This window comes from Amphibalanus amphitrite, unplaced genomic scaffold (genome assembly GCF_019059575.1).
Source record: "Amphibalanus amphitrite isolate SeventyFive unplaced genomic scaffold, NRLGWU_Aamphi_draft 000503F_arrow, whole genome shotgun sequence".
NCBI lineage: Eukaryota > Metazoa > Arthropoda > Thecostraca > Balanomorpha > Balanidae > Amphibalanus > Amphibalanus amphitrite.
In genome coordinates, this window is record NW_024881997.1 from 1 (window position 1) to 250,366 (window position 250,366).

Sequence of the window (250,366 nt, forward strand, 5' to 3'; positions counted from 1 at the left end):
CCCCGGCGCCTCACAGAGTCGACAGCCACCGCCGGGAAGTCTGATAGGCCAGAAACCGCCGGTCCGTCCAGGAAGTGCGCCCATCCTGAGTCGCGCGGGTGCCTCGTCTCAGAGGCGCCACCGCGGTTCCGTCGGTTCCGTTCCACTGACCACAGCCGCACTGCGGTCGACGTGACACGCGCGGCAGGCTCCCGAGGCCTCTGACACCACTGCGACACGGAAGAAGACCGGAAGACTGGGGCAGGCGCCCGAATCCGCCACCGTGGCCGAGCGCGCGGCGCGCGGCGACCAGAAGCCGCGACGGGACGGGAGCGACGAGAGGGACGCGAGGGTCGGAGGGGAGGCATAAATACGGATAAATCTGGGGAAGTCCGGGGGACAGCCCGGCACCGGGACGCGGCGAGGGGAGGGAACAGGACGGGCTAGTGCGTCCTGGGGGGAGGATGTCGCAGAATGACGCTGTCGTCGCTGGAGTCGTCTGAGTCGGACGGCAGAGCTGGAAAACAGAGGGGCCGGCGTTAGAGCGCGGCCCGCACCCCGTCGGAGGCCTAATCAATGTGTCAGTTACCGACCCAGCCAGTCACCTTTCAGGGGAGTTAGTCATCTCACCGGTCCGTCAGATACCTACCCACTCAGTCTGTCATCCCGTCTGTCACCTAACCACGCCGTTCGTCACCAACCCATATCGTCCGTCATCTCCAACCCACCCGTCATCTCCCCGTCCCGTCTGTCAACATTCCCGAGCGTCCCCGCCCCGCCCCGTCCGTCACCTCCTCCGACCCAGACGGAGCGCAGCCGGCCCCGTTCCAAACGGCTCTGTTTGTTATTTCTGGCGAGCGGCGACACAGTTGGTCAGCAGCAGGGCGGCGGAATGGCCCGACGGCCGCTGCAGCCCGGCGCCACTCCCCGCCCACTGGGCCTCCCCAGAGTCACCGGTACCCGTCCAGTCAGCACAGCAATCAAAAGGGAAGGAGCACAACAAATAATCACTTCACTTAGGGACATTAGTGACATTATAAGTGACATTGTGTATGAGGGCTTTTTGTGTATGACGTAGTTGTAGAAGTTTATTCAAACCTGTTTCATATGTTTTTCTGTAATTATCGCTGACGAAGCTCCAGGAGCGAAATATTCGATAATTTTAAATGTAACTTTTTGGCTCCAATTTCTGATTTATATTATGAGGCTACTGGTTGTTCTTATATTATTATTATTATTATTCAAATCTGTCCTCACATAACGCAAAGTTTTTCGAGATCATCAGCTTGAGCCCTAAAATTCCTGAAGATTTGCTTAGTGTGTGGGTTCTAACGTCTGTGCCTTGCTTCACCACGCGTCTGAAGTTCAGAGTGCGTGCGAGCGTGAGCAATGGGGCGGGGACCCAGCCAGGCGGAGCGTTTGCGCGGACACTGCCGGGCGCACAGCCTTGGTGGGCAATCAGATGACGGGCAGCACACATTGGTCGGAACGAGCCCGACAGAGTCGACTGGCCTGGCGGGACATTGCGAAACGACAGCGGCGGACGGGCGGACACAGAAACTGCCGTGGTAACTATCCGCCACTGAAAGGGCTGGAGTGGACGGGAGAGACAATAAACCCGTTGAAGAATACGGTGAAGAAAAGTTTAGTTGGACTTTGGAAAATAGCGAAGGCTAACGTACTTGGAAGAAAAGGAGAGACAAACGAACCTGGGTGCAACAGTGGCACGCTAGTCACCACACTTAAATATTTGCGCGAATGCCCACAGCCCACAACAGGCTAAGTTTGTTCCGCCGGCCACAGGCGTCAGGCCCAGTTATATTGAAAAGGTTGGGACAGCACAGCCGTCTCCACTCTCCCACCAACAGCCATGACAACATCGCAGCTCAGCGCCCAAAGCTCGGAGCCGAGCGTTGTCTCCTAGCTCACAGAGACTGTTGTCCAAACAACATCAGCGGGAGGTCTGAATGACATGGCTGTATTGAGTGAGCCGCTGAGTCACCCCTCATTACCGTTTTCCTTCCCCGCCGAAAACCGGACCCCGGACTGCCTCCCCGGACACGTGAGCTGACCAACATTTCAGTTTTGCCTGGCCGCATACCACATAGTACTACGGGCACTGCAGGCGGCGACACAGACGTAAAACTCTGCAGCCCGAGTGTGAATGGAGCGTGCTCACTGCACAGCATGCTCGTGACAAACGGATCCACGTTCGGTTACCTAATCTTATCTCGATTACACGATAACACCGACTCAACTATCATAATTAATCACAAATGAATTATGAACTGTTAAGATAAAATTTGTCATTAGTGGCTTTCAAAGGAAAGACAAAAATGTGCGTTGGTTTTGCGTCAATATACGCATTGCTTTTCAACTATTCAATATTTTCATCGTTTGAAGACATTCAACCAGGATACAAGTACCGCTATTTCCTCATCCACAAAACAAAAGGAACAATACGGAACCCACTGTCCCTTGGAGGAGCCTCGCATGAATCACTATCGGTACTGGCCCAATAACAACTCCCGTTACCGCTACCTTGCCACGTGCGAGTTTTCTTGGCAAGCAGTGTCACAACAATGAATGCAAAACCACAACAAAGGGGAACCGTCACCAAGGGCCTGGGTAGGTCTGTAGTGACCCGAGACCATTGTTTGTGAATTGAACTGGATTGGACGAACTGGACTGGGTAGGCGGCTGGACTTTTCTCAGAGCCCCCTCCCCGGCCCAGCTGTCTCGTGAGTCGCTCCCGTACCGCGGGCGGCAACGTGACACCACGCCCACTATCGCGAGCGCACATCTCGCGGCACGCGGAACATTCCACGTCCACCGACCGGCCTCCGACCCCGGCCGGCACTCCGAGTGCACGGCCTCTGAGTCACTGGCTGAGTCAGAGGTCGGTCCGACCGGCCCGGCCGCGCTGGCCGCGCAGTGGCAGTCGCTCCCAGCCCAGCCGTGTCCGCCTAAAAATACATCGGCCGTCGGTCTGCCAACAGGTCAGCTCTGGGTCACTGCGACTGGGCCAGACTACAGAAGGTGCCAGGGCGCCCCGTCTCCTCCCCACGCTGACAGCCTCACCACACGCTACCGGGTCGTAGTTGGCAGCGAGTCGCACGTCATGCGGATGTCAGCGGTTGACAGAGGCGGCAGTGAGCCCAGCCACCGGCCATGAGTCCGGTCTAGAGCGGAGCCGCTCAGCTAGGATTCATGGGCCCACCATGAAAGCTTGCCGGACTTACGGCCAATTCTTGGGTCGTGCAGTGCAGCTCGCATGTGACCTCCGCACCCGTCGGACGAGTGTCCAGAGGCCAGCGCAAACCGGCAGAAAGCCATATCAACGGGACAATCTAGTCAGGAGATCGACGTAAAGGCAGAGCCTCATTAGGACACAAAACGGGCTACTTGTTCATGTAAATCCACACAGGAGCGTTGAAACCGCTATCTCGCCTAACTGTAACTGGTCGGATCTGGAATACGAACCCACCAACACGGTGTCGCACCACGAGCTTAGAACACTTCAGGAGCATGTTTGAGACTTCTTACGGAGTCAGCCGTACAGTAGATATAAGATAGCCGAATGTTGACCCCATCTCAATCACCAGAGGACCGAATACACAGAGCCTGCCGCCAAGATGTCGGGTTCGAGCGATAACGAGTCTGCGTTGTTCCGACTGCACCGTGGAGACGGCAAATAGTGGCGGTGGCGTGACCGTTACACGGTATTTACTGATGATAGTCGGAGTCAATAGGACTATCAGGAAGATCAACTCAGCATGAACGACGAATGTAACAATGGATTGCAAGATGAATGCGCAGGTGAAGAATATGAGAATGATAAGCCTTCTTATGTAAATGCAGTTGGTTCATTTTCCTTAACAAGCCGAATTATTCGTGTTTCATGCACCTAGCGGTACCGTCAGCTCGGCAGTCCAAACATGTAAACTTATGTATTCGGTAGGTATCGGCGAAATGTGACTGAGGGTACCGAAAGCACCACCAAGCCGGACCGGGCCAATCGTATCACCAGTGGGTAGCATACCTCTCCCCTCTCCCGGTCTTTCTTCCCCCGACAATGGTGTCAAACGGCCGTGCGGCGCAGACGGCACCTACAGCTTGATGACAAGCTGTGAATTTTCACACATTTGTGGCCACAATATTACAGCTACTGATACATTGCTGAAAATGTCAGGGACAGGACACGCCCCGCGTACTGAGCGCAGCATCGCGGTGCCTCCACCGAAAACGTAAACAAGAATGACCTCCAGTTCACTGCCGCAAGGTCCATTCACCCCTTCAACGTTGGACAAAAGGTGCATCTTCTCTAGTTGATAAGCTCAAATACGACCTCCTCGTTTACAAGAGCATCTGCTCTTGTTGGCGAGCCCATAACAGCCGTCCGCCTTACAACAGCCCACCGCGCTGAGTGACCAGAGAGCGCTAGCCGTTTGCAGCCCTCATCCCCGCCGTAACCGGCTCATCAGCTCCACCGCTAACTCGCGGCACAGTGCGTGCCCGCAGTCGGTTAACGCCCGACACTGAGGAAGTCAAATAAGAAATGGGCGCGATATAGCCTCGCAGCTGGTGCGCCCTGTCACTCCAAATCATCATCATCATGGAAGCTGAGCGGCTGAAGTTTCTGGGCCTGCGCGGAGCCCAGCTTTCTTTGAGAGCAGTCTTAGGTGACGAGTCCTCTTTGCTAGACTCTTCTCGTCTCTTTTCGTTTATTGCGGCCTCCGGCCTTCAGGTGATTTTTAATGCCCGACATTGAGGAAGTCAAATAAGAAATGGGCGCGATATAGCCTCGCAGCTGGTGCGCCCTGTCACTCCAAATCATCATCATCATCGGTGGCATCACGTGACCCGGGGCAGTGAGCGAGCACACAGTCACGTGACACGGGGCAGTGAGCGAACCCAGTCACGCGACAGCCGGAAACCAGTCGTCAACCAACAGCCGGCCGCGCAGTTGTGCGGTCGTTTCACGCCCGCGCTGGGAGGGGGAGGGAGGAGAGGGAGAGGGCGGGCTCGTTGCGGCACTTTGTGGGGTGGGTGGGAAGGTCGCATAGGCCGCAGCTGCTGACAGCCAATGGTAACGAAAGGCCAGGCCCGGGCAGCGAGGCGGACTTACGTATGAACGACTGTGTTGGAAGTTTAATGACATTTGAGTTTTATGCTGCGTGCAATATGTAATTTGCGCATAAAGTATAAATTTGGTTGGGGTAGTAAAGTGGCAACGCAGAAGTTTTCAGTATTGTCTACACTTTCGGTCGTAGGCAGGCACCAAGATAACACGGAAGACGCAGAACTCATGAAATGCTTACCAGCTTCATAAGTCCAACAAAGGAAGTTAACAGCCACAACAGGAAACCTAAGCTATCAGCTAATAGCTATATTAGATCAGCTATATAGCTATTATAGATCAGTTGTTTCCTCAGCATTGCGTCGAAATGGCCAATGGAAATGACCCTAATAACTGTAGCAATGTCGTGCAAATATACGAAGCTCGTTAACGAATCGCCATTGCTCCCATTTCATTGATAGCCTGAGGATAATCCAGAGAAGACAATTAACAAAATTTCTTAGTGATTTGTCCTAATTTGTCACTCAGAGGCGATGACAAAGAGAAGCAATCTATGACATGGAGACAGCTTGATGTTTCATTGGGAGCTCGCGACAAATACGCTAATCGAATACCTTAGATGCAGTTCGAGCCTCATCCTTCTGTATAGAGATTAATTTGAAGGCGGGCCCAATTTAACATAAACTCATCGCAGAGCCAAGCAATTGTTGACATCTTGAGGCCATTGACCTCAAGATTGCCCAATAACCCACTCATCAACTTCCGCCAGGCTTCGCAGTACCAAATCTCAACAAATACTACAACTCGTCAGGAACATAACAGCTAAATCTCAGCCCTGCCGGGCCCATCTGGTTACTATGAGCCTCACCAGGCACTCTCGAGGAAACGGACCGCCCCCGCGCTCCAGCTCGGCGCTGGGGCCCCCGTGCGGCGGCCAGGAGGGCGCGGCAGCCGTCCCCAGGTCCCCAGGCGGCCGGCCGGGCACGGTATGTTTACATTGACGCCCTGCCGAGGCCTCGTCTGCACCCATCCGGACGCTCCCGGAGCGGGGAGGCACGCGGCGCAGCTGCTCTGCAGACACGGCCCGGCCACAGCCCCGGCGCCAGCCCGATAAGCCCCGAAACCCGAGCTGCCCTCGCCGAGCGCGCGCCGGCGCCGTTCTGTGACATTTCCCCGGGGAAAGTAGCGCGGCTCCCAGCCTAATCACCGCCGGCGCCGGAAACCAGGCGGGCCGTGCCCGACACTCCCACGGCGTGCCTCGTCATCCTTCACTGAACGCAGCGTAATGGGATGTGGATAGACAGAGACATCTGTCGGCCGGTCCGACACTGTCACTTGGGCACTGAACACTAGGCGGCACTGGGAGCAGACCGGGATTACCGCTGGACCGAGTCGACACAAAGAGTAAACACTCGCCGTAACCGTGCAGTACCTGAGAAACTAGCGCTAACCCGCATTTTCCCTAGCAGGACCATGCCATGGGCATAAAAACTTTCTCAAGCACAGCTAAGAAAAGGGCCTCCGCAGGCGTAGTCATGACTTACAGGTGTTCGAAGCCGTATAGTGTTTTGCACTTCAACAAACCGTATCTCTCTCTCATGTCTAAAAATGTAGATGTAGTAAGCATGGTCCCAATCTGCGCTTAAGATTACAAAGATGTGCTTATTTTTCTTGTCAATAGGGTAACTGCGTTTTCTCGGATTGCAGAACAAAATGAACTAAAAAAAAAAAAAAACTAGGTAGGAGCCAGCCTCACATAGTCAGATGACGTCGGCTTACTAATGTTAGGAAGTGTTAGTGGATCGTGTGCCCGTTGCCTCCCCTCGGCGCGCTGTTGGACGCGCCTCTGCGGGCCGCCTCCCTCTGAGCGCGCCGCTGCGACCGGCGGCGCGGGGTCACGGCCGCAGCCGGGGGCGGCGGTCATTCGGAGCCGGGGAGCCGCCACGCGCGGGTGCTGCTGTGCTGCTGCTGCTGCCGCTGCTGCTTGTGGAAGCTCCAATACGCCTACCAAACGGAGACGCTGCCTTTCGACTTAACACTAATATTCGCTAATGTCAACTATCACGTCGGTGCAACAATGATGTTAGAGGTAAGCCCACGCCAGGTCATGTCATATGTTAGTTCGGTCACAGATCAGTGCCCAGGTCAGTTCAGTTACACCCCCGCCCTCCCCGCGGCCTCCCCGAGTTGCGGGACTGACCGTTGCGGTCGGCGCGGCGCGAGCTATCGGCAGTACTGGGACTGCCCGGCTCCAGTAGCTGAGGCCGCGGCCGAGGTCGCCGGTTCATCTGGTGCGCTGAGCTCGGGCCCCACGTCTTGCCCTTGACGCCGTCCGCCGGCACTGCCGACACGACACACAGGACGTCAGAGAACAGACACGGACAAACGGACCAGTAAGACGAACGTACGACGGATGTTCGCGCATGGATAACATACATGAGCCACAATGACAGACGATTGCCGAAAATTGTACACACACAATCATTCTGCCAGGTGAGCGAGTTACTGCTCGCATTCAACGCATTCCGACAATAAATAAAAGTGTGTAACATATAGGAAAATCACCCAGCATGGCTGACGAGTGAAGAGTCATACAATCACAATTACTCACACCACTGGTAAACGCATCCTACTCTATCGTTCTATCAGTACCCGCCCCCTACCGCTGGTACCACCCCGCCGGCGCACACTCACGTGCAATGGCTCGCAGGGCGGGTGACGGTGACGCCGGCGGACTCTCCGGGCTGGTCGGGTGCCACGCGCTGCCGCCGGCCAGCCGCTCCGACAGCGCGCCCGTGTTTTGTACCGTAAAGTTGTGTCGGAAGTCTGCAACACAGAGGGACACAGGGTTCAGACAAACAGAAGTTGATGGGCACGACGTTGGCATAAGCAACATAATTTTCAAAGACGATTTTCATTATGATCTAATTTCTGTCGAATCTGAATTACGTACATCGCTTCCATGCTAACTTCACAAGTTTCTGATTCTCATCGACATTGCTTTTGCTCTAAGTATCCAGTATTCACTGATCGATAAAGTGTAAAGCGTGCCAGCAGAACAGCCCCAGACAGAAACTGTTAACGTTCGATAAAGGCCTTCATTAGGTACTCGTGTTCTGTGCAAAATGTCACAAACCATGTCCCGTATCCATCCCGTGCCCCCGTCCCTGCTCGCGTCAAGTCTCACCAGACGGATTGCTGATCTGGTGACGGCCTTTCAGCTTCGCCCTCTTCCCAAACATCTTGGTCCGTTTGGGCGTCGGCGCCGTCTGTAGGAAAGACAGGAGGGTCAGACTAGGCGGAGGTACTAAACACGCATAGTTGCGTCTTCACAGCGGAGGTCAGGGCGCGCAGCACTACAGACACGCAAGAAGAGGCAGATTTGACCACAAAGTTGACTCAAAGTTAGGGTAGGGTCAAGGGTGACAGAGTAGTAGGGACCTACACATGATGGCTGTTGCTACCGAATGGCGATAGCTCTGCGGACAAACGACTACCCACATTGGCATTTGTCTGAAATGACAAATGCCAATGTCTGTCCATTTCAAGATTTCGCAGATCATGAAACCACACTAACTCACGAAGGCTCTACGGCAGCGTCGCTGGCATGGGCATCAGAAAGCACTTTACAGGAACGACGGCGCCGAGACCTACCTGCTGCTGCTGTTGCTGCTGGACGATGACCTGGATCTCTCGGGTGAGTACATCCAGCTCCCGTTCAGCCACCTCCTGTTCCCGCCGCCTCAGGTCCACCTCCCGACTGCGCAGCTCCTGACGGACACAGCGGGTAAAGGCAGGTCAGCGTCAGGGGAGGTTTCTATCCTAAAGGTAAAGATTGATCATGTTATTCCAAATGTTCAGCGAGGAAATGTCGCCTCCATCATCCTGACACACGAAAGGGCTCCGCTCGAAAACGTCAGATCATAGACAGCCTCAGTAAGTTAGGTTGTGCCCTGATACACAAGTTTACGTCAGTCCAAGAGATTCGGCCGCTCACACAGCAGCAGAACAGCCAGTGTAATGTGGCTCCATCTACCCAGCCCGCACGTAGTCCCCTTTCCAACCACTTCGAACTAAGCAATGACACTACAAAATAGCGAACATGGCCAGTTAAAGCATCGACACTACACCGCTTTTACCTTTTCCCGATGTCGGATGTCGCGGAGGACCTCGTCGATCTCGGTCTTCCAGTTCTCCTGCATGTTGTAGAAGCTCTCCCGCGGGAAGGACATGAACGCCGACCGGGAGATGTCCTGCAGCTTGACCAGCAGCTGCTCGAACGTCGGACGCAGGTGCTGGTCCAGGCTCCAGCACGCTGTGGACGTGGGAGCAGTGTCGGTGTTTTGCTGGTGGGGTGATGATGGGTCAGTGTGCTGAGAGCAACAGTGGTGCAATAGCAGTGAAGAGGATCGGTGCACTTCAGTAAAGTTCAGGCCGGTCACAACATAGCGACGGTCAAAGTGGAGAACAGGCGGGTAGCATTCCGATTGCAGTGACTAATCAGAACAACGGTTAGAAAAAGCCCCCCCCCAAAAAAAAACGAAGTATTTTAGCAAATTTTTGCCCTTTTGTCCACGCCCAACATCTTCGTGATGACCAGACTAGCATCCAGAGCCACCTATTAATATGCTAACTAGCGCCCAAGTGCCCGCTGTCGCGTCGCACTACTCACAGAGCATCAGTTCCCGCCAGCCGGCCGGACAGGTGGACGGCACCGGTAGGCTCAGCTTGTGTGAGGCCACGCCGTACGCCACGGCCAGCGCGTCAATGCCGCGGTAGGGCGTCTCGCCGGTCAGCAGCTCCCACAGCACCACGCCGAAGCTCCACACGTCTCCGGCCTTGGAGAAGGTGCTGAACTCGATGGCCTCGGGCGCCATCCAGGCGTAGGTGCCCGCCTGCGTCATGCGGGTCGTGCGGTTGATCTCCCGCGCCAGTCCGAAGTCGGTGATTTTCAGAGTGACGCGGCGAAAATCCTCCGGTGAGTCGAGGCGCTCAGAGATGAGCACTGTGGGAGGGAAGAGTCACGAATCGGTTACCATATATCCGATATTATAGAAACACAGAAGTCCTGCGTCTCTATCGGATATGCACTGTGACACGACAAGCCGCAATGTGGGCTGGTTTAGTCGATACACCATGCAACTAGGACAGCTAATTGCCATGGGTCACACGAGTACCAGAGTAAGCCCAGCTCTCCCATTGCATTGCGTCTATATGTTTCGTGGTTCAATGATCGTTGAATATTTGCTACTCATCACCATTTAGGCATAACATGACAAACAAGAGCAGCTAAAACACGGGCAGCAGACGGAGGTGCGACCCCGTTAGAATAATCTAAGCGACCTCCACGAAAAGCACTACATTCAATCGACCAGATATTCCCCGGAGATCCTACTCAACCCTCACGAGGACCCTCATAGAAGTGGATAGCCCGTCACGGCCTACTTCCGAAGTGTTCCTCTGTCCTCTTCCCACCCTCCTCTCGTCCGATCCGTCTGCTCACAACAGCCCACTGGTGGACAAGCACAGCCCAAGGACTGTTTGGCCGGTCTAATGACCGTTAGACGACTTCAGGTCGCGGTGGATGAGTGATATGGGCCCATTGAACTCTATTCTATAGGATTGGCCCCTCTCTTATCCACCATTGGACTGATAATACTGACCGTTGGAGGACTTCAGGTCGCGGTGGATGAGTGATATGGGCCCCTCGTGATGCAGGTAGTTCATCCCGGTGGCGATCTGCATGGCCCAGTTGACCAGAACGTGTGGCAGTACCTGTGGAGGCAGAGAGGGAGGGAGCGTCAGTCGCTATCACATAATACACACCTCACCGGGCTAGTAAATGTCACGTCACGTTAGACATGATACAAGCCACGCCACACAGGTCACGTCACAAACCCCGTCACACAAGTCAAGTTACGTCGCCAGGTCACGTCACAGCCGTTGCAGGGTGCAGCTCGGCCATTGGGCAGGGACTGATGGCAGCCCAAACTTTTATGCAGAGGGACCACAGGACGTTCGACGGTCGACCCCGAGTCCTCGCTAAAGATCTCAGCGTTCCAACCACACTGGAGATCGAGACAGTTGGCTCCTGACCTGACATGACTTGGCACTTTGACAGCTACTCTACACATTCGGGATAAGGACTGTTGGTGATGACCTGACACGTGACCTCAACCATTTGCCCCATTGGGATCAAGGACGTCAGTCTTGATGAGGACACAGCTAATAACATCCTCCACTTGTGCATAATGCAATAGGCGCTTGGCACAATCTGATAAACTGGCTTCTGGGCGTCGTTAAGATGCATGCAGTCAACAACGAACCATTGGGTCACATGGAATTGCGCTGTTAAATGCACCGGCGCAAAACGCACCCCTCGTGACCGAAGCACCAGTGTCATTTTAAGCGCATGAATAATAGCTGAGGTCAACCCAAGGTGATTCCGAGTGCCAATGTCCGCGCCATTCACTCAGTCGCGTCATTATACTCTGGTTAGCACTGAGGCAGAAAGCACCACTGCCGTTCACAAACAACTCATTGTGTTTTCAAAATATGCAGCATTACCGTGTGTATCTAGCGCGGATGAGACGCAATAAGTGACGCCGGGCTTAGCTGCATCCTTCTCAACTAAATCTGATTTAGTTTAGGGATTAGCTGACTGATCAGAGCCGACCAGCAGGCGAGTAAACAACACTGCCGAGCTGAGAGATCCTCTAGACCACGCGGGCGCCTGACAGGATCACCCAGGGTGTGAGGGGTCCGAATGTGGCTGATGGCGCGAGTAGCACCGACCCCAATAGACTATGCTGCCTTACACTGAAGGGAAGCACGCACAAACCTTGTAACTGAGGGGTGCACCCCACACATTACGTGATTGAGAGGAGCTGACTGACTCACCCCAAAAAGAGGGAAACACCGACTTGCTTTTTTCACCGTTCCGTGCTTCTATCCTCAGGATACTGAAATCCTTCTCCACCACGCCGCAACCTTCTCCACCACGGGCTGGACAGGCAACTTTATCCCATGCGGGCTGCTCCCTTGGAACGGCACCGGTGCTCCCGAGGGAGCGCACCCCGTAGCCGGGTGCAGTGGGGCTGGGTGGCCTGTCCTTGGGGCTGGGTGGCCTGTCCTCTGGACGGGCTCAGCCCCGGCGACTCACTAGGGTGCCTGCCCAGACCAATGTCTCCCCCCATATCCTATCATCCTCCCGGCTCTGAAATGGTCTCATCGGACCGAAAGGGCCTAACCCAACAAAACAAACAAGCGACTTGCTTTTATGGGGAAAGCACCGACCGCTTAATCTAAGCCTGGCTCACCTATCCTAAGAAGAGCACCAGCTAACCTCTGGCAAGGGAGCACCGGGTACCGACCCCCCTAAATCTAGAGCAAATCTACATTATACTGAGAGCGCTAACCCACATACTGAGAGGAGCAGTGACCCCCTTATTTTCTTCCCCAACTAACCAGCTGAGAAGAGCATCAAGCCACCGATTCACCTCATGTGAGAGGACGCGACAGAGCGATCCGCCCCGTGCGTATTCCAGACAACTCACCTTATGCTGTGAGAGGACGCGGCTGAGCGACCCGCCCTGTGCGTACTCCATCACCAAGCACAGGTTGGGCGGGGTGAGTACCAGGCCGCGCAGCGAGACGATGTTGGGGTGGTCCAGCAGCCAGAACAGACGGCCCTCCTGACGCACCTGTGAGAGCGGACGGGACGGGGGTCAACCATCACAATGCACAGACCGAAATACGCTGTTTGGATGGACACAAATCGGGTATCATTGCAGCAGACAGCGGCCATTATAAATCTCGATATCGCTCAACAAGGACGTCAACAATGAACATGTCAAGTGCCTATTGAATGTTTGTTCTTAAAGGTAGTGTGCCAGCTTTCCTGGACCGTATGGAGTTAATGGCCCAGATAAGGAGAACCGGATTTTTAGAACTTATCCATACCTTCAAAACTCATGGAAACGTCTTAAATTCTTCAAATTTTGAGTACCCCAGTGCGAAATTCGCCCCGACGGGTTGTCGGTCGTACCCCAACCACATTTCACACCACTATGAACAATAAATGCACACACTGAAATCGCTATCACCGATATGCTCATCCAATCAAGTTTCGATAAACCCGTTCATCATCATCTCCTGCGGTTTCGAACACGCCTGTTAGGTGGCTTCTGATGCTCGTCGAGGTCGGAATTTCCAAATACGCGTGGTGCGTCGGGCCGCGCGCTCTGACTTCGGCCAAGAAAAATGCGTCAGCTGATCATTGTCATTTCTGCCACTTGCGTGTGGTGAAATGGGGTCATAACTTATAAGACGGCTTTTTCATATCAATTATTTTACATAAAATCATATTTCAAACCATAAACAAACCAAACCATAAATAATGTTCGACAGCCAAATAAAAGAAACAATACCAATACGGGCTTACAGTTTAAGGCTCGACATTGTGTTGTCTACGATTAGACAGCTGATAACTCATTCCCGTACGTCGTATGGTCGTAACACTATAATGACCTTTGCTTATTGTCACAAGTGCGCCGCATTCGCGATTGTTGCCCGACGCCTGTTTGCAGGTGAGCCCACTACAGTTGTTATACATATCTAAAAACCGAAAAACTTTTAGGCGAAAAAGGCACCATTCCAGGCCCATTTTTGATTTTTTTTTTGCGATATTAGGTAAAAACAGAAGCTTCTTATCCTAGGAAAAATAAAATGGGAAATCTTTCAAAGGTGGCACACTACCTTTAAGACTTTCAAAGCATTTAATCTGCATAATAAATTCGTGTTTTGCGTTAGGAGGACATCAAATCGAAGGAGTAGTCGAACTGATTGTTTTAGCATCTGTGCTCTATGTCTGTACAAGCTGGAAGTAAGTTCAAGTCCAGCGCGGCCCCTCACCTGTTCAATGGTGGTGGACCAGTCGTCCTCGGAGGTCCTCGTGACCGCCTTCACGGCTACCATCTCATCGTGCAGCACGCCCCGGTACACCTGAAACGGACGCCGGTGGTATCAGTGACCGCCTTCACGGCTACCATCTCATCGTGCAGCACGCCCCGGTACACCTGAAACGGACGCCGATACACTCAGCGATCGGTGGTACTGCGCCGTGCGCCACACGCACTGGCCGGCCGGCCTGAGCGCCGCGTCATACCAGCGGCTGATGTAAGGGGTATCGGTAACGTGTGTGAAGCAATGGGACCTCCCTTGTCACGACGCATTGCTATATGGGATTCAAATAAATAAGATCAACATGCGATAAATAAAGTCTAAAGTTGCGAATTCATCACTTTTTCAATCAACTTTCAGTTCACTTACTTGTCATATTTGCAAGTGAAAATAGTTCACACTTGTAGAGTTTTCAATTTAGCAGAATCAAACGTTGCTGTCCATCTGTTGGGAGTGCGGCGCTATGCAAATGGAGTTCGTTCGTTCCACGAACTCATGCAATCGCCGAGGAAAAACGCCGCTCAACATGCAACCGATGTCCGTTTCATATAGCCGCAAGAAATTGGCCACGTTCACAGCATTGTGTATCGCAAACGAAAACAAACTAACGAGGAATGATATCACCGACGAATGATATCACTTTCTCGCAGCGAGAGACAATCATTTGCCCAGTGGCGAACAATATTACACAACAAACAGCCGAACGGCACGCGTCATCCACTCCGTGTGCGTTTAATCAAGCCCCGTCACTAATTTAGTTAATGAGCTAATTTTCGCGGATTAGAGTAGGCCGATTACGAGTCCCGGGGGATCCCGAGGGGAGCCTGAGAGTCCCTCAGCGCAGACTGGCGGCCCCAGCTGCTTATTAAGCGTCCTGGAATCTGTTTGTTGCCCGTCCATCAGCCGATGAGCGTACCCTCAAGGGAAAGCATATGGTTCCTGAGGCCTCCCCGGATCCTCTCTGACACGGGAGGGACAGAGGAGCAGAGGAGCGCAAAAGGGCTACAGAAGTAGGGTCTTAAACATTATTATACCAAACCATTATGGCAAAAAAGTCGTAATAGCCAATCACTGTCGGGGGATACCGATAGAGATTAATTTACTAAAATAGTTTCACAACAGCGAAAGGAGACAGAGATGCAGTTGCACGGTTCACAGCTAGCTCAGACGCTACCAACATGATGGAAAACTCCCGAACATCGCCCACAACTTTCCTCAGTCCGATTCAGAGTCCCATCCGTATTCTCTGCCGCCGGCCTCACCCAATCAACTGCACTGAACGACGGCCAGCCCGCGAGACGGTCGGGAGTCCGCCACTCCCGTGAGGTGTGGCGGACTCGCCAGTCCGCACCACACCAGTGCTGGAAATGAGGCCGCTTTCTGGTCCCGGCGTTTTATTCTCCGGGTGAGTTAGCCCCGTCTAGCGCTTAGCCTTTCGGGTCCCTCTCAGAGCCGCGGTTGTTTTCGCCGCTCGGCCCATTCGAGATGCAAAGTTGATAGTCGCACGAAGTTTATTTGGGGCCTCTGAATATACGACTTCGAAATTAATCGATTCTACAAAACATTTTTATTTCATCTATATGCATACATTTAACAGTAACTCCAGACTAGACTGCTTTGGCTGGCCCTAAATAAGCTTCGTGTGACTATCAACTTTGCATCTCGACTGGGGCGAGCGGCGAAAACAACCGCGACCCTGAGTGGGTCCCGAAAGGCTAAACGCTGGACGGGATTAACCCGCGAGGAGAATAAAACGCCGGGACCAGAAAGCGGCCTCATTTCCAGCACTGCACCACACCCATCCGTGTGTCAGAGTCAACACCCATCCGTGTGTCAGAGTCAACACCCATCCGTGTGTCAGAGTCAACACCCATCTTCCCGAGGTCGCCGACGCAACGGCCATTCTCCACACCCTCACCAGATATGCCCGTCCCCGAGCCGAGTCCCAGGCGTCCCCAGTCCACAAGCCACAGTACACCCCCCACAGTGTTCAGTCTACAGTCCACAGTGACAGTCCACACAGGCACCCGCGTCTCGATTCCCGCGTCCACACTCCACAATTCACACTCCTAAAGCCATCCTCCACATGCCACAGCTCATATCCCACAGCGCACATTCCATACTCCACACAGTCCCCACAGCTCCACATCTGCACCCACCTTGCCGAAGCCCCCGACGCCGATGATTTCGTCCAGCTGGATGTCTGCGAACTCGATGACTGGCGGATAGGTGCTGTGTGGCTGCAGCGCGTCGTCCACGGGAGCCACATAGTGAGCCGGGAACACGCCCACCTGAGAGGTCAGTCAAGGTCAGAAGTCGAACCGGAATGGGTCAGCCAAGGTCACAGATCGAACGAGAAGTCAGCAACAGGTCACAGGGCGTAGAGATAGGGGTCAGCATAGGTCATGGGTCGCAGAGGTACGGTCATGGAAGGGTCATCTCAACCTTGGAGGGGTAAGGCTACAGGGCGCAGACCAACTAGCCGTCCCAATTGCAGGTCACAGGATACACCGCAAGAGTGAATGGTGCCGGTTCATGGAGACACACGCGGAGATTTCTGGTCAAAGGGACCCGACTGGTCGAACCTATGTTCTGATGTCGTGTGGTTAGTGGAAGTCGAGGGAGAAGAAAAGATCAAAACGCATGGCGGCAAGCCATCGATGAATTTGGCAACAGCTACAGCTTACTGCACGTAAAAAGCGCGCAAAGGGGACGTTAAAAGTCAAATCTTACATTGCCGAAGCTCAACCGAGTCGACTCGATAGTACAGTAATATACCTAATCCATAGCGTGACACCGATTTTTTAGCATTCGGCAGCGGTGTTCCATTACAGTAGCTCTACAGTGCACACGCTGACGGCGGCCTTTCTGCCACCTCCCAGCTGTGAATGCGACTATCAACCCCCCTCCCCCACCCCGCTCTGACGTTGCATGTGACGATATTATGCAGAGGCAATGTTTGAACAACTATTCAGCAATCAGCTGCCACGGTCAAGTAGCTGGTACACAAACACCGTCCTGACGATAGCTGATAAAAGGACGAATTTCTACGAGGCAATAACACGGCGCTTCCGAGTGGATTACGGCTAACAAAGTGCGCATTGTGGATCATCGACCTTTCACCAGAATACACAAATAAAACGGACGGTAGTGTGTCGAATCTACTCGTATTTGCCGAATAATCATACCTAGCAGCCGAGTTCAAGTCACAACGTTCCTCACGAGTTACGACCACGCACAAACGGAGAGAAAACCACAGACGGACAGACAGACAGACAGACAAACGTAGACAGCCAGACTCGACCGACCGGCCAATCAACGCCCACACGGCAGCCCATACGAGGCCGGCCTAGGGAAATGGCGGCATGAGATCAACGAAATACAGGCGGTCGCATCCAGAAATGACTTCAACCACTTGGAATATGCGGAGGAATGCAAGGATAAGCGAGAGTAGCACAATCCATACACGATGTAATGCTGAGCGAAGATCATTTGCATGTACGTACGACCGTGCTGGCATGAGCTGACTGCCAGTATGACATTCCGACCATGAGTGTCCATTGCGCTGAATTATCTTTTATCAGTCTCTTCTCTATTGTATCGTGTCCTTCCCCTCCCCCTCATCCTACCCTGCCCTGGTCGCGTACCGTACGCAAGAATGTCTGCTCAACCCCTCCGGCGAAAAACACCCGTGAACACTCTTACGGCCCAACAGCGGTGGATTTCACCCGACCCGGACACCCGCGAACCGCAGCCATGCTGATACGACGACGGACGGCCGTACGTTTTATTGGCCCCCAATTCGCCGATGGTAGATCAGTCGCCAAGGCTTGGGGCCCCATGTGACTTGACGTATGTTCCGGTCATGAAAATGCATTATCGGTCGTCCAATACAATCGGACGTATCGCGGGGGAGGGGAGAGGAGAGGAATGCACACACGTCGAGGATCAGGGGTCACTGCTAGGGACATTTAATCGAGCGTAAAACTGTCACATTGATACCATGGCCGAATCGCAGAACCAGGCAATCAGGACTTAAGCGGTCAATCGAGGTGCTTGAGATGTCAGAGACGTTTGTATCGTACGTTAGTATTTTGAGCCTTTAACCCATTAGTGCCCATAGCCATATATATATTTCGCAAATTTATGAATTTTTTCCTCAAAAGTGTGGGTGTTTTTCATGAAAATATGCACGCCCCATATATAAATAAGCATTTTTAAAGGACTTGATGTGCGGTTGCTGCTGCTGCGCCATTTTCTCTGTTCTGCTTGACAGTCGCGAAACTACGTCAACATGCCGAAAAAACGCCGGTGAGTGTATTTAGTTATTTAGCTGTTCTAATTCAATAAATTTCACAGACATGTTTCTTTGAACTGCCCTTAAGACCCCTGAAACGAATAAAATAGCCTCGTTGAAGATTTGCCGCAGCATGACGCTCTTCTGTGCGGGTCAATATATATATGGCCATGGGCATTTGGGTGGTCGAAAATGTGCGTTGCAGTCCGCTATCATTTTCCAGGTTTGGAAAGCTGATTGATCTCCTGGATGAAGTTGATGAGAGTGGCGAGAGTCCGGCCACTGTCTTCCTGTGTCCTCCTAACGTGCGTGAGGACAGCGACGCCGACTCGGGAGACGAGGACGGAGGCGGTACCATCGACAACCTCAACCGCAACCTGCTGCAAGCAGATGCTGAACTCGTCGGCCAAGAGGACGGTTCTGACGACGAAGCTGCTGAATCGGTCGCCCCAACCAGCCACAGGTGGGGCAAACGAGAGGTCGCTTCATTTCTGAAGGAGCGAGAGGAAGCTTGCCCATACCCACAGGTGAACTTTTCGAACAAGACACCCGTTGAAGTACTGAGCTTCTTCTTGGATGACGAGTTCTATGCGCAACTCCTTCAGGAGACACGCCGATATATCCAGTGGAGAGGGAAGAATGTCCAGGAGCCCTCCATCGCCGAGCTGAAGGCTGTCATGGCGATCCTGTACTTCTCGGGATACCACAACGTGCCGAACCGCCGGGCCTTCTGGTCGACAGACCCTGACCTGCACGTGGAATTCGTCTCCCGGATCATCTCGAGGAACCGCTTTGACGACATCCTTTCGGTCCTCCACTTCGCTGACAACCAGCGTCTCGACCCCGGTGACAAGATGGCCAAGCTGCGACCTCTCTTCAACAGCATGCAAGACAAGTTCTTGCGAGCTTTTCAGAGACCGCCATCTTCCACAGAACTGGACGTGGATGAGAGCATGATTCCCTACTATGGCCGTCACGGGTGCAAACAGTTCCTGAGAGGGAAGCCCATACGGTTTGGGTTCAAGGCGTGGTGCCTTAACAGCCCAGATGGGTATCTACTGACCTTCGAAGTGTACCAAGGTGCCAGCGGAACTGCTCAGCGTCCAGACTATGAGGCCGCCTTCGGGAAATGTGGATCAGCAGTGAAGATCCTCATAGACAGAATGCCGAAGGAGATGCGCATGGACGCACTGCACATCTTTACGGACAACCTCTTCACCAGCCTTCCTCTGATGATGGCGCTGAAGGAGGAGGGAATCGGGCACACGGGAACCATCCGCCAGAACCGCCTCCGAGGATGTCCGCTGAGCTCGGTGGCAGCGATGAAGAAGGCTCCCAGGGGAGACACCTCTGTCGCCGTGGAAACGAAGCAGGGCATCAACCTCGTCAGGTGGAAGGATAACAGCGTGGTGACCGTAGCATCTACGGTAAGCTCGTCCCGAACTGTGGCTGAAGTTCAAAGATGGTCGCGACGAGAGAAGAAGAGGATCAAGGTAGCTCAGCCACAGATGATTCAGGACTACAACTGCGCCATGGGCGGTACCGACCGCATGGACCAGAACATCGGCGCGTACCGCATCGCGATCCGACAGAAGAAGTTCTGGTGGTGCATCTTCTGCTGGCTTCTGGGGGCCGCGATGCAGAACGCCTGGCTGCTCTACCGTCAGCATCATCCAGGCGAGAATCAGATCAACTTCATCCGAGCCATCGTCCGGTATCACCTGGCAGAGACGACGAAGCCACCATCTGGACGTCCAAGTTCCGCGTCGAATCAGCATCGCGTCCCAGCCAGCATCCGCTACGATGGTATCAACCACCTGGTCGTTCCTCTTGCCAAGCAGGGAACGTGTGCAAACAAGGAGGGAAAGTGCAAGAGCCACCCGAAGACCGCCTGTCGCAAGTGCCAGGTGCCGCTGTGCGTGGCGTGCTTCGTGCCCTTCCATGCGACCTGAGAGTAAGAACATGCTGTACACCATGGGGAAATTTGGGCTAGTTGGGCCAACACTGTTGGATACGGTGAGATGGGTGAAAGTTTGCAAGCGCCGTCTAGATCCCGGAGGGATGTTTTGTTTTCAGCGTTTGCTGTAAGCTGTGTCACTGTCCAATGCACTTCGATGTTTGTGAGTCAGGTAGTGCATTGACTCATCATCGTAATTGATTGTTGACCGCTGACACTATCAATCATCACAATCATTCGCCTGATCTCATAATATGTTCACATGTTGGTAGTGGCAAGTGCCTATCAGCATACACATCTAAGAATATACATTGGTTCTCAAAAGTTTCGTTTGAATTGCGCTTTGTGGCAACATTTCGACTACCCAGGTGCCCATAGCCATATATTTATTGACCCCCCTGGCGACAAATTGGGGGGCTTAAAAAACAAGAAAATCATCCTAAGCTAATACATTCGATAAAGAAGCTAGTATTTTGTGCAAAAAAGTTTGAAATTTTGACTAAAAATAAGTTGGGCACTAATGGGTTAAGAGTCGTATTTGTTTCCAGCAAAATTGCAGTCCAATTACGTTTATTTGTCTCCGGAACAGTTGATGCAGGTAACGTCCATGTAAAAACGTTGATTTAAACTGACGAGCCCGCTGCTGGCCGGCCTTACACTCTCCCCTCGCCTCCCACTATTCCTCAGTGTAGCAGCCTCAACCTGACTGCCGTGAGCGGCCCGCCACCAGCGACTTCCCACCACCCTCCCGCGTCACTCACCCTGCCCTCCAGCTTTCCGATCCACCAGTCGGGGTCTCCAGAGATTTTCGAATCGGTGGAGAGCAGCTCGACACTGAGACCCCTGCGGAGGCTGAGTTCATCCTCGCTGCGACCCTCGTAGTCGTGCAGCACGAGCAGGCGCACGCCCTCTGGCGACGGTGTGGGTGAGCGGCCGCCGCGGGCGCCGGGCCCGCAGCCGTTAGCGCGCGCTGCGGCCGCCGCCGCGCCGCCGGCCGGCTCCATAGGCGGCGGCCGGGCCGAGCGGTTCACAGCCGCCGAGCGCCGGCCCGATCACGGCTGCTGCCGACACACTCGCACCTGACGGGAACACAGAGCCGTGAGCTGAGGTGCTATGGTAATGAGGCACTCGTACAGAGGCATGGTGGTGTGCTGTGATACTGAGACCAACAGCAGGCAGCAATCCTTAGGGCCCTATGCTTGTGATGCAGTGCAAAGTTCAAATCCACTTAAGCGAACTCACAAAATTTGGCAAACATGCTGAAGTTGTCTATTGTTAGTAAGCTGACTAGCATGTAATGTTGATGATACCTTTGGCATTACTAGTTAAAAGTAAATAAGTCAAGGAACAACTCTGGCATGAATAAGAATGTTGAAGCCCATACCTGCACTGAGATTATTATGGCAGTGCTGGACTCCATCCAGGGAACTGATCACCAGAATGTTTTGTCAGGGAAGAATGAGCACCCTGAAAGGAATGAAAGATACATCAGTGAGATAACAATAGTCAAAAACAAAAACAAGCAAACACACCTATAACTCTACTTTATTTATTGTAATGTAAAAAATAATGCAATTGAAAAGGATGTAACCAAACACAATTTTGATTGATGTTGATTTGTAGTCTGCTGGTGCTTTTCTAGTGTTTGATTTGAAGTTTGTACTAGAAGTCAGGGTATCATAAACCCAACTGACTCAAACCACAACATGTGATACAAATCATCAAGAGCATATTAAAAACAAAATGAAGCTGCAGTAGAAGAACATTCAGCAAACAAATAAGAGACCATAGGCACCAAAAACACCAATTTGTCCACAGGGATCACTTGCTTGTTGCCTTTGGTAGTTATTTAGCATTCATGAAAAAGCAGCAAAGATGAATGCCCAGAAGATTTCCATGAGACTAACATGACCTCTACCAAAATCAGAAAAGGTGTTCCTAAAATTAGAGCAAAAATGTGCTTACATCCTGTTTATGAAATGGGATTCACTTACATAAAACAAGTGTGCCAGTTTTATAACATGTAACTGGAGCAATGAGGAAATAACATCACTGCAAGAAAATAACATGACAAAAAATCAAATAACTTTTAACTCAAATTGGCATATCATGAGACTAAATAGATGACTTTGACATAAGGACAAGGATGGCATCGCTAAAAAACTGCATGCATAAAAGAGTAGACAAAAGAATGCTTAGATAAGATGCATTTTAAGCACTAACAACAATTACAAGCAATAAAGTGTGGTTAATTAAATCACCTAAAGCTTTACAAACACTTTTTATATTTTTAGAGCACCTCACTTCAGGTGCTTCTGAAGAATAAGTAGGACAAAAACATTAACCCGCGAGTTGCTGGGGGGGGGGCGTTAAACGCCCCCACTTTTTTCGCCGGGCCATAGCATAAAAACGGCGCGCCGCAGGCGCGCCAAATTTTGGGTACCTGTAGGCAATTGATTGAAGTTTATTGTGACAAAGTTTCAAAAAAATCGGTCGGAAAATTTTTGAGATATCGAGGTTTTAGTGACGTCATGATTTCTGAGTTTTCGACCAAAAACGGCATATCTTAAAAAAATCATATAAAATCACAGAATAGACATACAGACATGCCGTAAACGCCATTAGATTGCCAATACCATGATCAATCAAATGGCTATCTTCGATTATTGATTATCGTTCCGAATTTTCCATACTCTTGAACTGAATCTTGGCAATTTTTCGTGACTACTTCACGACCATGATACATGCATTTCTTAAATTGAGCTTTTTGAGCCAAACACGTACACATATGATAAAATGAATGTCACCATCGTGTTCTACGCCCCAAATTACCTATAAAACATGTGTCACAGGCTGCGAATATCAGTTTTGATTTTCGGCGATATGTGCCTACCCGGTTGACCTGACCTTGACCCTGACCTATGCTTGACTGGCCCCTACATGGAGCTGACACTCTTGTAGGCCTTATATGATGGATTGTGCACCGTTTGAACAGAGTTTATGACGAGAGGCGCCCATTGCAAAGTCCTGAAGTCCATGCTACTGAAAGCCCGATTTCAGGTGTTTGACCTGACCTTGACCCGACCTGTGACCTCAAAATTCAACTTTAAAGTACTCATCTGAAGCGTCTCGTCGCGCTCTTTCGTTTGCCGCCTCGTGCGTTTCGCTGCGCCTATTGGTTCTCGAGTTATCGGCTGGGGGCGTTTAACGCCCCCCCCCCAGCAAACGGTGGGTGGCGAAATACCCCAGCAACTGCCGGGTTAATGTACCTGCCTGTAATAAGCAAGAGCCTTAAATAAAAATGGGTCAATGTTTTCATGATTGGCTTTCAAAATTAAGCAGGTAAGCCAACTCAGTCATGTTACAGAATATAGCTACCTACTTATATGACAGATGACACTGTTCAGTTTCAGTTATTGATTAATAACAGTACATAATTTCATCATGAAATTTTCATGTTCTTTCACTGCCAGAAGCCTGCCGCAAATATGGAAATATCAGGAAAAATTGCCTGCACAAAAGGTACGTGATCACTGATCATGCAGCATCCTCGAAAGCACACAAGAGACTGAACCGAAATTAACTTGTAAAAATATCATTGAAATGCACTTGAACACATTGATGTGGTTAATCTAGAAGCTACAAAATCGTATCAAAGCATAAAACAAACACAAATTAACATAAAAATTAAATAGTTGCACAGGTTGTTGAGTTGCGATGTTTTAATTTACAGCTGCCTTCGGCAAAGAACAAGAGCCCACAACATACCTCAATGCATCAAACAATAACCACAGTGATATAAAACAAGTTTAATAATGTTTGTATCAAGAGGTAGTGGAAATTCTATAATTTAAATGGCATAAATAATCACGACATCAATCTCGCCAATCGCGCCGCACTCCCACGACAATAACATTGTTAATGCACAGTCCGCACACATATTTCCAAAGCTCCATCTATGTTCATACATATTTTACATGCTAAACATTATATAACAATGCAATTTATTCAATAAAAAGCATCGATTTCCCCACAATACCTGAATATCGGCACATCTGCGGCCACCACCTCGGCTCTCTCTATCGTCTGGAGGTTTCGAAAGATGCTCTCCAGAGATGGCGCTAGTAAATTTGGCTGACATGACGTCATGCTAAAAAGTGATGGGTTTTGTGAGAGCAAATGTAATAATAGTTGAAAATTTTGTACTTTTGCTTAATTAAGAAAAAATAAATATACAATTGTTCAAAACAGCGTTTTCCTCATTCATCCTTCATTGTTTTAAGAGGAACATAGACAGTTTAAATATTTTTTCTTGACCGCAATTCGCACACGCACTAAATTAAAAGCTGGAGTTTTGTGCGTTCGTAAATCGTGATTTGAGAAAATAAGTTGACAATAATCTTTTGCACTTTTGCTTTACAATCATTTTTCAATGCAGATAAATGCATAAATTATTCGAAAATAGGCATATCTTTGAAATATTATGATTTTCCACAAGCAAATTTTCCCAAAAACTTGAACTACTTACAACTGACGAACGCATCCAATAATCTGGATGTCTTAGGATGAGTTCGTCATTTTTTCCCAAGGAAATACGATACAGTTCAAGCTATTTTACCGATTTATTAGGGTACTTTTGCCAATGAATTAATAAATAAATGACAACAATTAATCTCATTATCAACCATACTCGGAAGAATTTTCTTCGCATAAGCGCGAACACATCCGCGCTTTCATGAAAAGTCACGCCTGTAGATGTCAGGACTGCTGCTTTATGTTTCGCAAGGTGGCGCAGCGCGTAGGGTACCGACTACCGAGGCTGAGGTCTCCAGACTCTCCACCACGATTTAACTTGGAAATGGCCGATGGGGAAGGTCTCACCCAAAAACGGACGCCCTTTTACACAGCTGCATAAAGAGAATGAATTATTGGCATAGCTGACCACACGCCCCCTCCCCCTCTCCGCCCCAGCTCAATAGGAAATGTCGCCTATTTTCCTTAGTCAGTTATATTCTGACTAATTTCTCACTCTTCCCAGTAAACCTTAACATGCATGATGCAGATGTCCACTGCGTAAGTCGTGTGCTTCCGTAAGTGTGCCAACTATATAGTGTTGCCTACACTCTACAGTACAGCCTACTGCTTCCCCATTGTCGTTATAATTGGTGATTCTCAGGTCAAAAGTTACACAGTGGTCTCAGAGAGCAATCGTTTCAACAAATTAACGATTAGTCAAACCGTTGCATTCTACTTATATTCCGGTCAGTTCTGCTACTAAACGATTCCGGCAAAACACTCTTTAGGTTATGTATTAGCGAACCACCACCCAAAAATCGCCCAATCAATGGTCAGTTATTACTGCTGGGCTGAACCGTCATACGCTATATAGCCTATTGCAGTCAATATTTTCAGAACGATACTGACTGACGAAACACAACGTATTCGCGGATTCGCACATACGTTGGCACCCAGGTGGCCTGTCAGCAGCCGCACAAATCCGCACAGCGCAGCCGGGATTTGACATTGAGATGGTACACCGTAAAGCATGCCTTTCCACACAGGCACAAGCACAGGGACACAAATTCTCAAAATCCAAACTTATTCCAATACTGGTCAATTACGAATAGGCATAAAGTTTTGAGGTTTTCTCATGTTCATTCTTCTTTCAACACACGCGGCAGACTGCAGCAGCTGCAGAACATCTCACAGAGCTGCGCTGGATGCAGTCATGAGCTGGGACACGGTTTGTGACCAATGACCGATCGGGGGTGCCAGCCTCCTCCCGGCACGCGATGCACTGGCCGCCGCGCAGTCGATGTCGGGGCACCGCCGGCATTCGCCGACAGGGTTCCATCCGATTCGGTGTATTGGTGGCAGCCCGAACAGTGACCCACGCGAAGCTGGCGGACGTCGATGGCCGATGAGCGATGCCCTTCCGCGACCGGCGGTGGCAGTCGGTCCCACATCAAGAACAGATACCAGTCATGCGGTCAGTCGGCGACGGCGCTGTCGCGAGCCGATCTGATGGTCGCGCGGTGGGCGTTGCCGACGTCCACCGGGACCGTCCAGCGCGGCCGCCTCTTGGCCAATCAGCCGCCTCTGGTCGGCGCGCTCGTTGCGCTGTGGGACGGCATCCACTGCAAGTCGTTCACTGTGAAGCGGTCGTTTGACCGGGCCTGGCAGGCGGGGAAAGGGGGCCTCAGATGAAGTAAAACCATCCCTCAGGCCAGCTTGAACTGGCTCTCCACCTCACCATGTTAGATAAGCAGACACCCTCGTGATCATCGCAGCGATGATTGCCAATTGGTGTGTCATTATGGGAGAGGATGCCAGCCTCCTTTGCAAGATAGTCTGCCTTTAATATAGTGCAGCCCGACCCATTGCCTGTGGCGCAGACTGGGCTTGATAATGCAGTGCAGGACACACCAAACGTAAGCGGCCATCTGTACCCCCTGTGCAGTAGGGCTGACTCAAGAGCCCAGAGTTGCCCTCCCCCCACCATTCTGTGCACGTGATAACTGGATGGGACATGCCATGGTCAGCATCTGTTCAAAAGCTGCCCTAAGCATGTAAAGCTCCACTGGCATGCTCAAGCATGGTCACAGTCAGTTCTCACTTCTCAGTTGAACCTCCAATGGAAACCCATCACAAAGTAGAGATCAGGGCGCCTCTCACACTGCAGCACACTCAACGACTGAGGCACCATCTCATCAGTTGCAGGTGGTTCTTGCCAGGAGCAATGCCAGCCACACACATCAGGTGATAACAGCAGTGTACAACTGCAATCTACAAACATCCATGTTCTTTCTGGTTTTCTCCTGTTGAGATCCACTGCCATGCATGAACTTGATGGGCTTTTGTTGCGCTCCTCCCATGTGCAGACAGGTTTCTGCTGAAACAAAGCAAAGCAAATGTGATTAATAATGGCCCTGTTTCACCATCCAGACACTGTGTGCACTGGTAGCTACGGCATACCATAGCATCACTCAAATGACGTTGCATGTGATCTCTTAGTTTATGATCAATCGCGTTTGGAACAGAGTGAGAGGTTCTGAAAAACCGTACCAAGAACAGAGGTTTGAGTTCAAATACTGCTAGCATGCTGCTGGTGCTGGTACCGCAGCATGCTAGCGTTCTGGGATGCTGTCATAGCTTAGCGTCACAGTGAAGTTTGTTGACACTGCCATGGAAACTCAATGCTCTGACACACGCAGCGCACTGCAGTGCTGAGCACTGCATTGCGTGCTCTGCCGTGAAACACCACCCATGAACGTTGGTTGCATGACCATGACCAGGATGGAGCAGTGTGGCAGACAGTGATTTTAATTTTAATTGCACTTCCTAGAGATTAAAATGTTGTTGGTGAAATTGATATGCATTATTCCTATTACCATTGTCTAAATTTCACATTTCAAGACAGCATCAGCATTGACATGTTATATAAAATAAGGTTTAGACTTCAGGTGGTCCCAGGTTCAGCTATTAAGTAAAACAAGGGCAAAAAATTGTCAAAAAAATATTTAAAAAAAAATACCTGCCTTCATCAACACTTCATCTAATCTAACCTCATCCTCATCTAACAAGGCCCTAAAAGCAAAAACCGTTTGAATAACAATGAGCTCAGTGATAACAATGTAATATTTTGCAACCGCTGCACCATTACTGTCACGTACGCTATCCCTAGATTGGTTGCTGGTAAGTAGTGGTTGTCGTCATCAACTCGTCATGCAGCAGCTGATTGGGATGGGCGGGGCCTATTTTTATCCAGGCGATAGAGAGAGCCACCACCTCCCTGTCTTTCGAAGACGACATCCATAAGCCTGCAACAAATCAGTTACCCACAAGGATGGTGATTTAGTATAAAATAGATAGAATACTGTAGTATGCACTTCAAATGAAAAATATAAGTTTAAGCTCAATTCATTTAAAATTGATTGCTGCTAACATATTGAATCAATTGCTAAATGCATAATATTTTTTTACAATAAAAAATGTCGAATTACACTGGCGAGGCATTTTAGCTAGAATGATTTCTAGTAGTATAAACAGGAACAAATTTAGTGGATCAATAGCTGTGGTGTTTCAAGCAAAAAAATTGTGAGATAGATCCCTTATGATTGCTCTTCCATTTTTTGGAATCATCATTGTGTTATTATGTGCAGAGTTTCCTGAAATTACCGCATCAAAAAGCACCAATATCCTAGATGCTCTCTACTAAATCCTCAGAATCCGCGCCTGTGTTTTGGTCACGTGACTATTGCACTCCGATCAGCTGTTCGTCATAAGGAAGTTGGAACGAATCTGACGCAGACAATCGTCGTGTTGCTAATATCATCGAATATCTCAATAAATGCCATTTGTTTTTGCGTATTTCCGGAGGGATGACCGGATTGTCAATGCATTAGAAGTGCTAAATGGTTGATTTTGTTTTTACATTGCTGAGTGTACAGGGAAACTGCTGAACTTGCATTGAGCAAGTTGAAGTATCAGCAAGGATAAAGAGAAGTTGAAGTGTGCCTACTTTTTCATTCGATTCCAATAGATCATTTTGATCGAGCTTATGGATGCCATGCTTGTTGGATTTTCTGCATGACATGCACATTAGTGGTGAAGATAGCACTGCAATAAAAATGCGGTCAACAGTTGAGTAGGTACCTACCTGGAACCCGTGGCCTGGTACTTACCGAAACTACCTACTCTCATGTTGAGCCATGCTTGGATTTATTACTAGACAGCTAATAAGACAAGAAGTGGGCTTGTATTTTACTTGAAGTAAGAAGCTACAGCAAGACATGACATCCCAAAGTATTGAAATCTTCAGACATGTGTTGTGGACGTCAGTCACTGGAGGGTGGTTCTATGATCCGCATCAAAATGTTATTATTAACACAATTCAGCTCTACTTTTGGATTTTGTTACTATGTGCACCATTTCTTATTACAATGGTAAGTTCATGCACCTTTATTTGTTATCATGCTTTTGCAGATTGTTACAGCAGTTACATATATTTTATTTCAATACTAATTAGGTAGTTTATTTAGTACCTAGATGGCTATTTCAGGCTAGCCATTACATTGTATGTGTGTGCAATGTATAATGCTATTCTTTTCTTAAGGAAGGAGGGGAAGTAATGATCAAATTCATGAAGATCAATTTTTGGTGTTAATAGTTAGAAAATGACCTCTTAACTATTTTGTGGAAATTTGTTGGTGATACCAACACTATGCTATATTTAAGAATGACATCCTTACTTTTCAGGTCTGCAATGTTATAAATTTACATACAGTGTCTGATCATAAAATGGTCACTTTGATTCTATCTGCTGTACTGCTTACAAGCTGGTTACCTATTGGATTAATGCACTCACTAATAGAGAGTACAATCCTAAATAGATGATGCCACGAAAAGTGAATAATATTTCCACGGGAAAACAGTACCTTACCATGCTGTCAAATTTCCCTGAACCAGCAATGTAATGTTTTTCAGTATTCATCAAGATCCACAACAATCTGGGCCATCTATTGTACCTGTGTCTTCATTATATTCAGTGTCATCAAGTTCATCAACTACCAGCTGCACAAAATGTATGACACATCAGAGTATGTTGAAGAAAAGGGAGAGCCTGAACCATCCACTGACAAAGAAAAAGCAAGGTGGGCAATAATGGGAACAGAAAAAATGATAGTTATCTTGCATGTGCATCTGACTTATCATTGCTAAATACAAGCTTATGTACTATATTAGCATATGTAAATGAACTATGCAATAGATAATGCAATAGTTGCACTTAAAATGTGGCTAGCTCATCTCTTTATGGATAATGCATGGACATGTGTGAAACATATGCAGTCTGGTGCAAATAATCATAACTTTTAGGTAATGGAGAAAAATAACCCTGAAAAATGATAAACAAAAATCATGGGTAGATAAAGATAGACCCACCCATCTAAATCGGGTTCCCAGCCACCAACACCCACTCCATATCACTGATGCTCCCTGCATTGTATTCTTTGTAATTTGTATCCCTCCTTTTTTAGTGGCCTCAACTTACGTTATTGACCTCGTGATTTGTATCCCTCGTATGACCTCCGTTCTGGCCCGGTGCGCCTCCAGCGGCGCCGCGGACAGTATTGAGCTCTCCGTGCTGGAGGGCGCCCGTTCGGGACCGACGGCCGACACTCCTCCCGTGGACTGCAGCTCACGGAACTCTGCGCACGAGCTGGGCGCGGCACAGTCGCCCACCAGTCGCCGGCCGCACCCGGCCACAGTCAGCCAGACGTACGGCGCGGAGACCATCGGTGAGAAGAGGGAGAGCGAGCGAAGGAGAGGAATGGGGGAGGAAATGATGGTTGAGAGAAAGACAGGAGAGGAGAGAGAGAGGGAGACATTTTAATGAAGCCTCTTCTCTGCCAATATACTCATGATTGATTATATTGGCAGGCGTGTAACTCCTCTTGTCCATGTTTTCCGCGTGTTTCGTTGTGTGCTTGCCCATGTGTCTGTGCTATAAGGCCTGCTTGCTTCCTAACGTGTTCCCGTGTGTCTGTCTCTTTCGTCGCATCTGGACGCGTTTCTGACTGTATGTCCCTGTCACGTCCAGATCTGCACGCCGACGTGCACCAGATGGAGGGCGGTCTCTCCGTGCCGCGGGAAGTGTCTGCCAGCCAGCGGATACAGCACCGGCTCCGTTCGCCGACCAGTATCACAGGTACGAGACAGTGTCCCTCGAGGTACGAGCTGGTATCACAGGGCGATTTACCCTGTAACTCGCCACTTTCCCGTCTGCTGGTCTTTGTAGCAGGGCTGCGGAGTCGATGGATTTTCGGCGACTCCGACTCCGACTCCGACTCCGGCTTTCAAAAACCAGCTCCGACTCCGACTCCGACTCCGGGCAGAATTGTCGACTCCGACCGACTCCAACTCCCGACTCCGACTCCGCAGACCTAGCAGGGCTGCGGAGTCGACAGATTTTCGGTGACTCCGACTCCGACTCCGGCTCGGGTTTCTAAAATCGACTCTGACTCCGACTCCGGTCACAACTGTCGATTCCGACCGACTCCGACTCCGACTCCGACTCCGACTCCGCAGCCCTGCTTTGTAGTGTGGGTATGTGTAAAATCCACTCGTATACGGACCACGGTGAGCGCAGCAGCTTGTCGCAGATATAAAAGGTACTTAGCTTAACCGAACATGTAGGGCTTCATTTTTTGCATTGTGTGGTTTCATTCGTCATCGATCGCTCTCCGCCGATTGAATATATGGGGATCACGTCACCATGTGCGATAACGATCCGAGCTGTGGTGCTCCAGGCCAACTATTTATTGAAGAGGTGTCATGAGTGATGTATTGTACGCGCGCCGTTTGCAGACCACCCGATTGATCTCATCTCTGAGCTTCCTGAGGACAAGCTGGAGCAGGACCACACCAACCTGGCCCGGCTGTCTGACCAGGTGAGACCGTCAGAGCCTGAGATATTTTACAGCCCATCCGGGGCGGTCCGGGCTATTGGAATATTTAGATGCCAAAGTTTAACGTGCCCAAAGAGCGGCGGACGGTTTGTTCTACTCGACGACTTTTACTGCTTGCGGCCATTCCCACAAACCGCAGAATCTCCATATATCGAGCACCCGAGGGACTCGAACCCGAGCTCTCACCCCCGGAAATCCAGCGCTCTGCCAACTGAGCTACGGGACTGACAAGTGCAAGCCGAGGATAGCTCGAGTCAAAGACTATGTCATCACTGTCAGTGAGTCGGAAATCATACCAACGTACTGGAAGGCCATAGGAAGGAATTGGGAGGGTCATATTCGCCCTTAAATCCGTTCACAGACGTCCGGCGGTGACCACATGCCTTCCAGCCTGTCTCTCGGCCTGGTGACTCCCTCAGAGGTGGAGCATATCCGAGAGTCGGGCATCTTCGACCTGCCGGCGCTACTCTCAGCCGTGCGCGAGCGAGGTGAGACACCCCCCCCCCCCTCCTGTACGCAGGGGTGGACAATTGTGCCGAGTTGGGGTAGCACGAGTCTTCCCAATTCAACGCCGGCTGCGCCGGCTTAGCTTTGGAGCCGCACTAGACGGCGGAGGTCAAGGTCACCGCCAGGGCGGCTGCGGATTTCTCCACCCCTGCCTGTACGCACGGCGGGGGGTATGATTCAGAGACGGTGGATTAACTATTATCAATGAAAGTGAGATGAGTCATCGGATGTTGCGTGAACCATGATTCAGCTATGCGCTACTATCAGGAATTGGGTAGCTGGTCGTCATCGAGGAGCTATCGGGGGTATCGGAGATCTTTGGGGCAGGATGTCCGAGAGATGAGTCATTTTCAATTGACGTGGGAATGAAAGAGATACGCAGCTGAGTAGTATTCTGAAGTGAGCATATCCCAATCATTGCGGCTTGTCCATAGGTTTGCCATTTGTCAGCGAAACTGTATGTTCACAAACGATCGGCGAAATGATTGGTAGGAGACGATAGGACAGTACCTCTTGAAGTGACCGATAAAAATAAAGTCATTGCCATGAGAATATGGAAGTGCTAATTGTTGCCCATAATTCACGAGTCATTGGATATTCGAGCCACTACCCAGCTTTGACCGTTGCGACAGCCCTACCCGCCCTTCCCCGTGTCTGTCTGTCTCTGTGTGTCGGTATGTCCGCCCTAACGTCCATCTCCCCGTGTTCCCAGTCCAAAACACGATGCCGTCGGGGTATTTCCGCCGCACCCTGTCCGTGTCAGACACCACAGCGGCGCGCCAGGCCGACCAGCTGGCCCTCGGCCACTCGCTGGTCGAGCTGCGACACTCGCGACCCGGGCCCGGATTCTCGCTGCCGCCGCCGCAGCCGCCGGCGCGATACCCGCAGACTGAGGTTAGTGCAGTGCAGGAGGCTGGCTTCCCCGCCGTGTCACCGACCCACTGGTCAAAGGCAGAAATATGTTTAGTTGAAAACTACTTGAAAACATAGTGACCGTGGACGGGGCTCTATGGTTTGCTTGTACTCGTATTTGTAACGTGAACCTTTGGTGAGTTTGACGGACCTTGGACAAATTATACTCTGTGCCGCTTCTTTTATTCTCTGAATAATATCACGTGTCTGTCTATAACTAACCGCCCGTTTTCGTCAGTATCTAACCGTTTCCGTCTGCGTCGTCAGGTGCTGCCGCAGGGCCGCTCGGAGGCCGCCGAGGCAGACCAGAGCGGCAGCGAGGACGAGGCGCGCGGCAGCGACTCGCCGCTGCTCGGAGACCAGTGTGACGGGGGTGAGTGGGCCCGCTCCGCCGCCGGAGCCGGAGCCGGAGCCGCCGCCTCCCGGAGTCCCAGCCGGGCCGAGCCGGAGGAGGATGACGTCAGTCTGCACAGCCTCACCGGAGTGGATCGGCTCTTCTGCGGTGAGTGGATGGACGGGGACGAGAATGAGTGGTGCTACACGGGAATTGAGACTATGCTCGATAATTTTGGTTATTTGGATGGTTGGCATTTGTTGATGTTGCGTTGGAAAACTACAAGGATAACAGTAATAAAGAGATGCCGTGAAAGAATATTGCATTCGGCCTGTGGAATGCAGACTAGTTTCAATGTGGTCCTATGGAAACTAACTAGGTTTACTAGTGAGAAACCTAGTTAGTGAGAAACCTAGTGAGAAACCTAGTAAACTAGGTTTTCTCGAAGTGTAGAGACTGTCTCCATTGAATGAAAGATCAATCGGGATGGTACCGTGGTGTCTTACAGCCAGCTAGATGAGCTGGCAGCTGCCGACCTCTGTCTGACCTATGACCTCTGACCTGACCTGACCGACAGACGAGCGGGAATCGGACGGTCCGGTTATGTCGACCGCGGAACAGGGAGCCGTGCCCAAGGACAGGTCCCATCGGTCACGTGCGTACGCTGGTAAGTCACCCGCACACAGTTATAGCGGCTACATGTATGGTCCGAAATAACCGGCAGTAGAACATGTGTCTGTTATCAAATGCACACACCTGCCTAGCGGGCCTCATTTCAACTAATGGTGCTGATTCTAAACACGGGAGGCTTTGAGATACTACTAGTACCGGAAGCTTGTTGATGAACATACTTCTTTGTCGGTTTCCTAATGTTGTTTCAGGGTGATACCCCGTGTGATACTGATACCGTTATCGTAAGCGGCAGTTTCCTGGGTAGTGTGTGACGTCACTCCTGTAATGTATCTGTGTTCAGAATCCGGCCGGTCGGCCTTTGGTCGACAGACGACCCCACTCCCTGTGTGAGGTGGTCTATGCGTGTATGATGTCACCCCCGTGTATTTTTATGTTTCCTCAGAGGCTGGCCGCTCGGACTCCGGTCGGGTGTGGTTGTGACGTCAACCCTGTGTGATGTCATCTGTGCGTGTGTGACGTCACCCCTGTGTCTCTCCGTGTGTTTCCTCAGAGCCGGGCCGCTCGGACTCGGGTCGGGAGTGGGTGTGACGTCAACCCTGTGTGATGTCATCTGTGCGTGTGTGACGTCACCCCTGTGTCTCGCTGTGTGTTTCCTCAGAGGCTGGCCGCTCGGACTCTGGTCGGGTGCAGCTGTGACGTTAACCCTGTGTGATGTCATCTGTGCGTGTGTGACGTCACCCCTGTGTGTCTCGCTGTGTGTTTCCTCAGAGGCTGGCCGCTCGGACTCGGGTCGGGAGAGGCGCCACGGGGGACACCACGGCGCCAGGTCGCGGGACGGCCTCAGAGGTGGGTGACTGAGGTCGGCAATATTTAGTCCACTTAGAACGCCGGGCGGTCAAAGCATAGGTGAACACAGTTATTCAAACTGATCAGGGTAAAACATTGAGCTATATTTCTACCATATTTCGTTCCTGTTTTGGGATCCCGACGTGCTTTTTCTGTCATTTGTCATAACGGAGGCTGAATTAATGTACCGTCTGTCACGTCGTATCTGATTTTGAATATCCGCCCTGATAACTTTGGGTGTGTCGGTTTCCCCGTTATCGCAAGTAGCTACATCACCGCCGTTGCTGTTTCATCTCTGTACTCTATTTCGCCCTGACACCCTTCGCTCCCCGCCTTTAGGCTCGTCGGGGAGCCGGCAGCGCCGCTCGTCGAGCCCCCGTCGGATGTGTCGCCGCCGACGGCCCGCCGGTACCGACGACATGCTGCCGGCTCAGAGCAGCGTCATGCTCTCGGCGGCCGCCGGCGGCACCCACCTGGCCACCTCGCATGACGATACCACAGAGGGGGCCGTGCATTACTTTCAGGTGGGTGTGGCGAGTGGTAGGACTGGCTGTGTTGCGGCAGGACAGGGCTGGGTAGGATGGGTTGTTAGGGGCCAGTTGGCCGCTGATGTGATGAGAAACTGCACCATCTCCACTAACGAATCTTCGCTCGGTGCTTCAGCCTTCGCTAGCTAGGACATTTTTAGTGGTGGCTGGTGTATTGAATGGTGTTTTAAACTGTTCAGGCGTGCTGTATGTCGAACTTTACCTTCTTCGCTTTGTATTGAAAAACGCTGAAATGTCTAGATATCGTGTTGATCAGTGTGATGGGCGGCTCCTTTCCTGACTGGCAGGCTGCTGCCAGTACCGTGCCGTCCTGTCCTCAGTCCTTCGTTCGGTCTCCGTGTGCCAGCGTGGGGCGCCGGCTGTACCGCTATGGATCCGTCCTCCCGTTCATTCCCTTTCCTTTGCTCCGCTTACTGTCGACGGAATCTCCTGACAAGGTGAGACGAGTGCATGTTGGTAGGCTAGGTTATAAATGCCTGGCCACATATTTAGCCTGCCAGTCAAGGCCTCAAAGGATTAATTGGGCACAAGATACATGACTGGCATTAACAAGCCGTTAATTGTATTGGGCTTTGTGGCTAGTATTCATTTTAGAAGGGGGCTGCCACGCGCCTCTCCACTGCTCCCGACTCCCTGTCTCCCCTGCCGACCACTCACAACGAGTTCTGTCGGTGCGTCCCCCCTTCCTCTAACTCCCTGTCTCTCCATTCCTCCCCAGGACGAGTTCGGCCACTGGCTGGCCTACACGTTCGACGGCAGGGGCGTGGGCGTGGCGGCGGCGGCGGCCAGCCCGGTGGCCGCGGACAGCGACTGGTCCGTCCACTCGGCGCTGCTCGACTCGGCCGGACTGAAACTGGCGGCGGCGGCTGCCGGCGGAGCGGCCGGCGCGGCCCTCGACTGCGGTCCGGCGGGCGACGGCGGCGACCCGGGCGGCCCGCTGCTGCACTACCTGCACTCCAGCCTGGGCCTGGACACGGCGGCGCCGTCCAGTCCGCCGCTGCCGCCCAAACACCACTACCGGCTACACGTGAGTGTGGCTTCATCTCTCCTTCCTCCGCCTTGTCACTTAGCCTAGACAACTGGGGTGTGGCCGCCACTGCTCATTGTTTTCACATATTATATGTCATTGGGAAAAATTAATCTGTTTTCACATTCACATCCTGTTAACCTTTTGTACTGCTCACTTGAGCTATCAAATCGCTTGCTTCCTTTCAGCTGTCCTCTGGTGTCTTTTGTGGCAGCCTACAGCTACGACCCTAATTTTTTATTCACACTATTTTATCAAGTGTGGGTTCGCTGGAATATCGCGCCTATTTTTCTGTCAGTCCGCTGCCCTCCGGTTTCTGAGTGCGCGTTCGCCATTCCGTGTCCCCAGGTGGGCGGCGCCGTCTGGCTCAAGGTGCGGTTCGATCGTCTGGCGCTGTTGGCATTACTCGACCGCAACGTCACCCGGTTGGAGAACCTGCTGTCGGTGCTGTTGGCGCTGCTGACGTCCCTACTCGCCGCCGCGCTCCTCCACACAGACTTCTACGACGACCTGGGCGTCTTCTTCTTCAGCTTCGCCGTGGCATCCAGCCTGTACTCGCTGGTGAAGAGCGTGCAGCCGGACGCGGCGTCGCCGACGCACGGCCAGAACCGTCTGGTGGCGTTCGGTCGGCCGCTGTACTTCTGCCTGCTCACCGGTCTCACTCTGCTGCTGCTCCGGTGGCGCGCAGACGGCGGAGGAGCTCAGTCCGACACCGCCGGGCTGCGGCTGTACGGCCTGCGACTGACTGCCGCGCCGATACTGGAGACGGCTCTGCAGCTGCTGCGCTACCTGCTGCTGCTGCTGCCGCTGCTGCACACTGCCGGTCTCCTCCCCCAGGTGGACACCTTCGCCATGTACCTGCTGGAGCAGTTCGACATCCACCTGTTCGGCGGCACGGCCTGCACCAGTCTGCCGGCCGCCGTGTATGCTGCCGCGCGCAGCCTGCTCGCCGTGGCCGCGCTGTATGGGTTCGCGTACGGCGGGCTGCGGGAGAACGGTGACGAGCCGACGGCGCAGCACATCCTGTTCAGTATCTTCTGCGGGCTGCTGGTGGCGCTCAGCTACCACCTGAGCCGCAGCACCAGCGACCCGCAACTGCTGCTCCGGGTCCTCAGGTGAGAAAGCAGTCAGCAAGCACCAGTTATCTGTAGAGAGTGGTGAGTAACCGAAGGTTTGTTGTCAATAGTTAAAACACTATTCTTTAGAATTGTGTTTTTCTATTGAAAAACAAATCTGAGTTCCCTGACAATTTGGCAAAAGCTGCCTGAGATCATTAAGTCAGGTATAGGTGGATGTTTATGGTGTAGGGGCCCAAACCAAGCTGGTCAATTTCACGCTGCAATATTTCTGTAATATTTCTTTATCGCTGCTCTTTTCGCAAACTTACTAACAACGCAGCGAAAGCTAGACCTGAAACTCCACGTCCCACACCGCGTTCATGTTCCGTAACACCAGTCCACTATGTCTGTTTTCCTTTCGTCTTAACCCCGGCCGGGGTCTGACACTGTGCCCTACCGCTGTTGCCAGTCGGTATCTACGTCAGGAGCTGGAGGAGGAGCCGCCGCGGACCGGAGACACGCCTGAGGAGCCCGTCGATCCGCTGCCCGAGAAACTGCTGCAGACAGCGCGTGTTCGACTGAAGTCTGACGGCCTGGCGTGCACCATCATCGGCGTCATGGTGTTCGCCGTCCACTGCAGCACGGTCAGTGACTAGGGACGGGGACGACGTCCTGGGATAAAGGTGGACGGCAGTATCATAATCAGTGACTGGGGCACAGGGACTAGGTTCCAGGTGGGCTAGGTTCATTGGCTGGACATGAAGTCACGAGAGATAGGTGTGGCGGTTGCTGTGGACAGACGTGTTAGGTGAAATAGGAGTGGCAGCTAGCAGCACGTTCAAATCGTTAGGGATAGGTTAGACTGCTGCTTTGTTTGTCTGTTCATCGGCGCGTATGGTCCATCGGCGATGTTGCTTCGCTGCCGGCTGTCGCCGTCGTACCCAGTCCTGCCGCTGACCGCTGTTTTCCCTTACCCCGCCAGGTGTTCTCTGCGCTGGGCCCGGAGCTGCAGCTGGCGCTCTGGTCCCTGCCTATCGTCACCGGCCTGCTCGTACACTACCTGATACCTCAGCTGCGAAAACAAGTCCCCTGGCTGTGCGTGGCGCACCCGATCCTGCGCGCCGCCGAGTACCGCCAGTTCGAGGTGACGGAGCCGGCACGTATCACCTGGTTCGAGCGGCTCTACGTGTGGCTGTGCTCACTGGAGAGGAACGTGCTCTATCCTCTGGTGGTGCTAAGTGCACTGACCGTGGAGAGCCCGCGTCTGGTGGACAAGTTCGGTCTCGAGTGGGCCACACTGCTGGTGGTGGTGTGTGGATTAAAGTGTCTGCGCGCTGCTTACACGGACACCAGCTACACGTACCTCGTGCTCGTCTTTACCCTGCTGCTCTTCAGGATGGACTGGGCGGCGGCGTCAGAGACCATGCTGGTCGACCTGTTCGTCATGTTCATCGCCTTCGACAAGGTTCGCGACTTCCTGCTCAAGATTCAGTTTGTCACCACGTACATTGCGCCGTGGCAGATCACCTGGGGATCGGCGTTCCACGCGTTCGCGCAGCCCTTCTCTGTGCCTCACTCTGCGATGCTGTTCGCTCAGGCGGCTGTGTCAGCGGCTCTGTCCGGCCCGCTCAGTCCCTTCCTCGGCTCTGCTGTGTTCATCTCGTCTTATGTGCGCCCGGTCAAGTTTTGGGAGAGGGACTACAACACTAAACGGGTGGACCACAGCAACACGCGACTGGCACTCCACTTGGACAGGAGCCCCGGTGCCAACGACAATAACCTGAACTCCATCTTCTACGAGCACCTGACCCGGTCACTGCAGCACTCGCTCTACGGAGATATCATGCTGGGTGAGTGCTGGGTGTGACCGAGGCTTTATGTTTATACTGGTTGGCTGTGTCATGTCGTATGTGTCTTCATAATCCATAGATGGAGACCACGTTGTTGTAATTAGTGCCCGCCAACGAAAGCATAATTTGCCATCGCCATGATTTGTATTCTCCCTCAGTGTGTCACTCGTTTGCTTCACTTGACTTTTTGGGGGGATTACCTTCGTTGTAATTAATTGTTTTGTCTCAAGTCACGGTCGTTTAGTGAAAGAAGCACTCTCTCAGCCTCGCGAGACCCACCTGACCGTTCCTCTATCGCGCCCACCAGGTCGATGGGGCGTGGTGTCCCAGGGCGACTGTTTCGTGCTCGCCTCCGACTACCTCAACTGTCTGGTGCACATCATTGAGCTCGGTAACGGCCTGGTGACGTTCCAAGTGCGCGGCCTGGAGTTCCGCGGCACCTACTGCCAGCAGCGAGAGGTCGAGGCCATCACTGAGGGCGTCGAGGAGGACGCAGGTAAACGGCGCGGAGTTATCATAGAGCTGCTCGGTTATCCGATGGGGATCAGAGGGTTATTAAGCTGGGACGTTTAGGTATCTGTCGAATCTAGAAGCCCAGGCACATGTTTGGGCGATCATCTCAGGAGTCCGTAGCTTTATATTTATTGACTTCCCAATTCATTTCACCAGTGAATTCAGCAGCTTATTTCTCGCACCACAGCATTTTGCTGACGGGTAGCACATCCCACTCACTGGTCCAGGTCTTTGTTCCAAGCTGCTTATCTCACCTGTCAGCGCATCACACATCCATTCGAGCGTCCATACCCTTACCACTCCGCCCCTCTGATCGCAGGCTGCTGCTGCTGCGAGCCGGGTCACCTGCCGCACATCCTGTCGGCCAACCAGATCTTCAACCAGCGCTGGCTGGCCTGGGAGGTGGCCGCCGCGCGCTACGTGCTGGAGGGGTACAGCATCTCGGACAACTCGGCTACCTCCATGCTGCAGGTGTTTGACCTCAGGAAGGTGCTCATCACCTACTACGTCAAGGTGAGCTGGACGATTGAAAGGGCGGCTAGTGCTGCACTGCATCATCAGTAGGTATGCTGGCCCATGGCCCTATAGAGTACGCTACTCGTTACAGCCGTAATCAAGTCAAAGGTCAAAGTATTGTTGTTTCGCGCAGCGATTCACGACATTTTTGCACATTCTGGCGTAGATTTTTGTAAGGATGTCCTTGATCCTGGTATTCATGATGCAGTTTTAATATTCTGTCCCCGAAACAAGGAATTGATGAGCCCCTCCTATCGTGCCGCAGAGCATCATTTTCTACGCGCTGCGCTCTGCCAAGCTGGAGCAGTGGCTGTCGAGGGAGGAGATCATGTCGCACGTGCTGGAGCACACCACCAGCCCCGGCTTCGTGGACGTGGACCCCATCTTCAACATGAACATCGACGAGGACTACGACTTCCGCGCGTCGGGCATCACCCGCAACAGCTTCTGCAACGTCTACCTCGAGTGGATCAAGTACTGCGTCCAGCAGCGTGACAAGGTCTGTGCTATATCCCGTTTTCAACTGGTGTACGTACGAAATACGTTAGGGGTTTTTGAGAAAAATGTGATAATAAAACAACGATAATGTTCAATAACCTGATTGCGTTGGTTGTTCACCTTTTGATGGTTTTCGTACCTGCTCCCACTCGAGTCAGGTGATGACAGTGATTGTCCGTTTGTCAATTTGTACGTTCTTACTCGACTGGTCTGACCTCTGACCTGTGCGCCCTTAGGCGATGGAGTGCACGTGCGACTCTCCGGTGGTGTCTCTGTGCCTGGCGCTCAGTCTGCTGGGCCGACGGACTCTCAGCGACGCCTCACACCACTCCATCTCCAGGTAAGGACGGTTGATCCACCGAACACAACAACGCGAACAGGATAACAACTGTGCAACTTCTAGTTAATGACAACGGCAAAAGCACAGCAGTGGATGATCGCATTGTCAACTGGTTGACGGCTTGATTCGTATTACGTTGCCTGTTCTAGACTCGTGTCACCATGAGCAATTATTGAAAGAAAATCAAGACAGAATACGTTCTTTAATGAAACCTTATTGAGCTCCACTGACACGTCCCAGTTCCACCAAATGTTTTGATATTTTCCGTTACTGTTGTACTCTTGACTCTTACCGTTAGCATTTTTGAAGAGCTTGACAGGAATTTGCTAAACACCATGTTTCTTAATGACAGCGTATCTCATTTACCTGTGCCCTCTGTTACAGCGTGGAGTTTTTCCTGTACGGTCTGCACGCGCTGTTCAAGGGCGACTTCCGGATCACCTCTCTCCGAGACGAGTGGGTGTTCTCGGACATGGACCTGCTGCGAAAGGTGGTGGCGCCCGGTATCCGGATGTCGCTCAAACTACACCAGGTAAGTGAGAGGGACGGCGCACAGTCGGGGACTGAGGGTGGTTTCGGTGAGGAATGTGAAGTGTGGGCTGATGTTGAACTGAAGAAGGACTGAGTTTTCTGCCTTTACCACAGTATAAGACCACCATTGGAGACAAATTCATCTGACAATCCAGTACCGGCTGCTGATCTCAGTCATGGCGACAGCAGCTACCAAAATGCTTACTGCAACAGTCTCCTGCAGCCTAGCCTCCAGTGCTGACTTCTTACCTCCAGTCCTACCTGTTGACTGACATTTTTGACCCGCTGTGTTTCGATCTGCTCCCCAGGACCACTTCATGTCGCCCGAGGACTACGAGAAGCCCAGCTGTCTGTACGAGGCGATCCGCTCTCACGACGAGAAGCTGGTCATCTCGCACGAGGGCGACCCGGCCTGGAGGAACGCGGTGCTCTCCGGGGTGCCGTCTCTGCTGGCTCTGCGGTTAGTGGGGTCTCTGCTGTGCCGTCGGCAACGGCAAGCGATAGGCAGGCTGGGGCGGAACGAGCTTCGGAATGACGTTATTTTGTTTATAGGTATTTTGGCAATGACTGTGGATGAATGAATATCGAGATATTGCGCATGATTTACAACCGTGACGGCCAAATTTGGCGATTTTTTGCCCCATTTCGCATCACGTTTTTAATATATAAAACCTGTGGCGCAGAGTTGCACGTTTCCGGCATGACATGTCATGACTGGCACGTCTTTCGGTCGCTAGGCAGGATGGTAGGAGAGCGGTAGATCAAGCTAGGGGCTCACGAAATATTTGCGTGATAAGTAGGAGTCAGCCCAACTCTTATTGTTAACATTTTCCTCGCTCAAACCTCACTGCTTTTCCCGCCTCACCACCGATATCGTCTGTTCCCAGGCACATTCTGGACGACGGCGCCGACCAGTACAAGATCATCATGCTGAACAAGCGCCAGCTCAGTTTCCGCGTCATCAAACTGAACAGGGAGTGTGTGAGAGGGTTGTGGGCCGGTCAGCAGCAGGAGCTCATCTATCTGAGAAACAGGAACCCCGAGAGAGGCAGCATACAGAACGCCAAACAGGTGCGGAACTGAGGGTGCAGCGCTGAGGGTGTAGGGTGGTGGGTGTGAGCCGTACTTCGGCTGGGATGTGGAGCGCGGTTAGTTGGGACGTAATTTGTATATGTCTGAGAATAACTCGGCAGCATTCATTGGATCGGAACGTAGAAGGACGGCAGGTCTAGCTGGAAGCTGACGGAGCATATGAAGCTCATTTTTCAACTTCGAAGCTTCTCATGCTAGGCCAGACCTCGTTGAGAATGTCCGTACTGCATACTCCTTTCCTATCTATTTGACCACCCCTTCCGCCGCTCTCCAGGCGCTGCGGAACATCATCAACTCGTCGTGCGACCAGCCGATCGGCTACCCCATCTACGTGTCACCCCTGACCACCTCCTATGTGGAGACGCACGCGCAGATCAGCCGGATTGTGGGCGGGCCCATCAGCTTCGGCTGGGTCAAGCGCCGCCTGCTGGCCGCCTGGCAGCGGCTGTGCGCGCGCTGCGGCGAGGGCTGTGTGTCCGGCGGCAGCGTGCTCCAGGAGGATGGCGTGCGCTACATCGCACACCCCTGCTCCGTCCAGATGGGTAAGTGTTGTTATACACCCCAACTCCTGCTCTGTCGAGATGGGCGAGTGTTGGGTAAGCGTTGCTTGTTTACGTTACTTACTCACGAATTATTGTTTCTATGAATACAGCTTGTCTGTCCACACTCCAGCTTTTGTGTGATGAGAACTGAGAGATCCTCCGTCCGCCCGTATCTCTGACTGTATGCGGTTACTGACGATTCCCCGTTCATTTTCGGTCCACAGCGACGTTCGCGGTGTCGGGCAGTCAGGAGATGGGCGGCGGCAGCGGCCGCGGCAGCCTGGGTCCGCGCTCGGCCGGTACCTTCCCACAGCACCTGGTCGCCCCGCCGGGCGTCAAACCCACCTCTGCCACCCTGCCGGCGCTCTCTGGCGCGTACCCCGTCCCGTGCGCCGGCCGGGCGGGCCGCAGCCTGCCGCCGCCGCGCCGGCCCGGCGCCGCGACTGCCGCCGGAGGAGCCGCCGCGCCGGACGTGTCCCCGGTGCTGATGCTGTACCCGACGGCGACGGCGGCGGCCAGTCCGGCGCGGGCCAGGGTGCGCCAGGTCCGCTCTGGCAGCCCGGCGGCGACCGCTGGAGGGGTGACGGCGCCCCAGCCCCGGCTGCCGCTGGGGTCCACAGTCAAGGTGAGGAAGGAGAGTGATACAGACGGATTGTCGGCACTAGAGAGCAATTGTGCTTTGTATGCTTAGCTTTAGGCTCTGAAACATATCGTGATTTTTGCCATCTCGATTCGTGTACGCTGGTTGAAGTTGTTCCGTATCTAAAACACTCGTCTCTTAGCATCATTGTCGATGCCACCCATGACCTGACAGAAATCCTTTCCCGTTTCTTTTCACACCACTAGGCCTTGCCTCTGTATAACCTGTTGGCTTTTCCAGACTTATCCGCTCGTGTTGATCCTCCGATGCTGAGACTCTCCCTGTCCCCTGCTGCTACTGACTGCCTCCCCTTCCCCTCTCGGCAGCTGGTGGACGGCGGCGTGGTGTACGACAGCATCAACCAGGGCCGGCGTGTGGACGTGCTCTGGCCCGACGACCGGTGGCGGCAGCGCGGCGGAAAGAACGCCTGGGGCGCCTGGCTGCCGGACGGCCGCTGCGGCACCGTGGTCCACTACTGGTGTCCGTCCCATCCCGACAGGCGGTACAGGTGAGTACAGTACTGTACTGGGGTACCGGTACATACACTACTGGTGTCCGTCCCACCCCGACCGGCGGTACAGGTGAGTACAGTACTATACTGGGTACTGGGGTACTGGTGCATACACTACTGGTGTCCGTCCCACCCCGACAGGCGGTACAGGTGAGTACAGTACTGTACTGGGGTACCGGTACATACACTACTGGTGTCCGTCCCATCCCGACAGGCGGTACAGGTAGGTACAGTACTGTACTGGGTACTGGGGTACTGGTGCATACACTACTGGTGTCCGTCCCACCCCGACAGGCGGTACAGGTGAGTACAGTACTGTACTGGGGTACCGGTACATACACTACTGGTGTCCGTCCCACCCCGACCGGCGGTACAGGTGAGTACAGTACTGTACTGGGTACTGGGGTACTGGTGCATACACTACTGGTGTCCGTCCCACCCCGACAGGCGGTACAGGTGAGTACAGTACTGTACTGGGGTACCGGTACATACACTACTGGTGTCCGTCCCACCCCGACCGGCGGTACAGGTGAGTACAGTACTATACTGGGTACTGGGGTACTGGTGCATACACTACTGGTGTCCGTCCCATCCCGACAGGCGGTACAGGTAAGTACTGGGTACTGGTACTGTACTGGGTACTGCGGTGCAGCTGGTACACTAACTACTGGTGTCCGTCCCGCCCAAACAGGCGGTACTGGTACGGACGGAGATACAGATGATACTCGTTACATTGGCATATTCAGCTAGCATATGACAAAAATGTGACATCTACCTTGTTAGAAACGCTAGCTTATGGGGAACCTGTGATTTGTCGAATTTGGCCCATTTCATGCGACGCTGTTGTTTCTTGCTAGCCTGACCCGCCCCTGCCTGTGCCGACAGGTCACACGTGGACCGTACCATCCTCCTGCTGGAGATGGAGGGCAACTACGTACCGGTGGCCGAGGTGGGCTGTCAGCCGGCTGACCCGGCCGCCTCGCTCTCCTCCATCACCGAGCCGGAGCGAGCGGTGGAGGTGTGACCCCGGCCCCGCGGCGCCGGCGCGCACACCTCTCCCAGCTACTTTGTCATGCACAGACTGTGATAGCGTCCGGCGCGCGCCGCTGCTGCCGCTGGGCGGCCGCGCTGCCCGTCCGGCAGACTGCGTCCGCTCGTGTTTTTACAGGGCCCCGTTACGGCGCGTGTGCTGCGTGTTGGACGGACGCAGTGCAGCCATTCCTGAGTGGAAGGTGGTCTCGACCGGTGTGGGGAGTCAGTGGACAGAAGAGTGCGCCGGTTTTATTATTGTCATTATTTTGGTGTTATTATCGTCCGTACCAGGAGTTATGTTAGAGCTGCTGTGAGTTTGCTGTTGCCTTGGCGTGCCACACATGAGCTCACCGGTTTGTTGTCATGTTATCTGATGCAGTACTGTGACGTGGTCCGATGGTAGGACCCGAGTGCAGGCGGCAGAGACCAGGGCGCGGGTGTGGGTACCAGGGGCGTTTTGTTACACATGTTTGAGTGAAGTCCGTACTTAAATATCGAAGTATTGTGCCCCATTTGCCAATGAAGGGCAACACTGAAATACAACGCTGTTTTTAAAAAGGAGGTGCGTCTGTAATAGATTCGCTCGACTGGCGTGTAAGAAGACTGCTAACGAAATCGGGCAGCGCTAGCAGCTAATGCAAGTCACTACCCCCAAACGGTCAGCAGCCCACAATAGCTCTCAAGACGTGGTTGACGCACCCGGCGCCACCTCTGGATTCAGAAACCTGCGAGTCTCGCCGATCATCAACCAGCACGTAATTCGTACTTCTGACTGTTGGCGGTGGTCGCAATCAACCCAGTGGATCATCTCAACGTTTCCGATTCAATGTATTCGATTCATCAGATGCCTTTATTAGCGAAGAGTTAATGTCATGACCCGCCGTTCATTCCCGGCCGCCTAACGTCAGCCTCTTTCAGACACTGATCCGATCACCACCGAGTTATATATTCAGTACACAGCTACAAATCACGCGCGGAGCTCCGGCCGGCAGCGGCTACTGCTTGGCGCTGATGGGGTCGATGGTCGGCTCGGGAAAGTTGAACTGGGGAAACTTGGTCACGTCGTCGCCGGCCTTGATGCCGTAGACGCGCGCTATCCTCTCCAGCTCGTTCTTCATCTCGGCCTGCAGCTGGGGCGTCGGGTCGACCAGACCGTCCTTGGCCGACCTGCCAGAGGAGGGGATGCGTCAGTCGGAGTCATTACCGCGCAAGGACGCGGGATCATTAGATTAGACAGCAGGTACATAGTTACATGCCATTTATCGGTTCACTCAATTGTTGTCTGCTCTCGGGGACGGGCACGCTAAAACTTAAAAATCAATATACAGGAAATGCATGCCCAAAATGCCAACAAGCATGATTAATAAATATTTTGAGCCACGGCTTCTGGCAATGTTAGCATATTCCTGACCAAAAAGATATCTCTCCAACAAAAGCAGGGTGTCCCACCTCCCGCCAGAAGCAGATCGATAACGCAGCATCCCACGCGAGCCACTCACTTGCTCTTCTCTCCGTACTGGCGCAGTTTGTCAACAAACAGTTTCTGGATGGGGTCGTTGCTCTGGAGGGCTGCTGCCGTGTTGATCTGGCGGCCCAGACGGACCGAGGCCAGGGCCTGCCGCAGCGGACGCGCCAGCTGACTCATGGTGGCTGGTGGGGGGCCTGCAGACAGAGGGATGGACACATTGGATAACAGATTGAGACTAAAGCATATTACCAGTCCAACCAGAGGCCAGCTACCAGACTGGAAAAAATACACGCTATGCCGAATATGTCCCTCGTAGTGGCGGGATTGCGCCAAAAAATTCAGCGCACGTCCGGCGTAAATTCGCATGCGCTGAATTCAGCGCATGGCGGCGGACAAATTTTTCGGCGCAGGGCGGTCGCATTATTTTTTGACGAAAGGCGGTCACCGAATTTATGCGGTACGCTGGTCTATCTAGCAGCAGTTTCAACCCGCGGGTGGCTCTGGAGGGGTTTCGGGACGAGACGTCCCCGCTTTGGTCGTCGCATTCTCGAGCTGGCGAGCCGCCTGAGTCTACTCAGCGGAGGAGCGGCCGCCCAGGTGAGGCCTCGACCGTCGGTGTGGAGATAAGTATGGAAGAGAAGACCTTGTTGAAAATCGCCAAGCGTCGTTAAGCAATACTGCAATGGGTTCCTGCCCGCTGCGGTATCGAGGGAAATGAGAGTGCGGACGACCTGGCAAAACAGTCGGTCGCCCTGCCCTCAAACGCCCGCTCGCTGACCAGGGCGGTTCATTGTGCGGCCTCGCATCAATGGCGCGACAACTGCTCAGATTCACTATTCAAGCCACTCCTCGGGAGCACACTGCCGCTCCCTTGATCCCCGGAGAGGACCGAGAGGTGCACAGTGCAGGTGCACCAGCTGAGGGCGGGCCACTGGAGCCGCTCGCTCCAGTACGTGCACCGAATCGGCTGTCTCCACTCCGGGGCGTGCTAGCAGTGCCCTGCGGCGCTCTGTGCCGTGTGCCGAGAAGACGCTGATGTGCCGGCAGCCGGAGCATGTGATAGGTACTCCGCTGCCTGGCCCTCGCTGGCTCCCACCACCCTCGAACACACCGCTCCGCCGATATTTGTGGCCCTGGAACTTAGGTACGGCTCCGGCTATGTTTCACTGCATGAAGCTAGAGTGCGCAAGAGTATTGAGGTAGGTATTGGGTTTCCGGGGAAATGAAAAACTCATTCGGACGCTCAAACATTGGGGAGCATACAAGGCCCCGGAACACTCTGGTTGATATAGCCTTGATCAGTAGATGTGCTCATGTACTTAACATAAAAAGGGCTTTATTTTTCGCACAAATAGGCACCTAATTTTTGGCACAATTCACGCAGAAATTTCAGCGCAAAAATGCTTGCGCCGAATTTTTGGCGCAATTGGGTCTCACGGGCATCCTGATCCGGCGTAGTGTATGGATGTTTTCCAGTCTGGGCCAGCTAGGTTCAACTTTCAAGAGGAAAATACAAGTCATGTTGATGTAGCAGTTAAAATCTGAACTTCAAGAGCTGTCAACCTAAATGTAAAAATAAAGTCAATATTTATCTTTTTTAAATGTAAATTTATCTTACCTAAGCGAGATAGACGGCTGCCGAGGAGTACGAGAATCTCGGGGAGGCGAGAAAAGGCAAATTGAAGAAATAGGAAAGCCGGGAAAGCCTAGGTCGGTGAACTCCCGTCAACGAGCGCTAGCCTCGGGCATTTCCGCGCTGAGACTGAACATATGTGAATGAAAAATATTACGTTTTTACTATTCATTTTTGATATTATTCTCTACGAAATCTTTGAAAGCATTTATCAAATATACTCAAAAATATTGAGCTTAAATTGATAGGTATTTAATTGATCTAAAAGTCTTTTTCTAAAGAGACCTTTTTGTACCACGTGATCAAAGGCTATACTTCTACTCTTCTGTAAATTTATGCGCCACATATGTAGCAGGCACAAAAATAAAAAGAGGAAAACGAAAAATCTTCAGTAATATACTGCCAAGCGTATCGTCATGATGAATCAACTAATTGATCGATTATATTTAATTTTCTTCTCACAGATTCAAATGGTATTTGAAGTATAGAAGTGTTTGAAACAGTTGAAGATAAAACTGTTGTGATCCGGCGATAAAAAGATTGAAAAATATATTTTCATCAACGCTTTCATCAAGCATCGACTTTTCATCATTATCGAGATTCTCTTGAATATTTATCTCATTTCCAAAATACTTCATGATTGCAATCATTCTAAAGCCTTCCCAAATTTCCCGAATTACCGAAGCAGTGGTTTTTTGTCGCCTTATTGGCATGGGTTCACAGTTTACATAGTCTTAGTGGCAGCTTTTTAGGAATTCCTTTTTGCGCAATACTGACGCAGGAGCGTCATACTTGGCGAAATCCAAGGCCCCAGGGCGAAACTTTAGAAACAAACTGCGTAGATTATTTTCATTGTTTTGATCGTGTTGGGGAGAAAGGAGATTGTGAGATAGTTGATGAGAACGGTTAGATACAGATTGTGGTGTAAAACTGTTGGGTTTGTGCATTTCAAGAAATTATGGCCAATCCATCGTTCAAAACTCGGGCCACCAACATGCGTCCAAATGACTTGGAAGACATACTATTGAAAGCTGATGCATATTTGGTGAAAAACGGCAGGAAAATTGAGCCTGAGGATGTCCAGCCAGGAGATTTGGTGCAATTGGTCCCCCGTCTGAGAGGTGGCAAAGGTGGTTTTGGTTCAATGCTTCGAGCAATTGGTGCTCAGATTGAAAAAACAACCAATAGGGAGGCGTGCCGAGATTTGAGTGGACGACGGCTAAGAGATATAAATGAGGAGCAAAGGCTCAAAAACTGGATAGAGAAGCAGGCTGACCGACAAAAGGAAGCAGAAGATGCTAAGCGGGCAAAGCTAGAGAAACTGAGAAGAAAGCCAAAACATGTATTCACGGATAAGGAATACATGGATCAAAAGGAAAAACAGCAAGACAACTTATTTGAAGCAGTGGAAGCAGGAACCTCAACATCTTCAAAAGATTGTGATGACACAAATTTGAAAAGGTCTGCAGATGAATCTGAGGAAGAGGAGGGGTGTGGTAAGAAAAAGAGCAAGTCTGAAACAAAGCCTGCTCCTAAGAGAAAGAAGAACTTGTGGATTGACCCTGATCTTCCAGATGATAGCGATTTGTCTGATTCTTCAGAGTCTTGTGATGATGAGAAGGCTGCAGCTGTCATCTGAATCTCTTGAGCATTATTGGTTCATTTGGCTGGCCTAATTTCCAGAGGCTGGAGATTTGATGTTCTGAATTTGCTGGTCTCCTATAAGGTACTTCAGAGTGTACAATTTTGCTAGAACTGATGACATGCATCACACAGTGGTGTTGCCTGCTAAATGAGGAGTCATACCCAATTCTGTTTTGAATTGTAGTTTTCATTAGCTTACCAACAAGGAACCATTACTGATTCTGGAACTACATGGGCACATTGTTCCATGCCCATGTCACTAAAATTGAAAATATGACTTGCCTCAAGTCAGAAATGCATCTGAAGTTCCTTCTGTAATGATTGTAATTGAGTCATTGGCACTGATGCCCTTTCATCAGCTGTCAAATGTATGTACAAATGTGACCTGTTAAAAGTAAATGTGTGGTTGATGACACATCACAATAAACAGAGCTTTTTCGGCAACTGACTAAGTTGAGAATTTAGGCATTGAGAAATATGAATCAATCTATTTAAAACTGTCTAGGTGGAAGATTTTATTCGGATATTGCCCGAAAGGAAAGGATAGTTTGTGTCGTTTGTGGCATATAAAACATTTTGAATGGGGATTCAGCTCTTCAAAGCCTTAATTGCATAGGGTCGTCGTTATGGGTCGTTATTGTATGTAATGTATATTGCATAACGCGTAGGAATTCATACACAGCACGCATACATTATGTGAAATGCCGCCGGTTGTCTGATATCCAATCGCTACATACGAGTAGCGCGCGGTGCGCATTCTTTCAGCCGTGCTCCCCAGCTGTACTGGCAGACCGAGCACGCTCCCCAGCCACACAGGGAGGGCAGACACCTTCCTCCGCTACGCGTGTAGGGCAGACACCTTCCTACGCTACACATGGAGGGTATACAGTACACCCTTCCCAGCCACACAGGAGGGGGCAGACACCCTCCCAGCCACACAGGGAGGGGGCAGACACCTTCCTCCACTACACGTGGAAGGGCATACACCCTTCCCAGCCACACAGGGAGGGGGCAGACACTCTCCCAGCCGGCAGCTACACAGGGAGGGCTACACCCTTCCCAGCCACACAGGGAGGGAGCTGACACCCTCACCAGCTACACAGGGAGGGGGCAGACACCTTCCTCCGCTACACATGGAGGGCAGACGCCCGCCAGACACCCTCCTCAGCTACACGTGGAGGGCATACACCCTTCCCAGCCACACAGGGAGGGGGCAGACACCCTTCCCAGCCGGCAGCCACACAGGAGGGGCATACACCCTTCCCAGCCACACAAGGAGGGCAGACACCCTCCCAGCCGGCAGCCACACATGGAGGGCTACACCCTTCCCAGCCACACAGGGAGGGGGCCGACACCCTTCCCAGCCACACGGGGAGGGGGCAGACACCCTTCCCAGCCACACAGGGAGGGGGCAGACACCCTTCCCAGCCACACAGGGAGGGCAGACGCCAGACACCCTCCTTAGCTACACGTGGAGGGCATACACCCTTCCCAGCCACACAGGGAGGGGGCAGACACCCTCTCAGCCGGTAGCCACACAGGGAGGGGGCAGACACCTTCCCAGCCACACAGGGAGGGGGCAGACACCCTCCCAGCCGGCAGCCACACAGGGAGGGGGCAGACACCCTCCCAGCCGGCAGCCACACAGGCAGGTCCGGCGCCCGTCCGAGGCTCGCGGGCGGCCGGGCCGGGCGCGCTCTGTCGGAGGCCGTACCCGGACACGTCCCGCCGGATGCTGGCTACTTGGGCCGCCTCGAATGAATGGTCCAACTCTTCAGACACAGATTCAGAAAACATCTCTGGCGGACATATTTCCGGGACCGGTTCAGCGAACTTCTTGAAGGCTTGCGCCGGACGCAGAGCGTCGTCATTTTACCAGTGAACTGTCACTGCAGCTCACAAAAGACAATCTCGGCTGACGTGTTTAATGGAACTTGGATGTGCTGTTGAAATCGCGCATACGGGACAGATGCATTATCCCTAGACGAGACTGCTCAGACAACTTCACAAATTTGATGGGATTTATCTCGGATGTGATACTTGCGAGCAGCCAAGTGCACGGCGCATAAGGTCAGCACTCGATTATCTAAAAAAAAAAACAAAAAAAAAAGATGGAAAGAAGCGAAAAAACGATTGATAGCTCTCAAAGTCTCAACCATTTGAAAATGCTTTATTCAGTAAGGTCATTTTCCCCTAAGTCAGTGTTGAAGTCTGAAGCTCATCGACTCATCAAATGTCAGTTTTTGTAATTTCTCCACGACACGCCAACATTTGATAAGCTCGTGAACTTAAAAGAGCAAAGGACGAGGAAAACAGAGTGGTTGTCAAACTTTTTTTCGTAACATGTCAGAGTTGATCTCAAGTCGACTGTTCTACCTAGGCTGCTGCATAGGTCACAATGATATTCAAAACGACGAATTTGTTGATAACGTTTTTCTATGATAACTTTAAACGTTTTTTTATAGCTAGAAGCTATATGGACTAGAGCAAATTGCACCACACAACACCGAACGTTGGAGGCCGGAGGGGTCACCTCCCTCGAACTCTGTTATCGTGTTACGTAGTGACAAGCGGTGAAGCGACTGTCGGCGTTCGAAGACGGAGGATAGGTATGCTAGAAAGCATTTTAATGTACCTACTTTACTCGACTTGAGGTCAGGTCACTATTTGACTTTTGGTTATCATCTGACTGATCAATTGATATGCCCATGCGGCTGAAAAACTAAAGATCACTTCCGTGAAATAACGACGTTGAGTCAAAGTTTTCATGTTCGACCATGTCCGTGGATTTTGACGCCTCAGAGCATGCAACGTTTTAATGCTGATTCGTCGGCATCAAAGTCTTCCGGTTTGTTATAAACTTACTCAGAGAACAAGGATTTCTGATAGAACAAGGAAACCCATTCCAAACTAGCAGGCAAACGACAAATTGTGCAAAGGTCATCCAAGAACTGAGGTCATCCGGGTTCAGTGAACTCCTTTGACCTTTAGTGAGAATGACCGAGAGTCGAGACACCCGTCGGCAAGGCCCTTTATACCCCCGTCGGCATGGATCGTACGGATCGTACTTACATATGTACATTGCAATTTGCATATGCTATGCACCAAGCTCGGTAAGTTCAAATTTGAGTCGCGCTTCTCCTTGAAAAAAAAAAACAGATAGCGGCGTCTTGTCTTTAACCACCACCATGGTGGTGGTTAAAGACAAGATACGGCAGACCGCGCTACGGCAGACTATGAACGGAGGAGTCTGTCGCCGTGCTGGGAAATTCTTAAATGCATTTAAGAATTTCCCAGCACGGCGACAGACTCCTGCGTCCATAGTCTGCCGTAGCGCGGCTGATGCAACACGGCCGAGAGCGAGACGGTTCGACAGTCGTCGGCGCCGGGGAACCGGGGGGCGCCCGGGGGAACCGGGGGCGCCCGTCCCGGTGCCAATGGCGTGGCGACAGGACAGTGTACGGTTTACGAGCTGCTCTGCAGTGGGGCTGGGCGGCCCGGATCCGCTGCCGCCGCTCTCTGAAGTGGCGCCCTCCGAGCAGCAGCCCACGGTGAGGCCGGAACTGCGCTCCGCCGCGGCGACATGGACCCGCCGGTCGCCTGCGCTCCTCGGGACGGTCGGAGCCCGTCCGATACGGCCAGTATTAGGGAGCAGCGCCCGGTGATAACCAATTGTCCAGCCTAATCGATAGTCAAGGTCGTGTGCCGTCGCGACGGCGCCTCCTCGGCGGCCGCTCCGTCCGGGTCCGGCCGACAATCGACACGGAGAACGGCCGACGGCCCAGAGCAGATAACATAAAGAGCAATGGAAGGCCATCGCACTTTGCCAGCGATACTCCCTGAAAGTCGCTGCCTTTGCCCCTAATGGCCATTGGTCCGAGTCCTATGATATACGCCTCAATTTAATCACATACGTATGTGGAAATGGTAAAAGTTCAACCCTAGTAATGTCAACTCACAAGTTTATTTAAGTCAATAAAAGTCCTTCATTGATTATTTAATTAATTTAGGATCACATCTCCGTACCTTTAGGGGAAAGTGGGTGTATTGCGCCCTCCTAACCAATTGCGCCCACCAACATTCCCACGAATTCAATGGCATGTTTATAATTTTGTGTTCGAGAACAATATTTTCACCACCTGATAGTTCATTTTATGGCCCAAGCTCTCCGACGAAGCCAATCAGCAGGGCTCAGTTACGCCATCAAAGATATTACGGCGTTTTCTTAGCTTTTTTGCAGTATTTTGAACCGTTGGCTATAAAAATCTGTGATATGTGTGTGATTTTCAGAGTGATATTTAGAAAGAAAGCACATTTTTTCATTATATTTCACTTAAACAGTAAACTTCCTTCAGCATATTTATGATAACTTCTACGCTTTTATTAAAAAGTACCTCAATTCTAATTGCGCCCATGGCAATTGCGCCATGGGGGCGCAAATAGAATAATGGTGTAGCTATTGTATCACGACAGTATGAATGCACCATTAACTGATTGCAATAAAGAAGGAGTCTAATGCCAGGCAGGGGAGCAGCCCGCTGTCGCCAGTCCGCAAATTATTTCTCTCGTCAAACTTATAATGCAGCTGCCATTTAGGCTGCCAACTTGTGGTGTAATTGACAAAATACGGCATTTACAACATGGACTCGGGCGTGAGAGGTCACAGCTATGATCAAAAAGTAAAAACTGATGTCAACAAGTTGTCGAAACGATAAAAATTAATAATTTTGAGAGAAACGATTGAAAATTTAACCATACATTCACATAGATCTAGTCGGTTACATAAAACGTTTTCGTTGCACTTTTACAAACATACGGACACATGTAAAGTTATTTACCTGGGCAAAAAACATCGCTATTTATATCTACATTTATTATTTATCCAGCCTGATTAACATTATAAATGTTTAAGTAAGCCGCAATGACATTACACTGCCGGGGTGTATGCATTCCGTCTCATTCGCTTAGCCATGTTTAAGTATAGGGCGCAATTTGATTCTAATTGCGCCATCCCCCTGGCGCAATTTACAGCAGTTGTCGGTAAATGCGCCCTTTTGCATGTTTCTGAAAAGCAGCTGTCGGAAGCAAACGAAACATTCTTAATTGATCGGGAGGCTCTTAAATCGTAGCTAATGAGTTCCTCTTTGAAGTGGTTACCAGTGCATGCTTATATCTCCAGCGGTTTTCTTACAATTAGCGTTTTTCCTTAAGGTGGCGCAATTCACCCTCCTTCCCCTAATAATGCGTAACAGATTTTCATGTATGGATTTAGAAAACAAATGTAGTCATAGGAATTGCCTGTGGCGCCTATTAGGGGCCTTTTAAAATACCTGTTTTCTTCCGTTCCCACTATTTCTCCCTTCAATTTTCGACTTGCATCGAGGTGGAGAGGGGAAACGTTTTTACGACCCATCAGGCTTCTGCATAACGATAAAAGTATACCTAACTGTTAGGTAGGCACTTTATTTTTCGACACATGGAGTAAAATTTCAGACCCAAGTTATCATCAAGTCACGAAGTCACGTCAAGTGACTAGACATCAACGGAATTTAAACGCACACCATAGCTACACCGACTGAACGAAATATTCGCAATATCAATTTAAACATGTGTTGCAAGTCAATGAGACTTAAAATTAAACTGCTTCCTTGTTACCAAAGTCATATTGTGAAACTCTCTTCATATCGTATGACAGATAAACGCTGAATACCGATTTGAAAATCAAATTGCACTTGTGACCTCACTCTATCTCCCCAAGGTCATCTTGGGTCATTGCAGGTCAACAGCACCTTTTCAAAGATAACTTTTGATTGAGATATGCTAGAGCGCTGGGAACATTTCGGAATTCGGATGTGTTCAGCATAACGATACGAATTACGAATCGACTGAAATCAAACGTGACCTTTAGCGGTCAGGTAAGGTCAACTTGACCTTGTTTCAAATGTTCAAGCTGATCTTCCAGATCAAACAAATGGGAATAGTTAACTCGACGCCCACCTCACGTAAGTGAGAAACGGTCTTGGGAAGTTCTGCCCAGTCGAACGAGCTTTATTATGAATTGGAATTCATTTGTTCATTCATTTTTATTTTATTTTCACGGGCGTCACATTTAAAGGGATAGCAAGTACCTACCTTCAAAACACATTTGCGTAAATGGCTTCAAAGGGGCAAAGAATGACATGACGCTGAGTAAAAACTCGCCGTTCCATGTGCTGTTTTACAAATGTTATTCGGCGAAATCAATTATACGGCACCTTGCCCATGCAGTTGCCCTATACCTAATATAGAGCGATATGCTATTATGTATACTTAGATATGCATAATTATTAATGTTTATTGTATCTACCTACTGTATGTCTAACCTGTATGTTTTACGTTTTGATATTCGTAACCGCGTTCTTATTATATGTGCCATAGCCTGATAGATAGCTGGTCTACCAACGAAAAAAGGTCTCGGTATACAATGAGACATGCATATCGTCATGTGCACACTGTACATAATTATTATCATAGTAAATGATCTGCTGCTCTCGACTTGCCGACAGTCCAAGGCACCGTATATTGGCTTGCTGCGCCGTTCCGACTGGACAGGGGATTGGTAGGCTGTGCCGCCGGACCGCGTGTTCGCCGGTACAGTCTACCTTCAGGCTCGGTGGGACGGCGCCGCCGCGCTCGGCGCTATTATCGCTATGGCTGTGCTCTCACGCTCAGATGGCTTATCTCGTTATTGCGACTGGACTGGACCTCAAAGTTTATAGCAGTACATTACTTGACTTGGGGCTTGGGCTATAGATAGGTATATGTTTCTATACGTAGGTATAGGATTTATACAACGCAGATATTTATAATACCTACCTAATGAATATCAAAAAGCACAAAACTCGGTTCAGCTTATGCTATCCGCGATGCTTGTGTCAGGACTAGGAGTGGCTCTGCGGGCTGCAAAGGAGTCTTGGGTGAAATGAAGCAGTCTAGGATTTACTTAAATGGACGTGCTTGTTTTTTTTCTTGTTTTACACCAGCAAACCAAAAGCACAGACGAAAAAACAGCCGGTAGCTAGCAGCCATTTATTGCAGGGTACAGCTGCGACCGGCGTGCGCCCTATTGCACACCGCACAGCGCCTGCACACAGCGGCGACAAACTGAGAACATGGACGGCTCCGGGGCGTCTGCGCCAGGCGCCAGCGCCGAGCGCCAGGCGCCAGTAACAAGCACCAGGCGCCAGCACGAGCTCCAGTCGCCAGCAACCAGCGCAAAGCGCCAGCAACGGGCGCCAGGCGCCAACACGAAGCGCCAAGCGCCAGTTCCGAGCGAGGCGAGTGATAGCTATCATCTCACGCGACAGAGCGATGGCTACTCAACACATGTCTACCGCCGGCTAAAACTAACCTAACGGCTAAAAGCTGACGTTCAACGTCACAGATCAACGCGCAAGTGAAGCGTAGTACATATTCGCTATGTGCCGATATACACAAATGCATTATGCTGCCTATCGCATTCTAACAAATTAACATCGGGATCTTCGAAAAGTTGCCGCAAAAATAACACGATATTATGCTGGGCACATTTATGTACAGGCGTGCGCCAGCACTTCTACTTGCGATGACTAGCTTCCAGTGTGACACGCACCGTTATCACACTATCACAACCCAGCAATCAGATATTTACACGAGAGCGGCCTATGCATGAATGCTGAACAAAACTCCAACGCATTTTCACAGGTATGAATCTGAGATACCACTCACTTAAACAAAACACTCAAATAAATCGTCAACATACCTTGCTTCGTCAATCGAAATCTAAAACTGAAACTGCTTGATAAGTCTAGACTGTTTAACAGTAAACGGAAATTTCGGGTGTGTCAACACGCATCACAACATGAAGAATAAACACTCTCAACGATAACACACGAGCAGTCGCGAGCGTCGTTGATGGATTGCACAACACAATTGTTGTTTTGCCTGTTCGATAAAAACTCCGCATGGAATGTAAGAATCGATAACAAATCAATTAGCGAAAACATAATAAAAGATAGCACTGTTCAATGCTGTTCAAAAGAATGTTCAAAAGAATGCATGGAACCTAATGGAACGAAACCGATTAAGATAAAGAACAGGATCCTCTTCGTGGCGAAATCACCAACCGTTACAGGCGTAGCACGCTCCGACATTCATTTTGTTCACCACGTGCATTTCGCACCAAATGCTCGAAAAATACATGCCTATCCTTCTTCGTTTCGACAAAAGAGGTTCTCACCCCGGACCTCTTCTTCTTCCTCGACTGTAAACAGGCCCAGAAGGCTAATATAATGCCCAGATTAGTCCATAGCTGCGGTTGCCCAAAACGGTTTCCCAAAGCAGACTCTGAGTGCCAGGTCACAGATGGTGCAGCTCGCGGGAGGCCCAGGAGATGCAACAGCAGCTTTCAGACTGAAAGCAGACCTCAGGCTCCCAGGACCGGTCTGAATTCGCTGCAGGTCCAGGACTCGCGACCCATTCGGGGTCGTAGGCGCCTTGGCCCAGCGAGACTCGAGCTGGCTGGTGACCTCAGGTCACCCCAGGTCACCCCAGGTCACCCCAGGTCACCCAGGTCACCCAGGTCACCAAGGTCACCCAGGTCACGCTCCCCGCTCAGCGGCGGCGGCGGGGCATGCAGCGGCACTGCTTGACCAGTTTGACGGTGCGCCGTCGCCGGGCCGGCACCTGCCCGGGACAGTGGAACAGCACCGAGACGCGCTCCCAGCGGCGCGGCAGGCAGCTCGGGCACGACTTGAAGGCGCGCCGGCGCCGGCTCTCGCGCGGGATGTAGAACGAGTTGCACTGGCCGTAGCAGAAGCGGTCGATGACGCGGCGCGAGCGGCAGCCGGGCTCCCGCAGCCGGCGGATCAGAGGCTCCGTTTTGCACCAGTCCTTCTTCAAGTACTTCTTTTTGGTGACGAGCCGCGCGCGGCGGGACGACTGCAGCAGCGTCGGTGGCAGGCTGGCCATAGCGGCTCGCTGGGACGGGGACGGCGCCGGCACCGGGCCGAACGCCGGGTCCGTCTCGGCCGGCGGGGCGGCGGAGTCAGAGTCATCCTCAGCGGCGGCGGCGGCGGCGCGCGCCTCCAGGACTCGAGTCATGGCCGGCATGTCCACGTGCTCCATGATGGTGTGATCTCCGGCGGGGTCGGCTCCGCAGCGGGGAGCGCTGAGGGCCAGCAGCAGCGCCGGCAGCAGCGGCAGCAGGCCCGGTGTCACCACCGCACATCGGGCCCAACAGAACCTGCGCGCAGAAATAACACCAGTCAGTGAAGCCTCAGCTTCCTGTTACAGTAGGTATATGTAGTTATATCGTTTGGTATGTAACGGAACACTGTGTTCCAACCAAGATTCAATTTCATGTATTTGATTAGAATGAATTAAGTAATAATTGTTAATAAGACGGACATTGCTGTTACACATTGTTTCAAATTGTCGTGCACATGTTCTGGTTTTCTTCGAATCGTAGGTTGAAGGAGTCCGCCTCACAATCCCCTTTTGGAACCTATTCGTGGCTGTTGCTCTGCACACCGTCGTTTGATGCGGTAGTAGATAAGATGAACGGCTTGATAAATAGCAGCAATATACCTTAACGGAAAGAAGCTTTGCGTCATTAGTGGGATGATTAACCAGTGCCTTTTTACCGCGTTTGTTTCACCAAATCGCAGTGGAGCAATGGAGTGGGGCTACTTTAATTCAGGCAATTTGTCGTTATTTGTTAAACTTTCTTTCTTAAATTCGTTTGGTTTTATGAAGCGCCAGACATTCCTGGCGTAAAGTCGAGCCATTTGAGCGAACGGGTGGCAGCATGCAGCCAATGGCTATGACTACTTAAGCTACGTTTATGATTCCAAGATGATTGTAAAACGGTGGTCAATAATCGGTTTGCACCAGTCGCATTTACGGTATTAGTGCTTTCATTCCTGACAGTGACAACAATCGCTGCATCATGTGACACACGTCAAAGCATATTTGTATAGACGTTCATGTGGCGTCGTGGACTGCAGTGAGCCATCGATATAACCCTCACACTTATGTATAGGGTGTCGAACGGACCCCTTGGTTTTTCGCAAATAACCCACGCAAAAGGCGGCGGATCGCGACGACGGATATCAACGGCTTCCTCTCGTCACGGGCAGCACGCTTGTTTTTTTTTTTTTCTCGCGAAGTTCTATCTCGATCGGGGACCAATGGACCGCCCCCCTCTAAGCAAGACGCTGGCAAAACCCCAGTCCGGGCGAGGGATAAATAAATAAATAAATAAATAAATAAATAAATAAAGTGCAGTAATCATCCGTCTACCCCGTCAGCAATGAATTCAGCGCACGATTGAATGCCTCTCCGCAGTAGCAAACGCTGTTTCCATGCAGTTTTCTGTCTTGCTTTTATTTCATAAACGCATCGTTTTGAAGATTATGGCGCATTGGTATTTAATGCATCTCTTCAATCTCTATTTCTGTCATCGATTGCCTCGATTTCGTTGGACGCTTACGACCCAGAGAGTTGGTGTGTTTGGTCGCAGCGATAGAAATAAAGTATAGTTAACTACAAACTAGAACTGAAGTTCTAAGAACCATGAAGCTCAAGGAGGACCTTGAACTTCATCAGGGGCGGATCCAGAAAATCTCCAAGGGAGGGGCCATTAGAAACCAGGAGGCCCCCCCCCATAATCCCACCTGTTGGAGGCCCCATCTTCCCACTTGTTGGGCCCCCCCCCCAAAAAAAAAACTGCGTCTATTGAGCTTATCTAGCTGTTCAGGCAACATCTCAACATCTGTGCAGGCTTGGAGGCCCTCTGTGCAGGTTAGGAGGCCCTGTAAAAGTGGTCATCTCTGTGAGTATAAGAGACCTCCAAGTTATGAAAAGCTTTACCAATCTTCTAACAAAGAAGTCTTCTCAGCTAGTCTTCTAAGAAATAACTAAGTGGGTAGGTTAAAAAAAAAAAACTCATCGGATTTCGGCCACTTTATTTTCAGGAGGCCCCCTTTTCAGCTTTTTAACTTTTTAACTTTTTATTTTATTTTTGAAAAAAATCGGCCAAGGGGGGGCCATGGCCCCCATGGCCCCCCCCCCCTTGTATCCGCGCCTGAACTTCATATCAGTCGAGGATGTTGTATGCGTAAATCATAAGTTAACTATTCACTTCTTTATTTAGGTACCCAGCTAGCTTAGCCCAGGGTATGTTGAATTAGGCTTAGCCTTCGATTAAAAGCTCAAATTTGTAGCCAAGTTTATAATAAGCATTGCACATTTTGCTTTCTTATTATCTTATTATATTCATGGAATCTGGCATGGCCAATTATGAATTTAATAGTCGATCTTTTGATCGTATAGCTCATTATCTAAGTATTTAAGTACTGGTATATATCTAAGTCACACTATTGAAATTTTCACAGCATACATTAAAATATAATGTTTTTAAAACAATGCGGCATGTGAGTGAACGAATGTAAGCACACCAATCGGTAAGCGCAGTATATAGGTCCCTATTTAAGGGAAAGTGGGGATTGGAAGGGCTAGCCCGTGACTTGAAAATATTTTTGTTTGGCATGTTGTGCACGTAAACAATTGACATATCAAGACAGAGCGAGACATGGTTATTTTATTTTTATTCGAATGTTTTGTTTAGACGTTTTATTGGTAGTTATCGTATCTATTAAAAGGGAAGCATTAATATACCTATGGAAGATGAAAATGCCACATAAAAGATGGCATCTTAGCAATGCTGTCGGTATTAATTAAGTATAGGTTAAATTATGAGGAGTAAAAAATAAAGAAGCAGCTAGATAGCGAAAAAACTAAAAGCTCTCCCCAAATCTTTTTTTTTTGTAAATTTAGTCCCAACCTTATGATGGGAAGGATTCACAAGGACAGAGCCACCGCTAAGCGAAGCTTGTTGCGGTGACCCTGCTCCCTACCCTCCGATCGCGCAATCCCAGTTCTATGGCAGAATTTAGAGTCCAGAGTTTAACGTGCGCACATAGCCGCGCACGGCCGGTCCCCCCACTGACTTCGCCTGGCTACGGCCTGCCACCAACCGCAGCCATACCTGTCAGGAGACCCGTAAATGTCAAGCGCCCGTCACGCTTCGAACCCGGACTGTTGTAACCGGGAACGCGTGCTCTCACCACGCGGAGTCCAACGCTCTACCAACTGAGCTACGGGACCGGCAAATCATGCATCATGTATCGCTTACTTTAAAAAAATGTAACTTCTAGATATGGATGCAGATACGGATGCGATGATATCCCGTTCGAGGTGCCAAATTGCAACAAAAGTTGTTAATTTGAGCGGATCGAATAATGCGGCATTTAAAGGCTACTTGAAGCTTCAAATTCTTAATCATAATTTTTTCCGACACATTGAAATTCATTGAGACTAGCCATCATATCTACGAGCTCAGTTCAGTTTCCTTTCACTTGTAGACTTCTAATCCAGTGAGCCGTTGGGAGCCTCACCTGCGTGGTTGCATATCTGGAGTGGTCGCAGCGGTCGGTCACTGCTCTCACGGTATAGCTCGGTCGTATCTCGGCAGCGTGACTCCTTCGGCAGCGGTCTGATCGCACCGCGGCACGTGGGACAATGTCCGCAGTGAGCCGGAGCGACACCTCCTGTCCGGCCTCAGGAGCGGGACTGACGGCCGTCCTGCCCGCCTCCGACCCGCCGCCGCCGCCGCCGCCGCCGCCGAGGAGACGGCGCCACCCGGCCGGCGGCGGCGGCGGCGTCATCCGGGAAGTGCTCCCGACTGGAGGGTGCCCCCGGGGGCGGCTCCGGTCGACCGCGTCTGACTATCCGGCCCACCGGCTACTCAGGGGTCCCCCGGGCACAAATGACAGGTCTTAGAAGCAGAAGTGACTGGTACGTCCCTCGCCGAGCTCTGCTTTTTTACTAGTTTAATCTAAGCTAAAAAGAAAATGCGAGCATTTTTTCGCATATGCATTAGGCTTTTCTTTTTTTGTTATAGTAAGTTTTTTCTCATTTTTATTCTTAAGGTCATAGCATACCTACTATGCATTTCAGACCCCATGAGACCTTGTTTTTCGGCGATAATTTATTTAATATTTATCCAATTGGCTTCAAATTTTCGCAAAGCACATTTCAGCTCAAGCGCCAATTTTCGCTAATATGGTCTCTTAACAAAATATCAATTGTTAGGGTACTTGTCGTTGCCTCGTAATGTTAAAATCAGCTCCGTAAATTCGTCAGTGGAGTAGAGGCTATCCTTACGTAGGCGTGACGTCACAGGCACGTGACCATTAAGCTCCGCCCTCCCGGCGGACGGAGCGTGACCTTGGCCGGTCAGTCGGATGCGTGGAGCCGACACGGGGCAGTAGCTGCCGGACCCAAGGCCGTATGCCGGACCGGGGCGGCTCGCATTGGACGTCGCTGCCTTGCGGTTACCGTTGCAGTACTAACGATACAGCAGAAACTAGCGCTCATAATTAGCGCACTAGCCTTCATTATTGCATTTATCGGAAATTGGCCTACAGCTACACCATGTCAATCAATAAAGATATACCTACTTTAATATTAAGTTCAGGGCTAGACGCTAGTGACTGCATTTTTGCTTGGTTGAACGTCATTAAAAAGCCGTTGATGTCAATTGACAGTGAACTGATGTAAGACGTCGGTAAGCCTACGTCAAATTTGCAAGACATGATAAACAGTTACACCGTAGCATTTAAGAAGTGTGGTTGCCATGTGAAATATATTATGCTTATGCGTATGCTTGAGATGGATTCATGCGATTGCGGTGCAACATGCATGAACCTTCGTTGTTTTGTTGTTTTGTTCATGCAAGGTGAACAACGAAGGTGTTCACCTTCGGAACTAACCCATTTTATAATTGGCTAGATTGAGGTCACCGGACTGACTTCCCCAAGCTTTCGTGGTGTTGAACTGCAAATAATTAAAATACCTGTAAGTAAGTAACCTATATGCCTCACTATTGGAGAGCTTGAAAAGTTACTTTAGTTTCACAAAAAGACGCGATTTCTCTACTAGCGTTTGCGCTTGTTTCCCTTATTCTGATGTCACATTTCTACCATGCGCAATAAATCGCACATCACATTTCTGCTCCTTTCCCAACGCTTCCCGAATTACGAACACAGCTCGTGCAGCGATGTCTTAGGCAATCGGAAGTGCTCGCGACTCATCATCCTACTCTGTTGTTGTCTGCATAGGTATAACAGCGTCTTCAGAAACAGCGATTGACACAGCCAACCAATATCGATATTTTCGAGTAGTGCAGAGGCTTCGCATATTGTCATAGGTGACAGAATAGTGGCACGACCTGACCATGAGATAAGCGCCAGAATGTACAGGTCTCGCGAAATTAAGCGGTAGGCTTTGCACTTTTACATTTCCGGTTATATCTCAGAAACTATACGATCTACGATGAAGCCATTTTACACGATCATGGCCGGCTTGTTACCCTGACCCAACAAGTCGATCGCATCTTCAACACTTAAAAGCCTAAGACGACGAAGCTATAGCCTGAAGTACCTACACTAAATTTTATAGGTGCAAAACCTACCGCTAAAAGCCGCGATACCTGTACATTCATTCAGATATTCAGATAGTGCACATCTCAGCTCTCTATTTAAGGATGGCTCTGGGGAGGTTAACATCCTCATTATGATTAGGTATTCTTCATATTCTGAGCTGGATCGGTGTTGATATATCAAAAACAGAGAAGCGGTTACCAACTCCCCCAGATGAAGAGCAGGCTTTCGCTCAGACACTTCCTGTCGATTCCATGTTGATGTATATGTTCCCAGTGCGCGGCCCCGTGCGACCTCTCCGCGGTGCTGCCGCCGACTGAGCCGGCGTAGACTCAGCGCGGTCACGGCCAGTGGGCGGAGTTTAGTTGGGCCCGGCGCAACGTGATTGGCCAGCGCTCCCATCCAATCCGCTGCGGTAGCGAACGAGCCTCTATCCGGGTGCAAAATCTAATTAGCATTACGTTACGAGCCTATGACAAGTGCTCTAAATATTAACATTTTGTTAAGAGACCATATTGATGAAAATTGGCGCTTGAGCTGAAATGTCTAATGTCAAAATTTCAAGCCAATTATTCAAAAACTGAAGAAATTATCGCCGAAAAACAGGGTCTCATGGGGTCTGAAATACATAGTACACCTTTTTGCACTCAAAATAGGCATCTTTTCATTCAATTTCGGCGAATTGCATTCAATTTTAGCGATCTCTCTATTCGAAACAAATGAGAGATCGCTAAAATTGAATGCAATTCGCCGAAATTGAATGAAAAGATGCCTATTTTGAGTGCAAAAAGGTGTAGTTGCCTTTAGAGGTTTTTATGGATGAGTCAACGTCGTGCGGTGAATTGTTTAACCCCTCTCGCCATGTCCCTGGAGGAAGTTAAATTGCGACATTTGCCTCATCCATGAATGTGATTCGGAACTTTCTCTTTTCGTTCTGCTGAGACCTGTGCAGATTCGGTGCAGCTGTGCCATTCGTAGAGCGTTTGGGAGAAGTTCCCCTGTCTCAAATTTGAGTTTGAGAAATGTTTTTCGGGAATATATTTCCGAAAACATTTCTACTCGCCAGTATACTGGCTCCCTGGTGCGGGAAAGTCCATTAACAGTGGCACAGCTTCACGAGCAACGAGGCAGACAGCATCATAAAGAGTTCCCCATTGAAGAACTCTTTATGAATGGCACGTCTGGACTGAATATCGATATCCTTTCAGACTTTAAACATTTTGATGGACGTGATTCATTGGAAGCTGGGATACATGGTTTGCCAGAAAAGGCGCAGGGCGTACTCCGAATTGTTCTCAACTGCGCATTAACTATCCAATGATTGACGTATGGGATTCAGTGTTTATATTAATGAATTTTATTATAATTGATTCAGTCGGAGACTGATCGACGGCGCCGTTCTTTATTCTTTTACGCATCATCACCCATTACCTACCTACTTGATATTTAATTTATTTTTGATTAAATATCGTGTTTTCTCTATTTCAATTTCCTGTGGCGTCTAATTACTTTTTTCAATACCTGTCGTGCTTTATTTAATGTACCACATTATAGCTATATCTACTTCAGAATTATAGACCATACTTTCATCCTCATTTGTAAATTGCCTGTTATGCATTACCGACGTAAAATTATCCTGAGTAAAACAATGTAGGCATATCTTTTGCTGTTGTTTGCCTTTAGTGCTGAAGCTTAAATAAACCGTAAATGTTTAAGCTTGCAGCTAAAGAGCGAATAGGTTATGCCTAAAGGCATTTATGTTTAAGGTGTGCTATTACTCTGAAATACTCGCTTGCCCAGATGACGCTAAGCCGTAAACAAAGTGATCGATTGTGTTTTCAGCCTTTATGTCACTGACATTTTGCTCGTTTAGTCGTGTTTGTTGCATAACAATGTATTTACGCATGCATGTGTTTTGGAGCCGTGCAAAATGATCTGTAAGATATGACAGTTTATCAAGAAAAATAAAATAAATAAAACATTCCACAGTGCTGAAGACTGAAAAAGATGCTCCATCCAAAAGAATGTGAACCATGCACTACCCTATCTAGCGTCGTTCTCCGATTTTTAGAGCAGCGCAGACGGCGCAGTATTTATTGTTGTCGATAAAATACAAACGGCTGAAACAGCAGCATCGCTCTTATAAGGCCAATTCCCATTTTATTGGTCGTTGTGATGAGTTATGTGGCCGGTCCCTGGAAGAGGCTGCCACGGCCGCTCGCTCGAGTCCCTGGTAGCTTCTTTAATCCCAGCAGCACTCGACTCATCCTTGCAAGCATTTCTCAAAAGCACTTAGGGCTGACGTGTTTGTTACATATCTAGAGCAACTGGAATTAAACGAGTCGCTGACAGCGATTCAGTGAATACTCGAGAAACATTGATTTACCGCCTATTGCGATTCAAAATGACTAAGAGCTTTGTAATGCGCAGGCCTATAAACGACGTGCCTATCCTTAAACGCGAAGGGACATTCACGAGCTGCTGCGATTGCTTTGCCTGAACAATGCACTTTGAAGACTTGAGACATCATAATATGGAAAACGCTACTTTCGAGTGGAAATTTACAACGATGGACAGGTCAACCTATAAATGCTCGTAATTGCCAACTTTACCAGCAATGGAGTCCTCAATATATACATATATACGGACTGCCGAGGTGAAGCTTCACACCGTTTTAGTGCCTGCTCCATACTCCACTAAAGGCTACACCTGAGAAGATAAGATGACGGAACCGAATGGCGAAGGAAGGACAGGCGCAGAGGTAGGGAGTAGGGACGAAACCGAACGGAGAAGGAAGGACGGATAGGGACGGATAGGGGAAGGGACGGATATAAATCGACCCCCTGCCGGCTGAGCGTACACTCGCTGGGATCGCTGATCCCAATCCGAGCGACCCTCGACGGTCGGGTGCTGTCGGCGCCGGTCGGGACCGAACCGATCGGTTGGGCGTGGTCGTCACCACGGCGTCATTTGTCATCGGCGTCATCCGTCATCAGTCGCCAGACGTCATCGGTCGCCAGACGTCAGCGATTTGTCCAGGGCCCGGGCCCGGGCTGCTGCTGAGGTCACGGACAGACACGTGTTGACCGGACGGTGTCGCGCTCCGTCTGCTGTCCCAACGAACATGACAGAGATTGAGCCGTGAGACTGACTGGAGAGGAGAGAGGGAGAGGGAGAAAGAGAGAGAGAGAGAGAGGGGGGAGAGAGAGAGAGAGGGAGAAAGAGAGAGAGAGGAGAGAGAGAGAGGGGGGGAAAGAGAGATAGAATCAAGAGAAAAGGTTAGGCAGTGGCTGTCGGCTGATACTGATAGAATAGGAAAGGATAGGGACTTAGGGGAGGGGGAAGGGGAGAGGAAATAGGTGAAGATGAAAGAAGGAAAAGATAAAAATGAAAAGATGTCAAGGTAACTGAGCTTGAATCTATTTGAACAGGAGCTGCTGTTTCCGCCTTCCGGCTGCTGTTGTCCAAGAAGCCGTAGTCCATGGGAGCGGTCAATACCGGAACTGTGCCGCCGTCTCAGCTGTTGCCACGTCCTCTCGTTTCGCCGCCGGGCTGTGAACCGGGGCAGTTTGTCGGACCCAACTCGCCGCCCTGGCATCTCAAATCGTCGGCTAAACGGAAACGGAACCGGGCGCCAGTGTTTACTGACTTCGAACCGACAAGAAGTTGCTCGCCTTTGTGTCGACATATCGCAGGCCTATGTTAGGCCAATGCTGACATAATCGTCCGATGGAAGCGCCCGCTGGTGACCTATTCCGTTCGGTATGCGACCGCCACATAATCGTCCGATCGTGTGTGGATGTAAAAGGCTACGTTGCCAGGTCTGAAAACATTACCGGCGCAGTTTGAGTCATGTGTCATTAGAGCGTCCTTGTTAACTCGAGAATCGAGTGGGTGATTCGACGACGATTTTCCAAATGGGGAGACATTTTTGTTGCTGCTAAGAAGGCCGCTGCAAATGACTCGAGTGAGTGACACTAATGACCCAAATTCGTGTGGGCTGACTGTCACGAGCGCATCAGGCACTAGGATACAGGACCGATGTTATATCAAGAATAACTCTTTTTTGTTAATTCTAGATGGATACTGACCTTAGATGGGGTTGCGTATGCACATTATGATATTTTATTGTCTAATTTTAGCTACCGAATGTTCTTGCATCGAACGGTTACAAAGTCAATTATCGGGTTGAGGGCTTGCTTCTTTCTTTTCCTGTCGATATTGACCTAAAGATAGCATGGATTATATAAAACTTGAAATCAACGTCATCAGCGGCGCAATCTTTACCAGTGTATTTACCAAACAAGCGTATTACTGTGGACATTTATTGTGTTGCCGAAGATCAATGTTTATGGTCGATAAACATCAAGCTGATCATAAAACGCGACGAGCGTGACATAAATTCTGCATCGTCGTAGTAAAGCAAAGTTTGAACTACGCGAGATAAAGTTGACTTTATCGTGTCATCTCTCTAAGCCCCATGTCCGCGACATAAGCAAATGACGTTTACAAACTGCCCCATCAGTGACACGGCCTGACCCTGACCGTGAGTAACGCTATTGACGTGCGATCATGGCCGGGGATAATTAAGTGTTTCGGGCTCGAGTCCCGGGACTGGTCCCGGCCGAGTAAGCCGTTGTCTCGCCAGTGTGGAGCCAGCCGGGCCGACCTCCACTATAGGGGCGGCGCCAGAGCCTGCTGCCGGGCCGCCGCTCAGCCGCCGCCGTAAGTGGCGGACAGACGGGGCGACACGACCCCCGGCCGGCCGCTGATGGTTATCAGCGCCATCAGCGGTATCAGCGGCGGGCCCGGCGGCGGCGCCGGCCCGCGGCGCGTGCGGAGATCGTGACTCCGGACCGGGCGCGGGCGCCGCCGCCGGCCGGGGGCGCCGGCGCCCGGGCACGTGCCCGAAATGGAGCCGTGACTCGGGCAGATTGGCGGCGGACGGCCCACGGCCTTGGTGGGCGCGCACCGCTCGGCGGACGGCGCCGAGTGGTGGGGAGGAACTGGGCCGGGGTAACCCGACCGGCGCGGCGACAGCCTAATGGCTGAGCGGGGCACCGAGATATCAACGGCCCAGCGTGGGGAGCAGGATAACAGGAAAGGATCGGACGTTTTTACGGTATAAATGCAACCAACAGGAATCAACGCATTACAGTTAAATAAAAAAAAATCAGTGTCATCAAACAATAATTAATAGGTACCTAGTCCCTGAACGAGGATGCGCCTCTCAAGACGACACTAGAAATTACCTTGTTATACATAAGTAGGTACCTACTTAGTGGGTTAATGTAGTGTAAAGAGGCATCGCTTGCATCTTGGTTAGAAACTATACCCCGATAGCGATACATTATACGAATACTGCATGGGGGAGCGGGCAATAGCAAAAAATATTGCCCGATGTGACGTCACTGTCGCCCGAGGGTGAAGACCGAAACAAGTGCTATTGCCCGAGGCGAAGCCGAGGGCAATAGCACTTGTGGAGGTCTTCACCCGAGGGCGACAGTGACGTTACAGAGGGCAATATTTTTGCTATTGCCCGCTCCCGCATGCAGTATTCGTTTTATTACATGGCCAACTCTCGGAATCTTTACTTAGTACTCATTCATCCCGTAATAAAAAATATCCAAACACAAATATCATGGTACAATTGAATGTATTGGATATACAATCATAGCCACGTCACATGTCTACGGCACACACTTAGTTGCTTTACATGTTAAAGTTGAAGATGCAGCCTGTGAAGAGCTGGCCGCCGCCGGTCTGAGGCTCCACTGTTTCACGCCGTACTTGAGGAGACTCTTCGATTTGTAGCGTTCATCGTCCTTGTGTTTTACAGTAATGAAGAACTCCTTCACAGCGTTGTCCAGGACATCGTTGCTGTGCATGCAGCTTTCAACAGATATGCCTTTTACTTGCAAGAACTCAATGAAGACGTCTTCTGCTGATTTAATCACCTTTTTAGTGCCCTGAGCCCTGCGCGATGAAAATAGCTCATCCAATTCATGCGGCTCCAACAAGTTAAATCGGGATATTTGAACGGACATGTTCAAATGACGGCCCAGTTCTTGATGACTTGACTAGCCAACCACGAAATCAAACTGAACAGTCTGAGAAAACGACGATAAAATTACGACATTTGAATTTTTGTTCAAACACCACTGCGCGAGCAACTTACTATTGACCGTTGACATGGCAACCGCTTCTCACCTTCAGAAAGGTCAGTAACCTGACACTGAAAGGTCAGTAACCTGATGCCGGGCAATAGTAAAAAATATCTCATGCCAAATTAACACAGGAGCCGTGTAATAAATACTTTATATGTCACATACCTTCTGTCATGTATTTTAAGCTGTTTGTAACTACTTACGGCAAAATGTAGGCACGGTCATATTGACATTGCTTGGTTGCATTTACTTTTTTGCTAACCTAACGGAATAGCTATTTGACCAAAGACGATTAAAATGCTGAAAATGTAGTCATGAGAATTTCAGAGCACTACCAGTCGCTTCTCCCTGCGAGGGCTGCAGCCTGCAGGAACAAAGTTAAATCGTTATTTCAACTTTGTGTTTGGTTTCTGTATGCATCTGAAAAAGTCATTTATGCAACAAGGTACTTTTTATGACAAAACATATTTATTTATCGTATTAGATAAGTACAGTTCTCGCGGGTTTTAGCGGTAGGTTTTGCACCTAGAATATTTAGTGTACTTCAGGCTATATCTTCGTCATTAAGCTTTTAAGTGTTGAAGATGCGATCGACTTGTTGGTTCACAAGCCGGCCATGATCGTGTAAAATGGCTTCATCGTAGATCGATTAGTTTCTGAGATATAACCGAAAATGTAAAAGTGCAAAACCTACCGCCTAATCTCGCGAGAGCCGTACTTTGCTAGGTTCTTCGCACTTTTTTACGTCTACAGCCCACTAGGAAGGGTTCGGACATTTCGCTCAGCTTCTAAGCAACAAAAGGCACACCACAATGGTTACGGAGCGAGCGAAGCGAGCGTAGTCTTTCCTTAGATTAACGGAAATTTCTGAGTATGAGCGGCCGGCCGGCCGGCCGGCCGTGGTCACGCTTTTGCGAGGCTTATATCTCAGCAACCACTTGACCGATTTACACGCGGTAATTTTTGTAGGGTAGCTTCATTCCTTCTACCAAGTATTGGACTATTACTGATGCATGTGGGTGACTCCTTATGCACGTGCCACGTGCAAAACGAAGAGGTGTCCGTTTTGTAATTGTTGCAATATCTCGGTAACTACTTGGCCGATTGCGCTGAAAGTTGGCATGTAGGTAGGCACCCACTAGGCACTGCATATCCATGTGCCAGAGTTGGGGCGCTGCTGCACGTGCGCACGTGCAGGGGTCGTTTCCAGATCTCGAGAACGGCTCGATCAATTACCCTCAAATTTGGTACACAGTTAGGGACCGGTTAGTAGGGTGCAGTGCACAAGTCAGTTGGGACCCATTTTGCACGTGCGCACGTGCAGGGTGCCGCTTCCAGATCTCGAGAACGGCTGGGCCGATTGTGCTCAAATTTGGCACATCGCTAGAGACCGGTTAATAGGGTGCCGTGCACAAGTCAGCTTGGAGGTACCCCCTCGAAATTTCGCACGTGCAAGGCTCACCCTCTCGCTCGCTCCGTTAGTCGCCCCAAAAGGCGTTATACTGGTAATATATCTAACTAATGGTTATCTAAAAAATTATCACAGTACTCGGCGTGACACGGTAAAAATGACGAGGTTAAAGAGCAAGCTATGTCATATCATGTCTTCTGAGCATCAATAAGATGCCTCGGCTCAGATTCGTGCATGACATTCGTGGGCTATCTAAGACCATATCCTTCCTCATGCAATCGGTCAGAGCGGATATTTTGTAATTAAACGGACGCTTGAATAGACGGGTATTAAGCGTATATAAATATGTAATCAAATCATCACGGCCCACCACAATTCAGCGTTCATTCTTCATTCCGAACGCCCACACAAATACGATCACGCTTTCTCTTGACGTACAACTTAACCGCTGAATTACATGTAAATAAAGCCTGTTGAATTTCAATTACTTTATCATATACAGGGAACAAAAGGTCAATATGCCGGTTGTTTTGATCAGGCATGCTCGTCAGACACTGCAGCATTGGGTGTTGTTGCAAATAAATCATACCAGTCCAGAATATCAAGACATAAGTTTTATTATTGCCTTTCACATACCCAACGAGCTCGTTTTCTTCCATCGAATACATGAACGAGAATGACACCGTTAACCCTCGCCGGACCTATTGGTTTTCTACATACGCGCCGGCCGAGGGGGGGGGGGCGGGTACGAACCCCCCCCCCCCTCGCCGTTTCGCCCCTGGTGGAGCTAGCGCGTCGCGGAAAAAACGAGCGTGTGCGCCGTTGCGAGACGCAGAGATTGGTACCCGATTTTAATCCTCGCCCATGTAGGGGGGGTTGGTGCAACCCCCCCCCCCCTGAGGCTTTTCGGAAATAGTGCAAAAACGGCGGCGCGCAGCGCCGCCAAATTTTGGGTACCTTATGGGGCAAACCTTGCGCATCTTTTGATAAAAACAATTTGACCGGGTCATGTCAGGTCACGGAGTTATGACGTCACAAAGGGAACAGCCTCCGGCCGGATTTTCACAAACTGAGTGCCAACGCCCGAGGTTTCCTGCCGGTGGTACGGACATCGGTTGATGGATCGTGATGAAACTTCCCATGCATGTTGGGGCAAGTATTGGCTATCATATGGTATAAGAAACTTGACCGGGTCAGGTCAGGTCACGGAGCTATGACGTCACAAGAGGAACAGCGTCCGGTACTATTTTTGAAAAGCGCCCGAACCACTATTTTGCTAATTCTTGTCACCTCAATGGGAATATGCAGCAATATTAGCTTCTATAGGGAGCAAATGGACCTCCCAAATCCAAAAATACAATCAGATTTCAAAAATTTAAATTTTTATTTTTCGAATTTCTGCCGCCGACTGTGACCTTGCTGACTTCCGGCGCTCCTAACGCGCCATTTTTAGAGCTAGGGAAACGAAATACATACCAAACGAGAGAGAATTGATCAAGGAACACGATAGTGAAGGTTTCAAGTCGATATCTCCCACCGTTTTGCCGCAATCGCCGCGGAAAGTTGAAAAAAGTATATTTTTCCGAAAATTTGACCTTTGACCGGTCAAAAGTAGGTCAAATGTTGACCTAGGACCAAAAAATATACCACCAATCGCGAGATCTCGGCGAGAGCAATCCGTTGGTCTTTTCCGCTAAGCTCTACGACGCTCCGTTTTCAAACGCCAAGGGGGGGTCGCACCAACCCCCCCCCCTGCATGGGCGAAGGTGGCAGATCGCCGTTTACGGGCGAGGGTTAAGGTCCTAGGTCAATCGGTGACCTCTGAGGTCAGGTCAAGTGCCCCAGGGTACGGTTCAGTTTTTGGTGAATAACTTCGCAAAAAACGGCCGCAGAGCCGCGATTTTGGCAGCATCGTGTTCGCCTCGCTCAGGCGCGTCGAATGATATACTTTTTGTTCGGGTCAGGTCAACTTGGGGTGTTGACCTCAGGTCAAGGTCAGGTCAGCACCCCCAGGTCACGAAGTTGGTCGAAAGAGGTCATGTCGCATATCATTCGATTCAGCAGGTCTTCCTACGTCCATTGGTGGCTTTCTCGACTCGCTAGCTCAATTTGATCGGGAGTTATTGACGAAAAACTAATATGACCTTGATGACGTCATAAATGACGTCACGGAAGGTCAACATTGCAAAAGTGACGCATCTAACTTTGCAAGGAGTGCATCAAATCACGATTCTGTGTGCTTGATATAGTTGGAGATCGTTCCCGGCGCCAGAATAGCAGTTTTCATTTTCCCCATTGACTTATAATGGTGAGGTCACGAAAATGACCTGACCTCATATGACCTTTAGGAAAAATCCGAGATATACAAGTTGTGAGACTCATAATGGATACTAGAACCTGCAAGTTTCATTTCCCTGTGACATCTCCTCTGGCAGTGAGGGCGTTGCGAAGTTGCGACATCTGAAGACCGTGCAGAGGTTCACTTATGACGTCATAGGTCAGTGACCTGACCTGACCCAAAAATGCGGTTGGTGTCAAAAGATGCGGCTTGGATCAAAGGTCAGGTACGCCAAGTTTCAGCTCTCTATCGCCAGCGTGTTCGGAGCTATCGCGAAAAAAACCCTATGGGGGGGCGGCACCCGCCCCCCCCCCCCTCGGCCGGCGAGGGCTAACCCGCGCCGGGCCGGCGCGGTGCTCTGAGATTCCGCGCCGGGCCGGGGGGGGGGTGTCTGAACACCCCCCTTCTAACTCGGCTTCTGGGCCACGTAGCGAGTAGCGACACGCGGTAAGCGGCAATCGAAAGAACGTCCAAAATAGGGACGAAAACACTTCGGTCATTTCTTGGGTCAGGTCAAAGGTCAGGTCACCAGAGGTCACCAAAGGTAATATGTTGACTATTTCAGCATTTTGGAAACTGCCAACGGCTATCTCGGGAACCAATAGAGCTACAGCGCCGCAGAAAAGTGCATTCGATAGCCCTTTTACAGACCTTTCTGAGTAATGTTCTCAGATTTGACCTCAGGTCAACAGTTTAGCCTCCAGAGGGCAAAAACTCCAAAAATAGCCGTTTTTACGAAAAGCGTTTTTTCTGCAATAACTTTTGACTCGAAAGAGCCATGACATTTCTGTTGCCAGCATCGTGTTCCTCTTGTCGAGACGCGTCGAATGAACTATAATTTGACCTTGAAAGGTCAACTTGAAAATTTGACCTCAGGTCAAGGTCATGACCTGACCGGAAAAGGTCATGTTGCATATCAGTCGATCCGCAACGTCGAGCCGAACACATCTAAGGCGTTTTCAGCGCTCTAGCACGCCTCTATCAGAAGTTATTAGCGAAAAACTGTTAGATTCTGTTCGTGACCTGAGATGACCTCTGGGACATAACGAGGGGTCACAGTTGCCATTTTCCGGTTCAGTGTGTCAATCTTACCTACATCTCGATGTTTGAGAGTGTCTAGAGTAGCGTTCGTGCAAAACAGACGCAAAATTGACCTGAACTTAGGTCACCGATATCAAAATTCCGAGATAAACATTTTGTAGATAATGTTGCTCTCATCAATCGCTGAAAGTTTCAAGGCAATCGATCAATTGGTGTAGCTATGACGAGCATTCTTATTTTTTCTGAGGTGAGGTCACTTGGCGTGACCTGGTGACCTGACCTAAGGCGACCTGGGTCTGAAATTTTCACAACATGTGCGGAACACATGCACGAACAGGTGTGTCAAAAACGGCGGCGCTCCGCGCCGCCGTTTTTGAGATATCTGCGAAAAACCGCAGGGGGGGTGTTCAAACACCCCCCCGGCCCGGCGCGGGTTAAAAATGTACTTTCTAGGTACCTGAATCAAATCAAGATTAAACCGAATTCAAAGGTGCTCTTAATCATATACAATACCTATCATCTCTAACGGAATTAATATCATAATTTAATTATGCAACAATCGATCATTGAAAGCTCCGACATACCTAGGGCTACGATATTGCATAGAAAATTGTTGCAAAGTTTATGCCGCTCGACATTCAAAGTGTCACAGCCCGCACTAAATTCGTCTCACAGATGAACAAGTAATTCAGCAGCAGCAGCCTATAACGTATGATCGGTGAAACTGTTTATATACGCATCTTTCATTGCTATATGTTGCAGAATGCTATGGCATAATACATTCCAAGATCACGGCGAGGGAGGTGGAAACCATGAGACAGTGCTGCCACCTTCTCTGGGTGAGCTCGGGTCCCTCGCCGGGGTCCAACCGACAGCGTGCTCAGTGCTCACAGACGGTGCCCTTCCCTTGGACCCCTTGTCCCAAGTTCCTATTCAGTGTGCTCCCATGGGCAGAGTTTGTTGCACTCCTACTAGATGCACAAGCTGTGCAGTATTTCCACGGGCGAAATTTGGGCATTTCATCCCGCGACTTGGTTGGCAGTGCGGACGGCGCGATGGTCGGACATCCACCCCGACACAACCAGTTTCGTTACCCCATGTAGACATATGTCTCCCGACTCTGACCCCTGGTCCTTTGAACACTCATACCCTTACCTGACTAGCCAGCGCGCGCGTGCCGAGCTGGGCGAGCCAATAAAAACGTCCCGGTGGCAGCTATCACGGAGCTGGTGCCGTCTAGTCCGGTGGTGGCCGGTCCGCCGTCCCAAACGGCGCGCGCGCCGCCGCTGCTGGCGCCGGCCTATCCGCCGGTGCGCCAACGGCGTCGCACGCCCTTATCGCGCCGAGAGCCTTTTCGTGTTCCTCAAGAAATGGTGCTTTTACGCGGCGGTGATAGCGAAGGCAAATTTTGATGTTTTCTGCGCGCATGGGACGGGCTTGTCGTGCGCGAACACTTTACGCCGCCGGCCAGCCGCTTTTGGCGTCTGTGGGCTACACACGATTTCAGACACGATTTACTGAGATGAGACAATCTTATTTTACAACCGGGGATAGCCTATCTCTGTTTTAAGCTCGCTGTATAGAAGCGAGGCTGATTTGTTCCTAAATGGAAGCCTGTGACGCAGGTTACGTAGCATTTTCCAGGCTAATTTGATAAAATAGATGTTATTTTTACAGCAAAGCGCTGGCTTTATATATCTTAAATCATTTCAGCCGTTATTTAAAACCATTTAAGCCGTTTTGTACGTTTTACATCGCAGTTGATATTTCCCTTTATCCATGCTCGGTAAACGTCGTTTATAGTTGTTTTCTTTTACTTCGTTCATTTATTTTTGAAAATGTTTTGCTAATAGCAATGGATGACAAACACTGCAATGAGTAATGACGCCGGTCATTTAACTTGACTTCTCCCAAGCTCCCCCTAAATGAGATAGCGTCATTGACACCGTGTTATCTGTGCAGTGGAAGTGTCTCCGACTCCGATACGACAACGTGTCCCCGATTTCCGGAATTCAGCGTCCTTGCCATTAATAATTGTTCAGCCACGTCCCGCTGTGTCCTGTTCGCACGATACACTGCCGTGAACGATTTCAAACACAAGTCACCATGCTTACACCAAATGTATCGGTAAAGAGCGATACGGTCCGAGCCGGCATATCCCGATGTATTCGGAGTAAATTCCAGAACAACAACAGACAACGAAGTGATATACCTTGTATGTGGTCCATCACACACCCAACACTGGCGCACAGAATACCGTCTAAGATCGGCGCCGATCGGCGACCACCGACATCACACCGAGACTATGGCGCGCTGGGGAGGGTGCGCTGTCCTGGAGCGCTGACCAGGGCGCCGCGGCCGGCCCGCGCACCCAACGGCCAGCTCGGAGGCGTCGCTACCGGCGGTAGCAGTCCGCGCCGATGGCCTGGCTCGGACGCGCGACTCCCCGTGAGCCGGGCTGTTCATAGGAAAACGGAGGGCCCGGGTAAGCGGCGGCGGTGGAGAACTTGGCGCACCCGCCGGGGCGTGTTCTCAGCGGCGAGGGGCGCGACCCTGAACCGATCTGGTGCCCGCCTGAGCGCGCCCTCGGCGCCCCTCGCCGGCGCTGGCGGGCGCGCCTCACCGTCGCGCGGCCGTCCTCCCTCGCCGCCGCCCTCGCCGGGATTCGCGCGTCCCCTCGCGGCGGACCGTGACAGCGCCGCCAGGTGGCCACCTCTGCAACTCGTGTTTACCCGGGGGCCGCCAGGGGTCCGCTCGAGCCGCCCGCGAGCACGGAGACACACTGAAGGGGCGCGCGGACGGCGGGTCGGCGCCGGGCGGCCGGCGCGGGTCGCTGTGGCCAACTGGCGGTCCGGGGGACGTCAGCCGGGCGGGCAGACGTCGGAGACGACAGCCAGTGCACGGCTGATGTACCGCTGACACAGCCTACCCTCGGGTAGCGGACGCAGCCGGTAACTCCGCCGTCCGAACCGGCCGCTGGAGAGCACCGGGCCTGCACAGCTCTGACACCACGCGCGCGACGACCGTACAGCAAACAAACAACTACCGACTAAAATAGTAGCTCCGAAGCGACACACATTACCGGCGAGCACGGGCGACACTCAGAGAAGCCACCTGTAAAATAGAGTAAATATGTATGTGTGTGCTGGGGAGTGGGAGCGCCTGGCTCTGCAGCCGGCGGGTGGCCTTTCGCCGGCCGCCACCACCAGCTCAGCCCTTTTTGGCCGCCACCGGCAGCCGCTCGCCCTGAAGATACGGATTGTCCCTCTGAAAGTGCAAGGGAGCTGCGTCAGTTTGGTTTAATAGTCGACACTCCGTACAGTGTACGAAGAGTGATGAGGACATGATTGAAGAGGCATTGAGAAGATCAGATGGTCCTCTCTTTGACTGAAAGCATTTTCATAACGTTTTAGCTCAGGATTCATTGTACATATTTTGTTTCAAAACAAAAGAAACGTTTAAAACAATATGACAGTTCGAAGGAATAAGCGGCACGCCGGCAGTAGGCATCCCACAGCTCCGCTTACCTTGGATGGGTGGAATTTCTTGGCCACAACCTTGGACTTTTCCGGGTCCATCATGAGGCTGTTCAGCGCCGATTCGTCCAGTCCCTTGTTTGTTATCGATCTGTCAGACATAGGCGATAGTAAACGGTCAGATAAATGGATGTCGGCGCCACAATAAAAATGCCGCGGTAAGGATGGACACACTTGGCACACAAGACGATCCGTGAAACTCATTAACCCTATTAGTGGCAGGGGGGGTTGTTTTCATCCACCCCTCAGGTTTTTCGGGAATATCTCCGAAACCGCTGAAGCTACGATGCTGAAATTTTCTGACTTTTCCTAAAACTAAATTGGGCACATTCCCTGAAAGTTTCAAGTTCATAACTTTACCAAGGGCGGCTCCAGAGCACTGGGAATTGGGGGGTCCTATTCGTGAAGCGAGTCATTTGGGCGATGATCACGATGCTGATGTATTATAACTGTATGCACCAGTTTTATCATGTGATAACATATACAAAGTTATTGTGCATCCTCTTTTGACACGTTTTTGCTATAATAGGCGGATCCAGGCGTCCAAAAAGGGGGGTTATGTTTTACCTCCCAACATAGGTGCCCTGACACCGCCTATGCATGACCAATACAATTGTAGTCGTTCTCTCATAAGAAAATTGTAACATAACAAGACCATTACCACCCTTTTTAGAAACAGTACCAACAAAAACCTTATTTGCTATACTTTTTGTGTACCCCCAATCTCAATGATCTGTATCCGCCTATGATTTTTGAAAATGCATATTTTTAGGATCCATGTGAATTCCTGGTTCATTCTTTATCGATCGGCAAAAGTTGCGTTAAGATTGGTTCAGAAACCTGGCCGTGATAAGCAGTCTAAAATGTATCTGCAATTTGCCCGTTTTTACCCCCCTCAACCCCCCTTTTGACATTTTCTTAATTTTTTTTTTTAGAAATGTAGATCACGTTGAGCGAAGTCGAATGCCGTTTGAATTTTGAAAATCGGCCCGTTAGATCTCGAGATATCAAGGGGGGGTCGTAAACAGCCCCCCCTGCCACTAATAGGGGTAGCCAGGAGCCTGCCACTAATAGGGTTAAGACGCATGAGGAAGTATTCATTCGTTTGAGTACAGTTATTTCACTGCTTATAATACTATGGCTTGTGATTCTATTCAACCAATAAAGCATCATACGCCGTACACACACTCCTCATTGAGTTCCTTCTTATTGAACTCTCAGTACGGGCGCGTGGTATACGGTCTGAGGCGGTAGCTCACCTGGCCAGAGCGGAGATCTCACTGTCGCTGGTCGAGTCAGGACAGTTGAACATGTGCTCCGTGTCGCACATACACTCCTGGCGCGCCTGGTACTTGCGGCTGAACGCGGCCGAGTTCTCAAACGTCTCCAGACAACCGTCCGACGCTGTCGGTCGACAGGGAAAAACAGGGTCAGATAGCGCGACCGGGGATCAAAGACAGACGTTAAGACGACTTTTAGGGAGATCCCACCCTTCTCCCAAATGGCATTTGTCTTTCAGCGTCGAGGACCGAGACCGTCTTCCAATGAGCCTGTCTCCCAAACTTAGCCTGTCTTCCAGGCGAGCTTGTCATCCCAACCTAGCCAGTCTCCCCCATTCACCCCCCGTCTTTTCAATCGAGCCCGTCTCCCCAGCCAGGCCCGTCTCCCCATTCAAGCCTGTTTTCCCATTCAAGTCCGTCTCCCCCGGCGACCAGCTGAAGCCCCTGTAGTCTCCTGTCTCTGTCCGGAACGACCGCCACAGAGACCGTTTTGCCACCGCCGTCTGACCTCGTGACATTCATAGGTCAGAGGTCACTGGACGGCGGCGACCCGCGCCGGAAGTCCCCCCTTCACAGCGGGCTATTCTCATTTGCATAGCAAAGTTGAGTGATTATCACAGTCAGGTTTCAGTGGACAAAGGTCATAGTGAGCCAGCTGCAAACTGATCACTGATTAAAGCCGCAGCAGCCGCCTGGTTACTGAACTGGGAGACACAGTGAACCCGATCTGACATTAGGTACGGCATTCATGCATAACGGCAACGGCACAGTATAACGAATCCAAGGCATCGGAGGAATAACATAAATCAAACATTTGGCTTTCAGTTAGCAGCTAGGCATAAGGAAAAAAATCCGAGAAGTATTTGGAAGTTGGTGAAACTCTGTAAAGATTATGCCTCCTTTCCTCCGTGGCGTCCCTTTCTACAAAAAGAAAGAAAGAGAAAATGTGGCGCCAGGCAGACAGGCCATTGTTACGTAACACTTGTCTGGATGCATAATCAGAGGGCAGGTGGGACAGCTTGTCTAAACGACTGCATACGATTCATGCATGCATTATGCAAATTGAACGTCTAAAATAGCGCTTGAACGAAGGCTTATTCACCGTAATTTACAAACACATTATATTGCCCAGTGAAAAACCACATGTGACTGAAATCCGAATCACTCGGAAAGCTTAGTTGTAATTTAAGATAAATGATAAATATTACATACAGCCGCCCACCTGTGTAGCCAAGCGGACAGGGGTTGGGAGGCTCGCAGTAGGCCGGCAGCACTCCGTCCGTCTTCGTCACCTGCTGGTTCTTGATGCTGCCCTCCGGACGAAGGTGCTGGCTTCCTTCCCCGGCTCCGCCTGGCGACAGACAAAGACCTCGGTCAAGGGCCGTGCTACTGACAGACGGAGAGTGAATGGGCACTTCACCTCAACGCGCCACCGGACGCTAACAACCCGCCAGTCCTATCATTTCCTTTCTGTTCTCCTTCCGACTTTCTGTTGTGTCTCTATAGTTCCACCGAGCCTGACCGACCTCCCATTCAATCCTGCCGAGAGGTCGGCCAGTGCCGCAGGAATAGAACTCAAGGGGGGCGATGACCGCTACCAGGAGACAGCCGGCGAGACGGCGTGGGCGATATGGAACGACGGCGAGGCGGGATGGCGGCGAGATGGGTAGGGTGGGGAGACAGGATACATTGGTGGAACTGAGACACTTTTTGATGCCGGTACGGTCGGCTGACCGGTAGCTATAGAAGTTCCAAGGGGTGGCTGGTAAAATATGGCATGAAACATGACCTATACCACACTTTATTCATTTCGTTCTAGCTCGGATTGCGATCAAGGCCCTTTTATGGGCAGTCCTCTGGGCATGTCATCGTTTTACTTTTTATGTAAGTACGAGTAAGTTTCACACAGGGTCACAGATGGCATACCTTTCTTGCCCGGCAAGTCTCCTTTTCAAATATTTCTAACAGACCGATTCCGCTTTTCAGTGAAGATGAACAGAATCACATTCGCTTTTATCTATACAGCCAACTGCAAAGGCGTTCACCAGTTAACGTTTCAGTGCAAGTTTCTAGAGTAACCATATGATGCAATGAAAACCCAGGCCATCGAATGCATGTTTGCGCTCGTCTAGCGCTAAAGGGTTCCTTCCTTGAATTATTATTTCCATCATATTCTCGGTACAGATCCGCCGTACGTCAGTTTGAGCGTCATTGGTTTTATCGCTCACGCAAACGGCCCCATTTCCAGTTATAACGGATTTGAGAGGCTGCAGTATCATAAGCGCTGCTGCGGTTCATTCAGTGCTATACTATTGTACAATGAATGCCTGTAATGACATCGCTATAAGCCTGACAAATACGGGAAAGCACTAATCGACTAAGTTCATACATATTGCATACTAGCAATTAACCATATATTGCTAGATGCAATATGAGACTCAACGGTTGGATGTCTTTATATTGCGTAGAGACTAAAATGGACGCACTCATATGAATTGACTAATTAGGTTTTTGAATGGGAGACTTCTAAAGGCTAGCGCCAAGCTTGCACATGCAGGGTGCGCACTGCGCAATGGACAGGTCGCACTCGCGGCCCAAATGTAACACCCTATCGGGAATTCGGAGCCAAGCAGATTGTTGTATTCATATACTAACGTGCCCATACAGCTGGTCAGACGTGGTCTGCCCCACTCTCTAAATTGGCCAACTGGTCGCAGAGCAGCTGGGAACAACTAGTGATCTGCTGAGCCGATAGGCAATGCCCTAAACGACCACGGTCATAAACGACTTTCTACTTCTTTGTAAAACTTACTTCCAAACCATCCTCACTGGCTCGTGCACTGGCCACTGCGCCTACCTGCGACATACTGGTTGCCCCAGAGGCTGCTATGCTGCAGGAACTCGCGGTCCCGCAGGCTCGGGGCCGCCTGTCGGTAGTCGTAGTCGGCCAGACCGTACCCGTCGCCGGTGGCCGCCGCCGGGTCAGCCAGGTCGTCGTACTGGAGCGACGGGTGGCGCAGTCTGGGGGTGCGGGTCAGGTCACGGGTCATCGCACTGCAGTGTAATGTGTTGAATATTTGACATTTTAATGTAAGGACTAAGAAGTGATGTATTTTTTATGATTAACGTGCGAAAATGTACATAAAATGTGAGAAGAAAAGTGATCGCTAACATAGCAAAAGGTTTTCTTTTAACCAATGAAAACAAAGTAACAATTAACAAAGAGTTTCGCCGCTGATGTGTCTATCTGCTGACGAGCTCCTGTGCTTCAATGCAATGCCGGCCCATTGCTGTAAGACGTTCAAACCGTTTTTATATGCTGCACATCAGAGATTTCTTTTCATCGTTATGACACTTCTTACATTGCATACGCAGTGTCATTAGCGAAATGTCGGAACCGTAATGCCAACAAAAATATGAAAGAAAATTATTACATGTAGATGCATTATTCATATCTTCGTCACACTCACAGCCCCTTTCAGTTCCAATTGCATTCTGCGCAGCGACCCATACTAAGTGCCAACAAAACCCGACTGAAAAGTAACATCGTTTTCTGCGTTGCATTTGTAGTTCTTTCACTTAAGTTGACCGGGTGTGAGGTGTATTCGAACTGTCCATAAGCGAAACTTGTGCAACTTCACCATGCGTTAAAATCGCAGCCACATAATTAGCCAATTGTGTCTGAACTTTCTGCCAACAACGGGAAACCCGGTTATTTTTAATATGATGAGCTTTGCCAGGGGCATGTGTCTGCATCTCTATCATTATTTCATGACATTCGTATAAAAGTTAAAAAGGTGCGGTACCGATTAAGATGCAAGTTGAAACTTAGGTAGACACTGAAAGCGGCCAAATATACCAAGTGGTGGGATTCCTATGAGTTTGTGCCTCATAACCTCATTCTTGTCATGCACAGGTAACCACATCTCTTCCAGAAGCATGACGGTGGAGTGGAAGTTAAAGAGTTTGAGTCTAAAATCCCTCTACTCACGCTCGCTCCATGAACTCGACGTAGTCTGGAGACGGATAGTCCTTTGGCTCGTAGCGCTGGAGGACGTTCTGTAAGAACGCGTCGGCCAGGTTGTATGGCCCCTGAAACCGGACAGCACATGCACTCCATCAAAAAATGACCACTGCTAAGCGTGTAAAATCCATTGACCTATAATAAGTATAGACAGACGTAGACAGACTACTCTGGCTTAATCAGTGCCTGAAAGCCGTTCCCGAAAGCCGAACTTATTATAGGTCAATGGTAAAATCTACGCCCGAGAAATGCGAATATGTCTTTTTTCGTTAATCGTCCGTTTAAAAGGTTAGATTATGTCTGGTACTTGAAAACCTCTCTTTCACCTTATTTAGCGATTAGAGAACGTTTACTTTTAGCTTACAACATTTACTTTGAGAAAGAAAGGTTAAAATGCTATGCAGTATGCAGAAACTGAGTATGCTAGTTAGTTTAGGAAGTATCGGCCTATTTGGAGGCCGCGTTTCACCCTCCGCCGTCTGTCGCAGCACGCGGAGACCCGGCGCCGCGCGGCTGCCGGGGTGCTAGCGCCCTATGTGATAATGCAGTCGCCGGCCGGCCCGCATTGCACGGGAGTAGTGCGGCACAGCCTACCACGCAGGCATTCTGCTCGGCCGCCTAGTGTGGCGAGTTCACACTTCCTCGCGGCCGGTCCTGCTCGTAGGGAGCGGCGGAAAATCGCAAACAAGATGACCATATTTCGTTGTTTAGGAACGAGGTGTGCACTGTGCATGTTAACATGTATGCCCTATGCAGCTTCCATGTCTGAGCAAACAACACCAGGCTGAGGCCGGCAAGATAATAAAACGGTAAGAGGTAAAATGTTAAAACGTCAAAACTTAAATAAAATCATGCCCACAATCATTGGACAATATGATATTGCCGTTTCCCGGATGTGAATAGGTATGTGTAGATGTTTTGATGAAAGGTCCGAAAAGGGCATTGTCATCCAGCGAGGCTGGAATTGACGGTGTAACTTTCCCCAGAAAACCTCATTAGAGATTCATAACGTCACCAGTGTAACGGAGACCTGTACTTACTGGTGTTTTTGGGGCCTCAGATTCTTTGAAAGCTAACGTATTTGTGACGTCCATAATCCATATGCAGGCAACGTGCCAACTGCCAGAAAGGTCCCACGAATCACGATGAGTGTCACTAATGTGCTTCAGGTAGAATAAAAAAGATCCCATCCCGCCATTATTCAGAAAAAACTGAAATGCTTTTCAGCCTGCCCCGGTCGAGACCATAGGACATAGGTGTGGGAATTGGAACAAATGAAAGTGGGACGAACGAAAAAATGTGAATTGTGAAGAGCTCAATAACAAGAAAATTTCATGGAGATGACAGATATGCAAAACCTCAGAATGGGTACTCACGGTGTACAATTTTGAAAAGTTAACAAAGCAAATGTTGAACGAACACCTGTTTGCCAACCGCGCACCTTTTTACTCAATAGGGGAAGCCGGGGGAAGCCCGGCATAGTAAGCTCTTTTTGATTTTTATTACATACCATACGTGCTGTATAAAATGTTGATATCCTGCTAGCTAGCTAAGTTCATTGGCCGTGTTTTCCCAAAAATTCGGTTTCGTAGAATAAGTATAAGGTTGAGAAAATCGAGTTTTAAAAAAGTGTTGATTTTTCTGGGGTAAGCCCGGCATAGGGGTAACGCCGGCCACCTCCCCAGCGCTTTACAACGAGTTGATGAAACCATTATGTGTTTTCCAAATATTAATGGAAAGTGAAATATTAAGGTACTGATTAGCTCTGGACATCTTAGAGTTTATGTCACTACTGGTATTTTAGCTAGCGTCTACTACATATACAGTACAGGTCGATGAAAATCGTGATGCAAAATTGACAAAAAATGTGTATTTCAAAATTCCTTAAAATTTATTTTTCTTTTTACCTTAATGCATCATATTGCATATCATTCGACTCGGCTGATGAAGAAGAACACAACGACACCATTTTTGAAGCTCTAGCTTCATTGTCTGTCGCGTTATCTGCAAAAACGTAGTTTGACCCTAGTTGACCTTAAGTGACATGACTGGCTTTGTCTATGATAACATGTTTATTTTCGAAATTTATCTTTGATCTAGGTGTAAACCAAACCTGCTCAGTAACTATTATCTCCTGGAAAACAGTGGTTTAGTGGCATTGCTCTCGGTTGGGGGTAAGCTTGGCCACTCGCCCGGGGTTACCCCAATGTGCTAATTTTTATTTTAGAACAGCGATATTCGAAAAAAATGTCATACTTAAGCCAGCCTGCCTCGTCACCCCTCACTACAAACACTTAAACGATCCTTACATAACATTCGTATGAATATTAGTACTGTATGGTATAACATTAACAGTGCAACATATCTCACTTTTTAGCTAAAAACCCTTAAAATATCATTTTTGCGCTATAACTTTAACAATATGCAAGTTTTGTCGGCCTTAACTTTTTTGCTGGCGTTACCTTAGCTGCCACGCTGAAAGGACAAACAGTTGAGCATTTTATTGTGAATAATTTAGCCGGAAACGGGATGGCCGGGCTTCCCCCGCGCCCGGGCTTCCCCCGGCTTCCCCTATCCGGTCCGTCTGTAGCCCGTGTAGGTAAATCTTCTACCAAACGGCCCATATGGCTACCACCCTGCTCACTTCTGCACGTCCTCCATCCAGGAGTGTAACAGCCCCCTCACCTGGCCACCATCCTGTGCAGGCACCTACCTCCATGTGCGGGCCGCCATATGCCACGGCCGCCAGGGCCGCCAGCAGCAGGGGGATGGCCATCCTGCCTGGTCCGTTCGGCCCCTGCAACAGAGGCGGACGGCGGCACTCGGTCACCAGCGACCGGTCGACAGCGCACCAGCTCAGCAAAGGCAGTCCGGCGGCAGCGGCCGCGCACCTACCTACCTGCAGCCTGCACAATGGCGGCTGCCGCCCTCCGCGCCGACACGATCAATGACGCCGCTGCCGGTGACGTCACGCGCGCCGTCAGCTGACGTCGCCGTCACCGACCCACTGGTTGCCGCCGTCGGATCGATTCTGGCCCGCTGGAGTGGCAAAGGTCACCGGCGCCGGAGGCGACCCGTCGCCCAGTCAGGGAGTGGGAGGCAGACGCCGCAGGAAGGGACACCGGCGGCGCGTCGGGCCCGTCGCTAGGCTGCGGTCGACGGTGTGATGAGAGTCCATCATATTAGGTCATATCGGCTCGGGTCAGGTTGAGTCACAGGCTTTACAGCCCTATGAGGCTAGAAAAAGCTAAGCCGGCTGGATAATTCGAACGTCTGAGGCGGTGAATGACCGGAAACGAATTTTCAATTTACTTATAAATGGTGTCGGAAACGTTCTCCCGAATGGATGATGAAAGAGCACGTATTCAAGACAGTTAGAACGTTAGTTACCTTATAAGCATGAATGCATTGCATTCACGAGTCATGGATAAGGCAGAATAATAGAGCATTTTATAGCATGGCAATGCGACCCTCCTGGCCGTCCAGACTGATGCTTTCTGCTTAGGATAAGGAATGCAAATATATGTTTTTAATAACTGTCAGTGACATGCCTGAGCGCTTTTATGACTTTGCAGGTAATTTAGCAAATTTATCCGTAATTTACAGCCCGATTAAATCCGTCGTTCCAGAACTTCCTATCGATCATGGCTGCAGCGGCCGGCGGATCGCCCCCACATTGGCCGCGATTATATTCAGCCGGGCTGGGTCAGAAATAGTTCGGCCGGTGGCGGTGGCGTGTCTCTGTCAGTCCGGTCCGCTCCGTCCCCGGCCCTCTGATTCGGTCCCGGTCTGCAACGTGTAGCGGTGTCGATGACGGCGATGGACGGCAGTTAGCACGGCACGGCACGGGAATGGATGGAAGCACGGCACTGGGACGGATGACTCTGCGTGAAAAACTACACCGATTGGACTTTAAAACGTAGCCGACCTCGGCGAAGATAATGTTTAATGACGCAGCCTACAACCGCGGCCGTTTTATTTTGAAGAGGTACAGGTCTCGCGGGTTTTAGCGGTAGGTTTTGCACCTAGAAAATTTAGTGTACTTCAAGCTAAATCTTCGTCGTCTTAAGCTTTTAAGTGTTGAAGATGCGATCGGCTTGTTGGATCACAAGCCGGCCATGATCGTGTAAAATGGCTTCATCGTAGATCGATTAGCTTATGAGATATAACCGGAAATGTAAAAGTGCAAAACCTACCGCTTAATCTCGCGAGAGCCGTACGTTTACGAATGAATGAATGAACTACTATGATCGGAAACATGATTTATTAACCAACGGCCGCTATGGTAACCTTACGTTTTTACTGATCACTCAGATCACCTTACGAAACTACCGAGGTCCAATTCGTGCAATGTAAATTGCTGAGGTGATTTCTGAGAAACAATTATCCTCAGACACACTGCTGGCACAACATAGCGACATCGTTTCAGCTTGTGTCAAAACACGAAGAAATAGGGAAACGGCCTGCTAGGCGTGCGTGGAATCGCACCATGCGTATGCTTTAGTAATTCCTCCTCTGGGTCAAATCTTATAAAATGCCGTACTATTCTATTCACGGCATTTGGTAGCATTTACAGTGATACGAGTGCCGACAAACGGTTATCCGAGTCAACGAAATGATTCTTTGGACCGTCCACATACGATGGATTGAAATGCGTGAAAACCATTTTGCATTTGATAGCCGTTTTCTGCAGCTGAACTTCAGCCAGTGCCCAGTGCTGCCATATCCATTCCACGGCGTTTATAAGATTGAGCCAGCTGCGAGTCACTCAATCACCTGTTAGTACTCCAGGTACTGCGCAGATGAAACTAGCCCGAAAGCCGTAAACCAAAGTCTGACAGCCGTAATAATATCGAGTTTATTTGACAGCGCACCCGGAGGCGGCTGCAGCGTAGTGACACACTTTTCTTCATGTCCACACCCGACTGGAAGACCTTCAGGTCGCGGAGGGACTCGACACACACAGAATGTAGTTCACAAACATATTATGCAACAACCGGTACGCATGATTCCAGTCATTTCCTGATCCCTCAAATAAAAGTCGTTTACGAAAATAAGCAGAAAAGAGTACAAAAAGCAAGTTTGACAAGCATGCAATTCATGACTCCTTTCAAGAACATTCTCCGTTTCGCATGGTGTCTATCTGAATGAGTTTCAGATGCATTCAACAGCCTTTTCGTCGATTGTCCGCCGATAGCACGAATATCATATACCGGAAAAGACGTTTCGAATGGTGAAATGATTGGCATGGATAAGTTATGGATTCACAGTTTGCAAACGTGCACATGTACCACACACTCGACACACTGTATACAGAATGCAGCAATCCTAAGACCGGAAGCAGATCATCAATCGTGCTTCAGATAAGTCTGAAAGAAAATATGTTTAAGTGCGAATAATTGTGGAGTAATATACCCACAATTTCGCCTTCCTATTGCCTAAAATACACATACATCTGACTTCAGTCACATGCCACTCTCTCCTGTCACATACAAGATGTTTACAAGTCCTTAAGAAGAACGCACCCTTCATCATTCGTTACTAAATCGTTGTACTAATTTCTTTTCTAGGGGAGAAGCGACATGAAATCCTAAAACGAAGTATGTTCCCGAGCTGATCGTAGAATCACGATCTTCCTGTGAGGGGGCGGAGCTGCCCCGCGATCTCCACTGACTGCGTCGCTGTCTGCGACAACTGTCTGTCCGTCCGCTGTCTCCAGTGTCGCTGTCTGCGGCCACTGTTCTGTCCCACCGCATGTGCCTGGGATGCTGAGGGAGCGCCACACCGGAAGACACCTCAGGTCCGGTCCGGTCAGGTCAGGTGGGGTCACCGCAGCCGTCCAGTGCCAAGCTGGTCGGATATGGGCCGCCCAGCAGCCGTCGACAGTTCAGCTTCCGTCGAAGGGCGGGGCAGAGCCGAACAATCGTCGGCCAGCGGTCTCGCACCTACTCCCTGAAGCGGTCCCAACCGCTAGAACCACCTACTGACATCCAGTGGCCATCATACGAACCACCAGTTCCGCGTAGCGACAGTAGTCCACATCTTCCAGCACTTTTACCTATTGGCGGCCGCGTCAATGCGCAGACCTATAGTTCCACCGCAGCCCTTGACGAGAGCGGCCTGTCGCACCACTAGCGCCGCCTAGCGACTGTCGACCGACACTCTAGTACCCTCCGCTGCCGGGCGCGGCGGCAGTATCACAAGCTCTGAAAGTGCTCTCGGTTGACGTGTGTCGGTTGGGCGCGCTCAGATCTGGTTGACGGTGAAGCGCCACTGCTGGGTCAGCGTCTCCGGGTCGCAGGCCCGCGCCACCATACCGCGCGACTGGGGCAGGTCTGAGTCGGCGCAGAGGTCGAACAGCACGTGCCGAATGGTGCCGTCTCGCCGCTCCCACCGCTGGAACGGAGAGCGGAGTCAGAGATTGGGCCGACCGGGGAGGGCTGAGGATATGAAGCAGGGGATATACTGTACACACTTTAAGGAAATAAAGAAATCCACTGCCACACACGCATGTTCCTCAGAAGATAACAGAAGCACCGTTTACGATGAGCCTACCAAATCAAAGAAAAGCAGCAGTTAATTAAACACATTCCCTGTAAACAACATATATAAAGCCCCTGGTTGGATCCGCAACGGGGCATAGCTCGACCCGGTAACACCACCACACCTCTCCCTCCGATACTCCCGCTGGTATATCCTCCAGTAAGTTCCCCACCACCCTTCCCTGCCTCAGCCTCTCCCCGCTATGTCTCCTCCTATCGCACCTGGTTGGTCTGACTGGTGCGGCAGCGCTGCAGCAGCACGGGCGCTCCGGGCCGCGCCTCCAGCAGCGTCATACACAGGTCTCTGTGCCGGATCGTCTGCTCGCGGGTGTAAGTCCAGTCCTGGGGAGCGGCGATCAGGGGGTGAGCTCTGGTCAGGTTACGGGGCAGGGGGGGAGGGTGGGCGGGGAATGTCATGGAATCCGCAAAGGGTAGGGAACGGCAGGATAGGCCATGACAGGACAGAGGAAAAGAGGTCAGGGCAGGGTGGTGGCGGGGGAAAAAGACCACATATGTCATCAGAAGACATCGATAATCTAAACTAAGCTAGCAAACAACATGCCACCGTTCAAGCATGCAAGCCGATGAAATCATCATAATCATTCGTCCCATTTGTAACCCAGATCACTCCTGAACGCATATTTGACAACAGCAATGAACTAGCCCCAGCCCGTTTAGCTGGACGCTCAAACGCTCTGCTTTACAAAGGCCCAGGTTAGTGCCCTGAGCTGCCGAGAACAGAGTTGAGACGGCATTCTCACCTGGTTACCCCCGCCGTTGTGGCAGGAGTAGAGGCCCACAGTGCCGTTCACGATGTGACCGAGCGTGTCCACGCACATGTGACCCTGAAACAGATGTCAGGTCAGGTCAAACCGGGTCAACCGAGATGAAAGGGAGCGCCATAGATCTATAGACTCAAATTCATATTGGTACTATAACAGCCGAAACCTTCGGCTGATCTTGACAAAAGCAATACTATCTTAACACTACGACAAATTGTACTCAAGCACGATTCCAACGGTGACACTTGTGAACAAAGAGCGACGCCTTGTGGAGTTATTTCAGGCGCCACTCAAAGCGACACGGCTAATGCGAAGTGTTTGGCTGCCAGCGGAGCGGCCCATTTGTTATCAAATAAACGTCGGGCGTGACTGCCCGTACTTGAGCCTGCAGCGCCGCAGTCGTTTATGAAGTGTAGCACACTAGAGCCGTCACATTCCAGGGATCATTTCGGAGTGACGCAGCTTTAGCCGACTTCAAGACAACGTAAAACAACAGCACGTGCCAGGGAAATCACCTCAACTCTGTAGTTTCGGAGAGGAAATAGCTCTGATCTTATGACGTCAGCACGGTTCAATATACAACGACGTCAGTGAAGGGTGCCGCGGCGGACGGGAGTAACGCACCTGCTGGATGGAGCCGAACGCCATGTCGCCGGCGTCTGGAACCTTCAGTTCCGGGTAGACGTTATCGAGGAACCACCGGAACGAGTGGCACTTGAGCTGACGCTTCAGCTCAGTCCGCTCACGAATGCTGAAATACGGGGAGAGGGTTTGATTGAAGAGCATGACTATTGATGGGGATTTGTGAGGGATTCTCCCAGCTGGTTCGCAGCCTGAGCCTGTGATAAATGCTGCCAGATTAAGCATGTAATGCATGGGAAATGTTAAAACCTGACGAGGGGAGCGACGAGAGGGTGTCATTCGCTGAAAGCGGTGTCTAGCTCAGGATTAAAATATTAAATAACCCTGCATATTTTATAAAAGCTGTGTGATACCATAAGGCTGAATTCTTGCCCTTCATTCGCATAACGGCTGGGAGGAGACCGACCGGTGGTAGATCACTATTCCTACCTTCCGAACGGCACGTTTCTGGACAGCGGTACGGCGGCGTAGTAGAACTTCTTGTAGTCGTCCATCCACACCTCGGCGGCACGGCGAGTGTTCTTCGCAAACACCTGACGAACGAAAGGGATGGGGTAATGGCAATCCTCTTAACACACACGGGAAGGGTTGACAGTTGTCCTCAGCGGGGTTATCGAAAGGACTGCTTCGGGAAGTGGTCCTCAACACACATTTGTGATGCATCTCTGTGCTCTACAAAGGAAACAGACCATAAACGAATTGTATCCGATGCTCCATTTTACAAATGCGACATAGCGTGATAAATCGTTCGCTGAAACATTCCATGAAAGTCAACCTTGACAGCTGCTTGATAAATCTCACATGTCCCTAAAAACCGGCTTGAAAGAGCCGGGACTGGTGCTAATCTGAGCAGTGAGCATGCCTAGCGTTTACCCGACATCACGATAGGTACACTTGGTTTGGTACACGCACAAATCGTGTAGCCATCCACGAAATGCAGATGGTGGATATCCGGGTTTTCTTTCATATTGATAATACGAGGCGAAAACAGCGGCGAATACATTGCGGATACTCTCAATAAAAAGTCCTAGACTGAAAGTCATCCAACCAGGTAACCGCCTAACCCCTAATCGGAATCACGTTGGCTTCTTCCCCTGGCATTAGTGGCCAGCCATTCCGCCAGAACACACACCGCTTTCTCAGCCTGTAGCCCCGTATTCACTGACTTCAACGCTACACTGTACCCACACTGTAATCCTATCAGCTGTGAGCCACATCACCGACCTAACCACTGCCCCGTCCTGTGACCTGACCCTGACTGACCTGACCGCTGCCGCCGGGGAACGAGTAGGGGTGCTGTTTCCTGAACACGTGACCCACGCGGCTGCAGGGAATGATCTCCAGAGAGCCACCGCACTGCCACACGCGGAACGAAAACTCTGCAACACAAACGGAAAATATTCGTCAGCAACGAGGTCAAAGTCAAAACGAGGGACGAGAACTCTGTCAGAATACAAGTACCGACATCTGGGGTTCACATTGGAACGAAAACTCTGACGTCATTTGTCACTGGTCACTGCTTAAGCTCAGGTCCACACAACGGACAACATCTCTACAAGCAAAACCTCGCAAGTCACAAATCCGTTTGGGTTCACACTTCAAACACGGAACGACACTCCAGTTCTCCAACAGCACTGGTGACAAAGCAAAGTACAAAGCAGTGAGTAGGTGCTCTGTTCGAAAGTGTCACCGATATTGACGTCAATGTCAACACTGTCTATGTCCACACTGCATCGGCAAATACACACTGTTGACCCCACAGCGGACGGAACGATCTATTTCAACACATGTTCTCGCTACGAACCATGACCTCACACAACAGCCGCGCAGTAAATTGAATCACTCAACAAAACAGCCGCACGGTAAGTCCACTTTTAGACGTGCTTCTTAGTTCTTAACAAACACACCGCCCTTAAACATACTTTTCCACACCCCACAGTTTGCTTACATTTCGAGCCACCGACGTAGCGTCACCGGCAGACTCTTACTCACCAAAAGTCAACATACATAGTTGCTGCAAGTACCACTGCACCACGCTAGCCTCTGTGGCACCTATCGAGTCATCGACCCCCACTCGAGAAGGGAGTGGAGGGGAGGGCAGCACGCGACCCGTCCCGGAACGCTCCGTTTACCGGTGGCCAGTGGCATGATGAAGGGTGGGGCGAACACAGGCATACCTAACAAAGAACGCTTACTGAGAAATGACTATGGCATAACGAACGGTCCAACAAAACATTGCGACGATACTGTAGCACAGCGACAATGGGTGGATTGGAGCCAACATTGTATAGTAGTATTTGGTGGATAACATCGGTGTAGTATTTGGTGGATAACATCGGCGTACGTTTGCTTTATTAATACACAATAGCCAGTTGTTTATCCACGAAGTGCCGTCATTGACCAAGCCAATAAGTTTTCTATGAACACGGTATCGTAGCCGGTAACGTATGACATGACACAGGTAGTCACCTGACAGTCCAATCAGCTAACAACACCAACAATCGGCACCACAGACGGGTATTTACCGAGGCAATCAACCGGCCACGACACCATCTATGGACCCATCAACTTGTTACAACACACACCATTAGCTGACGTCAGGTACAGACACCATCTAGGGGCGGTCACCAGTACCACCCGAGACACCAGGCGCTGGCACCTACACCTGGTCCACATACGGTACAGGTTGGCAACGATTCAAAGTGTTTGATTCGATTCGACTCTGAGTCGCATACGACTCTGGCTGTCAGTGAGGTACACCGTTAAGGCCTGGCTACACTATGCGTTTTCTGTGTGCGTTTTTTTGCGGGTTTGCGTGTTTTGCGTAATATCGTTCTAGAAAAAGAAACGATATCACGTTTTTGTGATGCTCTTTATATTAAATTTTAGTTAATATAAGAGTTATCTTAACTTTTGTATATAACTGATGCACAACTAACGTAAAATTATATTATTTATAACTTTTTTTCTAGAACGATATTACGCAAAAAAACCCAAACAAACCCGCAAAAACGCACGCAGAAAACGCATAGTGTAGCCAGGCCGTTACACGCACGTGTCTCGGGCACACCCGAGGTCCGTACCAGTGCTTATGCGAGAGAACACGCCAGCTGGTCTGGTAACCATCGGCAAAATATCCAGTAATGGACACTGGCATGGCCATTACCAAAACAGGATGTGCAAACAACAAAGCCAGACAGGATCAATACCACACATGTAGCTATACGGTGTTCGAGGGATTGGGCTAGAAGTTATCAGTGTTTGTAGACACCTCCCTGACTGTACAGATGCCAGAGTCTACAATGATCAATACACGTCACAGCGGCGAATTGAAGTTCAAGCTGGCTCAGCAGATTACACGAATCAATTCGAAGAAGGCATTTGTCAGACGTTCAAATTCCAGTCTTTAATATGATCATGGACACCGAACAAATGTCATCGTTCATCAAATTGAGCATCAGAGCCCATACGTCGACGGTGTGATACGGTAACATTTCTTACTTGGCCCTCGTATAGGAGTCTTCGGTAGGTGGGCGGGGGGGGGGGGGGCTGGCGCCCGCTTCGTTCGACCCCTACATATAACACACCCAAAGCACCTAGGCCCGTTCTACCCTACATTTGACACGCCCAAAGCACCCGGACTGGCGTGTCTGGGGGCCATCTGGTCACCGGAACTCTGTAAGGACTGACGCAAGGTGCGCCAGAATAGTGGTTGGTTGGGGACCGGCGCACCTGGCTACCATAGCCGGCACGCGCCGGGAGACCAGGGGAAGCCAATGCCGATAATGACACGCCACCGGTACCGCTGGGCAGGGGGACGACTCACGACGCTCTCTGCCATAGGCTGACACGGTGATACAGTGCACGACAGGTTGGCGAATAAGCTGGCTATGAAGGCACTGGTATCGGACTAGCGGTTGTGTGCACTGATGGCCAGCTAATGTGGACACTGATGCATGACTAATGTACACAATCAAGACCGATAGACATACATATCGACGGTCAATTGAGGTACATTTTGTACCGCCCAAAGGGCGAGACAGTACCTATGCGGCTCTGTCGGAAAAGCTGTCGGAAAAGCTCATGCATTCGCAGGAGCCGCCCTACGAAATAAGAAAATCACAGTTCAAGGAACGATCGGTGAGCCATTTTGACGAACTGCTAAGCACGGTTTTGACGAATGTCTCCCTGCTTATACAGCGGATGTAGGCCCGCATTTAGACGCAGCCCCTGTTCGAAATCGATTGCCTGTTTCGAAGAATGTTTCCTAAACTGTCAGCTCGAGCCTCAGCCGGAAAAGCTCAGACCCGGCCGGGACTGTGGCTGGGCCTGGGACCGAAACGGGCACCGGTGCTGAGGCAGGGTCGGTGCAGGGCGGGGAGGGATTCTGCACACTGAACCAATATGGCCAACTATCGGCTCAGCAGATATCCAGTGTCACTCCTAACTGTCCGGGACCCGTCCAATTCAGTCAGATACTGAGCCGGGGCGTCAACAGCTGTCGTCACGTCCCGAGCGGGACATTCCCCGACCAAGGCTCGGTTCTACTTTTCCACCGCGATTATATGAAATCTAAATCATACGCTGAATGTGCTTCGACCGAACTCATAGTTAATTCACAATAAAAAGAGAGCATAAAACGCAAGACGGTCGACATCATAGTTCGGTACTCTTCTTCAAGGCCCAATATACCACTCCTACATCCACTTCTAGATCCACTTCTACATCGCTATGAGAAGAACGGGATCACGTTTTTAGATAACAGGTTTTTACGCTCAAAACAAAAGCATCTCCTCTGAAGTCACCTGCTGTGAAATAAACTTTCCACGTTACTCGACTTACCGAGGTTCTCTCCACCCCAAACCTCCATCTGCATATCGTATTTGCCGAGCTTCTCGAACCAGGCCTTATCCATGACGAACAGACCGCCGGCAATCATGGGCGTCCTGCGAGAGACACAGGGACGGCGTCAGGTCAGACCGATTCCCGTAAAGCAGCCAACCCTGTGACGTACGGTGACCATGGCAACGGCGTGATATCCAACGCCGCATAAATTCCGAGAGCGGTGCCGAGCCGATTCTCAGAACAGGGGCTTCAGAGATAGATTATCAGCGACATCAGCGCATCGATATTTCACAGTTCTGGAAAACTTTGACAGTCTTGGACACGTGTCAGAGGCAGGGCGTTCAGAAGCAGAGCGTGTATGCCATTAAACTTGAGTTGGCAGTGGTGGGCTGAGGAAACCACAAACATTCAAACTTTACGGAAGATGGAACGCTAAGGCGTCGGGAGGCAAATGCCACGCACAATTACTACTTTGCATAGAAAATGGCAGCGTTCCAGAGCCGGCCGAGGCCGTTAAATAGCGCACCGGGGAGAAAAACAAGACATTCGCGGCTCAGAGAGCCCCTACGCGGAAACACACCGTGACAAAAATACAGAGAAACCTCAGGACGGTAGCCAAACATCCCAAGGACATGGCATTTGTTGAGGAGATATTAAGGAAAATCGTCCAAACATGAATAATACTGCATCGCTGAACATTTTTGGACGGTGCGGTCCGGCATTTGCCTGCAATGCGACAGACAAATACTTTTATTTGGCTAGCAAACTTTTAAATTATTGCCTGCTGACACGCTAACATGCGTATTTGCACTCGTTGCTAGTGACAGATATGCATTTGTTGCCCTCCTCCGTCAGCTTAAGTGCGGCTATGAGCCGGAGCCCGGGACCGCAGTAGATGCCCGTCGCCAGACGATGGTCACGTCTAGTTATTATTAGGTAGGTTTGTCTAGTTATCAGGCCCGCCGGGAGCGCTCACTTGATGGGCAGCGTGGGGTCGGCGCGGTGGCGGCGCCGCTCCGTCTCCGTCATGTACTCCCACTTGAAGACCAGGTTCCAGTCGAAACCGCCGCGCAGGTCGGCAGAGGCGCCCACGTACTGGAAGTTGTCCATCGAGATGACGTCGATGATGGGGCAGACGACGCGGGACCGGTCCTGTGGGCAGCAGAGGACCGTCAGTCGGGAAAACATGAGACTGTTCGACTGCTAATACTGATAACATCGGTGACATGATCAGATGACAAGTCAATCCTCTAAATCCTCAACACTTCACACAGCGGCACAAAATATCGGCACGAATCGTGGACGGGCTCGACCGATGACACGGACTTCATTAATCCTGAAGGAGGCTACAGGCTACAGCACGGCCAAGCAATTGCAATATAATTGGGTAAGTGATCTGTGATAATACGCCAATCTGCGAGCATTGATCGCTCTCGTTAAAAGTCACTTCTGCATCTCTTCCCATTCTGCCCCAAACCACATCCCTCTGCAAAAGGACGTTCTTACGGTGAAATTGCGTCACAAAACTGGTTTCGGAGATAACATCCGACAAGGACTTAACAAACAATAAAACCTGACATTCTAGAGCTGCCAGCACAGAACCTAGATATGCGTGTTATTTTATTTTTATTTTTTGAGCGATGTGATACAATGAAATGTAAGTAAATAACATTCGAGAAGAGCTTCATTAACTTTGCTATATGATACCGTTGTATATAACTATACTTACTAACTAATACGCCATAATTTCGTACTGCTGTAATAAAAGAACCAGTTGCGAAATAGACTGGACTCGAATAATACTTCGGAATGCCGCCACATTTCATTATCTAGACTTTATCCTGATAAGACAAACGATTAACCGATTACCGAAAACTGCGTTATATGGATCACAAATGGGCGACAGAGCTGTCAGCTGCCTCTACCGAAGCAGAGTATAACAGCCTGGTATCACCCAGCTACAGCCAGATGATGGCCACAGAGGGACACGTCAGATAACCAAAGGCCCCAGCTGCGGCCGATCTGGCAGCGTAAGCCGGCCGTTCTCACATCCGATCCTGGCACCCGAATCACCCGGACGCAGCCATCCCGACTTCCTGGTCCGGCAGCTGAAGTGACCGACGACGGCATAAAGCATTGGAACGACCATCAGCTGCCGGCGCAGGGCCGACATACATCATACGGCCGCTGAGGCGCCGGGTAGACATCTGTCTTACGGCCGTCGGGGCAACGGTCACAGCGCGTCGGCCGATAACTTACCGGGCGGCGATGATTGTGGGAGCCGGTGGGTCTGTCTCGCACAACACAGGCCAACTATGAAAACTGAATGAAATTACATTATGCGTATGAATATAAAAAGTTCCCTAAGTGGCGATTAGCACTCGCCAATCTACGAACACCTCTGAGCTGCCATTTGTCCCTAAAACTGATCCTACGAAAATAAGGAACATTCTTGAACTTGAACTGGCATTTGCACTGCCTGAGCATGGTTTCATTTGGGGCATTCAGTATACGAACTCCCGTCTTTGTATAAGGATTGGGTTCCACTACGGAACTTGCACAAGACTGTGGCTATAAAACGGACAAAACGGGCGTTTCTGTTAAGGCTGATTGGCGACCTTAGCCCAACATGGAGAAACATTCCAGTCCAATAGACCATGAACCAGGAAGTTAGCCTATAGTAGTCCCCGCTGGGGCCTGGCTCATTCTCTTAAAACCATGACAGAATGGCACATACATCTTCGCAGTGCACCCATCAATCATTTACAGCTGGTCTTCCCCGGTTATGGAGATCTCCTGGGTCATAAAACGCCGCCATGTGGAACAGAGTCTCACCATGCTCCGACTGGGGACATTCCCTGACATTCAGAGAGGCTCGGACATTAGCCAGGCGTCACTGGAAAAAGGAACATTAACTCAGCAGCAGATAGTGACCGAGCTCGAGCCTCGAGGCTCGAGCACGCCACTGGACTCAGGAGTTCACAAAGTAGCCTCGCGCAGCAGTCGGGGCATCAGTCCCCAGCTGGGTTCAGCAGCCACACGATTCACTCCGCTGGTAGCTTCTGCTGGTGATATTTCGCTACCTAATTAATCAGCTAGGGGGCTCGTCGTGCCCGTCGTGCCATTCCAGACACCCGGACTGACACCAAAGCTACTCAACTTCAACTCTTTGTCGCTCATCGTCCCGTCGTATGCCGCACACTATCCTAGCCTGTCCCAGGAAAGCGAGAGGGGACTTAAAACCCTAGCCTCACCGATGGAGTTGGGGGACATCGTGTGACATTTTCACCACGCTCACAACATCTAATGTGTTGTTCCACTCCCTTCGCCTTATCTACGCCCCTCTCCCGAAAGGCGAGAGTTGACTTCTGTGCGGTCACAGCGCTGGTGACTCCCGAGTTTACCCATCTACACGTCTGCATCATGAGTTTACGTCTACCCAACTTCAAAGCCGCTCGCTGCGTGGAACACTGGCTATTAGGAACAGAAAAGTCGTAATGCAGCGGCAGCGGGGGCGGGGCGGTGGGGTGATGGCGTGGGCGGGGCGGGGGGGGGGGGGCGGACCTCGTGCGTCCAACGCCTGCAGGGAGCTCGGAGATCAATACGCACGATGCGTACCATTCGTGTGACGCTCATTGCCACGCGTCAGGCCCCACGCGCCCCCACGTGTTGGCTCAAACGCCGCTCACGTAATACGCGCTGAATGGACACCGAATGGACGGCTAGGAGCGGCGCACTATTCGCCCTGCCGTCTATACTAGGCTTGCCGCATTCAGCGACGACCTATGCCTACTGTGTTCATTGTAGGTAATGGCATAGTACACAGCAAGACAAATAAACAAATGGCGAAGACAATTCCATTACAATGAGCTACGTTATGAGAAGGTCTATTCTCCCAGCGGTGGTATCGCACACTGCACCCGACGCCGCACTATGGCGTGTCCGAACCGATAATGGCGAACACAACACGACCGCTATTTACGCATTGGGCTGCCGCACAGGCCTGCTGACATGCATGATCGCCTTCGGCGGGTCATAACATTACCGCTGATGGCATGTAAATGCAGGACAGATCGAGCGACAAGCTGGGCCACCGTTGGCAAACCAAGAAGGCAATGTCAAACGTAGGACAATCGCAATGTCCACTTACTCTTTATGGCCCCATAAAACGACACCTCTTTCTTTGTTTCCCTAGCAGCCTAGGACTCGGGCTGAATGATAACGGCTGCAACACCATTTACGACAGCTTACCGGCACCTTCCGCGACTACAATCAGTAAAAGACCAACGCCAAGTCGACTTGGCATGTAAAAAAGACAATGAAGCCGACTTGGCCAGAAAAACGCCTGTAATGACATTAATATTTGTGGTGAGGCTCGATGCACCAGTTCCAATCCAACTCGCTATCGTCATATACCCTCCTTGGCCTCCCCTCGGTGCCACCAATAACTTCCCTAACCTCCTTCCTACACCGGTCCGAACACGCTGACCTCCCTCCTGCTGTGGTGTACCACAGGTACCGCCCCGGCCCGCCCCTGACAGTGTTCCCCTGAGGTCGGCCTGCCCTGTCGGCCCCAAACCGTCAACAATTAGTCGCCCGTGGACATTGCCCGACCGTCAACACTGCTAATTGCACCGGGGTCGGACACGCCGGGGAATTGGATGACACGCAGCTCGACACAAACAAGCTGAGTGGTCGGCTGACTTAGCTGTGCTCCGCACACACCAATCTGCCAAGGCCGTAGCGAATGACGAGTGACTGATTAATATTTCCTGCCACGAGACATTTCCAAAATCAATCAGCGTAAAACAAGCGGAACAGCCTTGACGAGTTCTCATACAAAGAGCGTAGGTATATCAACTGTAACATGAGCAGCTCCTCCAAGTCTCTTATTACATTTACGCTTGTTTTGAAATATCAAAATCACGTTACCCAGTCTGGACAAGGAGCCTACTTAGTAACCCACGCAGTAACTTACCACAACTCCACCTGATAACTCACCGCACCTAACTCAAGTCGTCCTCACTCAGTAACTCACCTCGGCTACCCGCTCCAGCATGGGCTCCAGCCAGTTTTCGTTACACTCGCAGTGAGAGTCTAGGAAGGTGAGGATGGGCGCCGTAGCCGCGTCAGCGCCCTTCACCCGTGAGCGCATCAGACCTGGCGAAAAACGGAACATCGGGCTCGTCAGATATTGATATAGTGTGCCTGTGACGTCTGAAGGTAGACAATCGTTAACTCATGGAGTACAGCAGTATTGATAAACCCGTTCCTTTTGATACCACTCGTAAATCATGTCGTGGCTATTGATGGTAACATGACGCCATTACCACCGAAATAGCCGGGCATTAGTGAACATCACTCGACGTAGGACAAATGTCCAGCGGAAAGCTCTGTGATTACGGACACCGAAATACTGCCCGATTCATTTCGGTTCCCTGGTAACTGTGACAAACCCAGCGCCAGGGCCGACATTTGGACCCGGCACGCCAATCTCTGACGTCACGCTCCTGCATTATGACGTCAGAAGTGTCCGGGTGGAGCTAGGGGGAGTTACAGGGAGGAGGGGGGGAGGCGGTGGCCATTCCTCCCGCCCGAACCACCGCGAACGACATAACCGTCCCCGCTCGTACCGCCCCGGTTAACGCGCCATCATATATTCATAGCGTAGTCGACACCGGCTTAAGTTGCGGGAGGCAGGCACAGACCGCTGCCAGTAGCAGCGAGCCCCACTCGTAAGTCGTAGTCCGGGGTGGCGCGGAGTTGAGCCAGCCATCAGAGCTGAAATAGCCAAGGCCTGGGGCGGCTAAATCTGCTCAATTTTGGTTTAGTTTGTGGAGAACGTGACAAAATTTTATCTTGATACGTTTTTACGGATGTGGTTCGTATATGGAGTGTCGGTCAACTTTTCAAAGGCCCTCTGGGAGATCCGACCCCAGGTCCTCGGCGGAAAAGTAAGACATCCTGTCGTTTCACAGGACCACTCTGGAGACTCGAGAGACGGGTGAGTGGATCGATTTCGGCCAGCTTCGGCAGAGTGGAACTGAAGCGACCTGAGGGAGGTCGCCAGGAACGGAGAGTGGTGTCGGGGTGCGGAACGGAAAGAAGTAATGTGTAAAGGCAGTGGAGCAGACGCGAGTTACAAGAAGGCAGTGAAGGAGCGGTGGCACAGAACAGTGAGGTGGTGACGTGCAGAGGTAAGTGGCAATCCGGTACTGCAATCTACAAAAAGCCGGAGGAATAAAAGCGCGCTCGCTGCATATCGCCCGAAGATAATTGACATTGCCAGCGAAAGTGGAATACCACGGGCGCCTCAAAAGGTCACCGGTCAATCGACTCGATCGGTTCGGTGGGCAGTGCCGAACGGCGGCCGCGGAGTCTGCGGCGCGGCCGGCAGTCGCAGCTCGAACCCACCACGGCAGCAGAGGGCCGGGAGGGGGAAGGGGTAGGGGTCGGCAGACACGGCAGCACGTGACCCAGTAACACGTAACCCGGTGACAGGAGTGACAGGCGTGTCACGCTGCACGCGCAGGTCACGAATGTGTCAGAGCAGCGCTGTTCCGCGATCAGAGAGACATCGAGTCGGTATTGGATGTGACCGGTGTCGCTAACGCCGGCAAAGGAGGGTGGGTGGGTGATAAGCAGAGACAGAGAGAAAGAGAGGAAGGGTAGAAGGGAGGATGGGAGACAGAAAGATGGATGAGGATGAAGAGATAGAAGGAACGAAAGAAGAACGAGAGTAGCCCGAATGAGCTGTCCGGTCGTGGAATCGAAGCAGAAATGGATGTCTGACGTGACCGAAGTCCAACAAGGTCTGAGGAACCGAAAAACGTCCCGTGCATGCTGAAATATTCGTGGAAGGTGGTGGCGTTTTCACACGCACAACAGCAATCACCTCAGGAGCTGATAGGCAGAGTGATTAGGAATCGGCAACTTGATCTAAACTTCACGGCGCAGATTTCAAATGGATTTCATTAGCGACTGATCGGCTTAGGAAGGAATGAATGAATTCTTTTTTACGGACTACATCATCAGAATAAATCAAATAACCAAGGGCTATTCTTTGAACAAACATCGAACAATTACACACTTTTCCTATAGAGTTCAGCTTTCTCGGACTCCCAGAGTTCCCTCAAACAACTCATTTTTTATTGCAACTAATGCCTACGGCTTTTGTTGACATCTCTGCTCACCATCGACCAAATACACTCGAATCGTTGGGTCATTATCATGTCGAACGGCCAGCTACTAACCCTGGAAACAACCACCAAAACGGTCGGCTTCCAATACCAGCCCTTCATTTCAGCCACTCACTAGATAATAGAGAGCCGTGTCCTTCCATCAGACGCCGTCATTGTCATGCATCAAACAGCGTCTTCAGTCCGCTCTGTCCATCCAGGTCCAGAGCTGACCTTTAGCCACGTAATCCCATCAGTGTCCACACCGGGCCGATACCAGGAGCCCAGCCGGGGAGCCACAAAGGCCAAAGGTGCCGGCCGACCGTCACCGTGTCATCCGTGGCATTCTAGACCAGCGCCGTGCCTCATACGGTTTTAATGACATAACACGGGTGGAGCAGCTGGTTCATGACAGCAGCCGTCTGGTTACGTAACACAGCGGCGGCAGCATAAATGGCACTGCAGAGCGGACTCAGCTAGAAACAAAATGCGGCGAGCTACCGCCGCGCTTCTGCCGAATCCTCGGTCCAATAAAAAAGCAGCAGCATCAACGACAGAAACGGCGGCGCAGATCGCACAGGACAGAAGGCACAGACCTCTTGTCAAACCACGGGAGTCACCGTCCATTTTCCTTTCCCCGTCCTTCTCCTCCTCGGCACTGGGGCTGGGGGACGGGGGAGGACGTGGCATTATGCCCAAAGCCAAGACGTTTACATCGGCACCGACAGCATCCAGCCGACTCCGGAACAAAGCCGGGCTAGGGCGGGGGCGAACCACGGCGGATCTCGGGGCAGGGCGGGGGCGAACCGAGGCGGCCCAGAGAGGGTGGTCGGGGATCGAGACAGGCCAGGGTGGGACGGGGCGGGCTAGAGCCAGGCGGGGACGGGGGCGGACTAGAGCTAGGCTGGGTGGCTCGAGGCGGGCCAGGCAGGTCGGGACACAATACAGCGGATACCGGAGAGGGGTAGGTAGTAGGAAGGGATGAAAATGGATCAGACGGAGCAGGGGACGGGCCGTGACAGGACAGGGCAAATCAGCAAGGGGAGGGGCGGATCACGGCTAAAGCAGAGCTAAACGAGGCGGAGCAGAGCCAAACGAGCGAAGACCAAGAGCAGAACAGGAGTGGAAATAAGAACGAATCGGTATAAGAAAAGATCAGGGCGATGGACAGAGTAGAGTAGGACGGAGACCGACCAAGGGGAGTGAACAAGAGGAGATAACACTTCATCGTTTACAAGACCACATAGCATGGTGCACACGGCACAGTGCACAAGCCCTGCTTCTGAGCAAAACTGCTTTGAATAACCGCTATAAATCAGGATCCGTATGACACTAAATCGGCTTACTAGCACTTGATGATAAAATGACTACCCTGCCCTTCACAGCACCGCATGGGTCCACCGAGCTCGATTACATGAACAGATACGGGGAATTAATTATGTACTGACGCCAGGCGACTCCGCCATGATTAATCTTAGCGTACCTCAGTTAGGCGCAACAATGCTGTCACAGCAGGCTCAAATGCCGTGACTGCACACACGGGCACGGCAGGTTGTCCAAGTGGTGCTCATTGTGTACCAGCCTAAGGCTATTATTATGGGTTACACGTTAAGTGTCAACCCGTGCGACACGGTAGCGTTTCGCAGCACGACTGGCTGTGACATTTACTGGAGCTGCACGCACGTCCACGCCTGTCGTTAGTTAGCGCTACGACACATACGTTCAGCCATATTAACCAAGGAAATGCTGATGCGTCGGCGACTCACCAACCCGCTTTCAACAGGCCTCTCACTCAAGGCCGGGCGGTGGTCAAAAATCGCCGACGGTAGCGAGGCACGTCGCTCCATTTCACCACTCCGGCCAGCTAAATACTTTATCAAACAGAGGAGGCTCCCGGCCGGTGTGAGCGGTCCGAGTTGCGTCACTGCTAGCCGCCGGAGCGCTGGCCGACCGCAGAGGCGTTCCGCAGCACTCGTTCCAGGCCGGCCTCACGCCGATGACGAAACAAACCCATCCCGACGTCGTAAGGGAGGTTTGGTGGCGAGCAGCCGGCGCCCGATCGCAACCAGTGCGACAGGTGTAAGGACACGCAGATACAGCTGATAAGACCGATATCTGTGCCGTCGGACTTGCACAATATCTAAGTGAGCGAGGTAATTGAGGTGTTTTCGTTCAAAGGTAGAACATGGGAAGAAGTCATGCACCCAGCACCATGCAGCGCTGCAACACACTCGATTCCGAAACTGGGCCACACTCCATGGAGTCGTGTCTTACCTTCACGCTTGTCATTCCGCAGCACTTTGACCTTCTCAATCTTCTCCAGCATAATTCCATCCTCAGCTGAAACAGACATGACAATAAGGTCAGAAAAGAAGTAGCGAATGATATTCATTGACATCGTATATCCGCGATAAGCTGCGAAAACATTCCCAAGACAGTGTAGTTTTGATGAGACACCCCACAGTCTGCGGAGTAACTGCTGTGCCACTTGCCAGCCAATGATATTACACAACTAGACCATCTCAGTGTCTGCCGTCGCCAGCTCTCGTCCTTTTTCACATTTGCCACCGAACACACCGCCACCGATCCGAAGAGCGCGCGCCACCGGCTAAACGCGGATACAATGGCCGTAAAATTACGTCGGCCTAATAGCTCGGGCGCGGGCGGCTGCCAGCCTGCAGGATCGAGTGCTCCCGCGGGCACGGCCGAGGACCGGTGCTCGCTCAAAGAAGAGTCCGACCGCACGGGACGGGACCGTGCTGCCCCGCACGGTCCCGCCCACCACCCACCACCTATCGCTCAGGGCCCTAGTGTCTACCGACCACAGCCGGGCAGGCAGTAGAGCACATACGGCCAGTCATTCACCGTCGTGTTTCCACGGCACCGCGGAGATGTGCTCCAAAGAGCGGGCCAACAGTTCCCTGGCGGCCCGCCGGCACCACATGTGTTCCAACTGTGCGGACTTCAGATGCTGCCACTGACAGGCACTGAGAGCCGAGTGGCTCCACCGCCCCCGGGCGCTTCTGCCAGTGGCAAACTTCGCCGCTGAAAAATCTGCAAAGGCGTCCCGGCCGCCAGATGCTACCGGCACGTTTTACATGCGGGGCATTCCACGTCAAATCAAACACCGAAATCCGTCATCCCCTTCGATTTTTCTGAAAATTTGTAGGCAGACTGGGCATGGTTCAAAACTGAGTTACGTATAATATTTTCGAAATTTGATAACGTATCGCTAAGATATAGGTCATCGAATATAGCGAAAAATGCCACACATCAATTTTTTAAATGGCTATAACTCTGGTTCCTTTTCTGGTATCAAAATGATATTAACAGGGGCTTATAGGCAATTGATAAGGCTTTGATTTTTAATTGTAAAATTAAATTGAAGTGACCTTGAAATGCATTTGACCTTGAATTAAAACAGAAAAATTTAAATAGCAAAAAACACGTCACCTTCGATTTGGGTAATTTTTACATATTATGTCCGTCACAATGTTCCTAACCATCTGTGAAAAAATTGGAGTGGGCCATTCATAACTTTTGCGGCAAACGCCGTTTTCATGCATCAACATCACGCAACCGCGCGTGACCTTGAAAGACAGAGTCGAGACATGCTTGCTTGTGTACACTTTCTGAAATGAATGATTGCTGATTAGTGATATCCCAAACTCTACGAGAATGGAAATGCATAGTCATCGTAGTCAAGCATTCACGTTCCATAGTAAAGGTGTCTCAGGCAAACGGTATTTTGCGGTGAATTTTGAGCCGTGTGGAAATGCATCATGAAGTAAATTCAACGAAAACATTATCACGCAACGATATCTTCACGTCTTTTGATCTTCACTATACGAAAGAACATACATTGTTTTGTATGTATGGGGAATTTCTAGTTAATCCAATAATAAATATGGCAGTTAGAGGCCTGCTAAGAGTAACATGTCGCCGGCTGAGGCGGGCTCGGCCGATGCGGGAAACGCAGCAATCACAATTTTGTGTTTACATGTTCATATTTTAATTGTTTACCAACCTATTTTTAAAATTCTTTCACCATAAGATTGCCTGTACATTTCTTAGTCTTCTCACAAAATTTGACGCGAATCGAACGTAATCAGCGGTAGGGAGCGCGATGTAAAGACGGAACCGTTCCGTTCCGTCCCGGCACAGTCTACAATTCAGGCGGCGCGTAGCGGTCGGCGCCAGCTGCCGAGTCGCCGCGTCGCTGCGGCGACAGGATGTTCACTTTACACCGCTATTACTAGAACAGTTGTGAACCGATTTTCTTATTGCTTGCACGATGAGATGTCCAATTCAATTCTTGACAGGTAGCCATAATAAATTTCGCATTAATCTTATGAGATATTGGCGAAAAACAGGAGGGGTGGGCGAAATTCGCTCTTCCCCCTCCACTGCGCGTGCTAACATACGTTTACATATGTGCAATTTTCTTCAAAACTTATGAATGGCCCACTCCAATTTTTTCACAGGTTGTTAAGAATATGGTAAGCAATAAAATATATGAAAATGAGCCAAATCGAAGGTGACGTGTTTTTTGCTATTTCAATATTTGTGCTTAAAAACAGAGTTAAGCAAATTTCAAGGTCATATATTTAAGTAGGTGCAATTCTAAACAAATGCTTAAGAAATTACCTAAACAGTAAGGTTTATTTCATTCAAATCAAACAAGTACAACCAAAGTTATGGTCGTTCTAAAATATAAAGATGCAACATTTTGTAAAAATTTGATGCCCTATATTTAGAAGACCTGTGGTCAGAATGTGCAAAAAACATCAATGTAATGTCCGGGGCCACACAGGAACTCGCTCACAAATTTATAATGAAATCGCTGATGGTAAGGTGCAAAACAGCCGATTTTTGTTCGATTTGACGTGGAATGCCCCATGCGTGGTGCCCTGCAATGCAGCACGTCTGCAGTGACTTTACCGTCCAGCATAAACGGACTACCAGACCAGACCACTGAGAAGATAAGGTCTGGGAATGCACAGCGTGGTCCACCACGCTGGTGTATGGCCAGGAGTTTTAGCGCGATAGTTTGTTGACAAGATGCCGCCCGGTGGTTAAAGTTATAGTACCCTGCTGGACACGTCCCTAGCTGGCTTTGGAACAATGAATAGGATGATAACAAAACATGTGCCGAAATTCTGCCCGTCACAAAGGAAATTTCAATGAGTTTTCTGTCTAAAAATGGAGCGCTCTTATTTCGTTCGGAGAATAATGCATAACATCTTAATCCGTGCTTAAGATCTTTGACACGCTTAATCCGACAAACAGGTTTTGTTCAGATCCTCGCCATTGTTAGATGCACGCGATTCGGGACTCTATAGTCCCTGCACGATACCACAAAACACAATAAGTACCGAAGATCGTCTGCAAATGCATAGAAATCCAGATCGCTTTGTTTTCAGGCACAACGCTGAGTGCATGAAGTACGACAATACTTCTTACCAAACACTCTGCGGTAACCAATCCTCGGCATACGTCTATCACACGCAATAGCCACCATTCATCGGCATCGCATGTGCCGCCGAAAGGCAGTTTGTCCTCGCACGGGCGCGTGACCTACCACGGCCGAGTGTGCCAATCAATCACTAGCAGACAGTGACTGGCTCGGCCACGTGTCACTCGTATCCCCCAGTGACCCGGCAGGTCAATGAGACAGCGCCCGGCGCACGGCGCATTAGGGCAGTGACCGGTGCTAACGCTAAATCAGGCAACGGTAGCCGCTCGGGCGTTTAAGCCGCCGCCCACCGGGCCAATTTGGGCACGAGCTGCGCCGGTCGGGCGGATCGATGTGTCGGTACTGCACCGGTCCCCTGCGGGCGGCCGGCACTGCACACGGGCACCTGTTGTACGAGTCCGTGGCCGTTATAGAGGCTAAATATGCACCGGTGCACCGCCGGTCACTGCTAACGCTGACAGGCTCATACCGTCCAGGGATTCAACTCATCGCTGAACTATTTCGGGTCTGATTGGTGCCATAAAACTTGTCACCGACAATTATGCATGGATTCAAGTTGGACAGATATTTTCAGCCCAAAGTGCACCATGAAAAGGTTGAAAAGACGATCAGCGAGCGGCTTTAAATTAAATATATGTAGCCCGGTAAATTGAATCCGCTTAATTTCCTGCCTTGAAATACGAGCTCGGACATTACGGTCAAATGAAGCAATGAAACCAATGCTGGTGGATTTCAGCAAAGCCACCTGAGACAGCCCAAAATGACTATTGAACGCACGACATCTTAGGCTCTCTTATAAGCCAATACCTTTTCTAAAATATTGGGTGTAAATTTCATTAGTTGAACTCACGCGCAGTAGCTAAGGACTAACAGTTTTAGGCCGTATGGCCATGAGGACATAAAACATTCTAACAAATAGCCAAAGTTTGATTGGGGTGATCGAGTAGGTCCGTGACTGTTAGCACGCCTCTGTTAATGTTTACGGTATTCACGGTCCTGTTAACGTTACTCACGGCTCTATTCACGAGCTTCACGGCACTATTCACGATGTCCACGGCCCTATTCACGATCTTCACAGCTCTGTTCACGGTACTGTTCACGACAATCACGGCCCTGTTCACGGTCATCACGATCAACTCACGGTTATCGCTGAAGTCGTCCACCAGGATGATCTCCTTGATCAGGTGTTCCGGGCTGCGGTTCAGCACGCTGCAACAATACAGTCAGCGTCAAAACAGTAAGCAACGGCACAGCAACATCGGCGGAGGGCACACATCAAAGCACATAGTGGTTCGACAGTAAAAAATATACAGTGTTTTGTTTTAGTCAAAATGAAATACGATTACTGTGCTTGTGCACAGAAGCATCTGTAACGTATCGTTTAATCGTTAATAACAACGTACATGATTGTCGGACAAGAGAAACTAACCACATACACAAGAAAAAACCGAAGCCAGTCTTGCAGGCGACATAGTCAATGCTGCTAGCCGCCTCCTAAGTCAGTTAAAACTAGGACGCGTTTACGGGAAATGTTGCTTTGCCTGTCTGGACTGAACAAATGCGCCCTCTGCATTATTCTACCTACCCATTGTGCTAACGGACAGCATAAAACTAACAAAAACGGATATATTATCCGTTAAAAACGGGATGGTGGAGCCGCATAACTGCAAACCAGAAATGCTGTTCGATTTCCTGAAGCCCCGTCGACCGGATGATGGCCGGAAAATTGGCCTACCATCGGCAGCGGTGAATCATGGAGAGCCGGGAGGACGTCTGCCGTGAGACGGTTGGCAACAGCGAGCGGCAGCTTAGTCGTGACGGCCGAGGAGACGTCATTGAGCAGGAGCTCTCAGGGAGTGGCAGACCGCACCCAGTCAGACGCCCCACTTCTGTCTCTTTTGCCTACTGTCTTTCCCACTTGTCTGCCTGTCTACTGGGGTACTCTTCAAACTCCATCCTGTTTGTGGTAAACACCGTTACAAGACTAGTCTGCCCGGAAACGGCAAAAAAAAAAAAAAAAACGCGGAAATAAGTTCAGGACCTGAGCACCAACTCGCCAGTTCAATCGTGAGACACTGGTGCCTTATTTGGCAAAGGCTATTGTCGGCATTCAAAACAACAAAAGATAAAGACACGATGGGCTTTCTTTCCTCTAGCCTCTGTCGATTCGCCCTGACGATATAACTCCACAGGCTTGGGTGCATACTCGAGATATCAGTCCATCAAAAATATATCCAATATAGGGCTTACTACAGAGGGGAGGTCCAAAACACACTTTGACGAAACGAACGATACAGCAGCTGATGCCGCCACCACCGCATGCTCAGTGTCTCCGGCTCATCTACCGCCGCCGCCTACGCTTTTCTCTTATAAAATCCCCGAACGCCTGAGAAAAACGATCAGTAACCACAGCGGCCTGGACAGGCTTAACCCTCGCCCGCACATGGGGGGGGGGGGTTGCCACCCTCCCCCCAGGTAGTCTTTCTGCTCTGCACTCAACATTTTTAGAGCTAGAAGGCTGGTTTTTCGTATAGCTGCTCCTCTATCCTTTCTTGATGTCCACTGAAAATTTCAAGTTTCTGTGATTTTTGGTTTCGGAGATACGACCTTGTTTTTCAGGTCACGTCATGACCCAAATGGCCAATTCTCAACATCTTGCGTTTGCCATGGGCCTTGTGAGCTTTTGACACCCTGATTTCGGCCTTTTTTGCCAGTCTTACCTCCCACCTATCATGGAACATGTTGTTCGACGATGTACAGGGGTCAAGGTCAGGGTCAAGGTCAACCTAGGTCATCTAAGATAATTGCGTTTTAGGCAAGCTGAATTTACTTTTTTGAAGTTTTTTTTACTGCATTTTCGGTAAAAGCTTCTCAGATCATGATTTCATGTAATATGGACCCAAAAACAATCGGTGCACACATCAGTATACACACAGACACACACAGACATACAAACACATATAATTGACCTTGACCTATCACCTAACTTGACCTGAAATGACCTCAGCAGCAAAAATCTGGTCGGGTAGTGTGACACAGAGGTTCTAGCTGGCTTGGCACCAGAAAACAGCATCGTCATCGGTATTTGATAAGCAGCGCACTTGATATCCAACGGTGACCCAAAACAGCAACATTTTTTAGTTTGACCTGACCTGGAAGGTCAATGACTGACCTGAGAAGGTAAAACTGGGTATCATTGGATTCGTCTCTTCCCAAAGAATCTTTTTGGTCTTTACCGCTAAGCTCTATCTCCAACAGGAACGAAATGGCGCGGGGGGTGGCAACCACCCCCCGTGCGTTCTAGGATGGGAAAATGGCATGTGCGGGCGAGGGTTAAGATCAGCTCAGAGCGGTCTGAACAGGCCCTAAGTTAGCCGGGAAGTTACCGAAGGCGGCTAACCCGGGTGACGTCTGGGCGGCCCGGCACGGAGCAGCACTCCCCATCGGGTAGGTACCGAGAACAGTGGGTGGAGGCGGGCAGAACCCGTCTCGTCGGGGATTTAAAAACTGGTTAGTATTCTGCACATACCAGAGCGGAGTTTGCACTTTAACAACACCGCGCTAACTTGTGGGATAACCGCCACCGACGCTGTGAAAAGGTACACCTGCTGGAAGTGTAGAGTCAAACACCCGCCCAAATAATCAGTTGGTCTAGAATTAGCGCTGAAGAGTTGCTCAGTATGAAATAGAACTACTGTACTATCCACTAAATAAATCGCGCAACACCGCTATAACCCAGCTTCTGTACCGCCGCGCCAGCCCAGTGGAGGACTGACTCCACCATCTGCCGCCTGCGACCGTCCGAGACGCACCTCATTTACATACGAACGCTACTTTCTCCGCGGCGTGCGGCCGCCCTTCCTGAGTACACCGGCAGTCGTCCCCGCCTACAGACGACGCCTCGGCCCCCGCGCCGCCCTCGGATAGTCCTGTTGAGCTGTGGGCCACTCACTAGCCACACATATCTCAGTTGGGACGGTCGGTCATGGGTCGCACGGTCCCACCCCAGACGGATGCGGAGGGATGAATGGACGCGCTCGGCCGTGGGCCTGATTCAGCACCGGGCGGCGCCCAGCGGATCACATTAGCCACAACATCGCCACGGGTGTGATCAGCCGCCGCGAGACGCAGTGTTTGTGTCAGCATTAGCGGTGTAGCATTTCCAAAAAGAGTTACCGACACAACAGCGACTTTGGAGACAAATATCTCGATGTTCGGGACGCCCACAAGGCATGAATCGCCGAGCATAATTTGAACTTTTTTAAAAGTAAAATAGCAAAAATAGTAACCGCTGCCGGAAGAGCTGTCTCCACTAAGCCTGTCTTGGATCTCAGACGGTCTCCGGTATACCTACACCGTTACCTCTGACAGTGACCCCAGTGACCTACCGGTGACCCCGCCTCACCTGACGACAGTCCTGAGCAGCGTGGAGCGCGCCTCGTTGTGGAAAGTGATGATGACACTGGTGGCCGGCAGATCCTGCCGCCATATCCGCTGCTGACATCTGAAGGGACATAACGGGTCAGGTTAGATCAAAAAGAGCACACAGTAGGGTCTTAGACGTGGTCATAATACACATCAGTTTACATTCTTAGTATGCAAGTCACAAGTTCACGGAATAGTGTGGCTAGGTGAACTTGGATGAGCCCTAGTTCAGGAAGACCAGGATTTACCAAACTGGACAAAGGAGAGCCCATCCTAGAGATAATCGCTGGGGCTGATCAGGATTCAGGATGCCGGGATTTTAGACATGTGCCAGACTAGCTAAGCTGTGTTGTGAAGTGGATCGGCTGGATCTAGATTCTCATGCAACCTATGTATCGTAACAGAAGCCCGTTTTTTAATAGAAGATACGCATGTGATTCGGCGCTTTCGCCAGCAAGGCGTAATAACACTCGCAAAGAAATATTAATTTATTGCTCATCAATGATGAGAAGTGGATGAATCCAGCTATAGAACACGTAGAACACGTGGAGCACAGTTGCAAAAATCACCAATCAGTATGAATGCAATGAAATAAGGCTCAAGGTCTGAACAGTTCGAAGTAGAAACAATGAAATCTGAATCATTGTAACGACACCGTGCGATGAGCAGCCGGCGATAAAAATGGAACAATAGTGATCAATCATGTCACGCCAGCACCGGACAACGGTGGAACCATTGCATACATGTGTTGCACAGGCACGTGGCACCCAGCTGTTCCGACCGGTCGACCCAGTCCCGGCACCACGCCCTCAGCAGCGGTGACGCAACCCCTCCCCCGAGCCACCCATCACCCTTCAGAGAGCGGCCGTGAAGGCCGTGCAGCCCATCGCGCCGGTCGGCCGCCGGCCCCAGGGCAGAACCCGGCGGCATAGACGTGCCTCTGTACCTCCCCTGCTGAGAGCCTCGCCCCTTCCCTCTCCACTGACTGGGAGACTCAACTGGGACACGCCCCGGCCCAAGGTCACTGGAACGACGACAACACGTGACGTCATCAGCATCCCGAGTAGTCTTCCCAGAACTGCAGAGAGAGGTGTATTGATTCGGTTGGAAGCCGACATTGAGGTTTGTCAAACACCGTGATCAGCAGTCAGCACCGTCAGCACACCTTATCATCACTATCCTTGCAGCGTAAGTCCTTGTATTGCACTTTGACCCGAAATAAATGTATTTATGTTGAGCCCCCGGGCATAACCGTAGCTGCCCAGTGGGACTGCTGATTGTTGAGGCCGGGACGGTGCAGGCGACTGGGCCGGGTGGGAGGGGGAATGACGAAGAAATGGGAGCTTACCGGTTATCCAGTGCCCAGGACATCGGACCCAGCCGCAGATCGGCAATCGAAGGAGGATCACAGGGGTGATAGGCAATTAAGGTAGAAACTACATTGGACGGAGAGCAATGATCCCCAAGTCTCCCAGAATATCCTGGCAGCTTTGAGGACATCAATGACCCTTTCATTCCCTTGTGCAAATCAGGCCTTCCATATGCAGAGTGTCTGTAGGACTGAATTCATGGCCACCTCCTATGTGACCGCCTCTGCCCTGCATACAAGACACATGACGTCATTATTACGTCACGCCGCACCCAATGACCAGGGCCAGAGTGCAGCCACCACCGTCCCCCACGGCTCTCGAAGCCGAGATCAAGTCATCGTTCTCCGTAGCTGTGGCGGCTGACCGCATCGAGCCGGACCCGTCTACAGCCTCCGGTGTGGAGTGTGGACAATGGAGAGAGCCATGGAGTCTGACCTAGAGAAGGGGAGAGGCTCTGGTGCTTGTGCACCGAACCGACCCTCCCCCTATGGACCCCCTCGGTCGACCCTGGACCTTGTGGCGGCTCGGCGACCGCCGTCTCGCGACACTGCACCAGAGCAGGGGCGTCCTTGACAGCTCCGCCGGCGGCCCGTCCCGTCCCTCTCCCTCCCTTCCCCGATCCCTCCCCGTCAGCTAGCGACCCCTCTCTCGTCCCACCCCTCCCAGATGACCGCCTGGAGGTCACACTACGGTCCGGTCAGCAGTGGCCGATCCACGGCCCGGGACCAACTGACCAGACGGGAGCGTCTTGATCAATCAGCACGCTAGGGACCGCCCGGGGTAGATCGGGCCCGGCCCGAGTCAGTGTGGTCCGGTGAAGCGTTGTCCGCCCGGGGTAGATCGGGCCCGGCCCGAGTCAGTGTGGTCCAGAGAAGCGTTGTGTCATTCCGGGAACGCCACGCCCGCGGGCACAGCGCTGACCGTCGCGTCGGAGGCAGACCCTCCCTGACCGGCCAGACAACCCTGCACCGGTCCACCTTGAGTGGTGCTCCACTTTCCCCGGAGGAGCGCCCCTCCCGCGGCGGCGACCGGGCGGCCGCGGCGGTACCCTCTGCCTGCCGCCCCCGGGCGCGTACCGATCCAGGCCGCGCAATGTCGGCTCAACGGCGCCGCCTCGCAGGTTACCTAACGGGCGGGGTGGTTATTTTCCCGTTCACGCGCCGCCACAGCGGTCGTGGCGCGTCTGCCCCGGACACACCGGTTCTTTTTCCTGCTCTGATAGCGCCGAGCACCGGGCCGGTATGCACATGGTGCGCGCACGGCGCTACTCGGGAGCTCACGAGGCGCACAGCTAGTATTTCAGGTGCGCGCGTGGAACTTGTGCAAGTCGCTGATAAGATGAGCAAGCACAGGAGCTGGCAGCGTGCCAGCGCGCGACCGGGTCACGAAACGCCACAGCGTTCCCAGTTCGCACGGCATTTACACCGGAATGCACAGCGCAATCCACGCTCACTTTCGTGGCTGCCCAAGGGCGGCCTGGCATCCACGGTGAGAAGACTCGGCCTCCGGACACGAGCTGTGTCCGGACACGCGCGGACAGTGTCCACAGACGGTCAAAGGAGGGCCGTCTATGACTGACGCCATTAGACAAGGTCACGGACGCTAACTTTCACCGGTACGCCGATACCGTCTATACACGCTCAGGGGAAGCGGCGCGGTGCTGAATACTGAGTCAGGCGTGCGGAGAGGCTTTCGTCCAATATAGAAAAGAAGCATACATATAAAAACAAGCAAACAGAAAAGAAGCAAACATATAAAAAACCTAAACATAACCACCATGAAGGGAACGGAGACCGCTTTTAATCAATAATTCACAAAATGCCTGCAGACGTTATGTTGAAATGAAACGTACTGAGAGGGTTCAATCCCCGTTTCCCTTGATGGCGGAGCTCGCGGATTCCCTGTGAAGCTTACAGCTCATATTGCGCCGTAAAAGAACAATGCTTGGATTATTCATAAATTGGAATTGTCACTTTGTCATCTTCAAACATTTTAAGAACTGGCTGTCACCCCACAAACCAAAGACGCAGCTTGGAGGTGTAGTGGTCGGATTAGTATTGGACTCAATTACAAAAAGGACCTAACTGCAAGGCCTGAGTTTTACATGCTTTAGCTCAAACTATTTATGGCAGTCGCAACAAGATCTTGTTTATTGAGGAGACATTTGGGCTTCAGATTGTGGCCACGGGACTAAAATAAAATAAAACCGTCGGTAGTTGAGTTTGTAGTCACTACGGCTCACTCATGCTGAGCCCTGTTTTCAGTCCGGCCCGAGAGCAGCCGTGACCAGCGCACCCAACCGTATCGCCTCCTCCACCGCACGCAGAAGTAAAAACGTGTGAGACCGAGCACTCGTCTGCCTCAGTTGGAGAAGCGTGACGGTCAGTGGCCGCGGACATCACTAATGGCCAGACAGCCGGGAGTGAGACACCCAGAGACAAATACGGAAATAGACAGACGTCAACAACCAGTGCAGTGGCGGCACTACATAGTCATGATTTGTGTCTTATAGATATAGACAGGCAGCGATGGAATCAGACCGAACAGGCTCGCGAACCGAAGACTCGGCACATAACCGATGGGGTTAGGCAGTATGCAGACTGCGTGTCTTGTCAGCCTTTCAGACCATCTTGGGTGAAGGCGCGGCGGGCGGCCCATCTCCTAGACCACGTGAGCTGGACATCTGCGCCCTGGGAGATACCTCGGGACTACCACCATCTCGTCATCCCATCTGCCGGCAGCTGATGCCTAGTGCCCACAGACGGGCGGATACAGCCGATAAGCGCAGAGCCGGGGCTGGGCCGACCGGCGCGGCGCGTACCATATGTCTCAGCTCCCAGCGGGCGACCACACGGCGTAGCGACGTTACCCACAGGGGCGGCGGGTCCGCCTCCCGTGTCACCGGCGCGACGACTGTTAGATTGGTGGATAAACGTGTATCAGCAGCGTTCCCGACCGCGACAGACGCGAGATACCACCACTGCACCGCCGCGCCGCCGCTATCGATGACGTTATTCAAGGCACGCCCGGCAGCGATACATCGCCACATGAAAATCGAGAGCCACAATGGACACAACGGCTACCGGAAATGATCTGGAAATCGGAATGGCTGTCGAGCATGAATGAGCTCCGCCCGAAATGGCGCCGCTGGATTTGTGGCGTTTCGACTGACGCGGCTTCGTGTCACCCGAAGAATAGTGGGAGTTCATTGGGCATTGGAGCGGACCTAATAGCGGTGGCTGCGGTCCCCAGCGGCTGTGGTATGGAGCGGCAGCTGCGGTCAGGAGCGGCTGTGGTCCACAGCGCGGTCCAGAATGACCGTGGACCAGGGCGGTCGTGGTCCAGTGTGATCGAGGTCTGGAGAACTGATGCGGAGCGCTGGTACGGAGAACTGGTCCAGAACGGACTGTGGCCCAGGCGGCTATGGTCCACAGCACTGGTCCGATCGCCCACGCGTCGCCGCCGGGCCACTCTACCGCAGCCGGCCGACCCGATATACCCGTGTCGACCGCGGCAGGAGCCAATAACCGAGCCGCAAATTATGGCGGAGCGCCGCCGGTGGACGGCGACGGCTCCCAGTTGGCTCTACTCGTCCGAGGAAACTGTTCTCTTCGGGAGTACCGGCGCCGGCCTGGGGCCGTCGCCGAAAAACGGCGCCGTGCGAGGGTCGCAGATGTGATATAAAGTATGGGTCGCACTGCGATAGGACGAATGATAGATAAAACATGAATCTCTAACATAGATTCCAACGTAATTGATTGGCTGGCGACAGTCTGTCGTCTGACGCGTCTGGCACGAGACGGCAATCAGCTTGTCAACAAGACGACAGTCTGACAGGTCTGATATGACAGTCTGACAGACTCCGATCGTTGGCCTGGCCTGGGGGACAGCTCAATCCGACACGGACTGAGATACGTGTAAGACAGGTTTATGTGAGGTTGAAAGTCAGATATGTCAGCGATAGTGGAATCAGAGAAAGTGCATTGGTATAACATGACAATCAGTTAATGTGACGTGAGTTTGTCGCAAAGGCTTCGTCGATTCAGTTCCAAAATTGGTGAACGTTATATACTCCTCTTTTTGCAGAAGAAATGTCGCTTTGTCTCAAGAATATCAGCAAGAAAAAGCGTACCTATACGTGTATACCTCTACCTGAAGGTTGGTATCAAGTCAAGCTAAAAGTTGGTATATAGACAAGTTTACCGCACTTGGTGAGATTCACGGGCGTAGGAACGTCATGAAAAGTGGGTGGGCCACCCTGTCAAGGGGCCTCCTTTTCCAGGGGGCCTCCTATTTTCAGGGGCCTCCAACTTTTGCCTCGTCCTGCTGGCTGCTTTCAAGTATGACCTCCAAATCTAGCTTCTGAGATCGGGCAGATGTACCCAGGGGCGTAACTGCTTTTAAGCGAACAGTGCGGAAAGTCCGCACCTTTTTTTAAAACTTATTCCCCCTCCGATTTTTTTTAGAATCTATTTGCCGCAAACGGCGCATGACCCATGAAAACCCTTACACAAATGTCTTCCTCGTTTCCCAGGTGCTCCCATTAGCTTCATAGGCGCCCTCTTTGGCATATAAGCGCCCTATGTATAGCCATCAGAGACATCCCTATTCCCTATATGTCCCACAGTCGCCCCGGGCGGTGTTTCACGGGCTGCTGCTACCACGCTGCTATCAAATTGCGCGAGCTGACGTCACACTTGTGGTAGTGTTGGAGCAATGGGCCTGTTGATGTCTCCATGGAAACCCAATTTGACAAGTCGTAAAATCGGCGTGCTGCTATCACCGGTGAAACAGGGCCCCGTTGTCGCATACAATGTGCGCTTATCATAGGCGTCTATCTTTTATGGACACTTGAAGGCGCCTCTCTTTGCCATGCCGGCGCCCCTGTTTCTTATGAATGCACCCCCATGGCATTGATCAATTGCAGTGCAGACCTCTATTGCATGTGGACGCCCGTATATGTAGGCCTCAGAGGCGCCCCTCTTTCGCATTGAGGCGCCCCTATGGGCTTCATAGGCGCCCCGCTATTGCACGTAGGTGCCCTACTGTCTCAGAACCGCTCCCCTTTGGCATGCAGACGCCCATCTTTCGTACGGAGGAGCCGCTGTGGTTCTTAGAGACGGTATGGAGCTCCCAGACGCAGATGGGGCTCTCAGAGTCGACAGTGTGGGACCTTGAGTCGCTGATGGGTGCCCGCCAGATGTGGACCCTCGGAGACGCCGGTATGGGGCCCTCAGAGATGCCGGTATGTGGCCCTGAGAGACACCGGTGTGGAGCCCTCAGATGCTTCAGTGTGAAGCCCTTACAATTGCTGGTGTGGAGCTATGAATGCGCTGGCTTAAATCCCTCGGAGGCCGGTACATGGACATTACGGCTCAGTGAGAGCTTGTGTGGTGCCTTCAGTGGCCTTGTGGAGCCGTTAGACATCAACATGGTGCTCTCAGGAGCCGGTGAGTCCTCAGAGTCACCGGTGCGGGGCCTTCAGAGCTCCGAGATACTGGTGTGGGGCCCTCAGAGGTGTCGGTGTGGGTCCTTCAGATGTACCTATGTATATGTAGAGCCTTGAGATGCACAGGTGTGGTGGCCCACAGAGGCGCCGGTGTGGGGCCCCCAGAGCCACCGATATAGGGCCCTAAGAGACACTAGTATGACCCTCAAAGGCGCCGCTGTGTGGCGCTCATAAACACTGGTGTGGAGCCATCACAGGCGGGTGGAGCCGTTAGCGGCCGGAAAGGGCCCTTAGATGCCTACAAGGAGCCTTCAGAAGCCGGCGTGGCACCCTTATGGGGATAAGCGTGTCTACTTAGGAGCCCTTGAGGTGCTCTCATGAGCTCTGTGGGGCCCTACCGAGCCGAAATATGGCCACGGCCAGTTGTCGCCGCATGGCTCTTCGGACTATCATTCTCAGGGGCCTCATCTGCCTAGTTTGAATAGAAGGGCCTCTCAGACCATCAGTCTCATGGGCCTCCTCTGGCTAGTATAAATGGAAGGGCCTGTTAGACCATCAATCCTAGGGGTCTCCTCTGGTTAGTATACTCGTAAATAGAAGAGCCTCTCAGACCATTAATCTCAGGGGGCTCCTGTGGACAGTATAAATAAAAGGGCCTCTCAGACCATCAGTCTCGGGGGCCTCCCTAGAAAAGTGTAAATGTGGATAGAGGGCCCGCTCAGATTCATTAGGAGTGGACCTCTCTGACTATCAGTCTCAGGGGCCTCTTGTGGCCAGTATAAATACAAGAGCCTCTCAGACCGTCGGTCTCAGGGGCCTCTTCTGACTAGTGTGGATAGAGGGCCCTCCCAGACCACCGGTTTCAGGGGCCTCCAGTGGCCAATTAAATTAACAGAAGGGCCTCACAGCCATCAGCCTCGGGGGCCTCTTCTGACTGGTGTGAATATGAGGGCCTCTCATACCATCAGTCTCAGGGGCCTCCTCTGCCTAGTGTGAATATAAGGGCTTCCTAGGCCATCAGTCTCAGGGGACTCTTCTGACTGGTGCCGGATTGAGGGACCTCCCAGACCGAAAGTTTTGGGGGTCTCCTGTGGCCAGTATGAATAGAAGGGCCTCTCAGTCCATCAGTCTCATGGGCCTCTTCTGCCTGGTGTGATTATAAGGGCCTCTCAGGTCATCAGTCTCAGAGGCCTCCTCTGACTACAGTGTAGATGGATAGGCCTCCCAGACCATCAGTCTCAGGGGCCTCTTCTGACTATTGGGGATAGAGGGGCCTCCTCTGACTAGTGAGGGTAGGGGGCCTCGGCTAGAACGTCAGTGTCAGGGGCCTATTCTGACTAGTGTGGATGGAGGGGCCTCCCAGACCACCAGTCTCAGACCTCTGACTAGTGTGGATAGAGGGGCCTCCCAGACCGGCAGTGTCAGGGGCCTCCCCAGACCAGTGTGGATATTGGGGCCTCCTCAGATCCACTAGGGCCTCTCAGGCCATCAGTCTCAGGGGCTTCGACTGACAGGTATGAACAGAGGGCCTCATTGGATCCATCACGGCCCCTTGGAGTCCGTGCGTGGGGATTCGTGGAACTTATTTTTACCGAGTTTGTTTATTCTGGGAGGTGACGACGTCCTCTCAAATCGAGACGAGGGGCCTCGAGTAAAAAGTGGGTGGGCCAAAACACATGGTTGGCCCCCCCACCTCGAAAAGTGGGTGGGCACTTGCCCACCTGGCCCCCCCTGTTCCTACGCCTATGGTGAGATTGGTCCCTGGGGCCAATTTCACCCAGTGTGGCAAACTCAATTTTGGGGTAGTTTTTGCAGTTACGTAGTGGGGTTACGGGGTAGTTTGGTAGTTTACCCCAAATTGGGTTTACCGCACTTGGTGAAATTGAGCCCAGGATGTCATAATACAATTTTATAAAATAGAATTATTCAAGCGCCATCTAATGGAAAATACAGACAATGGGTTGATTTTCTTGTTTTCGAAGAGCTGCAAGCGAGCGTTCGATTTCAACGAAGCAGCGGAGACGTTACTGGCAGGACACCACGACCACTCAGCCGATACTGAACGCTCAGGAGAAAGTCTCACTATCATAAATCATACGCTGGGTGCCACGCGTGGGGCAGTTACGCCGTATCGGCGTACGATGGCCACCGTTCGTGGGCGGCACCACGGGACCATCGCCGATGGCATCGGACGGGAACAGAATCTCACGGCCACGGCACATCGCGGCGCCCGTCGGCAGGCCAGCTTTCTATTAATAGAATCGATCATCGGTGAAAATAGGAGGGACGATGGTGCTGGAGCGGGCGGGCTCGATTCGAGCCTCCTATGGTGTGACGAAAATATTGAATGGAGAACCCGAAGGAACGCCAAAAAGAGGGCTCCAGAGTCCAGAGGGACCGAAAGAATCGGCCGTTCGCACATTGAAGCCGCTGGAAGGACAGCCCGTCGGTACAAGAAAGCTCAAGCATTGGCATTAGGCACAAGTATCCTCCGGAACTCAGTAAGACCGTCCGGTCCTGTCAGCCCGTAGACCGCCAAGCTACATCATGAGCTGATAAAAGCACAACTCTCCAAGTTCTCCAGCACACGGAGGGGAGAGGGAGGAGGGGCGGTGAGGTGGCGAGGGGCAGCACCAGTAGCTCTGCACCGCTGCCAAACGGGCCGCCAAACAAAATACTGGGCCAGCTGGGATACTGCCACGAGCGCGGCCAGGCATGAGGCGAGCACTGCGGTACTGAGGAATTCGGTTGGCAGCTTCTTGCTTTACCCCATGGAGGGAATGAACAAATAAGCTAGGACAAAAGTGAGTAAATGATTTGAAGTGGTCAAAGCAATGATAAATTGGAAGCAATTCATGGATTTTGACCATTCGTGAACTACGTCAATTCTCGGATAAAGCACGGCCGTATAGTTACGAGACCTAGACCACCTAGCGGCATTCAGAAAAGGGCAGGACGGTTCCCAGTTTCCACAATTTAGAGACTAACTGGAACAGCCGGTGCCGCCCCATCCCAGGGAGACTTCGGGACCGCCGTAGCCAGCCCGACCGGATGCTATAATAAACACCCGGGGATGATGATCAGAGATCACATTAGTTCGCTTAATGTGAAAATGAGCATGTTTGCGGTCACTTATTGGAAAAAATAGAAGGAATAATTTTCTAAGCGAGTACATGTGTGGGGCAGCCCATTACTCCTCAATTCATGTCTGACTCGGAACTTTCATATGTACCGCATCTGCCGCCTTTAATAGCCGCGGCTGCTTTGTTCTTAATTACCCAGGACGCGTATCACGTGTAGTTAGAATGCACTGGAGAGAGTCAGGCTGCCGAGCTTGATCAATCGGCCCGCACGCCGCAGCATACGAGCCTAATCGGCAGGCAGGACCACACCACTACAGGAAAGCCAACACCGCCGCAGACGGTGGACCGTATTTGGTGTTACGGATTTGAGGACCGGGTGGCGAACTGGGCCAGACGTGCGCGGGGACCCAGCTCGTGCGGCGCGGACCGCGTGGTCGAGTCACCAAATTACCGACGGAAGCGGACGCTTGAGGCGCTGGAAGAAAGATAATTAGGAGAAAACCATCGATCCAAGAAGGGAGGGGGGGATGGCGCCCAAACTTTGCCGGCGAAAGGACGGATTCGTCGTGGAACTTTTCGAACAAAACTATCCTCTAAGTAGATTGGCCTTTCAGTTATGATTATGCCGACTGTACATGCCCTTGGTCCGAGTAAAAGCTCCAACTTCGCCCTAGAGAACAGAGTTCAGAGTAGGTACCACAGACGGACTCTTTGGGACCTCCTTTATCCACACTGCTCAATAGCTACATGAGCTGAAAACCAATCAAACATGCACTCGCCTTGCCTTGTTCGGCACGAGGCCTGGGCGACAGCCTGGTCACATTTCAAACCATCACCGTCCACGGCGGAAATGTTCAACATACCCGCCCCTTTCTCAGCCTTTGCGACTATTAGTAAAGCAATCTTGTTTGCGACCATTCGCTGCTGTTCGCCAACATTACCGAGCAACGCTGCCCGATGAACGACGTTAGCAACTGGCCAGTTTATGTGATGGCACAAGGCCATCCATTCCGACACAGATTGGACAGCTCCCCTGAGAGGAGACGGTCATATCGTACAGCTGCCGCGCCCAGAGACACAGCCGAGGGCAACTCAGTCACGAGCAATACGCTCACACGATGCTCGAGCCTCGCGGGGAGTTTCTCCACCGTTCGTCCGGCAGATTAAACGGCTCTCCTATCTAACACGATATGACACCGTAGTCGGTCACGGAACGTGTCCAGGTCTAGTCAGATGACAGGATTGCCCTGTGATAGCGGCATGTCGCGGCGGTGACCGGCGTGGGACTGCACCTTCGCGGCTAGTCTCGGGACTGGTTGTGACCACGCGGGGAATAACTCGTCACCTCTAGGGCCAGCGCAGTGTCAGAGTGGGTTATCAGTCACTGCCAACGACCAATAAGGCTGACGAGAAGACTGCTGCTCAGTGCTCATGTCGCACCGAGACACCAGCCAAGATGCAGGTGATAAGACGTACATTTGTGGACTGCCGGTGGTTGGATTGGAACGGAATATGGTGGACTGTGTGGAGTGGTTGACTGCGAGTGGCTATACGGCAGGTGCCTAGACGGTAGGTGGCTGGAATCTAGCACCGTGAACGGCCAAATAGCGGACCACCGAGACAGACGGCGATCCATTTGTGACGTGTAACTAGGCCACCCAGCCAGCCCGGGCCCGTCAGTGTCCACCAGAATACGCTGACGCCGACGGAGCTACGCCGACGGCGGCTGAGCCAGGCCGGCGACCTGTCATATCACCCGTGATAAAGTGGATAGCACGAAACATTGGGTGACTGTGCTGCTTTAATCTTGCATTATTATCTTCTATTTATTTACGATCTAGACTATCTGGATCGTAGATCTAATGCGGCACTATTTATGGTGGCGACAAGTGTTCCGTTGACTGATCTTGATTCCTGTGATGCATTCTGCACACAAAAGCAATGTGTATGCAAGTGGCTTGAAAAGTTTCAGGAACGTGTTTCCATACTGGGTTGCAAATTGTGGCTTAATGCTTTGTTCCCTCACGGCATCGATTTACGCCACATGCCGCCAACCGACAGGACAGCCCCCCCCCCCCACCCCCAGCTCTGTCCGGTACTCACGCCGAGTTTCTGGTATCCGGTATGCTGCGGTCGCTGGCCAGGCTGTCACTGATCTTCTGGTTGAACTTGTTACGCTTGTAGGGGTCCTCGCCGGGTCTCAGGGCGCCTCCTGCCACGTACTGTCGTTCGTCGAACACCGACGGAGGCGGGGCGCCGGGCCGCCGACCGGCCGACAGCGTGGCCGCCGTCTCGGGAGCGGCCTTCAGGCGGAGAGCCCGGTTCGCGCCCGAGGTCTGCCGGATGGAGAAAAGGGTTATTGATGGAACATGGACACACAGAAAGACAGCACAACTCGAAAAAGAGGCATTACGGCAGGCGAAGGAACACTTCAACTAAGTTCTTAGCGACAGAAGGCAAGTGAAAAAAGTGCATGTGTAAGTTCGGTAAGCTCGAGCTAATGAACCATTTAAAGCTTTCATGTTTTACAACTAACAAGTGTAACAACGCTAACGAGTGAGTCGATATCGACATTCATTTATCAGCCGAGACCGATTGCTTTGGAGGACCACGCAGAGGTGACAGGTGGGGGTTAGGCCTATCTATCCTGCGCCGGCCGGGCTGCGTGCCGTTGGGTGGGATCTGATCCAAACACAGGGGCGGGGCCGCTCTCGTGCCACGGCATCCCTCGATTATACCGGCCGGAAACGACCATCAGCGCCGGCGGACACAACAAAACCTCCCCCCTCCCGGCGGCAGAGAGCACGGCCGTCCACAAAGGACCGGACCGCACCCCACGCATCCGGTGAGAGGCAGTACCGAGCCCGGGCGGGTGACTCAGAACGGGCAGACCACGGAGATCGCCGGCTGGTCACGGAGATCAGTTCGAGCGTCATGGAGATCCCCGCGTCCGTCACGACTCTCGTTACACCGTTACGGACGGTCCGTGACGGTCTGAGTGACGCCGCCGTCCGTGCGGACCGAGCGTGACTCGAGTATCGGCAGGTGGGCGACCGTCCCACCAGTTCCCAGAGGCGGCAGACCGCCGTCTCCGCCGTGGGAGTGGGACGAACGGAGCCATCTGCGGCCCACACCGGCCGTTCCCCACCCGGTACTGTGCCGCAGCCGGCTACGGCCCTCCGCTAGACATACGCCACCAAAATGGGAATTAGGGCACAGCTGATGCAGTAATGTCTACTTTAAACCCATAATTAAGGAGCGAGCCAGCCCAGAAAGACACCGGTCCGCACCAGGCAAACAAATCGATAGAGCTACCGGTCCTGGAAGCGATATGCCTAACTGTAGCGGCCAGGCACACTATGACATATGATCCAGCTAACAGCAAACCTCAGCGAAACGCGGATTTCATTTACAACATTGCCTGCAAGCTCTTGATAGCATCACATATTTCTACAACCATTCCGACGCTGTGATGTCCAAAAACGGCATGGCAGCCATGTGCAGGAAAACAGGACCAGGACAATCGATGAACAATGACTACACCGCCGTGGTATGCTACGCAAGTGTGGAGGAACATCGCTTTGTTCAGTCAGCCCGCACAGGGGCGTAGGCAGGGGGGGGGGCCACTGGGCCATGGCCCCCCCCTTGGGCGCCGAAGGCGCCTTTGCGATTGGAGGGCGCCGAAGGCGCCCTCCAATCGCAAATGCAATTGTGATATAATCGAATCGAAAAACAATCGCGACTGGAGGGCGCCCTCCAATCGCGAATGTGTTTACAGGGAAAATACGGATGGAGGGCGCCCTCGGAGGACGCCCATTCCAAATACGCCCTCCAAATACGGTTGGAGGGCTCCCTCGGGCGCCCTCCAACCACATTTGTAGGCTGTAGCTCTCTAAGCGTAACGGTGGTCGCCTATGTAAGCCGCTGTCCCGTAAATAAGCGCCCTCTCACCCGAAGGCGCCCTCCTGTAGGTCGCCACCCTGCTACATATTGCCGCCCTTCTGCTGATCGGCGTCCTCATAATTATTGGCGCTCTCCTACCTATTGCCCCCTCATGTGAAATTTTCAAGGCCGCCTTTCTCCTTTTTGGCACCCTATTGTTCAGTGCCGCCCTCCTACCTATTGGTTCCCTAGTCCTTCCTGTTGAATGTTAATCGGGGCCCTTCTCTTATTGGCGCCCTCGTGTTGATCGCCACCCTCCTAACCACTGGCACCCTCCTGTTGATCACCGCCCTCCTATCCACTGGTACCTGCCTGTTGACCAGCGCCCTCCGCACAGACGCCCTCCTGTTCGTGTCATCCTCTTGAGCAAAGGCGCCCTCCTCACCATTGCCACCCCCATTTAAATCGTCACCCTTCCGCTCATTAACGACTTCCAGTTGATGACCGCCCTCCCACCTATTGGCGACCTCTTGTTGATCGCCACCCTCCTATTGGTGCTCTCCTGTTCCTCGCCACCCTCTTACCTGGTGGCGCCCTCCTGTTGATTGTTGATCGGGGCCCTCCTACCTATTGGTGCCCTCCTGTTGATCGCTGCCCTTCTATCCATTGGCGCCCTCCTGCTGCTCGCCAACTTCCTACCTATCGGTGCCCTACTATCGAAACTCGGGATGTTGATCGGGGCTCTTCTACCTATTAGCGCCCTCCTGTGGATCGCAGCCCTTCTACCTATTGGCAACATCCGTTGATCGCTGCCCTCTTATCATTTATTTACTCCTTTGGCATGTTTTTCAACTTAGTCGTTCTATTGCACATAGTTGATGTCTTGCCTGTGAAAACTGCCACAAATGAACGTGCATTCAGCACAATGAATGAAGTACCTATACCTACCAAAACTATCTACGCTCTACGATGCATAAAACACGTCTTTGGTCTTAACGGATTGATCCTACTTTACGTGCATCATGGCATCTATATGGATTACGATTAAGTATTGTCAACAGGTTCGGCCGCAACAGCAGGCATCTGAAGTTTCGGTGATTGAAACTGGTTATGTGGGTACACTGTATGCATCTGTGAGAAGGCTATGAAGGCTGGTCTGAGGTAATTTGGATGATGTTTACGCATCTCGCGCTCCGGTATCAATCCGATACGGTGATCTGGTGCGTAGATATGCCACCGCCAATAAACTTTTATACATCGACACCCATGAGCCAAGCTTTCTATACAGTTTGTGTGGCAGCGGCCCGACCAAACCTTAGGTATTTTTTACACCTTCAAATTTGGTAAAAGAGCGAGAGGAGCTTTGAACGGTGATCGTATAAAAGGCGTGCCTAAAAAGCGGAGGAAAAGGTTGTTTTCAAAAATTTCGCGCGCCTTCGGCGCAGCATTTCAAGAACACTTGACCTTTTGTGACCTGGAGTATAAAGAATACACACGATGCAAAATCAATGCAGCACGACCTATACGAGGTTACGCAAAAAAAAAACTGGTGGCATGGTAAAAAACGCCTCCCAACCCCCCCCCCCCCCCCACCCCCCCCCCCCCCCACCCCGCTGAGCGATTTTTTATCTCGCGACCGTATGGCGCCCTCCTTGGGTGAGGTGGCGCCCTCCAAACCCTTGGCCCCCCCCTTCGCGATTTTCTAAATACGCCGCTGAGCCCGCATGTAACTGAACGGACCTCCTATTCTTCGGAAAGCTACCACGAAATGCGTTCCACGGGCGGCTACAAAGACCTGCAAAAGTCTGCGCAAGAAGCGCGAATCGCGGCATGCGTGAAAGGGAAAGGACCGAGGGTCGGTATACCGGCCAAAGTCGTGACCCGCAGGTCACGATTGGCCGGGAAACCACGCAATCCGCCGCACACTGATGCGACAGGAGAATCAAACCGTTCCACCACTGCCATATCTAGCACACAGCCGCTGTACTATCGGTGGGCCAGCGTGGTGACTCCAAAGGTGGCGGACTGCCCAACCGAGCGACGGTCGGTGCCAAGGCTCTCAGCGGCTAGTGTTGGTCAGACAGCTTGGCGGCCAATGGTCAGCATCGGTCACAGTTCAGCGACCACTGACCTGCGGTAAATGTTAGTTTGACCACTCAGCAAACATTGTCAACTTCGTAGACCACTAGGAGACCTGCGGTTAGTGTTGGTTAAACGGCTCGGCGAGCAGGGGCTAGTGTTGGTTAAACGGCTCAGCGAGCAGGGGCAGGTGTCGTTAGACCACTCGCCGTCTCGTTCACGATCAGTAGTTAGCGGCCAGCGGCCAGCGGTCAGCACCGGTCCGACCACACCGGGCGAGAGTGGGCGGGCCGGGCGCGGCCGGTCGGGCGGGAAACGGTGTCACGGTCAAGTCGTCACCTTCTGAGCGGCAGCCCGGCCAGGGATGGCCAGGAGCCGCCGCGGGCCCGGGACCGGCACAGTCACTGGACCAAACCTTTCACCGGGACCGTATTGTGACGAAACGGCACAGGGAGGATACGGTGGCGTAAGCAGCAGCACGCCCGGTATGCAAACTAATGAGCATCTTCTTTCATTAGCAAAGATGAAACGCCTCTGAACCAATTAACGTTCTGTTACGGATAGCAACGGGAGTTTAATTATTCCGACTGGAACACAAGCCCGAGGGATGCTTATTTTCTGTCCAGACTCCAGAGGACGGGAAAGTGCGGTGCGCCGCCATGTGGCTTACATATTACATATATAAATTGGAGGGAATCGTGCAATTAGCCTGGGCAGGACATCTGGCGACCGGTCGAAGTGAAAATACGCACTTCCTGGTTTGCGAGGTGAAAACCTCTAGGGCATTAGGTACTGACAACTGCGTTACTGGACTGCGTCGACACGGACTGGCTTACCAGGAGCTGTGTCAGTAGAATGCCTACAGCTCGGTGTTACAGGCATTGAATGGGGATAAATGCAGGAATAAATTAAGCCCGGGATGTTAACTCATTTGGTAAAGCCGGCATCGGGCGCTCCTACTGCTACACGCACCAGTTGACAGCCAAAGGTCCGTGGATGTTGATGTGAAATCGCTGAACTTTGGGTCGTCAACGAACTCCGAATGGATGCGTGTCGACGATTGGCAGCGAAGGGCTGTTCCATGCCTATCGGTTTCACCGCTAAACTAGCCACCATTGGCCGCAATATAGGGCCGTTAGATCGATGCTCGTTGGCCCTAATTACATGAATCGATTGCACAATTAGGCGTCCACCGATAGCGTCAATTAGCCACGCCCAATAGTTGTACGGGTGGTATCGTATCGAATAACCATCGACCGGGCGCCACATGAGCAGCTAACGAAAGCGGGGTCTGCCCGCGTGCCTCGTTTGGCGTGAGGTCTGCGCGAGCCTCGTCAGTCGCAGCGCTCTGTTCATGTTGTCAATCGCCAGCTCTGCTTATGGTCCCGAACCCGTAGAGCGAGAGCCCTGTCCGAAAGCCTCGTTGGACCGGCGAGGTCTGCTTGAGCCCGCTTGGCGCAACGCTTTTTCGCATCGTTGGTCGCCAACTCTGCCTTAGTTCTCTGTCTATAGCCCCGGACCCGTATGGCGCGAGCTCTATCCGTATCCCCGTAAAATGCACGAACTTGGTTCGTGTCCCCTCTCGTACCCCGCCCCCGTCTCGGCCCCGCAGGACTGGCTGGTTGGAGCGATATCCGGTCCGGGGGCCACAACTATCGGCCGCCAGCCTTGAGCGGCTCCGTGTAGCCAAAACGGTCCGTGTCGATCCGAGTTCGCCACCGCAGCACGGTCACGCTAACGTAGGCACGGACACAACCACGGTAGCACGGCGGGCCTGATAACACCAGCGACGGCCTTGCTGATATATGGTACCTATGTCCTGTTGACACTCTATGCAGGCCTTTTCAGGCATTTGAGAATGAGCCGTTGAAAATCCTGGACGCACTACAGCATCGTTTGTTGAAAGCGGGTGAGTGGCGAGTCAGCATTTTCTCGTGCAAGCGGGCCGGTTGCATTGCAGCACCCTTCTCGCCGGCCGCGGTCTCTCTCCGGCCCGCAGCTCCCCCGCTGGCTCAGAGTAAACAGATCAGCCGCGGCAGCCGGCCGACGACATACACAGACCGGGTAAACACGGTCCCAGGGATCCGCCGCTGCCGACACCGAGCCGAGCGAGCCGCCTGACCGAGCTGCTGAGGCGCTAGTGCTACCGACGACGACCAGCGAACCGACGGCCAGTCGCCAGCTGCCTTACCAAGCCGCTACTTACACCATACCGACCCCGCCCGCACTACTTAGAACCAGCACCGACCGGTTACCGACCAAGCCGCTACCTACAACTACGAAGCTACTTTGTCACTACTCGCACCGACAGCCGCTCGTTCACAAAACCCAGCCGCTACGGCAGCCCCTACCGGCAACAGAGTTGCTATCAGTCGCGATTGCACCTCATCACCCAGTCTGTGCTAACACCGTCCGCGTTATGGTTTTACTACTCTGCTCTGCGCTGCCGAGCCACCACCGACACCACCCGCACGACCAGCCCGCTGCTGACACCCCGCTCGGTCCTGTAGCTGAACCTGGATGCGGGCCGGCCGGACCGGACCTCAAGCAGACCGGCATGGCAGCTCGTCCCATTCGTGTCGCAGCCAGACTGTTATCAAATTCCTCAGCGTTTGGACATCGCGTAACAAGGCGGTACTGGCCAGACAAGGCCGCGAAACGCTCGGAGGTACCATGATGTGCTTTGAGGTAACGTGATGTAACGAAAACTAGTCGTGTTGTTTCACGGCTCAGTCAGTGACAGACTTGGACTGGACAGGCCGGCGCACGGAGAGTCCACTGACGGTCAGGCACCAGCCTGTTGCTGCTCCGTGAACCGGACACACCGTTCAGCGGCTCAGTGCGTGCAACGACCATTATGAGGAGTCCATTTCATTATTTGCATACATTATTTCCATGAATGATTGCTAGTTGGAACGGTTTTGGCATAGGCACTTGCAAAGCAGGTCGTTAGCATGCGTTTTAATCAGGCATCCAATGTCAGGAAACACGAGCGATTGTCACAAACAGGTCTGTACCGAGCGATAAAGGTCATTAGTAGTTCCATTACACATTCCATAATGTCGCGATTGCCACCTCCTTGCAAATCAACATCAAGACAATATGCTAAAAATAGCCTATAGCTCCCATAAAAGAAATAGGGGAAAGTGGGTGTATTGCGCCCTTCTAACCAATTGCGCCCACCAACATTCCCACGGATTCAATGGCATGTTTTGAATTTTGAATTCGAAAACATTATTTTCCCCACTGGACAGTTCCTTTTATGGCCCAAGCTCCCCGATGAAGCCAATCAGCAAGGCTCATTACGCCATCAAAGATGTTACGGCGTTTCTTAGTTTTTTTGCAGTATTTTGTACCGTTGGCTATAAAAATGTGTGATATTTATGTGATTTTCAGAGTGATATTTAAAAAGAAAAGTCCTTTTTCATTATATTTCACTAAAACAGTTAGCTTCCTTCAACATCTTTATGATAACTTCCACGCTTTTATTAAAAAGCACCTCAATTTTAATTGCGCCCATGGCAATTGCGCCAGGGGGGCGCAAATAGAATAATGGTGTAGCTATTGCATATCACGACAGCATGAATGCATCATTAACTGATTGCAATAAAGAAGGAGTTTAATGTCAGGCAGGGGAGCAACCCGCTGTCGTCAGTCCGCAAATTATTTCTCTCGTCAAACTTATAATTTAGCTGCCATTTAGGCTACGAACTTGTGGTGTAATTGACAAAATACGACATTTTCAACATGGACTCAGGCGTGAGAGGTGACAGCTATGACAAAAAAGTAAAAACTGATGTCATAAAGCTGTCGAAACAATAAAAATTATTAATTTTGAGAGAAACGATTGAAAATGTAACCGTATAGGCGCATACGTTCACATATATCTAGTCGGTTACAGTAAACGTTTTCGTTGCACTTTTACAAGCGTACGAACACATGTAAAGTTATCTACGTGGGCTAAAAAACATAGCGATTTACACCTACATTTATTATTTAACCAGCGTGAATAACATTATGAATATTAAAGCAAGCCGCGATGACATTAGACTGCCGGGGTGTATGCATTCCGTCTCATTCGCTTAGCCATGTTAAAGTATAGGGCGCAATTCGGTTCTAATTGCGCCATCCCCCTGGCGCAATTTACAGCAGTTGTTGGCAAATGCGCCCTTTTACATGTTTCTGAAATAGCAGCTGTCAGAAGCAAACGAAACATTCTTAATTGATCGGGATGCTCTTAAATCGTAGCCAATGAGTTCCTCTTTGAAATGGTCACCAATGCATGCTTATATCTCCAGCGGTTTTCTTACAATCAGCGTTTTTCCTTAAGGTGGCGCAATTCACCCTCCTTCCCCTACAGCAATAAAGCTAGACCGGAGTTAGAAACCCCACAACATCAAGATTGCCTATAAATGTTACATCCACCAATAGAGAGTGGCGTGCAAGAATAGCTGTCTGTTGGCCTGCAGCTGTCATTTATTCAGTGTTCGTACGCCGTAGAGTTAGCGAGATCGATGAACCACACGCGTTAATCGATCTGCCCTGGCACGCAACCACCCGTCTAACTAAAAACATCAACACTGGGGCTGTTACAATCAAAGGGACTGACTGGACCGCACTGGGGGCATCCCGGGACTTCAGGCTGGGAAAAAGAAAACCACTTACCCAAACGCGCTTTCGTGTTTGCGGAAGGGAGTGGCGATTTTCATATAGCCATAGACCGCTGACTGCCATATCAGTTTCGACAGCGAACCTGCCATCGACGTGGATAACTCAAATTTCGTTATAGTCATTTGGACGAAAATAGATGGATGACGAGCACCCCCTCGTTTCGCCCGGCTTCACGCGTGAAACGACCTAGCCGAGAACGTGCATATTACTCGTATATGACGCAAACGTAGGGACGGCAGCGGACACAGCAGCATGACAGCTGACTCAAAGCGACGGTGCTGAATCATAGTTCAATCATAGTGAATAGCGGGCATGGTCATAAGCCCTGCAATATGCCGCACAGGCTCGCTAGCCCGGTCTGCCGCGCTGATGGCTGTTTTATGATCGTACGTACCGTAAACGGAAAATTAGGGAATGAGTGGCGGCGCATCAGCTCCACGACGCAGCATCGGCATTACAGAGCGTTTGTGGATGTCGCACAGCTTGCAACATACAGCGGCGTAACAGCGAGCGAGCTGGCGCGGGTACCTTCGTACTTACACCGCGTGAATGATCGTCATTCATCAAGAGCGACGTCTCTTTTGTGTTATTATTTGTAACCCAATGTCGCTACGAAGTGGCCACGCCAGCCACTTCTGTCGCCGATGTAAACATTCTTTCAAAGCTGGACAGAGGCAGCGCCAGTGGTTTCTTGTGTCATAATGAGCTATGCGCTCGCTTAACCTAAATAATATCTCGAAGGCATCACGCCAACGCCGGTAGTTCACTCTCTAAGAATGACCGTCAACATTCAGCAAAACAAGCATACGTTCAGACTTCAGACGCACGGCGACTGGCGAGGTCCAGACGGGTGCAAATTTAGTAACAGCAGCAGGTCCCCGTGCTGTATTTTGCACTTTTAACGTCATCCATTACCAAAGGCTGTTTGTTGACCGGTGCTGGCGTACGGGAGTATTCGGCTGGGTACCGGACGGTCGCAGGAAACATTACTAGCATAGCTGTACGCATCACGGTACCACCGCTACCGTGACGAACCGCGTGTTCGGTATCACCGCTCTACCGGCACCGTCAGCGGCAGACGCAGCCGTCACGAGTCGGACAGCCGCCCGACCGTGACGGAGGCGGCGTCACGGTCATTAGATGCGCCACGACCGTCCGTCACGACACGGCCAGGCTCGGTGCTCGGGAAGCCGCCACCGCTGGGCGAGTTTGGGTTACGGCAACGAACTCTGATTACGGTAGTCCCCGCTGACCGGACATGCACCGCCGGACGAGGGCTCCTTTTTTGTGTCCGACGTTGACGTCTCACAAAGCAGTGTCGTGTCCAAAATTCAGCGATCCGAAATGATCGGGATCCAAGGCAAACATCACATAACAACGAAGCAAGTCTTTAAATCTGGGAGTTTCTGACTAGCTTCTCTGACAACCCAGGTCTATGTATGGTTTTAACGCCACCCGAGGGTCGGAACAGGTCAGTGTGGCCAAATTGGTTTAGCGTTACGGGGAGGATGTATAAAAAAGTCGTATGAGGATGTCACTATTTAAAAAAAAAACTCGTCTTCAGTGTCACTTAAGGTGCAGTTTTTACAAGTTATGTGGAAAAACTATACCTGACGACAAGCTCTGGTGGAAAGTAAAAAAAAGTCAAATATTGTCATCAAAGATGTAAAAAAAAAAAAAAAAAACATTGCAAGCGCGACAGTACGAGTATGACGGTGCGAATCGTACATTGGAACATTTTTAGTCTTTATTCCTACACTAGGTATGCTTTCACAACAAAAGCGTTGTGATGATATAATTTTCAAATTTCTGAGGATGTCATTAAACTTTTCATTGGGGGTGACTTTCCCCGCAACATCACCAATTTGGCCACACTGGAACAGGTGAGATAGCGACACTAAGTCACCAAGTCACTCCACCACCGTCTCGGAGGTCACGAAAGAGCGAACAGCGTGACAACATCGACAAATCGACCCCGGTTTCGAAGAAAATGGGAAAGGCGGGCGCATCAAATTTAAGCTGCCGTTTCAAAAGTATCCGCCGAAGCCAACGATGGTCTCAGACTTCAGAGCAGCCTTGGCGGAGGAGCGACATGGGCGTCTCGTATCGAGCCCTCATGCTTATTATCGCCGTTAGCTGGGATGTGGTCGTCGCTATTGGCATCACAGGCGCACAACGATTCTTACGACGCAAACTGCGCCAACAGCGGCCATTAGCAATCTAGCGTCTATCGCCATTTGCCACTAATATTGCACTAATGAATACTCAACCACACATCTGCGATACTACCAGTATAACGCCTTTGGGCGGGGCGACCAACGGAGCGACCGAGAGGGTGGGCCTTGCACGTACGAAATTGCGAGGGGGTACCTCCAACTCACTTGTGTACGGCACCCTACTAACCGGTCTTTAGCGATGCACCAAATTTGAGCACAATCGGCCCAGCCGTTCTCGAGATCTGGAAGCGGCACATTGCACGTGCGCACGTGCAAAATGGGTCCAACTGACTTGTACACGGCACCTTGCTAACTGGTCCCTAACCGTGTACCAAATTTGAGCACCATCGGTCCAGCCGTTCTCGAGATCTGGAAACGACCCCTGCACGTGCGCACGTGCAGCAGAACCCCAGCTCTGGCACATGGATAAGGCGCAGTGCCTAGTGGCCAGTGGGTGCCTACCTACATGCCAACTTTCAGCGCAATCGGCCAAGTAGTTACCGAGATATTGCAACTATTACAAAACTGAAACCTCTTCGTTTTGCACGTGGCACGTGCATAAGGGGTCACCCACATGCATCGGGAACAGTCCAACACTTGGTAGAAGGAATGAAGCTACCCTACAAAAATTATCGCATGTAAATCGGTCAAGTGGTTGCTAAGCGTCGCAAAAGCGTGACCACGGCCGGCCGGCCGGCCGCTCATACTCAGAAATTTCCGTTATTCTACGTAAGACTCCGCTCGCTCCGCAAAAACCCCCTTTTTTGCCTTGAAACTCAGAGACACAACTCAAAGAAACCGAATATGGAAATGAAATGGAGACTATCTAAGAGTTATGTGCCTTTTTATTCTGGCATTTAACTGGCTAGTGGGTGGGGGTGGTGAGGTGGAAGATGGATGGTGGGTGTTAGTTAGGTGTCGGTAAATGCTCACCGGTGTGTGATCGGATTAAGAGCTCACCTGTGGTGGGTCATTGCCCTTCACAGACACGTAGTAGACGATGCCAAAGCACCAAACTGCTGCCACCAGCAGCAACCATTTAAAGTTGCGGCGGCACAGCATCCGTGATGGCAGCATGGCGACCAGCTCTGAAAGAAACATTCCCAATATGAAACATTGACTCACTTTGTGTGTGTGTTTAACACATGCCCTGCAGTAAGTCAGTGATTTGAAGATAAAAGTGGAATGCTCACTAAAACTCACATACAAAATTCCAGTGACTAAGTCTGCATAATCTAATTTATTTGTAATTCATGGCCTTCCCAAAACTAATGTTTAAAAAGCCATCCTAAGTGAAGCCAAGTAGAAGAAAATATTATTGAACAAAACTGATGAATAGCTGACAAAACAGATTATCAGCATGCAAGCAGAGTGAAATGACTTGTCACATGAGAGCCCCGCACAACCAGGTTTTGGAGCCCACATTCGGCAACAACAATTGCCGTACTCTAAGTGCCACTGCTCAGTACCTGTTGATGACAAGCAGAAAATACAAAAATACCTCATTTTTCACACTTGTGTCAATTTTGCTGCATCAATAATCGAAAATATAAATAAATCCCCCTAACATATATCAAAAGTTTGAGAAAGAGGATCAAATTTCGAAGTTTGTTATCACACTTACCAGCAAGCTCTGTGTAGCCACTTATTTGTGACTTATTGTCGATGAAGGGGTGAAAACACCAACTGAAAAACGGTTATGCACAAATGCCCCTTTCCTTCACCCACAGAACCAGAACCGCGCAGCGCACCACACGACGGACAAACAGCGAATGGGAAATGATGCTTACAAGTTACAACTCTTCTTTCAACTTACATTTACGTATTACTTGCGTCATGTTCACTTTTGCTTCAAGGTCGCTGTCAGCTGACTAAGAAGCTTCCATTTTAGATATTTTTTCAGAAAACGAAAAATTCTTTTTAGAACAAATCAGTTATGAGCTTTGAAAAGTGACAGTCACCATTCACTTACACATGAAATATATATTCGGGTGTGATGACTCTAGTTATGTATGAATATTGCATTTCCATTTTGTTGGGAAAACAGCTTAGTAGATAGAAATATTTCAAGTACTAGTGTAAACTTCCTACCTTTCCACCTCTATAGCTACCAGATTTCCAGGGCGCCATCTAGTGAGCAGGGAATTCTCCCCGGTTTCTTTAGGGCAAAACTGAATGTTTTGCATACAAATGCTTTTATTGTTCACAAAATATATTTCAATATATTTTACTCTAAATGAAAAGCAGTCCTTTGTATTGAAAATCGACAAATAAATGCGCGGCAAAGAGCCATTTCATCCCGAGAATGCAAAATAGCGGAATAAGGCGTTGAGTCAAAAGTCAAACAAAAATTCAATAGCAGCTTAGGAAAATGTGTTTTGTTTGAATCATTCAGTATCTTTCTGAATGAAACTTTCCTTTTTTAGTGACCAAGAAGCACGAGTACCTTAAAAGTACTTGCTCCCACCCATCTCTAGGTCATTTCGGATACACAACTCGGGCGAGCTGTGACGATTGTGGTCGTGCGGCTGGAGAGGTCGAGGGTGCGGTGTTCCCGTGTATTGTGCTTGGGGAATCTTATCACATTTTGTGAATAATGCGTGTTTGAATCTGAAAGTCTCTCCTATCAGCTGCATCCGGTTCTGCGACATTTTTGAACCGTCAACAGAAGGAGTTGCTCAAGCTTCGTGAATAACTGGGCATAAGAAAGGTCGAGGTGGGTTTTTAATCAGATTTCATGTGTAAACAGTGTATTTCACACTTGAATATGACATTTTATCTGTGATTGGATTTTATCTGTGATTTATCTGTGATTGGGTTGAGAGAGAGAGACGTACTTTTACTAACTTGACTTGATTATTATGACCAAAAAGATTACCAGTAGACTGGGTCGAAGGTGGGCGGAGTAGATGTGAAATTGGTGATGGGTGAATGAGTAGAATGTTACATCCGTGGGCTGTGTCATTGTGAGCTTTTAATGCATCAATCACAAAAAATGATTTGCTCTCACAGGCTATGAGAAAATTGCATTAATGACCTTAAACCATGTGTTTAATTTCAGTAGGCGGAACTATGGTCAAGCGTACCCATTTTCGGGAACGCATTTTCGTTCCCATATTTGGGAACGATAAACCCAAATATGGGAACGCCATGTAGGCATTATTTAAAACAAGAAAAAGAACCGTTAAATGACGTCCAAAAAATATAAAACGATCGTGAACCACCTGATATTTGTCTCAATATTGTTGGGAAAAAGTTTGATATTGTAAGGCCCATCGTAGTTTCAAATCGTTCCCCTATTTCTAAAGCAGTCCATCATCCGGGCCGCGAGCCCAAATTTGGGAACGCTCTCGTACACTGGCGCTGCAAGCGTTCCTTATTATGGGAACGGCGTACCCAAAATTGGGAACGATTTCACCGACGCCTTTCAGGGGCTCTTTTCATTAACAAGCATCACGTCCAACGCCGCAAATTATTGTTAACGCAACAATCATCAGATGACCTTTCCGGCAAGACCGTCGCATGTTTCGCCCGGTCTTCTGCGCTTTTATTCCCGTCGATCTCGCAGCGGGCACGCCCCCCTCTGCAGGATTACGTAATTCACAACGCTCAGCGATGTTCAACAAGGTCTTCCATACCTATATCCACCGTCCGCGCCGAGGGTGGAGACATGTCAAGCACCTGTCTGTTTATCACCTATAGTTGACGAGCACAAGGAAGTATCCAAAAATGGGAACGCTGGATATGTTACACCCTCTAAACACCTAGTCCCAATGAAAATCTAGTTTTTTCTTTCTTGATGAGTGTAAGTGGCAAAAGGCCTGGTAGGATGGGCACGAGGAATGATCGAAATCAGCATAAAAATTATAAATAAGCCACACAGAGCGACCTATATAAGAGAAATTCCCCCAAAACGATCACGCTTAGAAACACGGAAGACAAAACCACGCTCATGACGCTCCTTATAAAACAACTCTAAACAGCTAGCATCCAAATAAAATATGTCTTTCTGGGACGATAAAATACAGCTGAATAATTTTAAACCACTGAAACTGAGTTTACAACAGTAGTTCGGTAAATTCACTCACGTTCCACGCGGTCGTGCGCCCCGACACCAAATGTCACCGATATTACCCCCGGACTGTCCGCGTGTTCGCTTGCATATGTCAGCATCTGGTGTCGCTAGTATGAAACTTCATAACCAGGCGAAAATTATTATACTTGACCTCAAAATGTAAGAAACGCTTCATTTTCCTTAAAATTGCAAGTTAAATGTAGTATAACCCATGTTTTCACCATTCCGTCATTTCAAAAAATCATTAAAAATATCATTCTACGGTCAATTTCCTTGTGCAACGGTCAGATTAAAGATAATTTTATAGAGACTTAGTAGATACTTAAATTAGCGTGCACTTTTTTGAGACGTGATGCACTAATGAGTTTTAGTGGGCGAACGGCCGAAAAATTACCTTCCGTTCCCATAAATGGGAACGCCCGTTCCCATATTTGGGAACTCTGTTCCCAAAAATGGGAACGTTCCTATATTTGGGTACTCATGACCATAGTTCCGCCTACTGATTTGGAAGCTACTGTTTTGGTAAAATTGCCCTTTTACACCCTAGGCTCAAAATCATTTAATGCTGACAATTTTGGGTACACTACAAGCAGAAATAACAAAACCTAATCAAATCTGACCTTACCCTACCTAATGCATCCTAACCTTACCTTACCTGGCTCAACATGTGGTTGGGTGTACTTTATGCATGTTAAGATGTGTAAAAACTATCATAATTGTCAATGTGTGGTCTCACTTTTCAACGTGAGAAAGATATGTTCTTTCTTTTAATGTTTTGCTCTGTAAGTTTGTTCAGTTTTTAGAGGTTGCATCATTAGGAGGAAATCACCACTGTTACGTATTGATCAATGGTGCATTGTATGAATAATGAATGTAAATAGTAGCTACTAACTCAAATTGCTTACCAGCATAAATTTTGTAGGTCTTAAATATGCATGGGTTGAAATTAGAAACACCTTTTTCTACTGGACTACTGAATGATAGAAACATCAATGATCTCTCCCTTGGGAGAGACGATCTCTGTGCTGCAGTGTGACGCCCCCCCCCCCCCTCCCCTCCCCGGTGCAGATGGCGGACGGATTCAGAGTGGACGGGTTCCGCGTGGACGGCTCGTGGATGCTCTCCGTGTTCGTCACGGACCTCCAGGTCGAGAAGCGGATCCGCGTCAAGGGCGACATGCACGTCGGAGGCGTTATGTTCAAGCTCGTGGAGGATCTCCGTGAGTACAGCTTTGGACATGACATGCCGGACCGGTGATACGACTCCAAAGAGCGATGTCATTGGCGTTCTTTGATAGCTATGTCTGTGATATTATAGGCTGTTTCTGATTCGCGTTAATGGGCTTTTGCGAGCATCGAGTCCTATCCGTTAACTTCTGCGCCTTCAACGCCATACAAATACTGCATTATGACCTTGAGTGCGCCGATTCGGAACAAAATAATCTCTTTAAATGTCACGTTGAATGTCGATGCATGGGTGATTTCTAAGATAGCCAAACTCGTCAGAAAAAGCTCGACCGCGGAGAGTGGGTGTCGCCGATCGAGCACGGTTTGTGACGTCACCAGACCTCATATGACGTCACCAGGGGCGGGGGAGGAGCCGTCTGTATTTAGCACGCGCTCTCGGGCCGCGTGTGCGCCTGTCTGGTGTTTACGGGACCGCGCCGGTTGCGGAGGGCGCCGGGCGCCGCCTCCCGCGCTAACGATGCTGCAAAAGGCCGGCCCCGTGGCTCTGAGTCGGCGCCGATGGCAGAGCGCATGTTTCGCTGCGTCTGCTGTTTTTCTACGGTATCGGGCTACTTATCCGTGCTGCTTCACCATTTTTCTGAAGCGAATATCAGCTTAGAGTTGAACTAAAAAAAAAAAGAAATACAATGTGTGCAAAGCTTTGAAAAAAAAATTGATTCCAGGAAAACCAGGTTATCCAGCTTCTCAATCTTTTGTTGGCGCATCGCGTTTCGCACAGCATCCGCTGTGTATTTCTAAGATGAAGTGGGACGAGCGAGATCTGTTGTCACGGCCCCCTTCGTAACAGACCGAGCACCGAGCCTGTCTGACTGACGAGTCGCTTCCTCTGTGGTTCGCCGACGGCCGGGTAGACGGAGACGATGACGTCACGCCATTTGAACCAGGCCGCAGAGGTCACTGCGGCCGTTATAGCGGTGAAATGTGTCAGACCTCCGAGCAGCGGAGAGGTGATGACATCATAAAACGATAAACCGGTCATCAATGTATATTTCCGTAAGATGGACGTCTATAAATTTACGCCCATCAGCTATTTATCTCTTCAGTTTATGCTGCTAGGAGGCTGTATCCGCTTCCGTCTAAAAGTATTAGCTTATTTCATAGAAAATTAATTTTGCTTGCTGGAAATCGCAACCGAAAGCCTTCTGTCTTTGCAAGTTTGGTCCCAGTTATTGCAGTTTGACTTTCAAAACTAAAGTCGTCGGTTGGTCGCTGCCGCAGTAGGGTCTGAGTTTGCCGGACCGAGTTGTCACAGATTCACAGAAAGACGGCCACTCTCCTCACCCCACAGTCGTCCCCATCACTTCCGGCGGTGTTCGACGCCCCGTGTCCCGCTCGGTGCCGCTGTCTCCGGTGCCGGAGGCGCTGCGCAGTATCGCCAGCGGGCGGAGGAGCGGTGGGCGCCCCTTCCTCCCATCTATTTCCGCCCGGATCTCGCGTTACGGCGCCGGAGGCCGTCAAGGTCGGGGTGGCGGCCGCGGTTCGTCGGAGAGGTGTGCGAGGGATGCGTGACGCGCGGGATCTGCCAGGGATGGTGTGTGCGCGAGACGTCGGTAGAGCACCCCTCTCCCTCCTCTCCCCGCCGGAAGTGAGTTGCTCGCCCTGTCCCCAATCCCGCCGTGTGCCCGTGCAGACACTGTGGGGGCGGCCAATATAGTCTGGAGCTGGCAAAGCGCGAATGCCCCGTAAGGACTCCCTCCTACTGACTGGCGTCTCACGGGATCGTACTTTCGCTCTTGTTGATCTCCGTGCCTCAGTAAAGATAGGCTGTAGGTAACCGATGCAGCCCAGCCTGATGCAGCTTCTCGAGACTAGCGTTTGGCGGAGGACGTTTGGCACAATTCTGGCCGTTCCGGACGACGAGAGATGGATGTGCCACATGGTGTCTATCGGCTGGTCCGCGCCCATCTGGTCTGCCTCTGAGACCCTTCCGTCGCCCCACTTCCACCCCTGCTCTCCCTCCCTGACTCTCTCCCTCTCTCCGGGAGTATTGGCCGGACGTTGGTGTGACGCTTGATTGATAACCGTCCTAGTTCGAGTGGACTGATTCGCTCTGTGCCGGAAATAGGGGAAATCCTGATAAGGTGCAATACGATATTGCATCAATGGTGTTTCACCTAGTTCGAATGGACTGATTTGCTTTGTGCCGGAAATAGGGAGAATCCTGATAGCGTGCGATACGATATTGCATCAATGGTGCTTCATCGGATCGGCTTGTGATATTGGTGACTGATGGGGTTATTCAACCAGCAGTCGCCCACAGTCACGGTACTCGACCATTTCGGGCGGAGCTGAGACCGAGCGGTATTTTCTGCAGCCCTTGCTGTGTGAGCTGGCTCGACCGTGGGTATCCGTTGGACCCTCTGCAGCGGCTGCTGTTGTATCCCTGAGGGACGCCCGCCACACGCGTGCGGCCGTGTTACGCGCCTGCACGTCTGAGGGCGGCTTGGACGCAACAGTGGTGGGCGTCGGTCCGTGTGATGTTCACCCTCCCCCCCCCCCCCACACACACATATACAGAGGGGAGGGGAGGGGGTAGTCAGCCGTGCTGTCGTGCAGCCGTGCGCGCCGTCGTCGGAGCCGTCGGCCGGCACTCCGGTTGGTGTTTATAGCGCCCTGACACCGCTGCTGCCGCCGCTGCCAGTCCAAACAGGGTGGAGACGCCGTCTGCCCGACTGTGTCTATTAGCCTGTCTGTCCGTCTTTGTATCAGTCTGTCCGGCTGTCTGTCCGTCTGAGTATCAGTCTGTCCGTCTGCTCGACCGTCTGTCAGAGTATCAGTCTGTCTGTCCGTCTCAGTATCAGTCCATCCGACAGTCAGTCCGTTCGTCTGAGTATCCATCACATTCCTCGCTGTCCGTCTGCCTACCATTTTTGTGCGGCTGGGTATCCGGTATCGTAAACCACCGTGCATTCCAACAGCAGGAATGGCCGGGACCGGTGGACAACACGGACACCTCTCCCGATGTCTCCGGCTGCCGTGTTGTGGGTGATTTCTGCGGCGATCACACGTACCGCCGTGTACCGGTCCCGTCGCCTCGTCTTCCGGTGGCCGGTGCGCGCTTGTAAGCCGCCGTGTGCACGCGCGCCGCTGCGACATTTACGACCGCGCAGCATCTGTCTCGGACAGTTGCGCGGTTTGTCCGTTGCGCAATGGACTAGAGCCGCGGAAGTAGCGTACGGTTATCGCTGGTTGTCACCTAGCTGTCGAGTGGCGGCGAGTGGGGCCTCCGGAGAGCTCGACTAGTGCAGCGCCGCCGCGGTCCGGCCGGGCGGTCCGTCGGCCTGCAGTGGTGCCCGGGGGCGGCTCCGGGCCGTACCGAGCCTGACGTCACGCCGACTGACCTTGGCAGCCGCTGCGCCGCCCGGCCTGTGTTCCACGCCGGGCCTGTGCTCGCTCCGTGTCCGAGCCGCCTGATGTGAACTCGACTCGACACCAGCGAGCGGCCGACCGGCTGGGCGGACCGCCAGCTCCGTTGGCTGGCTAATGCCGGTCAGTTTCCGGCGTGCGCCGCGGCTGCGGCAGGCGGACGCGCTGAGCGGGGTGCCTGGTTCGGCGGCCGACCGGCTGGCTGGAGCCGGCCGACCGAGCCGTATATGGCGCTCGGTCCGCCGCGCCGCCCGCCCCGTGCAGCCTGGGGAAGGTCGCTGGTGCGCCGCACTGCGCAGACGGACGGCTGACCACAGAGGGGTGAACGGTGTAAGGGACAGGCGAGAGAGGTGGTCATATTAGCATGCAACCTTTTTTTGCCATTTCTGGAGACCTGTCTTATCCTCTGAATAAAAGATGCTTCGCAAATTTAGCATACGCTGCACTACTGTCTTTCTTGGGAAAAGGGCTTTCCATGTTCCCGGCGCTTTTGAGCGTTTTTTGACGCCTTGCTCGTCACAGGCGTGAAGCTGGTCTCCAGGTGGTTAGTGGAGTCCTTGGTGGCACGACAAGCTCCAGAAATGTAACTCGACGATAAACATCACCCAAATGCCCGCACGCGCGGCGATTCCACCAGCTCATCCAGTCGCTGCGTGGGCCCAGGGCCGGTTTGTAGCCCACGAGAGGTTGTGCAGAGCACTGGCCGCATCGAACACCTGTCCGAGCTAAACGCCTGTAAACAGTGGGCGAGCTTCCACTCCCACGCTACTCGCAGGTGTCGTAACTAATACGTGCGAATCTGTCGATCGGTGACTCCTTACACGGTAGCGAGTGCTCGGAGCGGCGGATGGGTGCAGGTGGTGGCCAGATGGTGGCCCTCTCCGCCCCCTGGTCCCGGCGGCGGCACGTGCACGCTCACCCCTCCTCTCTCTCCCCTCTGGGCCGCCCCAACTCCACCATGTTTCGCGCAGCGCGGCGCCGTGCGACCCCGGCGCCGGTTTTGTGCCGCTCCCGGCTCTGTTTTTCCGGATCGTTCCACTCCTGCGCGGATCCGGTCTTGGGGTCGGACGCCTCCAGAGACGCCCGTCGTGCCGAAGGCGACACTCTCCTGACGATTCAGACACTTGGAGCTGGAGATCTGACGGCCTGGCGTCTGATCAGAGCAGCTATCGGTCGCTATGACTGCTGGGGCAGCAGGCGGACCGTCCCGATCGCGGCAGGGCAGGTTCGGCAGCGGCTCGACCCGGCAGTGATTGGCAGCTGTGTGGGGGCGCGCCGACAGCCGAGCGCTGCTGTCTGCGGGCGCCCACCGCGGCGCACGGAGCACCTGTCGGCTGCGTGTCGGCTCTGACCGCCACCGACCTTGGTAGACTGGGTCTGACCGCTGACCGCGGGTCACCGCAGCTGACCAACCAACCGGGCACGTATACGGTACTTCGGTGAGACCGAGTGGTCCCGTCCCTCGCACTCGCCTCATGACACTGTGAGAGCTCAATGGAAGTAAACGCCGCCACCGTTTAGTCTCACAGCTGTGAGCTCACAACGTTGAGCTCACAGCCTGCGCGCCGCCAGCTGCCGGAGCTCAGGGGCGGCGGCCTGAGCCGGTTTAAAAGCCGTGCCGTACAGCCATATCGCCACCTCGTCGGCCGCCTTATACGGCCCGGTAGAAGTACGAGACGCGGCGGAGGCGGCGGAGAGTCGTCCTCCACTCCTTCCGTGACCGGCGGCGGGTGACGCCGGAGCTCTGTGGCCGGCCTGAGGCCCCGCCGCCGCTGCCTCCGTTATTGTTCCTACTCACGCTGACTGATCTGATTAGCAGCCGTTTAGATGCGGCGCGGCGAGCGGCGGCCGCTGGCCTGCTCAGGAGACCGGCGAAGCGCACTGCCTGACGGCCTTTTTGGCTGTCATTTGCGGCAGTTTAACGGTTTGACAAATCGTTGTTCGCGAGAGTCATTGCTGCCATTTGGTGGGAATGAATATGACTTGAACATTTGTTTGAGTTGCATATCTTTTTTCATCCTTTGTTCTTTAAACGCTGCAGTTTTTTGCAAGTGTGCCTACTCTGTAGTTACCTCGGGCTCTTTCCTTGTTCTGTCTCCTTCCTTTCCGTTTGGTTCCATGCATGTGGTGGTTAGCATCAGTTCCCGTCACCCGAACGCGATGACGTTGATGTGTTAACGTCACTCCTACGCCTACGGTGATGTCACTGCTGCGTGTTGGTAACACCCGTTACCCTGCCGGTCAGCGCCTGCGCACTGCGCAGCGTACAGCTATGCAGTCAGCTCACCTACCTTCCCGAGCCGGGGCGCTGCCCCCCTGGGCCATGACGTGACATAACGTGGTGTGACGCTTCGTCACACACACCCCGCTGTCGGCCGCGTCATGCTGACGTGACGCCTGCCGTGTGCACTGTGTGCCTGCATTGTGTTCACGGGGCTGTCGGGACCTGGCTGTAGCGGGGACAATGACACATTGCTGGGGACATATGGTGAGAGGCTGATGGAATGTGCATGGGTGGTGCTGGATGCAGAATGGGTGGGTCACTGACAAACTGCAGGGGTGTGAATCCACTGTCAGGAGAGTGATATGAGGCGGGCTGCGGGATGCATCGGTCGTGTGAGCCAGGGATGGGCGGATCTCTAGGTGGAGTCGATTGACATTGTCCGTCTCTGTCGAACTGGGTGTGAGACTGCAGATCGTCACGGACCGATGAAAGGCCCACATAACTCGCCGGGCTGACCGGATGCCATACCAGCGGTATTTGGTGTGGCTGACGTTAAGCGGTGCTGACTGAATGAGAACATTGAGGCCGCGGCGCAACACAGCGCTCACGCTGGGCCGAATGGGAACAGAGGCCGCTCGCCGAGCTGCAAAACAGCTCAACAAGCCACTAGAGCAAATGGGCCGCGTCAAGGGTGGTACGTCTTGCTCTAGATGTTTCCGAAAGGAGGGTTTCATCACTACTGGCTCTGTAGCTCAAAGTGCGATACGAACAATAGAAGCATTAGAAATCGGGACTGATTAGGACGATCGGGGCTGATCCCGTCCCACGCCTTGTATGGTTCGCCTGCTCGGTCGAGGCGCGGGCCTGCCGTCTGCTCGGTGCAGCGCCGGCCCGCTGTTCTCCCTTCTCCCAGCGCCAGACATGGAGAGTGCTAACCGGTCCGGACATACTGTGGTGCTGCCGGGGCCGCCGTCGGCCCGGCCGAGCTGGCGGCCAAGGTCGCATGCTGATGAGACACCCTCCTCGCCTTGACTTTGCCGGGCGGCGCGGGTGGTGTGTGGGAGTCGCCACTATCAGCCGTCAGCGAAGCGGAGAGACGTCTGCCCAGCTGGCTATGACCACCGCCGCAGGAGAGGCACACAGTGGCCGCAGGGTCGGCCTGCCCGCCTCCCCCACACCCTTGGTACCACAGGTGTGGTCAGCAGTGGTATGACCTACAACGAACGCTGGCTCACTGACGCATTGGTGAGAACGGACCAGGTGGGCGCTCGCCCGGCGCATAGGACAGCGGGGGTGGGCGGCCGGGGCAGGATATGCCAGCTGGGGTGACCGGCTGGCACCGCTGCAGTGTGACCTAGGGGATGACATCATTCCCCTCTGTCATCTTCCTGCCGTGTCGGTGGCCACAGCGGCGCCAGCGGTGACCTGGTTCTCTATTCCCCGTACCAACTATTGCTGAGTGGGTGGGTGGGCCGTGGTCATCTCGCCATTAAACAGTGAGCTGCAGTACCGCAACAAAGTGCCGCCTCGGCAGCGCACGCCACCACGGAGGGCGTCCCCTGGTCCCCTCGCCCTGGTTCTCGGGAGTGTCTCTGCTCGGCGCGACACTCCCCGTCGCCGCGGCGGCGACAGGCGCGGCCCGTCTGCGACGCGCTGCTGCAGTGTTTGACAGATGTCGGCACTGCGGCCATCGACGGCCGATAGCGCCTTCCGAGAGCAGTCAACTGTGTCATTGGCGAGCCGAGCGGCGCGTCTGTCTCCAGTCCCTGGCGGGCGTCCCTCACAGGCCCCCGGACGGCGAGCCACACTTCTGCGGCCTGTCATCGTCGCCAGAAACTGTGGCGACGCCCGTGGTTGAGCGGAGCTGCTTGTGGCGCAGTAGACTCATCTGCACGATGCCGCCTCTCCGTCTCTAACCATAGCTTTGACGACGTAACCGCTCAGTAAGTTTGTTGCTGCTTCTGCAGCTATGGCGTTAAAACGTGCTGGCTCGTCTGTACGCTGCGGATGCGCCTCTTCCGATTCTGAACCGTCGTCTCAGCCGCATTTGTCGCTCTGCGCCGCGTCTGCCGGCTGTATTAGAGCGGTGCGCCGTCACTCGCCGCAGCGGCGCCACTCCGGCGTCGTCACGCCGCTGGGCGCTGTTCGGCAGAGATAAATTGGACGATTGCGCCGCACCGTGGCGCGCCACTCTGCCGGACTTTTTGTGGTGCACCGTGACCGCCTCAGCCCCGCGGTGCCGGACGGAGGAGGAAGGACGGCCGGACGACGCGCCGTGCTGGACGGAATGCGGTGACACGGTGTGACCGACCGGGCTCAGTTGGAGCGGGTAGATCGAGCTGAGACTCCGGGATATCTCATGGGCTGGTGGGGGACATGGAGAGGAGCTGCAACAGCGTAACTAACCTCTACACACTCACACTCAGTTTGGGGTGGGAGACGGTGTCGTGTGAGCTCGGGGAGAGAGGAGAGGAGAGAAGACAGCGTCGGGGAGAGAGGAGAGGAGAGAAGCCAGCGTAACATAACTCCGGAAGCACAGTTGGGCACAAGTGGAAAGTCCCTTTCCACTTGTTTCGCCATCTCTGAATAGTTAGACGGGTTTGGGGTCACATTAGGTCGTTTGGGATGTAATTACAAACCGCAATTTTTGTCTTCTGACTGAGTACCGTCATTTGGGCTGCTGGCGGTCTCCCCGGTCTGTAATTTGGAGCATATTGTGTACAATTTCGTCGTTTAATTTAAACGAAGATCGCATCACGACATGAGTAACGGTAAAAGCATAAATGGCTGCCTTTTATCCCGAAATGAAACACCGCTACCATAGCTGCCAAAAGAGACCTCAGTTACGGGCATTCAGCGTCCGTGAATGGGCGTGCGGTGATTTAAGTGGCGTTTTAAACGACATCGTTACGCCAGTGGTCGGCTCGTCACAGCCGGTGTGAGTGGCTCCGGTCCTGTGCCCGTGGGACTGCGGTGGCCGCGGCGGTGGGCCCAGCGGCACCCTGTCGGTCACTGTGGGCGCGCCTGTGGTCTGTGTGCGCCGTGATGACACTCCGACACGCGGAGTGTCAGGACTATCGCTGTATTTGGTGATACCCTTACCGCTTCCGCTGCAGTGTGTCCGCCCTCGACCTGCTCCTACCGTTGTGCTGCCACTGACGCCCCAGCCAGGCGATGCCGTCTGGCAGGGGCGTCGTTTTGTATAGGCCTGGGAGTGCCCGAGCACTACCAATGTTCAGCTGAGCACTACCAATGTGTTGTTGAGCACTACCAACATTTTTCTTCACTTATTGAGAAAATTGCATTCAAACATGTCATACAAATAAAATGAATGAGGTTCTTATGTATAAAATCAACATGATAGCAAGTAACTTCAATGGTAAGTGGTAACTATTGATGAAAATCTATAGACTTACTCCACAAGTAGATTGAATTTGAATTGGTTGACCAATTCAATCTTCTTGTAGCGTACCTAAGTCCATAAATTTCCATCAATAACTAGGTATCATTTTCACTTTCCACATCATGTCATTACGTCAAGTAATTTCAAGTTATGTGGTACCTACCTACCTACCTACCTACCAAGTTTCACAATAGTCAGGGCCGGGGCGTCGTTTTGTATAGGCCTGGTAGGGCCCGAGCCTTACCAATGCTTATTTGGGCCCTACCAATGTTCGCTGAGCCCTACCAATCTTTTGTCACTTATCAGTTGATAAAAAATCAAAATAAACAGATAAGCAAATATTAAATAAGCACTTATGCAAGTACATAAATAAGGTTCTAGCCACAGTAGGTGCATGTAGCTGACAATGAGGTTTCACGTGTCCAGGACTCCGGTCCTTAATGGATTTTAAGAGGCTCGAAAACGCAATTGGTTATAGAGGTCCATAACTGCCTCTGAGTCCCGCATACCACGCGACCGTCCCTAATAGACCCCAATCCGTCTCCACACCAGCCGCTGGAGGCCCTACACCGACTTCGGAAGGTGCCGCGGTGCTCCAGAATAGGCCATAGGTATATTGATTTGAGTGGGTGATGCAGCCTGATTCCCCAGGGTTCAACGCCAGGTCATTACCGCATCAGACCCCGAAAACTGAAGCTCGTAACTACGAGGGGCGTTCAAAAAGTTTCGGGCCGAACAATGAAGGAGTTGGAATTTTGGCCTGCAAGGCGGTGTGTTAAATGATGTGTTATTGGGATGTCCACTTACGCAAATTAAGTAAGTGGCCATTAATTAAGTCTCTCTTCTGTGATTGATTCGGGCTTCTATTCGTAGCATAGTTCGCCATTTCGGATAGGATGGGCGACGCCCAGAAGAGAGCAGTGATTCGTTTCATAGTAGTTAGTGCAGAAAAGGCACCAAGCGTTAACCCTCGCCCTGGGCATTTTTCATAACACGGCCTTGCAGGGGGGAGGGGTTGATGCGACCCCCCTCCGCTCGTCAACTTTCCAAAACAGGGGCACACAATTGATGATGTGCGTCCATTCGATAAACATCGAGGAGAGGCTATAGGGAAGCTGACGTAAAGTGTGCACCTGATCCGCGACCACGCACCTGCGTACATGGGCGGGATGACGAACAGTGAAGCGATGAGCTTCGAGTTGTTGTCGCATCCACTTTTTCTCTCCGAACCTTGCACACTCTGGTTAGTGGTTGCCACCTCTTCCCCAACATAAGAAAATTAGCAGCGGCAACCTCGCTAACAGCAGGGAGACGAAATCAGCCGTCTTGGACGTGCAGGATGGGTCCAAAACCCACTTGGTTATGGAGGCCTTGAGGGCTCACGCGAAGCGCTGCGCGAAATGTGTTTGTCTTAACGGTGTTTATTTGAATAAATGAACTGTTTGGTCTAATGAGTCGATGCTGTATCTCTCTGCTCCTTCATGGTCGGGCCCGTAGCTTTCTGAACGCCCCTCGTACTGTCATCCTTTTATTTTGGCAAGCAGGTCTTTCTAACTATCGCTGTGTTTCCAGTCCTCGTTAGTTGTCGAACCCTTCAATTGGCGTGGGTCTTCAAAACCGTTCCTGGCCCCGCAGCCGTCTTTTTTAGTCGGCTTGGGCCCTCAAAGCTATTCCTGTCCCCTTTCAGCACAGCCGTCCTTTTAAGTCGATGTGGGCCTCTTTCAGAATGGCGTGCATTCCTCCGACACTATTGCCTATGTATATAACTGCACGTTTTGTGCATGGCGTCCGGTGTGGACCCAGATTTCCAAAGTTTTTTTTGTGTGTTTTTTTTAGATTTCGGTTAGTCTTGGCAATGCCCAGGGCGAAAAATAAGTGGCCGAAATCCGATGAGAAAGGCAGATTTGGGGGTACCCTACCTTGTAAGCCCCGTCATATATGGCCAGCCGCCGCCTTTGGGCACTACCAATCATTTTCGGAAAACGACACCCCTGCCGTCTGGGGTTGGTGAAGGTGGTGTCGTCAGTGCTTTGACGTAAATGGTTGGAGAGTGTGAGTTTGGTACAGAGTGAGATGGATAAGCAGGACTTTTAGGGGCTGGTGGAGTTTCAGGATGAGATATTGATGGATTAGTGATGGATGATTGGCGGTGTCCTGGTAGCTATGAAATTTGGAATAGAAAATGCCATGACCAGTGGTACAGGTGCGTACTTTAAATGCACGACTACCACTTCCTCATATGCATGACCTTTCAGCACTAGCTGCTTCCCTTATTCTCACTGTGGTTTCTCTGTCACACTACTGCCACTGCTGCTATCTGGCGCATCGTGCGTTGTGAATTCAGAATGTCGTATTCACGCATCCACAACTGAAACCGAGTGCGTGACTTTGTAACCAAGGCTCTCGTCGCAGGAGCTGTCACCGTGCCCTCTTCAGTCAGGGTCGCTCTGTTAATTAATCATTCGTCCGGTGGCCTTGTCTCCTCCCACTCTGTCTCTCTCAGCAGGTATGTGTGCGCGTGGCCGGGCCTTTTTATCGGGCCGGAAGGGCCTCCCGACGCCCACCACCCGGTCAAGGAGACCGGGTGACTGTCGTGGTCGAGTGCTCCACTTGGGTGACACGGAGCGTGTCATTTGACGCCGACCAGAGATCGGACTACACTAATTGGTGGTTAGCTGGAGTCTCGTGGACCTTGTGTCTCATAATGATGGCGCTGTTGTAATGAGTTGACATGATGTAGGACAAACTTATCAAAATTTGGAAGTTTATCTTGTGGAAGTTTAATTCTTTTGATTCAATATGGCAAATTAATTGACAATCAGAGTGGGTTGTGTTATTTTGAGCTGTAAATCAAGCCTGATATGTTTCCCTAGTCACACTTTGTGTCGTTCATGCGCGCTATCTTGCTTCCTTTCTGTTTTCGAGACACTACTACCGAGGCCTTGCTGTCTGTCGAGGCCTCGCTGTAGCTTTGCTATCTGTTGTTTTCCGGCTCCACTACCCGCAGCGCTCGGCTGCACCGTTTCCTCGGCCTTTTCACTGCCGGAGCTGCAGTGCACCCACCGCCAACCGAATGCCGCCCTCCGCTTACCGCCAACGGCCCACCGTCCACCGCCCAGCGGCCGTCCCACCACCCACCGCCTTCCGCCCGTCCCACCGCCCACCGCCCAGCGGCCGGCAGGGCGTCCTGGCGGTCGGCCAGTGCGATTGTTGATGTCAGAGACGGGCGTCACTGGCGGCAGGAGGTGGCCGCCCACTGCTGGGTGGAGGGCAGCCCGCCAGCCAGCCAGGTGTCTGTCTATCCTCCCAGAGAACAGATAAAGACAGGACCTGTTCAGAATAGACGCGGAGGTGGGGACGAGGTCAAAGTCAGAGTGCCTCTATTAGGGCTCGGGAGAGATGAGGTCAGAGCGACATGGCGAACAAGATTGGAGTAATGAGTCGAGATAAAACTGGAGACGGTAGAGCGCAGGCTATTCAGGCAAAGCCGCACCTAGCCCGAGTCGTGGCCGCGCCTTGCCAGAGGATGCGCATCGCGCTTAGCTGCCAGATGTCAGGCGCGAGGGTGCCTGGTCCTCTGTCTGTGCCAAAAGAGAAGGAACGCCAATGGATAGATCCAGGGTCTACGTGCCAATAGAGTGGTGCGAATGGCCGACTGCTGCACCAACCAGCCGGTGTCTGTGTAGATCAACCTGTTTGGTAGGCAACTGAGACGCGAGCGGACGCTGGGAGGCTGTGAGATTCCGTGGGAGGTCGGCAGGGCCGATCGGATGATCCGGTGGTGCCTGTGGGCGGCGCCGCGGCTCACCACCGACCCAACCCTGCCATCGATCAGCTGCTGGCGGTCGAACAGCTCGATTGTCGTCCTTGAGATGTGAAAATGATTTTTAGTCAGCCAAACACCCGCTGAGAATGTTTTGAAACAGCCAGCTGAGTGGATATCTATCGGGCGCCAAGTTTCGTTTGAAGCACGGTCTGCGTTTATAACGGCCGGGACAAGAGCTGCGGACAGGCGATAGCTGTACTCGCTGTTCAAATGCGCTGCTATCTTTACAAGGAGCCTCGTGTGGGATAGTGCGTATTTGTCCTGTTGTCAAATGTCGCCGCAGAGGCTCTGCTATTTGTATCTGAGGCGTGGCGACAGGGAGGCCCATAAAACTGGGCGGGCATTGGCAATGATGAGACGCCGGGGGATTAGTACTGCGGGCTGCATCACTGCTCCTTTGACAGGTGCAATCAATGTGCTTGTGCAACTCTGGTAATCGTTGAGTGAAAATGTTTTGCCGCGATGACGATTAGAGTCAATTTGATAGCGTTTTGGATAACGATTGGGAAAGGCTGGCAGGAATGGGTGACTTTTGTTGGCGCTGAAATCCTTATCATGTTTGTGCTCGATCGTCGTCTCCGCTTCTCTTCTTAAAGGAAGACTGCCACCTTCAAAAAGTTTTCTCAGATCGGCCTATGATTTATTGCCTGGACAAAACAAAATTTTAGAATTCACCTGACAAAGTATCATCACGTGAATCGCGAAAAAATTGTCGATTATCATACAATTATCAATCGGTTAATGTCTAGCGACAATGTTTACACATCACTAGACTTCAAGGTCATAAGATTATTACATTTTATTTGAAAAAGTAAGGTATTTTATGATTTACTAATATATGATTTCACAAGAAATTGGCCATGTTTAATTTATTTTGCATTTAAGTTCGTAAAACATTTAAAAATCATGGCTCATTTGGAATGGGTCTGGCCCATGTTAAACCCCATTTCCCACACTTTTTTGGAAAAAATGAACTACTGAATATATAAGTTTAACTTTTATTTTGACACTCCAAAATTCTTCTCTGATCTCGAAACAATCAAAGTTTTGACATATATTTACCAAAAGATAAGAAAATTCATGTTTCAAAGTTATCGATAAACAGTAGAGATGTCGGTTATCTTGGACTAAAAAAATGGCATCAAACTGAACTTTGGTCTCCGATTTCTCGCAAACGGGTTCGAATTTCGGAAAACCGACTTCAGTCTGGGACATAGGTGGCTCAGCTCTAGTGAAAACCGTTTTGTGGAAAAAAAGGTGGCAGTCTACCTTTAAGACGATGACTTCATTGAGTGATATGCGATTGGCAACGCTCCATGATCATTGGCTCTATGGGCTTCCACGTATTTATTATTACGAAGATGTGGGTTGTCACTCGTCAGAGGACTCCACGTCATCGTATCCTCGGAAGCGCTGCCTGAAACGCATCCTCCAGTGTTCCGCGAACACCTCTGCGTGTGCGTACTGCCTATCGCTTCTCCCGGCCGGCTGCGTCTGCCCCGGTGACGTCACCTCCGTCCGGGGCCGTCTGCTGCGTGGAGGCTGCTCCGGCGTCCGGTGTAATGGGTGACTGTGATAAAGTGCCGGTCGACGGACGGCGGACGGCGTGCGCGGCTCCTCCGTGTCGGCACCGGGTCTATCTATAGCCCACAGCTGCTGGCTGAGCTGCGCCGCCGCCGCCTGCCAGCTCACATGCATGTCAAGGTGCTCTTCTCTCTCAGACTCGGCCAACGTAAACGGTGGCGGCTGCGAGCGGCCGGACGGTGCCCGGCCCGCGCCCCTGCTGTTTACCGGTGCTGATTTTCGGCCGCCCGCCGCCCGCTGAGAGAGCAGAAAGGTCACTGGGCCGCACGGCCATGGGTGCTGTGTGTTGAGCCGCGCCGGACAGGCCGGTCGGCGCGGGTGGGCGGACCGAGCTCCCGCGGCGGAGGTGCCCCGTCTGACGGCTCCGGCGCCGCTGGTGGGCGCTGCTGCCAATGCGGCCCGACAGGCACCGCTGCATACAGAGGATTAGCCTGTTAGTGACGAGCCGCGCCCTGTCTGGCACGGAGGATCAGACGCCGGTCTCGGTGGGTCGTCTGCCTGCAGACCCGTGCCTGCCCTGGGGTCAGACCGCCCGGCGAGGGAGACGGCACAGGCTGCCGCCTCCGCCGCCGCCCCTTCCCGCGATACGATGAACTCCGTCGATGCCGGCTGTCGACTGGTGAAAGGTGCACGGTAACGAACCATGAGAAGGCGGCGGCGACCCGGGCTTTTTGTCGTCTGACGACGCGGCCCCGGTCGGCCTCAGCGTGTCCCCGAGTCCTTGTGCCGTGGCCTGACTGTTATGAACAGTCAGCCAGCCGTTTGCCGCTTCGTGAGCCGGCCGCCGCCGCTGGCCGCCGGCCCCGTGGGATTCTCCGAGTCGGGGTGACTCACCTGCCGCCGTGTGCCGGACCGGGCTGGACCGGTGTCTGGCGCCGGCCGGGGACCGCTGGACCGCTGCAGGCTGACACCCCGCTGCCTGGAGCAACCTGAAGCAGCCCGGTGGTGCTGATAGTCGCCGCTCCTCGACGATTGGGATGAGCGCGGTGGTGCAGGAGGCCATAGGAGGCTTGTTATGGAAAGAGTATTTTTCATCACAGCCACCTGTTCAACAATTTTACCAACCAATCAACTTTCCTTTGTGTACGGAAGACAATTAACACCAGTCATTTAATGATGACGTTGCGTTTGATGTTATGTATGTACGGTTATGTCCATTATATGATTCATCTGGCTACTGGAGATTAGCAGAACAAGGCGCATTGTTCGCTGCCCACCGCGGCGCTGTATGTTCAGATTAGCGTTCGGGCAGGTATGCTCGCTCATTATGTGAGTCACGTACCGGGCCGAGCGCTGCTCCGGGCAGGCCTAAATTGTATCTGTCGCAACATCTCCGGAACTCCGGCGACTCGACTGCGCGGTGACTCAGGGCTGGTACGACTCAGTATGACTCGGTACCGACTCTAAGGAGATAGGATGCTGACTGGATACTGGATAGGATGTCCATGAAATGGCTAGGCGTGTTCCGGAGATGCGTCACCACCCTATCACGGTTTCGTCACGACCATATCACGGCTGTGTCACGGTGCTTCCCGTGACGGCCATGGAGCGTCAGGGACGCGCCTCGTCTCGGCTCGGACCAATCCCCTCTCGACATCCTGTTTCGGCTACCTTTGCACGGCGTGCCGCGCCGGTCGTGACTCCGAGTCCGACCGGGCCGGATCGCTGCCAGACTGGTCCGGCAGGGTTTTCGGCGGCGCCGTGCCGCGCGGGGTGACACCGGACAGCACCGGTCGGCGGGCAAGGCTGGACGGACGACCGTTCGGCCGGCGCCGCGTAGTGCAGGTGTCTGCCTCTGCGGGTGGGCGGCCAGCGCTGCAGGGGTCGACTCCTCTGATCAGACGCCTGCACGCTGGATGGCGGCCAGCCATCAGACTAGCGCGGCCACCTGTTGCACCCGCCCCCGCCCCCGCTTCCGAGCGCGGCCACGAGCACGCCCCTTCCGCTGCCACCAGCGCCATGTCGCCCCAGCCGTCAACGTCATCAAACTTCCGGCCCGGGTGCGGTCTGCAACTTCCGTTAGCCGGCTCAGCGGGCCGTGGACTTTCGCCGCGTACTTTTTCTGCTACAGCGGGGTACCGCGTGTGACGTGTGGCGATTTGCAACACGATTTAGGGAGTATTTATGTGTTCTGCTGTGTTCGGTCGCTTGTGTTCTGCTGTTTGGGGTTACCTGTGTTCTGCTGTGTGCTCTCGCCTGTGCTCTGTATGTGCGTTGTGCAGTGTGTTCCATTGTATATTGTCTCGTGAACCGCTGCACATAGCGGGACAGCGATACACCGTTTGTATCCAGCAGCCTATGCGGTTCTCTGTGCTCGTCTGTCGCCTCCAGCGCGGTGGTTATCGCAGCTCCGATCTTGTTTTCGGCTGATCTGTCACAGCAGCTCCCAGGAGACCGCCTGTCCCTGCCGCTGGCTTCGAACACTGTGCGGTCGTGTTTGTCCAACCCCTGGTCGTGCGCTGTATTGTGTCTGTGTGTTAGTTGGAGGACAGTGGTCGCGGGCAGAGGCCACGTATTTCACGTCTGATGTATGCCCTTTTGTTGGAGAAAGGACGGGGTGCTGACGGGTAGGACAATGCTGCGTTAGTGCTGGTTTGGGTGGTCATTTGCTATTGTTTGAGTTCGTTGATAGGAAATTGCATTTAATGCTTGGCCGACGGGCTACATTGAATCATTCATTTACTGCCTTGGGGCTGTGAACGATGTAGCTTTGTTGATGAGTTATTAGCCAATTCTTTAAAATTTCATTACGGATAGTCTCTTTGTTACCTTTTATGTACTCAATTCATTTGCGACTTGTGTGCTCCCCTTTCGGGTGTTTGATTTTATGGCCCCATAAAGCGTCGTTGCAGACAGGTTATGTCGGCTGTCGCCCGTCCGCCAGGTGCTCGGGGTTATGTTAATTGTCTGTATTCGGTTGATCACCGGCATGTAACGCGCCAGCCGCTGGTCTCTAGGGAAGGACTTTATCCGCCAGTTCTGCTCTGTGGCACCGCCCTTAGTTTCACTGATAGACTGTATGATAATACGCGGAACAGAGCGCGCGCTCCGCCCAGCGGAAACCCTGCAGTCATTTACGTCAGATGGCAGCTGCAGATTGCAGATCAGTACTCCCTGGCCTGTGACCTTGCCAGTGCCGCAGTCTGACCATATATGGAGATCTCACTCGGCGTCCGTGCTCGCATGCCAGCGCCCTTCCCGTTTGGCGTGTGCTCGCGCGGCCCGCCCGGCCCATTCCGGCTGACAGCCTCTGCACCATTACACCCCAGTCGCGTGACGGTGAGTCGGTGGACGCCTCACCCACTGATCGGCCCGCGGCGCCGCGAACCGGCGGAGCGGAGCCTCCCCGTTAGTTCTGGCGGCCGCCGTGGGCGCAGCGGTCCCGGCGGCGACACGGCGCGGGACCGCTGCTCGGCGAGCGGTCGGATTCGGACGGCGCTCGAGCCGTGCCCGGAGCGCCGTGCCGTACCCGCGCCGTGCGCCGCGGCTGGCTGCTCACAGTGCTGGTGGGACCGCTGCGGTCCGCTGCGACCCGCTGCGGCCGGCGGACTTCCTGCCCTGCCACACACACCTGCCCGCCGCCCTGGCCTTCAGGGCCTTCAGTGTGCAATACGGCTCACCGCGACCGGCCCGGCGCTCCTTTCCCGCGCCGATAAATCACAGCCGGCCCACAGCCGTTAATCGGCCGACACCGGGCCGTGCTTTGTTAGCGGGCTGTCTGTCTCCATTGCGCGCTGTTAGAGGGTGGTTAGGTGACCGACGCGCTGCACTCTGGTGACCTCCGTGCGCGGGTCAACTGGAGCCGCGCGCACTGCCTGAGTTGTGGGTGGGGGTGTGACGTGGTGTCATCCTGTCGGAGCGGGGAGCCAGCTCATGGTGGGAGGAAGCAGCTGCGGTTCGAAGCGCCGGACGGGGACGGGACAGGGAGGGAGGGAATGGTGTGACGTAGTCAGTGATGATCTCACGGGACTGCACCCTCCCGGCCGGCTGCTGCGGTCGGGACCGCCGGCCGGGCTCTCCCGCTCATCACCCGGATCTGCCCCCAGCTGGGTGTCTTCCCGTCCCGTCGGGCCGTACCCCGTCCCGTGCCGTATGGCGCTACCCCAGGGGGTGATGTCGCCAATCGCACCGGGCTCGGGGCAGAACAGAACCTTGTAGCAATCCCCGAGCTCTAACTCGTCCATCTCCCTTCCCCTCCCTCGGCGACCCCGGCCGTCCGTCTCTGTTGTTCGGCCGCCCGTTTGTGGGTCAAGGCGGAGGCCCCGGCGGTGGGACGTGCCCTGCGTGCTGATCAGGTCGGCCGGATGACGGCGCTGGGTGACGCCACCTCACTTACCGGACGTCCCGCTCGGCGGCCACCGAGGCGGTGCCGGTGTGCGGTCGCTGGAGCTGTTTGTGAACAGGGCGGGGCGCGGTCCGAGTCCTGGGAGAGACCTGCCGGGACCACAGACTAACCTGACACCGCTGGGAGTGGGCCGCCCGGAGGTCCGCAGTGGACGAGAGGGCGGCTATGTGTCTGAGGTGGGCGGGCGCTGCCTATTGGGTCACGCCAAATGGTCTTCCTCTCGGCTGGTGGGCCCACTCTCTCCACATTATAATTATGGTCATGGACTTCATGACAGCTTCGATGTGATACGTTGAGTTATTTCTCCAATTCCACTAAAATGAGTTTCATGGTATTCAGCGCATCTATTAGCTACTTTGCCTTCTGATGAATGGTTGTTTGGCTCCTAGTTCGCAGAATATTTAAGGCTGGCGTGTGCTGTATGAAATGGAGGGAGAGACTTAGACTGAGAGGCTACGGATGTCATCCGGCGTCTTATCTCCGCTGTCCATTTCCTCTGTGCCCACCGACCGCTGTCTGTAAGGTTCTAGTACGAAAACCCAGCTCCGGCTTGCCCAGTCCATGACGTCGCGTTCTATGACGGGTGCACGACCCAGGCGCGCCTCCAGAACCGCCGCTGAGGGCCCTCCAATGCGGCGGCATCTTTTTGTCGACTGCCGGCCGCTATTGTGCGACCCGGTGTTTTGCGCCGTCGGGCGGGCCGCGCTGGGCTGGCCCTATCCGGTGCGCTGTGCTGGCTGTGGACACTGCTGCAGGCTGGCACACAAAGCGGCGCTCTCCACCGCCCGCCCCCGCCCCCGCCCCCACCCCCGCCTCAGTGGCGACAGCCACAGCCTGCTGACGGCCCAATGACACGGCGAGTCGACGGAGAAAGGCCGAGACGAAATTCCCGGGGCCCAATGATGCCGGATGAAAGCGCTTCGTTTGTGTAGCCGTGTGCTGTGCCGGCGCAGACGTGAGCGTACTCTGATATCACTGTTTAGCTGTCACGATTAGAAAAGGCACTGATTGGCTGTCATTGGCAGAAAAAGAACGGAAAGTGAAAGGAGAGGAAGTGTTGACACGGCTGTTGCTCAGTCTTTGCCAGGAGCACACTCCAGGGTAGTTTGTATGCCCCGCTATCGCGGCTTGGCTATCAGAATCGTGTGGCCCCGAACCCCGCCTGTTCCCGGTGAAGGTGACAGTGTTCCTTTGAGGGCCGGCTGGCGGCCTTTCTCCGTGGGAGAGCGCCGGCCCTGGTGACCCCGTAACCCCTGTGACCTGCGGGTCCCGCCGGCTGACCGCCGTGTCACGCCCCACACCGGCCGGCACGTGAGGCGGTCTGTAACACGTCGCTGACCACGAGCTCAACAAGCCCAGTCGACTCCTATTATGAACACGGGATCAGCGACGACATCGACAAACTCACGAATAGCTAGTGGGAGCAGCTGGCGATCGATGTTTGACGGCTAACGGCTCCAGCCGCCCGGCCTTTCACCGTGCGTGTGCGTGTGTGTGGGGGCGAGCCAGGTCTCTGTAATGGCGAGATCGCTTACACGCGCGATATACAATCGGCGCTGAAGGTGGGAGGGTGGGCGGCCCGTAAATGGCCCGATGGTCGGCGATCACGAAGGCTGGAGGCAGCTCGGGGATCACATTACCATCAGACGCAGCTGGTCTAGCACAAAAGGCGAACATTTTCTCACCATGTGCTTATAAACAGGAGATAACAGGAGATATCGCATTTGCATTAGACTTTGGTAAAATCTAGAGCTCATTTTTCCACTTCCCTAGCTCATTTATTTATTTTTTCTTTTGTAGTATAGCGTAATGTGATGTGCTCCTTTGCTACGGTAGTTCGTGAGGTGATATTTTAGGCCGGCTTTCCAGTACTTCCATCTTGAGCTAGTTCAGTGTCTTCCCCGCCCGTGACACCAATCTATGGCGAGGGCAGACCTTGTGGTTATCCACAGAGCCCATCAGCATTGGCCCTGCTGAGGGCGCCATTCGAGCCGCTCGTAACCGATAGGCCAGGTGTCTGCGGCTCGTCTGATGGCCAAATAAACACGGCACCGTGACCTCGGGTCGCCGAGCTGTGGCCGGGCTGCGGCGGAGCTGTATCGAGCAGTGGAAGCTGGCGCAGAGCCAGCCCATTGCCTAGCTATGCCAGTCCTGTATCCAGTTGTGATAGCTGGTGCAGAGCTGCGGCAGCTGATGCAGGATTTGATGTGGTGGTTACTGGTTCCATCTAGATCTCTGGCAGCTCAGTATCACTTTAATGGTGTGAATGAGGTGTCCCAGTCTTATATCTAGCTGTGCCAGCCTTCTAACGAGTTGTGCCTGTCCTGTAACGAGCTGTGCCAGCCCTTTATCGAGCCGGGCCAGACATATATCGAGCTGTACCACCTTTTGCAAAGCTTTGGCAGCCAGTCTGTTCGTGGCTTTATGATTGCAATCAGTGACAGACGACGCAGCCATCGACGCGGCATCTGTGATCTGGTATCGGGTACCCAAAACGGTCGCGACTTCCATCCGTTTCCTGGAAGGCTGACCTGACCAGTCCCGTGGCCGGTTTTTCGCTGCCTGGCCACTGCTTTGTCGGCACCGGCTCGGTGTGCATGTGGCCGAAAACACAACAGGATCTAATTAGGCTAATGAGCATTATGATACCATTTGTTGGCCGGTGTGCTCGTGCAGAACCCAGACCGGCTTGTGTGACCTGACCGGCCTCTGTGACCCGTGGGGCCAGTCTGGCCCGACGGCCTGTGTGACCTGAACGGCCTATGTAACCTGTGATGATCGGCGGCACTGGGGTCGGCTATGGCCGGGTCGCTGGATTAATCAGAAGAGCGCCGCGCTGTGCCGGCCTGACGGATGAGCGAGGAGGCGGCCGCGGCGGCCGTACGGATGGTATCTGCTCGGCTGTGGCGGCGCCGCCCTGCCCCGGTACGACCGCTCGGGCCGGGTCCACCCCTGCGCGCAGCTCTCACCGATCCCGGGCGGCCGGCGACTCTCGCCACGCTGGGCCCACCAGGCAGACAGCTGCAGAGGGGCCGATGAAGTTCTCCCAGACCGCGCTGGCCGGAGGTTTATATTCCCAGATGAGATATCCCAGGGGAGATAGTGTCGGGCCTTGGCGTAGCCGCCCCGCCGCCGACCGCCGACCGCCATAGCTAGGTCAAACGCTGGGAGGTAGGCGGTGGGATGGGAGTTCATCGTCCAGCGATTTGATGCTTACATAAGTTCCATGAACACCCACAGCTTTTGAAAAACGAAACGCTGACAAAACAGAAACGTATCGAATAACGAGCAGTTTCAAGTACGAACGGTTCTGCAAGTATAAAGTTGCTGGTTGCAGCTGTTTTGTTAATCTCATTTTCGCTATCTTCTGTGATCAACAACAGCGCATGGCATCATCTATTGATTTCTAAACCCAACGAATTATCCAGGAATGGAATCTTAAACCTGCCAGGGAGCGCCCAGTGAGTGTCTGGCTGTCCGTCCGTCGCTCCTTATGGTATTGAAATTTGAAAACCGCATCGAGAAATAATCTTGTGACAACCATCATCCAGCGACCTTAACTGAGTCCTCTAATACAGTTAACAAACCCACCGATAACGACACCATCCGGATCTGTCTCGTCCGATTGCCCCCGGCCGAGTGGGCCGTCGAATCAATTAGCCTCCGTAGTCGATGATTAAACCTGACCGAACAATGCAGCCATAAACGAGCCGCCACCACAGTGAGCAGCGCGGTCTCGACGTGGTTACGTGACCTCCGGCTGTTTATTGAGCGGCTATGGATGCGGTCGTAAAGCCTTGAAACATTAACTGTACTGACATCCAAATACGTACTGCGCACATCGGATCCAACAACAAAGGCTTCCAGGGTCAACTTAATCATAGGACATGATAAAGATCAAATGAAGCTGGCGAATTTGGCGAATGTGCTGTGCGGCTTTGTATTTCCACGACGTCAGCGACACTGCGGTTGTCTTGCTGAGTGCATGCATGACATCGCAAACCGTCTCGGAATGTGAAGCGTGGCATCCTTCACGATCAAACAGTCGAGCGCGTCCTTTGATCCGCCGGCTGAGTGTACTCGGGCTCGGGTGGGTGGGTGCTGTGTCTGACGGCTCGCGTCTGGCGCGCCCACACCTGTCCGTCAGAGAGTGGGGGCGGGTGGGCTCCGCGGGCCACCGGCCGCACACTGAGCCGGTCTGACCCGGCTCCGGCCGACAGCTTCTGGCCGAGCTGGACCTGGACTTGGCAGCCGCAGAGATGTCAGATGTATTTGGGGAAGCTGCCCAGAGCAGCGAGCAGGATGGCGGCTCTGCTCCAGTCCGTCTCGTCCAACCGCCTCCCTGCTGGTTTCAGTAGTTCTGCAGCAGCGGGGGTCGCTTCTGAGCAGGTCGGCTCCCAGTTAGCGCGTCTGGCAGCAGCACTCAGGCGTGCTGCTCTGGCGCCCGGCAGCGAACGCGCCGCCGCGCCGGCCGGCCGCGGCAGCTGGCTGTCCAATTAGAGGTGCGCGGTGGTGGATGGTGCGGGGCTGTTCCGTGTTCAGTGGACCCGCGAGCAGCCAGGTGTATGCTGTTTTAGATATAGAGTTAGATGGGGTTCTTCGAGATCCCAGTTTGTAGAGCTAACTATAGAAGCCGATAACTGATCCTGGCAAAGAGGCCATCAGCAGGCATATTTGTGTTCTCTGCTCATGTTGTTTGGCTTGGTCGCCCGTTTCAAAATGTCATCCGAGCCAGCCTTATCTGCAAACTCTGCTGTATATCCCACAGGGACTTTATTGAATTCCTGTTGACATTGGGCACCACACTGTTTGCCAAATGGTGGCCATTCCGTTGCAGCGAGATTTCGAAATCACTATGGAGACTTTGGAGAGAGAAGTGCGCAATTGGTAGAGGCCAGGCGACGCCCGATGGACAGGCTCTCCTGAGCCCTGCCGGTTTATGGCCGGGCGTTCTGTCGGGTTGGCGGGCCGCCCCATGAGCGGAGGGCTGTCCTCAGTTGGCGCGGCTCCGAGTGTGTCGACCCAGACAGTTTGTCAGACACTGGGGCGTCCCGTCTGGCCTGACCGGCAGCCAGTTGACCGGCAGAGGTCAATGACAAGGTCCTGTCGGTCGGCGAGTGGCTGCTGTCGGCAGTGGGGTGTCGACGCCCCTCCGTGGGTCCCGGCACGTTGGCGGCGCCCGGAGCCAGCGAGCCCGGCCCGGCCGACGGTCTATCTTTGGACGCCGTCCGGCCCGCTGTCGGCTGTCCTCGGGGCGCCTCCTCCCGCCGCAGAGCAGTCGCCCCTCTCTCCGTCCCCCACTGCTCTCTCCTCAGATCGTGTCTGATTTATTTGTGTGTTGTGACTCGCTCTGTCGGACTGGCGGTAATGCGCGCGCCGTATGCGTCGGACGCCAGACTGTGGATAGACTCAGATTGATTCCGATCCACCGCCGCAGAGTTATGAGTACCGCTGATGGGCGCCATTCATTACCACACTGCGGCTGTTTGCGTTACGAGCAGGCGCCGGGTGCCGAGTGAGTCTGCGCCTCTTTCGTCGATTGCTGAGTTATCTCTTACAGACGTCCTTCGCCCAGCCAGGCGCCGCTGCCATATACATAATGCAGCGTCGCCCATACGTTTTACGGGTTTGGTAGGCCGCAGACGGCAATGACCATGTATGGCAGCGCTCCGCGGCTTCCAGATCATGTTAGCTGCGGGTGGAGGGCAGGGGTGAAATTGGGCTGACTCGGATACGGATAGCCGGCTTCCGCGGCGTGCTTTTTGACTGGCTCATTCGGCTTCTGTTACGGCACGACATAAACGATCTCTTTTTACGCAACCGGCATTCCAAAAACGGTATCTCCTTACGCAGCGCGACCGATGATATCGCTGATTGGGTGCCACCAACTTTGGCCAACTTTCGACATCATTCGTCAGCCGTCTGAGTCCAAAAAGTCGCGCTCGTCTGTCGACCGGCGTGTTTTGTGAGTCTGCTGTACCCAGCGCTGTGTTTTTGACTGCAGTGTCTGACGGATTGTCTCCCCTGTCTGTTTGCAGAGGGCCATGACTGGTCGGACCACGCGCTGTTCTGGCCCGACCGGAACCAGTGGCTGCTGCGCACAAAGTCCACGCTGGACCAATACAGCGTGGATGCCGAGGCCACGCTTACATTCACCCCCATGCACAAAACGCTGCGCGTGCAGTTGCCCGACCTGCGCCACCTTGACTGCCGCGTTGACTTTAGCGCCAAGTGCTTCAACGCCGTCATCGATGTCTGCAAAGAGCTCGGTGAGTGGAGAGGGTTAACCTTTATGGGATGGATTCTCAGCAGTGGCGATAAGCTTTGTTTCTGGCAAGCGTCATAGGAAGTTTTTCCAGGGATGGTCTAGTCCTGATGTCAGTTCATGGGATTTCAGCCAATATCAATAGATGCTAGATGTTGCTGTTGACATTGGCCATCAGCCCTTAGCAAAACCTAACTATCACGGTGGTTCAGTTCTTCTGAATGCTTGAGACGAGGTGTTAGTATCACTGATGTTAGTTGTCGGACTTTCGTCCCCGTCTTGAGTTGAGATGTTAGTTTCACAACGTTTCGGCCAGTTACTTCTCCGGCCGTCGTCAGGTGTTCTTTGGCCCTTAGAAGGACCTGGATGTTGGTGGCGTTGCGCCGTACGCGTCATACCGTTCGAAAGCTCCTGTAGTCAGCGGGAATCGAACTCGGGTTTCCCCGGTGATAGTCCACGGTTCTAACCACTCCACTATCGAGGCAGACATCGTTATGGAGCTGGAAACTTGGTGTCATTTATCCCCCAGATGTTTTTGTGATTTCCTTAGTAGTGGGAGCCATATTGGGCTGATGTCAACGCTTGGCTTGCTGATGGGGTTGCTAGCCAGCGCCATGTGTGCGGCTTCCTTGATTTTTCTGATTTTCCAGTGTGGCTCCTTGTCGATGATGGTTGTATCATCCCAAGCAGGTCTGTGATCTCCTTCAGACCATGCATGCTCCGCCACACCGGATTTCAGTGTTTCGCCTCGGATGGTGGCCTTCCTGTGTTCTTCGAGCCTGACCGCCAGTGGGCGGCCAGTATATACGACATCCCGTGCAGCTGCGGCAGGTCATACAAGGGCGAGACTGGCCGCCCACTGGCGGTCAGGCTCGAAGAACACAGGAAGGCCACCATCCGAGGCGAAACACTGAAATCCGGTGTGGCGGAGCATGCATGGTCTGAAGGAGATCACAGGAAAATCACAAGGAGGGTCACAGGAAATCACAGACCTGCTTGGGATGATACCACCATCATCGACAAGGAGCCACACTGGAAAATCAGAAAAATCAAGGAAGCCGCACACATGGCGCTGGCTAGCAACCCCATCAGCAAGCCAAGCGTTGACATCAGCCCAATATGGCTCCCACTACTAAGGAAATCACAAAAACATCTGGGGGATAAATGACACCAAGTTTCCAGCTCCATAACGATGTCTGCCTCGATAGTGGAGTGGTTAGAACCGTGGACTATCACCGGGGAAACCCGAGTTCGATTCCCGCTGACTACAGGAGCTTTCGAACGGTATGACGCGTACGGCGCAACGCCACCAACATCCAGGTCCTTCTAAGGGCCAAAGAACACCTGACGACGGCCGGAGAAGTAACTGGCCGAAACGTTGTGAAACTAACATCTCAACTCAAGACGGGGACGAAAGTCCGACAACTAACATCAGTGATATCACGGTGGTTCGTTTCAAGCCCGCGTTTGCGTCTGTTGCCTTACGGCCGTGCTGTTTTGCGGCTGATTGGTGGCTGACGTCCGCGGTGAATCCGGAACAGATGTCTCACCTGCCCCTTCCCGTCAGCCGCTGCGGCGCGCTGGCAGCCGGGTTAGCCATAGGTCACAGATTGTGCAACCGCGTGCAGTCCCAGCAGACCTGAAACGAGTCAGCTGTTTATGAATCCCATTTCCTGTTTTACCTCGACCGACAAGCCGTATATTAGCATCTTAACGGACGAAATTAGCGTCATACCTCGCCCGCACACGCGTTTCGTGCCCCAAATTGACGCTGTGATTCCCAGTCAGGCGTGAAAGCGCCGCCACTCTTTTGATGCGGCTGTTGACCTGGAAGCAAAAACAAGCAGCGCTTCGTTGAATGAATTTCACAGCGTTTTTAAACTTCAGGTGTCTTTGACCAGAGGAAATTCCGCATTGGCAGTCACGCCTGACTAGATCGCGGGCCGATTATGTAAACAACTGCGGCTGACTCAGACCCGTCTGCTACCTTCTGGGAGCTCTTTGTGGGCTGTTCGTGACTGTGGTCTCTCGGGTCATGTGAGTGCCGGATGTGTGTTTAGCAGCTGTCTGGGAGACTATTTGACACGCCGCTGACGCTGTATGGTGGTTTCGAAGTACGCTGTGCCCTGTCAATGGCTGTAGAAAATGACATCTTCGTCTTCCATGCTATGTTTGACGGCTGAAATGACAGCTGTTTGACAAATCTGTCCCATTGCAAGAGTCATTTGTTTGGAATTTAATGAATAGTCCTAGACAGCAGTTCCTAAGTTAATTATGTCCGCTCGTGCCCGCAGGAATCCGCCACCCTGAGGAGCTGTCGTTCGCCAAGCCGCTGGAGGCGCAGCACCTCAAATACAACTACCAGTCGCACGCGGCGGTCAAGTCTCAGCGCGGGGACAGTCTGCCGGCCGACACCAACACGTTCATCTCCAAGAACGGCTCGGCACACAGCAGCAACAACAGCCTGGACGGTCCGGGCACTCCGCGGCGGCTGCACTCGTCCGGAGGGCACCTGAACACGGTCAGTGGGGGTGTGTGAGGGAGGGGAACAGTTGACACATTTCGCCGATGACGCCGCTCCCCGCTCCACCGCTGGTGTGCTGAAAGGCTGAACACCGCTTTCATTGTCGAGCTAGCGAGTGGGAAAATGCTGCAGCCTTTTGCTGCTGCTGTTTCTTGCTTCTGTTGTAGACTCTAACCCGTGGGTTTGATGGGTCACGACGTCAGATGAGTTTTGGGAGGTTCCCTCCGCTTCAGTTGACGTCAGGCTTTGCTGTGTGTGGGATAAAAGTGCTTCTGAATCACACCATTGAGCTGTCAGCGTACAGTGGTCGCAGCCGAGATCTGACCACCAAAGCCCGATTTGGCGAGCGATCTGACAGCGATGCACACTTGCAGGCGCTCTCAGATACCAGACAGGCGCCACCAGGTCGCTGCTTGCAGGCTTCTGCCTTCAGCGATCTCTGGCCTCAATGATCGCCAGCGCGTATGACAGCGGCCTGTTCCGATGGCATCTGTATGCGTGCGGAAGGCTGCGGACACTGCTTTAACGCACGTGACTAGAATGAGGATCACTCTGAAACGTGTCAGAACGCAGCGGCAAGAAAAATCACTGGAAGCGGCCTTGATGCGGTGAATCATGCCCGCTGGCTGGAGTACCTGGCTCCAGTTCGGAAACGCACCGGAGTGATTCAGCGATGAATCGGATTTGCACCCCAGCCCGCCGCTGGAAGAGACATGGCTTGATAAACAGTCGCCGCCTTCAGTGTTTATTGAGGTTTGCGGGTCCAAACGGTCCGAGGCGGATTCCATGGCCGTAACTCATGGTGCTATGCTAAAGCGACTGCAAAGTCATAGATACAAGTCACGAATGCCATCCTGGCACCCGACCGTTTCATTAAATAACATACCTTCCCGTTAATGATAGAACAAGAACTATGTTTGCTATTTTACACCCTCCCATGCTAAATTCACATCTTTTTATAGAAAGCCAAGCCCGGCAGTCGTGACATTTTCTCTTGGTAATGCCACCAGAAGTTTAATAAGCACAAGCACAAATGCATCGTCAGTATCCGCCTGACGTGAAGTTGTGTCCATTTCCACATCCGTGAGCTTGTACTTCGTATGACAACATAAACACAATCCTTCTCCATTGTCCATTAGCACATTCCTTCGACTTAATTTGTTAATCTGGCGTCCTCCGTGACCAATTCTGCTGGTCCACAACCAACAATGCAATGGGCCGTGACGCCCGTGACTGTCTCTGCCCGCTGTCGCCTCTCTACGAACGCTTGTAGTTTGTACCCTGTCTCGTTCTTACCCCGACTCCAGACCTCGGCCACTACATAGGCCGACCGGCCTTGCCGACGCTGGCAGACGCGGCGTTTGTTCTGGCCCGGACAGCTCTGGCGCGCCCTTAAATTTGTCACCAGGTCATCAGTGTCGCTCGGCGAGGCGCCAGACGCCGGGCCGACTGCGGCGCCTGTCGGGCGGCGACATGACCTGAGCGCGACATGGCACAACATACGGCCGGCAGCGCGGACAAAACACGCCCGATGGGCCGCTGTCGGGAGGCTGTGCAGTGGAGTGTTATTTCCTGTGGCTGGCGACGGACAGACGGTCGGTCCCGCCCAGTGCGGGGGCTATCGCAGCGCTGGTGTCAACACCGCCACCTGGCCTGGCGTCCGATACCGGGTATCGCCTCAGGGGATTATAGTGCCCCACGCCAGTGCAGGGGCGGAGCCCCCACACACCAGTAGAGAGGAGGGGCCCCGGGCCCCACACCAATGCAGTGCAGAGCAGGGGCTCACTGAGGGACAGCACGGAGAGGCCCCACATCAGTGCAGAGCAGGGGCCCACTAAGGGGATAGCAGGGAGGGGAAGTCCGACGGAGGCCCAGCCACTAACTCAAACAGAGGGAGGCCGGTGGACGGCGGTACCTCAGCGCCGAATGGTGCCACTCTCGACACTTTGCAATGGCCCGACGCCGCGTTGCAGAGGGGTTTCTGTCCCACCGGTGCACCGGGATCGTGTGGCACCACCCCGATGTCTGGTCACGACTGTGGTTGGTCGGCGTCACGATCGGGTGGCGGTCCGTGACGTGACGCTCTGACGTCACGAACGTCACTGGCCAGCGTGACGGGCGTCACAGACCGGCGTCAGAGGCCGCTACCGGTCAGGGCTTAGCGTGGACACCCGTGCCTCATACATCAACTCCTTGAGACTTGCCTTATATCGGATAGCCTTTGAAGGCTGTCAGCGTAAGTGCACTTGACGTGCCCCGCTCTGTTTTGTGTAAGTGGGACAAGTCGTCAGTGCTCTAGGGCGGGGTTGTCGAGTCGCTGTATCTGATTTCATCAGCGCTCGACACTGAGTCGAGGACACAGGTCAGTGTCGTGACGTCATCTGTTGATCAGTATGGGGATTGCGTCAGGATGCAGCTGTCCCTTTTCTCCGACCGCGACTGACCCCCTGGGCACCTGTGTCGCTTAGCAGCAGTGACGAACATATGCTTGACGTCTGGCCAAGCCCGGGCCGGTAGCCGTCCGAATTAGACCGCAGGGTATCGGCCTGTGGCCGTCCACTTATCGCTGTGATGGACAGACGGCAGGTGGCATCCCGATCCGCCCTCCGCCCCCTACTCCCTCTGCTCTCCGCCCTCCCCCGCCCGGCACCATCCTCCGCCACAAACACCGGTATAACCCAGCCTTCCTCGCTGTTCAAACCCACGAGTTGTGGTCACCAGACCTGTCCTGTCGCCCGACTCCGTCAGCAGAATAGCCGGTCGCCTCGCGCCCCCGACCGACCCCTCTGCAGAGCTCAGCATGTGGGCACTCTGGGTCGTGTCGGGCCGATGTAGGTGCTGTGTCGTGTAGTGTTGTGTCGTGCAGGGGTGTCGATTGTCTCCACCTGCCTTTGTGAGGCTCCGAGAACAGGCCTGCGTCGTTGCAGGCCAGGTCGTGGGCCGTGGGCCCGTGGCATTCATGTCAAACCGATGGCGGAAGTAGGGGGGAGGGGTAGGAGGTCACTCGTTGAATTTGATGCTGCTGAATTGAGAGCATGGTGTGCGCAGTGAATAGCTCAGCGCTGCTTAGTGCGCGGATCATATAGCACTGCACAAAGCAGCTCAGCGGCCCTACGCAGCATGCTGACGCCGCTGGTCGCAGTGGCCAGCCTGGTAGCGCCAGTGAGTCCCGGCCCGTCGCGTTGCCGTATGGCGCGGTGCCGCCCGGGCCCGGAACGCTCCGGGACGGCGCAGTTGGGGCCGCACCGGCCGCTCCGGTTGCATGGGGCCGGGCTGCCGAGTGTGGAATGTAACCCAGACAGCGGGGCACGACCCGGTCGGCTGCGGTTCGGCGTGTGAGCTGCGCTCGGGGGCGGCACCACCGCGGCCTTTGGTTAGGGGTCGGCGGCTCGGATGCACCCCACTTTGCGGCGCGATTTCACCCAGTTCTCAGCGCGGCTGATGCGGCGTGATACGCGATGCAACCCCGCTGGTTCCAGCACCCAAGCCGTGATCGGTGGGGATATGTCGTCATAAGTCATGGAACTCGGTTTCTCCTGTTGCAAATGGCACTGTTCAATGCTCATCTACTCGGCTGTTTAGTAAGGTTGATGCGCATTTCACTTCAGGAAAGACACTTGGCTGAATGCATGTCATTGCGCAACATGTTTACCTGTCTGTGTGAAAGTTTCTGCTTCCCCCGCATTTGCGGCGTGCCGCGGCGATGACGTGAGTGCCGACCTCGCTGGCAGCCGTCTTTGTCTCGATCGCTGCTGAGTTTGGCGAGCGAACGCCGCTGTAATCATGAAGCGTGACGTCAGCTCGGGGCACGCCCTAAAACGTCGGTGATCCATCATTCACTTTGCCTGCGGTCGAAGCTGCCGGGTGGCACTGGTTTCGCCGCTCTGGCGTCGGCCGCCTCTGCTCTCAGGGTGGGCTCGGGCCTCTGAGGCCGCCTCTGGCACGGGGACGCTCTGCCAGGTCGGTGGTTCCGGGAAAACCCCGGCCGACCGGCCGGCAGGCCGCTGCTGCTTCCATTTGCATCAGCCCGGGCTGCTGCAAGGGCGGTGCCTCGGTCCGCTGGCGAGTGACGCCAGCTGTAAACAGGCCTGGCCTTGGACGGCGGTCGCCGCCGCGGCCAGTGGGGAGCGGGGAGCGTCCATTGCGATAATTACACTGCACACTGTGGTAGTGTTGCATGACCAGTGTTTGATGACTGTTTGCTGTTTGTTCTGTGTGTTGTTTGATTTGTTTTGCCATTAAATTTCCTTTCTTTTCGCTTGCTGACCATGATGTTGCCTGATTTTTCTTTTTGCGCCTACTTTTTCATTGAGTTATTAGTATTTGCAGATGGAGTCGCTAATCTCATTTCGCGGACGTTAAATAAACATGCTGCTCCTTGCAGAAAGCGTCCTCCTTGTCTGTAATTCATCACTGTGTTGTGCAGCTGTGTGCGCCTGTGTGTGTGTGTGTGTGTTAGCCGTGTAGGGTGGCCGTGATGATGTCATCCGGTGACGCCACCGCGCGCTGCCAGCAGCGGCCACTGCCCTCGCCAACAGCCGTGCCGAGCCCGCCCTGGGACCACAGCCTGCCCTCGACACCACGGTCGCCGTTCGCGCCCACCGGAGTAGGTAGCCTAGCCGCCGGCCGCCACTGGCCGTGCCTGTCCGCTTCTGCGCCGGGAGGACGCCGTGCTTGTTTTGGGCGGCGCACGTGCTGCGCGTGTTTGGGGTTCGCTGTCGGGTGGTCGGCGCTGGCGACCCGTGCGGGGTGGTCCGCAGCGGCGCTGAATGCGGGCGGCACGCTCGTGCTCTCCGCCCCGCTGCGGCCGACGGGTGGCTTTGTCCGGCTGTGATGGGCGACTCTTGAGTCGTTGCGGGTGTGCCGTCTCTACGTTCGTCCGTCGTCCATGTCTTCGTCTCCGTGTCGGCGCTGCAGCAGTTGCTGACTGGTCGTCCGTCGTCGCCGTTCCATCCAGTATGCGCCGCGCTGCACCACCTGTTTACGTTTGTCGCATGGGGGACGACTTGGGGCCGTCATTTGTCGCATGGAGCCCCTCGGGCCTCGGGGCCGTGCAGGGTTGAAGGTGAACCCGGTCATTGCCCCCATCCTCCAGAGTCTCAGCTTATGGATTTCCCGCTTCCAGGCAGTCGCAGTCTCGCGTAAAGCTACAGGGTTTCTGGAGCATGCTCGCTGTTCCCAGATCAGCTTCTCAGCCGTCTTAGTGAGCGGCTGAGCTCTCATAACGCCTGGTCCTGCCATGGTTCCGTAGGACGCCGGAGGATGGCGTTACATGGGTGGTTTATTTTGTCAACAGAGCAGCCACCCTTATAGTTATGGCGCAGCTGCAACCTGAGCCTTGTGTTTGATTAGGCTAATGCTGTACACCAGGGGCAGTGCGGAGAACACGCCAGCTCGGCTTATGTAATTAGCTCTGATCAGGAGGGCCGGATGACGGGCGTCTGGGATGGGCTCCGTCACGGCAGACATCTGGCCAAAACGGGCCACTGCATGCGTAACGTCACAGCCGCGCCCGTGTGATGTTTATATCTCGCAAAGGTCGCGGGGAGTCTGTTTGAAGTGACGCAAAAACGGGTCTAAAGCTCAGGGTCGCTGCAGGAGCTGTTTCCGGCGCGGTGTGGAACCCCTCCTGCCCCGCCCCGCCTGATGGCGGTACCGGTGGAGGAGCGGGGTCGGCGGCCGCGGCTCACTAAGCCCATTGTGGACGCGGTGCCGGCCTGTTTATTGGTGTGCCCCAGATCTATTCGCCGCCGGCGTCACCGGGCCCATCGGCGGCTAACGGCGGCGACGACGGCAGGGTGACCCGACGGACGGATGGGTGCAACGCTCCGGGCGGGGAATCGGGTCGCGCTGCACTGGGGACGTAAAGGGGTAATATACACCGGTCTTGGGCGGGGGGGGGGGTCAGTGCACTGAGGCAGAAAAGGGGGGATATGCATCGATCTGGGGCTGAAAAGTGAGCTCTGAAAATCTTGGGCACTCTGAACTTTGGTAAGAAGTATGTGCCTAAACACATCGCTCCTGGGCAGAAACAAATGGGAAATATCGATCCGAGCCATGGAATGGGGCACCTGAAGTGTCTGCGGCAAAGATCAGGATGGACACCGTTCCGGGCAAAAAAAAAGCGGATAAACAACTGCTGATAAACCCAATGTATGATGGGAGCCGGTAGTGAGGAAGTGCGGTCAAACTAATTTTGTCCATTCTTATTTTCCCACTTATGATCTGATGGAAGGTCGAGTGGCTAATTTTCATACCCTCCCTTTGATGTAATGATAGTGAAGTAAATAATGAAAATGTTCTCAAATTACAGCTCCAGTATGCCCCAGTCATGGTGATTTTCTCGCGGGCCCACTTACCTTTTACGGCACATTAACATGCGCGGCGGCGGGCTGACCGATCAGCCGGCTCGGGGTCGTTATTGAGGCATTAGCGTGCCGACCGGCGCTCTCTGCCAGTCCCGCTGGCCCGGCGCGTTCGGCCGTCATCACCGGGCGGCGGCGGCGGCGGCACCTGTGATTGATGCCGGTCGCCGTGACCGCGGTCCGGTCCGCACACCCCTGGCGCCCCCGTCCGCTGAATTATTCATCCGACTTCAATGGGCGTCGAATGGACGATAGGCGGTGCGCCAGTGGACAGGGGCTTAGAGCGTCGAGGTCGATCTGCTCTAGCAACAGCGGGTGGAGCGCCAACTGATCTGCGTTGGTAACCAGCCTCCATGGATCGACGGTCGACGGGCCAGTTTGGCGTCCACGTGACTGTTGGCTGAGAGCGTCGGTTCGTGATGCGTGTGGGCGCGCAACACCTGAGGGCGGCGAATGACCGAACGCTCTCCGGCTCGCTAGGAGCTCCATGGTTCTCGGCGGTAACGGGTTGTCAGAGGCGCCGCTGCCGGCGACTGCGGTGATGGAGCAAAGACCGACTGTTCCGACAGATCCCCAGGGCACACACCGACCAATTGGCCTCCACCAATCAGTCTCAGCTCCAATCGGTATTCATGAGCTACGTCTCTGAATTTCTACCCCTTCGTGAGCCTCAGCGGCCGTCCGGGGTATTCATATATGAATATCCAACTTATAAGCTGGATCGCGCCTCTGCTTTCAAAGGAATGCGAGAAATGTTGTCTGGTATACGGTATGGTATGACGCTAGTATACGGTGGCGCGTTCCAGACATGTGCCGACTGAGTGTCTAACGATCACACGGTCTCGACGTTCTGCGTCGCACTGAGGCGCTCCGCCCGGCCCGTAATGCTCCATCCGCGGCGCAGGCGGTACTTATCTCGCCTCTGGCTCCATTCAGTCGGACCGAAGTGGTCGGACGAGCCATCTCGACGCACCGCTATCGTACAATTATCGCCGAGCCGATACGGCGTGGTTACTCCGAACCGTGCGTATGTGTATGTGCGCCTGATCCGCGCGGCGTAGCAGCTTCGTCCGCTTCAGAATCTGATGTAAGGCGCCTGATGTCTGATGATAACCCAGCGGTAGTGATTTCCTCGTTGCTGTTGGAAATGGCCATAAATGTCGCTTACTAATAGCTCGGTGATTGGCTGTGCATTATTCGTAAGATCAAGAATGTAGACATAACATGACTCAGGGGAGAGGAATGTTCTTAGATATTAATTCACCGATCTCGTTACTAACGTACTTCGCTATCAGGTGCGTGCTCAGAGCGCTGCCTTCCGAGGTCGCCGTGGTGGTCTGTATGTCCGACGGCGTCTCTCGGCATGCCAGGACCGCACCGAACGTGCTCGTCCGTCCGTGTCGCACATTAGGAGCCTCTCGTACCGGCGCCCGCCGCTGAGCCGGCACGTCTCGGGCCGTAGCAGGCCGCGCCGCCGGGCCGCCCGCTCGGCAGCGCGTGCTCCACACTCGGGGGACGACGCCCGCTTCTTTTGTCCGGCGCTGGGGCTTCGATCTGCCGTCAGGATTTGGCCTTGAACCGGGCCTGCCGCTGGCGCTCCCCGCGGCGGAGCCTGACCTCTGCAGTGACCGACAAGCCTGACCTCTGCAGGGGCCAAGGTACCTGGCGGGAGATGTGACTGTTTTGGGCGGCGTGATACGTTGTGTCCGTCCGGTTTCCAGCTAAGGGTGCCCAGCTTAGTCTCTAGGGTGTCTTGCTTTCTGCTCGGGATTGTGAATGGGGCGAGTCCTTGAAGCGTGTCCGGGGCTTGGGTATACTCATCCCAACAGGTTGTTGTTGATGTTAAGCGCTTCTGCAGTGATATTGTTCGACCTCGATGTTTTGTGTATTAAACATGTTCCGCAATGACCTGGCTCTAACTTGTGAATCGAGCGTGACCTGTACCCCAATCACGACCCGCCCGTGACCTGACCCATGCCCTGTGTTCTGTCTCCAGAGCGGCACATGGCGCTCGAACGCCTCCCACTCTCCGTACAGCACCATGAACAGCACGCTGGGCGGACCGGGTTCTCCGGCACACAACGTCACCATGAGCAGCCTGGACAGCCTCGACTCGGGCCTGACACACAGCCCCATCGTGCCGGCCGTGCAGGCGCGCCGCCTCATGGTGCACCCGCACTCGCTGCTCGAGAGGGCGCGCATGAACGTCGCGTGAGTATTCTGTCTTCAGTGGTGACGGCGGGGGGGGGGGCTAGGGCCTAGGGTATGGGGGATGAGCTGTGGAGGGCGTGAGGTACAGGCGAGAAGGTGTGAAGGCCGAAGGATACACTTGGTACGGAAGTACTCGTTGAGTGTGAGACGGAGCAGTGACGAGAAAAAAAATGTTGGAAGGTTATGAAACTGCAGTCAACGACTTGCCTCCTTTTCGTTTGTGCTGGTCCACTGTATGTTGATGCTTTCGCCTGGAGATGGTTTTATTTTATGGCCACTTGTGGTTTACCCCAGTGGTGACTCATGCTAGCGACTGCCCGTGTTATTGCCTGTTTGCAGTGAACCTCGCGCACCCACTGGACCCTCTCCTCCCCTCCCCGGCACCTCGCATGCCCAATGCAGTGTTGTAGCTGACAGAAACCAGTCCCTAAAGCCTCTGCTGCATCACGGCGTGCTAGTCACTACCCATCCCCTCCCATCCCGCGTCCCGAGATACGGCTGATGTAACAATAGTTTCGGTCGATCACATGGTCTGCTGTCCTCGTGACTGGCCGGCCTGTGTAGGTCCAAAGGAGTGGAGAGTGCGGGCAGCGTCCGGGCTCAAGTGTTTGTTGTTGAGAGTTGGGAGTGGAACGTTACTGGCCATAAACTGCATACCGGATGGTACAAAATAACAGCGTTGACCTCTTGTGAGTCTTGGGTGTAGCTATGGACAGCTTAGGGCTGTGCTGGCATGAACGTTTATTGAATAGCTTAAATATTACTTTTGCTGTGCTGAATTTTCGTCATTCGGGGTATCAGACAGACATGTTAGATGTATTTCTAAGTAATGTGCTTCCTACGCTTTTATATGTATCTCACATTGTCCATTTGCCAATACGTGTTCGTGTGTCGGCGTTCTGAGTTATCCTTCCAGCCTTCTTAATTCCTCCCTTTGTATCCCAGATGGCTGGACTCGTCGCTGTCCATCATGGAGCAGGGTATCCGCGAGTTCGACACACTGCTGCTGCGCTTCAAGTTTTACAGCTTCTACGACCTGGACCCCAAGTATGACGCGGTGCGCATTAACATGCTATATGAGCAGGCCAAGTGGCAGATCCTGAACGAGGAGATCGACTGCACAGAGGAGGAGATGCTGCTCTTCGCCGGGCTCCAGGTAGGACCGCTGCTGTCACAGCCGACACACCACACACCAGTGTGTTTTGTGTGTTTGTAGCGTAGGTCTGCAGGTAGGTAGGACTGTCGCCCTGACCGTCATAGTGTGTTGCCAGTATGTGATGTGTTCCTGTGGGATCGTGGCCGTCTGCTGTCCAGGAGTGTAAGACTGTATTTAAGATCGCCCTCACCTAACTCAAGGGTCGAAGGGTCTGGGCGAGTTAGAGAGACGGTGATGCCCAGTTCACTGAGCTTCATCTATAATGTTTCTGACCGTGTATGACGCAGCCCGTCCCCAGCCCTCAGACCGTTTGCTCCCCCGCTCGTCCCCAGCCCCCTGACCATGCTCCCCCGCCCGTTCCCAGCTCCAGGTGAACCTCCAGAGCAGTCAGCCGCAGCCGGAGCTGAACGACTCGTCCATGGGCGCTGACGACATCGACTCAGCGCTCAACGACCTGCAGGTGAAGCTGGAGGGGTCGCACGTCAACGGCAACGGCGACATCACCCAGATCCCCGAGCTCTCCGACTACCTGCGCTTCTTCAGGTGAGCAAGAGCAACGCTTTATTAGGTGACACGGCCTTGCGCATAATGAGGTTATGGGTGTTCGATACCAGTCGGGGTAGGAACAGGACTTGTCGGGGTGATAACTGAACCATTTAAATGTGCTGTAACGAGGCACGACTTGTCTCTATCCGGTGGATCTTATGACCATCATACACCTGATATTTCACGGGTCATGATCCTGTGTTTTATCACGAACGTCGAGCGTTACACCGTCCCGCTAGTTCTGAGTTCTGGGTTTACCATCCAGCACGTTCGTTATATCGCACCTATACTGGCGCGGTGCAGTGTCTCGGAGAACTGGTGTGGAAATTAACACCAGTAATAGCTCGATCCATTGCTTTATTCATAAGGTGTTCTCGCGGTGATTTTAGCACGAACAACTACCGTCATTGTATGTTTATGCAGATTTGCTGTTGGGCTAGTAACAGCTTTGCCATAGATGTTGCCTTTGCCAGGCAGTTTCCTTATGTTTCTTTCTCGAGAGATGGGCACGTGCCCATTGTTTACTACTCTGTACAACGTACGTTGACTGTGGAGTTCGTGCCTCCAAGTACTGTGCTGTGGCACACCGTTCCTTCCTTTCGCACCGCACGGCATGCCCCAACTCCGTGACCGCTTTTATTCACTCTCCTGACATAGTCCCGCTGTTTCAGGCCCAAGAAGTTCACGCTGAAGGGCTATAAGCGGTACTGGTTCGTATGTAAGGATCTGATGCTGTACCTGTACAAGGCCCGCGACGACGTTGGGCAGGAGCCGGCCTTCAGGGTAAGACTCCGGCCCCCCGCAGTCAGCGGCCATGGGGCTGCTGACTGACTATCAGCGGTCCGGCTGTTGGGGATTTCGCTCAGAGTTTTGGGTGTGGGTTCAGGTCTAAGCGGATTATGCGGCACATTCGGCTATCCGCTGGTGCCTGGTGGTGTCTGGGTTCGAGAAATGAGGGCCTGGCATCTGATCTGAGAAATTAGGAGTTGACGAAGTATGAGTTCGACTTCAGTCGACGGACGATTGAAGTTCAGTTTGGCACAGAGGTGCTGTAAGATATGTGGTGTCAAACGGTAATGACGAGATGTCTCCAAATGACAGTCTCTCATGCTGTATCTACGCCGGCCTGTAGGACGCCGCACAGCGAGGGACCTGACCTGACCGGCCTTTCCACCCTCCTCTCGCAGGTGAACCTGAAGGGCTGCGAGGTCACCCCGGACGTGGTCCTCGCCAGCAGCAAGTTCGGCATCAAGCTGGAGGTGCCGTCCCCAGAGGGCATGTCCGACATGATCATCAGATGCGACTCGGTACGTACGGTCAATAACGGTAACACTGCCCTCCAAACTGTTCCGCAGGTTCTTAAATCTTAATTATAAATTATTCGTTAAAAAGTGCTTATCAGGACCATGAATTTGTGAATCTTTTGAATCTTTTTTCCTTTCAAAATCATTTTTTATCTTTATTTGGCTGCAACAAGTGCTACCCATTTAAAAACTAAGAGGGAGACGTTGCACTCAGTTCTTCTTCATTTTACTTCTGTACGGGTTTTCGGTTTCAAACCGACTGTTTGATGCCGTCTGCATTCCTGCGGTATGCAAGGTGACAGTTAAAGCTGCTCTCTCTGACCTGCAACCACGGAAACCCCGAGGGGCGGCGGTCGGTCGGCCGGCGGCTGAGCCGTCCGTCTATTTGTTGCCGTTGGAAGGTGCTCTGTTTGGATTGCACGCTGCCAGCTGGCCCTGCCTAATCTCACAGCGGCGCGCGACCGACGGCTCTGCTCCGTCTATGAGTGACACGGGGTTGATGATGTATTTGATATAGCATGGCCAGCCCGCTGATTTAAACGTTTCCGTGACAGATATACACGATATGTGTGTTTGTAACGATGATTGATTGTAGAGACGCTGGCCTGGCTAGAATTAATGGTTTATGGGTGCCACGCGGAATGAATCTTTTTTTATATCTGTTCATGTTTGTATGTTTATATGAGCTGAGAAAAAAATGGTTTGATAACTTTAAAAACGATAGAGTTGTCGTCGGGGGTACTGATTGATGCGCAAGCGATTATTCGGTCAAAATGAATGAATGGACTTCGTCCTGCAGCTACCAATTGTCCACCTGGTCATTGAGCCCAACTCCCAGCACCCCGTGGATCACCCCTTCACTTCCGCGCTCCTCTGACAGCCCTCAGGGAGCAGCACCCCCTCACCTCTGTCCTCCCCTGTCTGCCCACAGGAGCAGCAGTACGCTCGCTGGATGGCCGCCTGCCGGCTCGGAGCCAAGGGCAAGACCATGGCGGACGCCTCGTACGACCAGGAGGTGCGCAGCATCCTCGACTTCCTGGCGATGCAGCGGCCGGCGCCGGCGCCCGCCATCAACCCGCAGAGCCTGGAGATCAGTCCCGAGGACTACGTGCCACCGCGCTTCATCAAAAAACTGAAGAGCAAGGTGAGCGAGTGGACTGAGGGCAGAGGGGCGATAGAGATGAACGGTGAATGGCCAGAGGGGTGAAATGATGAGCAAGGGAGGTACGCCGTACGAGTGATTATGCGCTGTACAAACTTCTGACAGGCTCCAATCCAAATACGGCGATGCATGAGTGTGCTAATTTCTATTGTTCCTGGGTTCCAACCGCACTTCTCTTATCTCATGTTCGAATGGTTATTTGCCTCGTAGCAGTATTTTTTTTTATCTTGATAGCGTTTCTTTCTCCACTTTGCATCAGCCAACTACCGTCACTTTGATATAACTAATCCGTTGTATTTTATGCATGTATTCTCATTTAGGTGCTACTTCCATTCCTTTCTCTCATATCTGGTCTGGTAGTTATGTATGCGCGCCGAGAACAGAACCTCGACGGCCGTTCTCCGTATTTAACTTGACCGTGCTATGATCCGTGAGCTGTCCCTGTATCAGCGGCAGCGCTCTGTCTCCCCAGGGAGGCTCGTGTCAGGGCTGCAGGCGACAGGAGTCGGTAAAGGCGACAGGCGTGTGGCTGGGGTCGGGATGACGTGTGGCTGGGGACGGGCTGAGAGCTGGGGATAGGGCGTTTGGCCAGAAAGGGATAGCCGGTGGATCCAGGTCATTGCGTGTCTCTGATTCATTCAGACTATTGGAATGGCCCTTGTGCAATGATATGAATTTTCTCCATTGAAAATGGTCAATGAATGAGTTCTATAATGGGCGTGCCCTGGATCCATCGGCCGCTGTGGGTTTGGGTGTGTTTGCTTGTGTTTACCTGGGTTATATTCAGGTCGGCCACCCGAAACATGCCGGACCTGACGCTTAGCCACCTGCCCTTACTGTTGCCTTGGCAGCAGAGTACTGCCTCCCCGACCGCCAGTTTGCCTCCAGTGTGCCCCCATTTTACCAGTGATCCGAGTGGTTTGGAGAGTGAAGCTATTGTGACGTTTGCAGCGAATCCAGAACAAAAAGCGACAGCGATAGCAGCATAGCGAGATTTAGCAGCTTGCGGCGATTCGGAGCAGTAGCCTCTCAGAGCCTTCTTGACTCGCCATCCAGTACCACTGCCAGTCCCATCCACAAAAATGGCCCTTTTTCACACGCAATGACCCATGGCAATAGCAGTTTTTATAGGATGTGTAAACGGATGCGTTTACGGATGATTAAATACACTCTCCGAGCCTGTATTATGACGTGTTGTAGCTCCCACACCAACATAGCCTAACCACTGACCATCTGACTGTGTATCCGTCTGTGTAAGCCCCACAGACCCGACATCTGTGTACGGTCTGTGACGTATGACCCCGTGCCCTCTACAGCTGCACCAGCGGATTCTGGAGGCACACGCCAACGTGGTTAACTGCAACCTGATCGAGTCCAAGATGAACTACATCAAGTCGTGGAAGGCGCTGCCAGAGTTCGGCATCACCTACTTCGTGGTGAAGTTCCTCAAGGCCAAGCGGGAGGAGCTGCTCGGCATCGCCTTCAACCGGCTGATGCGGATGGACCTGAACGGCGGACACCTCAAGACCTGGCGCTACAACACCATGAAGGTGCGGGACCAGTGGACGGCGGAGATATTCTGCCGATTTCACATTATAGCACAGTCGTGGACCGCGATTAAATCATAGCATACTTCATAGTGTGTGCCTTTCGAAAGGATCGGTCTACAAGGACGATTGCGTATCGCCAAAGATCAAATTAATCGTGGTACATTTGTTTTCTAAACATACCGTGTCGAAATAATCACAGGAAAATAACTGAATACTGTTTAGTAGGTAATCATTCGTAATCGTACCGTTAGAGGTTCCAGGATTGCACGTGCTATGCCCCCGTTTCACGGCGTCCGTTTGTCTAACCCCCGTCCCTCCGTGTCTGTTTGGCAGGCGTGGAACGTCAACTGGGAGGTGCGGCACATGATGGTGCAGTTCGACGAGGAGAGCGTCGTCTTCGAGTGCCTCTCCTCCGACTGCAAGGTGGTGCACGAGTTCATCGGCGGCTACATCTTCCTGCAGGTGCGCTCCAAGGACTCGAGCCAGACGCTCGACCACGAGCTCTTCCACAAGCTCACCGGCGGGTGGCGGTAGGCGAGCCGGCGCCCACCGCCCTTCTTTGAGCTGAACTGGGCGTTTGTCGCTTCGCGAGCGAGCGCCGCACCGCGCCGCGCGCAGTGGCATGCGCCGCTGGGCGCACAATCTATGTTTAATGTCGTTATTGCACGCGGCTGCCCCGCCGCGCAGTGCGTTGTTGAAATTTTAATCTATACTATTACTGGTGCGCGCGTTCGAGCAGAGCCGAACGCGGTGGTATTTGACGCGGGGTGCGACTGAACCGGTGGTGCTGAAACTGTGTGATTTTTTGACGCCGTGTGACTGATATAATTCGTGTTACGTGCTGGTTGAATGAGGTGTGTGTGAGTGAGACTGTGCTTCCCTGAGTGGCGGCGCGACCGCCGCGCCGCGACCGAGTGCCTTGTAGCGTGGCGGCAGAGGCCGCAGTGACTGTGCGGAGCCGTGGTGCCGGAGTGTAGCTAACGGGCTAGTCAGACGGACTGAGGGACGAACTCTGCCGGGTCTGATCGTGTAGCTGTGCCACGCTCTCCAAAGCACAGCGACAGTCTCAAAGGGACCGGTGTCACCCCGACCGGCTTACTGAGGGTTAGGTGAGCCACGCAGTCGCTTCCTCGCGAACACTCGCGCGGTGCCGTGGCCGCCGAGAGGCCGCCAGTGGCGCCGGGCCGCCGGGAGTGCACCGCGCAGCCGGGTCACCCCGCGAGCTAGAGCCGGCCACTGCGTGTCACAGCAGCATCTAACCGACCTAATCACCGTATCTGCCTGTCTAATGCCTACGCGCCGGCCCCGTCCTGCCGGTGTGACGTGCTGCCGCCGCCGCCTCTGTATGACGCTGGGAGGGGTAGCAGTGACCGGACTGACGGAGCCCTCCGCGGCCGCCGACAGCGCCGCCTGCCGTTCCGCCTTCGTCTCGTGCCCCTCGCCAGCAACTAACCGCATAGGCTGCGCTATTTTTGTAGATCTTTGACCCGGCAACGAATGCAAGTACAACTGGCAACAAGCGGAGCGGGGAGTCCGCTCTGAAGTGCGTGCCGGCCGCCGGCGGGTCGCCCTCATGTGCTGGCCGCCCTGCAGCGAGTCGGTCGGACTGGCGCAAACTGTGCACTGGCGCTTGTAGCCACTTCGGCGTAAAATGTAAATAAACTAGTCTTAACAACGCGCGCGTTTGGGCAGTCCAATGGCCATGCTCCCGGCAGAGTGCATTTGCGAGTTGTGCTCTGGACTGGACTTGTAGCTCTGGCCCAGAAGGCCATCCTACCTGAGGCACGGAATGTCATCGTCTTGGTCTTTCCCGACTCACAGCTGAGGCTCTGTGTTAGTAGGCCCTCATCAGTTGAAAGGTCCCGTTCCTGCGGACCCCAGTACTGGCTCATGGGTTTAAAAAGAGCATTATAGTATTTGATTGATGGTATGCGAATGTTTTTTCACATTCATAAGCTAGTAGATGGAATTTGGAAGCAGCCATTATTCTGTATTTGGCATGAGTCGAAGTTGGGGCAGCACAGGGCCCTGTTTCACCGGTGATAGCAGCACGCCGCTTTTACACGTGTCAAATTGGGTTTCCATGGAAACATCAACAGGCCCATTGCTCCAACACTACCACAAGTGTGACGTCAGCTCGCGCAATTTGATAGCAGCGTGGTAGCAGCGTCCCATGAAACACCGCCCAGATGTCCGCGCAGACGACAGGTCAATTTAGTCAGTTTAGTTGGGTGGAAATAAGACAATAAAGATAGTGTTGTTAATGTTATGTACCTTGATGAAAATATAAAACAGCTTTTTTACCTCTTACAGCCATGGGTGGAGAATGTTTGAAAAAGTTACCCCGGCCGGCGACCGATAGTCGGAAAGACGATATGCTCATTGCTCACGTTGTTGTCAACGATCGTCATAAACAACCAGGGCTATTCTGACAGGGCTGCGGAGTGCGGAGTCGATAGATTTTAAGGTGACTCCGAATCGACTCCAACTCCATCTCCGACGCCAGCTCCGACTCCAGGCATTGCTCGTTGAATCCATATACCTAATGAAATCAGATTTTAGGCTGGATGTTTTTTATCTTGCTGAAACGGAATTTTGCGCGCTCCAAGGCCTTGTATTGCAAATGAGTACTTTTGAAAAAGCATGCAAAATAAAAACAGGTTTTGACGCAGCAGCCTTCTTCAGCTTTTTCAATAAAAACGTTGGTCCAAAACAGGGGTATGTCCTTCCATTCAACAAAACCTGATTTTGAAAGGTCAACGAAAGAAAAATCGTCAAGCAACCAGGTGCAAGGCATGACTTTGAGCCATGCAGTGTTAAATCTAACTCCGGAGTCGGAGTCGGTAAGATTTCAGCGACTCCAGCTCCGACTCAGACTCCGGGCAAAACTGCCGACTCCGACCGACTTCGAATCCGACTCCGCAGCCCTGATTCTGACCCATGGAAATTGAACAATGGATGTTGTGTTTGTTATTGTTCAAGGATGAGCGTTGTATTCGACATCGTATTTTATTCATAACATTTTTGGAATGATTGAAAAGGCAAGTTCCTTTTAAGTGATTTGTATACTTAAACCTGCAATTTCGCACCATACCCCATATAATATGCCATTTTGAGTAAATATTGCGTTTTCAGCTTTCTTTTGTGTCTCAAAATAGTTACAAAAAGACAACTCACCTCGTAGAAGCTTTACAAAGAAAATTGAAAGATTAGAGCAAAACACTAAAATGGGTCACTGACATCCACGGACGCAGCCTTTTTCAATGTTGGGCGGCTCTTATAAGACAAACAGGGAGTCAATCCAGGAATATTTACCGGTCCCGGTCTCGCAGCTCAGTCGCTATAGAGCGTTGGACTCCGCGGAATACGCGTTCCGGTTACAACAGTCCGAGTTCGAAGCAGACGGACGCGTCGCTCGGTGTTTATGAGCACCCTGACGGGTACGCTCATAAACGGGTATGGTTGCGGTTGGTGGCAGGCCAGTCGAAGGTGGTGAGGTCAAGCACTGGTTTTGAAAAAGTGCGCCGAAGGCGCGCCAAATTTTCGAAACTGAACAGGATTTGAGAGCAATCTTGGCATTGGCGACCACACGCGGGTCCTAGGGTTGGAGCTTATGGCAAGTTAAGTAAATGATAAATACCTACCTGATTTGCAATAATACGCTCATGGAAGTCAACATTCGAAGAGCGAGAGATTTCTTTTCTCGTATTGAGACAGCTTTTTAGGATTTACAAGAGTGGAAAAGTTACCCCGGCCGCGCCGGGGTACGCTGAGAGTTACCCCGGCCACGGCCGGGGTGGCCGGGGCAGGTTCTCCACCCATGCTTACAGCATTAGGACGAGTATAATTAGAATATTCTTAGTCGAATGAATACATTTGACAGGATTGTGTCTAGTCAAAATCAGTGGTGGCTACAAATATGCCAGCTTTGTAAGTTGTAAATTCTTGCAGTCATTTAGCATCTCTATGCTGCGTCTCAGCTGCGCAATAATTGAAACTCAGTGTTGTTTACTGATGGTCAGCTGCGGGGAATGTTTCTGTGAACGTCCGGATGATTGGTTTGCTTTGTTAGTGTTTTTAGTGGGGTACAAATTGGTGTTGTGTTGCATGAAAATTAATTTCAGCAATGTATTGTTATCATTTTTCATATTTTTCCTCCTCTCACAGTGACAGCATTTCAATAAGGCGTGACGCAAAGTGCGATCGAATCGGGACTGACCGTTCTATCATGATCATTAATTTCAAATTGATTAATGCTTTATATTTTGGTCATAGATAGTAAATCACAACAAAGCTACCCCTTCATTATTCATTAGAATTATGGGTCTTATTTGGTGTGGGCTAGAGCAGATTTCCAGCCTAGCCCAGTTGGGCAAACTAGACTTTTGGAATCAAAATATGGAGGCATCAATAATTTGATTCTGGTGGGAGGAGCCATGACCAAATATGGGCATGGAATCAATTTCTTGATTCATTTGGGTACGGTTTTTACTTCAAATGAACCGTTACGGTTGAAAAAAGGCCCATGACGGTGAGATTTTTCTTTTAAAAGGTAGAAAAATGTGGTAGGTTTGCAAAAAGTGTTACCTCAAAGCTAAGAAATTGTCCCTTTGGCCTTGTGAATGGGAAAAAGACAGAGCCACTGTCCATCACGTAAAAGCTGTTTTGAGGAAATCACACTGTATGTTATTTTTGTATCATGAACAGTGGCGTATCTAGGATTTCTCTCAGGGGGGATCCGCAGTCAAAAGGGCCCTTGACTGACTGGGTTGAAAGGGCCCTTCAGTGGCAAAAGGGCCCTTGTAGCCTGAGTTGAAAGGGCGTTCAACCCGCGTCCCGTTGGGGGGGGGGGCGAAACGGCCCCCTGTCCTCTTCTGTAGCTATCTCCTAAATGACTGCAGATATCCCCACCAAACTTTCAGGACCTCTACGGGCATCCATTTTACACATTGTGACCAATTTTTTTCCAGAGGCTATAATAGGTTGGCCGCAAATGACGTCATGTTCTGCCATTTTCGACCCAAAAAAGGTTTCGCAGGAAGAGCTGTCAGCCCTACAGAGCTGTAGAAACATAAAAATGTTCCGAGATAAAAGGTGTACAATTAACAGGCCTATGTCAAATCTGAGCACAGTTTAGCCCCGCCTTGGGTTGGGCCCAGGCTGGAGCGTTGACCCTAGGTCAAATCTGAGCACAAATTACAGAAAGAGTGTCAAAAGAGTTTTGTTTGTTTTGTTGGGCTATGCCCTTTCGGTCTGACCAGACCATTTCAGGACCGGAAGGATGATAGGAATTGAGGGAGACATTGGTCTGGGCGGGCACCTTGGTGAGTCACCGGGGCTGAGCCTGTCCAACAGGACAGGCCGACCAGCCCCCCAAGTGCTCACTGCACCCGGTTACGAGTGTGCTTCCTTAGGAGCTGCAGTGCGCTCCAATGGGAGCCGCCCGCATGGCATAAAGTTGCCCGTCCAGGTCCAGCCTGGATCATGGGTTGCGGCATGGAGGAGAAGGATTTGAATGTCCTGAGGATGGAAACGGCGAAACGGGTGTTAGCCCGCGCCGGGCCGGGGGTGTTTGAACACCCCTCTGCGGTTTTTCGCTAATATCTCAAAAACGGCGCCGCCGTTTTTGGCACACCTGTTTGTGCATTATTTTCGCACATGTTGTGAAAATTTCAGACCCAGGTCGCCTTAGGTCAGGTCACCAGGTCACGCCAAGTGACCTCACCTCAGAAAAAATAAGAATGCTCGTCATAGCTACACCGATTGATCGATTGCCTTGAAACTTTCAGCGATTGATAAGAGCAACATTATCTATAAAATGTTTATCTCGGAATTTTGATATCGGTGACCTAAGGTCAGGTCAATATCGCGGCCTCTCCATTACCTATCAGTCAATGGGAGAAAATTGAAAAGCGTCTGTTTTGCACGAACGCTATTCTAGACACTCTCTAACATCGAGATGTAAGTAAAATTGGCACACTGAATCGGAAAATGGCAACTGTAACCCCTCGTTATGTCCCCGAGGTCATCTCAGGTCACGAACAGAATCTAACAGTTTTTCGCCAATAACTTCTGATAGAGGCGTGCTAGAGCGCTGAAAACGCCTTAGATGTGTTCGAATCGACGTTGCGGATCGACTGATATGCAACATGACCTTTTTTCCGGTCAGGTCATGACCTTGACCTGAGGTCAAATTTTCAAGTTGACCTTTCAAGGTCCAATTATAGTTCATTCGACGCGTCTCTACGAGAGGAACACGATGCTGGCAAAATTAATGTCATGACTCTTTTGAGTCAAAAGTTTTTCGAAAAACGCTTTGCCGAAAAAACGCTGTTCGTAAAAACGGCTATTTTTGGAGTTTTTGCCCTCTGGAGGCTAAACCGTTGACCTGAGGTCAAATCTGAGAACATTTATCAGAAAAGTCTGTAAAAGGGCTGTTGAATGCCATTTTCTCTGGCGCTGTAGCTCTATCGGTTCCCGAGATAGTCGTTGGCAGTTTTCAAAATGTTGAAATAGTCAACATTTTACCTTTGGTGACCCCTGGTGACCTGACCTTTGACCTGACCCAAAAAATGACCTTAGTGTTTTCGTCCTCATTTTGGACGTTCTTTCGATTGCCGCTTTTCGCGTGTCGCTACGTGGCCCAGGAGCCGAGTTAGAATGGGGGGGGGGTGTTCAGACACACCCCCCTTCCGGCCCGTCGCGGAATCTCAGAGCACTGCACCGGCCCGGCGCGGGTTAAAAGAGCTATTAAGTACGCTTTTCCCCGGCACGGCATTCATTTCCGAGTGATGCGGTGGCTTGTTGAAAATTGTCGAAATTGGACCAGAAAATTGGCGAAATTTAGCCTTGGATGACCTATGTGAACTGACCTTTGACCTGATCTAAAAAGTGACCAGAGTAATTTCGTCATTATTGTTTGCGTCCTTTCGAACGCTGCCTTTGGCGTGCTGGTACGTGGCTCAGAAGCCGAGTTAGAAGCAGGGGTGTGGAGCCGGAGCTGGAGCCGGAGCCGTCCAAAAAGGCGGCGACTCCGGCTGCTTTTTTGAAGAGGAAAAAATTATTGACCTGCATAGTTCGGTTTGACAGTACAAGGCAGTAAAACATGTGGTATTCAAAATAGCCTTGTTATGCAAATACAGAAGCAACGTGAACCAATCCTTCATCTTTTCTCTTCCACCCGTATTTAATTGTATAGAGGATGTACTGAGTATTGGAGCCGGAGCAGCCGGAGCCGAACCATTTTACTCGGAGCCGGAGCCGCAGCCGAATCAGATTTTTTTCTCCAGAGCTGGAGCCGGAGACGTCTGAAATTTCCACGGCTCCGCATCCCTGGTTAGAAGGACCCTGGCCGGCCGAGTGGGAGGGTGGGTGCCACCACATCGTTTTTTTTTTTTGCGACAGCTCGGAACACGTCGGCAACAGAGAGCCAAAACTGGGCATACCTACCTGACCTTTGATGCAAACCGGGCCTTGTGACACCTGCATTTTCAAGGGGGCCTCTGGTCGTCTTAAGGACCCTCTGTTACCCTCAGAGGGACCCTCTGATGGCCTCTGCAGACCATCACTGGCCTCAAAGGGCACTCTAGTGGCCTCCATGGACCTTCTGGGTACCTGAAAGGGCCCTTTGTTTTCTCTCCAGGGGCCCTTGTTTACCTCAAAAGGTCCTCTTTTACTTCAGATGGCCGTATGTTTGTCTAATACATGAGGCCCCTGGTGGCCTGAGAGGCCCTGTTTGTGTCCCAAAGGGCCCTTTGTTGACCTCTTAAGGCCCCTAGTTGGCCTAAAAAGTCCTCTGATTGTCCTAAAGGGCCCTCTGTTCCCCTCAGAGGGCCAGTCTTTACCTCAGAGTGCCTGCTGACCTCATAGAGCCCATAGTGGCCTGACATAGCCTTCATATCACCTCAGAGGGCCCTCTGGTGTAAGGCTCAAGTGACCTTCTCAGAGGGCTCCGGCTGCCCTGTGACTGACAATTGTCCACTCTTATCCCCCTTTTGGGTGACCTATTTCCCCCTCTGACACCCAAGCCAAAATACAATTTTGGGACACTGACTCCGAGGGCCAGTTGATTTTCAGAGGGCCCTCTTTGAAGTGGATGTGAGGACCCGCTATTCGCCTCAGAGGGCCCTCTGGTGGCTTCAGACTTCAGAGGACCCTATTTTGGTATCAGCGGGCGCCTCTCTGTGGCATCAGAGGGCCCTCAGAGGCCTCAAATGGCCCTATTACATCTCAGAGAGCTGTCTTTGAACTCAGAGGGATCTTTTTTACTTCTTTGTGGTGTCTAAGGGGGCCCTCTGGCCTTTGTTCGCCTCAAGGGGCCTCAAGGGGTCCTCCGATGACTTCCAAGGACCCTCTTTGATCTCAGAGGGCCTGATGACCTCATAGGGCTCATGGTGGTCTGACATAGCATCATATCACCTCAGAAGGCTCTCCAGTGGCCTGAGAGGGCACTTTGTGGCCTTTGAAGGCCCTCCATTCGCCTTAGAGGGCCCTCTTTGATCTCTTTGACCTCTTCGATCTCAGAGGGCCCTCTTTGAGGTGGCTGTGAGGGCCCTTTGTTCACCTCAGAGGGCCCTCTGGTGACCTCCAGGGACCATCTTTGATCTAAGAGGGCCGTCTGGTGGCCTCATAGGGTACCTTGTGGCCTGAAATTGACCCTCGTACCTCAGAGGCCCTTCTGTTCGTCTTACCAGGCCCTCTGCTGGTCTTAGCGGACCCTTTGTGTGCCTGGGAGGGCCCCCTGAGTACCTGAGAGGGCCCACTTGGTGTTTGAGAGGGCCCACTGTGTGCCTGAAAGGGCCCTCTGTGTAGTTTGCCTGAGAGGGCCCTCTGTGTGCTTGAGGGGGCCCTATGTGTACCTGAGAGGGTCCTCCGTGTGGCTGAGAGGGCCCTCTGTGTGTCTCAGAGGACCATATGTGTACCTGAGAGGGCCCTCTGTGTGTCTGAGAGGGCCCTTTGTGTGTCTCAGAGGGCCTTTGTGTGCCTGAGAGGGCCTCCTGTGTACCTGAGAGGACCCTTTGTGTGTTTGAGAGGGCCCTCTATGTGCCTGAAAGGGCCCTCTGTGTAGCTGAGAGGGCCCTCCGTGTGTTTTAGAGGGCCCTCTGTGTGCCTGAAAGGGCCCTCTGTGTACCTGAGAGGGCCCTCTGTTTGCCTGAGAGGGCCCTCTGTTTGCCTGAGAGGGCCCTCTGTGTGCCTGAGGGGGCCCTATGTGTGCCTGAGAGGGCCCTCTGTGAGACTGAGAGGGCCCTCTGTGTACCTGAGAGGGCCCTCTGTGTGTCTCAGAGGACCATATGTGTACCTGAGAGGGCCCTCTGTGTGCCTGAGGGGCCCTATGTGTGCCTGAGAGGGCCCTCTGTGAGCCTGAGAGGGCCCTCTGTGTGCCTGATAGGGCCCTCTGTGTACCTGAGAGGGCCCTCTGAGTGCCTGAGAGGGCCCTCTGGGCTCTGGCCCCCGTTCGTCTCAGAGGGTCCCTTTATTCGCCCCTTCAGAGGCCCCTCTGTTTGCCTCAAAGGGCCCTCTGTTTGCCTGAAAGGACCCCCTATTCGCCTCAGAGGGCCCTTTGGTGACCACAGGAGGCTCTATTGTTGCATTGCAGGGCCCTCTGTTGCCTCCGAGGGCCCTTTTTTATCTCAGAGGACCCTCTTTGACCTCAGAGGGCTCTTTTCGACCTATTCGAGATGTCTGAGAGGGCCCTCGGGCCTAAGAGGGCCCTCTGAGTGCCTGAGAGGGCCCTCTGAGTGCCTGAGAGGGCCCTCTGAGTGCCTGAGAGGGCCCTCTGAGTGCCTGAGAGGGCCCTCTGAGTGCCTGAGAGGGCCCTCTGAGTGCCTGAGAGGGCCCTCTGAGTGCCTGAGAGGGCCCTCTGAGTGCTTGAGAGGGCCCTCTGAGTGCCTGAGAGGGCCCTCTGAGTGTCTGAGAGAGCCCTCTGAGTGCCTGAGAGGGCCCTCTGGGCTCTGGCCCCCGTTCGTCTCAGAGGGTCCCTTTATTCGCCCCTTCAGAGGGCTCTCTGTTTGCCTCAAAGGGCCCTCTGTTTGCCTAAAACGACCCCCTATTCGTCTCAGAGGGCCCTTTGGTGACCACAGGGGGCTCTATTGTTGCACTGTAGGGCCCTCTGTTGCATCCGAGGGCCCTTTTTTATCTCAGAGGGCCCTCTTTGAGCTCAGAGGGCTCCTTTCGACCTCTTCGAGATGTCTGAGAGGGCCCTCGGGCCTGAGAGGGCCCTCTGAGTGCTTGAGAGGGCCCTCTGAGAGCCTGAGAGGGCCCTCTGAGTGCCTGAGGGGGCCCTCTGTGTGCCTGAGAAGGTCCTGTTCGTTGTAAAGGGCCCTTAATTTACTCTACAAGGTCCCTCGTTGGCCTAAAGGGGTCCTCTGATAGTCCTAAAAGGGTCCCTAAAAATGTAATTGATACTTTTCATTATGTAAAAAAAATGTAAGTGGTGAAAAGGGCCCTCAAAGTGTTTTCAATTTTTTTTTCAAGTAAAAAAAAATTTTTTTTTTGCTCCAGGGGGGATCCTAGGACCCCCAGGGTCCCCCCTTGGATACGCCACTGATCATGAATCACATACTAACCAATCAGTATTTGTGTAAAATGGCAAAATGAATTTTTTTAACCCCTAATTATCATTCTTGTAGTGCTTTTATATTATTTATATGGTTTTTACCTGTTGCTTCAGTTTTTGTATTCTTGACATTTAAAAATTGTGAATTGTTATCAAATGTAGTGAAGGTCAAGCACAACAATGCTATAGGTATCAGTTGTGGTGCTGAGGATACCACTAAATGAGAATAATAGCAAGATAAGTGCTGTATTCTTGCAAGTCATTGTTGCCTATCTGTTAACATTACCTGTGAATCAAAATAATGATTAGCCAGCTGACGGGGAATCAATATTATGATTATCTGTTTAAAGTGAATCAATTCCTTGATTGCCTTTCACTACCTATAGAATTCGAATTGTTATGATAGGAGCAATATTATTTTGCTTAGGAGATAGTTCAAGCATTTCTGTTCAAGATCAGGCATGCTCCTTCTTGAAACACTCTCTTATTTTTATGTGATTGGTTAGTTAGAAATGGTCTGCATTTATGCCCAAAAGGAATCAATCTTTTGATGCCTCCATATTTTGATTCCAAAGGTCTAGTTTGCCCAACTGAGCCAGTGTGTTGCAGGCTAGTGCGGGTGGTTGATTGGTGACATCATCTGGTTTCACCGTGAAGTGTGAGGTAGATCAAGATAGACATTGCATTCTAAGATTTTTGGGCCCCAGTGTCATCTCATATTGTTCTTAATTGCAGTGATGTTATGACACCCCCGAAACAATAATGGCATAGAAGAGACATATCAGTGATCAGGGCTGACCAGTAAATGGCCAAATCTTTAGATGGTTTTGAAGTGTGAACTTCCAAAGTTCAAATCCAAATTGAATGCTCTAACATCTGGAACTTTTTAGCATGCTGATGTAGATACCCAGGGGAGTGCTGCGTGCAACTGCAGGATGATGCAGTTTAATGGTCCCTGGCTGGGCCGTTCTACAAAATTAACTGTGCACTTGTCACAGATTGGTAAATGCCAACTATATCATAGTAAGATAATACCTAATGTAGCAATTTATTATTTATACATTCACAAAGAAGGAGGAGGTTATTCTCTCTTTGAATTCTGCATCCTCAAGATAGTCAAATTCTTATCTTCCACACTTGAAACCCCGGCCTGCTCTCAATTCTGGATTTGATGGTCACCATTATCCAGCATGAGTAGGTCCTCAGGGCTCAGGGGCATGTCCAGGGCCCTGTTCAAGTGTCTGCGGCCGCCGCGGCTCCCGCGGCCAAAAAGGCGGAGCTTAGCTGGCGGCCAATCAGGCGAGAGCAGCATTCTGGGTAATGCGTAGCTCTTCCTGCGGCTCCCGCGGTCGCTCGGGAGCGACCGCAGGGAAGCTTCGACATAAACTGCACGCGTGAGACAAAGCATTGCGGATTTCGCTCTTTGTTTCGGTTGATTTTATTATGTTGTTAAGGAATAATTGCTTCAAAAAGGTACTAATTGAAGTAATAAAGCCATTATAAAGCAATTATGCACAAAATTTTGATCAGCATCTCCTTTCAAAACCACCGTGCCATTCTCGTCGCCGGCCGCAGCGGCCGCAGCCGCGAGGGTGTTCAACCTAACCGAAATTAGGCTCCGCCTCCCGGCCGCGGGAGCCGCGGCGGCCGCAGAGCACTTGAACAGGGCTCAGGTGTGGTGCTCTGTTAGCAGTTCTGTGTGGCTGGGCTACTGGCCTGCTCAGTGTCTACATGACAGGCTCAACCCCAGTGGCATACAAGAGTAACTAGCCAGGCCATTATGTGTCTTTCTAAGTACCATCATCTACTCAGCTCTGCAAAGGTCTTAGTAGACCCAAAAGGCCTAACTTTGCAAAAAGTAAAGGAAGTAATGAACTATGAAGTATGAAGTAACATCATTAACCCGCGCACCGACGGGGGGGGGCGGATATCTGCCCCCCCCCCCTGAGGTTTGCGCCGCGAAATTTGGTACGACTATTTCATCATCAATTTTACACATGGTGTGCAAGTTTGAACCTCCTACCTTTCAAGGTCAGGTCACCAGGTCACTTTGAATGACCCAACCTCAAGTCACTTTTTTTGCAACTTTGTCACCGTGCCAGAGCTACAGTAGATGTCGGAGGCCTTTGAAAGTCGCAGGATGTTATTAGGTCATTAGTAGCTACAATTTGTATATCTCGGAATTTTGATATCGGTGACCTAAGGTCAGGTCAATTTCGCGACCTCCCCATTATAAGTCAATGGGGGAAAAATCAACTCCCTGTTTTTACCACTAAAACGGGTCGGAATGGCCCCATATACCATACATGACTTCATATACGATCAACCTTCACTACCTTGAGGTCTGTTTTGCTGTTGGGCGGCTGTGAGGTCATGTGACGTCATTAAAGGTCACCAAAGGTTTTTGGCCAATAACTCCGTACAGGAACAAGATACAGACGCGTGGATGGTCGCATTGTGTTCAGCTCGTCAAGACGCATCGAATGATATACATGATGACCTCGAGGTCACGTGACCTGAGGTCAACCTTTGACCTTGACCTTTCGAGGTCAACATATATATCATTCGATGCAGATTGACGAGAGGATCACGATGATGCCCTTAGTTTGTTCCTATCTTGACTAATTCGAAAGTTATTCGAGAAAAACTCTCTCCATATCTAGCGCCGCCATTTTGACTTTTTCGACCCCTGTGACGTCATCTTTGACCTGACCTGAAAATGACCTCAGTAAAAATTGTAGATCTTGACCGTGCGTATCCGATGCCGTTTACCGCTTGTCGCTATCTTGCTGCGTTCTCGAGATCTCAGGGGGGGGGCGGTCATCCGCCCCCCCCCCCCCGTCGCACAGTGGGGATTTTTCCGATCTAGCGCCTATTAATTCAAAAAATATTTTTTTGATTTTGGTTTATTTTTTGTGTTAGTAGGGCTAAGAAATGTCTGAATTTTCATATATGGCATTGTTTTATCTGTATGTCCACAGCAAAACTAGGAAAAATGCGCCCAAAGTTCACACTCATGCGTGATTACTCAATGGGCTCAGCAAGGCCCGAATGTATAGCTCAATTTCATTGTCCTGTCCTGTTGGTTTTAATCTTGCGAGGTCTTAAAGTTGCATATCGTCTGAAAGGCACCTTTATTAGGAATGGAATGGCAAACAGAAAGTATGCCACAACCTTACTAAGGTCACAAAAATGCCCTTTACAAAAAAAACTTACAGACACCATGTTGAAGGAATGGTATTATAAATAAATGTAGGAAATCAACAATGTTCTCCACACTTTTCCACTCCGAAATATATCCTATCGAATTCGCCACTTTCTTCTGCACAAGACAACGCCTAGTTTGGCTGCCGAAACTTGCCTGAACACGGAATATTCACATTAGAGTATCTTAACACCCCACTCGAGGAGCGCTAGGGCAAGCAGCACGATATAGGTATGTTCCGGACATAGGCGAATAATTTTACTTCGTGATCTATATGATGCATATTTTCTGAGACACATTCATTAGGAATAGGATGACAAGCGTAAATTATACATACCGTAACCTTATTAACCATCGCACTTGTGGGGAGGGGGAAGGGGAAGGGGTCGGATAAAACCCCATGGTTTTCCGCAAATTACTCGCGCAAAAAGCGGCCGATCGCGCCGAAACTTTCGGTACCCACGAGATCATCAATTTTACATCTAACCTAAAAATTTCATGACTCTGACCCAACTGACCTTTGACCTGTGGCATATTTCTCGAGACCATGTTTGGCCGGAATCGCGATTCGGCGTATGCCAGCTCACATTATCCGCGGTTTCCAGTCTTTTTGTGGTTTTAAACGTTCAAATATGTGAAATGATGTTGGTGTCATGCATAATGGTGGTTGTCAAGGTCACGTGAAGGTCAAGTCAAGGTCATTGACCTTTTGATGACCTTGGTTCACTTTTTCGAGTTTTACTTGTTTCTAGGGTAGTTTTTGGTGCTGATTTAGATTTTAGCAGCCATTTGAATATTTACGAAGTAGTTCTAGTGCCTTCGTTCCATGTTACGAAGCTATCAGTAGTAGGTGACACTTCTATGGATGGCCGGCAGGACGCCTACTAATTGATCTAACCTGACCTGACCCGACCTGGCCTAAATGCATAAAGACATCGTCTGTGATCAAAACTAACACGAAATTCGTGATCAGCACCCCAAAATACCCCGTAACACCCTAACTTTGCGAAGTTTCAAGAGGTCTCGATTTCCCAACTTTAGTTGGGTCATTAAACTGACTTGGAAAGTCAGCTTATTTATGACCTTGGACTTTGAAATTGGATATATTCGGCCTAATTTCGTCATAGGCAGCACGCTTGACTTTTCCGCGAAGCTCTAGCTTGATCAGGGGCCAAACGGCTGAGCGGGGGGTCCAATTGAACCCCCTATACTATGTTGATTATGCACATTTACAGGTAAAATTCTCACCAGGACACACCAGCCAACATCTGTGCACAATCTGGCTACAATTCTACCTATGGTTTGCCCTCTACGAATAAATACGTGCTAGATCGGAAAAATCCCCACTGTGCGTCGGTGCGAAGTTGGCGCAGACCCCCGTCGGTGCGCGGGTTAAGAATATCAAAAGGATTTTTGATCAATCTCATGATCAATTCATCTGTCCTTACTGTTGTGGCAACCATCTGACCTTCCACAGACCTCAGGACCAACCCATCCACATCCCTGCTCTTTTTACCCTTTCCATGTTGGCAGTCACCCCACCAGACAACCAGTAGTGAAGGCAAGATCTTGGTTGATCTACAATCTATCCAGGGTAACCATTGGATAGAGTGATAAGGCAGGCAATGGCTTACTCCTGATTAGGGCTATGGGGTCAGATGTGGAGCAATGAAGCTGGTCAGAGTCGACAGCTCTGAGTTCCAAGTCAGAGCCAGAGTCACCAAAAATCCATTAACTCTGCAGACCTGCCAGGGCTGCAAAGTCAGAGCCAGATCAGAGTTGACAGTTCTGTCTGCAGTCGATATTGGGAAGCCACCATCAGAGTCGAAGTCGCTGAAGAACCATCGACTCTGCGGCGCTGCTCCCGTCCAACCGTTTCGGACTCTGCCGCTGCGGGCTGCGGCGTGCCGTCGGTGGTCCACACAGACCACAGCCTAATGTCTCCAGTCTCGACCCTATATTATCATCCCAAATAGCTCTGCAATGGCCTTTTCAGTCCAGAAGAGCGTGCTCCCAACAAAACAAACAAAACGATCAATGGGATTGGTGAGCAGTGTACTGGTGCCATCACACTGCTTAGTCCTTGTCACATTTGTTTTCCCTTTGTTTCCATGACTATGATTCAACTCCTTGTGTATGATTGTTTCAGGATGTATGGAATGCCTGCAGTAGATGTCTAGCGGTCTCGGAGATTTTTGTCGGATGACGTTTCCCAGCTGTTTGGGATATCAGCAGGATCTGTCGGACGACCTCTCTGTGCCCGGCGGCATGGCGCGAGAGCCGGTCATTCTCAATGTTTATGACATGGTGAGTGAGACACGGCTGCTGGCGGTGGAGCTCTGACCTGTGCAGTTTGCAACTGATTAAAGGAGATATGTGATACTATCAAAGACACCTTTATATAAACGTAAGCGTAGTAGCATTTACAGGGAAATAATATTTTAGCGAACTATTTTGTTCACCATTGCAGCTTCAAAATTGCTGCCCCTGGATGTCGTAAATGGTATGAACATTATCCACTAGACCCCAGGAAGGACGAATCAAAGTTCATTATTTCATGATCATGATATCACCTTACGTGTAATCATGATTGCTTGTGGTTATTTTGCTCATATATCGTCCTCTTTTGCAGTACTGGATAAACGAGTATACCTCGAACATCGGGTTCGGCGTCTTTCACTCCGGCCTAGAGATCTACGGTTTTGGTGAGTTGGAACTTATAGGCTACTGTTGAGTGGAAACGAATGTTTATGGGCGTTGTCAAACTGAAAGTAACCTAAATGCGCGTAGTTATTGAACGTGGGATACTTTTACCGCGGTTAACTCTGTGGATTTTTTAGACCGCACTTATCCCAATCCCTATCTGACATAGGTACCAGGGCCAGATTGGACTCAGTTGCCACGTCGTCTGGCGTATGACCAGTGTGTCACCTGCTGACACCAGTCTATACGAGTCTGTTCCCTCGTCACCGTATGTCTGACCGTTCGCCCTTCCTCTCGCCGCAGAGTATGCGTACGGCGGCCACCCGTTCCCGTTCTCGGGGGTGTTCACCATACGACCCAGGGACGCGGACGACCTCGGTGAACAGTTCAAGTTCAAGTAGGTTCCGCCAGCGGCTGATCGCCATTTTGACTCGCTATCCGCACCTGTTGAGAGATGGACTGACCAAACCCCAGGGGTCATTTACTACGCTATTTACGCTCTTCTTATTTCTGGGTCATCGTCCCTCTCTATCACCCATCGACCCTTTGGTATAGTGTTAAAGGTTTCATGACCCATACAGGCCATAGATGTTTGACATTTAAAGTGGTGTTTATTTGTGAGCATATTTTAAATCTTAATCCAGACTTTAGACTCCTATATATCCAGACTATTTTGTTCAAGGAGCAGTGGTTAACTTCACAGTTGCTCTTAGTAGTATACTACCGTGATGTTTACCGTTTACGCTGACAATACTCTTGTCATTTGCAGACAATCTATACATTTAGGGTACACGGACTTCACCAGAGACGACTTGGATCGAATCATCGAGGAAATGGGCAAGGACTTTCGCGGTGACCGATATCATCTTATCAACAAAAACTGCAACCACTTCACATCCAATCTGTCACAGGTAAGGGATCGATCGATATCGCAACTCAGTGTTTGTTTTACGTCACTGGGTCAGGCCCCTTTCCCATTCAGTCGAGTGTCGACCACGGAGACGCGTTTTGACGCGGAAGCCCTAATGTTTCGTTCGTTGACGTCTAAGCGTGGCTGCTGAGTTTCAGTGTGAACTGAACTGACACATTTTGGCTTCCTTGGCAGTTCTGGATTAGCTTTCGGGGCTGGGGATAGTTAGAAAAAAGTATTGGTAGAAAGCACCCTCCAATCTCCATGTTATCAGACAGTATTACACGCTCTACTATACTTTGTATAAGAAGTGGCGATATCAGGCACTTACCGGGGTACATTAACGGAGTAAATACACTTTGCAAACGGATAACGATACTGAGTGCAACGGGAAAAAACTGGTTGCGATCCTTACTTGCTCATGCAGGCATCTCTGGTAATTGACAGGTTACTGACTCGATCTCTGACAGCCGTCTAACCCCTCTATCTGTCTCGCCGCCCTCTAACCTCGCTCTGACGCCGTCCTGTCGCCCGCAGCTGCTGACGGGCCGCGAGATCCCCTCGTGGGTGAACCGGCTGGCCTCGGTCAGCGCCATGGTGCCGTTCCTGGAGCGCTGTCTGCCCAAGGAGTGGCTCACACCGGTGGCCCTGCAGCACTCGCTGGAGGAGACACCCGGGCAGCCGACAGCCACCACCCCCGGCTCGGCAGCGCCCGGCCCGCCGGCGTCCGGCTCCGGCGCGGCGCCCTCACACTCCTCCTCAATGAACTCGATATAGGGAAGACGGCAGCCTCCGCCCGACTAGCTACTGCCGTCTGCCTACCCGGCCGGCCGTCTGCCTGTGCGGGGAGCGACCCGTGCGAGCCCTTTAGGCGGGGTTCGTGGGGCGCGGCGGTGCCCAGGGGTGAGGTTTTCTGGGTGAGCTGATACAACCTTCGGTCTCCGCACCGCGGGCGGTGGGCGTATTTTAGGGTAAGGGAATGTAATCACTATGAGGCAGACATAGTGAGCGAGTCATTCTTTCAGTTTACCGGTGAGTACTTTGCGAAGGAGGCACTGGTTGCGTGGTCTATGGTGCATTAGCGGACTTCTGAGCCCGATACCTCGGGTCTCCTGTGTGCTGTCGGGCTGAACGGTTCGGGTATCCTATATATGCCGCCGGACCGTACGGTTCAGAATCAACAGACCGCATGGTTCTGGCCTCTTGTATGGCCTGAAATGGACGGCCCGGGTACTTTGTTGAACCCGACTGTCTAGTGTCGTACTGGGCGGTTCGGGTCTCCTATGCGCTGTTTGAATTGGCGGCCCAACTCTCCTATGAGCGACCGGCCGACGTTTGGTGGTGGGTTACGTACGGCGCATTGCCTCAGGTCCGGCGTGGTGGCTGCGCTCCTGTGACGTCGGCAGCCGACCTATGGTAACCCGATGCCAAATCGATGCGCCGCCCGGGGACCGGGTTTCCTGTGTCCGTTTGTTGTAGTTACTACCAGAAAAGGAACTAGCTGACTTCTAGAAGACCATGGTTACCCATTACCGTATTTTTGTACGCCGCTCCATTAAATTTTCTCGTGTGGTTTTTAATGTTGCTTTGGCGAGCTCCGGTGGCTACTGCTGTACATAATGGGCGGTGAGTGTGGCTCGTGATGGAGCCGTATCCGGGGCCTATGGCGACTGTTCTCCTGTTTCCAGTGTGCTCCCGGTGTTGGATGTATCCCTGCTCCCGCTTGAGATAGGTCTGCGACTAGTGGCATTCTGTATATGTAGCGCTCGATGTGAGGTTTGTGGGTCTGAGAAGGACCAGCAAATGGTAATGTATTGAGATGACGGTGGGATATGGATGCGAATGCAAAAGACGAGCGTAACCAAAGTTTTCGAGTGGCTGATTCTCGACGTGCGCTTTCTCTCGGAAGCAGGGCCCAGTGTGACATGTGCTGTATCGTGGTTCGCTCTATCTCCTGTGTCGTGTTGAGAGGGCCGATGACTTTGCCACTCGGTTATACCCTTCAGTAGCCGAGGATTTCAGGACACTGCGTGGTGAACAATGTTTTCAATTCTTCGTTGACGTGAATACTTCGAAAAGCATGATTATGCTATTCCATAACACTATCATTGTAGATATTCTTTAACTGCGCTCTTTCATGGAGTTGTTAAGCCACAAAATTTATACTATTGCTTGTTATTCAAATAAATATGAACTCCGAGATGGAAGGACAAATTGGTGTAGATCTGACCATAGCCTGGCGTGGATGTGACATTCTCTTAGCCTGGGTTCAAGGAATGGTGTTGCATGTTGCGCATTGGGTTCTAGTACTTGCAATGGTTAGTAGGTACGACGAACTTGTGTCTCATAAATATACGGTCGGCCTGAAGGGTCGTCAACTATATTGTAACGCTGGGTTTGTGCTAGTTCTATCTTTCAGTTAGCGCGTTGCCACAGGTTGAACTGGTGGCATGCTGTACTCCTTGCTTACCGAGCCTATGCGTATGTGCAGACATGCCTCGTGTATACTAACCGCGACTGTTTACACTGAATTTCGAGCCTGCCATAGTGCAAAGATTCAATTCAAGTAAAAGCCAACAAATAATGGTGGCCTGGTTTCCTTTCATCACTACATTCATCGACTGAATTTATATCCTGGCCTCAAGTCTCCCCGGTCCGTCAGTTCACGTCTGTACAGGCGCCCTGATCCAGGCGTTTCGCACAAGGAGGATGTACGTTTCCCTCTGTCTATTCTCCGCCGTCGGCCCGGGCTGGTCGAATGTTGTTACGGGGGCGCTCTGTCGGACTGGTCGTAGGCTACAAATTAGGTACATAGTTACGTGACCGACGTGACGCGTCCGTCAGCCGTCGCCGTCTCGCCGAGGGCTGGGTTTTCAGTGTTCGTGTGAGACAATGTCGATGTGCGTATAATCACAGCTGTGCGCGTCGAATAATACAAGCTGTTGCGTTACTAACGCTTTGTTTCTCTGATCAAAAGCACGTGTGGTGGTAAGACCGTATGGGCGTCTACCAGCGTCCTGTTTTTGGAACCGCTAAGCGAGAAACGGTGCACACAATTAGAGGGCAGTATGAGCACCATTACTGCGGGCCTCAGAGGTTGTCAGCTAAACCTGAAGGTCAGAGTCCGTCTGTTAAGCAAGTTACTTCTTCCTAACAAAGGTATACGAATTACGAAATTACAGATGTATTTGAGCATGGCCGGTTTCATAGCAGATTAGTCGTAGGTGACGTGTATGGTGTGGTGAACCCATGGCAGGCAGCGAAAATGAATGTGACAAAAAAAGAGTAATAAATCGAGACATGCGATGCGTGATAGCCCTGCTCAACGGGCTATCACGCGGACCAAAGTCCATGTGGACCAGGGCTACGTAAGGCTTGGTCCACGAAAGGCTTGTGTCATTGCCTTGATCAGCTGACGAGTCAGCCCTATAATATCACTGTTTTTCCAACTTCTTCTCCAGCGACGCCACAACAGCATTTACATCCACGTCCTTCACCAGCTTCACGAAGGTGCCCGACTTGAGCTGCACGATCTGCACAAACTGCGGCGCCTCCTCTGCCAGTAGCTCCACGTGTTTACGGAGGTCGTCGCACTCGGCCAGGCCGCGGCTGCTGTCCGACAGCCGCGTCATCACCGTCTCCAGCGGCAGCGCGGCGCGCCGCTCCGTGACAAACGTGGCGCGCAGGCTGCGCACCAGCTGCGGCAGACGGGCCAGCATGTTCAGCCGCCGGCTCTCGGCCGGGGTTCGGGTCATCAGCCGCTGCTGACGCGCCGCCTCGCGCGCGCGGATCCGCTCCAGCAGTCCGGCCGGCAGCCGTCCGGCGCCCGCCGGCGGTGCGGCCGGTTGTGCGCCGCTGGGGCCGGGCTGGGGCTCGGACGGGGCCGCCTCCGGCGCCGGGCCAGCCACCGCCTCCAGTGTCTCCCGCAGGTGGGGGTACTTGGAGACGATGTGGCGGGCGCGCTCCAGGACGTCGCGCGCCGTGCCGCCCGTCTCGTCGGCCGGCGGCTGTGGCAGCTCGGCGGCCGGCACGTCGGGCACCGCCTCCAGCGGGAACTGCGGGTGCCAGCGGGTGATGCGCGCAGGATCCACGGTGACGGGCGGGTCCAGCTGCAGCAGAAACTCCTGGTGGTGCTGCAGCACCAGGTCCACCAGCGCCGCGTGGAAGATGCGCCCGCGCTGCAGCAGCATTCCCGGCGTGAGTTTGCGGTATTCGACCGAACTCTGCGGCGCCGAGCCGACCGATTCGGCGGCCGGCGCCGGAGACTTCATGTCTGGAAACCCGGAGGTTCATGTCATTTAGGGAAAATACGTTTCAACGGATTAATGCCAAAGTTCTGAGGGTGTGAGGGAAACATTCCTGCTTTTTTGGCTTCATCTGGCCATCCAAATGAAACGTCCTCCAGAGAGACGCTGGAGGCTGTCAAACGACTTAAGTGCATGAGTCAAATAAGCCTTTCATAAAACGAGGCTAAACCCAAGCTGAACCACTTCCAGCTATTTACTATTTCTACATGAATGCTGAAAGGACCCGATTTCCTCTCTGTGACTGCAATACTATTGAGACGTAGTTCATGCGAACCTTACAAGTCACAATATACCAGATCACTACATCGGTGGGAGAAACTAGCCGGTACTCCATACGACAGTCACGCGTAGCTCAAAATCAACGAAATATTCGTCAACGAGTGTATAGGACATAGGAATGTTGGAAAAGTGCCGTCAGTAGTAGACAGCTCCATCAACTCACCGGACTCGTAGTTTGTGTTGACCTCCAGCGTCAGCTGCCACTTGTTCTTGTTGTTGGGCGTCACCTTGTGGTTGGGCAGGTTCTTCTCTCGCCTGAAGATGTAGGCAAACGGAAACACCGTCTTGATCTGCGCCAGCTGAGCCTCGGTGAAGTTCTTGGTGAGCATCTCCTGCACTGACGATTTCAGCTTCTTGAATGTGATTATCTCTTTCCTGTTGTGGAGGAAGGAGGCCACAGTATCCAGGCAGTGGAACGCCTCCTTGAGGAAGCGGTACTTGTACGGCAGGGAGAGCGTCGAGGGCGTGTCGTGCAGAAGGTGCTGGAAACGCTCGTACGCCGGGGTCTTCTTAGGGGACGGACTGGCGATACTCTTCTTGGGGGTCTTCACTGGGCTGGTGATCTCGAACTCCAGCGTCTGTTTGGGCTTGGAAATCTGATCTTTGGCGCTGAGCGTCTCCTTGGCGGCTTGCAAGTCCTTCAGCTTCTGCTTAGCGTTATTGTAGCCCGCGAGCCGCTCCTTCAGCTGACCGATGTTGTTGCACTTCATCAGCGATTCCTTCATCTTCTGCGGCGACATACCCGGAGCCACTCCCGGTCTTGGTGCACTATCAGCGAGTTTTTCTTTCTGTGGTGCAGGCTTATCATCTGATCCTCCAAACAAGTTGCGTTGAACGCTCTTTGCTGTCACAAATGTTTGAGTCGAGTTGTGTGGCCTCGAGGCACTTGTAGCTTTTGGTTCTTGTGCCGTAAACACACCACAATCAGTTTTTGTTGCACCCAGAGCATCACTGCCAGCTTTGAAGTCCCTGAGGGTCTGAGAGGCAGTCTTGAAATCAGTCAGTCTTTCTTTGAGTCTGGCAAGATGGGCATGTTTGGCAGGTGACTTTGAGTGGAAATCCACATCACCCTGACTTTTTAAGGATTTCAAAACCTGCTCTTTGCTCAGGTGGAACTGCACCCCATTTCCTGCTGAACTAGGTTCAACAATATCCCTCTTCAATCGCTTTGCCTTTTTCACAGGCACATCTAGTCCTTTAGATAAGACAGATTTAGCTGGCTCATTCTTTAATGTCTCTGGTCTCTGCCTCTTTCTTGGATGGAAGAATTCAGTCAGAGATTTTTGTGACATGTTTTCAAGAATAACTAGTTGCTTTTGGCTTCTTCCCAGAACTTCACTCCTGTGAAAAAAAAGATGGATGATGGTAAGGGAAACAATAAATATATAGTTGCTAGTTGCTACATGTTTATGTTTTTCCCTGAAACCCAACAAAAACACACTTAAATGATAAGTGCCACATCCATGCTTATATAAGCATCACAGTATGTGTTTAAGAAATATGTATTATTTAGCCTTCGCCCATCTTGGTGTTTAAGGTCCGTTGGACCCCGCTTGCCATTTGGCCCCAGATCGAGCTAGAGCTTTGCAGAAAATACCAGCATCTTGCCCGTGATGAGAGGAAGCCGATAATGCTCAGTTTTGAGGTCCTTGGTCATTGGTTGACCTTCCAGGTTGGGTCAATGACCCACAAGTCAGAAATATCGGGAACTGTCAGAGCTTCATAGTGAGGTCGTTGAAGGGTTTTTCTGGGTGCTGATTACAAATTTCATGTTAGTTTTGGGCACAGATGAAGTCTCCATGTGTTTAGGCCAGGTCGGGTCATGTCAACTAGTGGTAGGAGTCCTGCTACTACTCATAGTAGATATCAACCACTACTGAGTAGTGTTGGAATTGTGGCCACTTTCTGTTTTTTTTTATCTAATCAGACTTCATCTTCACATTTACTAAAACTCCTGCATAAATCAGGCTGCATTTTAATGAAATTAAAACTTCTCCTTTGTCATATAAAACTGGCGCATGACACAATTGTGCGTGAATAAGCTCTTGTAAGCTTATGCAGGGAAAACTTGTTAAAGTTGGTTTTTGGGTATGCATATTAAAATTTCAGTATTTTTAAGTTTTTTCCAACTGACACCAAGAAGCCAGTTCCAGTCACAAGTCATTTGGATTAGATACCTATGCTGCTCAAGCATCTCCCATTGTAATAAGTGCACTATGATATGCACTCTTTCACCCAAAAAAAAAAAAAATCATTACACAAAATCTCGAATTTTCATTGCTAATTTAGCTTTTTAAGGATCTTCACCTTTCGGGCAATTGGCTTTATTTGCTGTAGGTACACTACAGACAGAAAAGCTACTATCCTTTCCTATCAGCATCAACAACCCGGTTTACATAGGGTTTGTTGCAAGCTTATATCTCCGTCCATAATGTTGCAAAAGATGCCAATGGTGCTTAACAATTTACAAAATGATCCCCTCTAAATATTTGAAGACCACTGCATCGAAATTATCGCCAAATTAACAAGCTAGAGCCTCGTCAAAAATGCAATGTAAACCGGGTTAACGTCATGACTCATGAGCAGCGGGCTGAAAGGTGGCAAGGCTATATCAATATAAACCGGCTGAACGGTCGAAAGCTGAAAGGTTTGTCAGGCAGAAAGAAAATGACTTTATATTTTATAATTCAATATAAGCATCCAACCAAAATGATATAACTAAAAATTAAAAAAATACTCACAAACAACAAAAGAATCTTGCAAAGACTGCGTCGCGTGAGCGCAATTTTGGCGCGTTTTTAGATAGTGTTGAAACTATGCAGCAATGCAATAAATGAAGGCAATGGTTGCAAACTTATTTTGTCGGATATGGTCAACCCAAACTATTAATAAATTTTTAATTGAATTTATGTCAATAATGTCGCAATTCACCTTCATCATCAAAATGGCTCTCCTTTGCTTTTATAGCTTCTACTTCATCTCTAAAAGATATCAGAGCGGCCACTTTTACTAGCACATGCCCAGAACAGTTCCCATGCCCCAAGCAATGCACCCGTCGTCAATTTTACAATGGAATGGACTTCCACAAGATGAATAGGGTACACATGTGTTTGAGCGGAAGATTGCGTCGCCTAGGCAGCTTTGAAATGACACACGTGGCACTTAAGTTGTGTTTGCTCTCCTGATGCGTAATGCGTATAGTAAAAAAACAGCGTCAGCCCCAGGCCTAATGTGCGCTTACTTACTGCGTGTGTATTACTTCCTAGATGTTCAAACAAATAAGAGAAAGAGAGAGAGAGAGAGAGAGAGAGAGAGAGAGAGAGAGAGAGAGAGAGAGAGAGAGAGAGAGAGAGAGAGAGAGAGAGAGAGAGAGAGAGAGAGAGAGAGAGAGAGAGAGAGAGAGAGAGAGAGAGAGAGAGAGAGAGAGAGAGAGAGAGAAAGGTACACACAGGGGCGTCGTTTTGTATAGGCCTGGTAGGGCCCGAGCCCTACCAATGTTTATTTGGGCCCTACCAATGTTCGCTGAGCCCTACCAATCTTTTGTCACTTATCAGTTGATAAAAAATATCAAAATAAACAGATAAGCAAATAAGCACATATGCACATATAAAAGGTTCTGGCCACAGTAGGTGCATGTAGCCGACAATGAGGTGTCGTGTCTTGGACTCTGGCCCTTGGTGGATTCTAAGAGGCTCGAAAGACCAATTGGTTGAGATCCATAACTGCCTCTGAGTGCCGCACACCACGCGACCGCCCCAAATAGACCCCGATCCGTCTCCACACCAGCCGCTGGAGGCCCTACCCCGACTTCGGAAGGTGCCACGGTGCTCCAGAATAGGCCATAGGTATATTAATTTGAGTGGTATGTTTAAGATCTTTGCAAGATGTATTCCCCGTTTGCTGACTCTGCAGAGAAAAGGCAAGCTCGAAAGGAGGCTTAGCGCGAGTTTTTGGCCGCTTTATAGAAGATCTAGAAGATGTCATTGAACAACATATGTTACCGTAAAGGAATTGTGGGCGTCACACGTACCCTAAAGGCGTGACCGAGTTGCGCAAATGGAAGCACACCGAGTAGCGGCCACCAAATGAATACAACGAGGTGAAATTAGTCGGCAAGGTGATAAAGTGGTTGCATTTTGGGATAATGACGGGGCTCTGCTCGTCACTTTTCTTTTCTATAACAGGGGCGCAAATTGATGCTGTGCGTCCATTCGATAGACATCAAGGAGAGTCTATAGGGAAGCTGACATTAAGATTGCACCTGATCCACGACCACGCACCTGCGTACATACCCACCTGCGGTGCATGCGCGGGGTGACGATCAGAGAAGCGGTGAGCTGTGGCTTCGAGTCGTTGCATCCACTTTTTTCTCCGAACCTTGCACCCTCTGGTTGCCACCTCTTCCCCAACATAAGGAAATTAGCAGTGGCAACTTCACTGATAGCAGGGAGACGAAAGCAGCCGTCTTGGACGTGCAAGATAGGTCCAAAACCCACTTGATTATGGAGACCTTGAGGGCTCTCGCGAAACGCTGCGCGAAATGTGTTAACGCTGGTTATTTGGATAAATGAACTTTTTGGACTAATAAGTCGATGCTGTACCTATCTCTCTGCTCCTTCATGGTCGGACCTGTAACTTCTGAACGTCCCTCGTACTGTCATTCTTTTATTTTGGCAAGCAGGTCTTTCTAACTATTATGGTTTTCGAGACCTCGTTAGTTGTCGAAGCCTTCAATTGGCGTGGGTCTTCAAAGCCATCCCGGCCCCGCAGCCGTCTTTTTTAGTCAGCTTGGACCCTCAAAGCCGTTCCTGGCCCCTTTCGGCCCCTTTCAGCACAGCCGTCCTTTTAAGTCGGCGTGGGCCTCTTTCAGAATGGCGTGCATTTCTCAGACACTATTGCCTATACATATAACTGCACATTTTGTGCATGGGGCTCGGTGAGGACCTAGACTTCCAGTTTTTTTTTTATAGATTTTGGTTTGTCTTGTCAATGGCCAGGGCGAAAAAATAAGTGGCCGAAATCCGATGAGAAAGGCAGATTTGGGGGTACCCTACCTTGTAAGCCCCGTCACATAAGGCCGGCCGCCGTCTTTGGGCCCTACCAATCATTTTCGGAAAACGACACCCCTGGGTACACATGAAGTGCCATAAGTTTTCCGCACATTGAACGCTAGATTTATACCGTGAACGGTGTAAATTGTTTTAGACCTCGTCACCTCTGAATTACTTCGACCATCGTACATATTGTATCCGCCATCCGGATAGCGACAGCGTGTCGTTCCATGCGACGAATGATGCGATGTGCTGGCCCAGTTTCAGTTTGAGCCGCACTGGCGTCCGACGCTAAGTGCCAGTTTCGTGGCGGAGACGGTTGCGTTTTGAGCGTCGGATACCACCAGTTTAAGCCAGGGTCTGGTCTGAAAGCCACTCCCAAGGAAAGCATACACCGCTATAGCGGTTATGATATCCTTGGCGAGTGAGGCTGTCCCGAGTTATTTTCTTGCGTAAATTTTGTTTCCATCAAAGTTGGAGATCACGCAAGCAGAGCCTGTTATGCAGGCCGGCGGGTTATCGGGAGAGTGAAGCGCAGTCCTCGCCCTAGTAGTTCACTCCACACAACACGAGCTTAGCTGAAGAACGTAGACACCATGCAATTCTCCCAACTAGATTACATCATTACTTTGGTTATCACATTTCGCCTTGGCAAACAATATTGCGTAAGAAGACGCCATGTTCCGAATTGAAGTCAACCCTTGAAATGAAACCTGTGCACTTTGGGTTATCTCGGTGAGTTGTTGAGTCAAGATCTTCCCAAGGTTCCCCGGGTTGAAAGCAGTTTCCGCTGATCTGGATCATGTGGGTAGCAAAATGGGAATTACCTGTTATCACTGACAATTGGTTGTCTAGTTTTAGTGCTTAGTTAGTAATCATTTTAGTGGTTTAGCATTAATGTGATTATGTCTGCTGTCATCAGTGATAATATAGCGGTGTTAAGTCTTGTCGAATTATGCAGGATGTGTCAATCAAGATTCTTAATCAAGATTCTTACATAGTGTCAATATATTTTTCATTTAAGCGCCATAAAACATTTTGATATCAATGCATTGGGGTAGGATGAAGAGTGAAGACATATACTTTTGTTATCCGAATGGATGAATGGGTGGCTATGAGGGCCCGGGTGCCCCGGTAAGCAGCGCTCGTTGCAAATGACACCACGGACGGCACCACCCCACTTTGCCCGCACCCGGTTCACCGGTGACAATTTGAATCAATATGTACCGCAGGTAGATGGCGGCAAAGACCTTTCGGGCCTAGCGAGGCTTTTTCTATGAGCGTGGCCCTCTCTCAGCATTTGCCAGCTGGAAAGTAGTAATGAGGAACTAGGTCTAGGAACGTGGGTCAAAGGACGTGGAGCTTCCCGGCCGTGAACTCGCTGCCATCGAGTAACGAGACGGAGGCCTTACACACTAGGCCACAGGGAAGACTACTTGTCATACTGCTGGAACTCAAATCAATTAACTTTTCAATGCATCAACTATGCAGAAAAAGGCATAGGAAAACAACCGAAGTTTTCCTTATCTATTCACAAGCATCCAGCAATAAGGCAGTGCCAGAAACGTAGTTATTCTTACAACAGCAATGCACTTACATTTTCACTAACCAGTAGTCAATAAGTCACTGAGTGTGAGACAAAAAAAAAGCATATATTGCACAACAATGCTGTCTGAGCTCTGAGCACAAGTCAGAAAGGTATCTTTCCACACTGGGCAATTAGAAACAGAATTAATGACCATTTTATTACAAGTGATGAAGCCAATTATAATTATAAAAAACAGCAACTGTTGTGATGGGCAACAACACAATTAAGGTCCAGTTTCAGCAATGATGACTCCATGCTCTTGATGATGGATGTCTGACCACTCACAAGTCACAGCTGTCCTGTCACAAGTTGAAGTTGAGCAGATGTTATCTACCCTTGTATCTATGCTAAAACTTTGTCATATCACTGCCATGTTGGTGCAATAGAGCTCCATTTGGGCAGGTCTGCAGTTGCTGGCATTTCACCACCATCATACACTGGTCTGGTGAAGCAGGTGCCCCGTACCACCATTTCTTGTATAAAATCCACCCACCAGATGATGATGAAACAGCTTCAGTTAGTAGTCCTCCTACTCCTCTTACAGCCATGAATTGCAATGTCTGAAAAATACCATTTTGCATGAGGTTGCATGCAGCAGTTCAACTTATCAGAAACTTGGTACTCATTTGGATTCTGAATGATCCATTTTAATAGAATGCATGCTACTTAATGCCCATTCAGTTCAGTACCCCTGCACATGGAAAAAAGTGATCTTTATTAGCTGAATATGGATCCCGTTTTATTAGGGCTTTGTTTTGTTTGTCTAGCATCCTCGCCTTGCATAATGATTAGAGAGCCACACACAGCATGGCAATCTTTTGAGAACACTGAAACCAAGAAAAATGATCCATGTGTATTGATACTTACTTTTACCACATGCTAGTAGCGCTCTCGCTCTGACAAATTATCTATTTGCTGCTGAGTTGCCGCAAGCTTCTTGGCAAGCCTTTCTCGACGTCTTTTCAACCATTCAATCCTCCAAGTTTTAAGCTCATAACCCACGAAAATTCCTAGGGCAAACGCTATTGATGCAACTACACTTAATACCGTTGACTCCTTCATTTCTAACCAAAATAAAATGAACTTGAACTTAGAAGTTAGAACGGTAAGAACACAATTTTGCCTTATCTGCCTTATATAAAAGTTCCGCGCTACAAACTTCTAAATTGCGTCAGGAGTGTCGATTATTTTCTTTGGCGAACAGCTGATGCTTACCGACCCTTAAACTACTGCAAAAAATGTTTGAGCCCTCCTATTGATCAAGGACTGCATCAACCAAGGTTGCTGATTGCAACGCGTTGCTGATTGAACAGTTGATCCTGAACGAAATTTTGAGAAAATTAGCAACTGGCATCCCTGAAGAGCATCAGTGATGAATTTATTAGTATTGACATACATCACATTTATATCGCTAAACCAATTTTTTTTTGTTGTTGTTGTTGGATTAGGCCCTTTCGGTCGGTCTGACGAGACCATGTCAGGGCCCTGGTGGTGTTTCACCGGTGATAGCAGCACGCTGCTGTTGCTTGCACGTGTCAAATTGGACTTCCATGGAGACGTCAACAAGCCCATTGCTCAACACTACCACAAGTGTGGCGTCAGCAGAATAGCAGCGTGCTGCTATCACCGGTGAAACACTGCACCCCTATTTACGGCTTTGACTGCACCCCTGTTTCACCGCCCGACGCTGCGCGCACTGCAGCGCGCTGGGAGCTAAGGCATACCCCTGACGTCACTCGAATGACGTTGCGTGCATTGTTATCTATGATGAATCGCCTTTGGAACAGAAGCCCTCAAGAACCACGTACAAAGAGAACAGATATTTGAGTGCGAATGCTGCTAGTGTGCTGCTGGCGCTGGCAGCGCAGCGCGCTAGCGTTTTGCGATGACGTCATACCTTAGCGTCATTTAGTGGTCGGGCTCTGAAGGTTAATTATGTATAGGATGCAAGAGCCATGCCCTCCAAAGGCCTATACCGCCATACTCTGACAGGCAAAGGCCTATATGAAAAAAAACACCTAATGGATTGACCACTGCGCGGCTTCCCGGTTTGTGCGTCAGTTAACTGTACCACGGATGGCATTGGTATGTATCAGTCAGTCGTTGTTAGTCTATGTATTTGTCAATCGAGTACGCAATTACGCATGGTTGCGTCAGAAGTCATCGTCAGTCGTTTTCCGAGTACGAAGAATAGTTAACGCCATGGGGCACCAAGTCCAAGAGCCACATGTATTATTCGTTTACCTGACCAACATTCGCCTCTGCCATATTTTAAAAACCGAAACTAAACCAGCATGATCACGCATACAGTGATACAAATATCCTCAGCACCGATTTTCGGGGCACCCAAGCGGTGTATCGCAGGAGACGGGAGCGCCGCGGTCGTGATCCGCCCACCGCAGGTCGCCGTGCCCGGCCGGCCGGTGCTGAGTCTGAGTCGACACCCCACTGCCGAGGGCGGGCTATAGTATCCCCATCTGTATCATATCGGCCCGATGCTCCCCAGCTGTATGACACCCCGCTCCGAGTAGCCTCGGTGGAGTTTTCACAGCTCCGGACGCCAGCTGAGCACTGTATGGCCCGGGTCATATTCATTGCATTGTAGACACCCATCGCTGGGTGGGCGAGACTCCGCCTCGCGGTAGCCTCTACTGGAGTCGCTGTGACGATAAGCTGAGAAAGGCCAGGGAAATGGTATCAGCGTACGGCTCGGATCTTACAGCGGAACAGCGGGTATCTACGTTCTACAACGTTTTCCCAGAGAGAAATGACAGATAATATTCCCCCAACAAGTCAGTAGGAATCAGTTTCTCATATATCTGTCAGATAGTTTCATCAGCACACATTCCAGTTTAAATCAAGTAAAAGCCAGCACCATCACAACCTTCTGGTCACCAGTGGTGGTTACTCACCATTTGTCGCTCAGACCCGTCCCGCCTCCTTCAGTTTGGCGATGAGCGTATCGACGTCCTCGACCTTGATGCCCGCCGCGCGCACCGGGGGATCCTCCACGGAGATGACCTCGATCGTCGGCGTCAGGTCGACGCCCAGCTCAGACGCCTTCATCTTCTTGATCGGCTTCTTCTTCGCTTTCTGCAGGGTGAAGAGATCGGAGATTGCAAAAAGTGATCCATCTCGTCAGCTTACAAATTAATGTTGAGTGGCGAGTTTCAGGGCATACTGCAATCATTTAACCGATAACAGCAAAACCAAATGCGAGATAAAAATGCGCGATTCCGTATTAAAGGGATTATAAGGACGATACCTTGTCGATAAATCACAAAACAATCAAAGTCAATAAAAAGAGGACAATGCGTGTAATGACTAATAACGGCGTTCTTTGCCCGCAATCAATGTTTTCCTTCATGATGGCTGCAGGCTCCATCAGCGAGCCTCAGCAGCTAAGCAATTCTGTGGCACGGCGTCTACCGGTACCGTTCCCGGTGTCGGCGTACGGACCAATCCGTCAGTCGCTCACCATGATGTTGGGCAGGGTGGCGTAGCGGGGCTCGTTGAGTCGCAGGTCTGCCGAGATGACGGCCGGCACGCCCACCTTGATGGTCTCCAGGCCGCCGTCAATCTCGCGAGTCACCTTCAGGTAGTCGCCGTCCTTCTCCACCTGTGGAGGGAGTCGGAGTCGGAGCGAGCTGGTGTGGAGGTATGGGCGGTCACCGATACCGCAAAACACATCGCACGGCCACAGTATAACGCAAGCATGTCGTTGTTACCTTCACATTATGTGTGTTCATTTTGCGCATTAATCCTCAGCAGGACGTGATCGAATATTCAGGTTGTCAGCTCGGCTGGGAAACGATAACGAATCAACAAATCACGTCTAAAAAATAGTCAGAATTATCACGATTGTAACCAAGGTGTCATATAAAGAAAGACAAATTAGCGAGGAAAATAAAGTCCACTGCGCAAGCAGCCAAGGCAGTCCGCATGTGTAACTCATACGGATGCAAGCTACGTTCGAACTACGCTAAATACACCCGATGGTCACCTTGCAAACGAAAGTAGCCTGCGGCGCTCACCTTGGAGGCGAACGTGGCCTGCGGCCAGTCCAGCATGGCGGCCGTCATCTGCGCCGTCTGGTTGCAGTCGTCGTCGATGGCCTGTTTGCCGACCATGACCAGGTCGAACTTGCCCTCGGTGGCCAGCTTGGAGATGATGCGGCTGACGTGCAGCGGCTGGACGCGCTCCAGCTCCCCGGCCGGCACCTCCACGTGGATGGCGGAGTCGGCGCCCATCGCCAGCGCGGTCCGCAGCGTCTCCTGGAGCACAGGCCAGCCAAAACTAGGCCAATCGGTCGCTACATCGTGTCGCGGATGAAACTCACAAACTGATTTATCTAGTGTATCCAGTAAAATTGGCCTCTTCAGAGCATCATAGGAGCTAAAATTGATGCATGTGTCTGTTCACATCTCAACAAAATTAGAGCCCTATTTGTAGTAAAGATGCTGAGTTCAGATTCTTACTTACTGATAGTCCCTCAGTGCCTATGACTGCGTAGGCAAGAGGTGACATGTAAAATAAAAAAAAACCTAAAAGCTATGACACACCACATGGCAGTTGACACAAAAACAGGAGATGCCAGAGACAAGCAGAATATGCTTTGAAGCATAGTTCTGATGGCAAATGGTTTCATTCAACATATGCTTAGGATTTATGTAAAATGTTATGTGTTGTAATTCACTATCGAATGCTGATTATGCTTTATACCCATTACAAAAAGTACCTACCAAATATGAAACACCTACCTCATGGCTCATACTATACTGTCATTGTTGATATTTGGCACAGTACTAAGCTATCATCTCCAATTCTCCACTCCTGGCTCACACCCACCTGAGCCTGGGTGGGTCCGATGGAGAGCGCCACCACTTCCTTGGCAATCTTTTTCTCCTTCAGTCTGATGGCCTCCTCCACAGCAATTTCATCAAAAGGGTTCATGGAGTGTTTGACTCCATCAGTGACAACCCCCTTCTTGTCTGGCCGCACCCGCACCTGCACAAGGAATGGTTATTTGGGGGTTAGCCTAGAAGCTACCTACCTTGGACTAGCACAAGGACAGAGGACAGTAAGCCAAGTAAAACCAGGTAAGTAATAACCATGTAAAACCAAACTATGCAATCAACTGACCAGTTAAAATAGTGCTTAAAAGTTTGAAGTAATACATAAGTAGGTTGCAGAGCAAATGCTGAAGTGCCTATCTATCTTTCAGACCCTGGATCATTGATATTTAATGACAGAAGTTTGCAGATATCTCCTTTACTCATTGGTCACAATTCCATGACATAAGTTAAGCCAGTTTTGCAAAGCGGTTTAGCTCAATCATAGCATTTAGACACCATTTAAAACATATAAATATAAGATTAGGTGCTAGCTAAAACAATATATACACTCAAGTCATTATTGCATAAGGTGAATGGTACCTATCCGAGAAAAACGCACATGAAACTCCGCTAAATCGAATTAGATGTGTCATGGAAATGTAGTGATTATGACAAGATGGAAAGACTGTGAAATGAAAATGTATTAAATGAAATTAAAGCAAAAATGTACAACATGCAACAAGAATGAGCAAACAAAGCAATTCAGCCTCAGCCTATGATGATTTTGAGAAATTGACCGTTTTCACTTTTCGGGGCGGCAATTTTTAAAACATAGGTGATATCAAATGAGCAGGATTTTATTACCTTGACAGCATAATCAATCACTCTCTTGACTCCCACCAATATCCTCATAATTTCGTATTATATAATCAAATCGAATAATAACAGTCTTGAAAACAGTGCCACCCTCGTTCTCCGTGTTGTAAAAGGATTTGAGGTCCCTTGAGAAAAGAGGAGTTCTATTTGAATGTCGCAAGGAAGGAGAAATGCAAGGCAGTCTTTCTTCTTTTACTGAGCGAGAATCTCTGGTGTCATATGACATCATAGAATAATTTGTTTTTCATTTGTGCATGCTAAGGTATCATGCTTACCGGTAAGTGTACAGTTTTCAGTTTTGTACTGTAATTTTAAAGGTTTTCAGATGATGAAAACCATTAAAATGTTGTATTTTTTTCATTCATTGTATTGCTAGAATGAAATTGAAAGCAAAATGGCCCAGTCAGTCTTTGTTCGATGGTAAACCACACTGAGGCGAGAGGTGAGAGTGAGACGGCTTTATTTATTTTCACGAATTCGGTCCACCAGGAAGCAATAAGAGTCGACGACTCAAACGTTTCACCTGACCATGGGGGTGAGCCAAAGGGAACTCAATAGCCTGTTGAAATGGCCCGTTCTACCCACAGACCTGGGCACTTACAGCAGGCACTCGAGAATGATCGACCACTGAAAGCATTAGACGGCCGTGATTCATCAAACTGCAGACTACTGGGTAGTAGGTCTCACGATGCTCCATGATCCTCCATGCCGGTTCAGAGGCCGAGTAGGTACACACACCAGAGTGGACTCTTTAGCGCCTACCATAGGTGGTTTGATTCGTTCCTCCGTTTCTTCGTCTCGGAGTGCCGTGCCAATTTTGAAGAGCGGTAGGACGAAGGATACGTTTTAAAACGTATTGCGTTTCTAAGGCTGAGATACATTTAGCTATAGATAGATCAAAAAGCTCTAGCACAGGCGGTTCGCTGATCTCCGCGCGGTGCGATATAATCCGTTCAATTATGCTGGAACTGCAACTGAAAACGTGTATCCATAACTTTTATCCGTGCTGTCCGTTTAGCTTCGCTATACGTCTGGTCATTCGAACGGGCGTGAACAGCAATTCGCCAGGCGGTATTGCTGCTGCTTAACCCGCGCCCTGGTGTGGGTCTGAGCCACCTTCGCCCTGGTGGGGGGGGGCCAAAATGACCCCCCCCGTCTAACTCGAAAACGAAGAGGGCTAGGAAGACGCGAAAAAAAGCAAACGAAAGCCCATAACAAGTACGTTCGAAAGTATTTCAGTCATTTTTTCGCTAAGGTCAATATTGAGGTCGCTAGAGGTCATCATAGGTCAAATTTCAGTGTTTTCGGTGTTGCCGGACATATTCCGCTGTAGCTCGGAAACTAGAAGAGCTAGAGAGCCGCGGAAAAAAGCAATCGATAGCTCTTTTCAAGCTCTTTCGCCAAGGTTCGTCAGATTTGACCTCAGCTCAACGGTTTGGCCCACAGAGGTCATGCAAGGTCAACTTGGCAAATTTCGTTGAAAATGTTTTTAACTATAGCATGCATTCACGAGAAAATAGAGAAACGATTCATGCACCATCGTGCTTGGCTCGTCGAGACGCGTCGAATGATATATAGTTTGACCTCGAAAGGTCATTTTGAAAATTTGACCTCAGGTCAAGGTCATGACCTTACCGAAATAGGTCATGCTGCATATCATTCGATCCGCATTGACGAGACAAACACGATAAACGTCGAACGGAGTCTCTATCTCTATTCAATAACAAGTAAGTGCAGAAAAACCGCTGGTGACCTCTGGTGACCAGGGAGATGACCTAGCGTGACCTCAGCGAGGTCACAAGCAAATGGTTTCACATGGGCTGTGATTTGCTGACCCAAGACACTTCAATAACGAAATATAGGAACAATCACGCCCGATTTAGCTGAAAAACAACTACTTTTCGATTCTCCCATTGACTTATAATGGGGAGCAGCGATGACCTGACCTGACCTTAGGTCACATTTATAAAAAATCCGAGATAGCCATTTTGTAGAGCTGGGTGACATCTTCAAGTACTGTAAATTTTACATCGATCGGATAAAAGCTGTGCCTTTGAGAGAGCTTTGAACTTTTTTAGAGGTGGTGTCAGTTTTGGTGACCTTGTGACCTGACCTGACCTGACCCGAACCCCCCAAAAAAGGACATGATGTAAAAATGTTGAATAAACAGCTATACAAAGTTTCAGGGCGCTAACTCAAGTGGTTTCTGAGTTATCGCTGAAAAACCACAGGGGGGGGGCCAAAATGGCCCCCCCCCACCAGGGCGAAGGTTAATTAAGTATTCGTAGGAAAACGTCTACGCGATTCTCATTTGCCTCACGATATAACTCACTTAGTCGATTGGTGACTCAGCCCTCGGGTCACTCGTTCTGCAGCGCCGTACCGATCCTTCAATCGGTTGTCCGTCGGTTCCTTGTACTGCAGCAAATTGATCCATCGTCCAGTAGCCCAGCCACTCGTCCCAGCTGGCGGTTAATCGTCCCAGTCCACGAGCACGTCACCCAGCCCATGGCTTCTTCGTCTCAGCTCGGAGACCGCAGGCTCTCGCAAGGGCCACCGCTAGAGGTTATATCTGTGACGTTAGCTGGGGGCCAATTGTATGGGTATATGCTCGGTTAACTACTTCTGACTCGGCCTCACAATTGTGCAAAACACTATAATGGAGTGGATTACCTAACGGACTTTGTAACACGGGCAATGAGTGGAGGGACGAGCAGTGAAACTCGGAAGTCAGGTTTTGAGGGAATGCAGAAACGAGAAGCGAATAAATAATTTTGATAAACGGTCTCAAGAAACCATCGGCACGGCCATACGGCTTAATGGCACGAGCTGTCTAGTTATAACACCATTGTCCACAATCCTAAATCCCATACTGTGGATGTGGACATATTGTGGATGTGGACATCCTATAGGAATCCTATAGACGATCAGATTCATAGGGCTTCAGGCGGCGGGATCGGGCTGGAGCCTCAGACAGCTCACTGACCGAGTTGACGTATCCAGGCTGTGGCTGTGTTTGCGATCTTAGCTAGGGCTGTTCAGGAGTCCTTCCGTTCCAATACAACCGGGTCGGTACTCGGTCGCGCCGCTCGGGGACGGCCGGGGCAGCGCGCGCCGCCGACGTCGCATGGTCGCCGACGTCTCCGCCGTCGTCGGCGGGGATTTTGGCTGAGAGTGGTGTCGCCGGGCTATATTTACCTGGCGTCGGCCGCCCGGTGGCCAGCCAGACCCATATTTTTAGCGGTCTCCTCTCTCTCCCCCGGTGGAAAAGCCCGGCCAACCAGCTCGTCCAGTTGTCTGCCGACAACCTCGGCGCGTCCGTGCAGCGAACGCGGCGTGTGAGGAGGAGTTGGAAACGGTGAGTGACGGAGGACTTGCATCCATTGAGCTCTGCGAAGCAGTGGTGTCCTGAAAGAATTGGTGCTCTTCTTGCCAACGCCCTATTTAAGGGGTCTGCTGACATATTTGATAGTGGTATACGGGCAAATGGGTATCGCTAGGTATGCCAAGGTTACGGCAGTGTGGGCATTGAGATTACGTCTTACGAATAAAATAAATAGAACGACTCACCAACTTAACCCTCGCATGTGTAGGGGGGGGGGGGTCGGATGGACCCCCCCCATGGTTTTTCGCAAATAACTCGCGTAAAAAGCGGCCGATCGCGACGAAACTTTCAGTACCCTCGCATTGATCAATTTCACACCTACCCTGAAAATTTCATGACCCTGACCCAAATGACCTTTGACCTGTGACCTCTTTTCCGAGACCATGTTTGGCCGGAATCGCGATTTCGCGTATGTCGGCTCGCACTAGCCGCGTGTTTGCAAGCTTTTCGTGGTTTCAAACGTTCAAACATGTGATTTGATGTTACTCCCGTGTGTGTCAAGGTCACCTGAAGGTCAGGTCAGGTCATTGACCTTTGGTGACCTCGGGTGACCTCGGGTCACTTTTTCGAGTTTTACATGTTTCTAGGCTAGTTTTTGGAGCTGAATTCGAATTTAGCAACCATTTGAACATTTACGAAGTAGTTTTGGTGACTTCGTAACATGTTACGAAGCTGTCAGAGGCGGTTGACACGTACTGCGAATACCCGTCACGACGCCTACTGGTTGACCTGACCTGACCTGACCCGACCTGGTCTAAATGCTTCAAGACATCATCTGTGATCAAAACTTACACGATATTCGTGATCAGCACCCCGAAAAACCCCTTAGCAGCCACACTTTACGACTTTCTAACAGGTCCCGATTTTCCCGACTTTGGGTCATTGACCTGACCTGGAAGGTCAACCAATGACCTAGGACCTTAAAATTGGGTATCATCGGCTTCCTCTCGTCACGGGCAACACGCTCGTTTTTTCCGCGAAGCTCTAGCTCGATCAGGGGCCAAACGGCAAGGGGGGGGGGGTCCAACCGACCCCCCCCCCCTACACATTAAAAGCTGGCAAACGCCGCACACATGCGAGGGTTAAATCGGCGCAGTGCAGTGGTCGCAAGCTTCAGCCTTATATAGGATTACCAGCTTTACCTACTTTGTATTGGGCGTTGTTTCGGCAGGTGCGTCCATTTTTTAGCTGGCGCCTCCTGGATCAACGACACACTTCGCTCAAATCGGGCTCGTTGAACAATAAAACATCATTATGAAATAATTCCGTCCTGTGCCTACCCGCTAATTTTCATACGCCTAGCCAATTTTCGTTTGAAAACACTTGTTTTTCAGGTAATGCAACGTTTAACGAATTTTACACTGTAGGTACGTTAACCGTTTTTACGTTTACCCATACGTAATGCTCATCAATCTGCCAATTTCCTATATAAACCCATGAGTAGTCTCATTAATATCGTGTTCGTTTCGCTCACATACCGGTTCTTCGAACACCCGCTGACTCTCACATACCTACCAACACGCCATACAATTCTCATTTAAAGGCATTGGTAAAAAAAAACGTGGCGCAACGTTAAACGGTTTTTACGCTGCATGGGCAGCTTCAGCGTTTTACGTTTACCTACCCATTATAGGTAATAATGGGTAAACGTAAAAAAGAAATACGCATGCCTATATACGTATTTCTCTTTAATCTGCCGAATTCCTATGCCTATAAATCTGAGTAGCTGTCTCGTGTTTTCTCGAGCTTGACGGCTCTTCAAATGTGCTGACTCCAGGCCAATTTAACGCTAGCGCAGTACCTACAACCCATACTCAAGTCAGGCAAGTCGGCTCTAGTTTTTACCTTCGACCGTTTCACAAATGGCTTGCATGCTGAATGGTAATCACCAAAACACGAAAAGGACCGAACTAAAAATGCTGGCGATCAATTTGTGATTTATTGATTAGGTAGGTAAGTATTATCTCAATGTAGTGAAGTTAATTTGCAATGATCGCAGTGAACGTTAGAGGCAGACTGCCACGTCTCTCGTGTAAGGTGTGTCGCGGTATGTTTGTTAAGGTGGATCGCGGTATGTGCCTTTTGGTTTATAGCTAGAAATTCGTAATCGCGGTATTCTTGTTTTCGCTCGCCTTTTGACATTTAGAAACACCACGTCGAGGTCAGCGTAGTCAGAACCGTAAGTCACTGTCGCCCGATCGATTTTAGCCTCAGACCGAGTGACAGGACTTATCCACCTTCGGGCGAGTATATAACCGCAGCGGGGAGTGAGAACGGGGTCAGTGCCTGTACGCCGACTAGGCTGCAACGCTGCACCCGACCTCAACCACGCTGCTGGTAAGCTGGCTCGAAGGTAGGTTCCGACTACGCAGGGATGCTGTGCGGGCTCAAGGCACATCCCATAGATAGGTAGGAGCAAGTGGGTGGAGGGTTAGGTTAGCATGCGTGGCGTTAGGGTATTGTTAGGGTAGATTGCGTTCGCGGTACAGGAAATTAAAATGATTACGTCAAATTAGCGCAGTCCGTTATGACCACATCACGAAATTATGAACAATAAATGGGGCGTTGAATTGACCAGATGCTTTTGGTAACGGGATGAGTCGGAGGAGAACGGTGATTGAGCGGAGTCTAACTTTATCGGTACATTAGTAAAGTCATCAATGGCCAGGAGCTTCACTCCTAAACCCATAAGGGCGCGCTACCAACCGCGGCGTGCCTCAAAATGGCGGAGTGATTCACACTGGTACCACGATGCATTGTAACATAACGTAAAATAGTAGAATTAGACATTGGGATGTTCGTGGCCCGAGTGGCAGTCGGGCACAGGCTGGGAGACGTCTCAGCCTAACACGGACATCAAGTAGAGTAGTAGTAATACAATCAGAGGGGAGGCTGCGAAAGGCCAACAGGACCGGCACGAGCCCCCCCCCCCCCCCCCTACATAAATGGTGCTCATCGGCCGGGAAACGTTCTTTCAAGTGAAATTCGAGGAGTGAACAACGTTTTTCATCCGGTTGGTCAGGCACGCCATTACGTAAGACTTAAACTGCATTAATGAAACGCCCTGCCGTAATAACTCCGAAGCGCTTGTTAGTACGTGGTATTGTAAATCTTAAACTGTGTAAACAAACGGCTAACAGTAAGTCGTAAAAACGTTTTTCAATTAATCCTGAGCAATAGGATCTTGGTATGGGGTACGACGCTAACGTAAGACTTAAACTGCATTTGGCGAGACGGCCCACAGTAAATCCAGCGCGCGTGTTCTGAGGCCTGTTTCACTAAAAACTTGCGATTACAAGTGTTTGAACTTTACAATTCATAAGTATTTTTGCAAACTATGTAAAATCGGATTTCACTAAACTTCATCACCAACGGCACCTCCGATAAAAAGAGTTGGTAAATAAACTTGTAAACAGTAAAATTGTTATTAATCAAGAACTATAACATGTTACAGATATTGCTTCTTTTTATCAACCTATATGTCTAGTTTTCATGTCAGAAATTGCAGGAATAAATTAAAAATAATGATACTGTTTCTGAATGGTATAAATGATAGTTCACAATATCTTATTATTGAAAGAAAATAGCGCGTAAAGCATTTGACAGCAGAAGACTGTTGAATGCAATTATGGCGCGCGAATGACAAAACATGACGATATTTATTTATTGCTCGTAGCTGGTTCGTTATTCGTAGGGAATGTGCAAAGTATAAAGGAGCATATAATGACTCAGCATATCATATTTGTTTTAAATAATCGATTGCTTTGCATCATTGCAAAAAAGTAATAAAATTCCAAACATAAGGGCCACTGGAATTTCGGGTTTGTAAGTACAACGTTTTCTTTCAAGTTTTTTGTCTTCGTGAAACAGAAAGTTTGCGATTTCGATGTTTCTTACAAACTTTTTTCTTGTAAAAAATTTGGTAAATTTTAAACTCAAAATTCATGCCCGAAGGTTTCGTGAAATCCAAATTTCAAATGTTGGTAATTATTTATTTTAAACTCAAGTTTTTTCTTTGTAAATACAAGTTTTATTTGTTAGTGAAACAGGCCTCAGTACGAGATTTTGTAAATCATAAATTGTAAAAATCAAACGGCTGATAGTAAGTCGCAACGATCGAATGAATCTTGAAAGAACGGTTGATGTGCCATTATTTTAAATTTATTAAATTTACTCCGCTCAATATCCGAACTTCTAGGAACGATCGAGCCAGACCAGCAGCCAAAATTGTTAGGCAAAAGCTTGCTATGACTGCAATAAAAATGAGAAACAATGAAAACTTTAAGAGTGAGTAACGAGTTGTATTGGTGAGAAGCGAGAGTGCAGAATGTTGCGAGTCGCTAAGTGTAAATGGAAAAGGAAAAGTATCTCGAGCTGATGAGAGTATGTTAAATGAATGAATGATACATTTCTAGAATGGAGAGTGAAAGCTGAATGAAAGAATGAAAATGGAATGCGAGTTGTGAGTATGTTGATATTAGATGGACAATGCCTATCTGGAGTTGAGTGAATTGTGAGTATGTTGAGCGAAAGTGAAGGATACGCCTGAACTTAGCATGCAATGAAAATATGTAAATTCCCATCTCGATCGTAACATTCACATATTTACGATTAGCGGGAGGCTTGTTTTGATTAACTCAGTAGGTAATGTGTGCATTGTTCATTTACAAATACGTGCATTAACTCATTATGATCTTATCTCAATAATGTATATAATTGGATAAATTATTGCCTTCCCATAAAAATGATTCATTTAAATTATACCTTTGTACTGCATAAAACTTTAAATGTACAGTTGATGCATGTTTGGGTTCCTTTGTTTTGCCCGCCATTCAATTTCAATATTGCAATGAAATGACACTTGATTTAACATGTATCAGCTAGATTGCCTTTGTGACAAGTTAGAATAAGGTGAAGTAATCGTGTACCTTTCAACCTAACAGTCGCGGAAATTTTCGATGATTGAAAGACTAAAATTTAATTTAGATTTAACCATGTTAAAAAGGACTTGGTCATAAAGATATGAAATGATATATTATATGTATAGCATAACCTCCGCTATTGACGCCTTCCCGACCAATTAAAAATAAGGTAGAGTATTTTGTGTTCATTCAACTTCGCAGTCGCGAAAGATCCTAAATTATCGGAAAACTCAATCAGATTTCGCTACAATGATAAATCACCAAATGAACTACAACGGCTGGGACATAAACATCTGCCAAATGAATTTCAGATTACACATCATATTATCTAATTTATCAAAAAGATTGTAAAAAAGTTGTGTATTTCAATGCAATCGTGAAATTTCCCCCTAATATTGATTGAAAATAACGTTTTATCACACGGTTAAATATGTAGGAACATAAAAATGGACGTAAGATTCGTTAATATTTGAAGTATGAAAAGTGTTTGTCATTGGTTGTAATTACAATAATTGGTAGATTCATAATCCTCGACTGTTAATTGCCATCTGGCTATCACAGAATCACTGCGAGAATGGCGTACCGGCTATCAATTTTTGTAAAAAAAGGGTCTAAGCATTTTGTGTACATTTCAACTTAACTTTCATAAAAGTAGGTACTAGGATTATTGGAGGTTTTTTATTCAGAATTTGACGATTTCATTATACAATTAAGAGTATAGAATCGAAGGTTGCAATTTGTCAATATTCGGCTTATAAAGAGATAAATTCGTTAAATGTTTCTCACGATGGCTGCAGAATACACTAGGACAAACGCAAAGCTACACTTTTGCCTTTGATTAAACTAAGTGACTGCTATCTTTAGTTCTCAGAATCGCCCGAGAATAGCGCATGATTAACGTGTAAAATGGCCTATTTTACGAACAAATTAAGTTAGCAATTGAATTCATAAGCAATAAAAACCAACGTTTATTAAAGGTGTTCAGTATTTAATGTCGGATTTTCTCAATCGTATGCTACAATTACTTTCAATTGTTTCGACCATCAAATGTTTTGCGAGCGCGCTAATTTCAATGATAGGAAATTGTGATTTATGAACAGTCAATAATCTTATTTTGCCAAAGTGAAAGTATCATTCTTTCCGGGAATAAACAAGCTAGAGACATGATTAGATAAAAGATGCAATACCGGCCACATAATATCGATCGTACCTACAAACAATCTGGCTGGTTGCAAGTCAAAATTACCATATACCAATAGGGCCAGAGGTTATGTCAAATCAAATCATACATAGTTGGCATGCGGCTTATAAATGGTAAGGGTAAGGAGTAAAGTCCGGCATTTATAAGCTTTGGTGAAATATACTCTTGGTACCAAATCAATATATTGGTGATGATCGTAAAAAGATTTATGGTAATCGCGGCGTGAATTTCAGAGATCGACATCTAGTGCGTACAAATGTGAAAACACGTCAGTCAGCCATATGGCTTGTCCGATGCAAAACACGTCAATTACCCATGCATATGGGTTGTCCGATGCAAAACACATCAGTCAACCATATGGGCTGTCAGATGCAAAACCACGTCAATCATTCGTGGTCAACCTTGGGTTGCCAATTGCAAGTGCGAACTGTCAGGTGCCAGTTGGCCTACGATTTGCCTTTTACAAAGTTTCAACTGTAGTATTTCTGTTTCAAATAGAGAAGAAATCCAAAAAGCATGTATTTATTTATTTATGAACCCATAGTTATAAATAATACCATCAGCTTATTGTCACCTGGGTGAATTGTTTCAGATCGTAGCTGAGAGCACAGATTTAGCTAACATAATTGGTTTATTTTGTTACATTTTATTCATAAAAGATTATTTAAGTAAATATATTTAAAATGTCATAAAGTATGACCTATGCCGTAATCAATGGTGTCTCATAGGAACTTTCCTTTCGGATCAAGCATTTTCGCTGATTTCCCTAATGAAGCTCTGACATACCCTTCTTTAATGCTCGAGCAGCGCCACTCGAAACAAATTTTAGAATTTCATCGGCGTCCATCATTGCAGGCCTGATGCTGAATGCAATGCGCGCGGTGACACTAGCACCAGCCCAGGGGCGAATCGCCGGCTTATGCGACCAACACTGCTCGGCGACTGAACGATGGTGGCATATTGTTTCTACGTATCCTGAACGTTCCTGACGGTTATTTCTATGGCGGATCACAAACTCTAATCGAATCATTGACCGATGCCTATGTTGGATAGCCAGGATTTGGAAAAGGGACGTAAGAGATAAAAAGGAAGTCGGTTAAATCTTACGTGTCAGGAATCTATGTAAAACCAGTAACAACATGATCGAAAGCACTGAAATTAAAACAACGACAAGGGAATGCGTTTAGAACTTATACGATGCTGATGTATTATTGGGCTTTACCCACTAAATTATTACCGCTCATTTTAAATCGTGTTATAGCGATCAACGTCAAAGCAATAACCATTGCGATAACAACGGATGAACACCAAATACCCTTGTTTCAAAGTAATATCTGAAGTGATTGATTTAAATTTTGCAGATCTTCTAACCATTTAGATTTACCAGATTCAAATAGGATAGTTTGTTCAAGTGCCAACCTGGCACAATCAATGTACAATGCTGCGGGAAATATCCCGTTAGTGATGTCCATTTAATCAAGTATCTACCGCTCGCGCGACCCATGGGGTTGACATGTCTACGCAATATAGCGGCCGTTACACCAATCCGAGGCAAAACTGAAACCTGGGACGGGTGCGAGAAAATTCGGTGACTACTCATTTTGGGTGTCGGGCGTCGGCAGGAGCGCACGGCCATGCTGTGCAAATAACGTAAAATTCAGACTTGAAACGGTCGCCCAGTGCACTAAAGTACACGTGTTCTCGCCGAGTTAGCTGTCACACACAAGTGATCGGTCAGCTGTCAGTCGAGTGGTCGGGTATCGGAAATCAATAGAGTTCAACGGGTCGGTCAAATATACGTCGACGCTACACTACGGTCAACATGGCGGCACAGAACGTTATTCCCCATAGCGACGCATTCAGATCGGGCAAAGCTGATAAACTCTCGGTAGGAACTAACAACAATTACCTATCCACTGAATGCCCAAAGATATTGCATATGCTTGCATATATATTGTAGGTACGGCCTACCAACGTTACCACTAATTCAATGGCATATATAGCAGTTTATTTAGAAAACAATATTTACCACTGGGAAGTACCTTTTATGATTCAACCTCTAGAAATAAGCTTATTTGTAGAGCTCATTGCGCCGTCAGAAATGTTACGACTTGTTCTTAGCTTTTTGCAGTATTTTGAAACATAGGCCATAAAACTTGCGATACATCTGTCATTTTCAGAGTGACATCTTAAAAGAGGAGTCCGTTTTTTCATTATATTGCAATTCTAAAGTAAACATCCTTCAGTATCTGTATGAGGGATGCCCCGCTTTTAGGAACGACACCTACTTCAAATTATGTAAATTGCGACCATGGCAATTGCCCGCAGAGGCGCAAATGGACTACCTAATGGTATAACAATGGCATTAAGACAGTACCTATGAATGCATCATCAACTGATTGCAATAAAGAAGCAGTCCAGTTTTCAGACAGGGAGGCGCCCCACTGTCGACAATCCGCAAATGTTCTCTCTCATCAAAGTTACAGTCCCGAAGCCAGAGGCTATGGGCTACCTGACAAAATATAACATTTTCGACCAGAACTCATAGGTGTGGAAGTTACACCCATCGCAAACAAACAAAGACTGTCGTAAACAAAGGCTGTTGAATCATTGAAAATACCTGGATTTCGAGAGTGACAGTTATTATAATAACAGTGAAACCCGTACCTTCATATATCGATTCGGCTGTTATTCAACATTCTCGTTTCAGTTTCACAAGCTAGGACACACGTGAAGCTATTTACCTGGGCAAAAACATCGTAATACTATCTTTTATCTTATTATGTGTCCAGCCTAGCTAACGTTATAAATGCTTAAATAAGCCACAAGGGCATACATTGCCGGGCTGTATGCATTCCGTCTCATTCGCCCAGTTGTGTTTAGCTGTAGGGTGCCATTGGATTCGAATTATCACTTCAATCACCCTGCCCTGCTTCCCCTGTCGCAAAGATTGCTCAGAATGACAGCCCTTTTATTTGCAATGGTAGCTTCCTTCAATCGTTCGCCTGTCAGAGCAATAAAGGAAGGACCAGCATAGAAAGACAAGGCGGTCCGTGACTAAAAAAAACAACAACAATTAATCAATAAATAAGACGTCACTCGTTGGTTCTGATCACGATAGTAAGGCGATAAAGCATCGTAGATGCTTGATGCTTCGAAAATAGTAGTGGCTTAAAAAGTGGACATTTGTGTCTTAACTTTATTTTAAACGTTGCGCTACTTTATGCTAGGCTTTCTTTTCGCAATTGTCAAAGGTTGGCAACAAGTGACCACAGCGGCCAGAGTATCTATCCCGACACCGCAACGGACGAATTAATAAGAAATGTAAATCCGCCCAGATAATGGCCTCTCAATGGTCACTGCGGACACGGTTTATGGGATCCATATTGGCCGTATTATTATCCCTTTCAAAAGACTGAAGTACCTATAGCGATTTATCTCCACTACTATGTTGGCTAAAAAAAAAAAAGTTCATAACGACTGTTTAAAACTGAAGAACCCGTCATTCATTCTACAACGTATAACGTAAATTTACCTTACCAAATCACATTAGGAAATATTCCCTCTAAAGGGTGAGTATACAGTACATCTTAAGGCAAGTATTTAGTTAGGGGGAAAACCCCAACCAACTTAATTTAATGAAATGAAACAATCAACGTCAAAGGTAAGCAATAGCTTTGGCCTCAATTTCTATTACAGGGAAATGTAACAATGCTACCACGCTGCTATTACATTTTGCAAGCTGCCGCCACACTTATAATGGTGTTGGAACAATGGGTCTGTTGCTGTAACCATGAATACCCGATTTGACACATGTAATGGCAGCGTGCTGCTATCTTCGATGAGACAAAGCCCAGTGTTCCAAATGCTCGTTTCGATCCGGCCAAAGCAGTGCAAATTGGGATGGCTATTTGGGAGATCAGACCGGTCGTGCCAGCCGTGATGGATAACAAGAACGACCCCGGCGAACTGCCGAAGTTAACTATCCAGAGGCTACCATTTGGCTTCATCCCGGCTGGTATCGATTTGGGATTCACCTTCGTGCATCCTTTTGTGACCTCCAAATAGCGAAATCAGATTTCGCAAAATAAATACACTAGTTTGACACATGGGTGTAAAACCCTGCCTAGTTCACGACCAGTGGACAAAAACTACGCCCAATAGATGTAGTGGCAACAAACATGCTTTACGACACCATGTAGAAATGTCTCTGGTAACTGGAAGACTATAGGTATGAAATTTGGCTGCATGTAGATCGAACTTGCATCTGCATGGATGCCAATATGTAAAATTGTAACGGGGATGTATGTGACTATGTATGTGTGTACCTATGTATGTATGTATGTAGGTATGTAGGTATGTATGTATTGTGTATGTCGCCATGTATGTTTGTGTGGAGGTAGGGAAATTGCCGTCGTAATACCGTCATACGTGGCGCTTACGGCTGTGACAATGTACGTGCAGTTGCATGAGTGTATGTCACAGTATGCTGGCAGGCCAGCGGTGACCCGGACAGCAGTGACGGAGGACAAGCAAAGGGGCGCTAATGGCATGCCGAACATCTCCGGCGCGTCGTACCGCACTGGCAGGGACTACGTCCGTCCAAACCCTCGAGTCATCCGCGGTGCCGGGAGGTGGCAAGTACGACGGCAATCAGATGAACGACCACGGCGGCAAGCACGGCGGCAATCAGACGAACAACCACGGTGGACCGACCCCGCGGAACCGGCCGATCATCCGGTCGCCGACGGCTGAGACATCCCGAGGCGCGACCCACCAGACTACATTGCCAACTGTTCAGCCCGTGGGCCGACCAGAGGGCGGCGATCAGACGAACAACCACGGCGGACCGACCCTGCGGCACTGGCCGATCAACCGGACACCGACGGCAGTAACATCCCGAGGGCGACCCACCGGGCTACATTACCAACTGCTGAGCCTGGGGGCCGACCAGGGCGCAACTTGGATCGTGCCCATCCGACTGGCGGCAATCACCGAGCCACGGGCACCAGATAACGCCCCGAGCCCAAGCAACCAAGCTGACGGCGCCACGCCCACCCCGGGGGCTCCAAAATCGCAACAGGCCTCAGCTGCAGCGCCGTAGGCCCCAGCTGCTGCACCCGAATGCCCAAGCGGATGCCGTGCGGAAAGATATGCCGATGTTGCAGAACGGGATAACGCTGCGGACGCTGCTGCTGCTGTGGCTGAAACGAGGACACCACGGACGCTGCCGGGTGTCCACCTAAGCAACTGCGGCAGCACCATCCTGGAGCACGACATGCCGGGCTACGCTGCCATCTGGTGAGCCCGTGTGACGGTAGCGGCCACCACCTGCATCGCATGCATCTCCCTAACGACAGACAACAGCCGCGAGGACCAGATGAAGCCCAAAACGGCCAAGCCAAAGCTCCAAAACATGTCAAATCCTGAGCTGCTAAGCCGCTAGCCGAGCTGTCGCACCGAAATGCGAACAATGAAAGAAATGACGCTGCGGAAAGTGATTCCAATGCTGAGGACACGAAGGCGCTGCAGAAACGAGTAATGCACAGAATAATTGCTGAAGCTGCAGTAACGATACCTGGTAGGAGCGAAGGATGTACGGAATGAAAGCCAATGTTGCAGGACATGATGTCGCTGCAAAAGCGAATGCCGCGCGGGGATGCCGAAGCTGCGGAAACGCCATGATGCTGCAGTAGTGTACGCCGCTGCACATTGTTGAGGGACGTGCGGAAGAAGAGGTCGAGAAGCTGCGGAAGCTGATGCCGCAGATAAAACCATCGCGATGCCGTCGCGGAAGAGGAAGTCGTGCCGAAGAGGTTGAGGGACGACGTAGCTGCGGATGCTGATGCTGTAGAAAGAATCCGTCGCGGGGCCGTCGATCTGATGTCGCCGAGAGAGAGAGAGAGAGACCGTCGCGGAAGAGCAAGTCGTGCCAAAGAGGTTGAGGTACGACGAAGCTGCGGATGCTGATGCTGTAGAAAGAATCCGTCGCGGTGCCGTCGATCTGATGTCGCCGAGAGAGAGAGAGACCGTCGCGGAAGAGGAAGTCGTGCCGAAGAGGTTGAGGGACGACGAAGCTGCGGATGCTGATGCTGTAGAAAGAATCCGTCGCGGTGCCGTCGATCTGATGTCGACGAGAGAGAAAGAGACCGTCGTGGAAGAGGAAGTCGTGCCAAAGAGGTTGAGGTACGACGAAGCAGGCTGGTGCGTCGCGGACATCGTCGCCGTGGAGGCGCGCGCACCCACCAATGCCGTGGAGGCTGGTGCGCCGCGAACATCGTCGCCGTGGAGGCGCGCGCACCCAACATGCCGTGGAGGCTGGTGCGCCGCGCACATCGTAGCCGTGGAGGCGCGCGCACCCACCAATGCCGTGGAGGCTGGTGCGCCGCGCACATCGTCGCCGTGGGGCGCGCGCACCCAACATGCCGTGGTGGCTGGTGCGCCGCGCACATCGTCGCCGTGGAGGCGCGCGTACCCACCAATGCCCTGGAGGCTGGTGCGCCATCGTCGCCGTGGAGACGCGCGCACCCAACATGCCGTGGAGGCTGGTGCGCCGCGCACATCGTAGCCGTGGAGGCGCGCGTTCCCACCAATGCCGTGGAGGCTGGTGCGCCGCGCACATCGTCGCCGTGGAGGCGCGCGCACCCACCAATGCCGTGGAGGCTGGTGCGCCGCGAATGTCGTCGCCGTGGAGGCGCGCGCACCCGACATGCCGTGGAGGCTGGTGCGCCGCGCACATCGTCGCCGAAGAGGACACCGTCGCGCCAGTGTTGCAGGACATGATGAGGCTGCAAAACCGCGCGGGGATGCCGATCCTGCGGAAACGCCAAGATGCTGCAGTAGTGGACGCCGCTGCACGATGTTAAGGGACATGTGGACGAAGGAGAAGCTGCGGAAGCTGACCGTCGCGGAACCGTCGCCGAAGAGGAAACCGTCGCGGTGCCGTCGCGGCAGAGGAAGTCGTGACGCTAAACAAAAACACACACACAAAAACGGATTGCCGAGCCGCCCCAAAGTAAGGGGATTTAACCCCAGGCCCAAAGAGGGGGGCATTTATGTAAGGTGTGTCGCGGTATGTTTGTTAAGGTGGATCGCGGTATGTGCCTTTTGGTTTATAGCTAGAAATTCGTAATCGCGGTATTCTTGTTTTCGCTCGCCTTTTGACATTTAGAAACACCACGTCGAGGTCAGCGTAGTCAGAACCGTAAGTCACTGTCGCCCGATCGATTTTAGCCTCAGACCGAGTGACAGGACTTATCCACCTTCGGGCGAGTATATAACCGCAGCGGGGAGTGAGAACGGGGTCAGTGCCTGTACGCCGACTAGGCTGCAACGCTGCACCCGACCTCAACCACGCTGCTGGTAAGCTGGCTCGAAGGTAGGTTCCGACTACGCAGGGATGCTGTGCGGGCTCAAGGCACATCCCATAGATAGGTAGGAGCAAGTGGGTGGAGGGTTAGGTTAGCATGCGTGGCGTTAGGGTATTGTTAGGGTAGATTGCGTTCGCGGTAGGAAATTAAAATGATTACGTCAAATTAGCGCAGTCCGTTATGACCACATCACGAAATTATGAACAATAAATGGGGCGTTGAATTGACCAGATGCTTTTGGTAACGGGATGAGTCGGAGGAGAACGGTGATTGAGCGGAGTCTAACTTTATCGGTACATTAGTAAAGTCATCAATGGCCAGGAGCTTCACTCCTAAACCCATAAGGGCGCGCTACCAACCGCGGCGTGCCTCAAAATGGCGGAGTGATTCACACTGGTACCACGATGCATTGTAACATAACGTAAAATAGTAGAATTAGACATTGGGATGTTCGTGGCCCGAGTGGCAGTCGGGCACAGGCTGGGAGACGTCTCAGCCTAACACGGACATCAAGTAGAGTAGTAGTAATACAATCAGAGGGGAGGCTGCGAAAGGCCAACAGGACCGGCACGAGCCCCCCCCTACACTCGACGCTGCTTAATAACATAAATATCTACCCATTGCATGCAATCATTAATATCATCTTACATGAAATATTCGATAGTTATCGGTGTCGACAGAAGTTACAACGACGTAAACAGGCAGGCGGCAGCATGGGAAACCCATCAACTCGGATAAAATTGGAAACTGGCTGCAGTCACTTAGCACGCTTCGCGCTTAGGGGCCAGGGCCCAGGAAGCGTTTTATATTTCATTCCCAAGAACGGCTCAGTTTGTACGACGACGAGGACGTAGGTAGATACGACACTAGGGACTGATTAGAGTGGTAGGTATACCTACCTACTCAACTGCAATCAATAGTCAGCTGCCGAGGTCGATCGATCGCTTGATCGCGATCCGTGCGCATGCACCCAAGACTCTCGAGCCATCAGATTCATGCGAACGGCGATATCCTAGCTATCGAGCTTTGGCAAACGAAGTACTCAGAGCTTACCGATGCCAGCATGCTACTTCAAGCTCATATCGAAACATAGGTATATCGGCTATTAGTTATTACCAATAACCTACAGTACAATGTCAATACATCCAAATCTTAAATCATGTTATCCGCATTATGCTATTTTCTAGGTAAAGTAAAAATGCTTCCAAATGTAGCAGAAGCATATGTGACGTCATCATTTGGCGGGAAAGAGCCAAATGTATTGTGCGCCAGTTTCGTAGCAAGGACTTGTTTACGGACAACAGCCTCGGGCAAAATCCACCTGTTGCATGTTGATGTGGGCGTTGCACGTGTGATAGGATGTGGTATTTGCGAAATTCCGATTAATTGGATTATATGAAATATAAAGTGCGCCCACGATTTGTATAGTCTGTGACTCTAACTCAAGGATAGCCGTTTTTAATAATCAGCGAACCTCGCGAAGGTTGAGGTGGTTGAGGACTGAGGTGAGTTGTGAGAGGTGTGTGTTGCAATGAGTTCTCCAGATTTATTTCAAATTTGCACTCAGACGTACCTAAATATTGTTCATGAATCCAGAGCTACCTATAAGGTAATCAAAATTAATAAGAGGTTTGAATTTTGGCCTCAAGCACTGCATTAATAATATTTTAGTGTCAGTGTCACCGCGTCCGCCTCTGCAACAAGCTTGAGTTGTCGCAAGTCAGTAGGCGGAACTATGGTCAAGCGTACCCATTTTCGGGAACGCATTTTCGTTCCCATGTTTGGGAACGATAAACCCAAATATGGGAACGCCATGTAGGAATTATTTAAAACAAGAAAAAGAACCGTTAAATGACGTCCAAAAAATATAAAACGATCGTGAACCGCCTGATATTTGTCTCAATATTGTTGGGAAAGAGTTTGATATTGTAAGGCCCATCGTAGTTTCAAATCGTTCCCCTATTTCTAAAGCAGTCCATCATCCGGGCCGCGAACCCAAATTTGGGAACGCTCTCGTACACTGGCGCTGCAAGCGTTCCTTATTATGGGAACGGCGTACCCAAAATTGGGAACGATTTCACCGACGCCTTTCAGGGGCTCTTTTCATCAACAAGCATCATGTCCAACGCCGCAAATTATTGTTAAGCAACAATCATCAGATGACCTTTCCGGCAAGACCGTCGCATGTTTCGCCCGGTCTTCTGCGCTTTTATTCCCGTCGATCTCGCAGCGGGCACGCCCCCCTCTGCAGGATTACGTAATTCACAACGCTCAGCGATGTTCAACAAGGTCTTCCATACCTATATCCACCGTCCGCGCCGAGGGTGGAGACATGTCAAGCACCTGTCTGTTTATCACCGATAGTTGACGAGCACAAGGAAGTATCCAAAAATGGGAACGCTGAATATGTTACACCCTCAAAACACCAATACCCATGGAAAATCTAGTTTTTTCCTTTCTTAATGAGTGTAAGTGGCAAAAGGCCTGGTAGGATGGGCACGAGGAATGATCGAAATCAGCATAAAAATTATAAATAAGCCACACAGAGCGACCTATATAAGAGAAATTCCCCCAAAACGATCATGCTTAGAAACACGGAAGACAAAAACCACGCTCATGACGCTCCTTATAAAACAATGCTAAACAGCTAGCATCCAAATAAAATATGTCTTTCCGGGCTGATAAAATACAGCTGAATAATTTTAAACCACTGAAACTGAGTTTACAACAGTAATTCGGTAAAATCACTGACGTTCCACGCGGTCGTGCGCCCCGAGACCAAAAGTCAACAATATTACCTCGGGACTGTCCGCGTGTTCGCTTGCATATGTCAGCATCTGGTGTCGCTAGTATGAAACTTCATAACCAGGCGAAAATTATTATACTTGACCTCAAAATGTAAAAACGCTTCATTTTCCTTTAAATTGCATGTTAAATGTAGTATAACCCATGTTTTCACCATTCCGTCATTTCAAAAAAATCATTAAAAATATCATTCGACGGTCAATTTCCTTGTTCAACGGTCAGATTAAAGATAATTTTATAGAGATTCAGTAGATACTTAAATTAGCGTGCACTTTTTTGAGACGTGATGCACTAATGAGTTTTAGTGGGCGAACGGCCGAAAAATCACCTTCCGTTCCCGTAAATGGGAACGCCCGTTCCCATATTTGGGAACTCCGTTCCCAAAAATGGGAACGTTCCTATATTTGGGTACTCATGACCACAGTTCCACCTACTGAAGTATTTACCCAAGACTAATTGCTTATGTGTATTAAACATAAATTAAACATAAAAGCTCATATTGGGCATGTTGCTAAGTGCTGACTGATTTTAATTTTGGGGCAGTCTTAGGGCACTGATGGTTTATGAATCCATTATGATTAAGTTGTTATTGCTTTCTTCTTATTTTTTTGTTGTAATGCATCAGATATATTATGATCTCGCTTAGTCTTATACATGTATAAAAAATGTTGCCTTTTTATCTCTCCATTTTAATTCCAAACACAACCAGCTATTTGCATACCTAACTCATCGCCTGACGGCTGACTGCCATTGACACTTGATTAAAACAAAATGTCCTTTTTATCATGAGAAAAATCAGTCTGACTTTTTACGTTTAAGTGTCAATCCTCACATCACAACACCAAAGAAAAGACAAAAGATAATAAGCAACTATTTAACTGAATGCAGGACCCTGTTAGGAGAAGTTAAACATGCTTACAATATTGCAAAATGTTGATAATATATTGATAAAGAATAAACATTTTCTTTTTCAATGTAAGCATGCAATTTGGTTGTACAGATATTTAAATATATGAAATAGAATATTGATGCCATTTTCATATTGATTCTGAATTTTAGCTCTTTTTTGAGGTTATGCTGTTTGATTTCTTTGTCTTGCTTGAGTTTCTTCTCAACTGAATGAATCCATTTATCTTATGTAATGCATAGAATGAATCTACCTATTTCAGCATCAAACGATAGCCTTGAGACTGACAAGTACCTACTATAGGGCTTACAGACATCCTGTAGTTATGTAGCATTAGATATTCTTCCTTAACTAAAATCACACTATTTTTTGTGTTGACTGCCTCCCTAGATCCTGTCCTTGGATCTAGGGAGCAAGGACGGGATCTAGGACAGTAAATCCTGTAGCATCATAAGCAATTATCATGAAACCATACTTGACTTGGAAGATGCACCTTTATGATGATACTAACCACCAGCATCCTTTCTTGCAGTGACATGCAAGTGACTGCCAGTATGACCACCGAGCTCTGAGCGGGGGGCGCCATGTCGTTCCCGAGCCGGCCTCCGTACGGGGCCGGCAGCCCGACGCCGTGGTCACCGTCGGCGGGCGCCGGGCGCGGCACGTCTCCCGGCCGGTGGACGCCGGTGGGCTCGCCGCGCGGCGGCGCTCAGCCGTGGACGGGCGCTGCGCAGGCCGGCCGGCCGGTGACGCCCGTCCGCTCGCCGGCCGGCCGCGCCACGCCCGTGCAGCTGATGACGCCGCCGCCGCCGCGGCCGGCCGCCAGCCGCAGCTCGCCGGCGCGCTCCGGCACGCCGGTGACGCCCGGGCGTCATCCGCCGCCGGGCGGGCACCAGGGCGCGCGGGACGGCCGCCCGATGACGCCGCAGCGGCTGTTCTCGCCCAGCAGGGTGATGGGCTCGCCGGCACCGCAGGTAGGCGCGCACGCACACATACAGCTCCGGAGTGTGACAGGGCGTCATGTTTTGAGAGAGGGGGACGGCCGCTGGAGGCAGGGATATTAGGAACTGCAGGCCAGATTTCTGTAGTCCGTAGTAGACCGTGAAGGACTGCTGCTGGGTGTTCGGTAGCGGGAAAGAAAATGGCATGCTCAACAAGGTACGAGTGAATTGGATAGCTAGCGACCGAGGTCGTTCATTACACTAACCAAACGGTGCTGAGCGGGGAGGAGGGAGTCTGCCCGCCGCTCGATCGCGTCCGACTGACAGTAGGACAGGGTGTCTGGTGACGTCAGACGTCCCACCGACCGTCCGCCGGTGTCACCGACGGGGAATGTGGCGGACCGGCCGGTCACACTCAGAAATAGCCGGTCGGAGAACATCGGGCGCGCTTCTACTGCTCGCTCCAATAGCCCAGCGAATGATGGAGTAACATCAAAGGACTTATTTTGATGCTGAATGTAAGTTTAGACGGGCATTGAAATTGTGGTTCTGTTTATATAGTTTTGAGCACTACGTTGTGGGAACCATAGTCGGAAATACGATTGTCCCAGGAGTCACAATACCTGATGCATCGCTTTATGCTGGAATTTCGAACTGGTTCGAAGGCCGAGCATCATTTGGAGCATCTCTGTGGACGTTTAGTAGATGGGGTTGTCAGCACATCGATCACTCATTTTGCCACCAGTTGATCGCCAGCCAAGGCGCGCCGGTGGAAAATCGTCCTCTGCGACCGATGGCAACAGGCCAGCGGCCCGAACTGATACCCGAAAATAACACATTTGTGGTGTCATAGACACGCGATATGGGATCGATGCCGTTTAACACTGACTGTTCACGACCCTGTAAATTGTGTACCGTTTAGCATGTGACGGCAAGTGTCGACCTTCGCTTAGTGACACAATATGTATCGTTTATCATACTAGCTACCATCACAGCTACTAGCTTTATTAGGTATAACACGAACATTATTTGCTTTGGACGACATTGTGAATGTCAAGAGTGTATCTACATCCATGGGACATGGTAATAATCCCAGAAATAGGGAACTCCCTACAGATCGATCAGTGACTTTCCTGCTCACCAGCGCAGCTGCATCGCAGAACATTGAGAACCGACGTTATCGGCCGGGCCGGGGTGGGTTGTAGAGTGGGCGCGGTTCCCCAGTCCGAGCCCGTTTTGCCCGGTTACTGGGTGCCTCGGCACTGACGTCACTGGCTCCAATAATAGTCGCCACGAACGAGGTGGTCGCTTGTCAACGAGATGTATGCGTTTAGCGGTGCCCGTGGCGCCACCTACGAGTTGCGCAGAAACTGTTTTGCGTTGCTGCTGCTTTTTGCGCTGCGCTGTGGCCTCAACCGGGATCTTGCCTAGTTTTATGGAAGTGAGGAAGCAGGAGATTCGTCAAAATGTTTCTTTTTTAGGAGGGGTGTGTGTCGGGTGGGTGCACCGCACTTATTCATGGTTTTGTGGGAGTCTGCTGGCAACACGGCAGTTAGTGAATCGTTATGACATCATATGACATTCTGTATAAATTCAAACCGATCTGGATACCGACAGCAGTGCTGAAAATTGCCCTTTTGCTTCCCGTCTTCTTGCAGACGATTAGTCTATATCCTCTGGACGCTGTTTCTCGTTGTTTTCCGCTGCCCGTTTCCGTACCGCTGACCTGCCCGTCTCCCGTGTCGGCCAGATGGGCCGCGGCGCCGACGAGCCGGCGGCCACCCAGGACGTGATCGACAAACAGTCGCAGGAGTATGTGGACGAAAAGCTGGCAGAGTTTCAGGCGGCCATCCATCATCTGCAAGGTAGGTCCCAGGCCCGAGACGGACACCACGTGAAGGGTAGGTCTGAGAGATCGAGACGGAAACTTCGTGCATGATATGTGTCGTAAAGTTACAGGTGGACGCTCTCTATGTACACTAGGGTGGTCCTTATTTCCATACAAAATTTTAATTTGTATTTTTTCGCGCTTGCGCCCCCTCAAATGATGCCATTCGTCTAGAAACGTGGAAAAAGAGCAAAAAGAGCGAAATCGGCGGATGCTTTTTGGTGGCTCAATGCATATTAACCATCGTATGTGTAGGGGTCGGATGGACCCCCATGGGTTTTCGCGAATGAATCATGTAAAAAGCGGCTGATCGCGACGAAACTTTCAGTGCCCTCGAGTCGATCAATTTTATACCTACTCTGAAAATTTCATGACCCTGACCCAAATAACCTTTGACCTGTGACCTATTTCTCGAGACCATGTTTGGCCGGAGTCGCAATTCAGCGTATATGTCAGCTCTCATTATCCGCGTGTTTCTAGTATTTTTGCGATTATAAACGTCCAAACATGTGAAATGATGTTCGCCCCATGCATTACGGTAGGTGTCAAGGTCACCTGAAGGTCAGGTCAGGTCATTGACCTATGATGACCTCGTGTCACTTTTCCGAGTTATACATGTTTCTAGGGCAGGTTTCCGGGCTGATTTCGAATTTAGCATCCATTTGAACATTTACGAAGTAGTTTTGGTGCCTTTGTTACGTGTTACGACGCCATCAGTGGTAGTTGAGACCTACTATGGGTAGCCGATAGGACGCCTAATGGTTGACCTGACCTGACCTGACCCGAACTGGTCTAAATGCACATATCATCGGCTTCCTCTCGTCACGGGCAACACGCTCGTTTTTTTCGCAAAGCTCTAGCGCGATCTGGAGCCAAACGGCAGAGGGGTCCAACCGACCCCCCCCCCCCCACACACACACACATGTTAGACGTTAGACGTTAGCGGAAAGTTGCGGCGTGATGACCGTGGTTCGACCACGCTTCCGGGATGACAGAGTGACTGTACCCATGCTGGGGCCAGGTCTCACGGCTCCGCGAAGTGGGGACGATTCGGAGCTACTCGAGGTTATGCTTTCCAGCTCCACTTGGTCGGCTGCCGCCCGCGCCTCCTCCGACGCGACGCCTTGCTCCTCCTCCTCTCTTCGGCGTCATCCCTCCTCCTCTTCCTCTTTTCTTGGGAATGGAGCGCCATGCCTGCCCCTGTCATTCTGTCCCGTCTCCCTGGCTCACGTTGGGCGAGAAGGAAGGCGCAATCTTCCGGGATGGTTATCAAGGACATTGCGTCACCGTGGGCGATATCAAAGATGTCTTCCAGACGTTTCTTGAATGCGTCCTCGTTGCCTGTCTGGGTGGTGGAAGTCCTGTTCCTGTTCTTTTTCAGGCGTTTCCACTCGTCGAAGAGAGTTTCCACCTTCTTGGCCGCTCTCCCCTTGTCCTGGGTGGGAATCCTAGCCCTGGCCCAGAACTCCTCTACCCTCTCTATCGTCCGGTTGGCCGCTTCCGGAGCGTTTCCTTGAGGATTTGGTGGCGGTGGAGGAAGTAGGCGAGAGATTGGCCGCGGGATGGGAGCTTGCATAGGCGGTGGAACGGGGGGAGGGCACCGGAGCACCGTGCCCCCCTTAATTTTGCCATTTTAACATTAGCCCTATGGGCGTTGCATGGAAAGAATGGGACCAAAAGTCGGCAGCCCCCCCTAATTGAAGGTGTTCCGCCGCTACTGGGAACTTGGAGCCAAGGAGTTCATCACTGGGGGACACCATGTACCCAGAAGTTTGCGACGCAGACAATCGTTACAGCTGAGCAAGAGGGAAAGAACATTGATCGACGAAACGGACATTGAGCGAACATTGACGAACGAACGAGCGTTGAGCTACCAGTAAATAATGAAGTAGGGATCTGAAATTTTGACAGACATGTTTTTTCGTTAAACGGCACCGATTGAAGGGGCGCAAGGTATCCAAATACGATTTTCGAAAATAAGGACCACCCTAATGTACACGCAGGGTAAGTTTCTGAGAGCAAAAGGCGGTGGATATTCATTGTCTAGAATATGTGTAACCAAGATTCAAGATGCACAATTATGAACTCGGGTGATCATTCATCTGCAATGAAGTGTCTTACCGCTACGGAATCAGTGATCCCCGTTATCCAATGCGCTGCACAGTGGGTTAGTAGGCCTCTGTATCGGCGAATTTGTATGGCCGAGGCCGGCGAAGGTTTGAGCAGCTGATCTGAGCTGAACAGCTGAGCAGCGCCTACACTGGTTCACCGACGGAACCGTGTTACGGACGCACGCTCGCACAGCTCGGAACATTCGGTCCTCTTTATCTCGCTGTGCGTTTTACGGAACATTTCCCTCGACGTACTGGACACGCCTGGTTATGCAAGATCTCCTGTGATGTTACACGCACCGAACAACCGAGCAGGGTGGTCTTCAGAACAGTGACAAGGTCAGCCGAGCACGATGGTCAGCAAGCGTGTCAAAAGCGATCCATGCCTGCTCGCTGGTGAGCCTCCCTATGACCCTATTAACACTGGTCTGAATTACACTCTGTTCAACCCAATTAAGTTATGCATTAAGTTTTTTCTTGGCGACTATTTCCTTGTCTCTTTCTGCGCATGCATTCACTGAATGGAGGCTGGAGAGAACGCTGTCCTGTTCCGCTGTCCAGCTCGTCCATTGAAGGACGCCAGGGGCCGCTGACCCGCCGGCCGGTGCCAAACCCGGCTCCATCCCGCCTCTGAGCCGTCCGCCGGGTCGCAGTTGCCGCAAGTTACGGCCGCCGGCTGGCACGCGCACACAGCCCGGTCCGGCGGCGCGACATGGGATGTAGGTCTGCGAGGGAGGCCGGGCACTGGACAGGATCCGGTGGGACGGATTGGGACGCTGGGCTGGGGTCTGTATACGACGTTGCATCCAGCTGGGTGTACGGTTAACACGGTAGATGAAGCGGGAACTACCCGTCTGCGCCGTGTGTCTGAGGCTTTGATTATTAAATACTAAGCAGTGAATCATGGCTACAGGGAGCCGTGCCATGGGAGTCTCGAGAAATGAGCAGGTGTTCTGCACAGAAGACGTGGGGCTGGTCCCTGTTGACAGACGCAGTTTGAACAACTTGCCGGCAAAGTGCGATGCGTTGGCAATGATGTCACATGCGTCTACGTGTCGGTGAGATGTCGAACCGGAATGTTTGCGTATGTCTGGCATATATCCGTCTGTTTATAGCGTCTGTCCGCCTGTTTTGTCTGCTGTAGTTATCACCAGCGAGTCTTCAGTAGCACCGACCTGGCTCCATCCCGGCGCCCGCTGAACTAGACGTGACCCACTCAGATTGTTGGACTATCCTCTGACCTTTGTAGGACGGTCCGAATCCAAGGTTGGCTGGCCCTTTTCTGTGGTTATTTTCTCTCGGTGTATCGGGTCTTCACCAGTTCGCTGTTTATTTCCACTGTCGGCCGAGGGTGTCCCGTTACCTCTGCCGTGGCCTCCAGCTGAATCATCTCGTCCCCGTCTTTCTATTTCCGTTCTGTATCACCTTCCTTCCGGTTCTATTCGTTCTATTTTTTCCAATCGTGTTTATTTTCATTTATTATTCGTCGATGATCGGCTGCGAACAGTGTGCTTACAAATACAAGTCGACATTTTTTGTTTATTGCCATTTTCACCAGCTCCAGTTTTTCATCAGGCCATTTTAGCTCTCATTCATCTATTGTTCAGATCCCTGTTCTCCTCCTGTCCGCCCTTCTCAGTCTTTGACCTCTCCCCTCTATTGCTTCCCACCTCCCTTCATTTATCCATCTCCCATCATCCCCATCACCTGTCGTGAAATCGGCCAACGCTTACGAACTGTTAGTGGCTGCCATCCGTTCGTACAGGTCACTGCACTCCTCCGACGAACCTATCATCAGTAAATCTAGAGATCATATCAACCGGAGGAATAGAGTGCCTCAAATCTCGGAAAGTCACTCAGGCATGTAAGACATTGGGACTCCGATCAAAATGATATCATGTGCCGTATGGACTTTGACCTAGTGCGTGCGACGTTCGTGTTTTACGCTTCTTGGCACTAGTTTAACTACCTCCCGTCGCAAGTGCGTTCCCGGCCGCTATTTCTGTCGGAGAAGGCATCAGCAAGCTGTGACGTCATCGTTTATGATTGGTCCGTGCGCCCCGCTGGTTTGTTTGGGAAACCATGTTTTCGTAGTTAGGGCAGTCGTTTTCCGTGTGGAACAGCCATTAATATTCGACCCGGCTGGCTTGATCCGATATCCCGCTGAGCTGTCAGTTTTATGCGTCCCGCTTCCTACTATGGGAGATTACATGCGCCTCCAGCTACGTGTGTTCTGTTTAGGAATTTTAGACTGATTTGTTCTCGCTTACGTGCTGTGCTGGATGAGGCGTCCACACCTGTCGACAGTAGCTCTGTTTTGTTTGACATCGCCCAGCGGTTATATTTGAGCCGTCTTTTCCTGGCGCTCATTGCTTCGCCCGCCTGCACTGTATGCCGTAATGCCGGTTATCCACGTTATTCAAAGGTCTCTTATAAATAGCGTCTGTATATCAATCAGTCACTCTCTCAACTTCGCAATTTACTTGACGAACACCCGGGCGTCTTTTATCCCACCGGCCAACGTGTCCTCTCCGTTCACACAGCAAGTTTTCTGCGCCCTCACAGCGGCGTAAAACTTTCGGGAGAGAGAGACCGTGTTGGTTAGACCTTATGGCGTGTGTTCGTTGTCCAAAGAACGCCGGCAGTGACCGGCCGGAGTCCTATGTTGAGAACTAGAAGTGGCTGCTCTGCCGCCAGCAGGTGATGGCTTTGTTTAAGCCGGGTTCGTTTCCGTCCTGTTGACTCGGAGCTAGCCATAAGATTACGCTGGTCGGACGAGCCACAACCAAAAGGAGCCGGTTATGCACTGAGTTCATGTGTGTAATCCCGTCTATGCACTGAGATCAGCCGACCAGTTTTCCCAGGAACCTTTGCCAATTACTCTCACTCTCGGCCGCTCGAACAGGCTTTGGTTGGCTCCGACGTGAGCTATGTACTAAATCCCAGCCCAGCTGTGTCTCCAGTCTACTTCCCTTTGGTCTCTGATCTACCCTGGCCGAACTGATGTGATTCTGATAGGACTTCGGCAGGTATCAGGGCGCACTGCCGCCTCGCGACAGCAGTGATCAGTGCCGTTTCCGGCGTACGGCGAGGGGCTGCGGGGGAGGGGGAGGGAGGGTGCTTCACTTGGCTCACGGAGCGGTGTGTGTATGGGGGGAGGGGGGGGCTTAGTCGACCCACGGAACGGTGGGTGTCTCAGCCGGCTTAGGTGGTGGCATGGCTGTGATGACCGAGCGCTTAGCCTGCCGTCACCGATTGAGGAAGAAATGACAAATATTCTGACAACTTTTCTGTCTGTATTTGCACTGGCTGAACCATACGGTAGTTGATATGTACCATTCGACAATGGGTGCGTTTCACAGCTCAATATAATGCATCTGACATCATAAAGCTTCTTGCCACCACAGCCTCGTCACTTTTGATCCGACCACATCAGCTCCCTCAGCCCACGTCACTCTGACGCCGACTGACGTCTGCCGGACGGACGGGCCGCCGGCCGTGACCGTCGGCGGCGCGAACTGACGGCAGACGCCGCCTGGGCGTCCGTCCCCGACGGTAGCGTGTTGCCGTTGGCCGTGGCCGGCTGTTTGGTGTTTAGACGCCGGCTGCTGGCCGTCGCTAGTCCGCGGTGGCGTAACCACCGCCTGACTGCCGCGTCCCGGTCACGCCCGGGCTGAGGGAGAGGCTGATACGGGGGTGGGGGCCATAGCACGGGATAGGATAGGAACTAGGTCACCCTCCCGCGCCTACCGGCGCTAATCGTCGTTTGAACTATTTATATACACTGTGGTTTGAACATCTATATAGAAATGCCTGCCCGTCCTAGGTCACCCTCCCGCGCCTACCGGCGCTAATCGTCGTTTGAACTATTTATATACACTGTGGTTTGAACATCTATATAGAAATCCCTGCCCGTCCTAGGTCACCCTCCCGCGCCTACCGGCGCTAATCGTCGTTTGAACATCTACATATATAGAAATCCCTGCCCGTCCCGTCCATAATGCCCGCTTCTCTCTCTCTCTCTCTCTCTCTCTCTCTCTCTCTCTCTCTCTCTCTCTCTCTCTCTCTCTCTCTCTCTCTCTCTCTCTCTTTTCCTTTCCCTTTCTCTTTCCCTCCCTGCCCCCATCCCTCTTCCCTCTCTCCTCTCCGCTCTCTGACTTTGTCGATCACTGATCCAATCGTATGCTTACTTACCCTCCCCATCCGTCTCTCTCCCTCCTCTCCCCGTCTCCTTCATGGCACTTCTTCGCTCCCCCCGGCCCTCTCCCTCCCTCCCTCGATTTCCTCCCCTTCCCTCAACTCCCTCCCTTCCCCTCCTCTCCCCTCCACTCCAATCCCCTCTTGGTAATGAAAAATATACTGGCTTCTTCCACGCCCGCGCCGCATATACATATACGTTTTTATGTCCCAGTTCAAGACGCTATACTTATATTGGTACGCTCGTAATACTAAACATGATCGCTACTTTTTCAGTATTTTGTGGAATTTTGTAACTAACCTATCCCAAATCTGAGTGACTCGCCCCGACCCTCCCCCGCCTTCCTCCCTCTGCACCCCCCCCCCCCCGCCCCCGGCACCCACCACTCACGATCGGTAATGTTCTCAGTGCTAAATATATAATTATTACTGCTCTGTTTCCGTCTCCGTCTTCCCTCTCTGCCTTTGTCTCTGTATCTGTCTCGTCTCGGATTCCATCCCAATTTCCGTCCCAGTTCCCGTCCCAGCTCCCATTCCCGCTCCCGCTCCCGCTCTCTTTCTCCGTCCCCGTCTTCATCTCCCTCCCGCTGACCGCTTCATCTCCGTCTCCGCCTCTGTCTCTGTCTCGTCTCTGTCTCTGTCTCTGTCTCTGTTTGGTCTCCGATTCCGTCGCCGTCTCCGTCCCCGTTCCCGCGCTCCCGCTCCCGCTCTCTTTGTCTCCGTCTCCGTCCCCGCTCCTGCTGGCCACTACATCTCCGTCTCCGTCTTCGTCTCCGTCCTGTCCCCGTGCCCTTCCCTGTGTCCTTCCCCGTCCCCACTAAACATAGTCGATAATCTTGTCAGTATTTTGTGGAATTCTGTAACCAACCTATCCCAAATCTGGGTACCTCGCCCCCCGCCCCCCGCCCGCCACTCAGGATCGGTAATGTAGTTATTCGTAGCGGCCGAGTGCTGCAACTAAGCTGTAAGTGCATTTTAAAAACGTCTTTCGGCTCCATCCTCTGTACTTGTTCTCTCACCGACTCAATCATTTGCTCACTTACCCTTCCTTCTCTCCCTCCATCATTTCTTTATCCATCCATCCACCATTTACCCTTCCCATGTCTGTATCATACCGCATTCCCGCTGTCCGGCAGCGGCCGCTCTGACGGCACCGCAGTTACCGCACCAACCCCTCCGCCCGCTCGCCCCACACTGCGCCGCCGCCGGCCCGTGACTGCGGCCGGTCGGTCACGTGGGGACCGCAGCGACCTCTACGGGGTCGCGACCCTAGCGGCCGGGTACTGCAACTAAAGATGTAAGTGCGTTTTAAAAACATCCCGAGCTGGAATCGAACCAGCGACGCACACCACAGAAGTCCACCACTCTACCAACTGATCCATCAAGGACACAAACTTCAACGCTTTGAATAAGCCTTGGTATTCTGCACGACTTGATGACATGGTCTGGTGCGTATTGCGGCGTTTTACGGCAAAGTGGTTGGGAGCAAATTTGGTTTTAAATGAAGGTTATACGCCATGTTTCTTGGCGAAATTCTCAGAACAAGAGGGCAAAAGCAAGGCAGTACGCTGTAATTGGTTGTCCACCGGCGACATGCACGTTTTATGATCGGCGATCGCCGGTCGTGTGAGCTGACGTCACGCAGACAGTCAGCGCCATCTCTGGAGCGTCGGACGACATAGTCGAGGGGCCGAGTTTGGCTATTTGGGGGGTGCAAATGCGATTAAAAATGTGCCGCGCACATAGCCACGATCGAGAGCTGTCGATTGGTGGTTGAATCGTGTCTGTAGGTGGTGTGGTT

At 51.3% G+C, this 250,366-nt stretch overlaps 11 protein-coding genes and 1 long non-coding RNA gene across 27 annotated transcripts; 4 read left to right on the forward strand and 8 right to left on the reverse strand.

Moving 5' to 3' along the window:
- Position 1: 1 nt before the first annotated feature.
- LOC122392851 (mitogen-activated protein kinase kinase kinase 10-like) lies at positions 2–28,104 on the reverse strand. The gene is made up of 15 exons (XM_043388176.1): positions 28,063–28,104; positions 24,314–24,342; positions 21,659–21,741; positions 21,036–21,353; positions 16,180–16,311; positions 13,973–14,062; positions 12,616–12,762; positions 10,723–10,834; positions 9,732–10,064; positions 9,199–9,374; positions 8,714–8,830; positions 8,247–8,328; positions 7,754–7,885; positions 7,260–7,400; positions 2–496 (listed from the first exon to the last, which is right to left on the reverse strand). Exons 4-15 carry the CDS (start codon positions 21,276–21,278, stop codon positions 423–425), a joined length of 1,779 nt encoding a protein of 592 aa, XP_043244111.1. The 5' UTR covers positions 21,279–21,353; positions 21,659–21,741; positions 24,314–24,342; positions 28,063–28,104; the 3' UTR covers positions 2–422.
- Positions 28,105–28,569: 465 nt separating this feature from the next.
- On the forward strand, positions 28,570–32,527 carry LOC122392844 (pecanex-like protein 1). The gene is made up of 7 exons (XM_043388165.1): positions 28,570–29,219; positions 29,761–29,927; positions 30,388–30,572; positions 30,875–30,982; positions 31,642–31,724; positions 32,104–32,230; positions 32,517–32,527. The coding sequence occupies exons 1-7, from the start codon at positions 29,067–29,069 to the stop codon at positions 32,525–32,527; spliced, it is 834 nt and encodes a 277-aa protein (XP_043244100.1). The 5' UTR covers positions 28,570–29,066.
- A 443-nt stretch (positions 32,528–32,970) lies between these two features.
- On the forward strand, positions 32,971–46,231 carry LOC122392838 (pecanex-like protein 1). 2 transcript variants are annotated; one of them, XM_043388150.1, is made up of 21 exons: positions 32,971–33,143; positions 33,429–33,663; positions 34,073–34,162; positions 34,897–34,974; positions 35,314–35,498; positions 35,810–35,959; positions 36,241–36,549; positions 36,898–37,664; positions 38,077–38,251; positions 38,590–39,457; positions 39,765–39,953; positions 40,290–40,483; positions 40,752–40,985; positions 41,221–41,324; positions 41,709–41,856; positions 42,164–42,315; positions 42,743–42,926; positions 43,222–43,489; positions 43,714–44,114; positions 44,456–44,637; positions 45,526–46,231. In XM_043388150.1, the coding sequence occupies exons 1-21, from the start codon at positions 32,973–32,975 to the stop codon at positions 45,662–45,664; spliced, it is 5,223 nt and encodes a 1,740-aa protein (XP_043244085.1). In that variant the 5' UTR covers positions 32,971–32,972; the 3' UTR covers positions 45,665–46,231. The 2 variants fall into 2 exon arrangements, with proteins under 2 accessions (XP_043244085.1, XP_043244086.1); XM_043388151.1 differs by lacking the exon at positions 35,810–35,959.
- Positions 46,232–46,599: 368 nt separating this feature from the next.
- Positions 46,600–49,066, reverse strand: LOC122392839 (ATP synthase-coupling factor 6, mitochondrial-like). The gene is made up of 3 exons (XM_043388152.1): positions 48,759–49,066; positions 47,172–47,334; positions 46,600–46,839 (listed from the first exon to the last, which is right to left on the reverse strand). Exons 2-3 carry the CDS (start codon positions 47,315–47,317, stop codon positions 46,668–46,670), a joined length of 318 nt encoding a protein of 105 aa, XP_043244087.1. The 5' UTR covers positions 47,318–47,334; positions 48,759–49,066; the 3' UTR covers positions 46,600–46,667.
- An 8,405-nt stretch (positions 49,067–57,471) lies between these two features.
- LOC122392849 (gremlin-1-like) lies at positions 57,472–63,070 on the reverse strand. Its single transcript, XM_043388174.1, has 2 exons — positions 62,894–63,070; positions 57,472–59,679 (listed from the first exon to the last, which is right to left on the reverse strand). Exons 1-2 carry the CDS (start codon positions 62,905–62,907, stop codon positions 59,049–59,051), a joined length of 645 nt encoding a protein of 214 aa, XP_043244109.1. The 5' UTR covers positions 62,908–63,070; the 3' UTR covers positions 57,472–59,048.
- Positions 63,071–77,997: 14,927 nt separating this feature from the next.
- LOC122392855 (neuroendocrine protein 7B2-like) lies at positions 77,998–87,682 on the reverse strand. 2 transcript variants are annotated; one of them, XM_043388180.1, is made up of 8 exons: positions 87,636–87,682; positions 87,450–87,533; positions 84,704–84,804; positions 83,570–83,733; positions 81,935–82,063; positions 80,692–80,836; positions 79,424–79,523; positions 77,998–79,163 (listed from the first exon to the last, which is right to left on the reverse strand). In XM_043388180.1, the coding sequence occupies exons 2-8, from the start codon at positions 87,510–87,512 to the stop codon at positions 79,107–79,109; spliced, it is 759 nt and encodes a 252-aa protein (XP_043244115.1). In that variant the 5' UTR covers positions 87,513–87,533; positions 87,636–87,682; the 3' UTR covers positions 77,998–79,106. The 2 variants fall into 2 exon arrangements, with proteins under 2 accessions (XP_043244115.1, XP_043244116.1); XM_043388181.1 differs by having other exon boundaries at positions 87,632–87,663.
- Positions 87,683–89,571: 1,889 nt separating this feature from the next.
- Positions 89,572–139,205, reverse strand: LOC122392845 (polypeptide N-acetylgalactosaminyltransferase 2-like). The gene is made up of 15 exons (XM_043388166.1): positions 139,001–139,205; positions 138,337–138,464; positions 126,632–126,864; positions 114,607–114,705; positions 111,343–111,410; positions 107,000–107,065; positions 102,586–102,707; positions 98,524–98,699; positions 97,545–97,648; positions 93,966–94,081; positions 93,132–93,235; positions 92,685–92,811; positions 92,040–92,123; positions 91,501–91,620; positions 89,572–91,132 (listed from the first exon to the last, which is right to left on the reverse strand). Exons 2-15 carry the CDS (start codon positions 138,451–138,453, stop codon positions 90,983–90,985), a joined length of 1,686 nt encoding a protein of 561 aa, XP_043244101.1. The 5' UTR covers positions 138,454–138,464; positions 139,001–139,205; the 3' UTR covers positions 89,572–90,982.
- Positions 139,206–139,693: 488 nt separating this feature from the next.
- Positions 139,694–186,204, forward strand: LOC122392846 (unc-112-related protein-like). Of its 4 annotated transcripts, XM_043388167.1 has the most exons (14): positions 139,694–140,092; positions 142,520–142,670; positions 167,485–167,715; positions 170,006–170,232; positions 174,752–174,841; positions 178,597–178,811; positions 179,757–179,967; positions 180,332–180,510; positions 181,185–181,296; positions 181,701–181,820; positions 182,749–182,961; positions 183,452–183,487; positions 184,296–184,529; positions 184,863–186,204. In XM_043388167.1, the coding sequence occupies exons 2-14, from the start codon at positions 142,520–142,522 to the stop codon at positions 185,061–185,063; spliced, it is 2,220 nt and encodes a 739-aa protein (XP_043244102.1). In that variant the 5' UTR covers positions 139,694–140,092; the 3' UTR covers positions 185,064–186,204. The 4 variants fall into 4 exon arrangements, with proteins under 4 accessions (XP_043244102.1, XP_043244103.1, XP_043244104.1 ...); XM_043388168.1 differs by lacking the exon at positions 183,452–183,487; XM_043388169.1 differs by lacking the exon at positions 174,752–174,841.
- A 2,309-nt stretch (positions 186,205–188,513) lies between these two features.
- LOC122392840 (deubiquitinase DESI2-like) lies at positions 188,514–204,856 on the forward strand. 10 transcript variants are annotated; one of them, XM_043388154.1, is made up of 6 exons: positions 188,514–188,596; positions 200,439–200,596; positions 200,922–200,994; positions 201,296–201,389; positions 201,762–201,903; positions 202,440–204,856. In XM_043388154.1, the coding sequence occupies exons 2-6, from the start codon at positions 200,462–200,464 to the stop codon at positions 202,677–202,679; spliced, it is 684 nt and encodes a 227-aa protein (XP_043244089.1). In that variant the 5' UTR covers positions 188,514–188,596; positions 200,439–200,461; the 3' UTR covers positions 202,680–204,856. The 10 variants fall into 10 exon arrangements, with proteins under 10 accessions (XP_043244089.1, XP_043244090.1, XP_043244094.1 ...); XM_043388155.1 differs by having other exon boundaries at positions 188,514–188,546; XM_043388159.1 differs by having other exon boundaries at positions 188,538–188,562.
- A 212-nt stretch (positions 204,857–205,068) lies between these two features.
- LOC122392853 (DNA replication factor Cdt1-like) lies at positions 205,069–209,311 on the reverse strand. Of its 2 annotated transcripts, none has more exons than XM_043388178.1 (3): positions 209,230–209,311; positions 206,652–207,829; positions 205,069–206,175 (listed from the first exon to the last, which is right to left on the reverse strand). In XM_043388178.1, the coding sequence occupies exons 2-3, from the start codon at positions 207,778–207,780 to the stop codon at positions 205,337–205,339; spliced, it is 1,968 nt and encodes a 655-aa protein (XP_043244113.1). In that variant the 5' UTR covers positions 207,781–207,829; positions 209,230–209,311; the 3' UTR covers positions 205,069–205,336. The 2 variants fall into 2 exon arrangements, with proteins under 2 accessions (XP_043244113.1, XP_043244114.1); XM_043388179.1 differs by lacking the exon at positions 209,230–209,311 and adding an exon at positions 209,065–209,079.
- A 3,733-nt stretch (positions 209,312–213,044) lies between these two features.
- LOC122392843 lies at positions 213,045–214,818 on the reverse strand. The gene is made up of 3 exons (XR_006258595.1): positions 214,806–214,818; positions 213,995–214,288; positions 213,045–213,687 (listed from the first exon to the last, which is right to left on the reverse strand). It is a non-coding gene; the product is annotated as an uncharacterized LOC122392843 (long non-coding RNA).
- Positions 214,819–215,336: 518 nt separating this feature from the next.
- On the reverse strand, positions 215,337–218,978 carry LOC122392842 (electron transfer flavoprotein subunit beta-like). The gene is made up of 6 exons (XM_043388164.1): positions 218,827–218,978; positions 217,976–218,134; positions 217,162–217,401; positions 216,606–216,746; positions 216,040–216,220; positions 215,337–215,800 (listed from the first exon to the last, which is right to left on the reverse strand). The coding sequence occupies exons 1-5, from the start codon at positions 218,872–218,874 to the stop codon at positions 216,050–216,052; spliced, it is 759 nt and encodes a 252-aa protein (XP_043244099.1). The 5' UTR covers positions 218,875–218,978; the 3' UTR covers positions 215,337–215,800; positions 216,040–216,049.
- Between the last annotated feature and the right edge of the window lie 31,388 nt (positions 218,979–250,366).

Excerpts from the sequence above, each read along its gene's own strand:
- LOC122392855 (XM_043388180.1), bottom strand. The coding sequence starts at position 87,512 with ATGGCCATCCCCCTGCTGCTGGCGGCCCTGGCGGCCGTGGCATATGGC. Across the intron at positions 83,734-84,703 it reads GTCGAGTTCATGGAGCGAGC|ACTGCGCCACCCGTCGCTCC; the intron begins GTGAGTAGAGGG and ends CCGCACCCCCAG. Across the intron at positions 82,064-83,569 it reads GGGCAACCAGTATGTCGCAG|GCGGAGCCGGGGAAGGAAGC; the intron begins GTAGGCGCAGTG and ends GTCTGTCGCCAG.
- LOC122392853 (XM_043388178.1), bottom strand. The coding sequence starts at position 207,780 with ATGTCACAAAAATCTCTGACTGAATTCTTCCATCCAAGAAAGAGGCAG. Across the intron at positions 206,176-206,651 it reads CAACACAAACTACGAGTCCG|ACATGAAGTCTCCGGCGCCG; the intron begins GTGAGTTGATGG and ends CCGGGTTTCCAG.
- LOC122392839 (XM_043388152.1), bottom strand. The coding sequence starts at position 47,317 with ATGAGTCAGCTGGCGCGTCCGCTGCGGCAGGCCCTGGCCTCGGTCCGT. Across the intron at positions 46,840-47,171 it reads CAGTACGGAGAGAAGAGCAA|GTCGGCCAAGGACGGTCTGG; the intron begins GTGAGTGGCTCG and ends CTCCTCTGGCAG.
- LOC122392838 (XM_043388150.1), top strand. The coding sequence starts at position 32,973 with ATGCCGTCGGGGTATTTCCGCCGCACCCTGTCCGTGTCAGACACCACA. Across the intron at positions 42,316-42,742 it reads CCGTCTCTGCTGGCTCTGCG|GCACATTCTGGACGACGGCG; the intron begins GTTAGTGGGGTC and ends GTCTGTTCCCAG. Across the intron at positions 44,638-45,525 it reads CATCCCGACAGGCGGTACAG|GTCACACGTGGACCGTACCA; the intron begins GTGAGTACAGTA and ends CTGTGCCGACAG.
- LOC122392844 (XM_043388165.1), top strand. The coding sequence starts at position 29,067 with ATGACATCCCAAAGTATTGAAATCTTCAGACATGTGTTGTGGACGTCA. Across the intron at positions 30,573-30,874 it reads GTACGGCGCGGAGACCATCG|ATCTGCACGCCGACGTGCAC; the intron begins GTGAGAAGAGGG and ends TGTCACGTCCAG. Across the intron at positions 31,725-32,103 it reads TGGCCCGGCTGTCTGACCAG|ACGTCCGGCGGTGACCACAT; the intron begins GTGAGACCGTCA and ends ATCCGTTCACAG.
- LOC122392842 (XM_043388164.1), bottom strand. The coding sequence starts at position 218,874 with ATGAGGATATTGGTGGGAGTCAAGAGAGTGATTGATTATGCTGTCAAG. Across the intron at positions 218,135-218,826 it reads TGATTGATTATGCTGTCAAG|GTGCGGGTGCGGCCAGACAA; the intron begins GTAATAAAATCC and ends TTCCTTGTGCAG. Across the intron at positions 217,402-217,975 it reads TCGGACCCACCCAGGCTCAG|GAGACGCTGCGGACCGCGCT; the intron begins GTGGGTGTGAGC and ends CCTGTGCTCCAG.
- LOC122392851 (XM_043388176.1), bottom strand. The coding sequence starts at position 21,278 with ATGGAGCCGGCCGGCGGCGCGGCGGCGGCCGCAGCGCGCGCTAACGGC. Across the intron at positions 10,065-10,722 it reads CGACCTGAAGTCCTCCAACG|TGCTCATCTCTGAGCGCCTC; the intron begins GTCAGTATTATC and ends TCCCTCCCACAG. Across the intron at positions 9,375-9,731 it reads CTGGCGGGAACTGATGCTCT|CGTGCTGGAGCCTGGACCAG; the intron begins GTGAGTAGTGCG and ends CCACGTCCACAG.
- LOC122392846 (XM_043388167.1), top strand. The coding sequence starts at position 142,520 with ATGGCGGACGGATTCAGAGTGGACGGGTTCCGCGTGGACGGCTCGTGG. Across the intron at positions 179,968-180,331 it reads TGCTCTTCGCCGGGCTCCAG|CTCCAGGTGAACCTCCAGAG; the intron begins GTAGGACCGCTG and ends GCCCGTTCCCAG. Across the intron at positions 183,488-184,295 it reads GCTGCAGGCGACAGGAGTCG|CTGCACCAGCGGATTCTGGA; the intron begins GTAAAGGCGACA and ends TGCCCTCTACAG.
- LOC122392840 (XM_043388154.1), top strand. The coding sequence starts at position 200,462 with ATGTCTAGCGGTCTCGGAGATTTTTGTCGGATGACGTTTCCCAGCTGT. Across the intron at positions 200,597-200,921 it reads TTCTCAATGTTTATGACATG|TACTGGATAAACGAGTATAC; the intron begins GTGAGTGAGACA and ends CCTCTTTTGCAG. Across the intron at positions 200,995-201,295 it reads CCTAGAGATCTACGGTTTTG|AGTATGCGTACGGCGGCCAC; the intron begins GTGAGTTGGAAC and ends CTCTCGCCGCAG.
- LOC122392845 (XM_043388166.1), bottom strand. The coding sequence starts at position 138,453 with ATGCTGCCATCACGGATGCTGTGCCGCCGCAACTTTAAATGGTTGCTG. Across the intron at positions 93,236-93,965 it reads TCCCCGGCGGCAGCGGTCAG|GTGTTTGCGAAGAACACTCG; the intron begins GTCAGTCAGGGT and ends TTCGTTCGTCAG. Across the intron at positions 91,133-91,500 it reads GCACCAGTCAGACCAACCAG|CGGTGGGAGCGGCGAGACGG; the intron begins GTGCGATAGGAG and ends TCTCCGTTCCAG.